This window comes from Thermobia domestica, chromosome 1, assembly GCF_964235325.1.
Source record: "Thermobia domestica chromosome 1, izTheDome1.hap1.1, whole genome shotgun sequence".
In the NCBI taxonomy this organism is placed as follows: Eukaryota; Metazoa; Arthropoda; class Insecta; order Zygentoma; family Lepismatidae; genus Thermobia; species Thermobia domestica.
In genome coordinates, this window is record NC_137454.1 from 230,033,213 (window position 1) to 230,284,107 (window position 250,895).

At 35.4% G+C, this 250,895-nt stretch overlaps 4 protein-coding genes and 1 pseudogene across 9 annotated transcripts; 2 read left to right on the forward strand and 3 right to left on the reverse strand.

Annotated features, from left to right (window-relative positions):
- Positions 1-99,294: 99,294 nt before the first annotated feature.
- LOC145694531 (HIG1 domain family member 1A, mitochondrial-like) lies at positions 99,295-119,018 on the reverse strand. 3 transcript variants are annotated; one of them, XM_081770856.1, is made up of 3 exons: positions 118,786-119,018; positions 110,942-111,065; positions 99,295-101,577 (listed from the first exon to the last, which is right to left on the reverse strand). In XM_081770856.1, the coding sequence occupies exons 2-3, from the start codon at positions 111,051-111,053 to the stop codon at positions 101,396-101,398; spliced, it is 294 nt and encodes a 97-aa protein (XP_081626982.1). In that variant the 5' UTR covers positions 111,054-111,065; positions 118,786-119,018; the 3' UTR covers positions 99,295-101,395. The 3 variants fall into 3 exon arrangements, with proteins under 3 accessions (XP_081626982.1, XP_081626991.1, XP_081626975.1); XM_081770865.1 differs by lacking the exon at positions 118,786-119,018 and adding an exon at positions 118,390-118,662; XM_081770849.1 differs by lacking the exon at positions 118,786-119,018 and adding an exon at positions 116,292-116,442.
- A 16,007-nt stretch (positions 119,019-135,025) lies between these two features.
- Positions 135,026-213,705, reverse strand: LOC145694550 (uncharacterized). 4 transcript variants are annotated; one of them, XM_081770893.1, is made up of 11 exons: positions 213,342-213,694; positions 204,186-204,320; positions 197,970-198,158; positions 194,758-194,920; positions 192,313-192,455; positions 182,312-182,410; positions 178,478-179,272; positions 159,152-159,266; positions 155,965-156,060; positions 151,303-151,411; positions 135,026-135,815 (listed from the first exon to the last, which is right to left on the reverse strand). In XM_081770893.1, the coding sequence occupies exons 2-11, from the start codon at positions 204,209-204,211 to the stop codon at positions 135,751-135,753; spliced, it is 1,800 nt and encodes a 599-aa protein (XP_081627019.1). In that variant the 5' UTR covers positions 204,212-204,320; positions 213,342-213,694; the 3' UTR covers positions 135,026-135,750. The 4 variants fall into 4 exon arrangements, with proteins under 4 accessions (XP_081627019.1, XP_081627027.1, XP_081627010.1 ...); XM_081770884.1 differs by lacking the exon at positions 135,026-135,815 and adding an exon at positions 146,896-147,080 and having other exon boundaries at positions 178,478-179,269; positions 213,342-213,705; XM_081770875.1 differs by lacking the exon at positions 135,026-135,815 and adding an exon at positions 146,896-147,080 and having other exon boundaries at positions 213,342-213,705.
- A 156-nt stretch (positions 213,706-213,861) lies between these two features.
- On the forward strand, positions 213,862-214,765 carry Alg14 (ALG14, UDP-N-acetylglucosaminyltransferase subunit). Its single transcript, XM_081770914.1, has one exon. The coding sequence runs from the start codon at positions 214,068-214,070 to the stop codon at positions 214,731-214,733; it is 666 nt and encodes a 221-aa protein (XP_081627040.1). The 5' UTR covers positions 213,862-214,067; the 3' UTR covers positions 214,734-214,765.
- Positions 214,766-217,395: 2,630 nt separating this feature from the next.
- Positions 217,396-217,944, forward strand: LOC145678949 (uncharacterized). The gene has a single exon (XM_081749558.1). The coding sequence runs from the start codon at positions 217,396-217,398 to the stop codon at positions 217,942-217,944; it is 549 nt and encodes a 182-aa protein (XP_081605684.1).
- A 23,504-nt stretch (positions 217,945-241,448) lies between these two features.
- Positions 241,449-243,423, reverse strand: LOC145694578 (b(0,+)-type amino acid transporter 1 pseudogene; annotated as a pseudogene).
- Between the last annotated feature and the right edge of the window lie 7,472 nt (positions 243,424-250,895).

Here is a 250,895-nt window from a genome sequence, read left to right on the forward strand (position 1 = left end):
GTACTTACGAGATCATGCTGTGAAGAATTTTACAATTTATATACGTAAACTGCAAAGACAAACCACTTTATTTTCCGAAACACGGGTGGTAGGTAACAAAGACAACAACATGTTGCAACAGATAGTTATCTGCGAGAAAACGGATCAACCTGTACACAGTAGAACGAGAGGGAGACAGAGAGCGACTATCAGCTGAGCGCGTCTCGCTGAGCCGTCACTTGACAGAAGCTTGCGCGAGAAACTGAATCCCAAAACTCAGTTCAAGAGCGCAGCGTCGCCCAAATGATCGCTTTTAACACTGACCCACTCCCATGTGCAGGTCTAGTTCTCTGTGCCCCTTTGTTTCGCTCGTTACCATCGTCTAACAAAAAAATTGCCTCCAGGGAAGAAAAGATAACGAACAATCCCTCTAAGGTGTGTGTATGTATGTGTCTTTTTGTTTCAAAGCGTATCTGGTATCTGCAGTCTACGAAGTCAAACTATTGCATTCGTATAATAGGATGTGAAAGGAACAGAAGTGGCATTTGTCTAAATAGTTAAAGTACAATTTCGGTATTCATCTACACTAGACCATTAAGGGAATAAATACTAAAATTTGCATAGTATTCTCGAGTACGCCATGTCTAGATAGATACTAATATTTATTCACTTCGAAATCATTTCAAATTTATGGGGGGACCATGTGGCTCATTGGTAGAGCATTTATCTCTTGAGCTTGGGGTTTCTGGTTCGATCTACGGCCAAGTAAATGTTTGGTGGACAACATCGTGTCCGTGGGTTTTCTCGGGGTACTCCCGTTTCCTCCCACATTTTCACTAAACCAATTCTTTCATCGTCATCATCATTCACTTGCTTTAATCATCATCTTCCTTAGCCTAACGGGCATAATCATAGAACGTTAAACTGAAAGATTTCATTTCATACTTACAACGATGAAAATGTTTACCAAGGATACGATACCTCAAATAGTAGATCTTTCACACTTGAATCGAACCCTGTATCACGTACACCAAAAGCACACATGCTAGCCAATAGACTAGTGGGGAGGGCCCGTTACTTCTTTTCGTTATTAATGCATGGAGATAACGATTTAATTCCACGAGATCAGATTCAGGGAATTTTAGTGGTAGAATGAGTTAGAAATGCGACAATTGATAAAATTACTTAAATAGAAATATAAAACGGAAGGTGAATAAGACATTCCATTAGTCAAAATTTGTAAAGATCACGTTTATTATATGTATGGTCTGAAGTTGCCCATTTTGTTGGGCAACTCCGCCGCAACAATTGCTTATTTGATGAGTGAGCATAGTTTAAATCAGTGTTCAGCTTATACAATACCCATCTTTATTATCGCCCCTTTCATATCGCTTTTCGCAAGTATACGTTATCCTGCTCTGCATCGCAGTACATACAGTATGTACTTATTGTGTGGATTGTATGGAACAGTTAAGTCCCATAGTCGGCAGAATTTTTCAAAAACCTCTCAATATTGTATCAGAGATCACAATTTAGTCTGAGAATTCTATTCATAATATCTTTCGAATAATATTGTTGTACGACATTGAAACTATGCTCCTTTTAAGTTCTCTCATGAGTATATTTTTTTCATCTGCACTTGCCTGCCATGCTTATAAGAGTAGAAAAAATTTGTATATGTAAAAAGTAATTGCTTACAATACATTTGTTCTAAATGTCAAATAAATCAAGTCTGATAGCAACGAAATTACGGCGGTTTTAATGATTATGGGATCAGCAAATTTTGATTTTTGTTTTCAATTTTTTCAAAGAAATTTGAATTTTGAAAAGCATCGCTTTATCATTATATAATATTTGATGTCTCGACTCTTAATATCTGATACGTTTCATTATGGTTTCATAGTTGTGTTGTTGAAATGAAACGCGTATAATAATAATAATAATAATAATAATAATAATAATAATAATAATAATAATAATAATAATAATAATAATAATAATAATAATAATAATAATGGGGACGAGATCTCAACCTTCGGATTATTTACTCCTTCAATTTTATTACCCAACAAATGTAACTAAGGTCATGAATACATAGTATGGCAATAAAGTTCCCAGATTGAATATTTGACAATTAGAGGAAGCTGACCATCACATGATTAACAACACTGTATGAGCACCATATCTGTAGAGTGACTAGAGCAACTTTGAACACGATTCATCCAGGAATCGATCAGTGGGGTTTAAGTGCTATACACTAAGCAGTAACTCAGTCGTGTTTTCAGCTTAGAGCAGAAAGCCCCAATTACGTTTCTTGTAGTAAAATTTAAAAATCAGCCACAGATCAGCTTACAACATGAAACATTATGTATAACAGTCACACTGGAGGCACAAACTATCCGTTCGCCAAACGAAATAATCGGTTAGGACTATCTAGGGAAGCGAGGATCAATCAAAGCTCGGATTCAGAAGTCAAGAGTCACGTATCTGTTGATTGACAGTTTTTATACCAAGAGTTCTGTTTACAAAGAATATGTTCCAGAAGACCAGACTATCAATGGCAACTTCTATTTATACATGTCACGAAGCGACTCTTCCAGCAAACGGCCCATGTCAGCTACAGTTAATAAGTTCTGGCTAACAATTGGAGTCTTCTCCATAACAATGATCCCTCAAAAACTGTAACATTGTTATATATGTTTTCACCAAACAACCACCCACTGCAATTGCTAGGTGTAGATCCAGTGGTTTACATACTGTTCCCGAATATGAAACTACATCCCAAGAGCAATATATTTGAGATCGTTAGGGCGTTCAGAAAAGCCATTACAAGGAAAGTGGAAGCACCAATGATTTCTCTAACAGCTTCAATTCACCGTACCAGTGAGTCAAGTTATGCTTCGAGATAGAAGTGACCACACAGAAAGTTGAATGGACATCACCTCCCTCTTTATTTTCCATTTTCTTAAATCAATCCGGAAACTTCACGTACTGTCACACTGTGTACATACCAGCAATTACACATATACTGTTGATTTCGAAAACATGCAGAAATAAATTTCTTTTGTTTTAAAAAATAATTTTGCATTGAAACTTAATTTTCAACCTACGAGGGTTACATTTTAAAAAAATCTCCGTTAAGCAACCAGAGGGGAATCCCACGAGATAATGAAATGAGGATAAAACAAAGCTGTTCATTGGACGGTCGTCCATCTCTCACACCGCTAGACAGACTCTGGCATTCAATGATTGTGGAGAAGCAAGTGTGAAATCATATCCAGTGTAATCTGAACGCCCGCCAAGCGTGAACTACGTAACGTAATTTGATTTTCCAAAGTGGTTGCCTCTCACGAATCATATAATACACGCATTTATCAAAATGATATACCGCTACAGATTTCTATCCTTGGCAACTCTCGTTAGATACGTCGATAAATTCTTCTTTAAACTCCCTGTAGCATCGTGCGCACAGACATAAAGTTCCCGTCTTAATATTTACTCATTCGGCGATATAATGAAAATCCTCTAGGGCCACTCAGGATTTGTTGAATTCGAAGTGAGAAAGACACGTCGGTTTGTCCATTAATACATACTATCAATTTCCTCTTGGATTCACGTCAGTCTTTTCCTTTCTATCTTCTACCTACATAGCAACGTGTGCCTCATTTAAAGTTTTTGCGATGGACCGCCGCTGGTAATTATACGAAACTATGATTATGTTTCATGTTATAGTACTGCCAACCGTTAAGTTTTCAACCTGAAAGTGCAAACTTACTAACGATTACCCAGTGTCGGATTTATTTTCCGGACTGAATGCAGTTTGTTCAATCTTCCTTTTTTTCCAAAAAAAAAAAAATAAGTGTATATAGATCTACTATTTTAACCTCTCTCTCTCTCTCTCTCTATATATATATATATATATATATATATATATATATATATATATATATATATATACAATCATTTGGTTAGTTGGTTAGTTAATTAAGTAGGTTTGGTAATTAAGTAGTTTTTTTTAAAAGTTATTACAGGGAAGTTTTGTTTCATACGTTTTTGAACAATGTTCAACAATTTGCAAGTCTTGGAAAGCACTGGTTCAGTGTTTTTCTTGTTGCATCTTGTTTATCGTTCTTCTCATTCACTACATATTCTCAAATATATTTATTGTAAAGTTCTACTTTGCTTGAAATCTGATATTAAAATTTTATGGTGTGACTAGCCTTCGGGGCGACCCAGCTCGCCGAGTTTTATTCATCTACGGCCTCGCAATAAGTTCTTTTGGTACTTTTTATACTTTTTGTTAAAACAATTTTTCATATCTTCTTTACAGTCAATAGTAACAAACCTCGAGATGTTTTAACCATACATCTGTTCATTGTAATACTGCGCCTATTTTCAAAGATACGAATGAAGAAATCGTATCGAAAAGTTGATCACAACAAGAGTTGTAGACATCCTCACGAGGATTAAGAAATCGTTATCATTTTCGCTCTAGCTTCAATGGTAACAAAGTTACGGATATTTTGTATTTTGAAACGTCCGTCATTTCGAATAAAGATGGCGTGTAGCTCCCAACAAATGAAACAAGGATTCTACCAAAGAAATGCACATGCTATGGTTCATCTTGGTATGGTTCGAAATTGCGAACTTTATCGTGTCAACAAGATTTGTTATACTCAGATAGGGCTACGGGATTATACTAATGTATGTATCCCGTAACTCACCTCTTATATACCAAAACCCTAACACTTCTGGTCTTTCCTGTTGGTTACAACGCATAACCCAAACCTTCACAAAGTTTCAAGATCGTGTGATTACTAGAAGTGTCTAAACATTTTGGGGTGTGGAAATAGTTTTATTTAAAATACAAGGGTTCAATTTTAAAATACCATATAACACCCAAAGAATATTTTTAACGATTTTCTTGTTTGTTCGTTTCAAAACTTACGCGTATATCCAAGTTTTTAGTTTCTATTATTATTAGAAGTATCTAAACATTTAAGACTAGCAGCGTTCACCCCGCTTCGCTGCGGTCACCCCGGAACGCAATAAACTTTGTTACTTAGATAATTTTTACTTTTTCGCTTTCAAGTGATATGATAAAAACCATAGAAGATTGCAGTAAATGTTAACATTATATCGCCTGTCATTTATGTTAACCCGCCCCGCTTCGCTGCGGTCACCCCGGAACGCAATAAACTTTGTTACTTAGATAATTTTTACTTTTTCGCTTTCAAGTGATATGATAAAAACCATAGTAGATTGCAGTAAATGTTAACATTATATCGCCTGTCATTTATGTTAACCCGCCGAGTGACACGGTCATGCGGGTTGCATATAAATACGTTTATTTTTACCTATGATGAACTAACAAAGGATTTGTACGTTATGGACACTTGAATGGTCAATTATCTCAAGACACTGGTAATTAAAAATTAAAGTGATATGATAAAAACCATCTAGGGTCCAAATCCTAATAACCCCCCAAAAATGAAAGAAATTGGTTCAGCCGTATTAGCGTGATGAGGGAACAAAGGATTTGTGCGTTCTCTTTTATATATAAGACTAGCATATATTACCCGCTTCGCTGGGTTGAAATGAAAATTTAAATGCACAACTCCATATCTCATGTGTTTAATACCCGTGAAATATGCTTGCAGTAAATGTTAACATTATATCGCCTGTCCTTTATGTTAACCCGCCGCGTGACACGGTCATGCGGGTTGCATATAAATACGTTTATTTTTACCTATGATGAACTAACAAAGGATTTGTACGTTATGGACACTTCAATGGTCAATTATCTCAAGACACTGGTAATTAAAAATTAAAGTGATATGATAAAAACCATCTAGGGTCCAAATCCTAATAACCCCCCAAAAATGAAAGAAATTGGTTCAGCCGTATTAGCGTGATGAGGGAACAAAGGATTTGTACGTTCTCTTTTATATATAAGATTTTAATTGAACAAAGGCCCAATTTAAATAATATGGAGAAATTTTTCTTCACCTCAAGAAATTAAAAATATTCACTTCAGGCAATTTTTCTGTAGCTTAGTCCCTAGAGACTATAAACATGCCACATTTTATCGTTATAGTCCTAACTGAAGTGTCCAATAATTAAAGGATGTAGAAGATGTCCTTTTAAATAACATTGGGAGTTCTCCGTAAAACTCCACTAAAGTTGGATTTTCTTTTAGTTTCGGTAACTACTTAAATAACGCTAACAAAAATGTTCAAGCAAACCAAATTTCAAGTTTACATTCCAATTCCAATTACATAAAACATGATATTTTATTTCTTAAAATGCCTGTTTAAATAACATAAAGAGTTTTTAATCCCTCCTTTATACCTCCTGAGAATGTAAAAATTACACTTTTGACAACTTTCCTGCTAATTCATCTCCTAAACCTATAAGCGTGATTTCCGGGATCAACAAGAAGTACCTGTGATTCCATGTCAGTGTGTCAGTCAGTCAGTTCATATAGCTTTATATTTTGTAGATGGTATCAAGTGAGAGAATGAGAGATAAGAGGTTCAGAAGTTGAAGAAGGCAGATGATATACTAAGACACCAAGATTTTTTTTTTTTTTTTTTTTTGCGAATTTAAAGTCGAATTGTTGTTTCAAACAGAATTTCAGGAATAGTTAGTAAAATTTCAAGAAGACTGAGATTTTTGTGTCAGTTCTTTAATGTTACATTTGTAACGGTATCAGAACCGTTACATGGTTTCTGGAGCACCCTTTGATATATTTCCCAGATTATGAAGTGATAACATGAACTTTCGAATACAAATACTATTCAGAAAAGAAATCATTAATTCATACATGAAATGTTCGTGATTTAGTTTTATAACTGTTACAAGGGTGTGCAGTACAATAAAAGCAGGTTAGACTGCCTGCAGTTACTTTCCTCCAGTTCCTCCATTTCACTTCGGTATCACATTTTGTTCTTAGAGGCAAAGAAGCATGTCACTCTAGTTTCCATATCCTGCTGGTTAGTGAAGTATTGTGATTTCCAGGAAACGCGGCATGGTCCGAAACAGGTAATAATACGAAACGATTAGATCAGCACTTAATAGCGGGTGTTGTATTAGTTCGATACCATCAAGTCTCTGAATTTTTTTTGTTGTATTTCTCGAGTCGAGTGTGCTTTTGTGTTGACCTATTGCAGCAGGACCCCTTTCGGTTAACCAATGCAAAATATGTTTGGAGTAGTGCAATATATATTGGCTCCAACTATTCGGAATTAAAGACTGCATTGGTGGCACAACCATTTGCAACAAACTCGAAGTAAATTACCCCCACGACATAGAGCATGACTTTACAGTCGAAACGGCCCTGTTTGACGACCGGCTTTGTTCGACCATTGTTCTTGCACATTCGGATTTTGGAATAACACTCACTCTTCGTCGTGTGTGAAAATCCATATCAGGGAATGCATATCACATGGATTTGCAGCAGTTGTCGGCACACATCCACTTTCCTCTAGACCTTTGCTGGGGTCAACTCCTGTGGCACAAGACGACAGGTTCTGATGGTTGTCCTGTGCAACATTATACGAGGGCTATCCAGAAAGTAGATTACGTTTTGGAATAAAAATCAACAAAGTATAGGAAACAAATTTTATTATATACAGATGAAAGCCACACACAAATACTACTTCTCGACATAGTCACCATTCAAATTAAGGCATTTATCGTAGCGATGTACGAGCTTGGAAATTCCTTCGTCGAAAAATTCGGCCGCCTGCGACTTCAACCACTTCGTTACCTCTTCTTGCAGCTGTTCGTCGTCATCAAAACGCTGCATAGCCAGCCACTTCTTCATTGCTGGGAATAGGTGGAAGTCGCTCGGTGCCAGGTCGGGACTGTACGGCGGATGAGGAAACAACTCCCACTGAAAAGATTCAAGAACTTCACGCGTGACATTTGCCGTGTGGGGCCGGGCGTTGTCGTGAATCAACAAGATCTTAGAGCTCAACATTCCTCTGCGCTTGTTTTGAATTGTTCTTCTGAGGTTTTGCAGAGTTTGGCAATACCTTTGAGCGTTTATTGTAGTGCCTCTTTCCAGGAAGTCCACCAAAATCACACCTTTTCTGTCCCAAAAAACAGTCGCCATCATCTTCCTTGCCGACATTGTTTGCATGCATTTCTTGGGTTTTTGGGGAGAACCTGTGTGCCCCCACTGCATTGATTGCAATTTCGTTTCACAGTTCACGTGTTTCACCCATGTTTCGTCACCAGTAACGATGCGATCGAGTAAAGAGTCACCATCCTTATTGTAGGCGTCCAAAAAGTGCAACGCTGCAGCCATTCGCTGATTTTTGTGGTCCTCTGTCAAGATTTTTGGAATCCATCTTGCACAAAACTTGTGGTAACCAAGCTTTTCGCTGATGATTTCGTGCAACAAACTTCGCGAAATTTGTGGAAAACTCAAAGAAAGTTCCGTTATTGTGAACTTTCGATTTTCACGGACTTTAACATCGACTTTTTCGACAAGTTCGGCAGTCACTTTGCTGGGTCTCCCACTTCGATCTTCGTCGTGAACATTGGTTCGGCCATTTTTAAATCTTATGACCCACTGTCGCACTCCACCTTCAGTGATAATGTTGTCCCCATACACTTCACACAGCTGCCGATAGATTTCTATCGGTTTACAGTTTTTTGCTGTCAGAAACCTTATTACTGCACGCACCTCGCAGCTCGCGGGATTTTCAATTAACGCAGACATTTCAAACCGTCACAGTATCTTAACGGAGCACAGCACGAACCTCTCACTAGCACGGCTAGATGCCGACTGAGCTGCGCAACGCTCTGACCCCAAGATGGCCGCGCTAGCCCCGCCCCTAGCGGACACAGACGAAAACGTAATCTACTTTCTGGATAGCCCTCGTAGTAGACTGGAAAATTCCCAGTTGGTTTAACAATCATCGTGTTCTGGTGGATGGATTTTCCTCAATGGCGTGTGGTATAACCTCAGAAACTTTTACTTGGGGTGATCAGGTTTTGGCTGACATTTTTACTACCTTTACGAAACTTCTGGAATGATCAAGATGCTGTGCTCCAGTTTGCTGCACCTTACCGTTTTACGTAAAAGATGCTTTTGGTTGCTGCCGTAGCAAAAATCCAGAGTATTAACTAATACAGTAATAGTTTATGTATCGTACTAAGTTGAGCACTCATCGACATTCCTACTAAACTCTGAAGGAGGTGTGGCCTCCGTGTTAAATAGTCCACTTCCCACACTATCTCTTGGGCCAGTTTGACTTTGTACTTAAAGTAGATCATGGCGTATACATGCACCAGCTATTTGAGTTGTAGTAATATTACAAAATTTATCACTTACGCTTATATTAGTATTATTGTTTTGCTATGATTTCCCATAATTTTCAAAATTGGGTTTATTTACTTTAAAATATTAGGTTAATATGCAGTGGAACCATTTTAATGTAGCCTATTTATGAAAACTTAATACAGTAAAAAATTACTTCATGGCGTGTGATTCTACCGCTACCCTCTAGCGGTGAAGTTCCGTGCGTGAATGGAATGCTTGGCCGACATAGTGCAAGAATAAATGTTTGAGAATACGTTCTCTTCCATCGGGTAAAAGAATGTTCTCTTCCAATGGATTGTCGAAGGAATCCTCACTTTTTAATATATTTTACGTGTACTGTACCTCGAATGTAATGTCTCCTAACCCGAGTGGGATGAATTCTGTAAAAATTAAAAATAATAAGAACTCTGAGTTTCTACTTTGAATGATGAACAGTGTGTTGAATGTGGCGTGTTTTAAACGGAAAGTTCCATCTTTAAGACTGTCTTTTGGTGCCTCTGTAATTTCGCTTTATTAAAGGAAATCTTATTGCCTTCTAATTTGGTTGCAAAATTACTCTTTGCTTTAGAAGAAGAGATTATTGCCAAAAATTGGAAATTGCCTGTTAAAATGTGGGCAAGATTAAGAATGAAATAAGAGAAAGGAATTTCCCCTTTGTCGTATTACTTTGCCCGAGAACAAGCGTTAAAAGTGGAATTCATTCTTATCTATTTTGAAGCTAATTCAGGTAACTTTCTTCGCTTCTTATGTTCTTCCTAAAACCGGAAGTTTTGCTGTGAAAAAGAACTGATTTGCTTGCCGAATTGGCCACACCTATTCACGTAAAACAATATGGGAATGCTATTTGTTGATATGTGTGTGGGGGGGGTGAAAGTTTAAATTGCGCAGAAGCAATTATTCTTCCCCTTTCTTATATATATATATATATATATATATATATATATATATATATATATATATATATATATATATATATATATATATATATATATATTTCTAAAAAGTAGACAAAAGTACTAAATAATTTAACTCGAATTACTATATGCAAGTAATGCATTTTAAGCAGCTAAAGAAAATGTCGCTAGCCTTATGCTTAATTAATTAAAGGGAGTCATTTGCAGTAATTGGTAATTATTTATTTAATTAATTGCATGGAATCTGTGTTGTCATAGAGATATTAAAATGGTAATAGCTTTATCAGTTAATGTGGCTAATTAGAGTAACTAGTTTTCTTCGTAGCTTAGCTAATTAAAGGAAATGGAGGGTTGTAAATCGTATACTTATTACGTTAAACACGTGAATTTCATCAGTTTATAAAAAACAACAGAAGAAATGAAAATGAAATGAAATCTTCAAGTTTTACGTCCTACTGTTATGCCGTTTAGACTAATTGAGACAGTGGTGGTGAGAAATGAATGGATAGAAGAAAGGGAGGTTAAACGGGAGAATCCGAGAAAACTCACGCACACGGTGTTTGTCCACCACAAAGTTCACTTGGCGCAGCTGGGAAAGAATCACGGATCCCATTCACCAGAGGTGAACGCTATACCACTAAGCCACCGCGGCCCCTAAAATACAACAAAAAATCAATATCAAGGTTATTAGGGAGGAGTTCATGCTGGAAGTTCAAAGTAAACATTGCCGAAAGCTAAAGTAGGAAAATTTAAATTGTATTTTACTCTTTATTTGTGTAGTAATTTCAGATAAAATTACGACAAACTAATACTAAAATTCGTTTTTAAAAAATTAACTTATAATTGACATAAACGGGAAGTACCAGTTGTGAACAAACTTTGGAACAAAGAGTTTGAATAATTGGGAGTGAATTCTATTCAGCCGAAACACACATACAAATTATCTTCACGTAGTTAGACCAGTCGTTACTACCTTCCCGAATTTCGACCCAGACTGGAATCCATAGAAGAAGGAATCTTATTTTAGTCTGACATCTCTTGTTTCATAAAGGTGAGTTGACTACAATAAAGTGTTGGTAGAATAGTACATTATAGAAGTAGTTACGCACATTACAGACTGTATTATTCTCTTTATCGTTAATTTATTTTGAATTAATAAAAATATGACTTAAAAGAATGATTGAAAGTGTGTTAGTGATCTATTAGAGTTCACTGATTATATGCTGGATTTTTTAATCAATTTTTATATCTACCTAAAAGTAATATTGACTGTATCTAGTGTTATTGTTTACCATTCTATATTATCAAATATAACCTCTTTTGAATTTAACTTAAATATTAATTTGCCTTTTTTCGTGTTACGAAACTCAATTATTTATTTTAATCTATATAATAAGAAAGGTGAATTGCTATTCATTGTTAAAGTCAAACTGCTATTAATTTAGCAGTTTTTGTTTCTCATACTAGAAAAGAATTTTCCAGAATAAGGAGAATAATTAAAATTAATTACTTTGACACGAGTAGGATAGAACCTGTCCGTGTCTCGTATGAGATAGGTATTTTTTTTTTTATTCATTTTCGCTTTGGAGTGTTTGAGGAAGAGAAGCAACTCACGTTGATGACTAGTTTCTTACTTGCACGTTTTGTTGGGATTCCGCTGTTCTCTGTTGCGAATTGAGTTGAGTTGATTTTGAGTTTAATGTTCCTTTCAGCAGCGAGGCTATATGAGACGAGATCTACTGATTAACGTGAAATGCAAACCACATAAGCTGCCGCCGGGTGTCGAACCTGGATCTTCCACGCCAAAGGTGTGCACGCTAACCGCGTAGCCACGAAGGAGCTCTCTGTCGCGAATTGTGTCGGTAATAATGATAGATATTTATTCTCGCATTATCTCTTCAAAAATTCACAGCGGTGCGAAGCAAGAGATTGCAAAGCAAACTGTGGGTGACAAACGACTCTAGTCTATATTTTTTAATATTAATTTATAATGTTTGAGCTATAACTTAAATTTGCTAATATAGAATTCTTACCATTTGGTCTGAGTTTATGCGGATAACTGTCATGGTTAGGAATTCCTCCGGATTTTGCCAAGCCAGATTTGGTTCAAATTATGTTTTCATAAGTAATAATCATTATTTGAAAGTCTTACTAGTAAGTACCCGTAGAACAAAACCAACGAACTATGTGGTATTATAAATGATGTTACCCGCCCAGGAACTTGAGATTTGTTAGAAGAAGGGTATAACTATCTCATCTACGTTGTGATTTTCTGTTGCAAGACGAATTATATTTTGTAACGCAGTAATAAGAAAATTTACAGAAACACCGGAATCAGTCAACAAGAAACTTAAGATAGCTTTAATAACAGAATGGTAGAAACCAATACGACATCAGATCCAATAACGAGTTTGGTGGTTATGGTATGGCATTTGGGACAGCAGTGAAATGTCAAAATGGAGCAGCTGGCACAACAGTCAGACACCAAACTGGAACAGTCAAACACCAAACTCGAACTGTCAATGGATCAAATGACACAACAGTCAAACGCCAAACTCGAACAGATGATACAACAGTTGAATACCAGATTTAAGCAAACAGATGCAAGAATAAATCAAATGCTCCACAATTTTGAAATTGTAAGAAACTCAATCAAAGTAGTAGAGACCCAATTAGTGATGACTCCAACCAAATTATGGAATTACTAGAGAAGTCCGAATACTTAAAGAGAAAGTCGCAACAGTTGATGGTAACCCTAATCTTGTGGTGAACGTAGGGGATGCTGATCCGAATAGAGCGGTATAAAAGGGCGCCGATTTCTCTGTAAATTTGGGGGGGTGCATTCAGATACAGAAGGCATATATGAGAATTTTAAGACAAATTGCTTCAAATTATGCCAAATATTGTATATTCATAAATAAAATGCGGGGGTCAACATGAGTTTTGGGGAGCCCAGGCCCCTCGGCCCTCCCAGGTCGGCGCCCTTGGCGGAATCCCGAATTTATGAAAAGCCCAGGAATCCACGAGATTACTGTCCTGAATTAGAAGCTATGGTTTCCATTTCCAAGAGTGAGGAAGAAGAAAAAAGACCACTGCAGGATATTAATGCTCACATGCAGCGGAATGTCCATACGCTGCATCCTTGTAAAATCTAGTAAATTAAGAAATTTTAAAACATTTTTGATTGTTAGAACATTTTAGAAATGTTAGAATATTAGCTAAATAAGATCTATGACTAAATTTAGTGGACGAGTGAACATTAAATCACATTCGAATTTTTCTAGGAGTTGATGCATTCCTAGAAAAATTCGAATGTGATTTAATATTATATACTATTCTTAAAACCCTACATGTTATACTACGTACCTCCTTGTCAGTATGGTATAAAGCCATTCGTAATAATTTATGAGGATATTCAGATCTTAAAACTGCCTTGATAGCAAATTTCGAGAATGACTTAGATGAGCTTACGAGAATTTCAGCTACATTAGTTCGGAAGCAATTTTTGCAATGATGACGTTCATCGCATAAGCCAAGAAAGAAGAAGAAAAAAGAAATGTAGCAGAAATATTTTGGTTAATAGTGATTTATCTGTTGTTCAGTCCCAATTTTTATGTTGATTGCTTTTATTTACTGGTCATTATGACAACGAATGTATATTGATTCTGATCACTATGAGAATGATAGTGTAACTAGTACTTGTGCATAAAAAGTACTGAAGATATAACGAATTGGATCAACGTAAGATAAAGCCGTGTGTAACTTAACTGCTCTATATATGCAGATTACTTATAGTGCATACTAAGGCACAAATATTAAGTGTGGGTTTATTTATGTTTAATAATGCGTAACTTCTAAGTATCCATAGCAACAGAACTAGAATAACGAACTGTGTGGTATTAGCATACGTCATATAGTGAATACCATTCAGTTCTAGACCCTGGTTGCTATCTTTTGAGTAGTACCAACTATTAATATCTAAATTGTATAATAACCTATTTGTAATAACACCATCAAGTAGGAAAAAGAAGAAATAAGATAAATGTAAGTTGCAATTATTGTAGATAACCATATCTATATTCATTTTTAGTTAAAGAGTTGCCAACTTAGTTATTTTATGCCTAAATCTATCCATTTTTCTCGTGGTATGTAGCCAGTATAAGTATAGTTTAGTTATTAGTTATAATTTTAAACCCACTCTATACTCGTAATTGTCAATTTCTAGCAATTCCTCCTTAACGGTAATTAAACATTTCTCAATGAAAACTTCTTGAGAAATGTGAAAAAATAAAGTGTGATTTTGTTCTGTTTGGAGTAACACTTACTTATATTCCTGCTCTACAACGTATATTTCTACTCCATAATGTACCGTACCTTATGTTGTGCCTTGGTGCATAATTCTCGCTTACGTAACACGCTGTAACGGCGACATTTCCGGTATTTCACTTTTCAATAGCTAATTATAATTTGGTTAGATCGCATATTAGTTTCGTTTTTTTTCTTTTTTTTTCTTTTAGTTTAACGGAGGGAAGAGTTCGAGGGATGGTTAGCATCCCTACACAATTATGCGAACAAAACGTTCTGTGAATACTTTACATGTGAATTAAGGGAAAACACGTTTCGTTTGTGAATGTCAGAAATCGCAGTATATTTCAGATATGTACTGTACAGTAAAATCCTTAGTTTCTATAGCGAAACAGAAAATATTTGTAGTAGTTGAGGTGACAACTTCTCGGAATTTCATAAGTTTAAACAGTGTTTTCATCTTTACCACAGAAGATACACTTAATTTCCTAACAGGGTCATTCCATATCAATTCAATACAGTGACTTAACCTCACCATCTCAGATTTTAATGAAATTTGGTACATAGATGCCCTCTAGATGGACTAAGAAAATTACCAAATTTTAACCTTATATATCAAACGATATTGAAGATAGGGTTATGCAAAGTTTAAAAACATTCCCAAAATAGCATGTTCAATCAATTTGAAATTGCAATTCATGGAATTAATTGAACTAGAGAGCTGGTTGAAATGTCATTTTACAGCATTTTTTTCATGCCATTCTCTGTCATATACAACATCACATAGGCTAATACACAATTTTTTTTTTCAAAATCAAAATCAAAATTTTACTTCAAAATTTTTTAAAAGTACACGTTTTAAAACTTCGAAATTAATTCCATGAATAGATAGTATTGTTTTAAAGCACCTAGAAAAATATGAATTTGGGATAATAATGGGTTATTAGTTTATAAAATCAAAATTAGCACTAGATTTTTCAAAAAATACTTTGTACGTAGGGTAATAACGCAAGAATGCTAAATTTTACACTTCTGTAAACATAAAAATGAACACTAACCTGAAGAAAGAGTATATATGAGTCCATAGTAAAACTTTTCAATAAGTAGTAGGATAATGCTTATCATTTGAAGTTTGAAAAACATCACATTTGTTCGGCATACATTACTTCACGGAGAACATGAATTTTTCCAGTAGGAGTTACAGGATTCACTTTTGTCTGAACGTCCACTACTACATCCATAAAACATCAGCATTTCTTAGATATGAGAATAATAGAGATGGTCCAGGTGAAAGAAGAAGTTACTGTTACTTCATCAAGTTCATTTTTCTGTACAACATACGCGAGCCACCAATTTCCTTCATAGACAGCAGTGACATAGGCAGATGTGTCCTCTAATTGAAGTTTATTTGAGGATTTTGGCACTTCCTTTTCCTAACCCTGCAACCCATCCGCAAATTTTAATACCATTTGCCCTGATAGTGAATTTGAAGCCCCCCCTGAAAAGCTGTGGATCTCCCGAAATAAATTCCTGCATATGTCCCTGATAACGAGCGCGCTAAAATGGCGTTTATACAAATAATGAATGGTGGAATTTTGAAATTAAAAATTTAGTATGATATATCATTCAAGAAAATTAAAAAGTCCAATTTATAAGCTCAGGTGTAATCGATAAAGTTTGTCTACTTTTTATTAATATATTTAAGCAAAGTTTAAAATATTGATAACTATGAAACAGACAAACAGACATTCAGGTAACAGATAGACAAGATAGATTTTTTTTAGCACGGGCGGCTTCAGTAATTTAATTTCGAGTAGGGGATTTTTTAAAATATAAATTTATAGGATGTTCCTTTGCAGTAAATACATATATTTATTATCTTTTAGACGTTTATATTTTTCAAAATTTTTGGATAGGCCCTAGCCTATCCGCTAAAGCTGCTTCAGTTCGTTTAGGTGCTTATGCTTAATCTCCTTATGTAACAGCGAGGTTATGAAGGATTGGACATATTACTCAAAGTGCCATCTGAATCACTACTCGGTTTCCAGCTGGGAGAAATTTTATCGATTCATCGGGACCCCTTAATTACAAGGCAAAAAATTAGATTCAACTGACACAGATGATTCGAGATATGTGAAAACGTCACTATGAAATTCACACGATTTGTGGCATTTTTGCCTTTTTTGTTTGCACTAATTTAAAAGAAAAAACATCTGGTTTAAACCAGCCAACCCTGTTGTTGTACCACGCTAGATGTATATATTTACAAACCACGTTTATTTACAGTAACATTTTTAATTGCGAGAACTTGTATGGCTTATTAATATTATTTTATTAACTTTTAGAAAACTAAAGTTCAAAGCATCAGCACTTTAACTTAGCTTTAAGTTAAAGCTTTTAGAGTATGAGCTAATAAGTATTACCAACAGATAACAACTTTTTATGATATGTTGTACACCCATTACTCTATTCTTCATATTTATTCCCAAAAGTAAAACAAAAAACATTGATCATTTGTATTTTTCAGCTAGGCACAGGGTATTAATGAAAACTCTAGTGTTAGTTTTGAATTTTTTAAACCACGAACCCATTATCATCCCAAATTCATATTTTGCCAGGTGCTTTACAACAATACTATCTATTCATGAAATTAATTTCAAGATTTTTAAATCTATACTTTTTGAAAAATTTTGAACTAAAATTTTGATATTGTATACCACATGAAAAATGCTGTAAAATGATACCTCAACCAGCTCTCTAGCTCAATTGAGAGAGCTACAATTCTAATATCAAAATTCATTAAACATGCTATTTTGGGGATTTTTTAAAAAAAAATTTACATAGCCCTATCTTCAATACCGGTTAATATAAAAAGTTGAAATTTGGTATTTTTCTTAGTCTATATGAATGGTAACCCTGTGCATAATTTCATGACGATCTGAGATGGTAAGATACATTTTGTTTTCAATTTGTGTTGATTTGACCTGAAACGGCTCAATGTACGAAATACACTTCTCCTGTACGACTGTGTGTATTTCAGTTATATTCCGTATTATCACAAGGTTAGGTAGGTTTGCTTTATATATTTATCATGCTCGTAGCTTCAAGAAATAGAAAAACTCAAGAGCAGTAAGTATTGAAAAGACGTAACATTAGTTTCATTATAAATATACAATGAACTTTGAGGTTCTGAGTTTTATGTCCTAATGCAACTTCTAGAAGAAAAGTCCTCAAAGGTGTGTCGGAACTCAAATGGATAACACATTGATTTATACGGTAGTTTCCACCTGCAAAGTACATTCAAAGAAAGTTCTTTTAATCGATCGAGAGGGGGAAAGTACAACTATCCAACAGGATCCAATGTCTTGCCTCTTGAATTATTCAAACCTTGTTACACACTCAAACATTATATGTATCACCTCCAGCCTAGCTGTTAAATATGCTCTCTTTTAGTCACGAATAACACTAGAACTTACGAGACATTTATACAACTATGAGTCATAAAATACATACTTCCTTTTATTATACGTGTAACGCGCATTTTCAAAATCAGCGTGAACAGTAGCGTCACGAAATAATGTATTAGTGATGCTTGCTGTGAATATTGTAGCAGATAGTGAAATTTCTTTTCTTCTTTTTCTTCTCTCTTGGAAAATTTCGTTGCCTTATCGTTCAATTCCAATCCCAACCAACAAAAGTAATTTTCCAAGAAAACACACTTTGTATCACGAAAATCAGTTACCCTGAAACATAATCTTGAGGTTGGGAATGAATTTCTCCCATTGGTATTGAGTAATTATAACATCAAAAGCAATGTACATAATTGGTAAGATTGGTAAAAAGTATACGTAATATATCATGAAACTTGAGGACACAGCCGCCCAGTGGTCTTGAAAACTAAAGTTTTGTTAGTCGTGAGTGGGAAAAAAAATCGCTAAATAAAATATGATAATTAGACCAAATATGAAATAAAATAAATGATTTTATGTACTTCTTGTTTTGTATGCACATTTGAGAATTAACTGATTCACATCAGACTTCCGAAGACAAACATCAAAGCAATCTAATGACCATGTTTGTAGCGACAACTCCCGTTTCACGACCCCGTTTCAGTTTTATTAGAAATAGGAAAAGAAAGAGTGAGAAAGAAGAGAAGAAGGTAGGAGAGAAGAAGGAGGAAAGGGAAGAAGGAAGAAGGGTAGAGGAAATTAAAGGAGAAGGGATTACTGGATGAATATGAGAATATGGTGAAGGAATTCGAATAGTTATTAAAAGGTAAATCATATCCAAATACTATTACTGGAGGATCAATTCTGAAGTGATCTGGAAGGGACACATGTTCCCTCATACGACCCTGACCTGGATCCAGTCAACTACGCAAATGGGAGTTGCCCCAACCCAGCCCGGGTGATGAGAAAGTTCAGCTTAATCGTTTGTCTGTTATTTTGGAATGTTGAGTAATCTGTATCCAGTATCTGAATTCCCAAAGTGAAGATCGAATCAGCCAGGAAAAAATAAAAGTAATGTATATATTCTTCACAAATAGAAATTTCGAGATTTCTGGAAAGATCGTCATTTATTCAGGCTCGTCCTTTGGGGGCGCGTTGGCTCAGTGGTAGAGCGTTCACCTTCAGTGCTTGGGGACCCTGGTACGATCCCAGCTCACGCCGTGTGGACTTTGTGGTGGACAAACACCGTGCTCGTGGCTTTCTCGGGGTTCTCCCGTTTCCTCTCACTTTCTTCATTCCACCATTTCATTCATTTCTCATAATCACCGTCTCCTTTAGCCTAACCGGCATAACCGTGGGACGTAAAACTCAAAGATTACATTTCATTTCATTTCAGACTCGTCCTGTTCTTTTGGCCCTTCTCCCAGAGGCGATTTAGAGTACTTAGGGTTAGTCACCTACCATGATTTCTATCCTGCACCAATACATATAATATGTTATCACACGTAAATTACAAACACTACCATAGTAAATAAATGTTAATGCTACAACTTAAAACTAAATTTGTCACTCAATCACACACACACACACACACAAACTGGACAGCATATTAGCATGGGTAAAGTAGTTCAATGGAAACCATCTAACTACAATTTAATGTACATTTATTACATCTATTGAAAAAAAATCGTTAAGAACATGCTATCAACATACATAGGAATGTATCAATTCATATATTAGGTCGAATAATAGCTTCGCAGTGATATATGCATATATGTACACATATACTTATTGACGAAAAGGGCAAAAAAATTATAGGGTACAGCGGGGTAATTTGAATAATTTCAGACATTTTCTCATATATCTCGGAAACTGTAATTAGTATTCAAATACAGGGTATCCGAGAAGTCCTTCCCTGATTACAGAAATTGATAACTCAGGCTAGAAATAAGATAGAAATATGAAACTGATGTTGAATTGTTTACAAACTATAAAAGTTTTTGTCTGTGTTAGGTTTATTCTGTTTTACCAAGTCTCAATTGTTTTTGTTTTAGGTTTGTAGTACGTAAGTAAAAAGCCCAAGAAGCCATGCAAACCAACCAGGAGAAGGCACAGTGTGTCCTGTGGTACCATTAGACACGATCACCAACCACGGTGCAGAGACAGTTCCAGACAACATTTGGGAGGACTCCACCTGATGTCAAGAGCATTAAAGCCTGGTATGAGAAGTTCAAGAACACAGGGTCGGTTGCTGACCTTCCGAGGTCTGGTCGACCAAGAACCTCAGCAGACACGGTGGAGGCTGTGCGGCAGTCTTTTCTGAGAAGTCCTAAGAAATCGGTGCGCAGGGCCTCACGTGAATTACAGATGCCAAAAAGCTCTATCCATGACATTTTACACAAACGTTTATTGTTTCGTGATTACAAAGTGCAACTCGTTCAGGCCTTGTTGCCCGACGACGGTACACGTCGATATGACTTTGCGGTCGAAATGCTATCACGCATTGAGGACGATAATGGTTATCTCAGACGAATTGCCTTTTCCGACGAAGCGACATTCTTTGTCAGTGGAGTAGCGAATCGCCATAATGTACGCATTTGGGGTTCAGAACCCCCCAGGGAGGTCAGGGAGTTCACCAGAGGCAGTCCAAAGGTGAATGTTTGGTGTGCGTTATTGCACGATCGAATTATCGGGCCATTCTTCTTCGCTGAGGATACCATCACATCTGCAGTGTACCTGGATATGTTGCAGCTGTATGCTGTTCCTCAGCTGCTTCAGTATCGCCCCGATGTCGTTTTTCAGCAAGACGGTGCACCACCTCATTGGGGTTTGGACGTCCGTGCCTATCTCGGTAGGACATTTCCTGGGCGATGGATTGGTAGTGATGTACCAACAGCTTGGCCTCCACGCTCTCCTGACATAACCCCATTAGACTTCTTTTTATGGAGTTATGTCAAGGATGAGGTCTACCGAACACGTGTACCAGATCTTGAAACCCTGCAGCAACGAATAACCACAGTCGTTGCATCGATCCCTCCAGCGATGTTGGCTAATGTGTGGATGGAAATTGAATATCGCCTAGATGTGCTACGTGCTACCAAGGGTGCTCATGTGGAAGTGTACTGATGTGACCAAAACTTTTATAGTTTGTAAACAATTCAACACCAGTTTCATATTTCTATCTCATTTCTAGCCTGAGTTATCAATTTCTGTAATCAAGGAAGGACTTCTCGGACACCCTGTATAAAATTGTGAACAAAAACATTGAACCTTACTATTACTTAACAATTTTTCTTAAGATAGTATCTGAGATACATTATTGTGAAATTTAGGTATTCAATTTCCCCGCCGAAATTTCGAAAAACGTAAATGTGAGGGGAAATTTGAATAACGAATGGGGTAATATGAATAACCAACAAAATAAACAAGTCTTATAGAAATAATGTATAAACTATTTAATAGTTAGATTGCAATTTCTACGGTAGTTGAAATATGCTAGTTTTGAATGAAAAGAAGTAGGCCTACATAAATTGGAAATATGCGTCACCTATAACTATCTTTTTGAATATAGGCCTACACTAAAAAAAATTATTCAGAACACTGTCTAAGGCAAAGAGCCATAATTGGTTAATTCATCTTCCATCGTTCGTATTTAACGACAACGACAACAGATAAACTGTTTTCGACCTTCTGCACCCACACAGACTTCGTAGAACTATGTCTTACAACGCTGGCAACGGATCCAGTCTCCCTTTCTAGCAGAACGTTCTGAATAGTAATTAAGAAGGCAAAAACAGAAATTCCTTGTTTGACTTTCATTGCCTGCAGCCATCTTTAGACTTAGGCCTACATTTCCGTCTCTGGAAAGGGTAGAGGATATCAGTTTCTTTCGAGCATTCATTTGTTTTTTTATTGGCAGGTTCTGCATTAGCACTTTTCTTTCTTGTAGTGTCTTTGGATTTTGTTGCACACGATGCTTGCGTCTTTCCTCGGAGGTGTTTTATTCTCATTGCCCGAATATTTTCAGAAGTTGAGTGGCATGATTTTCCTGCGACACGACGTCTCTTCTGCACACAAACGTTCTCTGGGCTGGGAAGCACTTGTTGTATGTGTTCATCTATAGGCTTCGTTGGGACAAAGTTTTGAGAGCCATGACCGGAAGAAGAAGGCGCGTTGTTAAGATCTTCTTCCCGAGAAGACTGCTCCTCAAAATGTATAATAAGGCCATACGTTTCCGAAGGGGCGAATCGAAATTCTTCAATAGCTTGTGGACTAAACGGGTAGATACCAGTACATGAAAACCCATTAACTGCCAGTCCAACAGAAACTGTCCACTTCTAAGCTTCAGTGAACAAAATGCAGAACTGAGATTTACTAATCACTGACCTCGGGTTTAAGTGAATCCAGATAGTTGCCTCTTGGTAGTAATTGGCTTTAAGGGCCTTAAAAACAGAGCGATCGAGTGGTTATAATACGTGTGTTGTGTGTGGAGGTAGGTAAAGCATTTCGATATCATGGCTTTGGTAGAACTCTAAGGACAAAAGTTATGAGTGAGATTTTGAGTTTTAAAGTCCGGATTTAGGCGTACTCCTTTGAATATTACTACAGGAGGTATAAAAGACCTTCTGGTATTGCAGCATGCTATCACCGTTACATTTTCCCCTCGCTCAACAGATGTTACACTTACCACCTCTTTTCTACCCTTTTCTGCAAAAATTTTAGGGGTCTGTTATTTAGAAAAAGATTTCTTTCGTCCATATTATAAATACGGTTACGATGGTTTATGGAGATCATACTCGTTCATTAATTTTCCCAGTAAGACAAAATAAGAATTCGCAGTTTCCTTGTTAACAATAGAAGCTTTCGCTTTTGACAAACAAATATAAAATAATAGGCCTATAGTTCTAATTTCACTCCTATTCAAATTGCCCCGTTTTGAATTATCCAAATTGCCCCGCAGTAGACGAATATTCCATTCAGAACGTGGTATGAAAACTGCTGATTAGTTGACGCCAGTGTACAGTATATCAATGTCCCACATGCTACTGATACGATTATAATCCAGAGTGGTTTCATTTTATCCAGTTAATAATAAGGAAAGCTTAAGAAAACAACGTTGAAAATTATAACGACCTAAAAAATACACACATTCGTACTTACCTTGCAGCAAACAAAAAATCGTATAAGCCTTCAGAACCGAAGGAATAGTTTTTATTTCTGCGAGCGACTTCTGCACACCACTACCTACAAATCCACCACAGGTTCACTAATATGGCTTGCCGCGTTTCCACTCCAGCTGGCAAAACGCTTAACATTATTCAAATTCCCCGCCTATTCGAATTACCCCGCTGTACCCTATATAAAATTGTCTAATATATGTATATAAGATATTTTCGCTTAAATTTGGAACATAAGATACAAATCATGAAATTTATTTATATTATACAATATCATGAATAAGCATAAAGAAGAGGACAAAGAAAAAACTTTAGATCTGGATTATAATGAGTCTTTTCTCATATGTGAAAATTTTAATAAAATTTACGAGTCCTATCTCGTAATTTGAGGTGAGCGTTAATATCACACAAACCATTAGGCACTCTTTATAGTGTCCATTTATTCCGCTTTATTTTATTTTCATAGTCATGAATGAGATTGCGTCACTAACTGTAATTGACACAAATTCCGTCTGTAGACGCACTTATGAATTATATGTTTTCTCACTTTCATACTTCAGAAACAAAGTTTTGTCTCCACTATAACGGAGAATATCTTTCTCCTTTGGTCATTCCAATTATTAATTAGTTCCTTGACCGGTTCTAAGTCATTCAGTTGTTAACTAAACACACACTTTAATAGTTTAATTATACCACATATAAATATATGAAAATTATTCGGGTCCAAAGAAACTTTTTGTTAGTATCAAGATCACGATTATCGGAGTAGAGAAGCATTCGTCAAATTTTAGGATCTGCATATGAAGGGAGGATTTGAGGTCCATTTTCACAAAAGGATTTTTAGGTTTATAACTGGAAAGGAGATTTGTTGATGAATTAGGGTTACGATTACGACCTGCCTTCGTTCTATATGACATGCAATTTAGATCATGTCAGAAGAAGTTAATAGTTACATATATTATTTCACAAATTTACAGAACATGTAGGAAAATTATCTACCATGCGGCGGTATTCTACAGTCTACATCTTACCCTCGTCGGATGTTTCGAACCATGGTAACCAATGATCATTCGGGGTAGGTACTAAGCTCTTTACACATATTTATGTACTCAACTCAATATTCTACATTTCGCTTTAATATCATATTTACGTTTCACATATATTCATATCTCAACATATACATATATTAAATAAATATTTACACTTTCAAATTAACGACCCCGACGAATAATTTTCTATTACGTCGCAACACTTTACAGAAAGAAAACTTCCGACATTTCATATATTCAACTAATTATCCGCGCGTAGCCATAAAATTCGTATTTTGATATATTTCATTTAAACAGTATACCTTTAATGTATGAGGCAGGCACATAAACCCAAAATATGCATACTTGTAAGCCCAAACTACATCGACAGTATTCACATATATGATATTCAATGGAAAGGAAAATAGAAATAATTGATACTCCAACAAATGACTCTAAACAAAATTGATAAAAGGAACGGAAGTAAAACGTATTAGTATGCTGAACCATTACTCGCTCCTGAAGAGGGTCAACATGTTATGAAAAACCAGTCCCTTGATATTCAATATCAACGAAAAACCTACACGAATCGTGTCTCGCGACGTCTCAATACATAAATCAGGTTCAAATGATATACTTTAAGTGTTCATTGTTTATAAAGTTCAAAACTTGGGGAGGGGAGGTTAAAATTTTTAAAAAATCTTGAAGAAGAGATTAGAGGAATAGATAATTAAGAGAGAGAAAAGTGGCGCCAAAGGGATAAGCTAGGACATTAAACCTACAAAGATAAATGGTCGAATTTCAACATACAATAATTCACAGCCAAATATACTTTTATATGCCGAAAATGGTTGGCTTACTAAAATGCGTAGCCTAAAATAAGTGTCCTCAAAGCAACAGTGAGTCCGTGCCCACAAGGGGATTTTCATAAAGACAAAAGCTTCAGGGAAATCCCCCTCCTCGCTGTATTCTGACTGAGGGCTTCGAGACTCCGGTATTACCGGAAGGATGGTGTGGTCTCTAATTTAGAATTTCTAAAATAAAAAAATATCCGATCCCTCAGAAACTGAGAAGTTTCGAGGAAAGTATGGAAAACTAGATTAAAATCAATAAAACAAGAAATCCTAACAGAGTCTTGCAAAATTTTAAAAAATTAAACAAAAATAGATTTTGTACTAGTAAATTGTTTGCCAAATCTCACTAGTAGCTAAAAGTTCGCAAGGTTGCCAGCCTTGAGGCGTCAAAAGATGTGAAAATTCGTGGACATTGGGGGTTTAGACGCACTGGCACGGTATCTCGAGATTCAACTGTAATAAGTATATCAGATTATTTAATCCAATGTACTCTGTCACCTCAACGAACAATAGTGAAATGGCGTTAGTCGGGTGACGTGAAAAAAGAAAAAAACTTTTTAGAGTCACAGAGTAATGTCGTTAATGCAAGCCAAACGCATATATTTCAAATTATATTGCTTTTGCAAACGGTTTTCTGATCCGCGATTGTTGAGAAAATATCTTGAATTGTTTGCTATATGACACTATCCACTCTGTCAGACTAGTTTCTCAATGAGTAGGTACTATTACCATTGAACGCCAAGCTACGAAGTGCTAATATAGTTCGTCAACTACACAAAACATACATCCTCATGCGAAGATCTAGTGTAGGGGTCAGTATTCGAAATATTCATTATTACACATAAACACTCAATACTTTAACTTGTAGCAAACAAATACACTAGGCACATATATTTAGAGGTGTTCTTTTATTTATTCACACTCATTTTAATATATATGTTCAAAGACTATTCAAAGAAACCATATCATATAATCACAACCGAAAGCCACTACAGAAATAATCGCGCACTGACCAGTACACAAGACATCACACGAACCCAGACCTCCTTACAACAAAAGACATACTATATTCCACTTCACAGCTCAAGAATTTTATATATTTGCAACAAAGAGCAATATTATCGATGATAATTTTATTTAAACATGTTTATATTCTGATAACAATAATGAGGTTTATTCTTGACAGCAACGAGTAGGAAAGAAATTGGTATTGTAATCTGTCAACGGAAAAATAGCATCATATAGACTAACGTCTGCTTAATAGTGAACGCATAGTTTATTTGTATTAATATTTCAACTACCGGGCTATGTAGAACATTGTGATTTTCAGAAACGTTCAATTATGAATCAATTTATCTAAATATCTATATATATAAGCCAGAACTAGTCTTTACTTGTAATTAATCACAAAAGAAAGGTTAATATCGTGTCGACTAAATCGTTAAGACTAGGAGAGAAAAAGAAAACTAACCGCGAAGGGTTCTTGATCTGACACGAGAGCGAGCTGGTAGCACGACAACAAGTTTTACACTACTAAATGCCCTTTGTACTGTATTATATGGAAAAGTAACTATGCACTGTATCTCACGAAATAAATGTACAAAATTTTCATGGATTCGAAGTACGGACCCATCGACTTATTTGTACCGTCCGAAAGAAAATGAACAATTACATTATAATACACTGTCCATAAATATGATACGTTTATACTAACACATGCATAATACACTAAATTCCATACCTACTCACTACATTCCACACAAACCAAAACAACAAACATTAGTACATGTTACTATACATTCTAATCAATACTACTACTCAACTCAATTATACATAAATTAAATTATATCCAGGTTTCACCATATTTATAATCTGCTCTGTAACGTACAGAAGGAAAAGGAAATTAAACAGAGCCCAGTGGCCCTTATACCAATTAACTCATGGTTCCTTACGTTATTGTCAGGGCGAGTGACATATTGAACTATTAACTGGAGAGGTCCCTTTCCCGAAGGGAAACGAACCCCTATGAATTTTTCTTCAACTCATTTTTTTTTTCTAGAAACCGCGATCAATTCAGGAGTAAATGAGAGTCACGGTGCTCACTTACACTGACATAATGAAAACTAACCTAACTAAGAGAAATACTACAAGTACCACCATGTTAATAATAACAATAACAATAAAAATATCACACTTACTACAAACAAAAGCTATATCCGGACAGGCCTATCGAACCCTAACATTAACAGAAAAATTTTGACGATAATGGGAGTAATCAAAAGAAAACATTAATCTTCAAACTCGTTCTGATAAATCACAAACTATGACGAATCCTGTCCATCCCTATTAGTGTTTACAAACATGGCGTCGCTCGAGTTGAAGTCCATATCTCACTGTTTGTTGACTATTTTTAAAAGAAATTTCAGCAAGTTAAGGCTCTCAAAATGCTTCCTCACTGTTTATTTTATAACTGAAACTACTTTTACCTTGATTCTGCAGCTACTTCCATCAAAAATCCAAATTTTCTAAGAGCCGAAATAAGCGTGATCTGACTGCAATCGGGTCCCAGGTCGATAGTGATTAGAATCGAGCCTTGATACTATAACGTCAAAAAATAGTTCAATCAGAACAAAGGGGTTTGGCGGTGGAAAGAATATAAAACGAATGGAAAATGGTAAAAACTGGATAGAACCGGATTTTGGAAGAGTATGGGTATCTCAAAGGGATGCAGGTGGTCTAAATTTTTCTGCCAAAAGTCAGATTGGTGGTTTATTCCAAGAATTTCTGCCCAATTACCGGTCTCTGTTTTTGTATAGCATTAGGACCGTAATTCCAATATTTGTCCATTTGAAATACCCATATACAAGATTTATAATGTACAAATAAAGATATTATTCCCCCAAAATATAAATCCTATTAAATTATTCAAAGCTTCCACATTAATTTTGAATTGAATAAGGAACGAATGAACGTATTACATGAACCGAAAATATATTTTGGAAAAATTATATGGTACAGTACTTTCAAAAAATATTGGAACCCTCCTAACAAAATTTCATTACACAGATTATAATGGTACATTACAGTCTGGTCTAGCGGTCTGAGGGGTTAGGAGAACGAATATGAGGCAAACCCTACTGAGGGTTCCAGTTACCATCGGTAGTAGCATGAGTATATTTTTAACTGTACCCGATGTTTCCGCACTCGTGTTTCTATCAAATCAGGTAGTCCAGAACAGTGCAGAATGTAGAATGCCTCTGGTGTGAGGAGTCTGGTTTAATCCTGGGTCATGTGATTTTGTTTGTGAACAACATCGTGTTCATAGACTTTCTCGGGTCCTTTGTTTCCTCCACATTCTTCTTCCACTATTTTTATAATCATTCCTTTCCGTTGACTATCCGTTTCCTTTAGACTAAATGGTGCAATCGTCGGGCGCTAAACTAAAAATTTCATTTCATTTCATTTATCACGAAAATTGTCTGATTTTTAGCAAAGTGTACATTTTTCCTATAACTACACCAACGGACAATAAACAATTTATCTTTCTTGTTCCTAATTTTTTCTTTCATTTTTTGGTACCGCGTCCATTCATTGGAAATCAGCAGTATATAAGTGTAAAATAGGTGGCAGCAAAGTACAGGAGGAGCAAACGATATACATGAAACGAAATCAATAGATTAACGTTAGATAGATATATCTTGTAGGCTAAAAATGTTGCTTCGTGATTACAAGTAACGATTCGTAAAATGGAAGTTTCAGAGAATAGAAGTGACTCAAGATATAGTTGACGCTAATGGATATCCAAGCGGTTGCCTTTGTACAGTGCGACCAAATGCTGGCTACCTTTCCCTGATGTCGCTAGTATCTTGTTTATACAGTAGCAGATGGTGATTTTACAGAGTTGTCCATGGCTTTAAAGCGTTAGAAAACTAAACGTGTTAGAAACAAAACTAATTTTGTTTTCCTTTCTGGTTCTTTAGGAAACAAAGGACATATCTGCGGTAGATAAGACATGAAACAGAGGTTAAAAGAAATGTTCAGGTGGTGAGGTCAATTGATGCACCTCGCAGATTTCGGTGAACTAGAAACCCCTGACAACTCTTGTCATGCTTTTCGTGGAAACATTCGAAATTCCAGTACGAGCAATCGTTTCGCACAATTGGCATACTAGTCATAGAGTGTGAAACTACACAGGTGATTAAACGGAACGGGTTGTGTGGTCTTAGTGAACTCTAAATATATATCTCATTATCATTAGTGTCCTTAATTGGTATCGAGTTGAGTTTTGTGTACTCGGTATGTTTACTTGGTAGAAGAAGCATTCTGGTAGCATTTAGCATTCTGGTTTCAAAATCGCTGAAATATTGGGTTCAAATCCTAGGATCGTCTACTTGTAGTAAGAACTATTGTTCTGCGAACCACGGATTATAAACGAATGTTACTGGTAAAGAAATTCAATTGTCCAATTGTCCATCAATTACCAGTCATCCGACTAAATTTATCATATTCCTTCTAAACACAGTATTAAATAATATTGCACATCATTATTAAATTAATAATGTACTGAATAATATTTCAAAATTGTCGTTAATTTCACACGACATTCCATCAAACAAAAATGCGTGGATGGTGTTTTTCTTGGGACGCAGATTACTGAAACATATTCTGTAGTTGGTAACCCTGCTAGCAAGGGATGTTTTGATGTTAGTTTCACTTGTGCCCACGACCCGCTCACCGCTCTGTTGACCAACACTCAAGCAAGACATCTTTCTATTGCAGTAATTCCCTTAACAAGCACTAAAGAGTATGTTTGTGGTGTTTGGTGACGTCTTGTCATCACTACTAAATTCTTTTGCAATATCCCTCTCAAGTGTGAATGGATCATGGGAAATGACAATGATATACCGTTTTCTTTGACGACGCCTAGGGATGATTTAGTCGTGGCGATTTTACGCGAAGGTACGGTGGTGTAAAAGTTATATTCCATAAAGTCCTCATTATAAAATAGAACTTAAATCCTTATTTGAATTCTAGTATTGATTGTCCTTTCTACTTTGGAGCCCTACAGTACATAATTTCAGAATCATCATCTTGAGGAATCTTTGCTTAATATGATTATCATGGCTATACGAGAAATCTATATATGGTGCTATAATCCAACCCTCTTAGTAAAACAGATCCGCCTAGAGTACAAAAGTTAATGATGTCTCGCCTCGAAAAGTACCACGAAAATGATTCGTCTTGAAAAGTGCAGGTCTATTTGTTTCTATTAGAAAAGCTCTGTCTTATCTCGTTAAAAATCGTAAAGATATTGTGATAGAGAGAGCCCTCCCCCCATGCGAAGTACCTTCCACAATTATGTGTAGGCTCTCTAATTACACAAGATCGAATTTCCAGCGCGGTTCTGAGCCAATGTAAATAGAACGTCTCATTCTTCATAACAGCAGTGTTGAATAAGGGTATAAAGCCAAGAATAATGTAAACATACATTAAGAAATACACATACATCCACTCTAAGGGCATAGTGAGATATACTTAAAAATTTACGTTGTAATAGGTTCCCATGTAACAAACAGACTACCGTACATAAACAATTAATAGCCTTGTTTCGGGCTCAATTCTAACTAAGTTTCTTATCTGCTCATATCTGTAGATCTCTAAGGTGAAATTTAATAAAAATGAAATTTCATAAACTTTTTTTGTAGTCTCGTAAGGAAAATTAGTCAATCACTTAAGCAACAAAACTGAGAAAATTAAAACATCTACAGATTCGTAGGCATCATTTCAGGCAACTTTGAACAGTTTTCATCTTGATAATGCGAGTCATCTTGATAATCAAGCCTACTATTAAACATCTGCAGTTATGCTCTAAAAAATAAATAAACTATTGTTGATATACTGAGTATGCAAACGCAATGACCTCCTGTAGCTTACCCGAATAAAAGTACAGAAGCTAACATGAATTTTGCATTATGTTCATCTCGTAAATATAACAGCAGTATCATTAGTTATGGAAAACACTCTCTCCTCTCTCCTCTCATCATTAATTATGGTAAATATAACAGCAGTATCATTAATTATGGAAAACGCTCATTCTCTTCTTTCTTGATTTGTGGATGCTCTTTACTTCCACAGTAGTCAGTTTTGGCTACTGCTCTCACGAATAAAAGAGATTTTTCAACACACTGAAATTAGACAAATGGAAAACTACAAGGGAACAACGGTTCCAACTAGGCAATATCTTTTAATTTAATGATCAAACTGTTTTCTATTTCAGTCATTTTATTTATAATGACGTATTCATCTGTTTTAAACACTGGGTTTCCGCGTGATTATGTATGATGTATGTTATAGGTGATAATCAAAATAATTGTGACAGCTGTAGTTTACAACACTAAAGATGTGTGAAGTGGTAACAGTGAAAATACTTATGAAACGCCTAGACATTTGCCAGTAGTGTGTAATGATACATCTAAACTATGTCAGGTTAAAGAAAACGGAAATGTATGTTGAAATGGGCAGACAGTATTGGTGCAAAATAGGAACCCTCTCTGAGTTTCAGAGCCCAATTTCACGTCTTCCTGTTTCGACGGATGCCTTAAGCTACGAAATTATCACATACCTAGGCAGTCAAATATGTAGAGCAAAAGACGAAACTCAGCAAACAAAACAACAAAGTTATTGGGCAATCATCTGTCTGCTCCGATATAATGTCAAAAATCTCACTCTCCCCTACTCAACTTCTTTATAATGAGGTTTCTATGACCTTGGGAGCGGTTACCTCAAAGAACCAGTTTGACACTAATCTGTCGCGAAAGAAAAGTGGAGAGGAAGATGCATTCAGTAGAGAAGGTGCTAACTAAAAGCAGACAATGCCAGTATCAATAGTTATCGTTTCTTAATCAACGCGTTTAAAAACAAAATACGTTATAAATTCCGTCAGTGTATTCTAGATAATCTAGATAGTCCTCCTTGCTTGAAAATCGAAAACACTAACCATTTAACTCTGTAGAAGTTTCTAACCAGTGGTGACTCGAGTGCGGTGTCAAATCAGTAAAAATATTGCTTTAGTAATAACTCATTGCTTTAGTAATAGTACAATGAACATATTAAATGACTAAAACCCAAGGAGAACGAAACTATATATTTTAATTTGTTTATTAATTCAAATGGTTTATATCAGACTAATGTAAAATACCCAACAAGAGTTACTAGTAAAAGTACAGCTTTACTTGACCATATAATTATTAACAAACTGGGACATGAGGTGCAAATTAACAATATAGCAATAAATCTTAACGATCATAATATAGATCATAATATTATAATATTCCAGGTTCAGCCTTTGGCGACTAAGCTAGAGGTTTAAAACAGATTGCGCTAAAATTGATTTTAAGATAGCAAATTATTATTTTTTAAGAAATGAATTAACTTTTCTTGGGAATAACATCGACGAATTCTATAATAATCAATTAATTTAATTTTCTATATAAAGGTTGGAATTTAAAAAGCTGCACAAATATAGTTAAAACTTGTAACTATTATAAACCTAGTAGGATGACTGAACATTTACTATCACTAATGCATAGAAGAGATAAATCTTTTGTTCTTACAATAAATAAATATATATATATATATATATATATATATATATATATATATATATATATATATATATATATATATAATTATGAATAATATAAATGACCCTCGAAAATTCTGGTTATTAGTTAATGAGATTTTAACAAATACAACCCAGTATAAAAATCAGTAGTTGCTAAATTACGTGTAGGTGAAATAGAAATAGTTGACCAAGACGTACACTCATGTCCAAAATGATAGTCGGATATCTATAACTGTCTTCTTGCAAGAATATAATTTGATAATGATTTTGCACGGTACTTTTAATACTGATACTATGTGTATAATTGAGAAATGTATATTTGTGGTAAAATTCATGGGAAAATAATTATAAATACGAAAACTAGAACGAGTAAAACAAAATGTTGCTAAATGGAGAATAAAGATTTATTTTCATTTCGATGTTCTTATTTATTGCTCTTTTAACATGAAATTTGCCACATACATGCTTTTGCCGATTGCACACATACTAACATTGTAAGAAATACCGGGCGAATTCGTTATCAAATTATATGAGTACAGCAACATATTTATAGACATGCGACAATAATTTTGGACATGAGTGTACCTAACGTACTTAATAAATATTTTACAAATGTAGGACTAGGCTTGGTATCTCAAATCTCTAAAGGACAAGGCCAAGAGTATGATCATGAAAGCAGAGTTAATTCGTTTTACTTCGAGCCTGTGACTGCTAATGAAGTTGGGATACGGACAAAATCTCGCGGCCGAAACATCGCCGCCCAAAATCTCGCCGGCCAAAACCTCGCGGGACAAAATCTCGCCGGGCCAAAACCTCGCGTGGCCAAAACCTCGCGGGACAAAATCTCGCCGGGCCAAAACCTCGCGTGGCCAAAACCTCGCCGCCCAAAACCTCGCGGGACAAAATCTCGCCGGGCCAAAACCTCGCCGCCCAAAATCTCGCCGGGCCAAAACCTCGCCACCCAAAACCTCGCGTGGCCAAAACCTCGCCGCGAATGAAACTTTTCTTTAAAATTTATCCAATGAGTTTCTTAATATGCAATTCCACATTACAAATAATAATAATAATAATAATAATAATAATAATAATAATAATAATAAGAAGAAGAAGAAGAAGAAGAAGAAGAAGAAGAAGAAGAAGATACAAAAAACATCGTGTGCATGGGCTTTCTCGGGTTATTCCCGTTTCCTCCCACTTTCTTTATTCGATCATTTCCTTCATCCTGGTCATCTATGTCTCCTTTAACCTACAGGACATAATCAAGGGACGTCGTAAAAACTCATATATTATTTCATACTTTCATAAATATTATTAGATTTTTGTTGAAATTTTAAGTTTTTGGATGCTCCAAAGTTCACGAAACTAACCCTGTTAGTTGTCATTGCTTTCCTTATGCAGACTTTCTTTCCCTATAACCAGTTTAAAAACATCCTGTCGCCCTATCTTCACATTGAAATCCTCTAATACAGAAATAGAATTTCCATATGGTATCGCGAGACTTGGTCAAATACCCGTGATACTTTTTCTGAAACAGCGTCTTTTATACCGTCATCCTTATCATCTGTTGGAACATTTACATTTTGGTCAGGCGAGATTTTGGGGATGGCGATATTTTGGGGGGCGAGGTTTTGGCAAGGCGAGGTTTTGGCCCGCGAGGTTTTGGCCAGGCGAGGTTTTGGCCCGCGAGGTTTTGGGCGGCGAGGTTTTGGCCAGGCGGGGTTTTGGCCCGGCGAGATTTTGGCTCGCGAGGTTTTGGGCGGCGAGGTTTTGGCCAGGCGAGGTTTCGGCCCGGCGAGATTTTGGGCCGCGAGGTTTTGGGAGGCGAGGTTTTGGCCACGCGAGGTTTTGGTCCGCGAGGTTGTCGCCGCGAGGTTCTGGCCGCGAGGTTTTGTACCCAAACCAATGAAGTTTTAACTGTTATTAACTCACTAAAGATGAAAAAGAATACGGTAAAAGATAATCTTACCAACGATTTTTTTAAAATGTAAAAGTTCATTAAAGTACTGTTAGCTGATTACATTAATCTTTCTTTTGAGTTTGGTTCATTTCAACATTGTGTAAAATAGCAAAAGTTGTGCCAGTTTTTAAAAGGGGTGCTAAATTACAACCAGATAACTACAGATCTATTTCCATTGTAAACTGTACGTCAAAAATAATAGAAAACTGTGTATACAATAAGGTAATTAGGTATCTGGAACCATTTAACTTCTTTTAGAAACACCCATATGGATTCAGGAAAAAATGCAGTGCATTAAATGCAACTGTTGATTTAGTGATTGAAGTAGAAGAGGCCTTAGACAACAGTAAACTAGCAGCGGGGTTACTTATAGATTTAAAAAGGCCTTTGATACAGTTGGTTATGAAATCTTGCTTACAAAATTGAAAAAAAAAAGAACGGAATAAGAGGAATGGTTTAAAAGTTACCTAAACAATAGAACCCAATATGTGCAGGTTAATGGTCAAAACAGAACTGCACTACCAGTTCTTCATGGTGTGCCACAAGGGTCAGTTTTAGGTCCATTGTTATTTTTTATTTATATAAATGACATAAAAGAGTTAAACCTCAAAGGTAAAGTTGTTTATTTGCAGATCACAAAACGATACTCTGTATATGTGCCTTATTTCCATTATTGATCGTTATTTTTTCTTTCTTTTATTTGTCAGTTTTTAGTGTATGACAAACATATATTGTCATGTTTTATTTTATTCAAATATGTACATAATGAATTGTAATGTACCTTAATGTGAGCATTAGCTCGTAGGGGCCAATAGAAAGTGAATAAATAAATAATTAAAAAATAAAAATACATACAAGGTGGCCCAAAAGTAGGTATACACCCCTGCATTGATCAAGTATAACATTTTAGCTTATAGATGTATTTGTTTCGGCTGTTCCGTGCTTAAGATATCAGTAAAAAGATTTTAAGAACAAATGATAAAGAAACTTATTCTACCTGATGGATAACAATAAAAAATGATGTGAAATACAGCGAGCTGATCAGTAACGGACTGTGTACCTACTTTTGGGCCACCCTGTACTTTTCTTGCTTCAAACTAACATAAGGAAATTTACCCAGTGTTCTAATTATTATATACAGGAATTAGTAGTACGTTAGTTAAGTTTCTTTCATTTAGTTTAAAGCAATAACATTATAAATTTTAAAGGTGTGACTTCCCTCAAGAGCAACCACTGTTCCTAGTAGTGATATTGGTCAAACATTGAATGAAAAAAACGTGCTTTCATCTCATTAGAAAAGACATGAAATTGAAATGAAATTCTTGAGTTTTACGCCCCACAGTTATGCCGGATAGGAGACGGTGGTAATAAGAAATGAATGAAATGGTGGAATGACGAAAGTGGGAGGAAACAGAAGGACTCCGAGAAAACCCCCACACACGGTGTTTATCCACCACAAAGTTCACTTGGCGCGAGCTGGGATAGAACCAGAGACCCCATGCACCAGAGATGAACTCACTAAAAAGGAAAAGGGTATTTCAATAAGACACAGTTTAAGTTAGCTAGACCACACTGCTACGGATCACATTAACCAAAATTTAAAATAGAACAATGAACGTCAAATAGCGCAAAAATATTTCAGTAGACTAGAGGCTGCGAAATATGTACTATTAATATTATTAAAAATTGATGTTTGTACTTCAGAAATACATGTATAACATGGGCAACTCATTGCCAACAATTGTCATGGATATAGTTCCACAAAGGTATTTTCATGCCTCAAAACAAACCAAAGGAATAAAAACTTAACGATGATTAGTAGCAGATGCACTCAAAATGTCCTCCATCCATAATATTCCTTAGCATGTCATAGAACAGCACTTGCAGTAAATAGAACTGCCCACATGTTAGCAAGAGTAGTAGCCAGGATATGTGCAATTTTCTGGATGAGTTATCTGTTCTCACTAGATGAACTCCGTAAAATTTTCATTAGAGAAATACAAATGGACCACTGATCCTGCTGTTCATAGATCCCGATCCATCCGGTCTTACCAAGCAGTCTCGCTTTCAAACCATAATGAGGCACCATCTTTCATGTTACAACTATATCACTTGTAGTGTAGTTACTTCCCAATTTGGGTCAAGTTTAGATTAGCATCACCAGTTCGAATTCTTACGCACATACTAACATTTAAAATAAATCTTACTTAAACACACATCTACAGTTGCTAATGCGCCTGCTCCCGCGTAGACTCCCAGCTTCTCTGCTCTAAATCAGAATAGATACAAAGCTGTTAATGGTGAAAACCTAGCACGGGTTGATCACTTTCTGAAGAAGCTTAATTGTAAACTGATACATCTTTACCAACTGGTGATGCTAATGTAAACTAATCCACTACTCCTTTGCCCCAATTTTACTAATCTAATAATTAACTTAGTATGAGTTCACTTGTGGCTATAGGTTTGCGTAAGCGCTTTTGGTATTGGAGACCTGGGTTCATTTCCCGGAGAAGTTTGCTGTAGGTCTGCGTTTCTAATGTCCTCGGTACTGAAAGGGACGCTAAACTCCAATACAACAACAACGAAAGTGCAACTACAAAATACTTCCCGGACGATAATGACTTTTTATAATCTGAGTAGTATATAGTATTACCAAAATTTGTCGAAGTTTACATATGTACACTCATCTCCAAAATGATTGTGGCATATCTATAACTATCTTCTTGTAAGAATATAATTTGATAATAATTTTGCAGGGTACATTTAATACCGATACTATATGTGTAATAGGGAAATGTGTATTTGTGGTAAATTTCACAGGAAAATAATTATAAATACGAAAATTAGAGTGAATAAAAGAAAATGTTGCTAAATGGACAAGCAAGTTTTATTTTCGTTTTATTGTTCTTATTTACTGCTCTTTTGACATGAAATTTTCCACATACATATCTCTACCGATTATACACATACTAACATTATAAGAAATACCGAGCGAATTCGTTATCGAAGAACATATTTATAGACATGCGACAATAATTTTGGACATGAGAGTACATCTGAAGATAATTTATCTACAATTTTTTTCATTCTTTGGATTCACGGACAACAAATCTCTTTATTGTGACTTTTTTTGCTTATGGCCGCTAGCAGCTACAGCTTAGAAGAAAATAATATCGTAAAGGGATTTTTACTATGCTCGTAAATCAACTTAAACCCATTTCACAATTGGGAAGCATTTCTTGTTATGTTGATCGTAGGCGGCACGTATCTAAGATAGGTCGGACACAGAACTAGAGGATAGTGATGTAGACTGGACATCACATTTGCTATAGCAGCGAAAACAGTGTAAAACAGCAAATTAAACCTATGCTTCTATAGTTAATTTCTCAAAAGTAATTTTGCAAAGTTTTATAAATTTCTCAGACCATGATGTCAGTTGTGATGAATAAAAACACTTTCAATAAGTAGAAAAAATCTCATATGTTTTAAAGATGATAGAATATGACATAGCTAGTATTAACTACAACGAAAACCTGTCTTACTAAATGTATTTATGATTTTAAAAATATAAAGAATTCCTGTGTTGTCAATGGGAGTATAACTGCTGTACTATGTGTTATCCATGAGAATTGGTTATCCATGTTCGTCATTCAATGAATTACGAACAATAACTGTCAGAGAAATTGCTCACAAGAGTCTTGTGTAATCGTAATCAATATTCAATCTCGTGGCTTGTAGACCTTCCTCAACGTATTTTTCTGTGTTATTCTTAGTAGCTCCCAGTGGTGTCTTGCAGGAGTCCATTATGTAAAACATGTTAGAGCACGTATTTCCGGATACAATGTAGTACTAGCTTTTAGTCATAAGTAATCAGCCGAATGATGGGTAATTCAACAAATAAACCCTTTAATATTTTAAAAGAAATATGAACGAAGATATAACGTGTGGTAATGAGTAGCTTGGAGGACAATCTGGAAAATTGTAATTTTGGAGAAAGACACAAAGTTGCAAATGGGTATAAAATACACAGGACGAATACGTTTGTTTGTTAACTGAAATTTAGAGTCCCTTTCCAGTAACGAGGCTATATGAGACGTGAATCTACATTTTAAGGAGGAAACCAAATCACCGTGATGCATTCTATGTTCCTCCACCTTGAATAGAACCTGGGACCCAGTGGAACAAATATACATACGGTAGCTACTCGTGCTAGATCAGAGGAGAGGGTAAAGAACGAATAAATTTTAAGTGAACTTAATATTATTAATTTTATTGAGTAATACATTTCTTACATAGACCGTCGTTTCTGAAGCGCATGAGCTGCCACAGGAAATCGATCCTGACTTTTCCGTTGCAAAGGTACCAGCAAATTTAGTGCAAGGATGAGAGCATGTTCCGATTTGTTGCTTCGGTTTATTTTAGTTTCACGTTTATTGCTCCATTTAAGGTATTACCACGAGCAAAAGTGCATTCATACTTCCAATTTTTTACATCCTGCAACGTTAGAGAACTAACAATGCAGTTAAGGTTGGTTGGTGGAGAAATAACTAAGGCGTTGTACAGTGCTCTAGTTTTTTCGAAAGATGACAGTATAGCAAATGTTAAAAACTTAGAAAAGTATCCAAGCCTCTGAGGCAGAAGACACTGTTTAGTATCCATAGAGTGATTGATACCATAAGAAAGTTACAAGAGATCTTTTTAACTTTAGGCATATCAAAGAAAAATCATTGCTGGCCAAACATTCATTTCGTTTCACAGGTTACATTATTTTGTAAAATCTCTGACGTTTTACATTATTCGTTTCAACGTTACCTTCACTATTGTTAGTTTTCAGTTTCAATATATTTATTGAAACTTTCTGAAAAAAAAGTATCATGTCGCGTGGGTAGATTTGACTCTCATCTTCTTTTGCAAGAAATTCTTTTATCCTCAAATCTATCATAGTTTTATTTATTTTAAAACATGTGAATTATTATTATGAGACATTTTCACATTAAAGCTAGCAAGAATATGATAATGCAATACAAAAAAAACCGAAGAACAATGTAAGAAAGTAAAACCAAGATGTGCAGTATGTGAAGTTTAATTTGTAAAAACTGTTGCATCAACAGAAAATATGTCACATGTTTAAAATATGACAAATAGTAAAAATGTATATCTTCAACATCCTTTGCTATACTTTAAGTAATCGAGAACTGTAATTTCGTAGGGAAAAATTAAAAAATGAAGTAAAACATAAACAACTATGAATATGGATGAATATTCCTGATAATATTACAAATAAGATCTATTTCTACTCTCTCTTTCGTTAATATCTATATAATTCTTACATCTCATCTCTAGATGGAGAGCTTTTAGTAAAGGGAATTTATTATTCACCTTTTAAGAACAAATCAAACTTAAAAGTATTATTTTGATGTAGAGTATATTCGAACTGAATACCTTACAATTACTGGACCAGCGCCTTATAACACCTCGACTATTCTTCCACAACTGTCGAAGTTTCCTAACTTGATAGTTATGTTCATGAAGTGAAGGCCGAAGAGAACAAGAACGAAAAAAGTTTGAATTAGGTAAAATAATAGAAATAAACACAGAAATTTTCAGCTTGCCGAAAGAAGGCTAAAGTAGCAAAGTCTCCGTTAGACAACCCTTTTGAAGAAATCTTGTAGAGCACTAATAACGAGTAAAACATACTTTGCTTTTTAACCTATTTTGGGATACTGGTTACCGAGAAAATTGCTAAAAACATTTTCACTAAATTACTTGGTTACTTTAGTCAAAAAGAATAAAACGTTCATTATTTTTTAAATGATCAGTTCAAATGTATTTTGTCATTCACGCAGTGAAATTAGCAAAATAAATTTTGTTACGTAGTATTCGGTTTCTAGGATAGCGTATACTTGGTGCCATGGCTGAGGAAAAGAATATGGGTGTAGTTACACGAGCAAGGATAATAAGTCTAAAACAAAGCGGTGAAACTGTATAAGAAATTTCAAGTGAGATGAGTGTCTCAAGACACACTGTGATGGATACGACGTTTTGAAGAGGGAAGAGACGAAAATTTAGTAACACTGAAAACTCAGAGACAAAGTCCAAAAATGTGAGTCTAAATCCACATTTCGCACAGATCTGTACAGAGGTAATTAAACTTTACCTCCGTTCTTCTATAGGAACTAGCTGCAAGAAGTATTTGTGTCGACGGTGGAGGAGCGTGGTGAGACACTGACTTTTCGTTAAAAAAATCTTATCTAGAAGTGTTCGAAACTCTTCGCGCAGATTTTTTTATTGTTTTAAACATGAAGGTATGATTAAATAATTAAAAGTGTAATATTTGTTACACATGTAAATTTTAAATTTAAAGCTTTGCTATTAAAATTGGTGCTTATTGCCTATAATGCATTTTCTTAACTTCTAGTTCCAAAACAAATACGCAGAAGACTTCTCGGATTAAAATCTCTATAATTAGTGACACTTAGATGGGTGTGAAAAATAATCTGAAATAAACGCAAATAAACATGTACTTAGAAATTTATACGCCAAACGAATTTTATATCTGATAAAATACATTTCTACGGCAATCAAATAATCATACAATAGTGACAAATTAAAAACAATTATACTTTAGCTGAAGTTCATTCACTGCAAGGAAGGTAACTTTATTTTCATTACCACCACGAATATAGATACCCATCTCTTACTGTAAAACGACAAGATGTGCTTCTACCCTTATGAATGATTTCCATATCCTTTTCGCTTTTACTAAATAATTGTCCGATATGACTTTCGGAAATATTTGGAAATTTGCTAATGAAAACGGGTACGAAATTTCAACAATTAAGAAACAATAGATCTGTTCTATGGCGTAACATTTGAATGAGAAGTTTGAGACAACCGTTAAGAATGTAAACTGATCATTCAACATTCAGTCAGTAATTATCAGCTGCTGTCTTTTCGAAAAGAACGGCTGCCAGAAAAAAGTATCCTAATTATTTTACGTTGAGATTTAACTTTCACTTACTCTTTCTTGGAGAGAGGTAATGAACATTGAAGAACTAAAGAAAATTAAATGAGGCATACATATTATTAAACAACTCTAGTAAGCAAACTTATAGAATCAAAATGTTACTTGTCTGGGAACAGGCAATGAAATTCACTTTTTCATAGGTTGTAAATATTGTATCATATACGAGCCAGGAAGTCCCGTTTTGAAGTTGCTGGTTATGAAATAGAGTAAGAACCAATAGGGAAAACACGCCCTACTCCGAACGTGTAATTTTGCTATTGTAAATTTGATTATCATTATTATTGAAATAAAAAAAATAATTATTTACTCAAACAGTTATCACGGCATATTTAATAAATATCAACTCTTGAAAAAAAGTGGCTATAAGAACGGCTCTATCCAGTGTTATAATATAATGAGAATTGGACCTTCATACTCACGTTACTGTACTTTCATAAATGTTTCACTACAATTACAATTATATACATTATAATAAGGTTTGAGATGTAGACATAAAGAAGAATTGGAAGATCAGCTGGAAAGAGAAACTAAGAAATAAAAAATCAAAGAGTGAATGGAGGAAGAAGAATGCTGAAGTCTATAGCAAAAAGGAAAATAAATTGTTTTGAATACTGTCTAATGATGAATTATCTTATAAGAGGTATTTAGAAGGATTAGTTTCTGGAAGAAGAAAGAGGAGGAGAAGAAGGTGTCAGCTTCCGGACGATAAAAAGTTCAAAATTTCTGATTCCTTAACAATGGAGGAAGATTGATTTTTCTGCACGGATCTTCCAAAGTGGCAGAACATTGATGATGATAGTAAGGTTATAGTCATGTTCATAATAAAATGCATAGGATTTTTGTCTTCATCACGATTCATAGTAACGCCCTTACCTTGGGTAAAATAATTAGGATTATTTACGCGTTATAGTAATATTTTAACAAAATATGCATACGAATATAGTAAAAAATGGTTCCTAGTTACGCATTTTGGTTTAACAGATATATGGAACATATTGTATATGACGAACGAAAATATATTACTATTTCTAGCAGGAGTAGTAGCAGTAGAAGAAGAAGTAGAAAGTTAGAAACAATTATCCAATTGCTAGGAAACATCAACTTTTGTTCTTAATGAGTCAAATTTTTTACCCATACTAGTGATATGCCTTATGCATTCACCAATTGTTAGCTAAGAAAGTTACGTTTCTAGACAGTTCGAATCAAAATTCATATGGTTTACGTCATTTTGTACACATATTAGTATTTCACCTGTGAATAAAGTCGTTTCAACTCAATCAAGTAAGACCGAGAGAAATTGAATATTTTTCACGTTATTTTATATCACAAGTATCAGTACAGCAAATGATAAAAAATTCCTAAATTACCTCAGCTGGAATCTAACCCAGGACTCCAACCTTATGAAACCGACACTCGAGTCACTACTCTAAGCCATCACTGATGAGTAAGAGAAAAAAGACTTGATTTGCAGTGTATTTAGCAAATTTCACACTTCTACGATTAAATGTTGTAATAATGACGAAACACTCTGATTTCAGTCACGATAAAAAAAATAGTAAAGCGTTATGTAAATACAGTAGTTCGGAGAATTCGATTTTAAATTGAAAAACAAAACGACATACAAACACGCAAGAACATGAAAAAGAAAATGGTCTTTAGAAGGATTCGATTTCTTAACAGACACTCCTCTTGACTGGAATCTGATATTTCAGACCACTGTTTCTTTTTTAAAAAATAGCTGATTTAGTGAACGGTCCTCATTAACTTAAGTTTACATTTTTTACTCGTTTTACTTAATTTTTCTCGTTCCACTTATTTTCACAGTTTTTTCTAGTAACTCTTTAAATAATAGGGACAAGAACAGAGAAATTAACGTACTTTCTTGCAATTGCCACAAATTCCTCAACTGCATTATCTATCATAAAAGAGAATGCATGATTTTGGCTGGATAGTATTTTTTCCCCTTACTATGAGAATGAACTCTGTATGCTTACCTTTCTAGCACCTCCCAATTTAATTAAAGGTTTTAAAGGTTTTTAAAAGCCCAATCCCTAACAAAATCGATAAATACATTATCTTTCTCTTTGCTGTTCACACAAGATACAATAGAAATATCACTAAACTTAAAGAGAAAATAAAACAACGTTCTTTCACATGTTGAAACTTACGACTATTAGCGACATGTGTACAGAGTACATATATTGTTCTTTCAATTTATTCTGTGGCTCATTGGATCCGTACAGAACTCCTAATCACACGACTGGGATTCAAATCTTCGTCACGCTTTGCTTTTGTTTTTTCATTGATAAGGTAGGATAAAAACAAAAAGTAAAATATGATTACAGTTTTAGGTGGAATTCTACATTCTGCTTTTCTTGTCAAGTAAACAGTATGAGGTAGGATTTTACAAATACACTTACCGTTATATTTTTTTAAAGAAAAAACTATGTAATGATTTTGAACTGGAAACTAAATTAAGTTCTCTTCAATTATAATCTATAAGTAGCTTTGATCAAAGAGATATCTTTCAGTTATTTTGTGTGTGATCAGCACATTGGGTCATCTTTATTTCTGAAACTAAATATAACTATCTTTTCTTTGGAAGTGAAATACTGATAGTAAGTTCTAAACAAAATACAAAAAAAGTTGAAAATGTCACTATGACGTTATATTTCGTTACATAAATAAATGGATAAAAGGAATACATTTATAGTTGGAAATCTCAAAGATAATGTGACAAACATTATGAACAGTTCTGTAATAAATTAAGCAATGGTTTATACTAAAATAAACTGCAATGTATTGGAAATTAGCAGGAATAATTGTCCTTATATGCTGAAACACAAGCTTCTTGAATAGATAGGGACACTGTACCTTGAAATATACATCTTGAATTCGATTCTTGTCAAAATTTGGAAGATGTTAAGAACTTTAAACCTACAGGAACTCAACACAAATTTGAAGTCTCATGCCTATAATATTGTTGTTATAAACTGATTAAACTAGCAATAAATCTAGGGAGTGACACCTGAACCAGTTTCTGTTTTTCAATTTGTTTATAAATAAATATAACTAATTAGGTTATTACTATACAGAATTTTAGGTCAGAAAATAAATTTTCCTTTGTATATATTTTAGGAAGAACAAGTAACGTCAACTTTTCTGTTAATAGTTGTCGTTGATTTGAATTTAGCGTCCCGTTCAGCAGCGAGGCTATATAAGACATGGACGTACAGCTTAACATGGGATCCGAACTACATGAACTCCCGCCGGGAACTGAAATCTTTTACTCGAAAAAAGTATCTGACCATAGTTCTTACCCGCTTGGGTTGTAACAAACCTTGTATTATACTTGATACTGGGAAGCAGTGATGAAACTGGTACCGAATTTCGTGGCCTGGAAGCAATCAGACCCGTGACCCGGTATGTTCCGGAACAGACCTGAAGACGATGAAACAGCATCATACACATTGATAATTTCTGATATTGTTAATGTACCCTAATCCTTCGTGTTGGTCTAATGGCTAGCGCGTACGCCTTTGGTGTATACTGCCGAATTCGATTTCTGTTAGGGGATCACGTATATGTACTTTAACTAGCATTTACTTTCATTAATCATCCGTTTTCTTTAGCTTAAAGGGCTTAATCGTGAGACATTAAACTAGTGTTTGATTATGTTCATTTCATTTTAACTCTAGCAAACACGATTCTGCCTTCTCTTTTATAATTGCCTTTATCTCTTGATGTGTGCGTTTGTGTGTATGTAAAAACATTGCACTGAAAGATAGTTACAATGTCTATAAGAGTATAAGCGCGTGAGAATTACAGAAAAGATAAGTCTTATAAGGGGTCGTCAAACTGTAATCAAGCGAGCATGTAAAACATGTGTAGAATAGAAGAAGTACCGCTGAACTCAAACAGTGTTTTGTTAACTCTCTTTGTATAGTGTGTGTGCAAAACCACTCCATTACATTTAATATAAGAAGAGGAATAAACGTACAATATGGTTATATTTGAAATAATGAAAACTTGGTAGATTAAGAAATGTTACACCAGGAATCAAACATGTGAGTATTCGAGCAAGATACTAGACATCATTAATCCTATAAAATGCTGTAGAGCTGACATTCCGGTCACTTATGTATCATCGGGCCTGTCCGAATAGCTAGATTTATTTGGGTTACCAGATCCATCCGAGTGCGACCGGAACTGAAAAGCAGTTCCCAGTTCGCGTGATAGTGGAGATAAATGTTATGGTCAATTTTATCCAAGTTGCAGTAGTAGCAAATAATTTACTAAGAAATAAGAATGTACGATATCGATAACAAAGAAAATGTTTGAAAGATGACCATTCTAAACATGCTATTGTGTATATTAAATTTAATTTTCTTTTCTATCAGAAGCACCTTTCAGGTGCTAATGGTAAATTATTACGTGAACAATTTTCAGTACTGAAAGAATATTTGGGAAAATATTCAACTAAGTCTGGGAACGTTGAGAAACAAGTATTAAACATTATTAAGATTATGCATGTAAAACGTCTGAGGTTTGTAAGGTATTGACAAAATAATGACTGGATAAGAAAGAAAGTCTCTTGAGAAATGAAACTGAACAATGTTTTTTTATTCAAGTTTAAATTCGTACTAGTGTGACATTTTATATTTAAAGTAAGATTAATTTTACAGACAAAATTTACAGCTTGTCGGTAGGTATGATGGAAAGTGGTGTTATGTATTCTCTATAACATTAAACATTACCAATGAATTACTTAAACGAATAAGAACACAGCATCAATATTATTAATCGGCTTCTGATGACCAAATATTTTCTTATATAATGTTTTACAGTCTAGAAAAATGTTATAAAAATTTATCAACCTAAAAGAACGAAGTGAAAAATTTATTTAAGGAAAGATTTAAGGGGAAAGAATTAGGGGAAAAGACATAACGAACTTTTCAGGAAACTGTTTCTAAATAATTTGCAGTGTCAAACGATAACTAAAAACAAGTAGCAGTTTCACGAATACATCACATGAAAGAATATATGGTTTCGTATATTCTAAATTATTATTCAAACCGTAAGTGTCAGTATATTTCTTCTGGTTTTATTAGAAAGATTGCATTGGAAATGGAATATATTCTTAGGACGCTTAATCAATTGTAGAAAACAGTTTCTCGCTATTTGGTGCTGTTTCCATACTATAACAGTTAGCGTTAAAACCTGACTCTTTATCATTTCTGCATCATGTAGAACAATATTGAAACCAGAAGTTGAAATAAACTTCAATCAGTTTCAGTTTTAGTAGAGACTTAAAAATTGACATGAAATGAATTCTCGATACGTTTGATCTATTGCAGGAAACAGCTTCTCTCTAATCATTACCATTTTCAATTCCGGATCACAGAATTCCGCTTCATGGTATTTATTGTGCAGTTGGTGATGTCAACCCAAACAGCTCATATACTTACTCATGCATTGCTCATAAATTAGCACAGAATTATTCAGAATTCGAGATATAATTGGGGGATGAAAACTGACAGTCACCTACGCAACTTAAACGAAGAGGGTTATGCATAAATGAAACTCAACACCTATAAAAATCATGGAATACAGACTAGAGTAAATAGAAGGTAAAAGGGAGAAAGTGAGAGGAAGTAAGTAGATTAAAGGACAGGTTAGTTCCTCGCCTTAATTATCCTCACTGTTTTTCAGCGGTCTTTGTCTCTCAAAATGATGATATTTCTAAATAATCAAACAGTCGTTCTGACGTCAAAGTTCCAAATTGAAGATGAATTTGACGATTGAATTTCACATCGCATCAAAACTGCAAAACTGCATCGTGCAACATATGAGACGTTGGTCGTTTAATGATCAACGCCTGACAGTGGCCCAATAATGACGATTTGATAGTGGCCTAGACATAATCTGATCGTCTACTTAAGCTTTCGCGTTAAACTTTCGAAGATAGGAGCTAGTCCTTGACCTGGAAGTAACCTCTTACTTCCAAGTGAATGAATATGGTGTTATACTTAGCCTTCGAATCACAACCATACTTCACGTATAATGGTCTCCTCGGTTGATTTTGTACTGCGAACATGATGACACGTGAGTTCGTTCCTCTTATGAAGACTTGTGCTCGGTGAAATCCATGTAAATCGGAAGGAATGTTATGTGTTGGAATGATGAATTCCTTACAGAGTAATGGAATGAGTTGAATGACTTACACAAATATTTATCTAGCTTAGTACAATATAAGTAAAGAGTAACTTGATTTAGTTAATTAAAATCAAGGCTTTTACAGTGATTTGAAATTAATAATATGTTAGGTAGCCAATCAATGATACAATCGCGTGAGCTGCACACTATTACAGTGTTTGTTCTATGGCGCTCAATGTTATAAACGGAAGTGGTTGATTTATGCCACTTCTGGTTTGAGTACAGGTTTAAGAGAGATAACGAGTTTTATTCTTAGAATGATAAATTGATTTAAAAAAGAACACTTGTAACTATCTGATTTTTTTGTTCTATTCAGATCAATATTAAAAACGGAAGTTTTAGCGAATTCAAATTACTTTCCATCTTACAATAGAGTTAAGGATGGAAACGTAATTTATTTCTGGAACCCTTAATCGACTGCCTAAATCCACATCTCTCTATCTATTATCCTTTTTGCTACGCAATGATCAATTGTAAAACCAGAAATTGTTAGTTGCTGCCACTTCGGTTTGAGCATGTGGTCCAAACTCCAACACCATTCCTAATGTCTGATCCTCTGTATTCTGACTAGTTGTAGAGCATCAGGATCTAGGACTCCATTTCGGTAAAGTGACCAAATTTGGTGGTGATTGATCTCGATCTCGAGATAGTCTCGAGATTGTCTCCCAGACGAATATGGTAAATATTACAAGGAGTTTGGGTAAACCAAATTTCTTAATCCTTACCCAGGCAATCGAAGCCTCTAAAGCCCAGTATCTTCATTTCTCACGAATTTCTCAATAACCTTACGTGTTTCGAATACATACAAGTCTGGATTCTTCTAATACTAATCAAAGGTAAAATTGTGAATATATTGAGTTTCTAAAAATAACGAATTTAAATACTTTATAACATAAGCAGGTAAGCGAGGCACCTAGATTACATATGGTGTAATGAAGTTCCTGAGAAATATGTATATGATCACATTATCACATAATTTTTATATTTAACACGCCAGAAATAAATGATCATATAAAAAGTCTTGGTGGTTTTTTGGCACATTTTTGAACAAAAAATTTCTTTATTGAAAATCAGTTTTAATCTACTACATATTGACCATTATTATCTATGACCTTTTGCCATTTTTGCTTCATAATTCCATTGATGTAGAACTTCTGTGGCTTATCGTCGAAAAACTTGACCAAGTGATTTTCAGCGGCGCTTTGGTTGGCCAATTTTCGCTGATGTTATTTTACATACAAGTAGAAAAATAGTTTTCTATGTAAATAGAAACTCAAGCTAACAACACATTTTCCGGCACTAGTTTTTACAATAGGGTTAATCCATGCAAAGTGATCGAGAAAAAGGAAAAATTGCCGCTCGATCATCTCCAAAAAATATATTTTTTTCATGAATGTTTATCTTATATGAAGGTACTTCAAAACCACAATTAATTATTTTTTTACAACATCCCATGGCGACGCAACGGCTGCCGCCATTTTGCTTTTTTTTCGATTTTAGGAGTTTACGTTGTTTTGAATATCTCAGCATGTATTTGTCCTACGAAATTGAAAATTCCTGGACGTATCCAACTCGTGCACAGCTAAAACTTTGATCTCTTAACATTTTTTCCTAAAACCACTTGAAGGGGGTGAAATCAGGGTCTGTAGCAATATTTTTGCACATTGAAGGCATGTTTGGGAAGAGGAAACAACTGACGTACAGGTCTAAATGTGTATGTGCATGTAGTCCGGGATCATAAGTTAATACACAAAAATTTACAGACCTGTAACTGCTCCCAAAGGGCTTTAAAAAATCGTAACGTTGGGGAATTGTGCCAAATTAGCATATTTCACTGTCCAATATCTCCAATGGGCCTGGATAAAAAAAAATCTGAAATCCTTTAGTATACCATAACACACAACAAAACGCGTTTTGTGTTTTTGAGCAGAAGAGGGTCAAAGTATTAAGTAATGACGTCATACTCTAGAAGCTGTTTTGTCCATAAAATCTTTTGTGGACATTGAAAACATGTTTCGGAAGAGGAAACAATGACGTAGAGGTCTGAATTTGTGTGTGCGTGTAGTCCGGGGTCATACGTTAATACCAAAAATTTACAGACCTGTAGCTGCTCCCAAAGGCCTGAAAAAAGTCGTAAAGTTGGGGAATTATGCCAATTTAGCAATATCTCCAATGAGACTGGATAAAAAATCTGAAATTTTGGGAATAGTTAGTCCTTTAGTATACCATAACACACAACAAAGTGCGTTGTGTGTGTTTGAGCAGAAGGGGGTCAAAGTATTATGTAATGACGTCATACTCTAGGAGGCAGTTTGTTCATAAAATCTACTGGAAATTTGTTGTCGGGAAGTAAAATAAAGTAGGATGAATGATTAGTCCAGTCAAGGCTCTCAAGCTCGTTTCTTTCCTATAGTTGTGACACTGTCTTATCACACCCACAGCAGGACTGGTGAAGAATGCCGCTATCAAGAGAAGGTGAAGAAAGACAAAAGGCACCCTTGACAAAATGTCCATATGTACTCCTTGCTCTTGCTTTATCAATGATAATCATGTTTATTCTTGTTTTAACTGTCAACTCATGCAGGAGACTGTTGTCCTTTCGTTTGATCTGCATTCTCAAGTCAATGAACATTTACTCGCTGTAAACACTGACTGTGGATGTAAACATCATTACTTAATACTTTGACCCCCTTCTGCTCAAAAACACGAACCACGCTTTGTTGTGTGTTATGGTATACTAAAGGACTAACTATTCCCAAAATTTAAGATTTTTTATCCAAGTGGAGATATTGGACAGTGAATTATGCTAAATTGGCATAATTCCCCAACTTTACGATTTTTTCAGGCCTTTGGGAGCAGCTACAGGTCTGTAAATTTTTGTGTATTATGTCCCCGGACTACAAGCACACACAAATTCAGACCTGTACGTCAGTTGTTTCCTCTTCCCAAACATGTTTTCCATGTCCAAAACTGTTGCTACTTTCGGCCCTGATTTTACCCCCTTCAAGTGGTTTTGGGGAAAAATGTTAAGAGACCAGAGTTTTAGCCCTGCACGAGTTGGAGACGTCCAGCAATTTTCAATTTGGTAGGACAAATGCATGCTGAGATATTCAAAACAACGTAAACGCCTAAAATCGAACAAACGCAAAATGACGTCAGCCCCTGTAACGCTATGGGATGTTGTAAAAATTAATTAATTGTGGTTTTGAAGTACCCTGATATAGGATAAACATTCATGGAAAAATTAGATTTTTTGGAGATGGTCGAGCGGCACACGCTTGATCACTTACAAGTAAATCTTACGTTTGGGTGAATCGAGTTGCTGACTGAGACACATATAAGAAAGTAGTACTAAATGTGGTCAGTATTTCAGTGAAGTTGTAAGTGCGAAGTTCCAGGAGTTTAGGAGATACAGCTACCAGAACATCACATGGAAGTACAGAATAGTCTTCATACAGTTGGAGGTAAAAGCTTTGTAAGACCTCTTGTAACGACAAAAGATGAATAACAAATATATGGGTACATATTAGGACTAGGGGTAAGTCATATAGTAAGGGTATACCTGACGGCGGCCATCTTGAAATCTGCCATTTTGAATTAAGGTTAAGTTTTTAAAATAGGAATAGGGTCATGCGATACATGATTTAAGGCGCAAATTTAATCAGAAGAACAATGGTGACGTTAATTTTGATTTACGCGCAATTGGTAAAAAGTTACAGGAAAATTAAATATTGTTGCAGCATATGTATTAGTCCTTTACCCCACCTTGCAAATTTTGTGTTAATGATAATAATTAAATAAAAAGCAGGTGGATAAATATTAGGTCTATGGTAAGAGTTGCCTTGATGGCGGCCATGTTCAAATCCGCCATTTTGAATCAGACAAAAGTTTTAAACAAAACGCATAACATTATCACCTTATTAATAGCAAATTTTACCATAAATCCAACGGTATAACCATTTTTGCTGGTAAAAAAATGTTCAATCCAGTAGACGTTAACTGGATTTTAGATTTGGGTATAATAGAGATACCACAAAATAAAGAAGAAAGAAAGAAGTAGTTCTTGTAAAGAAAATGTCAAAGTCATCTTTGGATAAGAAAGATTGTGCTGTTTGATAAAAAAATTTCTGGTCCTTTCAAAATTTTGAACTATGTAACACCAATACTGTCTGGGTTGAGTTAGTTAGTAATCCTGATGTAAAGTTAAAGCGGCATGTTCAATTTATAAAAAAGATACTTGCCTCCAAGAAATGTCAACAGTGTTATAAATATTAACAATAGTAGTGATAATTCAAATAATGACTAAACTATAGTAAAAAAAAACCTGTGTAGGTTAGTTCTGAAATAATGGAAATTGTGTGTATATATATATATATATATATATATATATATATATATATATATATATATATATATATATATATATATATATATATATATATATATATATATATATTGTGTGTATTCTATGTAATGTTGTTGTAAGAAATGTACTGTTGTGTATTTTTACAATTCTGCAGGTACAAAATTATGGAGGATACACTATGTTTGTGTATTCGTCGGAGCAATCTGATTATCTTGAATCTTCTGCAAGGTCGAGGAAAGGCAATTTTGTCAACACTAAGGCGAATTATGTTATCCACTCTTATTATCTTATTGGTGTTGGCAGTCATTCTGTTGTGGATAAGGAAAAATATCTCATCTTGTTGTGATCATCTACTTCTGGGACTTGAGATAGGACGTCCGGAATTTAGGAAACAGTAATATCTGGAAGTTTTTGGACTACTCTTGGTGAGTCGAACTATCCTTATTTCTGCATGCAGTGATTTGACTTCCTCAGTGAATTATTTTTGTCTTTTTTTCATTTCGTAAAACCATTGTTAAGAAGTAAAACTTCCCAGAGGGGAGGAATTTAATATGAAGCATAATGAAAAAAAAAAGTAATAAGAGATTGTGATTCCTATCAGAGATGGAAACATTGATGAACAATGCTGCTATAGTTTATAGTGCTGCCACCTACAAACTTACGTTTGAGAAATTGGCCTATCGAAATGTTTGGCATTGGAATTGTTTCGAAATTGTGTCGTGAAGATGAGAAGTTAAAAGAAGTGTATTAGTGGTTTGTATAAGGAACCGGGAGCATTGTGAGTGAGTGATTAATATTCACAAATTCTAAATTTAAAACCTTTTTTTATTTTTGGATAACATTGTTTTTTTTTTTTTTTTTTTTTTTTTTTTTTTTTCACCAACTTGGGAATGGCCCCGACTCCCGTTAGATTTAAAGTGAATGTAATTAGTAGTGTTAGATTTGGTAAAATATTTCGAACTAATTTTTTGAAACAAAACGTAACCTCTAAATTGAATCGAAATTATTGGAACTTTAATGAGTGTTATATCTCTGGTGTTTGTGCAGAGGGTGTTAAATCAAAAAATACACTTTTTGGGAAAATTGATTTGAAAGTTTAAAAAATCGTGCTAAATCGGGATGACGAGTAAACACTACTTTAATATAAGATTTATGAAGAGACATATGTGTACAAACAGTGTGTGTTATATCGCTAATGTCATGTAATACGTTTTATGCTTATAAAAGAACAAAAATGTACCATTTGAAAAATTCTTACTTATCCCGTTTTGCACTTTTGAAAATCAGACTTACCCATACACCATATTATACAGACACGCACTTTCTATCTGCCTTACACACATACATTTTTGTATCAAACTAAAAAAAAAAATTTGAAGTTACAGTTCTTCAGGCTCTGAAACCTTCCCCATTGTGTCCGGCAAGACATTACGTGCAGTTTTCGCTGTTGTCAGAGATTTGTAAAAATCGTGAAATACATTTGACACAAATGGCAGAAAGTCAAGATCTTTCTTCTTTTCGGTGGTTATGGGTACTGGCCCATCATATGTAAAAGTTGGAGTCAGAGTAGAGCTCCTTCCTCTTCTCCTGAAACTAACTTGCTTGAAGTCTTCCTCTTCATTTAAGCTAATTTTATAATACATTATTCCCAAATTCTTCTTTTCATAATGAAGCCACTTCATATCCCGCCACGTTATCTTGCAACCACTTTCATCAACTGTACGGAGTTTGAGGGGGCCCTTAAGAAGGGAAGAGAAGTTTAAAAATTCTTCGCGGGACATTTCTTTCAGAACAAACTGCTTACTCTTTCCAGCCTGTCTGATAAGTTGCGCCCAATCATGAGGGTGGTCAATACTACCGTTGAATTTCTTTTTTTTTCTTCTTCTTTTCTATTAAGCTGTGATCCATGTCGCACTCCATATGAGTATGTCCTGGTAGGAGAAACTTATGGTCGATAACTTCTAAATGGGGAGAATTTTGCAAAGCAGTCATGCACATTACTGCTACATGGCTGTTCCTGTTTTGTCCACTGCAAGTGTCGGAATACATTGTGACATGTCTGACATCCGGGTTCAAGCAGTGAAGAAGAAATTGGTACAAGCAGGAACCGACATCATTTGCCCCCCTACCAGCTAAACCTTCATGCCATATGAAACAGTAACCTTGGCCATCATCACAATCGTGCACTGTTAGGTTAAAAGTCCATAGTTGCTTCTTATAGAACGCTATTGAATTTGTAACCAAAGGTGTCGGTAGGCATTGCTGCATGTCAAAAGTTACGGTTTTCTTCCCTGGATCGTGTTTGGATAGTTCCTTGTCTCTAACTTTAGCCTGGTAGGCCAGCTCAGCTTGCCTATGATGTTCATTTAGTTGTGTTTTTGAATCTTCATCACCGGTTGCTTTTATCTGCAATGACAACCTGTCGCACAATTGACATGTATCCACATGTGGTTTCTTGATTTTTAAATTCATTTTGCGAAACTCTTTTTCATAAAGGGTCCGATTCACAGGAGATCCCTTGCAGGTTCTTTTGTACTCGTCATAAAGCTCCGAAATGGTGAGATATGATGGCAAGTGTCTTCTGTCCGAATCTTTCCGTGAGTAATGGCTCTCATATTTAGGAACAGCTTGTAGATGTTTTCGAACTTCCCCCACTTCCTCTTCAGATTTTGCATTAGCAGGCTTGTGGACACCCCTTGCATCCGGAGCAACTATGCCCGAAATACTGGATCGTTTCTTTTGAATTACGGTTTCAATAAACTTCTTTGTTTCGCCAAACATCTTCATAAAGCAGCCTTTACAAACCTCTTTTCTTTCTCCATTTACATCGACATGATATGAAACTGTAATTTGAGGGAAATGTTGCTTCTCCGCATCCAACTGTCTAATCTTATCTCCAATACCCATTAAACTAGCTAGATAAGCAACTCTTCTATTAAAATTTCCAATATTCCAGTAGTTTTCAAACAATACTTTGCAGAATTCAGGAGAACAAAAGGAACGACAGTTTTTTCTACAAACGCCCAATGGCTCATATTTTCGAGCTGCAATTAGCTTGCCTGTTGATGAAATGTATTCCTTCCCTGTGTTCCTACCAATTTTTCTCTCTTCCCGCAGTTTCCTGGTATCAGCTTTCATTCCTACTACTTTTCGCTTGCCTCTGGTCGCCCGTGATCTCCCAGATTTTTTTTTCTATTCCACCTTCACATCCACTTCCACTGCTCTGATTTGAAGTCGATGGGACTTGCGTATCTTAAGGATCTTTGTCGTTAGTTCCTTCACACATGATAACTTCCTTCATATGACCTGCATTTTCAGTTTCAGCTTGTATATCATCACATGGCCCTTTAAAGATCACTTGTTTCGAAAACTGCTTCCTTGTCTTCCGCAGTTTCTTCTCTCGTTTGGTTGTCGTCAGAGGAGTACACTCAACACAAGAATTGGACGCAGAACTGTTGGTACAATAATTTGGATCCTTCGTTGAATCATCCGAATCAAACACGGTCTTCCATTCCGCAGGCATTTCAGGATCATCACAGAGATCTGAAAAGAATGAATAGTAAATTTATTAATTTTAGCTAAGTTCGAATAGTAGAATGACTAGACAATATAATCTCAGGTTGAAAAATGTGCTGGGCCAGCAAAGTAGCAATCATTCATTTCAAGCAACTCTGTATGGATTCTGGAAATTGTGTCAAACACATAATTTGTCACTAGAAACTTCCTCGTGTAAAATTTCATGTTTGCCTGGATCTTATGCTGGACCAGCAACATATTCTGTTAAATGTGTGAAAACATACACACTGTTGGTGGATTCTTGTCGGCCCAGCAACATTTCTTAACCTGGTAGTTATAAATAGTATGCCGTAGACAAGAAGAATGAGAAACGATATGTCGACACCACATAATGGAAATAGTTGAGATGTAAAATCAGTTTCTACGCAGTAATCTTCATTTAATTAACTCAACCTTCCCTAAGTTAACCCTCTCCAACCTCTTGGTTTTCCATATAATTCCTTTTCGACAGTGTGCAGGATAAATGATTTCAATCATCAACTTAACCAACCTAACCTACTTTGATATTTTAGTTGTTGATTTGTTCGTTCTTCGACAATGTACGGGGGCAAATAATTGAATCAGCTAATCCTACTGACTTAATCAAATTTTGCCTAACTTAACCTAATCTTGGGTTTTCGATAATGTCCAAAAGGAAACCCTTTGCTTACTCCTTCTTACTTTAAATAATTTAATTTTGACTCTATAGATCTCTTTGTTGATTGATAAGTTTCACCTGTCGTCTTCCTTTTCCTTCTCTTGGCCATAAAACTATACCAGGTAAAACAATATTTTTCTGTTTTGTTTAGTACGATTTGAGATATGAAAACAGAATGGGCAACACTGATAAAAGCAAACACCGGTACCGATTTTTTTTTTTTAAAGAGATGTACAAAGGGACATTCTGAAAAGGAAAATATGAAATGAGTATTGGCGGTCAAAAATCACTTTTCTTGCCCTCGAGGGAAATCTTTATTTTCAAAATTTTGAAATCAAATAGTTCAATTGCATTGTATGACTCTTTAATCTTGCCTTTTTAATCTTTTGGACATTATCGAAGAACAAGGAGGTTGTCAACCAAGAGGTTAGATTAGGTTAAGTTAGGTAAGATTTGATTCAGTTAGTAGGATTAGCTGATTCAATTATCCTTCATATATCAAACGAGGCGTGAAAATGCTCTATTTGACTTACTCTCAGAATCACTAGCATTGATTCTTCAGAAGAAGGGAGTTACTTTTCACTACCATTGTACACTTTTATATAAAATATCGTGTGCCCATAAAGTTACCACTGAATACTTTCAGTGCACAACATAGGCTATAGTGGTGCAACATACTATCATCGTATGACATTCATTAACCTAATTTATATTCATAATTAAAAATTCTGTGTTACTATAATTATGCTATAAACATCAAATTTGTTTTTTACACTACATTTATTGCATACATCCATTATTCTTGGTTAATACAACAAGCTGGTGGCTTTATTGTTTATAAGCAAACGCATTGGCTTCGGTCACGACCAACTAATTTTAAAAATTCAACTAAAACGGAGAAAAATGTTAAAAATACTAAATATGATGCAAAAAGGGTAGGTCTGTGTACTTACCTCTATCGTCATTTTCATCTGAATCTTGTTGTTGATAAGCAGGTTGCTCTTGCATACGCACTAAGGCCAGTATTTTCCTTCCCCTGGAGTTTTCCATCAAATCGAGAGCGCAAATTACTCACGCCTAAGACTACGTGCTTTCAGTAGAAAACGCATTAGTGAACGAACGAACGAACGAAGATAGTCTGTTTATCCTCTCTGGGGTGAGAGGAATGGACTTCCAGCCAGAGGCTGCTTTGTCCAAGAGTTGAGTGTACATTTTTGTGATTTGTGCAGTGAGCTGAAACAGTTTCCCATGAAGAGTAGCAGGACTCGGAAAAGAAGAGAAAGATCTCATGCTTTGGAAGTGTCTTGCGTTTTAATGTTGTGTCTCTTTGTCATTTGTCTGCCGTGTCTGCCTTGGGAGGAGGATTGGAGGTAAGTTGAGTGTGTGAGTGTATAATTTTGAATTTAGTGTGTTTTTTTTCTTTTTATTTGCTGTTTTCTGTAGTTTTATTTTTTATTTATTTTTTTCTTTTTTTGTTCCAGTGGATTAGTTTAATCATTGGTGTGATTTGTTGTGTGTTTTTATTTTTGTCATTATTATTATTATTATTATTTTTTGTTGATTAATGTTCTTCGTTGTTTATGTATTCTTTTTTTATATATATATATATATATATATAGGACGTTTTGTGTGTGTGTGTGATTTCTTCTTTGTTTTAGGTATGTGTGTGATTTCTTCATTGTTTTAGTGTTCTTCATTGTTATTATGTTCTTCATTGTTATGATGTTCTTCTCTGTTAGTGTGTTAAGTGTTCTTTTGTGATTTTAAAGTTGTTTGTAAGGGGTTGGGTAAATGTTGCTGTTTGACTGGGGTTACATCTGCTTTGTTTTCTTGGTCTTCTTGGTTTAGTTAGCTTAGGTGTTTGCTAAGTTGTTAGAGTTCTTGTGTTCTATTGGTGTATTGCGTTCGTCTACTTGTTTAAAGTTATGAGAGGGATAGGATATGTTGGAGTGTAGTGTTGATTGGATCCTGGTGGTCTCTTCTGTCATGCATTGCTAGGTGTGTATGGTAAAATCTCTTGCTCTTGAGTAGTTGGCTATATCTGGAGTTCAGCTGTTCTATTACTTCGTTGATGGGGGTTGTGCTTGCAAGTTGGTAAAGTTCTTCTCTGGGGACATTGAAGGCCCTGTATGTTCTTCTGATCCAGTAGCGCTCTGCCCTTGCCAGGTCTTCTATGTTATTGTTGGAGAAAATTGGGTGTCCATATAGAAGGAGTGGCCTAATTGCTGTGAGGTAGAGGTATCTTCTGTTACGTTCGGCGAAGTGGGCGTTTCTGGTGAGGAGTAAGAGAGCTCCTGTGGCAGTAATTGCTTTTTTTCTTAGTTGCTTTATGTGAGAATGTAGTGACAGTTTGTTGTCGAGTGTGATGCCTAGATATTGGGCCGTAGGCTTTGGGTGGATGTATTGGTTGCCAATCTTTATTGTTTTCTGGAGGTCGCTGTATATGCCCCTGTGGTTTGTGGGTGGATAGAAGAGTAGAACTTGTGTTTTGTTCGGGTTCAGTTCTAATTTCCATTTTACGCACCACATTTTGAAATACGCGATTTGGGTCTGGATATTTTTGAGTATGTATGAAACCACACCCCGTGGTCCAGTAAGCGGTGTCATCAGCGAATAGCCCCAGTTTTGTCTCCAGATGGTTGTGGACAGGTGTGTCGTTGACATACATAATGTACAGGATTGGCGCAATTGTTGAGCCTTGTGGTACTCCTCTTTCTACGCTTATGTTGTCAGATAGTTGGCTATTGATTTTTATTTGGGTGGTTCGATGGAAGAGGAAGTTGTTTATCCATCGGATTATTGAAGTAGGAAGGTGTAGGTCAGCAAGTTTAGTTATCAGTCCTTCATGCCATACGGCGTCGAAGGCCCCTGTGAGATCTAAGAAAGCTGCACCTCCTCGCATTCTCTTGTTAAGGGCGATTTCTATACCATTGTAGATTCTGAGAACTTGGTCGATCGTTGAGTGTTGCGGGCGGAAACCCGCCTGGTTGGGGGTTAGCTGGTCGCTGGAGTCGAAGTATAGATGGAGTCTGTTGACCAGGATTTTTTCCATCCGTTTGGAGATGGTGGAGGTGAGCGAAATGGGTCTGTAGTTATTGGATTGATGTTTCGGTTTTCCTGGCTTTGGTATGATGATGGTCTCTGACTTTTTCCACGCCGAGGGGATGTATCCTGTTTTTAGACTTGCGGTGAAGAGAGAGGCCAGTTTGTTGTGTAGAATTATGGGGGCTTGTTTGAGATGTCTGTTGTGTATTTTATCTGGTCCTGGAGCCGTGTTCCTCTTTTTCTTAAGGGCGTTTCCAACTTCCTGTACAGTGACCTCGCTGAGAAGAATTGTTGTATCCCCGGGGTGATTGTCACCGAGATCCCTTTGAATGAGATTATTGAAGTGGTTTAAGGAGTGGCGTATCTGGGTCGCTCTCGTTTGAATTTCTTCTTGTTCGGTGCTGACAGGTGGACTATACTGAAATTTTTCTTTCATGATGTTGGAGAAGAAATTGAGTTTTTCTGTTGTGGTGAGGAGTTGATGTCCGTCTATAGTGTTGGCGATTTTTCCACATGGTCTCTTGTTAAATTTGTGTATTTCCTTCCAGAACAGGCGGGGATTTGTGTTTCTTGTTTCGTTTAGCCTGGTGCAGAGGGTGATGAAGTTTTCCTCGTTGTGATTGAGGATATCGTTTTTGATTTCCCTGTCCAGTTGGTTAATTTCTGTCTTAGTGTCTGGGTTTCTGTATTTGTAATATATTCTTCTCAGCCAGCGTTTATGTTCTATCTTCTCTATAATTTGCTGGGGGAGCCTCCTTTCGTAAGTGTTGATAGTTTTTGTGGGGATGTACTTCCTGTCTGCTTCTGTTAGAATCTCTGAGATTAGGTTGTTTGAGTTTTCAATGCTTTCTGGTGTGGTCTCGACGTTGATAGTGGTCGCTAGAGTTTCGATGTATTGTTTGTATTTGTCCCAGTCTGCATCTTGATAGCGTTTGATTGTTGTTAGGGTAGATGTTTCTGTTGTGATGGAGATTGGCAGCTGCATGTGGATTCCTAGATGATCGGATTGGAGGTCTGGTGTTGTTTCCGTTTCGAGGTTCATCCGTGCGAGGTTACCTTTGACCAGAAGTTTGTCCGGTTTTGTGTCTTGTTCGCCTTGGCGTTGGGCGATGCGGGTGGGACCATCCACTTTGATTTGTAGTAGCGAGCTATCAGGTACTCAAAGAGTCTGGTGCCATTTCTGTTGACAACAGGGTCTCCTAGAAGTTCGCTTTGGCAGTTTACATCCCCAGCGAAAAAAAGGTTTGGAAGGGTTTCGAGATACGTTAGGAGAGGGAAGGAGTTTTCTATGTGTTCATCGGGCGGGTTGTAGAAAGTAGCTATGGTGACTGATGGAGTTGTATTGATGTTTACTGTAATGGGGGTGGTCGTTGGGTTTTGTAAGTGTGGGGGAATGGGGAGGATGGAGTGAGGAATGATGTCTTTTATTAAGATAGCTGTTCCGCCTGCAGGAGTGGCTCTGTCATTTCTGATCGTAATGTATCCAGGGAAGTATATTTTTTGGTTTTTGGTCAGCTTTGTTTCGTTCAATATAATGATGTCTGTATTTCGTATTTTCATGTATTCTTGCAGTTCTACCTTCTTCTTCCTTAGACCCTGAATGTTTATAAACAGTACGCTTATGTAGCCTTGTTCTCTGATGTTGCGTTGTGTTGATCTATTTGTGTCTTGTGGTTGATTTTCTTTATCCATCATGGTTCACATTGTTTTTTTGTTCTGCCGTGTTGTGTCCGGTCAGTGGTGGAGAATGGTGCCATACAATGTCTTTGGCCAGTGGCTCTTTTTGCACTGTGATGTGTCCCTGATTGGAGCAGAGGATGTGAATTCGAGACTGAAAGATCGCTTCTGTCGCTTTATTGGTGGAACTAATGAGTTTGTGTTCCTCCTGTGGTTGACAGTTCAACTTGAAGAGTAGCGTGACCCATTTCATTATTTTTGTTGTGGTTTCTTCTAGTGCTTGTTTTATGACTGGTAGAAATGATGCTGATGTGTCTTTGTTAGTTTTGGTCTGCTCGACTGGGTTGCTTGCTGCTGTCGGGTTATCTTCTTTATTGTCGTTGGTGAAGGTGGGTGGTGCTGTTGGAGTGCTTTCTGATGTTATTATGATCTTACTCTGTTGTGCAGTAGAGCTTCTCCAAGGGCGCAACGGGCATGAGCTGGCTCCTGTTTTATGTGTGTCACAGTGAGTTTTCCCTTTGTTTGGGCAGGCATGTCCAGTGTTTCTATTGTTACCACAACTATAGCAGAGTTGCGTTGACTCACAGTTTTGCGTGGAATGTTCATATTTAAAGCATCTGGAGCAGGGAGTGGGGCGCCCGGGGTACTTTGATGCTTCAACTCGATGTTTTGTGAAACCAATTGTGATTCCGTAAGTGATGAGGGAGCTGATCTGTTCTGGGTTTGTGGAGAATATCCGTATGAGCGGCAGATCTCCTTTTTCATTTTTTAGTCTTGTAGCGTTGGTAAAATCTATGTTTTTTTCCTTTAGGTCTTGAATGATATCTTCCATTTTTTGTTTTGTGTTGACGTTTTTGACTATGCATGTGTAGGTTGGTTTGTAGTTCTGTCTGGGTCGCTGGGAGGTTTGCCTGTCTGAGCAGTTCCAGGTAGCTGTTCCTCCAAAGTCATATATTTTGAATTGTTTTCTGAAGGCGTCCTTATCTTCTTGGGTTCTGAATAGAAGGAGGCATCCCTGTATTTTCTTTTGGTTATAAATTACTGGCTTAACGTTAGGTAGTCTTGTTTTGATCATATTCGCTATTTTTATGTCTGTCAGGTCGCTTCTCATATTGCTAATAGTGATTGTTGGAGAGGGGCGCAATGTGGCCGCGGGTGCTCTGCCATTGGTCGAAGATCTTTGTGGCGGTGCGTTCCCATTGGTTGTGGTGATGGTTGAAGGCGTGCTCTCACTTGGCGGGTTGATGTCCAGAGGAGCGCTGTCATTGGACGCTGGTGGTTCCGATGATGTCTTCTCATTGGTCCGTGTGCTAGGTAATGGCGTGTTGTCATTGGCTGTGGGATTGGCCAATCCTGGGCTTTCCCCTGTGCTTGTGCAGCAGCTGCTTCTGCTTTCCGTGTCTGAGGATGTTTCGTGTTCAGAGAGGGTCTCGGGGTTTGGTATGGGGTTGGTATGGTTTTGAAAGTTTGGGTTTTTGATGGTTTCGGTTGTTTGTTGGTGGTCTTCCTCTTCTTCATCTGAATATGGTCTTCTGGTTTGATGGGTTTGTTTTCTGCTTCTCCTTTGGTGTTGTGTCGGGGTCGTATTGCGGGGTGTGTCCTGTATGGTAGCTTGATTGATGTTCGGTCCTTTTCAGGGCCATTCCAGTCTACTTCCTTTATGCTGACTTGTGGGGCGGTGGAGCTTCTTCCATCTTTCTTGGCCAAGTTTCTTCGCTGCTTGCTGGCACGGGTGCTCATCTGGGGGGACTCAGCTTCTCTCCCCTTTCCACTCTGTGTCGCCTTCTCCCAAAAGCTCTCTTGTTCCACGCGAGTTGAACAGGTTACCTGAGGCCATGCTGATATCGATGGTGGAGTGGGTGTTGTATGCTGTCGGGACTTCTCTGCTCTCATTTCTGCTTCCTTCCTATCTGATGGTAGGTTATGTGGGGACCTTGTTGGTGTCGCCGTGTTGTGTAGATTGTTGATTCGTGGTGCGAACATGTTTGCTGTGCTCATGTAATGTGTGTGGGTGTTTTGTGTTTTTAGGGGGGGTTGTGGGGTGAAGCCCCTTTTGGTGCGATGTGGTTATGTACTTGTATGTGGGTCAGCGGTTGGATAGTGTGGCGCTCCTTGGTATAGCACCGCAAGGTATCCGGAGGCCTATATGTTTGTTACTAAGGGGGGCCCTGAGCCAAGCCGCTGTTGCTGTCCCTCCTGTAACTCTGCTGCCTTAAAGTCGCCCCAGACTGTCGGACCAAGCCTGTACATACACCAGGATCAGTGCGAATCTTGATTCCTGGGAGGGTCGGGGCAACCAAAGTAAGCAGAAAGATACAGGTGGTTGTAACTCGTCTAACGTAAAGTCAATATTTGTCAAAGTGGCCCTTGAAAGAGCCGGTCTGATCACTATTAGGCGTATCACTCGTTATTCTTCTTTATTCACTAACACTTCGCGTTTTGAACTCTCGGCCCGATAGGATATTCCACTGTACTTTATTGGTAAAAATATTTAGCTCTTTATTGACAGTGGAATATGCTATTGCATATACACCAATTAGTGTATTTTTGTATCGCCGCGTAGGAAGAACCATATACGTGATGCGGTCGCTAAGGCAGTTCCTTTGCGCAAGACGAACGCATTAGTGAATACTCGTGCATTTGTAAACAGTTAAATCTAATCACAATTTACACAAACTTTAGTATAAATTTTATTCTATAATTTCATTCATTGGATACTATTCAAATGTAAGCAATATTCATTTTAAAGCTTTTAACTAATTAATTCTGAAGATCAGACTAGTGCTTCAGTTCCAAAAAAAAATAATTATGTAGACTGATCATAAGGTGTGATATAGGTAGTACCATCTGTTGGTCAGCAGCAGCGTCACTATTAAAAAGGCATAAGGTTTACGCTCGTGTGACTTACCCAATTCCGCACACAAGAACGGATTCTGCTTAGGGAAAGGAGGTTAAGTCAATTTACATGTGACTTAGCCCACTTTGCACACACACATTTGGGTCAAACTGTGAGGGTAAAGAGTGCTAAGTCAGTTCAAACTTGACTTACAACTCTTTGCACAACCGTATTCGAAATTTATTGAACTACTTCATAAAACACAAGTTACTAACTTCGGTACATATTCGAATTTGACTTATACACATGTGTAGAGAAAAAAAAATCTCTTTCCAGTGATAGTAAAAACTCAAAAATGGAATTTTGTGACTTAACACCCTCTGCACAAACACCCGAGATATAAAAGCTAAATTTCGCCTTCAGACATTAAACTGTGATTGCGGAGCAATTTCACAAAGCAGGGGCGGATCCAGTACCGACTTCTGGGGGGGGGGCGGTGGGTTGTTATAATGCTACTTTTAAGCGGTCCAAACTCTGGGATGGATTTATATATAAAATAAGAAAGTTTCCTCTTCTGGGAGGCGATCGCTCCCCTCCCCTGGATCCGCCCCTGTCACAAAGGAATCGGTTTGTTAGTTGTTATATTTATATATGTTGTCCGTTGAATTATTTGTCATAATAAATTATATATCTCAGTTGAAACTGATTCCTTCTAATTTAAAAACTATTTAATAACCCTTTCACCAAGTCTTGCTATCTGTAACCACTCGGAAATGCAGTGTACTTGTCGTTCCTTTGACATGATTGCTGCCGCACTTAGGCATAACGCTGATGCCTCGTGGCACTCCATAATGAAATGTATAAGGAGAGGCCGCGAAGCATGAAGGTAGTACTCAGTGGCAGATTTTAGCAATATACTGACTTCCCTGATTTAGTCCACAGCTCAAGGGGGACCGCCAGCTCCAGGCTACACACGTACTCCAACAAATTGTTTACTATTACGGCAATTTAAAAATTACATATTACAAATTATATAAAGTGCATCGTCCCCTTGTTCTGGCTTTAAAAAAAAATGGTCACATTCCCGCGACACGTGAAGTAAGATCTAGTGTCTGTCGCGTAGCGGATGTGTGTCTAATATCAGCGACGCGACGACACAGTCTGTCGCGCGTCTTCAATGCACGAAGTAGTCTTAGAGGGGCCGAAAAGTGCGATGTCGTGCAATGGTCATACTGGGTAACCATTACATCGAACATGATCAACGATAACGGGGTAGAAAATGTTAGCTAAACAACCTCTTCAATTTGTACCGATGAAGACAGATCAACTTCTGTATCTTCAATATATTTTATAGAACATAACCCACATAAAGACACTATTATGATATAGTCGAAAACTACAACTGTAAAACCCTATAGAAACATTTAAAAAAAAATGTTTCAAAAAGAGAAACGTCTTTAGGTTATGTATTGTAGCTTTTATAAAGTTACGCTTATCGATAACTATTACTTTGAGTTTGTTAAACGGTAATTCAACATCTGTCTGCAACAAAGGGCAGGCATAAAGCCAAACCATTGCATATTTATCCCTATTAATTCCACAGCATTAAGCAACAAGATCAATATGAACAAATGCAATAAACTGGACATGATGTTAATCTCAATTTCAAAGAAACTCCTCTCTTCCCAGAATGTTAAAGATCATACCGGTAATCACTATGAAAAGAGGAGAACTGAAAGTTGCTCTCAGATGAAAAGCAGATAAACAACACCTAAGGAATTTAATAAACGGAATTCCAATAGCTCCACAAATAAAATTAACGGGAACGACTTAAACAACGTATATCTCAAAGGAGGTTATTAAGTAAGGTTACTGACCGAAACTGGTGAACTACAAACATTCTGTATGCTTCAAAATTTTGTTAATAAAATGCTGAACAATCAGAACCTGTCCGGAATGTCCTGTCCCTTCCGGATATGAATAGCTCTGTGTTGAAATGCGAGATACAGAGCTTAACTTTCCTCATAGTTTTGATATTGAAGTTAGTCACATGACAATCGTATTCTATCAGATATCTATAATTCATTACCATTCTATCTGTTCATTTACAGTATTTTGACTGCTCATATTTTGTGTTTTAAGACTGGAACAAATTAATTATGTATAATCAGTGGCGTATTTATGATTTTGTTTCGGGGGGGGCTTTGTTAACTTTCGGGGGGGGGGGAAGCTTTGTCTGAAAATGTGCAAATTCTGCAGGATATTTCATATACTTTACTATAGTAAGTAAGATTTCAGGGGGGCCTTAAGAACGGAAGCCCTCCCCCTAAGCAATCACTGTGACTTGATAGCTGACTGAGTGCGAAACTGACGTTTGAAATTATGAGTCTTTATACAGTTAAATGAAAAGAGTAACTAGAAATGATTTATTATACATAAACTGTTGCAAATAAATGAAAATACAATATTGAATCTTCAGATAAACTAATAGTCTCCGACTATTTCATCGCCTCAATCATCAAGTTGTTGTGATCTGGCTGTATACAAACGATTATGTGCAATCACCCTAGTTAGTGACGGTTATAATAATTTAAATTCAAGAAATATGCGTGATTCAGAACCATGACAAACATTTAATCAAAGTAAGGTTACTGACCCAAACTGGTGAAAACAAACTGGTGGTAATTTTTAAAGTTTTTTTGGGAAAATTCACACACACACACAAATCATCGAATAGTAGAAGTTCTTTTTAGCGCGCTTCACTAACAATAATGATAATGTAATATGTAGTAACACAAAGTGTATACAACAGCAACAACAAAAGTGCTTCAATAATAATAATAATAATAATAATAATAATAATAATAATAATAATAATAATAATAATAATAATAATAATAATAATAATAATAATAATAGTATTCAAGGTGTAGTAAAATAAAATGTATAATACGACGACTGTTATGAAAAATGTTTAATACTAGAAAGATATTTTCAGTGTTATACACAGGGCGGTAGCCAGCACAAAAATGTAGGCGGAGGCCGGTAGAAGTTAGAGGGGCCGATCCAACCATATTATAGTTAATCACCATATTATAGTTCATTTGCAAGCCTACTGTGAAATTTTTAGAGGGCCAAGCAAAAATTATGGGGGGCCCGGGCCCGCCCCCTGGATACGGGCCTGGTTATACATCAGTCCAAATTGTGGGATTAGATGGATAATTTTAAGGATTCAACAAATGGTAATTTCGGATTCTATATTCCACAGTTTATTAAGATAACGGTTCGATTTCAAATTTCGATTCAAAACTCAAACAATCATTTGTTTCTTGTTTATTATTGATGGTTTCTAAAAAATGTTGTTTCGAAAATCAGAAAACCCAGTAAAACCTCAGCCACGATGGCTAGCCCGAAAAAGAACATTTTATAATTTTCCGACCAAGTGTCCCCATCGAGAATCGAACTTGGGAAAACGTTACTTTCGAAAACCGTAAAGAGATATTTAGAAAATTTAGTTAGGGTATGGCTAACTTCACACTGTTCCGTTCACTTTCAAATTCCGAAACTCAAGCCAATCGTCAGTTCATAATTGTTATTCATTGTTTTGAAGAAAAAATAGTTTGTTTGAGAAAATGTAAAGAAATATTTAGAAATTTAACTTGGGATATGCCACATTTCAATTGATACTTCTACTTTCAATCCAAAACTTAAGCCAATCGTTTTCTTCTGCTGTTGATTGTTTTGAAGAAAAAAATGTTCAGAAAACAAAGATATATTTACAAAATAAAGTTAATAGTCAAATTCACTCCGGCCTCCTCATTTTTAATTTTACGTTCAATTCAATAGGTCTTCTTTGTTTGTTATTGATTGTTGTCAAGAAAATAGCCTTTGTTTTGAAAAACATAAATGAATATTTAAAATTCTATGTTGAGATGTGGTCAATTTCACACTGGTCCCTTCACTTTCAAATTTCGATTCAAAACCCCAGTTAGTCATTACTCTTTCTTTTTTTTATTAAATGTTTTAAGGAAGAATTGTTTGACAAAGAAAGGAAAGATGTTTTCACAAAATAAAACTGGTGTTAAACTTCACTTTGCATCGCACTTTTAAATTTCAAATTCAAAACCTAAGCCAATAATTAGTTAGTTTTTAATTACTGTTTATTGCTTTCAAGAACAAATCATTTGTTTGAAAAAACATAGAGAAATATTTTAAAATTTAAGTTGGGATGTGGCCAACTTCATATTGGTCCCTCCATTTTAAAATTTCGATCCGAAAACCCAAAAATTGTTTGATTTTCTTCTTTATTGATTGTTTTGATAATATCGTTTGTTTAGAAAAACATAAGGAGATATTTAAAAAAAACTGAGGGAACCAACTTCTACATTACGATTGGAAACCCAAGCCAATCGTTTGTTGTTCGTTTGTTGTTGATAATTTTCAAGAGCATTTTATATTTATACAGTATATATTTTAAAAAGTTGGTGGCCAACTTCACGTTGCTCCCAGTTTTGTATTTCGATTCAAAATCTAGGCAAGCGTTTGTTTTTCGTTCGTTATTGGTTGATTTGAAGAAGAAAAAAAGACGTTTCGAAAAATATAAAGAGATATTTAGAAAATGAAATTGGTGTGTAGCAAACTAAATTGGTCTCTTCGCTTTCGCTCTAAATTATAAAACAAAATTTGAAGGTCTTCAGGACATTTCTTGTAATTATTTAAAAAAAAAAAAAAAAAACGAAAGAAGTTATTGTACGGAGAAATAAAAACGTATAACGTAAAATCTGCCAGAAAAAATGTATTACGAAGAACATAAGATCTCTTAAACCTAATGTGATGGCAGTCGTGTAAGAAAAATCCGTTATCCAGATAGCGGTATATTGAACAATTATACGGAATCCATATGTTTACTGCGAAAATCTATATGGAGCTTACGTTATCCATATACTACATACGCACCGCTTTTTCCTCCCTTAGATGTTACATCATGTCGCTGTAGGATGTCTTCCGTATATTACATTCGTCAGTTATATGTTATATACGTCCATCTGTATGTGAGATCCTTACCGTCTATATACAGTTCTTTCTTTCATACGGAAAGTACGCATAAATAAAACACATACGGAAAGCAGGCCTGTATCCACGGGGATCTAGGGGGCCGCCCCCACTAAATTTTTGCTGTCCCCCTCTAAAAAGTTCGCAGTAGGCTAGCAAATGAACTATAATATGGTGATGGACTATAATATGATTGGATCGGGCCCCCCTAACTTCTACCGCCACCCCCCCTAAATTTTGGGGCTGGCTACCGGCCTGACGAAAAGTATTATAAAACATACATTTTCAGTTAGGTATACGTTTGCTGCAGAACGTTACACACAGTGGTACGTTAAGTCCAAAAACTGCAGGATTTAAGCATGTAACCTACGTTTTTACGTACGCCACATACTTTTTTTCCTTGTGTTTGCGGGACCTAGTACCACGAAAACGAGTGTATGCAGCCAAACAACTCTATTTGGCGCGTTAAACTAACACTTCTAAATGTACGTAAATACATGCTGAAGTACGTGTTGCTTGACGTTCAAAAATCCGGCAACCTCCGAACTGTATATATTTAAGAGAAAATGACTACCTGTACAGTCTTACAGAGCAACAATTAAAATGATACAGTAGGAAAGAATGACTCTATGCAGGTGCAACCAAGACCCAACGACTGTTTCTGGACTACATAATCATCAAAGCAACATACAGCCTCTTTAGAAAATATTGGCGTGCGAAAGCGATAAATTTGGCAATGTGCACCGAAAGCCATGTCGGAAATCTGAAGGAATCGAATTATCGATAGCTGGATATTTTAATATCAACCTGTAAGGCATTTTTTTAATGTTTGTCTCAAAAGATATCTTATTTTCCACATAGCCCTATATTTTTATTGAAGAAAACTAACTTTACGGAAATATTTATTTCACAACATAACCTTTTTTGATGAATGCTCCAATTGTCCAGATTGTATCCAGAATTTATTATTCTGGATATAGGCAGTTTCACTGTAGTATACTATATTTTGTTGTAATGTTCCTAGGGATTTTCCAGGAGACATTTAAACCCAATAAATACATTTCAAGCTAAACAACCGGAAGCATGATGATTAAATTAACTTATTTTTATATCCACAGAATGGAAATGTTAATTTCTACTTCTACTGTTGAAACTATGCGAGTGCAAGTAAGAGCTTGTGTGTACTCTGTATATACTTTTTCAATGTTTTGTCAAACTCAATAAAACCAATTTGACAGGTAAAACTAATTTGACAGGTGTGATACATTCACCTGAATACGAGGAAATACTAATTTTCAACACAATTTAAATGAAATTTCTACTTTTGCATGCCACGTTTTTTATGCTTTTTAGGCTAAAGGAAACGGATAATTAATGAAAGTGAATGATTATGAAAGAATTGGTGGAATGAGAATGTGGAAGGAAGCGGGAGAACTTGGAGAAACCATATGATACGGATAGATGTCAACCTCAAACTCACTTCACCTGGGATCGAACAGGGACACCTAGCACATGAGGTTAGCTCTACTACTGAGTTATAATGCTCCCAATTTTAAAAATATTATTAATATTGATATTAATATTATTATTATTAATAATAATAATAATAATAATAATAATAATAATAATAATAATAATAATAATAATAATAATAATAATATCACAAACTAAATTCCAGGTGACACTTTGCTACGGTGCGTTCTATCTAGTAGACTGCGATCCACATCAATTTTCTGTGCACGAAAATGTATTTTCTAGCATTGACCTATCATCTACATAATTGGTATACCATATACGAACAACTAATTAGGAACGTTCTATTTCAGTTCTCTGCCGTTTTCATTTTTTCTAATTATGGGTTCAAAAGAGTAATTAAAAAGAGCCGGTAACGAATATAGGCTATTCTTCTATTGCAGTCACATCTGGTTCCAAAAGAGCCTCGTTTTTCCTATACGTATCTTAATTATGGTTTTACTTTATGAAAAGAAGTTGAACGTGCTACTCCCGTGCGAGTCGAAATCAAAAGGCTGCAAATTATTACTGATGAAAAATACAGTATGTTTCTGAAAATTGCTACACGAAGAAAGATGCATGTGAGTGGAATGAAATACCTAAGTATATTCCACAGATTCGTTTCATGACTATACAAAAATGATTAAAACTCTCAGAAATCGTACAACCTTCCAACTTGTGAGGTAAAGTCTCCACGTACTGGAATTGAAGCTTTTATAAGTCGTGACGTCGAAATAAACAGGCGTTGGAAGTGTTCTGTGGAATTGCCTGTCATGCTGTTCATATGACATTGACAATAGCTGCTCTACGACCATGACGAACAAAATGTCGATCATTCGTTAAGCGATCATGTAATCCAGGGAAGCAATGTGGCCGGTCATTATCCTTCTCAAATACAACTTGAAAGTTGTTTCAATCTCAAGAATATGTATGGTCAGGTATCTAGTACCAGCACTGATGAGGTAGCACTCAATACGTAGCAGCCGATATCGTGAGTTATATCCAATAGCACCTCGCATAACCCCACCTGATCTCATTCGGCCGCAATAACTCTCGACAATACGCATTGACAGATTGTTCTCACTACGATAGCGTTTAATGCATATGTGGCCGTCACTGTAGAACAAGCTATAGGGGAAAACACAATAATCTGCTAGTCAGAACGCCACCAATGGTAATCATGTATTTATTGTAGTTTGAGGCGTTTGTGGTTCTGCATCAACGGAAGCAAGTGCAAAGTATACGATCTGCGTGTAGCCGGTTCAGCGTTCACAAGGAGCTGTCGAAATATCGACGCAGATAAGTCCACATCCATTACACTGTTCCAGCTTCGAGTTGACTCTGTGCACGAAGCTGTATGTTTCGTCACGGTAATGTGAGCAAAATATCTCTGATCCCGTGGTATAATCAGAGTGCGCAGTCCATTGCCCGATCGTTGCTGCCTATGGTTCTCTTCTGTACATTATTTTTACACAATTGTCGTTGTTGGGATGGCGCTGTACGTTCACAATTTTTTTGTACTAAAAGTCGTCTTCTTGTATGCCGATCATTTAGACTCACTATAACGCAGTCAACTATTTACGCCATTCGACGTCGACAAGGCATAGTGACATTTACCTATGCTTTCTCTTCGCTTGTCTACGTTTGTACAGTTCTCGGCATAGAAATTGTTACACAAATTCTAAATCCAAATTAACAAACTCTTGTCCCGTTTTCTTATGCATCCAGAAATACATGTCTCAATCTATTAGTTGCTTCTAGTATTCAATCCAACTCCTCCCCTCCTCCACCTCTCCTTGTCTAAAGCAGTGTGTGTGACGTAGTACACTCTTTCCATTCAGATGAAAAAAACAGGAATCAAGCTTACAATGTTATAGCTCTAAAACAGTCTTTTCCATTCGTTTGTTCTGAAATATCTTTTAAGAGCCTACATTAAAAAAAAAAAGTTCTACAATGTTCCCATAGCTTCACAAATCCTTTAGTTTCATTCTTTCCCTCCTTTAAAGACTGCAAGCTAGTAAGATGCTCTCTAAGAAATCTATGGAAATTGCCAACAATGCCAGCAGGTTTTGTGCTTCCTAAAGTCTGTAATGCACGCACAGAGCTCGAGAATATATACTGACAGAAATGAGTATTATTCAATGATTAATTTAATTTCTTTTCAGTAATTGCAAGCAAATGTTCCAGAGGCGTCATTTGAGCAGGACAGGAGGGTGTAATTCCCCCCCTTGAGCTTCATAAATACATATCGCTTGATCAAATGTAGAGTAATACACTAATAAAAAAAGTGAAAATCTTATGTCGGAGGACAATCCCCTCCCCCGAATAAAATCTAAAATGAAACTGCTTTTAGCAAAAATCCTATAGAGTTAGCACATTGCTAGAGAGCTTACATTTGGTTTCAAGAGTCGAAGGTTTGATCTCATGCCATATGAGTTCCTGGGCGACATTGAGAGAGAGAGAGATTGAAATATGGAGACAGAGAGGAATGATTTATATACACAGATTTAGAACTGGGGAAAAAATTGTCGGACAGTACTCGTATTATGACGAAAATTGTGATTTTGTGAAACAGAAGAAGGGAAGGTTTCGAACTGCGAGGATCACATTAGGCAGTTGTCGAATTAAGGTGGAGAACTCTTTTAAGAGCATCAGATGATTACGAAGGGAGAGAAAGATCTTGAGAACTGAGGAATTAAGATTTTAAAAAATCTGCAGCTTCCGAGACGGGTTGCGAACCACAAACCTTGTAGTTATCGAACCATGACTATCCATTCTATTACGGAGAACTCTATGTACTCATTCACATAGGTTTCCTTTAGCTACGTTGAAAGCTAACTTAATGGGATATTGCAAAAGTTGACTCGGTGGATGCGCCGTTCAGATAGGACATAAACCTCTTGTAACTTAGTTACAATGTGCATAATAAACTTCCCCTTGTTCAGAACACTTTCTACGGCAGTAAAATTTGTTACTATTGTGTTAATTAAGTTACATTAGATAGAACCATCTGATAAAGTAGTGCCAAACCCTGTGCGTCATTGTCTGTTATGTGAATGGTTAATATAAGTTACTGCTACGTGGATGGCCCGAGCTTCGAATCAATACCATCCTTATTGATTATTTTCTTTGAGTTACGCTCATACTGTGCATTCCACAAGTTCAATTTTGAAGTAATGTAGTCACAGCTAGGTTAATTCGAAATTATTTTCAAATATGATATTTGTTATTACATGAGTTTCTTTAACTTGCGATGTTTCAAACTTGATATTAAATCTTACAACCTTAATGTAACTCATTTCCCTACGGAATATCATCATGAATATTTGCACAACGACGACAGTCAGACGTTAATACAAAATTCAGTTCTTACTGTAATGTATGTATATATATTTAGAAAGTTTGACTCAGAGAAAAAAAAGTACAGTGGACCGTACGATGCAACATTGACTCTTCGAGGAATTTCAAACAAATTTACTATACGTATAAATTAAATACTATCTCAACAATTTACTGTGTGTGGGGGGGTAAGACAATGACACCATTCCGGCGAGGGAAAGAGGTTACAAGTAAAAAAGTAATAGAATACGAAAAATACTGATGTCAAATTCATAGTTTTCTGGTTCGAAGAGATGAATAGTGGCTACCAAATGGCACTCCTCACTTGTTTGTAGCCTTGCATAAATGGAAAATTGTTTTAAAAGTATATTTTACTTTCAAGTGCGATTTAAAAAAAAAAAAAAAAACTTGTCCTTCAACTTTATTTTATAATTATTTTCTACTGTATTTATTATTTATAATAACGTATTTTCTATTTGTATTCTATGTTATACGTTTATTATATACATTTTATGTCTTACATTTGAAGAGGAGCTTATGACAATTCAGAACAGCAGGAACATACACAAGATGCAGGCCTTGGCAATCCAGAGATCCTGTCCCACGAAATCACTACTTTTCTGTAAATTATATCTAATTTTAGAGATGATGATAAACATTTTAGTAAAATATGCCCTCAAAAAGTCTCCGATCGCTGAAATAAATTCCTATCTGCGCCCCTGCAAAGCAGTGACGATTTTAGGGAGTGATCATTTAGTAATGCCTCACTGGAGCAACGACACTTTCCCAGAAGTCATATCTCTCATAATTCCGAATGTGATATCAGTATTTGTGCATTATCACTTTTCACTCGCAGCGTATTGAAACGCACCAAAAAGGAACTGTTCTGAAGTCTTTACTGGTTCCCCCTATGACCCCATGCCAATAGGGACATATCCGCATCTGAAATATCACCTTTTACGTCAGTGATCCCAAAAACTATCCATTCGACACAAATATAGGATATTTTTTATTCTTTTTCCCTGTCACCCTCCCATTATCAACTCCATGCCCAGCAAGGCTTAATTTGGACTTACGCAGCATCCACAGTGTCACTATTCATCTTTGCACATGAATTCGACACTAATATCGTTCATATTTGACTACTCTTACATGTCACCTTCACCTCTTGGTAGGGGTGGTTTCAGTGTCTCGCCCCCGCAACTATGGAGGAATTTCAACCAACGTAAGTATAATTATAAATTACCATTTGAAAAACAACTGTACGGGTGATCTTTTTCGGAGAGGAATTCGTTAACTACTTTTTCGATATCAATGTATTGCCTTTTTCTGCTTTCCATGCTGAAGATTGCCAAAGGGCTCAACTTCATCTGCACAATTGTGCTAAGAATATAGGTTTTAGTGGTTTAATTCACTGAGTGCTCGCTTAGATGTTGCTCTCGTCACAGGAAAAGCGAAATACAGTTATAAAAGAAAAATGAAATTAAATATTTAAGTTTTACGTCCCACGATTATGCCGATTACGCTAATGGAGACAGTGATGCTGAGAAATAAATAAAATCGTGGAATGAAGAAGTGGGAGGAAACGGGAGAAACCCGAGAAAACTCATGCATACTGTGTTTGTTCATAATAAAGTTCATTCGGCGCGAGCTGGGATTCAACCATGTACCACAGGTAAATTTATTAAAGATTAGGCGTCTAAACAAATACGAAACAGAGAGTTATATAAGATTAGATCTTTAGTTATTTCATTTTAAGTTAAAATTTCAATCAATCTTTTTCTTCATTACTGTTCGGAAAATTAAAGTTGTTGCTGCAAGGACGTGATAAATCATTTCAGTAGACTTCACAGTCTTTGTTTAAAAGATATTTTATATACGTTTTAAACATTTTGGGCCTTATGCAGAATCTTTTTGAAGTCTGATTAACGCCATACTACGAGGTTGACTAACGTATGGTTATAAAAATTGTATTCATAGTCTCTGATTAGACGTTGTATTTGACGAAGTTAATCATATGTGACTAATTAATCTAGAGCAAAGGCTAATCTAATCCTTTACCCACGGTTTAGCGTGAGACACAACATTTCGTATTTCATATTTTCATTTTTACAGACTACGCATGCGCTGATCTACTTTTCCGTAGTTGCCACATTTACTTTTCTTACCCGATGCATTAGGGTTATATAAGTTAATCATACCCAAATCATTATTTTAGTTATACTCACATTTGATTCTGAATACCAAAAACGTGCACCTTCATTAGTCAAGAGTTAGTATTCTTACTAACTAGACTGTGACTAACCTTCGATTAACGAATCCTCTCTGAATACCGCCCTTTGTTTTAAACATATGTTTATTTTTATTTTATTTTATTTTTGTAAACAAATCTGCCAGAGAAAGAAATTACCAAAAAGTGATCCTGTTCAGAAGGCTATTTTCTTCCTGTACAGTGTTGCCACACTTGGTACAATTATCAAATTCAGCCCTTTTTGTCATTCATCGATCCGTTGGTACCACAATGGCATTTTCAGCCCCTTTTGTGGAAAAAGTTGGTACAATTATATCCAATTCAGCACCATTTAACAATACTTGGCACATTTTCAAAAGTGTCAGTAAGACTTTTCCTACATCTCATGATTGATTGATTGATTTGTTCCTCGTTTTATATATTTTTTCATATATGACCATATTACCATTTTGGTCTATTGGTCACTTTGAAATAGAGGAGCGTTTGATTTCCTTACAATACATACCGTAGATGATAACTATTTTCCCTTTTAATTTGTGGCCTCTATTATACTTCCTACGTGCGAGAAAAGTTTCATCTACTTCCACAATTGTTCGGGGTCTTCCTATTTGGATGTTTTTAAAAATTAATTTTTGAAAAGAGCAATTTCTTTATTTGGACTCTTGGGAAAAGCTAGAACTGGAAAACTAGAAGCTTGGAGAGCTAGAACTGTGACAACACTGTTCCCGTGTGAATGTTTTGATTTCTCGTGGCTGCTGCAGTTCGATGTGGTGATCCGCAATTTATTTCGTCTTTTTTCCCTTGTTTGTCTTTATCGTCTATTGTATTGCTTAAATGCTTATCAGTTAACTTGCGAGAAAGTGTTGTAGACGAAGGTTGGACTACTTGTAGAAATGATATTAAACAACAAATTTTAAAAAAATATCATTGAAACAAGTATTTGTGTTGTATTCAGAAAACAACTGGCTCTTTACTAAATTTCGGTTCTGAAACTTAAATATCGCAGGCATTCGTTAATACATACAGTACATGTTGGTTCTCAGTCTTCGTACAACATGGAATCGTTTAACATGAGTTTTACGGGAAGAAAAAAGGACACCATTTCGAGTAAACCGAAGAAACTAATTTTATACGTTTCGAACAAACTTGAGTTCCAGGATATTTTTTTTTTAAATATTTTTAGATATGAGTCGTTCAGAGCACAAGGATCCAAGTCCATTTTCAAAACGGTTCATTTTTGCTCAACAAACGTAGTATATTCGTAACGAAAAGTCCGAAATAAATGAACCAAAAACCACGTGAAAAGGTGTAGTGTGGGCTAGAGTTTCATAGGACAACCGCTAGATAAGAGCGTTTCTATAGAGCGTCTCACTCTTAGATTGCAGTATAGAGTAAATGGAGCGCGCTGTTGCCACATTTCTTCCGCCGTGTGTTTTCTTCTGAAGAAAGAGCACGAAAGACAAAAAGAGTGATCGAGTCTGTAAATAAAGCTTTCCTTAAATTAATATATTTTGAACCCTTTTTTTCATTTCATTCAGTCAAATTCATTGGAACGGCTAATTGGAGGGTATGAAACAACAGTCTAATAATTGCGTGTTAGAAATATCTTTTTATGATGGTTTATGGATCGTTGCAATAAAATTTCGATAAGAGCAATATGAAATCGAAAGAACATATGAAACGAATAGAAAACATATGATTGAAATCAGGGGCGGATCCAGAGGGGCGATTGCCCCCACAAGAGGGAACTTTCTTATTTTATATATAAATAAAACCCATCCCAGAGTTTTGAGCTCTTAAAAGTAGCTCTAAGTAGCAGTATTACAACTTACCGACCCCCAGAAGTCCGTCCTGGATCCGCCCCTGATTGAAATAAATGACAGACTAAAGAGTTTCACACAGAAATTTCCTGTAACAATTGTGCGGCAAACTAAGAAATAGCAATGGGTAAAATACTGCTACTGAAGTTGGATAAGATTAAAAACTGCAGTAGTGTGATAGTGATACATGTCGAGAAAATATGACGTACGAAAATCCTCATTCATCTGTATTGCGAAAACGCAAAATATCCGCAAATCTACTACCGTTTGTCAAATAAAAGTTACATCGTTAAGTATACTGTGAAGACGACTCCTCCCCACTTCCGATGGTTTATATCCGACTTTATCCGCGGAACAACAGTATGATATTTAACAAATACCAGGAGGTCTAAATATACCAGGAGGTCGCACTATAGTAGGAAGAGATAAACTGATGAACTGGACAGGGACCTACCTATTAATGAGTTATGACAAAGAAGTTTGGATAGCGTAGACAAGAAGAAAATAAAAAAGGCCCTTATAAGAAACAAAAATGGCGGAACGTGATTGGTTGGAAAGTGAACACGAAGACAAGGGATTGGCTGAAGGTCTCAGCAAATAGAAATTAAACTTTTTCGTAACAATGACTATATTGTAATGATAATATAGTCATTGTTACGGAATGCACGTGATGTGGGGATCCTTGCAATATATATGTCTGTTAAAAGAACTTTAAAAGAAAATTGTTCATAATAATGACTATGTCCGTATTTTCATTTATGTTCTATAGTGTCTGAGGAAGGATATGTTAGATATCCGAAACCATTACATACTATAGTTTAGAATACAGTGGGTGTGAAACTTTGGTGAGTGTTTCTTTCGTTAAAATAAATTATAAACGCATTTGTGAATATTAACGAAAGATTTGTAAATATTAAATTAAAGGACAAAAGACATCCTAAATACCTTTTAATCACTTTCACTGCTTCCACTTAAACACTTTCGGCACTATTTGACCCTCTCTCCCATGCAGCCTACCAATTGAACGTCTTTTCCGCACATCACTCTCCATGACGAACAATACAGTAAATACAACATTGCACACGACACATCAAATATTTTAAATATTTCAACAATTTACAAATGTAATGTGGAATAGAAACTGAATCGCCCTGGTTTCTATACTCACTTCTGACACCTCAGACACACATTATCAAATTGGAAACAGAGGAAGAATGAAAAGATACCCTATTATATCTGTTCTAAACAAACGCACAAGTTGTGACTTTAAATCACGTTTAGTGACAGCCAACAAGGTACAGAAGAAACAAAAAACCACACAGAATAATCAAACCCTCCGAAAATATATTTTGTTTCTTTCATGCTTCCTAAAGAAACATAGGGAAAAAGCACAAAGAGCCTTTTCATTCTGGTTTGTGAGCCCATGAAGTTATTATGAATGCTTTTTTAAATTATTATTATTTTCATCTGCGTATCCACAGTAAATAAGAAAAATGGAATTACAAGCGAAACCAACTTTTACTGTCAAAATTTTCAGCATTCGATAGGACATTAGAGACCACGTGCGAACTGTAAACGAATCAATTACAAAAGCTAATAACTTTTCATCACCAATGAGTGAGGAATTTTATTATTAACAGATATTGGCCTGATTTTTCCTCTTCCATAGATCTTGATCTTCTGAAGAAACAGTTGGTTTTCTAGTGTGCCAACTACATTTTTGTGATTTATGTTATTGCTAACTGAATTACTATCCTGATTCGTGTTCGCTACTTACTATTCACCCGCGATTGAAATTTGTCTTTCTTGGAAGAAAGAAAATAAAAACTATACGTCTGAATGTTAGTCTTATATAATAGTAAGTGGAACGTAAGATTGAGTGGAGTTGACGCAATGTTTCTCGTAAGTGTGGTCCAGGATTCGATTTTGCGATCATGCTTCTGTTAAGCAGTAGATTCGTACTCACATAGCATTAACAGTGAATACTCATCGGTATAGCAAGAAACTCTATGTCAGTGACTTTAAAACAAACATTATAAGGAAAATAACGTTGGCAAGATTTGTCAATGCCTTTCTTCTGGTCAGATGCGCGCGCTTTGGAAAGTTAACTCTTAACACTAAGTCATAAAACCTAAATAAAGAAAGATATCGACCTGCAATTTTTTTTAAAAATAACTTCAATCATTTCTCAACATTTTTCTCGCTTTATACCCCCACATAACCTGAAAAATAAAAAAATTTCCCACTAGTCAACTTTTTACATATTGCATTGCAATAGTGTACGCACTTTCTCTTATATTTTATTTTTTATTTTAAAATTCGAAAAGTTTTTTTTTTTTTTTTTTTTTTGAATGCAAACTTTTCCAACATTGACACCAAATATGGTGTTAATACCTGTTTAAGTTTCAACTTTGTATCTCTTATAGTTCCGAACTTATGACGTGATATATTTAACGCGACGTTAGAATTTGCCATTAGTAAGATTTTACTGTTTCAATTTATTTCAATACTTGAAAATTCCTCTTGATATGGAGAAAACAGATTATTTTATAGAGAATATAATGTTCTACAATAATCTATCCATATCTAATAAAAAAAAACTATTTCTAAAATTCAGGCTAAGCTTGGCAACAATGAGCATAAGAAAAAGAATTACCATTTACTCCTGTACTGCAATCTACGGGTGAGACGCCCTATAGAACGGGGGAACAGGAGTGCTAATTTCCCATCCATGCTCATAAATTTAAGGTATTGTGTACGCTGCAACGTGAGAAAGATTAACAAGTAAAGCTCCAAATACCATTGTCAATTATGCATAATTACATTAAATAAATGCAGGGTGTGTCAAAAAGAATACACTGACGGAAAACGTCATATATTCGCAACCATGAATCCGAAAACAAAGAAAGAAACTACGTGATAAGTACTCCAGTCAACGTACGTAAAAAAGACACTTTACCTTGAATAAATTGGGTCAATCCACACAGAGAAATATCCGTACTCCGAACAGCGGTATATTGTACAAATATACGGTATCCTCTTGCTTACTATCGTGACGCTGAATCCAAAAATATGGTTACATTGCTCTTTATTGAAGGAATTGAAAAGATCATTTGGAATTAATATGCATTTTAAAAGACATTTTTCTTTTTTGACTTGCCACAAGCTAGTAACAGAGAAAGGAAATACGTAAAAATTTATGAAGGTGACTGATGTTGCTTTTGCTGCGCAATTTTGTAGGAAGTTTACTTTCGAAGATTACTCATAGTCATCATACAGGATATATAATCATGATTTTGACAACGTGACGCCGCATTAATGTGCGGAAATTGGTTAAATAGTTAGAAATCTATAGATAAGTCTAGAAATCATGCTATTGAATTCTTCCGGTTGTGACAGTAGCTACACGTGTGTACACGTGTGTCACGCCACGTATCATGGGTGCGGCAGTCTCTAAGAGCCAATCAGAATGCAAAAGAGCAATATGTTTCCATATTTGTGGAGATGATAAAACGAATGAACTGACTGATACGAGGCTTGGGTGTGTCCCTCGAAAATAATATAAAAGAACCTCAAGGTCTCAAACGGTTGTGCAGAAGTTCAGAAGTTCCGAGGTCCAGAGGTGCAGAGGTTCAAGAAATTCGAGACGTCGATTGTGAACAGATAGAATCATCGTCAAAGTTTCTAAGAGTTACAAGAATACTACCGTAAGGTATGTATAAGCCCTTGTTGCATCATAAAATTGAAGTTTAGAGATGAAATGAAATCTTTAAGTTTTACGTCCCACGGTTATGCCGGTTAGGCTAAAGGAGACGGTGATGATGAGAGATAAGTGAAATGGTGGAATGAAGAAAGTGGGAGGAAACGGGAGAACCCCGAGAAAACCCACGAGCACGGCGTTTGTCCACCACAGAGTCCACACGGCGCGAGCTGGGATCGAACCAGGGACCCCAAGCACCGGAGGTGAACGCTCTACCACTGAGCCACCGCGCCCCCCTGAAGTTTAGAGATGTCATGCAGTACTTCAAAATGATTTGTCTACCTACCGTAAAACTTTCAAGGTTAAGAACTGTTGTCGCATATTCGTATATCATCTTCCATCTCCAATAACTTAAATATTTGAGTAACTTGCCTGTTAATCGATCTATATTAAGATATATAACTATCAAATGAACTATCACATATCAAATAACTCTTGTGAATTACTCAATTAAATGTTGTTGTATATTACCATTTTAGTTATGTAATAAACTTACTTTTTATAAATAATGTCGTCATTCCTCTAGATTAAACAGCTTTTCCCATGAATATCATGGTGTAATTTAATTATAATACTTTTGTTACACCCGCTAAGTTATAGCGTGAGCAGTTCTCTAATGAATGTGGAATTTAACGAGCTAAGTAAACAGAAAGAGACCTGCACATCGTCACACTATAGAAATCAGTACTACTTGCTATAACTATATAATTTTTATCAACTTTGCGTTAGGAAATTCTGTTTATACTATGGTGTATCATATGTCTTTTAGTTGAATGGAAAATTACCTTATTATTTATTTATTATTTATTTAAATCTTTTAATTGAAAATGGTATATTATAAACTAATCGTGTTTTATTCTATTTTCATGGATCTAATTGACTTCTGAGTGCGAGATCTGTTCCTTGAAAATTGGAAGAATGCCTAAGAAAAGTAAAATTTGGAAACCCCTCCCCTCTTTGCATGGAAATCCTTACTGTACTTTGGACATCAGACTACAACTTCAGGAAGAAATTATCCTTAATTGTGTATAGTGGTGTATTTCAGTGGCGTATTTCATTCAAAACGTGGCATTACACTCCAGTGTTAGAGTATTATATTATGTGGTATTATACTATGTCAGAATATAGTTCCTAATTACCAGTTGACACTTTTCCCATGGTAATCCATAGGTAGGATGCTGAAGTAAATCACGCCGACGCGATTATAATACTTCCAAAAATATTTAAATCCTTAACTACCCGTAGTATTAAACACACTTTTATATTTTAGTAAGAATTGTTGCACTTGCATTTAATATGCATTTCTTACTTAAACAACACTCACACAAACACCTACATTACGATCACTTCGCGACTCTCAAGAATAAGAGTAATTACGATGTGCATGTCAATCCGCGAATTACCAACGTTTGACTACGTAGTCACAAACTTTGCATAATACAAAATATCCGGCATCCGCCCATCCGCTGTATTAAGAGAACAAAAGGAATTGAGACACCTATTACCTTCCTTATATGATGTATGGTGTCATCCTTAGAACATTAATTCGAATAAGGAGTATCCAACCCGACACTTTTATTTGTGAATTATGAAAACTCAATAACACTCACAATTGAGCCCCTGATTCTTGTGGGTTCCAACAGTAAAAACAAAAAGGAATATAGAATTACTTCTTATTCAGTTGGAAATTTTGTAAACGTTTTCCTAGCTGAATTGGCACACACTTCCTGTCTATGCAAATTATAGACAGTAAACAGCAAACAGGAAATGCCTGCGGTTTTAACTAAATCTAAGAGTGCGAATAATCGCCTGTGGCAATATACTTTAATGCCAGCGAGAAGTTAATAAAATGTGAACGATTAAAATTCTCTAATTGGCTAAATTAAGTATACCCGATAACTCGCCCATAACCTCTAGCAGAAGTAAGAACCACTAGGTGTGGAGGTTCCAAATCTAACTAAGTATTGGTTCGATTCTCCGAAATCCCCGACTAATAAACAACAAGGGATCCTTTTCTTCCTCGCTCCTTTTGAATACCTCTGTAAACTTTTAAAACGCATAAAAGAGGAGAAAGGAAAAAGAGGAAATCACCCCTTATTTTGGGTTCAAAATGAGAGCACTCATAACGAAACAGGATTCCAATATTATAGTTTCACCGACATGTAGACTCAAGGCGGTGGCAATGTTAAACTTCTATTCTTGTTGTTTTTGTCATGCCAGAGATAATATAACATAAAATGGAATAGTAAATTAAAATTTTAAATCGTAGTATTAAAAACCTGCAAAATTCCAGTGACAATAGTCACCTTGATTCTTCATGATCTTACATACTAGGATTTCGTTGTTTAAAACAAAACAAAAAAACTAATAAATCAATGGTAGTCAACAATAGTAAGACCTCTTAGATATCTCGAATCTGTATGTATTCAAATCTCTGCATTGCTATGTAACTACAGAAATTGATTCTAAACCCCATTAATTGTTGTTGTTACCAATTACTCACTTGGAGTGACTAATTTGTAAATATTCACTCATCCTTGTAAACAACGTAGCAAGGCTGATTCGCTACGTAATCTACCATAACCTATGTATTGGCGTCTCTTCTTTTCCATTCATGTTAAAATCTTGCTCTTCAAGTTGCTAATGTCATTCAATTAGATGCCACAAATGCATTAATCACTTAACCAATTGTTGATGTTTCATTCATTCAATCACTTCATAAGCACCATATTGATAATAAAATTTATGTAATGTAATGGAATAATGCAAACTATTTGTGCTCCGGAGTATACAACATTCGTTATTAATTATAGCAATACTAATTCTTACTTACTTGTGTATTGTACAATTCTAATGGGACCCTATTTCGTTGAGTATGAGATGGTACACATCTCACTAGATTGTAGTATTTAACATACATAACCGTATATCAATACTTACTTTTAATAAAGTTCAGAATTTGCCATTAGTGACTCTACTGTACTAAAGAAACTGAATTCGAATCTGAGATAGTTACAAAATTATCGTTCGAAGGATAAACAAAACTAAGTAGTCTACACCGTAATTCACTCTCCGTCATTATTTTTGCATATATTAGCCTACAATTCCAATAAAATGTGAATGCTTGTCGTTAAAATTGTTATGCCAAGTTCTTGAATCTTTAATAATGAATCTTTGGAGCTGGGGACTGTTAGTTGTTAATGAACATTATGTAGGTTGTTCTTCTGTTACGTTCTTGCAATCGCAGCATTTGTGAAAATAGAGAAAATTGACTTTTTATCTTTAGTGTAATATTTCATTCAAGTAACTTCTTGCAAATGTAGCATGTTCAATCTGTTATTGACTTCAATTTTGATGTAGTAATTCATTCACGTAACGTCTTGCAAATGTAGCATGTACAATATGTCATTGACTTTTCAACTTTAGTGTAGTATTTCGTTCGAGTGACTTCTTGCAATTGTAGCATATTAAAATGTTGTTAATCTTTAACTTTGATATAGTACATCAATAATGCTATGTCAGACTAACATATAATTGTTAACTTGAAGCTACTTATACTTGATCATTAGTATTTCCATTTAGCTGTGTTATGTAATGGAACAGAGACACCATCCTTGTTAGTTGTAAACGTTCTCTGTATTGTTGTTAAGAAAAGGTGAAATACGACTGTTGACAACAGGCTCATAATTATGTGCATGACCTATAATATTCTTCGCTTTGCAATTTTTTTTTTATTCGATATAATTTCTTCTACGAGGGCCACTCGGAAAGTAAGTTACCCATGTTCCGGTTCTAACGCTCGCTTCTTGGTAATTTTCGAGGTCGAAAATTATGAAGCAGTGGGAATGTGACGCTGAAGCGAAAAATATGGTTACATTGCTCTTTATTGAAGGAATTGAAAAGATCATTTGGAATTAATATGCATATTAAAAGACATTTTTCTTTTTTGACTTGCCACAAGCTAGTAACAGAGAAAGGAAATACGTAAAAATTTCTGAAGGTGACTGATGTTGCTTTTGCTGCGCAATTTTGTAGGAAGTTTACTTTCGAAGATTACTCATAGTCATCATACAGGATATATAATCATGATTTTGACAACGTGACGCCGCATTAATGTGCGGAAGTTGGTTAAATAGTTAGAAATCTATAGATAAGTCTAGAAATCATGCTATTGAATTCTTCCGGCTGTGACAGTACACGTGTGTACATGTGTGTCACGCCACGTATCATGGGTGCGGCAGTCTCTAAGAGCTAATCAGAATGCAAAAGAGCAATATGTTTCCATATTTGTGGAGATGATAAAACGGATGAACTGACTGATACGAGGCTTGGGTGTGTCTCTCGAAAATAATATAAAAGAACCTCAAGGTCTCAAACGGTTGTGCAGAAGTTCAGAAGTTCCGAGGTCCAGAGGTGCAGAGGTTCAAGAAATTCGAGACGTCGGTTGTGAGCAGACAGAATCATTGTCAAAGTTTCTAAGAGTTACAAGAATACCACCGTAAGGTATGTATAAGCCCTTGTTGCATCATAAAATTGAAGTTTAGAGATGTCATGCAGTACTTCAAAATGATTTGTCTACCTACCGTAAAACTTTCAAGGTTAAGAACTGTTGTCGCATATTCGTATATCATCTTCCATCTCCAATAACTTAAATATTTGAGTAACTTGCCTGTTAATCGATCTATATTAAGATATATAACTATCAAATGAACTATCACATATCAAATAACTCTTGTGAATTACTCAATTAAATGTTGTTGTATATTACCATTTTAGTTATGTAATAAACTTACTTTTTATAAATAATGTCGTCATTCCCCTAGATTAAACCATTTTTCCCATGAAAATCATGGTGTAATTTAATTATAATACTTTTGTGACACCCGCTAAGTTATAGCGTGAGCAGTTCTCTAATGAATGTGGAATTTAATGAGCTAAGTAAACAGAAAGAGACCTGCACATCGTCACACTATAGAAATCAGTACGGAGCATACGTTATCCGTATGCTTCATAGGCACTGCCCTTAGTAGTTACATTATGCCGTTGCAGAATGTCTGACATCTAACAGTTTTCCGTATATCACATGCATATACTTATGTAACATTCCTCAGCTATATGTTATATACGTCCATTTGTATGTAAGATCCTAACCGCCTATATAATTTCATACGGAATGTACGGAACTTATACGGAACACTTATACGGAAAGTATTATAAAACATGTGTTTTCAGTTATACGTCTGCTGTACGTTAAGTCCAAAAACCACAGGAATTACGCATGTAACCTATCTTTTTAAGTACGATCCTTTTTTTTTCTCAGTGCATGTGAAGTGCTCCAAAAATTGTGAAAATGGTTGCTCGACCATCTCCGAAAATTCTAAAAATTTGAGTGTGACGAACCATGTGCACGAGAAGGTCAATAACATCATTCACGTTGTCGTGTGTACGAGTGCTCCTGAATGGCGGCCAACTTTGCTGTCGATGGAATGCATATTTTTGTATTTGCAAGCGTTTACGAAAATTACAGTTGCTCAGGACGTACGTATCACACGAACACGAAACAAAAACGAATGTTTAAGGAGAGACTGAGGTACACGGAGAATATAAACTTTTGCGTCTAAATAAATATGCAGGGTTGCAAACCAAAACATGAAATCACCAGAAAAACTAGAGAAAATTACACTTTTAAACGGGCTGTATTTTGGAATGGCCTAAAGTGGGAGGTTCATAAGTTTTGTGCTGAATACTAATGCATGTAAAAATTGTGTAGAAACAGTGTGCGAATTAGATAATCTATATTGGGGGGGGATAAAATTAGGCCAAAGGACATAGTCTGAAGGTTCAAATTTCAAAATGAGACAATAAATGCCTTACCCCCATATATATATATATATATATATATATATATATATATATATATATATATATATATATATATATATATATATATATATATATATATATATATATATATATATATATATATATATATATATATATATATATATATATATATATATATATATGTGTGTGTGTGTGTGTGTGTGTGTGTGTGTGTGTGTGTGTGACATCTGTAATAAATAAGAGATTTATTAATTTAATAAATCTACCGACAATAGCTCTCTAAGGTTTATTTAGTTAATAATTCGGCTCGAGCGATAGCCATGATCACAAGCATATGTTAATTTTTCCACTCATATTGAAAGCCTCCACTTTGCATTAATACATACAGGTTGCGAAAAGAAACCTACTTCAGTCTTGTGAAAACCACTAAAATTATCAGTTAAACCGGAATTTATTTATTTATTTATTTTTTTTTTAAGAAAATCTAGATATTAGCCTATCAAATAAGAAATGGATTGTTGCTGGTCACGATTTCTCACATCAAGGTCAAATCGAAGGCCAAATATTTAAAATATCTCAATTCAAATTTCGAGCTTGTGCTTCTACTTCCCGCTAAAGCTGTGCTCATCACGACTTTTTTTCTCCAAATATCGATTCCGTGATGGGCACAGAAAGTAAACACTTTAAAATTACTTTACTGTTAGGTTGAAGATGAGTTGATTCACTATGGGCTACGTTATTCAAATAAAGTAAAACATTACACTGAAGTTTTTCAGACAACATTAATTGCGTGGACAGCAAACTGTACAGCGAAAAGATGGAAAAATGAAGGGTTAACTTAAAAAAAAAAAAAAAATCGCTCCAGTTGAAATGCTTATACAGACACGGACAATGACACGGAGAACCAGTCGTATTAACAAATGCTGAAACAAATCTTGAATTATTCGCTTATTCACCTAAAAATCACCTTCATTAACATGTCTGCTCACTAGGAGCGTATCCCCCAGCGTGTACGTTAACATATACTTACGAGAGAGTACCTATATCTCAGATTTTGAGTACAGTTTCAAAAGTTCATTTCCGTAAACTGTAAAAGCAGTGATTACTATGCTAATTATCACAAATTAAATGCAACTTTTGAGTCGCATACACACAACCTACTAGGGAATGAAGACCATGTGCTAACAAAGAGTACACTGGAAAATGAAATAACATGTTATAACAAAAATTAAAATAAGATGATAATCGATACAAATATAGAGGATGAATATGACATATCCGAACTTCGCCAAGTATGGCAGAAGAAGCTATTTGTTTACTTCTTCTTGGCCAACCGCTAAGAACATTTATAAATCTATATGTGGCTTTGTTATACGCAATTAGTACATTCAAATTCACAAACGATGACGAACTGAAGGGTACGAAGGTACAGTTGCAAGTAACAACCGTAGTTATAATAATATAGTTCTACTAAACAACGTTGAAAATAGTGGGTAATTAGGTGGTAAGTAGAAATGACCAAAACTGAACAGTTTACATCGATCATTTCGAAATACAGCTAGAAGATTAAATTTACAAGAAATAACAAAAATCAGTGAAATTTGGAGTTATACTAAGCATAGTTTGAGGGGGAAAGCGAGCATCCCCGGTGGGGATACTTCAGCTGACTTCTTTGGGGGGGAACAAAATGTGATTGAGGGGGAAATCCCCCTCATCCCCCCCGGTAATTCGCACCCTGTGTAGAAATATCCACAGCTATGATACTACTGGCACCGTAGATTTATGGGGGTCCGAAATTTGAAGTTTGTGATTTTGATGCCATGTTTGAGGCGTAATATATCAGGAGGACAAAGTGCTAAAAATTGCTGCTTATGCCACAAAGTAATTCTGTATGTAGATAAACTATTGCAAAAAAATTATGACTGATATTACATAGAGAAAAAAGTGAGGACATGGTAAAAAAGTGAAAAAGGTACCTGCGTGACGATGGTCTTATCCCGGAAAAATGTAAATGTTTGAATATGTTTCATGCTAAATCTCAAAAGCTACGCATGGTGCAGCAATTAAGCCCGCTTTTGTTTGTGTTCAGTTGTGCAAAAGCTTGCGAGTGGCGTTTGTTCCATGTTTCTAGCTCCGTGGTCATTGCCACGTCTATATGGTAAGGGGGTTAGCTCCCCCTTGCATCCACGACATCCATCGGCGAACTGGACCATGGTATTAAGGCACTTAATGCATCAGCAAAGTGATATTGAAATCCAATCCAAGTTACGGAAGTTAATATGTTCACAAAGTTGCGTTACATCTATCCTAACGAAATATAAAACTACATGAACTGACATAAAATAAAAGGGACTTCCGGTTAACGTCGAAAGACGAAATTTAGCATCCTTGTAGCTTTTGAGTACTAACTCACAGGAAAATAGTCAAAAGTTAATATTTGTAACTTTTAGGGGGTCTAAAGGGAGAATGAAGAAATTCTCCATGCCATTTAAATGGGCGCTTTTTTGGACTTATAATTTCATATTTTAGGCACTTGGAATTGGAATAAAAACTTTAAATTTGGTATGTTTCCGTTACCGTTACTTAAGTAAATAGCCAAAAATAAAGATTTTCGACCGTACAGAGGTTTAATGGGGAACTGAAAAGTCTTTCCAATGTTACTTATATGGGACGTCTTCTACACTCCAAAATGTTTAGGCACTTTCGGCAGGATTACAATGATGAACTTTGGCATGATTGTAGACTTCCGGAACTAACCCACAGGAAAATTGCCAAAAGTGAGTATTTTTAGTTTCTAAGATATCTATTGTGGGGATGAATTAATTCCCATGTTATTTAAATGGTTGTTTTCTTGTGATACAAAATCTTATCTCTTAGATAGTTGAAATACAAAAAGAAACTTGAAATTTGCTAGAATTGTAGGTTTTAGAGGTTCGAAGCCGTAGATTAGGCAAACACGGGGGTCTGGGGTAGAGTTCTCAGGTAGCCAAAGGCTAGTCTATACTATATAACACGCAACCATGTGAACATACTAACTTCCGTAAATTGCATTGGATTTCAATATTACTCTGCTGATATATTAAGTGCCTTAATACAGTGGTCCAGTTCGCCGATGGATGTCGTGGATGCAAGGGGGAGCTAACCCCCTTACCATATAGACGTGGCAATGACCACGGAGCTAGAAACATGGAACAAACGCCACTCGCAAGCTTTTGCACAACTGAACACAAACAAAAGCGGGCTTAATTGCTGCACCATGCGTAGCTTTTGAGATTTAGCATGAAACATATTCAAACATTTACATTTTTCCGGGATAAGACCATCGTCACGCAGGTGCTTTCTTCGCGTTTTTACCATGTCTTCACTTTTTTCTCCATGTGATATCAGTTATGATTTTTTTTTTCAATAGTTTATCTACATACCGAATTACTTTGTGGAATAAGCAGCAATTTTTAGCACTTTGTCCTCCTGATATATTACGCCTCAAACATGGCATCAAAATCACAAACTTCAAATTTCGGACCCCCATAAATCTACGGTGCCAGTAGTATCATAGCTGTGGATATTTCTACACAATCTTTACATGCATTAGTATTCAGCACAAAACTTATGAACCCCCCACTTTATGCCATTCCAAAATACAGCCCGTTTAAAAGTGTAATTTTCTCTAGCTTTTTTGGTGATTTCATGTATTGGTTTGCAACCCTGCATATTTATTTAGACGCAAAAGTTTATATTCTCCGTGTACCTCAGTCTCTCCTCTAAACATTCGTTTTTGTTTGGTGTTCGTCTGATTCTTATCTCCTGAGCAATTGTAATTTTTGTACTCTTGCAAATGCAAAAATTGGCACTCCGCCGACAACAAAGATGGCCGCCATTCAGGAACATTCGTATACGACAACGTGAATGATGTTATTGACCATATACACAAGGTTCATCACACTCAATTTTTTAGAATTTCCAGAGATGGTTGAGGAACCACATCTGGACCACTTCGTATGGATTGACCCAATTGCAATAGAAATGAAACATGTGCCAAAATGATGCTGAGCATATTCTAAGCAAACCTGAAAAAGTCCTCAAGAATATTCAGTCTAGAAGGTCGTTAAATGCAATATGGCCGCCGTTGGTGGTCATTTACGACAGACATAACAACAAACGGAATAATTATGTGACTTTGTAACAAAATTACAGACTCAACATCCCTGATAAAAGTTGTTCACCATTATGTGCCGTTTCGAATGAGGCATTGAACATATCTCTAATGTACAGAGTGTCTCAAAAGTCCCCTGATATAAGCTAACCCTGTTATTATCAGAGTTACAACAAAATGTAAGAGGGTAAACAGACTCCAAATATGATGTTTTTAATCTAAAGTGAAGGAATTTTAGAAAAAAGAATGAACTGAATAAAATTATTTTTTATTCAGTTCATTCTTTTTTTCATTTTGCTCTATTCATCTTAGGATCTTTTTTTACGTTACTTTTATATAGTGATATGTATTCCTGGTTTTAGTCCTTTTTTCTCCTTTCCGTATTAATCCTTTTTATCTTGCCACTGAGGAAGGAACCAGCTGAGAGTTCCGAAACGTCAAAACCTTTAAATTTTTCAAGGGAGGATTCATTGGTAAGTAGCCAATTTTTTGTTAATTTTCAATATCCCCCCATGCGCCCATGTAATTATAGCAGTAAAGGTAGTTTGAAATATTCGGTGACCTTTCTTTTTAAAAGTTAACCTTCTAATACAAACTTTCGCACATCCTCAATAATGCATTGTGCACCTCCTTTCTTCGTTAAGGATTATACTTGGGCAGGATGATACGTCATCACTGTATCGACTCACAAAGTCATTTCTCCCTTTCTAAGCCGAGTTTGTTCTCTCTTATAACACGTTCAAAATATGGGAGAGCCTAAGATCAAAGCCGGTATCCTGTGCATTGAAGGTGAACACATTAATCATTCTTTACAAGAGAATATCACATACGGTACCTACCATAACAATACCATACTAACAAACGAAACGTCTTAATCACTTTAGCGGACATACTGGTATTTGAAACTTAGCCAATACATTAATTTTTACACAGAAATTAATCACAATCACACATAAATGAATCACAATTATGAAAAATCGCCACCCACCTAATAATACGATACTATAAAGGAAACCAGAAAGTTATGTCGCTTTTTGTGGAGATGTGTGTTCCATTGGCCCTCACACCATGAGCTGAATGCAAATGGAGATAAGGTGAAGGTCAATTGTTGGTGTGGGTACATCCAAAATACTACCTGGTTAAGGCAGTTTAGTTATACCGTGAACTTGCCTATGAACAGAGTGGACATGGAATCTCCACAGCGCGTCATAAGGGCGTGTATGCTGTACGAGTTCAAACTGGGGTCAAACGCCGCTGCAGCGGAGCGGAAGATATGTCAGGCCTTTTGTGAGGGTGTCGTGACAATGCATCAATGTTAAACAAGTTTAAGGACGGTGACGAAATACTCGAAGACGCACCACGTGCCGGAAGAACAACACATGTACAAAATGAAGATCTGCAGGCAGCAATTGAGGCGAACAATGGCCAGATATGTAAGGAACTGGGACTACAATTCAGTGTGAGTGGAGAAACCATTCGGCAGCACCTCTATCAACTTGGAAAGCACTTAAAAGTTGGGTCGATGAATCCCACGTGATTTGACTCCGGGCCAAAAGGCAACGCGAGCAGACACCTGTATTTCTTTGCTGTCTCGTCTGAGGAAGGAGCAATTTCTGGACAGGGTGTTGACATGTGATGAGAAGTGGGTCCTGTACGAAGCTCCACGGCGCCGTCATCTTTGGTTAGCATACCATGAACCGGTTCCAAAACAGCCGAAACCAGCACTGCACCAGAAGAAGGTCTTCCTGTGTTTGGTGGACTGTTCACGGCATCGTGAACTGCTACCACTGGTCAGAGCATGAATGCAACTGTGTACTGTCAGCAGTTGAGCCGTGTTCAAGAAAAACTCAAAGACTCTAAAGCCAGCACTTCTGAATCGTAAAGGGGTCCACTCGTTACAGGACAACGCTAAACCCCACGTGAGTAGGATGACCCGGGATACCATTCTACGCCTTGGATGGGAAACTATTGCATCTGCCATACTCCCCGGACATTGCACCGTTCGATTATCACCTCTTCCATTCCTTGGACAATCACCTTAAAGGACGCCAGTTCAAATCCCTAGTAGAGGTGCAAAATGCACTTGATACCTTCTTCACTTCACAGTCCACCAATTTCTACCGCGATGAAATATATGGCCTTCCAGAACGTTGGCAGGTCATCGTCGATGCTAATGGAGACTATTTTTTGATTTTACGTACATCTTAGGTGACATCGATGTTCGAAGGTGGTGGGTGAAAAAGCGACAGAACTTTCTTGGTTACCTTTATACTTTAAGGACATCAGTTTTCGAAGTCAGAACGAATGAATGGTAAATTCAACCGTAGACCTATTTGTATCTGTTCTATTTCTTTGCTTATTCTCGATGCTTAATAGAACTGGAAATGTTCTATCACAAAATGTCAATCAATGTCGTATATCATTTCGAATTCATCATAGGTATTCTGCCATTGTGGGCAGGTCACTTGCCGCAACTGAGAAGCTTCCATGCTCCACAGTCTTCAGCTAACCTCTTCATCTTCACGTAGCGACTTTGATATTGTTCATTAATTGTAGTTTCCTTCGCCCCTCCCTTACTTTCCTGCCACTATACGTTCTGGCACTCTCATTATACAGTTCCTTCTTGGCCAATGTCCCAAACAGTTTCTCTCCCTCTCCCCCATATCTAAAATTGTTTTTCCCCCTACCATTTCTAACATCCTCTTAGTCGGTTCCTGCTTGATCCAGCTAATTCTCTCCTTCTCCACACACACAGATTTCGAACTCTGCAGTCGTTTTACATGGAACCATTCTGCAAGTTCATCACAAGTCAGACCACTGTCCTCCTCAATGGCTGCTTTGAGGGCCTCGTCATCCAACACATTTGATCATTACTGTTCATCCGAAAGGATCACATCTCTCGAACGGAAATTCTGGAACCAATGCCTGGTTGGTGGTGCATTCGTTCATGGCACACTCCCCAAAAGCCTGTCATATGCGACAGCTGACAGGCCCACTTTAAAGTCATATAACAAACACACGCGAACAAGCTGGTTTACTGAAGGAAGATGGTCAACCTAACTCCCGATTGCTTTGCAGGCATGTGTAATTTCGTTTCCTCTCCTGTGAGCGCGCAATTAATGAGGCGTCGAAAATGGCAGGCAATTTTTTGGTTACTTGTACTTATCTGTCCCGCAGCCATCTTGAGCCCCCCTTCCTTTTTATACTTCACATAGATAACTTAATTGAAAAATCCATGGCAATTAGTGACACTCATTTTACAGGTATTATTTGTTCCGATTATCGTGGGTTCGGTTATTGTGATATTTTTAATGGCAACAATAACGCAATAATCGAGGCATTCCTCTAGATAAATATTAGATATATGAAGCTTACTCTTCTACTGTATTTTTGTGTAATTATACCAGGGCTTATAGTGGTCTGGTCTCTTATAAATAGTTGAAAAGTGACCAAAAGCACATGAAAAAGTGACCAAAATCTCATCATGACCCTTTTTTTTCCTTTGTCAATTTCTCCATCACCTCTGTCTTTGTTTGTTGTTTTGTTTAATCTTTTCTTCTTTACTTCTTCTTTTTGAGCTTCCTCCTTTCTTAGGTTTTCTGTGTTGGCGCAGAATGCTGCGCATATCATGGACCGAAAGGAAAAGGAATGAAGACGTACTAAAGGAATTTAATGAAGGACGACAGATCATGAAGATAATAGGAAAAAGAAAAAACAGCATGCTGGGCCATCTTATTCGACATTCCGACTGGATCACTATGCTGATAGAGGAAAAGGCAAAAGGAAAACCAGGAAGAGGAAGACCAAGGATAGAATATCTAGATGCAGTTACGAAGAAGAGGCCTTATCAAAGTATAAAACAGCTCTCCCAAGCGAGAGAAAAGTTTTAAAATTTCCATGTTGTCCACCAACCTATGGTTGAGGTGAACAAGAAGTATGCTTTGTAGTTACGGTAAGCAGACTTAGCAGATGTAAGAAGCTTCTGAGTAAGTGAAACCAGTTCTGGCCTATTTCCGAATTTCTTCATCCCAAACATTGTATGTAACTTAGCATTGAGAGTTCTCAAAGCCGTGAAATATTCAAATTCATCACATACTCTTAAGAAGAACATACAAAAAGCGTAACACAAGACGAACATGATGAACTACACACACAACGTTGAGCGGAGAGAAAAATAAACGACTATTATGATAGAAGAAAGAATAGACACAGAAGGTTCTCATCAACCCCACCTTGAGAGCTTAAGCATCCACCAACCATCCACTGTGCTTTGGAAAGAATAAAGCTGAAGTGAGAAGCTGACTGTTTCACATGTGGCAGCAAGTATTGAAGCTTTCAGAAGAGTAATGAGAAACAAGTTTCTGCCTTTTTTCATTTATTTTTATATTTCTCTTAGAAAACTGCCAATGCAAAACAAAAATCACTCGAAAAAATCACTTTACCTCCCAAAGAAAGTAATTTTTAGTGACAAATTTGAAAAAAAAAGTAACTTTTAGTGACAAACTTAAAAAGAAGTAACTTGTAGTTAAAAAAAGTGACTCCCTATGAGCCCTGCCACACAATACATACTTCATTAACAGCTATACATTCAATTTCTCCTACCACAAACTACCACCTAATATGTGCATGGAACTAAAACATTCGGAGTCTGAGGCGTTCAATAAGTTCCAGGACTATTTCAAAATAATATATTTAACCATTCCATAAAAATTAATTACCCCGTTAGTTTTCTACACACATCTTTTCTATCACACATTCGCGGGACCGGTAGTACAGGTTCCGAAACGCCCTAGAAAAATCATCTACTGGAATTATGTTCAGCATCACCATCACATTCACTTGAATCGATGCAACATCCTGGAAATGTTTCTTGTTGAGAGCATATTTTGTCTAATATGCATTTTATTAGTAAGGTTGGTGTATGTTTGTACGGGGAGAAAAAGGATACGTTCCGTTTGCATTACATTCTGTACATTTTAGTGTTTCGTTGACTTTTCTGTCAAAATTACATGATAAAGTAGACTCTTGACTATCTGGCTTCCACACTTTAAAAAACAAACTAGAATTTTAACGCATTCACAATAACACGACTTTGTCAAAGAGAAGTAGAAGTGCATCAAGGACTTTTTCAAAATCTAAGTTTCGATTTTTTTTTTTTCTTTTCCAGACCAGGGTTTTCACATTTGTGTAATCATTTACCAGTAACCGACAGTTTTTTTCTTTTAAAAAAAAAAAAAAAAAAAAAAGAATTAGGCTTTACCTACCTTTAAGAATTAGGCGTTTTACTTTAATGTTTTGTTTATATTACAATTGTATGTGTGTACAGTGTACATCAATTTATCTTTCTGCAATTAAGTTAGACATTATAAATTTATTTTGAATATTTTTTTTTATAATAGTACAATACATAACAAACATTTTTAAAGTACAGACCTACAAGGCCCGTGACTTTAAATAACACTGAGTTTTGGAATAAATAGTGTTTTTAATTGTAAAGGTGGGGCAGGAAATGAGAGTTATAGAACTCCGGCATTTTTGTTATTCTGTCTACCCTTCCGCCACATTTGGCCAAATAGTCATGAGTCCACTGTGTAATAAAAGGGTATTTAGTCCTTAGCTTTTCTGTGAGAATACACTTTCCCTTAGCATTTTGAAGACAGGTTAAATAATAAAACTGTCGTTTCATACCAGATCAGTTTCATATGAACTTGTGGTTAGTTATTACCGCGTACGCTAGTGGCGCTGTTCTCGCAACATAATATTATTGTCAATTGCCATGGCATTTTTATGACGCTCATATCAATTTCTTGGCTGTTACATGTTTTAAATTTAAGAATAAAAATGTTAAACAGAAATCCAACAATTACGGACCAAGTCTGCATTCCGAAAGAATTTTAGCGAGGTGCCAGGACACAAATTCATAATCGGAACTATTTCGTATAACATGGGATATACCAGGTTATCATAAAGTATCACTGTTCAGAGAACTCTGGAGTCGTAACCACTTGACAGAATGCAAACAAACTTGATTTGAGTATATTTGGAAACATGCAGACGCGATTGGCGTAGAAAACAAAATTAGATCCAATTTTCGCTACCAGAGGTAAATGTGGCGCTGTACGGCGCCAAGTAAGTGCAGCGTGGAAGAAAAACGACACTAGTGATGCTAAATGATAAAAAAGGCTGTAATTATCTCTCCAGGTGCTTACTCACTCCTGCATGTGTTTCAGTGATACGAGTTGGGGCGCCACTATGTGCAAGAAGGGAATTGATGGTGATCCGATGATGTTTCCTTCTTTTTTTCTTCCCACATTCTTTGCCTTGTGATCAAGGGGGCCCGGGTTCGATTTCCGGTAGACACACACTTGAGTCGGATCCCATGTTAACCTGTAGGTCCCGTCCTTAGAACATCATTATCCCATTCTAGCATCATGGGTTTCCCTTGCCCAAGGATCTTCACCTGTCTTTGGGCAGAACCCCACTTCACCATCATCGCCTATAACACATCACTACCACTGGATTATCAATAGGAGTGCAAATCAATGCCACGCGTCGCAGGGGGCATAATTAGGCCTTTCTTTCATTGAATGTCAATAATGTCATTTGTCATCCATAACACACTTACTGTACTTAACACTGAACAGAAACACAATAGTTTCAGAGGCGATACTTGACACTAAACTTTTTCTGGAATTTTGGGGGGAGCTTGCAGTTTATGAATACAGGAAAGACTAACATTTAATTTCGTTTTTGTAAGATATCCAAGATTTTTAAAGGGACGCTTCAGCTCAAAAGCTCCCTCCCCCGTAAATCCGCCACTGACCACGGGGTATTAATAGCATTGGTAATCAATGCCACGAGATCTACAGGAGAGGTAATCACAGCTTTTTTTTTTTTTTTTTTATCATTTAGCATCAGTAGTTGTTTTTTCCTTCCACGCCACACTTACTTGGTGTTGTACAGCGCTAGAATTACCTCTGGTGGTGAAAATTGAAACTAATTTTATTTTCTACACCAGTCGCTTCTGCATGTTCCCGAATATATTCGTACCAAGTTTGGTTAAATTCTGTCGAGTGGTTAAGTCTCCAGAGTTCTCTGAACAGCGATACTTATTTTATGATAACCTGGTATATGAACCGTATTTATTAGTCATTCTGGAGACGTTTGCCACATGATCAAGTTTGATTTTCCAACAGCAGAGGAATACCAAAGCTTTTGTAACATGTTTGATCTCTCATGTCCAGACAAGAACTGGTAATGGACAATAGAGTTGCATCACCTTTCTCATGAATCTTAATGCCCCCTTCCGTTTCCTAGTTCAATCAATTAGTCAACCAGCTTCATCCATTATCTGCCTCCTATAATTTATAAGAAATGATGAATACAGATTTAATTAGTTAAATTGTCATTCCTGTCGTAAATGCCCAACATATAGTCGGATTCAGAATAAAAATTTGATTGCCAAACACAGCATTAACGGGAAAACGTACCATCTCTAACAATAAATTCTTTAAATAAGCAGGACTATGATCTTATGCAGACATGAAAAGAAACATAAAACATACAATGAATAAAAGAAATATTTCTTTTATTAATTCAACAGAATTCCATAATTAGATATTTAAAATAAATACAGAACTTTTGGCTCGTCCAACATTTATTCTCGATCATTCGTATCGATCAAACATTTGTTTTCGTTGAGTCCAGCTCCTATATAAAAGAAGGGATATTTCCCATTTCAGTATTTATAAATATATTTATGCGATTATGCAACATTACCTAAATGAACACAATTTTCATTTATACCATTCACACATGTACGTTCATGAAAACTGAAACAATAAAATTTGTTCATTATCAATTACGCGATCTCAGGAACAAAGAGAGTATTTCTCACAATTTCAATAACTTTTAAAGCAAAATATAGGTGATCAAATAATACAAAATGCATATATACATATTAACCCTGAATCAAGTAACCCTTGATGAGTTTCAATTTGGTCAAAAATGAATTTTCGGATATTATACCATAATTTATGAATTATTAGATAATTTGCTTTACTCATCGCTTAAGCACTAGCATGTAGTATGAAAGGATAGCACCTGTGTCTTTCACTTCCTTGCAATATTATTTATTGCTTGCCTTGCACTAATGATCTTTGGTATATTTTTGAACAATTACAGCACATGTAAGTAGATGAAGAAACAACTATTATTGTAAAACAAGCAGAGTTAAACCTATTGTGGGTAAGCGCATCAGTACACGGAGGAACTTCTCTTAAACATGAAACTATCAAAACAACATATTTCGTATTTGATTACTAAAATTTCTACCGAAAAGCCAACAACGTCTATCAATCCTGCTATACATAATAGTTATAAAGGAAGAAAACGTGTACTAATTCAGAGAGAGAAAACTTCCTAATGCGAAAGGAATTCAGAAGTATCTGCGTATAACGCTAGCCTAAAGTAAGTTTTTTTTTCTCTCTCTAAATCAACATATTATATTAATTTGAGAACAATATAACATTTGTCTCTAACCAATTCAGCGATACATAAATTTACATTAGTAATAAAGCTAAGGCTAAAGCTGTAAGTTTTCGTATTATACACGTCATGTCACTTTTATATTGAATTTACTGCCATTTTATCTCTAAATGAAACAAATAACACCAGTTAATACCTACTGTAACAAATTTTACAATAAAAATGATTCTATATGATTAATATCTTCATTCAGACCGTTTATAAAAGAAACTATAGATTTAGAATATTAAAGCACACACATGTACATACTACATTCATATTTCTCATACTACATTCATGTTTCTAAAGTTCACCACTTTTACATCAAATTTTCACTTAACACACATTTGTAGGTTGTTTTACCGGCTGAAGTATGTAGATTTGGATGACAGTCCACGGTAAGAATATTGTTCAAGATCAAGTGATGCGTAGAAAAGCTATCAATGATTCTTAAATTTCAACTCTATCGAATGATCTGTATAAAAAAAAAAAAAAATCCTAGAAATCCGTTCTTAAGATAGCTACATTACCCACAATTGAACACGACACATCTCCTTATTACGAATACACTTAAAACTCCTTTCAATGCGCTATTTTAATGGAAGATAATACAACACATCTTTAATAATAACGTTTAAATACTCTTAACACAAATATGTACAAGTATACAGCAAAATAACCTTGGAACAATTATTATTGCAAGAAAGCGAAAAAATTCTTACAGCTATACAAACCACGTGAGTCATTTATTCCTTTAATGTGTCCGAATATTTGAAAAAAATATATAATTATACGATACATTCGTACGAATAATATTTGCATTATTTCATAAATACAATCTGAGAAATTAATATGGTGTACTGCAATGTAAATTACATGAGAACATTTTATTCCTGTTAACATTTTTACTCCAGATTTGTGAGTATAAATATGAAAATATTTAGCCTCTAAAATACAATAAAATGGGGTATAGCACATATGTTGAATGGACCGCATTTACCGCATACACTATGTTATTCGAGTATTCTTCACCTAACATCGCAAAAACTAAGAAGGAACAAACGTAAAGCGCTTTTCGAACGATAAACAAAATCAATAAATAACATACTGCAATTACAATACTACGTGAAGTTATTTTCACTTTCTCCCTGCCACATAATCGGCAACCAGTTTATAACCAACTCCTAATGTAAGACACACAACTACTGCCGACTGGGCCATTACTCGCAATTGCATCAAATACACTGACGTGGACATTCCTCCTCGATATCTGTATTTATAGATACCCCAGCCAACAACTCCTATCAATCCTGCTATACCTGTAAGAAAGAACTAATAATAACCAAAGAATATCATCTTGTCATTCTACATTAAATCAACTACACTATAATACACTTCATTTCAACAGAATATGATGAAAGTTATAAGTATTTAGTTGTTCGAGTCAATATGTGTAAACATTTATTTCAATACAAAATAATCAGGAAATACCACAAAAATGAATATACGTAATGTACAGTCATATCCAAAATGACTGTCGCATATCTATAACTGTCTTGTTGGGGGAATATAATTCGATAATGAGTTGAGTTGATTTTGAGTTTAACGTCCCTTTTCAGCAGCGAGGCTATATGAGACGTGGACCTACTGATTAACGTGGAATCCGAACCACATGAGCAATTCGATAATGATTTTGCAGGGTACTTTTAATACTGTTACTATGTTATATAATCGGGAAATGTATATATGTGGTAAATTTCATAGGAAAAAAAATCATAAATACGAAAATTAGAATGAGTAAAACAAAATGTTGCTAAATGGACAAGAATTTTTTGTTATATTGTTCTTATTTACTGCTCATTTGACATGAAATTTACCACATACATGTCTTTGCCGATTATACACATACTAACATTATAAGAAATACTAAGCGAAATCGTTCTCAAATTATATTTCTGGAACAGCATATTTATAGACATGCGACAATCATTTTGGACATGATTGTACATAAGTATCAATGGCCCGCTGCCAGCGCTCCAGAAGCACGCTGACACCCTGAAAGAGACCACAGGCAACACTATCATCACTGCTGCTTTGAATAGCAGCTTTCAGTTCACTAAAATTGGCGTTGCGCGAGGCCTCTTTCAGAGTGTCATCGATAGTGATGGACTCTACTTATAAATATACTAACAATTCAGTTTCACAATCTTTTATTATATATTTTAATAAATGCTTAATGATTGTGACTCGGGCAACCTAATACATAAATAAGATTTTCTGATTGATACAGCGTATGAAATACATATTTCAAGGTAAAAATAGTACTGAACTACTTGTATTCCAAGAAGCTGACTGCAATATTTAGGATAATAGCCAGTATTCCGCTCCCAGGATCATGAAGGCTTAATACATGTTATGCAGTAAGTTCTTCACATGCTTACAACTTCAGTATTAGTGGGCATTTTAATTTCTATACAGAATCACGTATTTTTTAGTAGTAACGTATTAATAAAAACTCAACATTACGTGGGAGCTCAACAAAACTATTCCTTCTGCCTTGTTATGTGTACAATGCACTTACACGAACATTGCCTATTTCAAATTAAATATTTTTATTTCACAGATATGTGACAGTATTAATAACTCCTTGGTACTCCGACTCTTGATGTGATCTTTAACCGCCTCCTCACAACAACTATACAGCTCATTCGAAGTTCACATTATCAAATCAAATTTTCATACGTACGATTTTGTATATACACCGTAAATGAACAAAATTTGTATACGGAAATTTCGGAGTAATAATTAATATAAAATCTGTGATATAAATAGTTATTTCTGTGAACGTTTATGTATTTACTACAGTTTGTATTAACTAAAAAACTACGAGTAATAAAGGTACTTGTTACAAGAATAAACAGTTTAATTTTTGTTCATTCGTAATAATAATATTCCATTCCTTGTCCAAATTACCTTTTCTGATATTGACAGTTATAAGCATGTGAAGAACTTGTTGCATAAAATGTATTAAGCCCTCTCGGCACTCAAAAAATGGATATTTGCTTATGTATCCCAAAATATTATGAAGTATTTCATCTTCAAAGAATACAATTAGATAAGCATTTCTTCCCTGTTAGATAAACTAAGTCCTATTTTACAAGTCCTTAATTTTCAGTTCATGTTCCTTATATAGAGTGAAAAAAAAGCCCAAGTATCATTTTTTTTAGGTATGCTAGAGAGAGAGAGAGAGATGGTTCTTTTGAGATGCAGATCTAGTTTATATATACCAGATTTAAAAATGAACACTTCTTTGGCTTTTCTTCTCCTTTTTTCTTTTTCTTTCTTTCTTTTTTTAAAACAATTTTTATGATTCTAATTTAATTAACAAACTCTCTTTTCCTGCAATATACTCTACAACTGAAAGACTACAGAATACAGTACTTGCGGCTGCTAGGTTTGACCTAGGGTCGGGAACTTAATTGGTTTTCTTAGTGACATTTCTTGTTTTCCTGAAAATTTAAGTTAAGCAATCAATTAATCATTATCATTATTATTATTATTTGAATTTCGTAACTTCAGTTTTGCAACCAAGAAACCAAAATACGATTTTCAGTAACGGCCGAGACAGAAAAAGTTTATTCTTTTAGTATTAGAAGTACGCTTACAACACTTTACTCAGTTTCAGCACCATTTCAAGTACCATTTTCATCAACCGTTTTAAATATCTGTTTGAAGCGCTTTAAATAACTCTGTTTACAAAATCAAACAATCGGATTGTCTTGTTCGTGTCTTACTGTCATAAAATGAACCGTTAATATAAATGAAACGAAGGTTTCTCTTCGTGGTCAAGTTTCTAACGCGGCATTTAAGTGAGTATTAATGATAATAGCAGGAGTAATAGGGTCTATAGTACATAGCTTTCCTATGTTTACACACAGATTCTTTTCTAATACGAGGGTGGATCAATAAGTCTTCGGCCTGATGCCCTTAGAAATAAGATCCAGCCTCGGAAACTTAATATGTTGTGTTGTAGTCTTCAGTAGGCTTACACGTAAAATCTCAAGTATCTAACTCATTTTTTTTCTAATTACAGGTATGTGAATGAGGCGTTTTGTGCCATTTGCTGAAAACAGACCCTTCAGAGTACCGTGCAGTGATAAAATTCCTATTGAAAAAACAACTAAACACAAAGTAAATCCATGAAGAATTGGTGAATACGTTCCATGATTCTTCCCGATCATATTCAACTGTAAATAGATAGTCTCACAAATTCAAGCTTGGCGGAGAGTCATGTATGGACGCACCACGTGCCGGTCACCCATGCACAGTGACAAATGAAGAAATAGTAAACAAGATCCATATCTTTATGGCTGATCGAAGAGTGGCTATACGCAAAATCGTAGAGGAGACTAACGTATTATATCAACGTTTCCCAAACGGTGTGCCGCGGCACACTGGTGTGCCGCGAATGGGCCGCTGGTGTGCCGCGAGGAAATCGAAACAAAATTGTTAATTCTATTACAATCAAATTACAAGACATTGAGTCTCACATTATATTTATGAGGTAAAATGTATATCTGTGTTTCACATTACTATGAACTTATACTATGAATCTACAATTTTAAGTTTTATACTTTGTTAATATTCTGTACATTTTTAATGTTAGAAAAGTATTTGTTATCATTGTTATCACCATTATTGCTTCTTCATTGTTGCAGATTATTTCGTAACTTGAAATTTTAAAATATAATTCAATCCTTCCGACAAAGCAAACACGAATACAAATGATCTACATTTGTGTTTTAAAAGTACAAGAGATTTGTTTCTTTGTTCTTTAATCATCTTCCTTCTTAATCAAAGTTTGGATACAGTTTTCGAAAAAGAAAGAGTATTTTTAAAAACCTGAGTGCTATACTTCATTATAATTGTTTTCTATTTTTAAATTAGAATCAAAAATAAGCATAATGATTTACCACGGATGAAAACAAGTAATCGAGCTTTCTTCTCTGTGAAAAGGATATTAGTAATCACAGAAAAAAATTACCACGGTATTTTATATTTACAAATAATAATAATAATAATAATAATAATAACATCTATGAGTGTGCCGCGAGAATTCAAGTTACACCTGTAGTGTGCCGCACGTTGAAAAAGGTTGGGAAACGCTGTATTATATGATAAAGTGCATTCAATATTGGTCGATGTTTTACATATGAAAAAATTATTTTCTCGATGGGTGTCAAGAATGTTCTCCATAGATCAGAAGAGGCAGAGAAAGGTTTGTTCCCAAGAACTTTTGGCCAGGATAAAGCGTAATCCAGAAAAGTTTTACAAGCAATTTGTAACCATGGATGAGACTTGTGTACATCATTTTAATCTGGAGATGAAACGGCAATCTATGGAGTGGAAACACTATGGTTCCCCATGCACCCGTGAATTCCGCGTCGTACCCAGCGCCGGTAAGATAATGGCATCAGTCTTCTGGGATGCTAAAGGAATGTTATTCATTGACTATTTGCCACGAGACAGATAATCACGGGTGATTACTACGCTAACTTAATCTGAAGATTGCGCGAAACCATCAAGCAGAAACGAAGAGGAAAGTTGTCAGGCAAAGTGCTCCTCCACCAGGACAATGCTGCGGTCTACAAGTCAACAGTTACAATGGCAGCCATTCATGATGCTGGCTTCGAATTGATCGACTACTCACCCTATTCAGCAGACTTGGCCTCAAGTGATTTTTAACTATTTCCGAATTTGAAGCAGCAACTGCGGGGAGATTTGACAGTGATAACAATCTCATGTGTGCGGTAGAGGACTATTTTGACAGTCTCGACGAAAGTTTATTTTAGAAAGGTATGCAAATTTTGGAACACCGTTTGGCCAAGTGTATTGAGGTCCAGGGAGACAAAGTTGAGAAATTAATAAATAAATAAAAACACTGAAGATCTTATCTCTTTTCTTTCTACTCTAGGCCGAAAACATATTGATCCTCCCTAGTAAATGTGAGGTGGTTCCGTAATTCGCATAATGTTTATTTTCATATTTGCTCAGAGGTTATTTATCTTTCTAGAGGCACATAAGATATATATATATATATATATATATATATATATATATATATATATATATATACAGTGAAACCTCTCAATAACGGACACCAATGGGACATGAATTTTTGTCCGTTACTGAGAGGTGTCCGTTACAGAGAGGTTACAGTAATTTCTCGCAACGGTAATTGTATGGAGTAATATACAGTAGATATATTATGTATGAGCGTAAATACGTAAAATTCAATATGAAAATACTCTATTTAGTACGTATTTCAGTTACTGGAAGGGATGAAGGAGAAATTAATTTATGTTAAATAGTATTATTGCTGGGGGATGTGTTAATATATTCGTATATTGCAAAAGATAATGTATGTATGATCATTTTCTTCCTACATGGGAGGGGAAAGCGGGAGGGAAAGTGTTTTTTATTTATTTCAAATTTTCAGGACCTTCTCAAAAGATGCGTTAGGAACCAACTAACCGGTTAAACTCATTAGCTAGTGTCCTCTGAGAATCCTCAGTACGGTTGCGGAAAAAATATCTGTGTGTGTTTGTTTGTGCACTGGCGGAATGGATGAAAAGGCAAGTTATTGGGAGTGCCTATGTTTGTTGACTCAGCCCCAATCGCAAAGAATATCATCTTAGAGAAAGTTGCTTTACTAAGAATGTAAGAGTGGAAACATTGTTCGTTGAAAATGTTATTGTAAAACAAACAACGTTTGTTTTGTTATCTATGAAATTGTCGGAAAGATGCAAGGTCCAGAGGAAAGAGGACTAAATTTGTTAGGGAAGGGAAGATCTTTCGTATAGAATTCTTGGCCATACGACTGACCCTGCATGAGTGTTATAGCTTAGGTTTTCTAGAATTTCCCCCAGAAAGCAATTTATTGAGGGCAGAATAAAAGAATTTGAAGTTCAGCTTGAAGGTGTTCTGTTTGATGGTTCACCGGTCTAGACTCATGATAGATACACTTGTGGGGAAAATACTTTTGTCTCCTGTAATATATCGCAGAATCGAGAAAAATTCCTGTCCGTTATGAAGAGGTTATTGAAACGTTTGGGGGAAAAAAGGACTGTCCGCGTCCGTATCTGAGAGTGTCCGTAAAAAGGAGGGGTTTGTTCCATAAGAGAACATATACTTTTGCCGGGACAAAAAAATCTGTCCGTATTATAGAGGTGTCCGTTAAGGGAGGTTTCACTGTATATATATATATATATATATATATATATATATAAGGATTTGCTTACTTTGTATTATCTTTCACTTAACTCAATGAAGTAATGGTTCTAGAAGATAAATGTTCCACGTTAGTTTTCGTAACTTAAACTGTTTCTCAGAACAAGATGGGACAATGTAGTTTTGAAAAAATATGTACTATGGCCTTCTGATAAAGCCTTCTCATTCCATTCAAGAAAACAGGTTGTGTTTTAAGTTTCATTTCTTTTACTGTTTTTGATCTTACTTCCAATTTAGTATTACTAAACTTGTCATACGCAATTTTTTTTTTTCTGAACAGATTCTTAAACTGACTTGGAACTACAGAGACCGGTCAGTTTTCATCCGAACACCTCGCAGACGGCGACACCTGTCAAACCGGGCTTCACAAAGCGAAAAGAACTCAACACATGTGTATCAGTCTCTCACCTATTATGTAACAGAGTAAAGGTATTGTAGTGGGTTACATACCTCCGAAAAAAAATCGCTTTTGGAAAGGGTACGTCATGGCTTTTTCCCATGAAAATTTTAGCACTTCACGCATAGTATAAAAGCGTCAGTACAAGACTGTGTGGTAGGATGTTTGGATAGTATACACAGCAATCTCAACTACAATCTACATCAGCAAAGAAATCGCACCAAAGAGGGTGGCAGTGAAACTCACAAGACAAGATCTATGTTAAAAAAAAAAAAGCGAGACATGGCATCCAGTGAGAATCCATTACCACAGTATGTTATAGCCACATGTTTATGCATAGCCCTATCAACAGTAAATCGTGCAATCCACCATAAATTAAGGTTGCAAACTGTCTTCAAGGCCAGCATATCGCGGGGCAAAAGAGTAAGGACAGAAGGCTCCACGAGTGTACCAAGCAGATGACCACTGGAAATTTATTATGACAGTGGACGAAGCACCGATGAATTTTGTATGCCTTGCAAAATTAAGATTTTGATTTAGAAAGATTTTACGGTTATTACTGGGTTTGCTACATAAGGCAGTTTAAGATTCGTAACATCAAAAAAACGTCAAAATCATGCTGCTTATTACCACAAATATGCCCTATCCTCAGTTTACACAGATAAAAATACCAGCATTGGAGACACTATCGTGTTGAACTGTACCAGGACAAAGCTTCAAGTCACAAGGGCAAACACGTGACAGGCCTACCGATACATGGTAGCTGCAACTGGTATCTATGCTATTCTGCTAGAGGATATTCCTGTGAAGAGTCCAGATGTACTTCCATAAATTACTGTTTTTGAACTATACTAACTGCGTTTCTCGTAAGTCAGTACGCAGGGTAAATTACTTCTAGAAAGCTTACACGCAAGAGTGAAACCCGTATATCCCTGATACAGCTGCAACGAAGTATGCTGCAGTGGAGAGTGCAATTGTCTATATCAGTGGCAATCATAGTAAGCAAGATCGATGGTGTTGAAGTGCGATGTTTTAGGTAAGGAACAACTCAATCAATATGTTCAGACGGAAACGGATCAACCTCTGTAAGTTCAAAGATATTTACAAACTCTTAACAACGGTACAAACTTCTTTACGAAGTACATAAGATGGTGGTTCCTTTTTCTGAAACAGCTTTAAAACTTTCTCAAACAATAATGACGTACGTACCAGAAACTCCAACAGACTGACAGATTTCAAATTTGAATCTTTTACAGAGTGCAGTATCAACTTACACCAATTGTTTTCTCTCTCTCCCTCTCTAACTTTCCTAAATTGTTGACCATTGAGTTATAACCTTTTCACAGTTGAGATGAAGGTTAACCAGCAAATTTAATCAAAAACGCAGAGTAAACTCCATGAAAATACTACTTGTATGTTATTATTTCTGATGGAAAAGTAGGATTTACTTCTAAAAGTAGGAAATTCCCTACCTTTCTGCCTTTTAGTAACAAAAGCAGTGCAACTTTAACCTTTGATGTAAATATGCAAGTGCAACTTAAGAGAACTGTTACTGAAGAAGGCCCAAAGAACCGAAATTATATTAAAAATTATATTTTCTCGTTATAAGAGCACCTACTTTTTATTTATACACTATATATGTAAAAATGATCGAAAATGACCGATATTAGTGGGGGTCGCTGAGATGAACAATGACACTTCCGATGTCGTTTAAATCAAATTCAGCCCCGTAACTTGGAGGGGGAGATATATAAAAATGGTCGAAAATGACCGATATTAGTATCGGATCCATAATTTTCGGGGCCGCTGAGATGAACAGTGACACTTGCGACGACGTTTGAATCCAAATATGTAATTTTTACTGCCATTTTTACCTAACACATGGCATAAAGGAGTTTTACATTTAAAGTTTTTATTTCAACCCAGAGAAGCGGGCAATGAACGCTGGTACATATATAATAATTAGTTACTTCATTAACCTTTTACGTTATAGTCTATAACAGATGGAAACAGATTTAAAAAAATGGATATATTTTCTGTGCGTTGGCCACCTGCCTACCTTGATCACTTTTCAATGGAACCGACGGTAACCAACATAGACATATATCACTGTACTGTGAGTAATATAATTAGGACGCAGTACTTTTTCTCTACTCGTCTAAACAACCTTCAAACAGTGTTTAGGCTAAGCGTTAATCTTAAAGAATTCATGGAATTACTGTACTTAAGAAAAAATCTGAAGAAAAACATTAAAAAATGTAGTTTTTAATTTAAAAAAAAAACTTCACAGAAAAAAACAGTTCTTTTACAACACTATCTGGAAGTACTCCTGTTAGCCTGAAATTAGATAGAGTTCATATTATGAAACTCAGGCAAAAATCTCGAGTATCCTTCGTCGGGATGGTTCAAATCTTAAATCACGTTAAATTGATGATACATTAACATGTTCTAGAATACTTACTGAATGGTATTAACATGTGGTATTAAATTAATTATAAAAATGAACTTAATTATGATGCTATACAGAAAATTCTTAGAGAGATTTCTACCTGCTCTTGTGTTGAGCATCAAATTATTATATTAAAGAAAAAATATTGCAATATTTTAATCAATAATTAACTAATGTGCATATTCTATTTACAGAATTTAATAAGTCCAAATCTCTAGGGACAGTTTCTGAAAATCTTCCACAAAGACAATTTCAAGAACTGCAGGTCGCCTGAAGTCATTATTACCAAACCATTTTGTATCCAAATTATCTACCAAATTAGTACTATATCAGATCATGAGATTTACCATAATTTCAATTTCATGCCATAATTCAACATGTGACTGACAATAACTGATGTAATTTCAGTCCCATAGGAATACTTCCATGTTAATATTGACTTATACTACAAATGTACTCGTGTAATACCGCTTTATGTATGTTATGATTTGGCTATAATAAACATAAAAAGAGGAACCCAATAAATATAAATAACACAAATTATTACCTATAGGGAACAGAGGAGCTTCCTTTGATTTTCTTACTAATTTACTACTTTGTGTTTCTTCTGCTAAGAACGGCATACCCATGGATGTTTCCTTATCATCATTTCTAGCCATTTTTTCAGCTTCCTGCAAGCATACACATTATGGTAATAAGTCTAAAAACTTGTAACATAAAAACAATAGCTTAATTTATTTTACCAGGGCTACATATTGAAAAGACTAGCACATAAAAGAAATCAATATTACAGTAGAACAACGAATAGAAGAACAAGCTATTTTCAGTAAATTCACAATTATTTCTGATTTAACTGAATTTACAGGTAAAGGATATGAAGGTTTGAACATAATATCGCAAACTTTAAGGAAGGAAGAGGCGCAAACGCTCTTTTTAAACTCAAATCTACGGAATTTTACGAAATGAAAAAAAGAATATTAAATCCAACTAGAAATAATTTGTCAATAAAGAACAGTGAAACACAAAATCGTAAGCAATTTTATCTAAATAATCTAATATGTTAAGATATGTATTTCAACGCACTAATTTCTATAAAAGACAAAGGTTGTTCACCTGAATGATCACGAAGCACCACTCAAGGAAACACACTTTGACTTTAATATCTAACTTTATATAACCTTTCACTTTTCGTGCAAGCGGTCCCAAGTTCGATTCCCGCTGGGGATACTCGGTTGAAAAAGTAGACCTATCATCCTAAGAGAGGTTTCCTCACTCACACCGGGAAAATGCCGGGATCATACCTAACAATGATTGCAAGGCTACTTCCTTCCTTCCAAACTGCTTTCTTCGTCTTCAATTTCCCTGGTAGTCTAATCGCTGAAGGACGTCATCCCTCATATGTCACATAACCTGGCCATAAATGCCGAAGCTTATGTGCCCTTTTTATGCAAACCGCCTCAATTTTTATATGTACAGATATTCTTGAAAGCGTCTCCGTGCATTTAACATAACCCAGCATCTACCTTGAGATCTGGACATTCTGGACTCAATTTGCTTCCAGGAGACTGTCGTATACTTGAAGTTGTCCTACAACTGTTTTCTCCAGCATGTTCTCTACTCGGGAAGACTTATTTATGGAAAACCACCTCGGGCAGTTGCGTTGAAGATCAGAGATCTTTACAACATGCGACAACTGTTTGAAATCCTACTTGTCCCTGAGAAAGTTCCTGAAGGAAATACCCAGTCCTTCATCGCAAGACTGGAAGATTTCCTCAACCTTCTTCACTCCCAAATTACAGAATAAGGAGTACTTTTTCTTGGGATTTCCAGCTACTACAATCAGGGTGTCTACTCAAATTCCAAAATGAAATTTCGTGACCTTTTCATTACCAAACCATAAAATTTCGTTAACATTCTGAAGAGTGAGTTTGGGTGCGAATTAGGCCGAATTTTCGTGTATGTGATAGAAACGTGATTTGGTAGCATCTGAAGCCGACCCTAGAAATTTCTGGTGGCAAAATTTTTTTGTCTACTTATATTTGTACAGATTAAAAAAAAAATCGTGACCCAAAAGCTAAATTTCTTGACTTTCATGACCGCTTTCTGATTTCTAAACTTTCGTGACTGATAGACACCCTGACAATATTAAGGATGTTGACATTGTGCATCACTTGAAGGTGTAGGAAAATCTCTTCTGTTGAGTTACGAGTGATTTCTGGATAATGTTAGAACTAGAAGACGACAAGGCTCTTGTGACTTTGTGCCTTAGAGAACTTCTTTCTTGCAGTTTTCTTATCATTGAGAACAACCCACTACGACACTCCTGCAGAAATTAAAGTTTCTCCTTCTCTTTCAAGGCCTGCAAGAGACGATTTGTTGGTAATACAATAGAATGATGTGCCCTCAATTTTCATTACATCCGATTTCACACAGTGGCTCGTTAAATCTCTTCGAACCTGATGAATACCGTCAAGGTAAGCAGCCATTGGCTCTGGTGTTCGGAAAACAGCTTACACTTTACAAATGGATAATTAGTAGCCCTTCTACAACAGCAATCAATCAAAAAGTATTTTTCCATGTTTTCACCACTTTTTTCCTTTTTTCATCAGTTGCTGAATTTCCCTGACTTTTCCATGACCAAGGACTCATTTCCTTGATTCAAAAAAAGTTGTTTGGATAATGAATTGTTCGTTTTATATACACCCTGTTTCAAAAAGAATATACGTATTTGGAATGCATATATTTATTAAACTTTAAGACATACGAATATGAAATTTTACACACATATTTACAAACCTTTCAAGTTCAAATTACAGTTCAAAGTTCAAATTATAGATGTTCAATATGTCCTCCATACGAACAATATCACATCGATACTCAAATTCCTCCCATACTCGGGCAAGCATGTCCTGCGTCACTGATGTTATGGCAATACGGATCCGGTTCTTCAACTCTTCCAGGTTCCGTGGGAGTGGTGGTACATAGACGTTGTCTTTAACGAAACCCCACAGGAACAAATCACAGGGGTTCAAATCCGGTGACCGTGGAGGCCAGCTGAAACATGCTAAGTCACCAGCTCCTTGACGACCAATTCAACGGCTCGATAGAGTTTCATTCAGATATTCACGCACTTGGCGACACCAGTGAGGGGGTGCCCCGTCTTGTTGAAAAATGAAGTTGTCTTCGTGCAGAACCGAAAACAACCAATTTTGAAACATAGCGAGATACTGCTGACTGTTAACCGTGCTTCCATTAAAGAAGAATGGTCCGTAAACAGATGATCGGAATATCGCCCAAAACACATTGACTGAGCGAATCTCGTACATGTTCAATGACTGCATGTGGGTTCTGTAGGCCCCAAATTCGAACATTTTGTTTGTTTACCCGACCACTAACACGGAAAGTCGCCTCATCACTGAACACGATGCGTTGTGCAAAAATGTTATCATTGTCAATAGCATCTAGAATCTCGTTACAAAACGCCACACGTTTGTGTTTGTCATCAGGACGCAGAGCTTGTACGGCTTCATAACCAACCGACGTCTCAAAACACGCCAAACTGTTGTTATCGGCATTTGTAACTCCCGACTGGCACGACGAGTCGATTTTGAAGGACGTTGGAAAGCAGTGTGAATTCGTGCAAAATTTTCTTCAGGAACACGAGGGCGACCAGGACTCTTTCCTACACATCCTGTATCTACAAACTGTCGATACCATCTGCAAATGTTCCACCCATTCGGAAAATCAATTTGGTACCTCAACCTGAAACGTCTTTGCATTGTAATCACGGAATTGAAATTCGCAAACTCAAGAACACAAAATGATTTCTGCTACGGAGTAGCCATTTTACACATATGACGGTTACCAAGCAAAACCGAAGACAACTGACATCTAGCGGCTATTAATATAAACTACACTATGTATTCGTTTCTCCAACAGCCGAGCCGAGGCGCAGCGATCGATAGTTTGGACAAAATAATTCTTCGTAATACGTATATTCTTTCCAAAATAGGGTGTATTTTCATTGAATAATAAAAATAGCTTACTCTAACTCTGTGGCCTATAAACCCGAAGTTTCAGTGCCACGTTCACAAAAAGCTCTCCATTGACTTCTGTTCTTAGCGACCTGGATCAAGATTTTACTTTGTTTTCCTATTTCTACGAGATCATTCCTAATTCTGCAAATATAGTATTTCAATGAGCTTGTTTTCCTTTTCTTTTTTTTTCGATTGAGTTTTTAGATAAAATTTTATAATTGTCTCTTCATTGTTCCATTCTAGCTACATGACGTGCTCACTTGAGCCTCCTCAACATAATTACAATAACAATGTTAAATTACATAATTACAATAACAATGTTTTCTTCTGGCTTCATTGAGCTAATAGGATGAATATACATATGGGCAGATTCTCTATTTTATACCATCCTTGGTATGTACGTACAGTACTACCCTTCATTTTGTTGGAAGTATGTATTATCCGAGGTTCCTCAGGGACAAAATTTTACTTCGGTCATTTCATTCATTGAATCGTTCAACGAATCCGTTCATCGGGAACTGGCCTTCGGAACAGTTTGCGAAATATCACTAGGAACAAGGTCCTCACGAATCGAATCGGATAGAAATCAGGTCGTTAAGGCTGTAGTGTTTCTACAATTATTTAAAACATTACCATATTCAAATGCGGATGGATTTAGAAATACACCAACTTCCCATCGTAACACAGTTCTAAACTTATCAAAACTTGAAACATGCAAGATATAAAATAATAGGAGAAAAAAAAACTACACCACGAGCCACCATATTTCTCGTCTACTAAGTTATAAATGACACAACAGACAAAAAGAAACCCGAAAGCCAAAGTAGAAAAAACACAATAAAGAATGAATGAAAAATATGAACCTCATATTAGATTATATACATATCGATGGTTGAGCGCCAAAAAGGCGTAACTGCAATTTTATTAGTTTAGAGGCTTAAGTGATATGTGCCTCTCTGGCACAGAAGCAAATGCTAATAACTCAGTTATACCTTTATATCATTTTTGAATAACGTTTCAAGGATAGAGATTTTCATTAGGGCGTCTTGGCACAAGAAAATTCAATCCATTATACATGTCCTCATAGCATTACCTCCAAAATTTAAAATTCGACAGTTACGCCCTTTTGGCGCTCAACCATCGATATAGGCCTATGTGTATATTCGATTATATATATAACCCCCCTGAACAACAATTACAATTTTAAAAATACTAAAAGTAATGCGAACATCTCACAAAATTATATACTTGAAAGGGAACACGCATGCGAACCCCTCGACCAGAACCAAATATGTATCTTAAAATAATAAAAAATCAGAAATAAACACCTGAAATTTTTATGTGGTAAATATAGTTCGGAAGTCTGATACGTTAATAAATATTCCGGGTAAACTTTACAAGACAAGCTCCAGCTGCGCATCGATAAGTAGGGCCTTTTTAAAAAGTATAGTAGAGTACGGTAGGGTAGAGTAGAGTAGAGTAAGATATAAATAAGTAGGGTAGGGGTTAGGAACGGGTTAACTTAAGGTTAAGTAAGTTTTGATCCATTTTTATAAAATTATTGGTGTGTAATTTCTCGTTTCTGAGTGAGTATACCTGCTGGAGCGGGCGTTGTAAAGTTAACCTAATATTTCTTCCCAATATTATAAGAACGAGATTTCCTATTCCATACATAATAGCCGAACTACACCACTAATATCAATATTTTGTATGTATGACCCACTAACAGGATTGATGAAATTAGAGGAGTAATTCAGTTAAATTTCTTCACTGACCACTAAGTATGAATTACCACTGAAAAACAGCGTTACTTTCATTAACACATACTAATGTTGACAACAAATATAAAGGAATATCTACCACATTAGACATGAGTCGCCCGAAAAACAGTTTAACACACACAAGAAAGCATCACACCAACACGCGCGAAATGCATCTCCAACTAACTACGAAGCAAAACACATGGTAAAATCCTAAGCAAGACCACATGACGTCAAGTCATTTCCATACTATTGCGCACAGACAGAAAAGCAACAGTACGTCACCACGTGAATCGAGGCCAGTAAGGAACCTAGAAGAACAGATACGTTCTCAAAACAGGAACTAAAAGATTCAAATCACTGAATCGAAGTAAAGGAATGAAATAACGGGTAAATGCTGTATTGCCGGCCCAATTTTAGAAAATTTACCGGGTGAATTGGAAAATTTATTTTGGTTTGTGAGAAGGAGTGAGAGAAAGTCAGGTGAGGGGAATAGTTGAAGTGAAGAAAATGGCTGTTGTTGTAGGGTGTTTTTGATGTAAGCGGCACTGCATATGGAGCCGGAAGAGACTATTTGGCGGAGACGTACACTTGTTATGATTTTGTGGCGGGAAAGACAATGTGGAAATGACCCGTATATGCCAAGGTTAAGATATATCGAGTTTGAGTTTCATACAATTGTATCACAAAGAATCAAAAATAACGAGCATCAGCTGTTGAAATAGTGTGAGAGAGAAACGATCTACTGAACAGGGGAACAGGTGGTCGTAAGTGTGGAGAAACGGTAAGTGGCATTCAATGTACGTGGCAGTGCTGCTACGAAAGACACTTTTTTCTTCGAAATAAGTTGACCCTAAATAAAGTTTTACTGTTTGTTGTGTATTGGCGTTTATGATAAGTTCTACTGAAACCCATATTATTGCCAAAATCCACCTGTATTCACTACTCTCACTGACGCGCCTGCTCCCTTCGGGTACAATCCAGCGCTATCACAAGGGGTCACCAGCTTTGCCCTGTTCTTACTCGGTTAGATAGAATTCGTACTTTTTAGTGGCCACCTAGCACAGGTTGGTTTGTTTTATGAACTGTAGTTTTTATGCCATACATCTGGACGCGGTATTTATATGCAAATAGTAATTTTCTATTCTAAATTCTTAAAGTTTACACGTCTCTGGTTTGAAGTCAGCTAATCTATTGCAACGTAAGGTAACCTAATCTCACCAAGTGTGACTATATATAATACATTTTAGTACTTTTTTTTTCCTCGATTTTCGTGTATTCCGGCGATATGAACAAATGCTGAAATGACCAAGGTAAAAACTTCCCTTAGTCAAGTTTACATTAGGTCGGACAATCAGGACTCTAGTGTATTAGGATATTGTTTAGAATAGTGATGTAAAATAATTTATAATGTGCCACGTATTCTTAATTTACACGGAATCCAATGTGGACAGATTCAATGAAAGAGTTACATGTAATTATTGCCATTTATTCCTAAGATGGGTATCCGCCTAATTTTCACCAATCAAATTACGTTCAAGCATATGTAGTAGGTACAAGCAGATGAATCGCACAAATAGTAATGCAAAACTTCTAGTGAATAATATTTGTGATTAATGAAAATTCAAAAGCAATAAAACTGGTAATATTCCACTTTACACCTGTATACTTAGCTTCGACGATTAACATAAATGATATACAATATTAAGGACAATCAGATGTCAAACTACTGCTAAATGGTCGGCCTATGTTTAGCAGAAGGGGTCCAGCTCTTTTCTATAAAAAACGTTACAATTTTGGTAATTTCTCTTCACATTCGGTAAGTTTAGAGTAGGGTTGGTTAGTTTAAGTTAGGTTAGGCTAGTTTAAGTTACGTCAGGTTAGTTTAAGTTACGTTAGGTTAGTTTAGTTCATGTTATATTAGTGTAGGCGTCCCGCATAATTTCCTAAAAATGATAGAATTTCGCTTATTTCTACTAATATTACGTTAGTTTAGGTTAGTTCAGGTTAGCTTACGTTAGTTTATGTTATGTTAGGTTAGATTTGGTTGCGTTATGTTATGTCTAAGTACTTGCATCACTCATTTCTCCTGTAAATTTCGTGTTTTTTACGTGCTTCTGGACCCCTTGTACTAAACATACCCCTAATGGTCTAGTAACTAGGCCTACATTTATCTGTTAGAAGTAAAATTTTCTTACGTGCAGATATAGTATACGGATCCATACTGTGTGTAGTAGTAGGAACGGGTTAAAAGCCTCGCTAGGGTTTGTTAAATTGTTCTCGATATAAAATGGGCAATTTAAAGACTTCCCCGAATTTTTGCATACATTTTACAATCTATGGATTCGTATAGCAAAACTGCACCTTTACTTATGCTCAACATCGAACAAGGCTGTCGTACAAAGTGCAAAGTTATATAATTTTTTTCTTTAATAGGAGGAAGGCACCTTGAAAAGAAACCATTCGGTACCACTCATCTCATAGCAAGTATGTGAATATTGTAACGACAGTATAATCAATGGTACGCCTCATCTTTAATTTTTGGAATTTTGCACTGACCTACGCTACTTTGATTTTGATTTAAACCTACTTACCTACTTCCCGTACTTTAATAAATGGGTCAAGGTTACAGCAGACAAGATTTGGTAAATTAAAGAAACTAACTAAAACCACACATTTGTTGCAATTCCTTTCACAAGTTACACGTGCTGTAACTTCCTCTACTGCCAACTTCTAATAAAATCCTTATTCTTTTTTTTTTTTTTTTCTTTTAAATTGCAAAATACATTGATAATGTTACGTCAGTACGATTACGTCACTGAAAAGAAAGAAAATAATACTGGGTTATGTAGTCCAGCCAAGTACGCAGGGTAGGAAATTATTCACTCCAAAGACACGGAATGATAATTTGTCCCAAGTCCTATTTACTAAGATTTTATCACACTTGCGGCTCATTCATTCCAAACTATTTTACTGGCAACATATATTGGTTCATGTACCCAGGATTTCGTAAAGGGAGGGCGTGACATGAAATACTGTAGTTACACACCAGAGGCTCGATCAATCTAAACTATTTCATTGGCAACATATCCATATTGGTTTGTTAGGACAATCAAATAAGGCAGCGTTTCCCAACCGGTGTGCCGCGGCACAGTGGTGTGCCGCGAATGGGTCGCTGGTGTGCCGCGAGGAAATCGAAACAAAATTATTAATTCTATAGCAATCAAATTGCAAGACACAGAGAAAAAGATATATTTGTATTTCACATTACTAGGGCCTACTATGAATCTAAAATTTAAGGTTTCATATTGTGTTACTTTTCTGTAGAACATTTTTAATTTTCTGTAGAACATTTTTCTGTACATTTCTAATTTTGAAAAATAGTATTTGTTATCATTGTTATGACCATTATTGCTTCTTTATTGTTGCACACTATTTCGTAACTTGAAATTTTAAAACATTCAATCCTTCCGGCAAAGTAAACATGCATACGAATTACCTACATTTGTGTTTTAAAAGTAAAAGAGATTTGTTCGTTCGTTATTTAGAGATCCTCCTTCTTAATGAAAGGTTGGATACAATTTTCGAAAAAGGAAGTGTATTTTTAACAACTTGAGTCCTATATTTGATTGCAGTTGTTTTCTATTTTTAAATTAAAATGAAAAATAAGCATAATGATTTACCACGGGAAAAAACAGTGATCGAGCTTTCTTCTCTGTGAGAAGGATGTCAGTAATCAGAAAAATATATACTACACTATTTTATATTTTCAAATAATAATAATAATAATAATAATAATAATAATAATAATAATAATAATAATAATAATAATAATAATAATGTGTGCCGCGAGAATTCAAGTTACCCTGAAGTGTGCCGCAAGTTGAAAAAGGTTGGGAAACGCTGAAATAAGGATACGTTACTAAGTAGTTTAATAACAAATTATGAAGAAATCTCGAGTAAAAGATGCCGCGAAATTAAAAAACTTTAACAAGTGCAACTGGAATCTATGTTGCCAGGCCCATACTATTTGTGATTGTGGGCATTTCTACGTGAGAGTTTATCTTATTAAACCGGTTTATCGGTCGTCATTTGTAGTCCATAGGATTAGTATGGAGCTAGATGGAATTCAGAATGCTCCAATTATAATAATATCCATTTTCAACTTTACTCCCCACCTTTTCCTCCACCCAAAGCTCCTCATAGGAAAGAGTAACCAAACACTTTTCTATTTTTAACGCTGATTTTTCTTTTTCTCGTTTCTTCTTATTCCATCCTTCCTTAATCTTTTCATTTCTGATCTCCACCCTTTGGCTACGTGCCTGATATGTGGATCACAATGTGTAATGCATTTGCATACACATTAAGAGCAGTGGGGCTTCAAAATTGTGATATGACCAAAAAAATTTTCTGGATCCTCCTCTAATCAGAGTAATATTTAATGTTCAAATTCAAAATCTAGCTAAGCAAAACATTCAATTATCAAAAGTAACAAAACAATAACAGAAAATGTAGTAAAAATAGAGTAATACACAAAGTATGTACATACAACAAACTTACAAAAAGTAATACAAAAAGTAATTCAACTAAAAGTAATACAAAGTAATACAAAAAGTACGTACATAAAACATTGGTTACGTTTTAGTTGAAAAGGCGAGATGCATGTGCACATTCTTCGACATTTCTTGCTTTCCCGCTAGGATTGTCTGTAGCGCTGTGACGCTTCAATTTTATCCACATTGTTGCATATTTTTCGGCATTAAACAAACGCAAAGGTGGACCATTTATAGATACAAAAAGGAGCTTGCTAAGTGTTACAAGCTACATACGATTTCTCAGATCATTCCATGTTTGATTCATAGCACTAAGCCCACGTTCACATTCTGCAGTTGATATCGGTATTACTTCCACAGCTTTTTAAAGTTTCTGAAGAGCTGGAGGCATATAAGAAGGATTGTTCTTGTACAAACGAAATTCTTTCACTACGAAGGAAACACCATTCACTGACTGTTTCAACAATTGGGATAACCGAGTGATGGCATTGTCTCCGAAGAATAGTAGTTCATTTTGATCAACAGGCCAAGAAGTAGGGTTTAACACTGGAGCATCAACGAAACTATTTATTTGGAAAACGGGAGTGTATGTTGTCTAAAAGGGATTGAAGAAATCTCAATCGGAAAGTGTTAAATTTTGTTCTATCACTAGCAGTAGGCTTAGTGATGGACACTCCTTTGAATGTGTTTCTTTGCTATAATGCATTAAGAGCATTTCTTGATCTCGGGGGATCAACAGTTTTTAACGCGCAAATTGATTGATATACCAAATCGATTTCCCGTTTGGCTTCAACTGCAGATGCACTTCTGTTCTGCAAATAGAGCGAAAGACTCTTCAAAATTTCAAGAACATCACAGAGTAATATAAATTCCCTGATTAATAACCAAGAGCCTTATGCAGAGTCGTTTTGAAGTTTGATTAAAGCCATACTACGGATTTGACTAAAGTATGGTTATCAAAATTGTATTCGGAGTCTCTGATTAGGACGTAGTATTTGACGAAGTTAATCACATGTGATTAATTAATCTAAAGCAGAGGCTAATCTTATATCCACGTATTAGGCGTGCGACACAACATTTCGTATTTCATGTATTTTCATTTTTACAGACTACGCATGCGCTGACCTACTTTTCCGTAGTTGCCACATTTATTTTCCACCCGATGCATTGGGGTTATATAAGTTAGTCATACCCAAATCAACTTTTTAGTTGTATTCAAAGTAGACTCTGAATACCAAAAAGTGCACCTGCCTTAGTAAAGAGTTAGTATGCTAGTAACTAGACTGAGACTAACACTCGATTTACGAATTCTCTCTGAATACCGCCCCAACTGTTTTGCTAAACCCTCGAATTTCGATCTCTCACGTACCGGACGGGATGTATCTTTACTACATCTAGTCAAAAGACTACACAATCCAATGTAACTTTCCCTCAGTGACAGCACAGTTGAATGAATATGCAATCCAACGTACTCCGAACACACTATCTAATTTCAGAATATTTATTAATAGTTCGTCTGATAATTGTTTAAGTAGTTTCTGGTTTCTTGGGCTATGAGAAAACACTGAATATGAAACATCCATAAATGCTTGCATGTAATACACATCAGAGGCAAATTTAATCTCATCTTGAACTGTAAGCTCAAGTTTACGATTCATACAGTGAACCATAATTAAGTCGTTGTTCAAGAGTTTACGTAATCTTATTGTAACAACCATGCATCACTGCCGCGCCGTCTGTTGCCAAGCCAACAAGGTGATTCTTCAGAACGTTTTCCGTTATGCCATGGTTAGATAAAGTCTCTAACAAGCTTCCTAATATAGCTTATGCTGTAGTGTTGTCAAGTTCGACAATTTCAAAAAAAAAAAAATATTACACGCAACACCTTCAAAAACTACACGAAAATAAATTATCATATGAAATTTATTAGATGTTGACGTGCTCTCATCAATTAAAATACTAAAATTTTCTCCTGACTCCACAATAAACTTAGCAAGACTTTTTTTCATCTCCTCAGCAATAAACATTATCATGTTTTTGCACGCATGATCTCAATTCAACTAAAGAAGAATGTGTCAAGAAAGACAAATTTTCTTTAGCAATCATGTATGCAGTACACATGAGTGTTGCTGTTGTTCTAAATTTTTCCCTTCATTTTGGAGTTGCCATAGACTCGTGCTTTTTTGTGTGGATTCCTCAATGTTCTGTTTCTTCCGTTATCCATTATGTCCATGCACTTGAGGTGGGACTTACATCTTCCATGATCACCAATTTTGTCATTAAGTTTCTTGGGATTAGTTGCAGAAACACCGTCTATAAACGAATAGTCGATACGTACGCGTTCCATACTATCTACTTTAAGAGATCGAATTTCACTTCACACGGAACAAATAACTAATTTCATTTTGTTTATTGCCAACCACGGTCTGCTCTTCTTAGAGTTATTAAAACGAGATAATTCAACACAACCATCTACATTTGCACTACTCTCGTTTCCCGACTCTGTTAAAACGATACTATTAGCATCACATTTAGCACGTTTTTCTGCTGATGGGACTTTTATATCGGTATTCACTTCATCAAAAAGTTTTACCTTACCCGATAAACTACCTTCATTTGCTGTTGTATTTGACGGTCTCTGTTCCTGTTGTTTCGTACTGCTAGCATAAAATGACAATATAGTTCGTTGTTTCTCCATTATGACGGCTAAACGTAAATGGCACTACAGACACGCACACAAATGTTCTAAAATAATATATACGCATAGGTTTATGATTTAATTATATATATATATATATATATATATATATATATATATATATATATATATATATATATATGTGTGTGTGTGTGTGTGTGTGTGTGTGTGTTATGTAATCAAAAGTATCCGGACACCCCCCAAAACATACGTTTTTCATATTAGGTGCGTTGTGCTGCCACCTACTGCCAGGTACTCATTATCAGCGAATTCAGTCATTAGACATCGTGAGAAACCAGAATGGGGCGCTCCGCGGAACTTACGGACTTCGAATGTGTCAGGTGATTGGGTGTCATTTGTGTCAGAAGTCTGTAGGCCAGATTTCCACACTCCTAAACATTCCTAGGTCCACTGTGTCTGATGTGATAGTGAAGTGGAAACGTGAAGGGACACGTATAGCACAAAATCGTACAGGATTACCTCGTCTGTTGACTGACAGAGACCGCCGACAGTTGAAGAGGGTCGTAAAGTGTAATAGGCAGACATCTATCCAGACCATCACACAGGAATTCCAAACTGCGCCAGGATTCACTCCAAGTACTATGACAGTTAGGCATGAGGTGAGAAAACTTGGATTTCATGGTCGAACGGCTGCTCATAAGCCACACATCACGCAGGTAAATGCCAAACGACGCCTCGCTTGGTGTAAGGAGCGTAAAGATTGGACGATTGAACAGTGGGAAAACTCCTGGTATTCAATCCAATCTGCTCTCCTTCTTCTCACCTCTCCTTGTCTAAGGCTGTTGTTGGTGTAATATACTCTCTATTCAGACGAAAAAATAATAAACCATGTTTACAAGCTTTATAGCTTTAAAACTGTCTCTTTAATTCTTTTTTTCTGAAACGTGTTTTTAGAGCCTGAATTTAAAAAAAATGTCACAAAATGTTCCCATAACTTCATAAACGCCTTTATTTACCGGTATATTCTTTCCCTTCTTCAAAGATTGCACATCACATCAAGCTAGGAAGATGCTTCTTGTAAAATTTATGAAAATTGTCAATCATGGCAGGAGGTTTTGTGCTTTCCAAAGTCGTAATGCGGGCGCAAAGCTCTAAAAACTACTGACAGAAATGAGTGTTATTCAATGATTAATTTTTTCCCAGTGATTGCAAGCAAATGTTCCAGTGACATCATTTGGGATAGGACAAGAGGGTGTCATTTTCCCTCTCCCGTGAGTTTGATAAACACATATTGTTTGATGAAAAATACTTTAACCTTCCCAGTGGATTTGTACAGTATATTGTACATCGAACTTAGATATGCTTTAGGGACTTATTGATTTAGTTGAGATAAAATTATAATTATTGGTCAACAACATTTATTTTGGACCCTTAAGGCACTTTATAACGAAAAATTTAAAAATATATACATCTACACATATTTTTCAAAATGTACAGTACACTATAATGCACATTTTTCCTGTAGCATTTGTATATAGTACACATAAAATGATCAATTTCAGTACACTGTACTAAATTTTCGAGTATGAAAAAGTTTATTATAAAAGATCTCTTTTGTGGTTACGCAACATAAGAAATCACTTTTTGTGGAATTCATAGAAACAATTTCTTTTTTGGTTTAGACACAAATGTACTTGGTATTTTTGACAAAGAAAGTGAGACCTGAATTTTCCGTATGTCTGATATTTGCAACGGGTTGGTTGATCCCGACCACCATGAGTAGGAAGATAGTCTACTTTGTTCACTTTTACACTTCGTCAGTGAACTTTGTGGTGGACAAACACCGTGTGCCTGGATTTTCTCGCGGTTCACCCGTTTCCTCCCATTTACATTCGACCATTCCCTCCATTTCTCATCATCATCGTCTCCTTTAACCTAGCCGGCATAATTATGGGATGTAAAACTGAAAGATTTATTTTTTTAAATTTTTACCTACGTTGCAACCAGGGGCGGATCCAGGATCGACTTTTGGGGGGGGGGCGCTGGGTTGTTATACTGCTACTTTTAAAGGCTCCAAACTTTGGGATGGATTATATATATATATATATATATATATATATAATAAGAAATTTTCCTCTTCTGGGGGCGGGGGCGATCGCCCCTGGTTGCAACCAGAATCCACTGCACAGAATAGACTTTCTCCACGGGACTATGGTGAAATATTCAGTACGCTATACATGGCTTTCGTCAAATACGTTTTAACGCAAATAAAAATAATATGAGTATTATTTGGCACAGTGTTTCTTTCAGGAATAATGTTCCGGGGGCACACTTAGTATTCCGGGGGGCACTGCTGACAATATTCTATTTATTATTATATTATAAACTATTATTTTGGTCAGCTCCGGGAGGGGAGCACTCTCAGAGACCCGGGGCACAGTGCCCCCCCAAAAAAAACAGGTCTGGAAGAAACACTGATTTGGCATATAACATTAAAAATTAGTCTTCTGCAATACACAAACGAGCAATTATTTATGTTTATTATCCCTGTTTACTCAGTAGAAACAGTTTTAAAACACAAGGAAAGCAGTGCCACCTTAGTAGTTCAATGATTGACCAGCAAGCAGTATTGCCACACTTGGTACAATTGTACCAAATTCAGCCCTTTTTGTCATTAATCGGCCCGTTGGTACCACGCTGGCATTTTCAGCCCTTTTTGTGAAAAAGGTAGTACAATTCTACTCGATTCAGCACCATTTAACATATACTTGTCAACTTGTCACATTTTCAAAAGTGTCAGTAAAACTTTTCCTACATCTCACGTTACTCATACCATTGTGACTTAAAATTATTAATAATGTGTTGTGATGTCTTTCAGGGAAGGTTCTAGGACTTGGACCGGTTTTACATTTCTACAAATGTCAGTTTACTTACCTTATATTCTCCTTACAGTCTATTATCCTCCTTCGGTCTTCAAATAAGCGAGAATAAGATGGATAATTATACTTTATTATTTTATATTAACGTACTGTTTACACACGAACTCGGAGATGATTGATTTGTTCCTCGTTTTATATATATTCATATATTGCCAGAATGCCGTTTTGGTTTATTTCACTTTGAAATAAAGGCGCGTTTGATTTTCTTACAATACATACTGAAGATGATAACCGTTTTCCCAGTGGCGGATCTAGCCGGGGGCCTAGCCCCCTACTTTTTTAGGTGACAAAAATAATTTAAGCTATTACATATATTTATGAAAAATTATAGTAAGCTCATGATATAACTACTTATCATAGCCTGGGTTCTGCCTGGCCCCCGTTTTACCTTCTACCTACGTAGATCCGCCACTGCGTTTTCCCTTTTAATTTGTGGCCTCTTTTATATTTCCTACATGTAGAAAAGTTTCATTTACTTACATGGTTTTTCGAGGCCCTACTTTTTGGATGTGTTTGAAAAGTAATTTTTAAAAAGAGTAGTTTCTTGATTTGTACTCTTGGAAGAGGGGGGAAAAGTGTTCTAGAATTTCACCTCTTTTAGTTTCGTGTTATAGAGCCATGTATTACACTGGTATAAAATAATGAATTCAGCCCTTTTTGTTCCAATTTGGTACTATTTTTCAGCCCGCTCCATAGCTAAGACTGTGGCAACACTGCCAGCAAGTAGCAACACTGTCTGTGTACAATTTTCCAACACCAAACACTGCAATTCAATGACCACAAATGCATTTGAATGATGGATGGTTTTCATTGTTTAAAAAAAATAGTTGAAAACTATGTACAGTATACTATACATTTTCCTGCAATGAGATAAAAAGAAAACGTAAATTTGACACGGAGAAGGTTAAAACGCTCATATAAAAAGTAAATCTTATGTCGGCGGAGAATCCTCCCCCCTCCCGTATAAAATCCACAATGACGTTGCTTTTAACAACAAATCTATAGAGTTACGCCAGCATATTGCTCGAGACCCAAGGCATAGTGGATAACATTGAGGGAGAGAGAGAGAGAGATTCAAATATGGAGACAGAGATAGATGATTTACATGTGCAAGTTTGGAATTGGAGAAAAAATGATCGGAGAGCATCCATATTATGACGAAATTTGTGATTTTGTGAAACAGAAGAAGGAAAGTTTCCGAACTACCAGGATCGCATTAGGCAGTTGTCGAATTAAGGTAAAGAACTCTGTTTAGATCTTAAGATCTGATGGATTAATAATTTAAAAATCTTCAGCTTCCGGACCAGGAACCTCTTACCTATTGAACCATGACTTTATCCATTCAGAAACGAAGAACCAGGGTGCGAATTGGCGGGGGGGATGCCAGGGATTTCCCCCCCTGACAAAAATCTTTCCCACCCTGGAGAAGAAAAATTTTATCCCTGGCAGGGATAACTTTCCCCCCTCTGGAGTATTTTTAAATGGACATAAAGATAAGATAGAAAAAGGGAACAATTCTTACTTTGCGTAGCTAACCTAAATATTACTTGAGTGAAAATTTATGAAAGATCTCACATCTTAACTGTTTTGTACTTGTTAGTATATATATATATATATATATATATATATATATATATATATATATATATATATATATATATATATATATATGGGGGAGGACTGGGTGCGCATATGGGTGAAATTCATCCCCCCCTGGGAAAATTTTTCAATTCGCACACTGCGAAGAACTCTATGCAGTCATTCATATACTATTCAGTTATTCATATCTAGGTTCGAAGAGATTAATAGTGACACTAGAGATGAGTGCTCCTCGTTTTTTTTTTTTTCAGCCATGCATAAACGGAAAATGGTTTTAACACTACATTTTTCTTTTTAAGTATGATTTTTTAAGAAAATATCCTTCAATTTTATTTTTTAATTATTTTCTACTTCTCAGTTGTAATTACACATATTTTCTATTTATATTTTATTCTATGTTATACATTCATTATTTACATTTTATGTATTATACATTTGAAGAGCAGCTTATGACAATTCAGAGCAGAAGGAACATACACAGGATGTAGGCCTTAGCTCCACTCCCGAAATCACTACTTTTCAGTAAATTTTACCTAACTTTAGAGATGATATTAGACATTTAGTACAGTATGTCCTCATATTGAATTTGAAACCCTTTAAAAGCTTTCGATTCCTGAAATAAATTCTTGCCTACGCCCCTTGCAAAGCAGTGACGATTTTAAGGAGTGATCAGGCGGTAATGCCTCCCTGGAGCAACGACAGTTCCCCCAGAAGTCATATTTCTGATAATTCCCGATGTGATAGGGCCTACCAGTATTTGTGCATTACCACATTTCAGTCACTCCAAACGAATTGTTCTGAAACCTTCACTGCTTCTCCCCTCTGACCTCACATGGCAGTCGGGCCGACCTTTGACATATACCACATCTGGAATATTACCGCTTATGTCAGTGACCCCGAAAACTGCATTCGACACAAATATGGGATGTTTTCGATTCGTTTGTCTGTCACCTATCACTCTGATCTCCATGCCAACCAAGGTTTAACTTGGACTTAAGTAGCAACGGCAGTGTCGCTATTCATCTTTGCGATCCCGAAAACTATGAATTCCACACCAACATCTTTCGTATTCTATTACTTTACATGTCACATCTTCCCGTCTTCGGAATGTTTCAGTGTTTAACCTCCCCCCCCCCCAGTATATTTTTCAGATAGTAAGTTATACCTATACTAAATTCGTTTGAAATTTCTCCAAGAGACCATGTTGCATAATACAGTCCACTATACGTTTTTTCTGAGTTAAAAATTTCTAAAGGTACATAAATATATTACAGTCGCAATGGAATATTGTATTACCACCCGACTGTCGCCGTTGTGCAGAACTTTATCATGATATGACGTAGGAGAGTTAAATTAAGTTTTTAAGATTTAATAGCAAAATCAAAACATCTCAAGTTAAAGAAGAGCATATAATAACAAATCTCATATTTACAAATAATTTCGGCTTAAACTAACTGTGACTACATTTAATTCAAAATTGAGCTTCTGAAATGCATACTATGAGCGAAGCTAAAAGAAAAAAAATCAATAAGAACGGTCGGGATTCGAACCTAGGACCATCCACATAGGAGTCCCTTGCACTAACCATTCATCTAATACATAATGATTAAACGCGCTATTTTTAAGTTATAGGTTCGAATCCAAGTGACATACTCATGCTCATTTCCACGTTTTTTTTTTTTTTTTTGTGTGTGTGTGTGTGAACGACACTTTTCTTTTCGGAAGTCTAACATGTTTGCGACGATTTGTTTCATTTTCTACTAGAACTTCCTAAAAGGGGATTTATGTGAGTATTTGGCACTACTTTATCAGACGGTTCTATCAAATATAACTCAATTAACACAGTAGTAACAAATTTTTACTGCCTTAAGAAGTATTCCTGAACAAAGGGAAGTTCATTAAGTTCTCTGTAACTAAGCTACAAGAGGTCAACGGCGCACACACCGAGTCAACTTTTGGAATATTCCATACTATTATTTTCTCAATGTAGTTAAGAAAAAGTATATGAATGACTGTGTAGAGTTCTCCATGGCTGAATGAATAATATCATGGTTCGATAGCTAAGAGGTTCGTGGTTCGAAGCCCGTCTTGTGAGCTGAAGATTCTTTAAAGTTCTTAATTCCTCATATCTTAAGATCATTCTTTCCCTTCGCAATCATCTGATGCTCTAAACAGAGTTTACCTTAATTCCAAACCTACCTGATGTGATCCTCCCAGTTCGGAAACTTTCCTTCTTCTAAGAATTGAAGATTTCCTGGTGGCGAATATTATAAAGAAAGATATCAGAATGAATACGACCAATCAGCGTCAAGCTATAAACCGTCCAATCGGAGACACGGATTCTTAACCCCACCACTTACCTCTCCTATATATAATACACACGAACTGGTCTCAGTATAAGCGCCCTGAAGACGAGAACGATGTCAGTTTCTGAAACGTCGGCTCTATCGTCGGACTTCACCTGGCTGATATCCCAAGAACATCTCTATAATTTCCTTCTTGTTTCACAAAATCACATATTTCGTCATAATATGGGTGCTGTCAGACCATAGGCGGAGCTATGGGGAGCAGTGTTCCCAAACTTTTTGACAAAAAAATAAAATTGCCACCTATAAGAACCTTCAATTCTCATTTGTATTTACCATGCCCTCAGCAGACAAAAGGTCTGCCCCCAGGAGACAATTCCTAACTCCGCCCGTGTGTCAGATCATTTTTCTCCAATTCTAAACTTGCATATGTAATCATTCCTCTCTGTCTCCATATCTGAATCTCTCTCTCTCTCAATGTCGTCCATTATGAATGCACATGGTTTGGGTTCAAACATTCGACTCTTGAAACCAGATGTAAACACTATAGTAATATGCTATCATAACTCTGTAGGCTTGTTACTAAAAGCAGCGATTTGTAGATTTTTTTTTGGGGGGGGGGGGAGAGATTCTCCACTGACATAATAGTATAAATTTCTATATCAGTATTTTACTATACATTTGATCAAACAATGTGTTTATCACACTCAATGGAGGGGGAATTACACCCTCCTATCCTGTCTAAATTACGCCCCTGGAACATTTGCTTGCACTTACTGGGAAACAAAATGAAACTAATCCTTGAATAACACTCATTTCTGTCAGTAATTTTTACAGCTTTGCGCCCGCATTACACACTTTGGAAAGCACAAAACCTACTGACGTGATAAGACAGTTTCCATAAATTTCTCAAGGAGCAGCTTCCTAGCTTGATGTAATATATAGTCTTTGAAGAAGGGAAAGAACGCAAATCAAGGCGTTTATGAAGCTATGGAAACATTTTGTGACACTTTTTTTTTATTAAGGCTCGAAAAGGGCATTTGAGAAGAAACGAATAAGAGATGGCTTTAGAGCTACAAAGCTTGTAAACATGGTTCCTGTTTTTCCGTCTGAATGGAAAGAGTATATTATGCACACAGACTGCTTTAGACGAGAGAGGTAGTAGTAGGAGTTGGATTGAATACCAGAATTAGTTAGTCGCTCGAGAAGTGTGTTTCTGAATGCGTAAGCACAGAGCGCAAGAGTTTGTTAGTAATTTGGACTTAAACTTTTTGTAGCATTTTCTAAGCTGCGAACTGTACTGATATTATTAATAATCCACATTTAGGACGTCCACGAACGGCCGTTCCAGAGATGGTGGATTATATCCACGATTTGGTTTTGGAAGACCGCGGACTAACTGTGGTTGATTTAGGTGAGGCCAGAGGACTATCGATTGAATCAGTACATGAGATCGTAACTAATGAATCACATATGAACAAGTTACTGAGAAGATGGGTGCTACATGCGTTAAATTGGATCAAAAACTCATTCGAATGAAACTCTCCGAACATTTTAATCGTTTAAAATACTGGAAATGACTTTGTGCGTCATTTATAACTATGGATGAAACTTGTGTTTACCACTATGATCCTGAGTTCTCACAGTAGACGGTTGTTCAGCTCCAAAGCAGCCAAAGTAGTCAAAGGTTACTGCATCGATTTTTTGTAATACAAAAGACATTTTGTTAATTAATTATCTTCAAACCAGTAAAACAATAAGAGAAGAGTATTACGCAAACCTTTTGGAGCAATTAAATGCGAAACTTCTGCAGAAAAAATTTCGTTTATCGAAAAGAAAAATCATTTTTCATACACAATAAGCCAGTTCAAAAGTTATTCTCGTAATGGTCATCAAATTGAAGGAGTTACACTATGAGGAAGTATTCATTATATTTACAACATTTGTTTTCTTTGACTTTTATCTGCTAAAAATAAAAAGTCCTACGTCGTAGGTGTTTTGAAGAAAGTTATAGCACTGTAAGTAAGTTATTTACAGGTCTTATTTAAAATCACTAAAGACACAGGGTAAATGAATTGGAAAATCGATGAACAAAATGTATTAATTTTAAAGAAGAAAAATTTATTGTATCTCATTGATTCATGTTATTTCATTGTTAGGCTAAAGCTTCTAAATAACCTGGTATTACTGGAGCAAATTTGAGTGGGACTTACCTGTTCCATCGCAACATTCTGGAATTGATTATTAATTTGGACCGGTCTGATTCTCCTGGTAGTCATTGGGTCGCGATCTATATCGATGAAAATAAACATACCTACAATTCTTTGGCGTAATGTGTGCCAAAATTAATTAACTAGTTCTTACAATTGATTTTAAAGTATATTTTGTGAAAACTGTGCAAGTCGGAGATAACTATGTAACATGTGCATATTTTCTATTATTTATTTCTGTAGCACATCATATGTGGTTATTCATTTGAAAATTGTCTGGCATATATTGTATGAAATTAGTAGTCAGTGATAAGTTTGTCTGTAGTTTACTATCTTTCTTTTCTAACCATTTCATTGTTTTGTTGCTAACACTTTTTAATAAATATTCTTTATACGCCCAATGTACTTTGTTTCTTAAATGAAACCCATATCGAAAGAAGTTTATTACATTAAAAAAAACACCGAACTTGATGTCGTTAGTAAGGCCTGTGGATCTCTTATGTTTCTACCAATCAGTCAGTTGATGTGCATTTCGATATGCACACGTCGACTTTGTTTCTATATAATTATGAAATGAACAAGTTTCATTACAACCATTACTTTGTAATTCCGCTAATGATGGACATTTTGTTTTCAGATCCACATCATTTGCTAAAAATTTTCTTAATTCAAATTGATTTTTCGGAACCTTTAAATATAAACACCAGATGCACACAAATCATATACCATATTACGAATATGTGATTCGAAATTTTCAGTCTTAGTATTTCACGGTAAACGATGGAAATGTTTTGTAAGCAAATCAACTTGTTTATGACAAATTACTGGTAAATCGCTAAATTCACATGGTAAATTTTCTAAAACAATGCATATTTGATGTATCACTATATGCAGTAAGACAAAACTTACCATCACAAATTCTTTCGGGGTAATCTTAAACCCCTGAACATCTACAATATACATTCTATGGCAGACTGAAATTTCAAATGAACGTTCCATGGCAACTGTAACAAGCTGTTCAATAAATGAAGTACTTTTTTTTAACACATTCATCGCCACGTGTATCAGAAATGGACATGATGACATTGGACATGACTGCAATATTTTAATTATTAATATTAAAAATAATTTTTATGTTTGCTAGATAATAATGTGGTTACATTGAGTGGAAGTGTATTCACATCATATGCGTTTAAAAAAAAAAAAATGACAGTGAGTATTTGTGTGTTTCGATATTACGTGTGAACAATAGCTCTTCTCGCTGGTCTAGTGGCTAGTGCGGGTATTTGGTGTACAGGAGTTCCGAGTTCGGTTTCCGATGAGGAAACACAAAAATTTGAAAGCACTACAGTAATTCGAATTAGGCCCATGTCTCGAATAGCCTCAGTGCTGACAAGAGACACTAAATTTCAACAAACAACTAATGTGAGTATACAGGGTGATTTTTTAAAAACACAGATTTCATTTGGATCTAGAATTTGTAACTGTAGTCCGATTTTCATGCAGTTTGTGGTAAGTGATCAAGGAAGGATGGGAGATTTATGAGACTACGTTTACTTGTTTAAATTCATCCTGCGTAATATCAGCCACGCCTCAAGAAAAATAGCAAATATTCATCAGTGTACCTTAGAATTGAAATGAGGTTTTGAATTTTTGAAACGAACAGTGAGAATACAAATTAAATTTTCGTGGTAACACCCATAAATTACATGTTAAATAGCTATAGCTGGTTTCTTGCGATAAACAACGGAGAGATTCCTTGGGCGACGTAAGAAGTCAATAACTGACATCTTCCACAACACCTGCCTGGGTGTCCGATGCCTACCTGTCTCACTCAGAAGCGATCCTGTTTATTCCAATTTATTCACTAGCAACCATTATTATGATCCTGTCTGGGGCAAAGCGTGAAGCAAATTTGTTTCTAAAAGCCTTTTGCGTAACAACAACAGATTCCGTTCTCCAAAAGCTTATAAAAATAAACTCACGTTGCTTCAAAGAATGAGCTGCTATTTTCATGGTACCCTGATCATACTCACATAGTAGCACAGAACTGTACAGCACAATTCCCAATACAACGACCAAGTTTTCTGTTTCTTATTGACCTTGGCGAGGTTGCAATCTTACGAAGAAAACTCAATTCTCCATATCGCACCACACCTTATTTCCATTGTAAGATACACTGGCAAATATTTGCTGCTTCTCTTGAGAAGTGCCTGATATTACCCAGAATGAATTTAAACCAGTAAACATAGTTTCATAAATCTCCCATCCTTCCTTGATCATTTGATATAAACCGCATGAAAATTGGACTTGAGTTAGAAATTCTAGACCGAAATGAAATCCGTGAGTTTAAAAAAAAAATCACTCTGTATAAGCTCTTTAGTGAAAACTGGAAACATGTTATTTACGAAGTTTAATTAAATACTTCAAGCGTTACGTTACAATATGTTTTTACGATCAAAATGACCTGGTACATACGTACATGCTAAAGAGTAAATCGGCTACGAATTTAATAGGGATAAACAATAAGGAAGCAAGTGAAGCCAGTTTTATCATTAAAACACCTACTTTAATTTAAAAAATCAACATATTTATTTTTCCTGTCTCTGGACGGACATTTTACATTCGTGCATAATTTGAGTTTATTGCATATTTTATTAATTAAAAAAAAAAAAAAAAAATACTTGCACTGGCAGTATACTAATACATTGAATATATGTATATAAAAGTTCCTTTGAAATAAGGAGAAATGCACGATTACAATAAGATAACGCATTTGACTAGACGTCAAGCAAGTCATCATATATAAACAGGAATGGCTATCACAGAAATTCAATGACATGGACAAAAAATATGTATATATATATTTACAGGTAGTTTTCGTCTTTCAAACAGGAGTATCAAATGCAATACGTAAATATAATAATTATGGTAACAGTAATAATAATATTTTTCAGTATAACTTACTGAAAAAAAATGCAGGTAAGCAACCAATCTTTTTAACTCTTTGGTATGGACTCAATTACAAAAACAATGAAAAATCTGCCATTAGCAGCGTGATGGTTATCGTTTCGGGAACGTACATTGTCAAAATATTCCTCCTTTATATGTATGCAATATATTTATATATTTTTATTTCTTTTATTTATTCAAATCGTTTAAATTAAGGGAAGTTTCATATAATAAAATCGCAGTCATTTAATGTGCTGCTTCTAGTATTCACAACCATATAACAATATAATCCAACAGGCAACAATTCCATGCAGTAATTATTAACCATTTTTCCTTTCCAATCATTTATGCTGAGAGACACGTTTTATTTTTCTCTGTTTCGTTTCTTCCTTACCATTCGCTGATTCTGAAACGACAGAAACAAAAGATAAGATCTATATAACATTATTTCTGAACAACTAATTAAATTTTAGAATTTTCTGAAAATGTTGTGGTATCAAATTTTACCAAGAAGATACGGTTTGAGTGTGAGTGTATTATTACAATAAATTACTACAAGTTTGAAAACGCAATTTGAAAGATATTTAAAAAAAAATTAAAGTGTAAAAGTTAGGTTACTATGCCTCATTAATCATAGTGTATACTGTCATCTTGCTACTGTTATAAATACTTTATGGGTGTATTTTAGTATCAGTTTCACCCTAACAGGTGAGGTATTAGTGAGGCTATTTTCGTTAATTTTCTCAAGCACGCATGAAGATTGACCATTAAACAGGTAATTTTGCTCAGGTCAATGAGATCTATCATTTGGTACGTATATATATATATATATATATATATATATATATATATATATATATATATATATATATATATATATGTATATATAATCTTCGGACATTCTTTTTTTCTTCATATACCTATAGAATTTAACTATTGCTCATATTATACTATAGTTAGGGGCACGAGTTTTTCGCACTAAGAATTTGAAAATTTCCCCTTTCGTTTTTTTATATTTCGCGTTTTGTCGCATTATCCAAATGAAGTTTTGCATTTTGTATCTCTTGTGCAAAAGATGTCCCTGACGCTTTTACAATTGTTGCTTTTATTCATAGATCACTACAGAAATAAACCATTAATTACCTAAAAACAAAATACATAGAATATTTCACTTGACATTGTAAGTTTCACTTATAGAAAATTATATTTTTTTAATCAAGCTGAAGGGAAAGCAATAACTAAAGTTATTATGAATAGGAAAGTTTTGCTGTCTTCTGAAAACATATAGGCACAAGTTACATTTAAGCATTAAACATAAGCATGTTACATGTTTCCACATTTTCTTCCTTCATTGTTGTACGTTTGTCACTTATCACCAGTTCACGCCACTGGCTAGCTAATTGAAACGGCTTCTCCCCATCCAGCTGCGATTGTGATGGCTAAGGCGCAACATGTTCTCTGTAGCCGTGTCAGAATCACCTAAAATGCACCGTTTATGCCACGCACTACAGTTCCGTCAGCGGAAAACTGGCGTTTTTAAATTAATGAAAACGTATTTTTAAAATTTCGCGTTTTATCGCGTATCGGAAACCAAACAAAATACACACAGAATACCAAAAAACACCAAGAAACGGAAAATTACTTAATTCTGGCGCATTTTGTTTTATCGTGCATTGCGAAAAACTCGTGCCTTTCGCTTATGGGAATGCTTATAAATATATACAGAAAAATTATACATCTTTAAAAAAATATACATATCTTATATTAAAAATTCCCGACCAAATTAAACTGACATTATTTACGTGAGTTTTCCTTCTAATACAGTTATTGAAATTAATAGAAAAAAATAGAAAGAAATTATTTTATTCAGAATGTTTGCACTCAAATTCCGACAGGGGGTCATGGTGACTCAGTGGTAAAACAATCATCTTTAATATAATGACTCTGAAGTTTGATTCCAGATTGTTGAGTAATCGTCAGTTGTGAAATAATTTTAATTGTTACATTGTTATAATTTTATATTGAATCTATCTATCTATATAAATAAAAATGAAAGTGACTATACACGTGACTTAATAGCTCGCAAGCCATCCGACCGATCTCAATCAAATTTTCAACATAGATGAGGTTCGGGCCTGAGATAGTTATTATCACTTTACTTTGATGGTGCAACTTTGGGGGGAGGGAGGAGATGAAATATATAAAAATGATCGAAAATGACCGATATTAGTGTCGAATCCGTAGTTTTCGGGATCGCTGAAATCAACAGTGATACTTCCGCTGCCGTTTAAATCTGAATTCAGCCTTGCAACGTGAGGAGGGGGATATATAAAAATGATCGAAAATGTCCGATATAAGTGTCGAATCCATAGTTTTCGTGGTCGCTGAGACGAACAGTGACACTTCCAATGCCGTTTAAATCCAAATTCAGACTCCATTAGTATTCCTAAGGGGGAATGATGGCATGTAAAAATAATTGAAAATGACCGATATTAGTGTCGAATTCATAGTTTTCGGGGTCCGTAAGTTGATTGGTGATAGTTTTGATGCCCTTTATGTCCAAAATGAAATGTATTCTTCCCATACGAAGAACGAGCATTCCGCCAATATATGATAATCAAATATTATTTGTTGCACTTGAAGAAAACACGAAATTTTATTTGAAAATGTGTCAGTTATAACCAGACACATAAGGCAGAGAAAAAGTTTTATACGGTAATAGAAGCAACTGAAATAATATTCGGTGATAGCACCTTAAACGGAGAGGAAAATCTGAAATTACGTGAAGTTTGGAACACTATTACAATAGAAAATGTGAAGAAAAAGACAAAAAGCAAAATAATTTTAAAAATAACAATTAAGGAAATGGTTAATATTATAAATTTGAATTAAACTGAAAATGATAGTAACTTTTGCTGGTTATACATTGAAATATGAAATATAAACTTGATGAAAACCAATTCTGGTTTTCCAATTCTCAGCAGGAAGCGCAGCAGATCAAGTGCAGATATGAACTAGGAGAGGAAAGTACTAAGACTTTGGAGATCTGAAAGGCAGAGTTATCAACAGTGTAAATGTTTTTGAAAGCACTTTGATAATAGTATTGACATTGTTCTCTATAAGTTTTAACAATATTGAGTTTTCATTGTTATCAATTAATTTCCAACTGTTAGCTGAAAAATTGTATATATTTTTCTTTTCCTTTGTATGTATAATTTTAATTGATTCATTTTATAATTTTAAATATTTAAGATTTCACTGTTTCATAATTTTATTTACATATTCAATGGAATGCAACAAAAATACAACACTTAGTCAAATTCTACATTATTTTAACACTGTAATATAGTAAAAGAGATTCATCATTCTATGGTTCCCGATGTCTAATAGAATCAATTCTCCAACAGGATATAAGCTTGCACATGGATTCTGAAGTAAAAGATTGCTCTTCCACTTGGTCACTGCTAGTTGGATCTGAATTACCCGAATTTAGTACCAGAGCAAAGCAATCCACATGGGAAGAACCTATCTTTAAATCACACTTCTCCTTTTTGCTACGGTCTTCAGACAGCCTAGAAGACAAGGCTAGAATAATTGCTGCATCATCCATAGAAGAAGGAGCTTGGCTTAAAGCTTTACCTTCGTCCCCCCTAGGCCTTCATCTCAGTAATGAGAGTTTTCGAATAGCTGTTGCGTTACGGTTGAGAGCAAATATATGTGAACCTCATAAACAGGGCCCGGATCTTGTTGACAAGTCAACTTTCTTCTGTTCCGCATAGGAGAAGGCAAGTTCAAGTAAAAACGTTATCCATCAACTCTAGGTTCTAAGAATACAGTTTTTTAGGATCAACTTTTGTTCTCTTTTTGCTGTTTTTAAATTTCAGGTCATTTTTTAATATTTTAAGGTAACTTTTAGGTCACTTATGGTCTTTTTATTCTTTTTTCCTACATAAGCAAATCTTTAAATGAACACGGTTTACGGATGTGGAAAAGACGAACTTGAATAATCTCTTTTCTTACTTCCTGACTATTGGAGTGGAAAAACTGCATTCTTAACAAGCTAATGAAAACTAAACTGTAGCTGGTTAACGAAAGGCGGGGGTTGGTAGGTGGCCAAACAGATAGTTTTGGGTTATTGACCACAATGAATGTTATCACGTGAATAACTAAAAATGCATTAGAAGGCGTACAAGGGCTTTAAACGTGTTTTTATCTATTATTTTCCTGTAGTCTAAACTTGCTAAATTTTATTGTTTATGAGTGCTTCCTAGTTTCAACTCGGGAGTGTACTGACGGTTTCAATACTTACAATGCCGTACAATGGACTGATCAATGGACATAAGTGATAAATGGGCTGCAACTAACTGAAACAAAACTTTTTGAATATGAGTGAGAAATGTTAATTGAAAATCCAATGGATATTAAAAAATGTCAATGTTTAATGAAATAAAAGTTTGAGAAAGCGTAATTTTAAGGCCAATTTCTTGTGATTTTAGGGTCATTTTACAGGAATTTTAGTGTCATTTTATAGGTCACTTTTTAAAAATTTTTAGGTCAACAAGATCCGGGCCCTGCTCATAAATGTCAGTCATGTAAGAATCCAGTAGATAAAAAAGGACTGCATTGACTGTCTTGCATAAAAAGTACAGGTAGATATCCCCGACACTCGAATGTCAATGACATTATAATGAGAGCACTCATTTCAGCAGGTATACCGGCAATAAGGGAGCCAAATGGATGTAGTAGAACTGATGGTAAAAGACCAGATGGGATGACCTTAATACCTTGGAAGAGAGGCAAATCATTGATTTGGGATTTTACATGCACAGATACTTTCGCCCCTTCCAACCTTCCTTTCTCCTCATTCCAAGCGGGCAATGTAGCCAGTCGAAAGGAAACAGAAAAAAGAAGAAAATGCAGTAACCTAACAGAGAAGTACCAATCTGTGCCCATTGCTATTGAATCCAGTGGATCCTGGGGCAAAGAAGGCCTCAGCTTTATAAGGGAAGTAGGTAAACGCATCACTCAATTATCTGGTGATGATAAAGCAAGCACCTTTCTAATTCAGAGAATAAGTATGGCAGTGCAAAGAGGTAATGTCACCTCTATATTAGGAACCATATCGCCAGGTAAGGAGCTAGAGGAGATTTTTCTTCTTTAAAACACCTTTCTTTATGTTATCTGATTTTCTTATGTTTGAAGAAGAGGAAATTGATTTGTATATAAAGTTATCTATACTATGTGATTTGCTTTAGGATTGTTCTGTTTATGTACATGCTATTTATTCTTGTAATAGTTAAAATTTAATTTTTATCACTTGTTTGACCAGTAGTTGCAAGAAATAATCATATCATTATGTTATGATTTTTTCAGTAAGAGATTGTATTTTCGCAGGTTTAAAAAATTTTTTTTTTTACTTAGTTTTTAACAAACTCTTTTGGTTTTAATATTTATTTTACTACTGTATTATTAACCATCTCCTTTATTTAGGGTACCAAACAGTACCTTATACACTTTTTCAAAGTAAAAGAGATATATATTGATTAACTTCTTAACAGGTGAGACTGCCTTCTTTCGGTTTTGTTATTTATACACTTGAGTTTAAAGATCTGTTCAAAAGTTAAATTACACACAGTAGAACACTTTACACATTATCGACACCCTTTGAACTTTTCCAGATTACAGATATTCACCTCTTTTAGATGCTCTGTTGTGCAATATTTAAGATTGTATTGTACCTTCATAATTTCTGCATTGTTTTAGAACCAAACAATAGTGCATTTTAAAATAAAAAAAATGTAACAATTAAAATTATACAACAAGCAACGATTGCACAACAATTCCCAAAATCAGTGCAGTTCTGATGATAATGGCAGTTCGCTGCCTTAGAAACGTCAGTTAAAATAAGTAAATGGAACACTAAGAGTTTAATTTATCTAATTCTAGATATCTCCGCGAAAATCAGTGTAATTTAAATACCAGTCTGACATACGTGAAAATAGTTTATAGCACACGAAACAAAATAACAGATTGTTTTCTTTTCTTTTCTAAATAAAACTCATCGATTATGTGAGTCTGCTGGGCGTAACTGAAGTATAATTAACACATCACAAGATCTTGTAATGGATTCTCGGGACAACATATATTTTAATTTTCTTCTTAAAACTAATGGAACGAAAATTTCTAGTGGATCAAACTTTCCAAATGTACTCAAGTCGTGCAATGTTATCTTTATTATTATTTGTTCGATTATACTAACACAGAGACTGATTATACTAACACAAGACTACTTTCACATGGTATTCGTGTACTTTTTCTTTTAATTGTAGTTGAGTTAAATCTTCTTTTTCAGCTTCGAGCCTGAGCTCTGTAGTAGTTATATAGTTAGCGAATGTGCCTTCGGTTTGGGGAATGGGTTCATGTCAAGCGGTTTGGATTCCATGTCAAGCTGCAGGTCCACGACTCATATAGCCTCGGTGCTGAAAGGAACACCAACTAACCATAATAATTACTGATAGACGTTATAGTGTACACACTACAATAGAACCAAACAATCCAATCCTCTTAGAATTTTTTTATACCCAATATTTCGACCCGCACTGGAGCAAAACAATACCAAGCATTTTTGTAATTTGTCAGCCAACAAACAACACATCTCGTGTCCATGGCTTCAGAGCGGGAAGAAGTATTAAGTGCAATTAAATTTTAGAGCGGAATTGTGGTACAGGTATATTTTTAAAATTTTGATTCAACAAATCGGCTCCCATAACGCAAGATACATAAAACGTAAGATTCCAACTACAGTAGGACGTCGATAATTCGAACGTCAAAAATCCGAATGCGGTCCCTAGAAGCTTTTTTCATTTTGTCTTAATATAATGCTAGCGATATACAAACAATAGTGTGTCCGTCGACGTTGTGTGAAGTCAGTGTTTTTACAAAAGTTCATTCATACGTAATTATTTGTCATTCATATTTTTATTTTCCCTTAGGCCTATACAAGTTAAGTTTTAAGTGTGGGTTACTAGAACAGTGTAATTTAGTGTACGAGCAGGTTCTTTAGAAATAATAAAGGTAAGCAGCGTTACATACGGTATTGTAATTACTGCATGTACTGTAAATACCACTGTATCGATAAAAGAGGATACCGTACAGTATATTTAAGCCTAAATGGCATTTTCTTGGTCCTTTTCGAAAATCCGAACTACCTGTGGTCCCAATTAGTTCGGATTTTTGACTTTCTACTGTATATGTGTAGTGGCCCCGCGTAGTGTAGTCGCTAACGCCCTCGCCTTCGGTGCGAGCGGTCCCAGGTTCGATTCCCGGTGATGCACTCGGTCGAAAAAGTGTAAACGCTTTTTCAGGCCAGCCACCCTGAATGAGTTTTTCCTCATTCACACCAGGCAAATGCCGGGGTGGTACCTAACTTATAGGTCCCAGGGATGTCATCCCTCAAAACGTGACGGGTTAAATGGCCTTAGATGCCGAAAGCCCACAAATCTAAAATCCTAATCCTAATCCAACAATGTGTACTCCTACAGAGGATCAAATCGAGAGCCAATCACATATAAACCATACATCAGACACTGTACTCGGGAATACATTTACTATATCCAATAATACAAATATCGATAGTTCTATTTCAAATACCGCATTGTTAAAACTATGTTCTATATGACATTGATTGATAAAAAAACAGCTGCCAAGTATGAGAGCAAAAGCATCATTTCGATTGATTAACAACTTAACCGTTGTAAAATAGCCGAAGCAAATACAGTAGTAACTAGAAATATATATATATTAATTACCTATGATGTCATTTCCTTTAAGATGATACATAGATTTAAAGAATTACACCTTCTTTTATTCTCGGGATTTGAATGTAACCTTTTCGCATCGTACTACAGGGTGTCCAATGCAACCCGGAATTTGGGATAGTAGAACTTATGAACCTAAAGAGATACACAAATAATGGTTATATCAAAATGAAGCTTTGTTCATGTATATATTTTTAAACTAGAAAGCAACGATTGAAGTACACTAGAAACCACACAGTGTTGCCACATGTAACCGAAGGTGTAATTATTTTTTTATTTTTTTTGCAAAACATGTAAATTGACTCATAACTCATACGTATGGATGTTCTGTCGTTAATTTTCAGTTTTAGTTGGAGTAGCTTGGAAACTATGTAGCAGAAAAAAGAATTTTTCATTTCCACCGATTACTAATCGGATGAGGCCTCTGTAAGGGGGAACTAGGGAAATCGTAGTTTTCAGAAAGTAACACTCTGAATTGGCAACCCTGCTGATGTTTCAGTGCATCAAAAAGGATCTGTCTATAGTATGCAATTCCTGAAAACAATAAAAAAACAAACTTTGAAATTATCATACAATTTTTACTTACATGCACTCGGCAACACTGCTATTCATTTCTATGGGGCTATTTAAAGCAAGAGGTATACAAGAACAATTCTTGAACTACTCAAGACCTGCAAATGAACATTCGCAGTGCCATTGAGAACAGTTACAGGTCTAATCATCGTAAAGTTGCTGCAAACCTGATGAAACGTGTGAACCAGTGTTTGAATCAAAACGGGACACTTCCAGCATCCACTGTAGAGCTGGTAACTCATTTCTGATAGTAGCAGTGTTGCCGGGTGCATGTAAGTAAACGTTTTATCAGGATAATTTCAAAGTTTGTTTTTCATTGTTTTCAGGAATTGCATAATGTAGACAGATCCTTTTTGATGCACTGAAACATCAGCAGGGTTGCCAATTCAGAGTGTTAATTTATGAAAACTACGATTTCCCTAGTTCCCCCTTACAGAGGCCTCATCCGATTAGTTATCGGTGGAAATGAAAAATCCTTTTTTCTGCTCCGTAGTTTCCAAGCTACTCCAACTAAACAGACTGAAAATTAACGACAGAACATCCATACGTATGAGTTATGAGTCAATTTACATGTTTTGCAAAAAAATTGATTTATATCTTCGATTAGATCTGGCAACACTGTATGGTTCCTAGTGTACTTCAATCGTTGCTTCCTAGTTTAAAAATATATGCATGAACAAGGCTTCATTTTGATATAACCATTTTGATAATGATAAGGCTTCATTGAGTATCTCTTCAGGTTCAAAAGTTCTACTATCCCAAACTCCGGGTTGCGTTGTATATTGGACACCCTGTACTAGGAATGTATCTACGTACTCAATGTTTGAATAAAAGAAAACAAAAATATTCAGCTCTTGTGGTGACACTTTAAACAAAAGTATAGATAAAAAAACATTACAGTACATCCACCCAAACATCCATGCACATTGAGCAAACGGTAAAATTCAAAAGATATTCCGAACTAATACCTCTGGTAAAACAGAGAGAAAGAAAAAGAATCGTTACACCCTAATTTTCAGTGTTTATAAATTTATTAGTATTATTATTTTAAATATCCTAATTCACGCCGCTTTAGTTCAAAAACTACCTTCGTCAACACAATTGTAAAGCTTGAATAAAAACCTGAGTAGTGTAATAGTTTAGGCTCTGTTTGTAACACTGAGTAACATACTTCATAATATTCGTATGTATTGCGAAAAATTTAAGCAAAATCGTTGATTAAAGAGCGAGAGAAAAAGCCTTCTAATGCGTGTATGGAAATGGAGAAAATTAACCATATTTCACACTGAAATTCTGGTATTAATTGACCTGACGTTCACTGAAGTTCCATGTCTGAGTAGGCAGATTTCCTTGACCTGCAACACTATCATTGGGGGTAAGATAAAAATCAGTTTCTAATCACCTCAACCATCTCCTAGTCATGCAATGCCCTCCTTTTTACTTTTTAAATACAGTATACGTTTACTTTCTTATTTTTAATACTTATGAGTCAAGTACCTAGAATACAATAAAACATTAGTACCTAACAATAACTATACACTAACGATATCTTCAGACAGCTTAGCATTCTGAATACACTTATAAACATAAACAACATATATCTGTATCTGGCCTGTCTCCTTGTATATCTATAATCAAGGAACCTAACTTATTCTTTTCTTTCTTTCTCTGTAGCATTTAAATTTTTCATTTAATTTGTTAAACTTTTTACAAAACTTGAGGTTTTAACAATATTTTCGATGCCTTTCAGCTTTTTTATTTCTAAAGATAATTTTCTTTTTTTTCGATCTTTTTGTCTTCTTTTTGAATCTGTTTTGGTTCTTTGAGTTGTTCTTCACGTCTTCTGTGAAATGTAGCAATTTCCTTGACTTCCGGCATATTTTGGAACATTTCCCTAACTCACTTTAATTTCCCTGACTTTCAACGTCAGGGTGAACTTTATTAACTATGTGAAAAGGATAAGCAACGGAGAGTTTTGAACAAAAGTATGGAGAAAACAATACATCGAACCAAATTAAAAAGAGGAAAAGGAATTGAATGAGACAATGTTTCTGTAGATGGACTTAGACTGTTCTAAGAGATGTGATAAAAAGTAGAGCAGAAGGCAGAGAAATAAAGAAAAATATCGTAGTGGATGAACTACATTAATGAAAATTACATCAAAATGACGAGACTAGCAGACAACCGTTACGAAAGGAAATTTTTCAATTTATGGCCAATGAATTGCAAATAATAGCAGAATAGTTGTTATGATGATGATGATTCGTGTAAAGGTTTCACACAAAGAGTTTAAAAATTAAAAATTAAATTAACTGTGGAGAGAAATACTTCCCTGACTTCATCTTGAAATTAATTCTATCGTGTCAGAGCTTATTTCAAACTCTTTCTAACCCTTCTCAAAAGCTTAATATTCGACAATTTGCCCTCAAGTCTGATATACAAGGAGTGGAACAAACGTACGACCGGACTGGGAATCGAATCTGGGTCTCAGGCTTAATGTGCTTGTACGTTCATCTCTATGTTACCCTATCACCTCCCTGAATACCATATAACTAGAAAGCTGACTGCATAGCTTTCTGACTAACGCATTGGCATTTTAAGCTGGAGAACCGGATTAGATTCTCAATCTATTCGTACATATTTTTACTCTTATCACTGAACTCCCACCTATAATGCAATTTGTGCAATATAAAATCGGTTAGCTTCCGTATTTATCATATTACTTCCATTTATTATGCAATTACTTCGAAATTATATAGCTTATTCTCAAAATCATTAGGTGATTTTCCCATATGTTCTCCGAAAGTATCACCTCAATCTTTTCACAAAGTTCTCTTTCACGTGCACTATCAGAAACTAACATGATTTTTTTAAATTATTATTTTACGATTATCAACTGCTTGATTCTATCTCTTTATCACTGATTCTGCTCATCGCTATCAATCCCCTTGCCGCTACAGGAAGAAAAAAGGAGTATCTTAAACACAGTAACATTACAACATTTTTCTACATTGTACTACTTTGTGCAAACTCACACACCAAAAGTCACACCAAGATTTCAGACATGCAAAAAAGACTAATTTCTCAGTATAAAGGTGTATTTAAGTGATTTTAAACAAACAAATAAATGAAAAATGAGGCACTTCGGACACAAAAACACATGACACCTTTGTTAATGTCACCTTCATCAATGTTCTTCATATCTGGGAGTCTTTTGACAGGTCCAGGAATTTGGGTCAAGAGCCACGATAAGAATGGCTGAGGATTGAAACTTTGTAATCCTGAAAAAACAGTCGCATCAAAAAAGATATTTTATAATATCAAGCAGTATTAACAAAACTGCTAGTTCTGGGATCTTATCATACATGATGACAACTGCGAACCCAGATAAATGCACAAGATTTCCTGCCAGAATGCAATTACAACAATGTTAATAACGATTAAAAATATCTGCTCTCGTATACTTCCCATACATTTTCACCAAAAGCCTATAACCGACTCAGGTGAGAGTCGAAAAACGATTTATGAGTATTTTACTTCAAATCATAAGATTAATTAGCTCTACGCTTGAGCATAAAGTAGGTAATCATGTCCACCGATATCCGAGAACATTCTAAATGTGTTTTACATACAATTTTGAAAATGCCCTCACCTTGAAGTGAAACATTATGTATTTGTAGATTACTCACCTCTAAGGTCTCAACACATTTAAAGGAACGACATAATTGGGAAAGCACGCGTCTTAGACAAGGGATATAGAAACAGTCAGGGCATTAATTTAAGATACAATATTAACTAAAAAGAGTCTGGATGGTCCAGAACCTGGAAGTTATTTATCTTCCATTAGCGAACTTACAAGTAGTATGTAGTAGGCAAAGTTCATGGATCTGAGTATACACCAATAATTCTATTAGAAGCATATAACTCATGCTATTACGCATCTGTTGTAAACAGTATTTTACGAACCACCATAACACTGAAAGATGGGCGTTCCCAACAGTGTACTACATCATCGAAGAATTTATATAGTGAAAATATTTACTTAAATACGTATTTAACTAATCCTACATATTACTGAATCAAAATGTTCACTGTCGAAGAAACAAACTTAAATACGATGCCAACTCTGAATTTTTATTACCACCTCCCTTAGCTCCTGATTGAAGGGATCGCAGTAGTTTAGTGGTAGAGCAGTCACCTCTGATATCTGGTATTCTAGGTCCGATTCCATTTCGCGTTAAGTGGGCTTGTGATAGACAAACATCATGCCCATGGGTATCCTCGGGCTTCATCCTATTCCTCCAACTTTCTTCATCTCACCACTTTGATCATTATTATCACCAGTCTCCCTTAGCCTCGCAGCATAATCGAGGAATGTTAAACTTAATAAATAAATAAATAAAAACCCTGTTTGATATTATCTCTCATCTTGGTCTAACCAAAGTTTTCTTTCCCTACGCTTTCCGACTAGAACTCGTTACACTAGATGCTAATTTTTATGTGAGCGACATGTTTCATTGCCTTAAACGTCTTGACTTTATTTTACGTATGCTACTCGGTGATCTGCATCTATTGTTGAGTTCTTCATTGTGCAGCTTTCCAAATTTACCTGCTGGTTGGTTTCTTTTCACGGCAAATATATCTCTTGAAACTTCGTTTTCGAAACGTTCAATATGCCATTTTCAATGGATGACATTTCGTGCAACACTCCCTATATATTTTTATCATTATTCGCCTGTATTACTTTCGTTACTTTATTCTTATTTATTATTATTGTATCATAGTATTTTAATGCTCTGCTCTAATACTATTATTGATTACCATGTGTTTGTGAGTAGGGTCTCAGTTTGTCATCATGCACTTCGTATCAGCTGCATTGACTTTGGGACTAATTTACTTACACGAAGTCAGGAAAGACACTCACATGTATCAAATAGTCTACGAGAGACTTCCAAACTATAGTGATTCAATATTCACACCAGGATTATTATTTCCACTTTGAAAAGAAAGTTGAGATCAGAGACAGAAGTTTTTCTTGGGACGCTGAATCCATATGAAAAAGCCGTTGCTGGCTCCCTCAACACAGTTTCTGCTCCATGGGAATCAATATTAAAACCGAAAGGTATGGATTTCTACCACTTCCAGTTTCAACAGAAAGTTAAAGAGCTAAGATGAGTCTATTCTTAGGATCCTGAATCCATATCAGTAGGGGAACGTGTTTTTCGCACTAAGAATTTGAAAATTTCATGTTTCGTTTTTCGTTTGTCGCATTTTCCAAATAAAGTTTCGCATTTTGTACCTCTTGTGGATATTCCCTGACATTTTTAAAATTATTCCTTTTATTCATAAATCACTACAGAAATAAACAATTAATTATCTAAAAACAAAATACACTGAATATTTCACTTGACATTCTAAATTTCAATTATAGAACATTACATTTTTTTAAATCAAACTGAAGGAAAATCAGTAACTAGACTTACTCTTCTACGGTACGGATTTCTACAACTTCCAATTTTAACAGAAATTTAAAAGAGCTAAGAATGAGTCTATTCTTAGGATCCTGAGTCCATGTTAGAAGACCGTTTCTGTTACTGATAATCAATATTCAGTGTTCGAATTGAAGAAAAAAAAAAAAAAAAAAAAAACAACATAGGCGGTATGTTTTATTACGATTTTGACTCGACATACCGGCTACCTAAATGTTGAAATGCAGTAAGGATATGTTGCCTAAAAGATTGCATTTTATATTTACATAATGACTGAAAAACATTGAGAGCTTCTCTGTAGTAACGTGGGGAAGAGGAGCATGGAGAAACTTTGATCGCCTCCAACTTTTTGGGTAAAAAATCCCCTTATGTTGTATTATAGAGAATTATACACGAAAATGCTCAAAAACCGAATGACGATATTAATAATTTCCTGCGGGGAAACTCCCGGTCCCCCACTCGACTTTGGTGCATTTCAAACACACGGAAGGTCCGCTCCTACAGAAGACAACCCCTAAACCCGCCCATGCTCAAAACACGGTATTTATATGCATTAAAGCAAGAAGACATACACACATACACAACGAAGAAACAATTCAATATGGCACATCAAAATATAAACTAGGTTAACTTTTTTGCAAACATCTCATTTTAAAAACAAAAGGTGGGAAAAGGGTAAGAAAAATATCGGTGCTGTCAACTTAGAAATTATTTCTACATAAGAAATAAAACCTTTTACGTGCAAAGCTATTCGTTAATTACTGCGTATAAAAATGGATTTATTAAAGGTATTGAGCATCTACTTTCCAGTGACGGTATGTTTGAATCATTGAAAAACCAGAGACGGCATGCCTTCATCACTAAAAAACCGGAGGCGGTATGGCATACCACCGCATACCGTCTCACTTCGACCACTGCCGATATTCAAACCGAACGTAGTGGTAAATTTCTATTGCAGTAAAAAGATAAGGGCGGCGACAGAAGTTATTCTTCTAACGATGAATCCATATTTGCACTCTGGCGATCGCTGTTGAAACCGAAAATGGTAAATTTCGTATTTGAATAGAGGGATAACAATGGAAATGGAATATATTTTCAGGGTGTCGACTTTATATCAAAAACATTTCTCGTTCTCTCTATTACATGCTTGTTCTGGTATCTATCCCTGCCCTGTTGAGGTTTTGCAACAGTTTTACTAGCAAATCAATGTATATAAGCTTTGAAAGGATTCTACCCACGAGTCTTACTTCGCTAACAATAGATTCTCTCAAATTCCTACTTTATACCGTACTCTCAAGCAGGTTTAAAGCAAACACAGGATTTGAAATCTTAAGTAATACTCTGGAGATTAAAGATAATAATAATAAATAAATAAAAAAGTGAAAAAGAAAGAGAGAATCAGCATTCCAAAATATACTCATTTTCTTAATTTCCATCAAATACACTTCTCTTGATTTTCCTGAGTAAATCAATTCTAAACATAAAATTAATAATTTTGGAAGGCGAAAAGACAAGTTCAACGAAGGCATTGCGTTTGTAATTTCAAAATACTTAAAACCACTACAACTGTACAGTGATTACTGATAGTAAACTAAAATATATTTTCACTTCGGATGTGGCTAGTCTGGACCTTAAAAGGGCAAACTATCACAATAAAAATATCAGAACTTACATCGGCGCAGAAAACGTAGAGTTTAAGTATGTTGTTGTATGTTGTTTTCATAAGTATTGTAGGATTTGCTCTACGTGCTAGAAAACTAATTTTAACGCTAATAATAATATTTTTATAACCAAAATATGCAAATGAACGCATAGAACAACACGCTAATAATAGGTTATTCTACAAAAACTATGAAAAATGTTATAGAAGGCAGGTAAAAGCAAAGGTCTGTCACGATAGGATGGTTACAGTGGAGGGAAGGAAGGAAATATGTATTGTGTTCGTTGAGTTAGAATAATATGGGTGAGGTATGTCCACAATAGCTGAGAAGCCAACTCTTAGAAGAAAACCTACCCCACTGTTCATTTAGCAGGTAACTAGGTGATGTTCTCTCCTGTTCTAATGAATGTGAATACCCCGTTCCCTGAATACTGAACAAACTGGCAGAACCTGATGTAGATGGCTGAAAAAAAATGTGCATGCTTTTGAAATTATGACAATTATGATGATGAACAGCATATGCTTACGAGGGAAGAAGGCAGTTATGTTTGATATTTATTTTACTGGTGCCACTGGAAACAAGAAATAACTAAACAACTAAAATTGGGATTATTTCTAAATATGATACTAAAATGAAAATGAAATCACTAGAATGCATGTAATTATTAAAATTGTCCACATTTACACACAAACTAAAAAAATAAAATTAATTACTAGCACTACTATTAATAATACAACTAAATATGTTTATATTTCTACTCTCTTTTTGTGATAACAACAACACTATTGAAAATAAAGGACCAAGTACCTGGATGATACTCTTCAAACTGTCATGAATAAATTAATATTTACTTCGAATTTTTGTTCAAAAATTGCTTGGCGTATTAGGAAGAGAAGATATCAAGGAAAAATGACACAACAAGAGATGAAGGAAACAAAACGATACAAATATGATAGTTCTTACTCAGATAGATGACATACAAATCAATACTTCTCAACGAAGAACTCTGAAAACGTTAACTGCTATTCAGTCTTGTATGATGTAGTATTTTGCATCGTATGTTGTGAGTGCACTATCTTAATTATTTGCCTTATTCCTTTATTCCATTGATTAGGAATTTCATGTAACGTTTGTGACTCATATATATATATATATATATATATATATATATGCTGACAGTTGCAGGAAACTCGGTAGACTCGGTAGACACATAGACCTCCACAATTCAAGGTGTTGGAAAATAAACTTTTGTACTTGCAAGATTTCTCCTCCATATCGAAATTTGCGGAAGAACCATATTGTTTCTCTATATCGTACATATATATTTTTGCAAACCATGTATATTGGTGGAATTAAAGGTATTCGTACCAAAGTTTTGTTTCTTTTTAACCTTGTTTAGACTCTCACGAAAGAACAACTGTGATCACATTCTGTTTACAATTAAAAAATCGATGCGCTCTTTTTCTTTCTTTCATATGATCCACAAGCATCACATTAAATTCATGATAGGAAACTGAAAACTTAATAAACATAAGAAAGGACCACCGGCGGTATAGAGGACGCCTCTACACCATTTTGACTTCGGCATTTACTAATGGTGATAATGTACTTAGTATCATACTTCGGCCGCCTCTACCCTTAGGTACTCATTTTATATAAGCTGGGTGAATTCTTACGCCGCTTAGAAACGAGAGCAGAACGGGAAATACATTCCATCCAATGTAGAGTGCTTGGTGCGTGGAGCCCCTGATTCGAAACCCGGCCAAGTAAGTTTGTGGTGAACAACATCGTGTTCGTGAGTATTATTGGGGTACTCCCGTTTCATCCTACATTATCATTCCGCCAATTGTTCCATCATCATTCACTTGCCTTAATCATCGTCTCCCTTAGCCTAAAGCGCATAATCGTGAGACGTTAAACTGAAAGATTTCATTCCATTTTCATTTTTGGAGCCATTTGGTTGGTAGGCAAACGCCTTACCGACTAACTGTACCTCTAAAAATCATAGATTTATGCATTAAAAATTTAATAATGTATGTGTCTGTGGCCAGATTTTCGCGTAGTCACATAGACCTACCAAATTTTGAACACAGATAGCTCTTCACGAGATCTAATCGCTACGAAGCCGTTTTGTCAATTTTCTGCTCGAGGGGGAGGCTGTTATCGAAGCGTAATACAATATATCACTGGGCATGGTCTCTTCAAAACTACTTACAAGAAAACAGAACTGTTGCAGGATATTTGTCTGTGTGGAACGACGCAGAAAACTCCCATACATCTATTACTCAATTGTGACAGTATCTTATTAGATAACGAAACAGAAATCGATAAAGAAGACGTTATGGCACGGAAAGAGGAGGGATTAGAAAAAATAGATTAAAAAGTATTATCATGTTCATAAATATATCATTATTTAATGATGCTTGAAAAGGATACAAATGCTTGAACTTCTCCTATCATTTATTCTGAGAATAATTATGTTTGTTACAAATAATATTATTAGTTTAGCAAGTAAAGATGACTAATTTACATTTAATTTAGTAAGAATGTAATTGGAACTTAGTGGAATTCTTTTCCGCACAGCTATAATTTAAAGGGATTTAATCTGGCTACCCGCACCCATGGCGTAGCCTCCATTAAGCCATTAGAAAGTTCAATTCATGAATTAAATTTTGCAATATCTTGATCTTTCACTAATAATACAGTTTCGTGAATAGAAATCACAGGACTAATCCAGAAATTATTATTATTATTGCTACTTTGTCACATGGATGTGTGTTTTTGGGCATTTCTAACATCTTATCCCATTCCTTCTTCTTATTTACTTTGAGTGAACGAATGAGAATTTTATGTGATTAGCAGATATAACGCACCAGAATGAGTTTGTGTCTACCTATCTACCTATACATACTCTATGTGATCAAAAGTATCCGAACACCCCACAAAACATACGTTTTTCATATTAGGTGCATTGTGCTGCCACCTACTGCCAGGTACTCATTATCAGCGAATTCAGTAGGGAAAAAGCAGAATGGGGCGCTCCGCGGAAATCACGGACTTCGAACGTGGTCAGGTGATTGGGTGTCACTTGTGTCAGAAGTCTGCACGCGAGATTTCCACACTCCTAAACATCCCTAGGTCCACTGCGTCTGATGTGATAGTGAAGTGGAAACGTGAAGGGACACGTACAGCACAAAATCGTACATGATTACCTTGTCTGTTGACTGACAGAGACCGCCGACAGTTGAAGAGGGTCTTAAAGTGTAATAGGCAGACATCTATCCAGACTATCACACAGAAATTCCAAACTGCATCAGGATCCACTCCAAATACTATGACAGTTGGGCGTGCGGAGAGAAAACTTGGATTTCATGATGAGCGGCTGCTCATAAGCCACACATCACGCAGGTAAATGCCAAACGACGTCTCGCTTGGTGTAAGGAGCGTAAACATTGGACGATTGAACAGTGGAAAAACGTTGTGTGGAGTAACGAATCACGGTACACAATGTGGCGATCCGATGGCAGGGTGTGGGTATGGCGAATGCCCGGTGAACGTCATCTGTCAGCGTGTGTAGTGCCAACAGTAAAATTCGGAGGTGGTGGTGTTATGGTGTGGTCGTGTTTTTCTTGGAGGGGGCTTGCACCCCCTGTTTTGCGTGGCACTCTCACAGCGCACGCCTACATTGATGTTTTAGGCACCTTCTTGCTTCCCACTGTTGAAAAGCAATTCGGGGATGGCGATTGCATCTTTCAATACGATCGAGAACCTGTTCATACTGCACGGCCTGTGGCCGAGTGGTTACACGACCATAACATCCCTGTAATGGACTGGCCTGCACAGAGTCCTGACTTGAATCCTATAGAACATCTTTGGGATGTTTTGGAACGCCGACTTCGTGCCAGGCCTCATCGACCTACATCGATACCTCTCCTCAGTTCAGCACTCCGTGAAGAATGGGCTGCCATTCCCAAAGAAACCTTCCAGCACCTGATTGAAAGTATGCCTGCGAGAGTGGAAGCTGTCATCAAGGCTAAGGGTGGGCCAACACCATATTGAATTCCAGTAGTACCGACGGAGGACGCCACGTACTTGTAAGTCATTTTCAGCGAAGTGTCCGGATACTTTTGATCACATAGTGTATGTAAATAATTGATAGTACCATGTGAACTACTATTAAACTATCATATGACCATTCAATGTTGGATGGTTTCACCTTTCAGTAAACGAACCAAACTCAAGGAGAAAATATAACTGTTAAAGAGTAACCAGATGAGAACTACACCAAGTTTCTTTTGTAACAATTCTAAGCTTTCAAGACAAAATAAATATAAATTTATACTGTTAATTTCTATTTTATATTGACAAAGTACAAAATTGCAGCAAATACATGTGATGGAAATGTTAATTATTTCCGGCTAGTAATTATTTTTAAGCAACTGACTAGAAATTAAGCTTTGAGTTCCGTCTGATTATTATTAGTATTTCTAGTTTTACGTACCATGGTTACGACCCTTAGGCTAAAGGAGGCGGATGATGTGATGAAAATGAATGATTATGAAGTTGGTGGAATTAGAATGTGGGAGAAAACGGGACAACCCAGAGAAAGCACACAGACATGTCCACCATAAATTCACGTGGCCGGGGATAGAAATAAGGACAGAAGTGAACTATTATTATGACCATTACTACAAGAATATAGAGCAACGCATTGATTTCTTCAATACTTCTAAATGCTAACACAGTAAATGAAATACTACAAATTAGACATTCAGATTATAAATTCTAACGAACACACTTATCTATTCATGCATAAACATTTGCAAACGAAAACTAATTATTATAGTAAAGCAAGAACGGACAGGTATTTCACTATTTGGCACATTAATTCTGTATGGCTGATTTTACATTATTATACAACATACACGTATATAAGCAATAAACGAAATATAAACGTCAAAATGAGGAAATGAAACAAAAATATCGAGCATTTTACATATATAATGATTATTTACCTTATTTCTAAAACTTGTGTTCGGCCTAGAATCTGACGAAGTTTTCGTGGGTTTTGGCATAGCAGAAATCGATCGATACAATGGAGTTACTGACCTCTAAATAAAAGAGAAAATTATTAAGTATTAGTTTACAGAAATCTAAATTTGGTCATGGTCACACTTTATGTACCATTGTTATATTGATTGTTGCACAACTTAACAATATTAGAACGACGTACACTTCAACTTGGTGTAAGAACCAATATTATTTACAATATATTTCACAAAAGAATTTCTGTAATGAATCCAAATTTATAAAACTTGGTAAGAGATACTGAATATTAGAAAATCGTGAGTATTGCATATTTATACGAGGTCTGGAAAGAAAAGAAGTGGTAACATATACATCTTTCGTGAACCATTTACTGTAAAATCATGAGACTTCTACGCGTTTTCAACGTAATCCCCTGCAACATGTTGCACCCGTTGCCAGATGTGAGAAGATCCAAGGATACCAGCAGCGGTGCTCTCTTTGTTGATGTCTACAAGAGAGCGCCCTATAGCTCGATGTATGGCATCTCCCGTAAGGAAACGCATCCCTCGCAGTGGTTCTTTCATCTTAGAGAACAGATGAAAGTCGCATGGACTCGTGTACAATGAATATGGTCAGTGCTCTAGAAGTATCAGAATATCTCTCAACATTATTCTTCCCTTTGAGTGAATCACCAAAGTATTTTCCAATACTAATATTTGTTTTTGAGTGAGTATTTAGAAATTTCTGCTACCAGGGTATATTAATTCACTCATAACACAATTGGATGCGACATATTCTGAGGTATTAAAATCTCGTACATAATATGCTGGAAAGCTTATGGAAGCGAACAACAATAAGAAAAAATGAAGAATGAAATACATTAAACAAAGAGGATAAATGATGAAGCTGTTTGAAATTCAAAAAGTACCGTCTCACTTTGTAGTGGTAACTACGATTCTAATACCGTCTCACGTCAATGACGAAACGCGCAGCGTACTTAACGCTGAAGCGTTGACCTCAAACTAAATATATAAAAAACAAATATTTCTTCAGCGCAGAATGACCGGACAGTTTAACTGGTCGCCTGGTGGTACAGTTATTAATTTTACTGCCATGACTATTTGGAACTCCACATGCCCTTATCTTTTTTGTTTTGTATTTTGATTTTTTTTTTTTTTTTTTTTTTGAAAATAGATAATTTTTTACCTATTCTTGGTGAATTTAGTGTGATTTCATTTTACTGATCTCACACTGACTAATTATGATACTGGGTCGAAAACGACCCGCGGGCAAATACATAAGCTTTAGCAATAACAAAATACGTAAGTGGGTCGTTTTTGACCCGGGGGGCTTATATGGGTTAAATCTACTGTAATTTTACTACTGATTAACAGAGAATGATTCTTGGACTTCTTTCAATCTCCTTAATTAGAACCTTGAATATATAAAACTTATCAAAATAATGGAAACATCCGAAAATACAACTTACTTGCTTAATACGGCACGCGACCACCGTTAGATTACAGAACAGCTCTTATTTGTTGTCACGCTGAAATGTGTACGTCATGAATAGTTTCCAGAGGAATACTGAACTATTCCTCATGAAGTGCAGCACTCATTTCCGTAAATGAGGAAAAAGAAGGATATCTAATCCGGATTAGAAGCTCCAGAACTGATGACAAAATATTTCATAATGCTGAGATCTGGGGACTGAGTAAACGAGACGTGATGTGTCACCCCGATGTACATGCAACCAAATCTCAACAGCTCAAGCAGTGTGAATTGGCGTATCGTCACCTTGGAAAATTGCATCATCGACCGGAAATAACATCTAGGTCATAAGAAGAACGTGGTCATCTAAAAGATCTACGTAATTACGGACAGAAATGTGTCCTGTAAGTGTAACCACAAGACCCATGAAATACAGTAAACTGCGGTCCACAGCATTACAAAGCCGCCGTCATGTTTCTCGGTAGGAAAGAGCCAGTTCAGATAATACGCTTTTTTGGGCGCAGCCATATATAAATACAGTTTCTTGTTGAAAACAAGGTGGAAGAGGACTCATTAAACTTTGCATACTCTTCTTTCCGCTACAGCGTTGTCGGTGGTCAACAGTTAAAAATTGCAACCGGATTAACGATTCAGGTTACGCAACTAGCGTCGATCTACGATTGCCGCAATAGGATGTTTCAAATGCTAATTGAGTTCTGCAGTCTCTCTTTGATGCATTCGCTCTACGGTTGTTGGTAACAATCCGCTTCAATACTCAGGCTTCTTTTCCATTCAGTATTACTATTAACCGGTGTTATTTTGCCGTGAGCTCGTATGTTGTTATCACATTGAATACTGTTCCTCGCGACACACCTAACACACTGACCACTTTCAATATTTAATTTGGTTTGATATTCAGTTTAACGTCCCTTTCAGCAGCAAGGCTAAATGGAACATGGACCTACAGCTCAGGGTGGGATCCGAATCCACAAAAGCTTCCGTCGGGAATTCATACGCTACCCGCCAAAGGCGCGTACGCTACCCGCTCAGCCACGAGGAAGCTCCACTTTCGACACACTTATGCCAATTAACCGTGCGCTCACAAACAGACCTCTTTGAAACTCAGAGGTCCTACGATTTTGCATCATCGCCGGGTGCCCAGTTTAATACAAGCCTGCGTTCTATCCCCTCCCTGACGTATTACAAACGATCACTTAACACATAACTAACAATGGCCGGGGGTTGTACACGCATCCTCAGTGTTACCAGTGCAGCCTTAAGTGTTGCGAACTATAGATATTTTTCTTATTTTGATATATATATATATATATATATATATATATATATATATATATATATATATATATAATTTGAAGGAAGTTAACAGCACTAGCGGAGAGACCTATCACTTAGGAACAAATTTAATAATAATAATAATAATAATAATAATAATAATAATAATAATAATAATAATAATAATAATAATAGAAAAGATAGACAAAATGTATTTTATGTTTTGTTTTAACAAATATTTTTATTATTATATAGGAAGAATTTAAATTAAATATTATTTCTAAAACTTTCATATTTTGTACACATATGCGTTAAATTATACTATTGCATTAAGGGATTTACTTATGCTCTATTATTTGTGAACATAAAGAAGTTGCAAATTCAACTTACCTCTTGTCTACTACCCCAGTCCATGTCGATCGGTGGAAGGGCGACATGTCTAGACCAGTTTGGTGGTGAACTTGGAGCTGACTGATGGGTTGATTTCCCTGACCTTACTCCTAATCTAATGAGATCAAAACATGAAATTTACATTACATTTCAAATCTATATAAAAAAAACAATATCAAAATACAAACCACTACACAAGTATATATATATATATATATAACTTTAATTCAGCTGAAACATGAAACTGTCGGTGAAATCTTTCCCAATTATCCCCTGTTGTCTTAGGATAATGGATAATAACTCCATGTAAATGATGATAAGAGCTCTCTCCCGTAGGTGTAGTGTTAGTGCGAGTGCCTTTGGTGCACGGGGTCTTGGATTCGACCGGTGAGAGAGTACTGAAATTTGAACGCATTGCTGGTACTTTGGATTTCACCTTAAGCTACAGGTACACGTCTCCCATAGCTTCGGTGCTGGAAGGGCGCTAAATTTCAATTCAATTAACCAATCAAATGATGGCAGAGTAGTATAAGGATGAACAGAACAGAAGTAAAAAAGAGAACCCTGAAAAAAATCACGGGTACGGTACTTACTGTCTACCACAAACATGGCCTAGGATCGAACCTATGATCCTCAGCACCAGAAGTGAACGCTTTATCACTAAACCACTATATCCTTGCATGTTTGTGTGTAACATATTGAATATTCCTGATGATCAACTAGGCAAAACAAACTACTGGTGGAGTGCTCTTATTCTTTACAGATCAGATAGATTAGTGAATGTTGAAAAGAAGTGGCTGATTAAGTTAAGTTACAGCATCAACTTCAGAATAATTTATCATGAGTAAAAAGAAACGTTCAACTAAAATGAATTCTGCATCTTGAAGTTTCACGTTCCATGGTTGTACGTTTCGGCTATAGAAGACCGAATTATGAAATAATTGGTAGAATAATAATATGATAGGAAAGGGAGAACCACGAGAAAACTAACGGACACGATGCTGTCTAATATAAACTCGCGTGATCGGAGATTGAACCAGGAACACCCTGCACCAGAGGTGGGCGCTCTAGCCACTGTGACCCCTTTTAAAATAAATCAGTAATATAATATGGAAAATCCCATTTACATACAAATATATATACTTTTATATTTTGAACTTCCTTTTATATATATATATATATATATATATATATATATATACAGGGTGTCTCAAAAGTCCCTTACCACCCCTATTAAAATCCAAATGGATGTACTTTCAGCGAATTTGATGTGGTAGGTGAACTTGACGGTTAGGGGGACACTTTCTGGCGTAGGGTACGCGGACGGCCGCCATCTTGAATTTAACTTTTTTATAACAAACGCTACGTGGGTCATGTGATACATGACCATAGGCTAGAATTTTACCAGAAAACCGAATCTGAAGTCAAAATGCGTTTATCTTTATCTGGTAAACAGTTATCAACAATTGCAGGTGTGACTTTCGTATTACATAATGTGCTCAACATGTTGTACGTGCTGGGCAATGCACGTGTTCAGACGCTTCTCCCAATTGCTATGGACAAGTATTAAGGTTTCTGGAGATATTTGCTCACAGGCAGCTATGATACATTGTTCCAGATGGCAAACATCACGAATTTTCACAGCATACACCATAGCCTTCACATGTCCTCACAGGTAGAAATCAAGGGGGGTTAAGTCTGGTGATCGGGCAGGCCATTGCACTGGTCCACGTCGACCAATCCACGTCCCATGGAATTGTTCATCCAGGAGGAGACGCACCTGGATGCCATAATTTGGAGGTGCACCATCTTGTTGGAAGAACTTGGCGAAGGCACCATCCTCGGACATCAGAGCCGGCATTATGTTCTCCTGCAACAACGCGAGGTATCGGTCTGCATTTAACGTTCCTGGAATGAAAAACGGACTGACGATCTTTGTTCCCCATATGACTGCCCATATCATAGTTTTCCCTGCACCGCTCATTTTCGAGGGATCTGTCCAAGCGGGGTTGTCACGGGACCAATAGTGCATTGGGACGGGACTGCGTTTCTTTTGCCTATTGACCTCACCATTTACGTAGAAATGGGCTTCATCCGAAAAAAGTATCTGCATAGCGAACTGCGGATTTACCCTCAATTGCTCAATAGCCCACTCGCAAAACTGGACGGGACTATCGGGCTCGTCCTCCAACAAATGTTGCTGCAATTGCATCTTATATGGATGCCACTTATACCTTTGGAGCATCCTGTGCTCTGAACTGTAACTCACGGCACACTGCATTGCTAAATGACGTGTGCTTCGCTGCGGCGACTTCGAGAAGGAGGCCAGCACAGCAGTAACTGTTTCTTCGCCCGTGGCTATCCTTGGCCATCCACTACGGGGTCTATCCACAACTGTTCCCGTTTCCTCGAATTTGGTCAATAACCGTCTCACTGCAACATGCGATAAAGGTGCTCGTTGTGGATGACGCGCATTGAAATCGACAGCCACTGCGCGGGCACTCCTCCCGCCCCATATTTTGATGATCTGGATGCGTTCGTCCCTCGTTAACGGCATGATTTACAACCTGCAAGACAAAAGAAACGCAGTCAAATTCACAACTTCAATTGTGGATAACTGTTTACCACATAAAGATAAATGCATTTTGACTTCAGATTCGGTTTTCTGGTGAAATTCTAGCCTATGGTCATGTATCACATGACCCACGTAGCGTTTATAATAAAAAAGTTAAATTCAAGATGGCGGCCGTCTGCGTAACCTACTCCAGAAAGTGTCCCCCTAACCGTCAAGTTCACCTACCACATCAAATTCGCTGAAAGTACATCCATTTGGATTTTAATAGGGGTGGTAAGGGACTTTTGAGACACCCTATATATATATATATATATATATATATATATATATATTATGGAAAATGTACCGTGTTCGTACAATTCATATCCCATTATTTATGTAATTCTTCGGAGTACTGTCTGAAGAATGTTAAGATCCACAGAGAATTGAACTCTCGCATTGTTCTGGATAATTTCATATAAACGATTTTGTGTCCCTCTACTAGCAACTCAAAAAGAAACAAATAATCCTTAGGCAATATTAAAGTTGAAACCAGTGACTACCGCATAAATGTTGCAAAGGCACCTATGGGCAGCTGTTGTTTGTGAATTCCGTTAGTTTATAGTATTGTGTATGTCGTAAACTCAGTATGTCGATAGAATTATGCGGAATTCATAACTTTTTTTCTGAATTTATCTACTTTTTTCTTTATTTTTCGTTAACTTTAATGATAATTTGTGGTAAGTGTTGTTTGTAATTGTTTTCTCAGCTTAAATTATTTAAATGTCAATTCTACATACCTTTATCTATTTTATTCATTCTGAAATAAAAAAAATGAATATTAACAAAGCTATGATACCCTAAATCAAAGTGTTTTTACACATTCACTACATCCTAACCGGTCAAACGGCACTTTTCAAATGACTGCCTGCTCCGCAGGTGTAAAAAAGACACAGATGTTTTAACAAAATTTGATACATCAAACATTCTACTATACGACCCAAGACCTAAAAATTGGCACATCGAAACTTTGTTTTCTTGACTTTTGACCAGCATTTTGGGATTTCAGCCCACTGTGGACTATTGGAAAATTTACTAACTTCTTCAATTTGACGTGCGTTAATGAAAAACTTCAGCGGAAGTTCCTTCTTTTAAAGTTTAGACAAATCAGTATATTTTCAACAACTTCAGAAAAGCTGAACTTGCATCTAGTTGGTCTCAGTGTGGATTAATTTAAATCATTCTGATTTAAATCACTTGACTTTCTAAATAAAAATAGTTAATTTAAATCAAATTCCGAAATAAATTAATTTAAAGTGAAAAAGTAAAACCTCGTTTCTGTTTAGTTATATCGATTATGGAAGATAATAATCATAATACAATAAGACTCAAATACATGTACAGCACAGTATGAAAACGAGTGTTTCATGCAGTGGATGATTAGGGAAAATCCCGTTTTGAAAGGATAACGGGCGAATCTATCTTGCTTTCTTCTCTTCGTAACTTAGGGTTTTTAATCGTTAACTATTCCACTGGGGAAATCACCATGGACGTTTAAGACGAAAATTCTTTTGTTTGAGCACCTGTTGTTTGTTCCCAGATAATAGGAGCATATTTAGAGGCATCCGATCCCCTCTCCGAACTTATTATTTTTATATATATTTTATAGCTTTAGTAGAAATTTACATATTTTATATGTATTTCGTGCCGCAAGCTAGTTCCGATATTTTTTTTTCTTTTTTTTTTAAATATGCCCCTGCCAAATATCAGTAACTTTTGTGAAAAAAAATATGTTATAAATGTTGCTGTACTTTTTCATATGCTTATAAAACTTTTTTATTTTTTTAATTTTATTATTATTATTATTATTATTATTATTATTATTATTTTGCGATTGAAATAGATTAACCATTGGGGATTAATTCAAAATTCAATTCCAATACTTTCACTTAAATGGCACAATTAACATTTAATACTAATTCCTAATGTTTTTTTCTTCAGTTCGCGACTTAGTAGTAATCGCCCCACTTGAGGCAAATTTTCCGCCCCCTGGAGCGTGGCGCCCGCCGCCGCCGCCAAATTTTGCGCCCCGGGCGCCCGGCGCCCCATTATGGGGTTACGTGGCCCGGGGTCAATGACCTAGGAGCGCCCGCCGCCGCCAAATTTTGCGCCCCGGGCGCCCGGCGCCCATTTTTTGGGTTATGTGGCTCGGGGTCAATGACCTAGGGGTACCATGGCCCACCCCCTCTAAATTTTGGCAGGGGTACATAGGACCACCCCCCTTAAATTTTGGAAATTGACAAATCTAAAAATTTGGTATGGTAGCCTAGGACCACAGTATGTACCTCTATCCGTATTGGGTGTCTATGTCGTTCCCTTTCATGGGTAAAAAATTGCCAAAAATTCAAATTTCGGGGGTTTTTGACCTAATTTATCCTCTTTGATGAGGTGTTATTACCCTATATGGTTATATGGACGTATACAGGGGTCCATTCCCTTTCATAAGACATGGGTATATTAATACACCCCTTGAAAAATTTGGGAGGGGTACCTTGGCCCACCACTTAAATTTTGGAAATTGACCAACTTAAACATTGGGTATTATAGTACAGGATCCTAATATCTATTATGATAAATTTGGGTGGTCCACCTCATTTCCTTCTAGGGGTACAAAATTGCCAAAAATATAAACGTAAGCAATACGTTATACCACGTGTTTGGTTTTTGGCTCAATTTATCCCCTTTGATGAGGTGTTATTACCTTATATGGTTATATGGTCATGTATAGGGGTCCATTCCCTTTCATAAGACATAGGTACATTTGTGCACCCCTTGAAAAATTTGGGAGGGGTACCTTGGCCCACCCCTTAAATTTTGGAAATTGACCAATTTAAACATTGGTTATTATAGTACTGGACCCTAACATGTATTATGATAAATTTGGGTGGTCCACCTCGTTCCCTTTTAGGGGTACAAAATTGTCAAAATATAAACGTAAGCAATACGTTGTACCACGTGTTTGGTTTTTGGCCCAATTTATCCCCTTTGATGAGGTGTTATTACCTTATATGGTTATATGGTCATGTATAGGGGTCCATTCCCTTTCATAAGACATAGGTACATTTGTGCACCCCTTGAAAAATTTGGGAGGGGTACCTTGGCCCACCCCTTAAATTTTGGAAATTGATCATTTTATATATTTGGTATTATAGTACTGGACCCTAACATGTATTATGATAAATTTGGGTGGTCCACCTCGTTCCCTTTTAGGGGTACAAAATTGTCAAAATATAAACGTAAGCAATACGTTGTACCACGTGTTTGGTTTTTGGCCCAATTTATCCCCTTTGATGAGGTGTTATTACCTTATATGATTATATGGTCATGTATAGGGGTCCATTACCTTTCATAAGATATGGGTATATTTGTGCACTCCTTTAAAAATTTGGGAGGGGTACTTTGGCCCACCCCTTAAATTTTGGAAATTGCCCAATTTAAACATTTGGTATTATAGTACAAGACCCTAATATGTATTATGATAAATTTGGGTGGTCCACCTCGTTCCCTTTTAGGGGTACAAAATTGACAAAATATAAACGTAAGCATTACGTTGTACCACGTGTTTGGTTTTTGACCTAATTTATTCCTTTGGATGAGGTCCTATTACCTTATATGGTAATGTATAGGTGTTCATTCCCTATCATAAGACATAGGTACATTGATGCACCCCGGGAGGGGATTCGGTATCATAGTACATGACTCAACATGTATCATGATAAATTTGGGTGGTCCACATCGTTCTCTTTTAGGGGTACAAAATTCCTAAAATATAAACATAAGCAATATGTTGTACCATGTGTTTGGTTTTTGGCCCAATTTCTCCCCATTTGATGAGGTTTTATTACCTTATATGGTTATATGGTCATGTATATAGGTTCATTTCCTATCATAAGATATGGGTACATTGATGCATCCTTTAAAAATTTGGGAGGGGTATTTTGGCTCATCCACTCGGTTTTAGAAATTGTTCAATATAAGCATTTGGTATCATAGTACAGGTCTCCAATATGTACCACTATAAATTTGGATGGTCCACATCGTTCCCTTTTCATAGGTAAAGAACTACCAAAAATCAAATTTCGGAGGTTATTGACCCCTATTTAGCATGTTATATGGGTATGTACAGAGGTTTATTACCTTTATATGTTTATGTTCCCTTTTAAATTTGGGAATTATCAAATAACAAAATTCGGTAAACGTTTTCTAGGACCCATTGGTGTTCCTCTTATGGCCAAATATTCAAAATTTAAATGTTATTGACCGGCTTTATTATTGAATAAGTACAGGATTTATTACTTTTTTCATAAGACACAGGTGTATTTGTGTACCAATCTTAAATTTTGGAAGGGGTACATTTCTTATTGTCGTATCAATAATTGGTAATTGGATAGTATCTCATTCATTGGGTAAATCATTATGATCACGTGATCGGTTATTGACCTATGATGGGATTAGGAGTCCAGGACATTGGTACATTGAAACTTTGTAGGATAATTTGATAATGCGTCATTGGTTTTGATTATTCCCGCCAAATATAAACGTAAGCAAGACGTTGTACCACGTGATTGTCCTTGATGAGGTAGTGTACAGGGATTCATTTCCTTTGTTGTGGTACTTCTTAAGTTTGAGTACACACACACACTTCTAGAAAACAGTTGGTTCTACTCAGGTAAACAATTGACGGACATTATTGACCTTATTGAACATATAATGATATGATTAACTCTAAGACTTAGGTATATCAAGAGAAGTATTCTTTAAATTTGGGAATGGTGATAAACAGAATTTTAACATAAGGTGCGAAATTTGAAACAATACATTGAACTTTAGTCACAGCTCATAGTCTAAGATCATTGGTGGTGATTGATTTGAAATCTGATAGCTAATCTTATTGAATCTTATGACTCATAGACGAAAGGCAATACATGCTACAACAGTTTGAAATTTAATCATAAGGTGATGTAATCTGACACTAACAAAGTTATTGTTAATGCAATTTGATTGGATAATCACTATCTTTCCTGCAATCTGATTGGTTGATCACTATCTTTCGTGCAATCTGATTGGTTGATGATTTTCAAATCTTTGCTGTATTCAGTTTTAAGTTTTGTTTAACATTTAAAAATCTTGGTTTCGTTCAACATTTTGCACTCACTGATAAATATGATCAAAACCGTTTATTTGTTAATCGAATAGTTAAAAACCGGATAAAGTTTGACGGTTAACCGTGAAACGTAAAATTTTTTTAGTTTGAAATTTTTTTGTTTGAGACTTTTTGTTTGAAAATTCTTGCTTTCAAATTTTTGTTTGAATTTTTTGTTTCAAAATTTTGTTTGACATTTTTTTGACAACTTTTGTTTCAAAATTTTTTGTTTAAAAATTTTTCGTTTGAAATTTTTTAAAATTTTTTCGTTTCAAAATTTTGTTTAAAATTTTTGTTTGAAATTTTTCGTTTCCAAATTTTTTTGTTTGAAATTTTTTGTTTCAAAATTTTTTGAAATTTTTTTTCGCTTCAAAATTTTGTTTGAATTTTTTTCGTTTGAAATTGTTTGTTTGAATTTTTTTCGTTTCAAAATTTTGTTTCAAAGATTTTTTGTTCTAAATTTTTGTTTCAAAGTTTGGTTTGACATTTTTAAAAGTTTGTGCACCCATTAGTAAAGAACCTGAACTGTTTAGAGCAAAAACCTCTGGCAACATTGTGGTGCAATAGTACACGCCAGAACATGATAATGCAACGTCATCAGTTTTTCATCATATATAAGTATCGTTCGAGTTAGTATTCATGATAACATCATCATGGCTACTTGTCTGCAGTTTCTAAACACGCGTGATGTGATGAAATCATTTACCAAGATTACTGATTTACAACAGAATGTACCTTATAGAATCTTAGCTAGCCAAATGATCCCTACAAAGTTTGGATTAAGAATCGTAGTGAAGCTTGAAAATGATAAGAATATAATTTTACCAGCAAGATATTTACCCATGGAAGCATCAAAACAAGAAGAACTGCTACGTTTCTTAAATACTGGATCTGTATCTTTATGTTACAAAGGATTCTTGGGTCGAAGTCATCAACTTGAATTTAGTACACAGCCAGATTCGTCAGCAATTGTGATGAAATCATGAATTCAAACGTCAGCACATTTCTTTCCAATGACGTCAGCCGTAGTTGTATGAATTTGGTTGGTCAGCATGACGTCAGCAACTGTGATGAAACCATGAATTCAAACGTCAGCACATTCCTTTCCAATGACGTCAGCAATAACTATAAACCAGCAAATACAGTGTCATCCCACGAAATCATTTGAGCAAGTGCTTTTCAGGAGGAAAGATGTGTACTTCTAACGATAAAGAGTTCATCTTCGCAAGCTATTATCCAATAAATATATTTCAAACAAAACATGTGATGATTGGTATCAGTGCTAGAACATTTGAACCTGTGATTCGATTGGGCAAAGCAGAACAATTTGGTGTACAACTGACCTGTGAAGAATGGCAAATATTATGTTCACGAATCGACCAAATGAACGATTATTTTCATGATGAGCTAAATGTGACCATAGTCAAATCATTAGGCTCAAATCATGAAGTGGTGCTGCGTACAGTCCTCGAAGAGAAGATGGTGCTGTTACGTAAAAAGAGTACATTTCATGTCCCTCGCAACATGGTGTATCTAACACAAACGGAATGGAACAAATTCATCAGCGTATTTCAGTGTGTTAAACATGCAGTGGAAGTGTGCAACAAAACAAGTATATTCCTGAAAAAGTACTATTTTGAAAAATGTGTTATGCATATTGTACAACATGTATCTAGATATTGTGATGGTTGTCAACATCGTTCGTGGGTGCATACCTGCATTGATAAACAGTTTATTTGTGATCAAATGGACATTGAGTTTCCACCAATTGATATTGCATTAGACCTTAAAAGACTTCAACTGGAATTAAAATTATACGCTAAAGACAAACTAGTGCAAGAAGTTCAAAATACATTGTATCGACAATATCCAGAACCACTATCTGGTATGGATGTATGTGGAGTGTAATAAAATGATCCATTTCAATGAATTGTGTTTTTTTCATTTCAAGTACAACCCCATGTTCTGACGTGTACTATTGCACCACAATGTTGCCAGAGATTTTTGCTCTAAAGAGTTCAGGTTCTTTACTAATGGGTGCACAAACTTTTAAAAATGTCAAACCAAACTTTGAAACAAAAAATCTTTGAAACAAAATTTTGAAACGAAAAAAATTCAAACAAACAATTTCAAACGAAAAAAATTCAAACAAAATTTTGAAGCGAAAAAAAATTTCAAACAAAATTTTGAAACAAAAAATTTCAAACAAAAAAATTTGGAAACGAAAAATTTCAAACAAAAATTTTAAACAATTTTGAAACGAAAAAATTTTAAAAAATTTCAAACGAAAAATTTTTAAACAAAAAATTTTGAAACAAAAGTTGTCAAAAAAATGTCAAACAAAATTTTGAAACAAAAAATTCAAACAAAAATTTGAAAGCAAGAATTTTCAAACAAAAAGTTTCAAACAAAAAAATTTCAAACTAAAAAAATTTTACGTTTCACGGTTAACCGTCAAACTTTATCCGGTTTTTAACTATTCGATTAACAAATAAACGGTTTTGATCATATTTATCAGTGAATGCAAAATGTTGAACGAAACCAAGATTTTTAAATGTTAAACAAAACTTAAAACTGAATACAGCACAGATTTGAAAATCATCAACCAATCAGATTGCACGAAAGATAGTGATCAACCAATCAGATTGCAGGAAAGATAGTGATCATCCAATCAAATTGCATTAACAATAACTTTGTTAGTGTCAGATTACATCACCTTATGATTAAATTTCAAACTGTTGTAGCATGTATTGCCTTTCGTCTATGAGTCATAAGATTCAATAAGATTAGCTATCAGATTTCAAATCAATCACCACCAATGATCTTAGACTATGAGCTGTGACTAAAGTTCAATGTATTGTTTCAAATTTCGCACCTTATGTTAAAATTCTGTTTATCACCATTCCCAAATTTAAAGAATACTTCTCTTGATATACCTAAGTCTTAGAGTTAATCGTATCATTATATGTTCAATAAGGTCAATAATGTCCGTCAATTGTTTACCTGAGTAGAACCAACTGTTTTCTAGAAGTGTGTGTGTGTACTCAAACTTAAGAAGTACCACAACAAAGGAAATGAATCCCTGTACACTACCTCATCAAGGACAATCACGTGGTACAACGTCTTGCTTACGTTTATATTTGGCGGGAATAATCAAAACCAATGACGCATTATCAAATTATCCTACAAAGTTTCAATGTACCAATGTCCTGGACTCCTAATCCCATCATAGGTCAATAACCGATCACGTGATCATAATGATTTACCCAATGAATGAGATACTATCCAATTACCAATTATTGATACGACAATAAGAAATGTACCCCTTCCAAAATTTAAGATTGGTACACAAATACACCTGTGTCTTATGAAAAAAGTAATAAATCCTGTACTTATTCAATAATAAAGCCGGTCAATAACATTTAAATTTTGAATATTTGGCCATAAGAGGAACACCAATGGGTCCTAGAAAACGTTTACCGAATTTTGTTATTTGATAATTCCCAAATTTAAAAGGGAACATAAACATATAAAGGTAATAAACCTCTGTACATACCCATATAACATGCTAAATAGGGGTCAATAACCTCCGAAATTTGATTTTTGGTAGTTCTTTACCTATGAAAAGGGAACGATGTGGACCATCCAAATTTATAGTGGTACATATTGGAGACCTGTACTATGATACCAAATGCTTATATTGAACAATTTCTAAAACCGAGTGGATGAGCCAAAATACCCCTCCCAAATTTTTAAAGGATGCATCAATGTACCCATATATGATAGGAAATGAACCTATATACATGACCATATAACCATATAAGGTAATAAAACCTCATCAAATGGGGAGAAATTGGGCCAAAAACCAAACACATGGTACAACATATTGCTTATGTTTATATTTTAGCAATTTTGTACCCCTAAAAGAGAACGATGTGGACCACCCAAATTTATCATGATACATGTTGAGTCATGTACTATGATACCGAATCCCCTCCCGGGGTGCATCAATGTACCTATGTCTTATGATAGGGAATGAACACCTATACATTACCATATAAGGTAATAGGACCTCATCCAAAGGAATAAATTAGGTCAAAAACCAAACACGTGGTACAACGTAATGCTTACGTTTATATTTTGTCAATTTTGTACCCCTAAAAGGGAACGAGGTGGACCACCCAAATTTATCATAATACATATTAGGGTCTTGTACTATAATACCAAAAGTTTAAATTGGGCAATTTCCAAAATTTAAGGGGTGGGCCAAAGTACCCCTCCCAAATTTTTAAAGGAGTGCACAAATATACCCATATCTTATGAAAGGTAATGGACCCCTATACATGACCATATAATCATATAAGGTAATAACACCTCATCAAAGGGGATAAATTGGGCCAAAAACCAAACACGTGGTACAACGTATTGCTTACGTTTATATTTTGACAATTTTGTACCCCTAAAAGGGAACGAGGTGGACCACCCAAATTTATCATAATACATGTTAGGGTCCAGTACTATAATACCAAATATATAAAATGATCAATTTCCAAAATTTAAGGGGTGGGCCAAGGTACCCCTCCCAAATTTTTCAAGGGGTGCACAAATGTACCTATGTCTTATGAAAGGGAATGGACCCCTATACATGACCATATAACCATATAAGGTAATAACACCTCATCAAAGGGGATAAATTGAGCCAAAAACCAAACACGTGGTATAATGTATTGCTTACGTTTATATTTTTGGCAATTTTGTACCCCTAGAAGGAAATGAGGTGGACCACCCAAATTTATCATAATAGATATTAGGATCCTGTACTATAATACCCAATGTTTAAATTGGTCAATTTCCAAAATTTAAGTGGTGGGCCAAGGTACCCCTCCCAAATTTTTCAAGGGGTGCATTAATATACCCATGTCTTATGAAAGGGAATGGACCCCTGTATACGTCCATATAACCATATAGGGTAATAACACCTCATCAAAGAGGATAAATTAGGTCAAAAACCCCCGAAATTTGAATTTTTGGCAATTTTTTACCCATGAAAGGGAACGACATAGACACCCAATACGGATAGAGGTACATACTGTGGTCCTAGGCTACCATACCAAATTTTTAGATTTGTCAATTTCCAAAATTTAAGGGGAGGTGGTCCTATGTACCCCTGCCAAAATTTTGGGGGTGGGCCAAGGTACCCCTGCCAAAATTTAGAGGGGGTGGGCCATGGTACCCCTAGGTCATTGACCCCGAGCCACATAACCCAAAAAATGGGCGCCGGGCGCCCGGGGCGCAAAATTTGGCGGCGGCGGGCGCTCCTAGGTCATTGACCCCGGGCCGCGTAACCCCAAAATGGGGCGCCCGGGGCGGAAAATTTGGCGGCGGCGGCGGGCGCCACGCTCCAGGGGGCGGAAAAATTTGCCTCAAGTGGGGCGATTACTACTGACTTGTATTATACAAGGAGAAAGATTTAAAACAAAAAAATTAAATAATAAAATCAACAAAATGATTAAAAAAAATGATTTTTTCCCACCCTGGTTGGTCTGATATGAAACCTTTTTTAGTTTATTCAGGTTAGGAGCACAACTACAGGGTGCGGCACGTAAAACCGGCCCGTCGTAATATTCTGGTATATTGTGTTTTTGGCAACACTTAAATAATCTACCTTCCTACCAAGAGTTTTATACACACTTGACCGAAGAGGAGCGTCGGTTATGTTACTTTCAGCAGGACGGTGCAACATGCCACACATCAGCTGCATCATTGTCCCTTGTGCATGATATGTTCACACCAGAGAGGACAATCAGCAAAGGCTTGTGGCCTCCTCGGTCACCAGACTTGTCCACGTGTGACTTTTACTTATGGGGACTGTTAAAGGGAAGAGTATACGAAACAAATCCACACACAATTGAAGAACTCAAGACCAGGATCCAGGATGTCACCAATAGCATTACAACACAAGAACTGACAAGGGTATATATGAATCTCCTCAATCGTGCTCACATGTGTGTTGAAGTAAGCGGAGGACACTTTCAGCATCTGCTGTGAAGGCTGCTGTGAAGGTGAGTAGTCATATTCAATACATTACATTTCATTTATGTGTTGTAGTTAATCATATTCAATACATTACATTTCATTTTATGTGTTCACTTTACGGGCCGGTTTTACGTGCCGCACCCTGTATTTTAAATTAACAAGCACAACTACTTTATAAAATTAATATGTATATGGTTGTTTCTGTTGTTTACATACACAATATGAATATAACCGATTCATTATTTATTTATTCATCTTATTGTGCGTATTTTCCAGGGTGGATTAATTTAAATCAGTCTGGTTTAAATCACGATATAAATCAAGATTTAAATCACTCGATTTTCTAAATAAAAATCGTTGATTTAAATCGAATTCCGAAATAAATTAATTTAAAGTGAAAGTAAGTAAAATCCCATTCCTGTTCTGTTATTTCGATTATGGAAGTTAATAATCATAATACAATGAGACTCAAATGTACAGTATAAAGTGTGTCCCAGAAAAAAATGTAACAATTAAAACATATCATGAGTAGAAAAACAAAAAATTGTAATGATGTGAGAAGATGTTCTGTACATATGTTGGGGTGTGTATGTTCGTTTCTACCACCGAAGAACACTAATAAATACGTAAAAAAAAAAAAAAAAAAAAAAAAACGAATGAGTTTTGCTTTAATACCCGACATAAGGCGATTTACAAAGTTTTTGTCCAACTTATCACTAGCACATTTCCAATGCCGTTTGAATTCTTGCACGTTCTTCTCTACTACGTTGCTCTCCTTCAACTTTCTTTTCATTGCTGCCCAATATTTTTCAATGGGGCGAAGTTCAGGGCAGTTTGGTGGATTGGCAGCTTTCGGCACAACGTTCACATTATTGTGTTCATACCATATTAAAGCCCTGCAATTGTAATGAGGAGTAGCCAAATTGGGCCAGAAAATAGTATTAGCATTATGTTGCCTGATAAACGGCAAAAGCCGGTTTTCTGAACATTCTGATATGTAAATATCCTGATTAATTGTCCCTGAAGTGATGAACGCCTCACTTTTCTTTCCACAGGAGCAAATTGCTTGTCATATCAAGAACTTTAGTGGAAATTTTGCTGTGTGTCTGGTTCTTACGTCTGTAGAAACGTCCATTCGACTCTTTGCCACATAATATTTTGGTCCTGGCAGTTGTTGACTGTCGGCCAGAACATAAGTTTCGTCATCCATAATGAGACACCTCGAAAATTGGGAAGCATATTCGCATACAGTTTTCGTGTACGCATTTTTGCAATATTTTGTTGTTTCTCGCTTCTGTCCGGCACTTTAACAGCTCGAAACGACTTTAAATCTTGCTGTTTTTTAGTCCTCTGTACAATTGACTTTGTTGTATTATACCTTTCAGCCATTCTGCGTACAAACGTGCTGGATTTCTTCGATGTGCACTCACAATTTTTCGCACTAATGCACTGTCACTTACACCAGCTTTCCTTCCACACCCTTTCTTCCTGTCACACGTTAATGTATCCTTGAAACTGAGAATAATGTCCCTTACGGTTTTCCTATTCAATTTAAGTTCTTTTGCTATGCATGCATATGACCGTTCAGGATTTTCTTCATATTTGTAAATCACTTGTTTACGTGTCTGTAGTTGTTTTGATGCCATCTTGCACAACTGTTTGACAACGCCACACATCTACTAGCTACAGCACTACTCACAACTGCAAGCTTCAAGTACACAATGAAATGAGTCCTGTTCTACTTGTTATTTACGAGAACTTATTTTAACAAGTTGTTACATTTTTTTCTGGGACACACTTTAGTATGAAAACAAGTGTCATGCAGTAGGAAAAATCCCGTTTTGAACAGGTAACGGAGCAATCCTACTTTCTTCTTTTCGTAACATTGGGTTTGGGTTTTAAAATCGTTAACTATTCCAACGGGGAAATCACCATCGAGATTTAAGACGAAAATTCTTTTTTGTGCATGTCTGTTTGTTTGTTCCCAGATAATAGGGCGTATTTAGAGGGGTCCTATCCCCTCTCCATTTCTTTTTTAATTTTATAACTTTAGGCGAAATTTATGTATTTCATGCTGCAAGCTAGTTCTGAGTTTTTAAAAATAGGTCTCTACCAAATATCAGTAACTTTTGTGATAAAAAGTGTCATTTTGATAAACGTTGCTGTACTTTTTCCTTAATGCTTAACCTTTTAAATTATATCACCTATTTTTAGGTGATAGGGTAGTCTTCATTATTCGGTTAAAAAAGTACCAATAACGCTTTTTACTTCGTTTTCTTCAAGACTGCAGGCATTTTAGAACACGTTACATATGCTTTCACGCCTTTCTGCGTTGAGGCATAGTGTGTGATGACGTCATAAATTTAAAAAGATATTTTTTGTTATGCGTATTATTATTTTTTGGCGGTCTACATTTTGCATTCAGAAGACTGAAATTTTGTGCACTCGTTCAGTGCACTTCTTAATAATTTTCAGATGTTTTCAGATCTCTGCGTGGAAACAGCGGTGTCCTGAGGGGCAAAAATGTTTTAAAAAAAGGACATTTTTAACAAAAAAAAAAAGCTTTTTTTATGATTTTCCCATCTTAGATGGAGACATATGAATGGTACCATTTGAAAGGCTGTTCTGTTCTGAAGAAAATGATGTACGTACTATGCTCCTAGGATAAATAGGGATGTCTCAGGAAAATGTTACCTGAGATCCTGTTTTATACGGGAATCTGGGGTATTTGGGGAATATTATTTTTCGCGGGCTTACTTTTGCACCTACAAGATTGAAATTTTGCACATTTACTCAGTGCACCCCTCAGTATTTTTCAGATCTCTGCCTTAAAACAGGGGGATGGGTCCACAGAGGTAAAAATTATATATATATATATATATATATATATATATATAAACAGAAAATTCCTTTTTTTTCGTGATTTACCCGCCCCAGATACATGGAGACATTTGAAGGGTACTGTTTGAAAATTTGTTTTATTCTGAAGAGAATAATGTACAAATCATGATCCTAGGATAAATAGGGATGTCTGAAGAAATTTTTATATTACATCCGGGTCATTTGGGGCATTGTGGGGATGTTCTTAGCTCATTGTTAGTTTCCTCACCCTTACTACTCAAAATAGAAGCTTGAAATTTTGTACACACATTTAGTACACCCCTTAGTTTTTCCCAGTTGATTTTGAGATCTGTGTTAACACAGGGGAATCCAGAGGGAATCAAATTTTTTTTTACAAAAAAGTAAAGAAAGAAAAAAAAAGCCGATTACTCTCAAAATTTCCCGCTTCAGAAACATGATAAGGAATGTAAATGTTCCCGTTTCAAAAGCTGTTCTATTCTAAAGAGAGTGATGTATGTACCATGATCCTAGGATAAATAAGGATGATGCTGTAGCTGCTTGACTGAAAGTCTATAATTTACCTTTAAAAAGAGCCATAATTTAAAAGGGTTAAGAAACATTGTTTGGGATTGATATAGGTTAACTATTGGGGATAATTCACAATTCAACTCAATACTTTCACTTAAATGGCATAATTAGCATTTAATATTAATTCCTAATGCTTTTTCTTCAGTTCGCGACTTGTATTATACGAGGAGAAAGATTTGATTTAAATCAAAAAAATCGATTTAAATAAAAAAAATCATTTTTTCTACCCTGGTATTTTCGTTTAGATAACAGAGTAACAACCCATAAGAGGATTGTATACTTGTTTGTAAGCTTATATGATGTTTTTCTCCACGTATAAGTGTCATCTTTTTGAGTATGGAGAGATTCGGAAATATTTCCAATTCTGCACATTCCTTTCTTCGAAGCGCGCGTGCGCGCGAGAGACAAAAATCAAGAGTGCCCTGGGGCCTATTTCTCAAAACTGCTAGTATGCAATGCTAGTGTAAAACTTCTTAAAATAAAATATTTAACAGTTGTATATACTATAAAATCATGACAAATTAAGAGATATCTGCGTTAGTATTTAGCTACTATTCTACTATTTCTATTTCACGATATTTTTACGACTTGATGCTTACATATTACAAAGACTTGCAGCTTTGATAAACAGACTCCTGGCCTGTATTCTCATACGAGAGTTGCTAATTACGTTGCCTAAGAATGAACCTTACGCAGGAGTACGTTTAATTGATATGTAAGGTCGGTGCGATACATTTTTTGATGTGTCCAAAAAGTTATCTGCCTCTATAAAATGACCATATATAACAGATGACAAAGATTATTTTCCTTTTCTCCTGCCCTCATTTTCTTACGACACTCACTGTCAGCAGTGAAAGACAACAGAAGAAGAAAAATTTCATTATTATACACTCAAGATGAGATGTGGGTTCTTTAGCATTTTCTTCAATTCCAGGAGTCCTGTATAAGTAGCGATCAGTCTACTAATAAGTCTACCGATCTACTAATAGTATTAACAATAAAACGTGTGTTAGAGTTAATTTATTAGGGCAAGAATTGCATACTCCTGTTGCAAATTTGTTTTATACTATGTATCCTATGAATAAGAATTTGCGAAGTAAATCCAATATTCATGTGTAATTTCTGATTCTCAAGAAATCCGCGATCAATTTACTGTGCTGTTTGCGCCTCTGCAGTGTTGGATACAAAATACCACTCCTTAAGGGGGCAGACTACTAAATATTTTTGAAAAACTAATAATTTTTCTTTCGCCCGTTTCTCGTAAGTGGAAAGATGTAATAAAATGTAACTTACCACAATAATAGATAATGTTATTCTACACCTGAAAATACAAACCGGAAGAATTTTCAGTGTTGCCATCCATAGAAATAACAGTGTGACCAGAATTTGAATTACTCAAAAATCTAGGTAAAGGCAGCGACTAGAAAAATGAACTCAACGGTAATTGATGATTTATCATGTTGTCTATGTTCCTTGTTTACTACTTTTTAAATAATGTTTCTATTTATTTTGTAATGACTTATTTATTTTGTAAGAATTTATGTAAGGTTTATAAAATAAATAGAAATATTATTTAAAAAGTAGTAAACAAGAAAGATAGACAGCATGGTAAGTCATCAATTACCGTTGAGTTCATTTTTCTAATCGCTGCCTTTACCTAGATTTTTGAGTAATTCAAATTCTGGTCACACTGTTATTTCTATGGATGGCAACACTGAAAATTCTTTCGATCCGTATTTTCGGGTGTAGAATAGCATTATCTATTATTGTGGTAAGTTACATTTTATTACCTCTTTCCACTTACGAGAAACGGGCAAAATAAAAATTATTAGTTTTTCAAAAATATTTAGTAGTCTGCAGCCTTAACCGAACTTAATGAACAGCGAAGGAAAAAATGTCGCTGACTGAAAATCTACAACAAAGTCTAAGAGGTCACACTATTCTGATCCGTTTTTTCCATATAATTTAATTCCTATCTACGGTTTTTGAATATTAACAAAATACAGTCTATTAAAATAAGCTTTAACAAGCCTCTCGAAATTTACTTTATGAGATTTTCGTTTTCTTAATCTGGAACGAGAAAAATAGATAAACTGTTACCTACCTGTCTTCTTTCACTGCTCTTCTTCCTCCTTCAAGAGGCTGTAGCTGTCCTGATACTCTTCGTCTATCACCAGAACCTTTTTTCTGGGAGCTCTTTTGCTGGTTGGTTGGTTTTGGAGCCAAAAGATGATCCGCTACCTGAGAACTAAGTGGATGGGGTATTTTCATCGTTTGTTGGGAACTCAAACTAGACAACGAAGCTCCGGAATCAACACTGCCTCTCCGCTGCCTTAATCGAACATTCGTATCATCACGAGTGAAACTTTTTGTTCGGATTTGCAATGTCTTCGGTGTAACTTGGAGTAGTCCGTCTAAGTCAGTCATTGACGACGATATACTATGCCTCGTGCGAGTGCTCAGGCCACTTCCGCCCCGAGACAACGAATAATACTGCGACGTTTCTTGAATCACATGATCACTATATAAGTTCAACACAGGTTTTAGTTGTACTACTACTTCCGACCATACGTAACTCAACAACTGTTCCAGAACAGCACGCCTCACAAAGTCTTGAAACTCATTGCTCGATGCGCCCGATATTCTCCTAGCTACGCTAACATTTGCTGGCTGATTAAGCTGAGAGTCCCTGTTAATGCACGCATTTTCATCATAATGTCCGTGGCTAAGAATCGTTTCTTCTTTTATGTCCGAATCTTCATCATCACTACTCACACTGCTACTACTACTACTAGCACTAGAACCACAAACATCATCATCATCATCCTTTTGCAGTCGATCTTCATGTCTAGCCATGGATGGAGACTGGCCCCTACCAACGTATGGCATCTGACACCTGCTAGAAGAAAATTATTACACTTTCAACTCATAACAGCAAGTTGTATACACTTCTTCAATACACACAGCTTCCAGTTAAACAAGTTTTATACTTACATTTTGTGAAAAATCTCGTAACTGAATAGAGAGTTTCAATATAACTCATCTGACCTACCAAATTTTATACTAACATACGATCTCCATGATCATTATTGTTTAGAACGAAAGAATAGAGAATGATTTAACAGAACAGCCATCTGAATCCACACAGAATAAAGAACAATTAATACGAAATAAAAGCAAATCAACTATAAATATTTTACTCAAGACATTTAATGAAAGGTTTATCCTCATTATAAAAGCAAGCTGCCTTATCTCTCAGTCACATTCCTAATAGTTCATAGTCAGTTATCGCTTGCTGTGCTGCCTTCTACATGACGTCAAGAGATGTCGGTAGCGTGCAGATAATTTGCAGATGAACAGAAACCTTACAGAAACAACTAAGTTTACAAAATTCATCTTTTTAAAGAATTATTTTGTATGTACTTTTTATGTCGATTCTTTTTAAAGATCCACTGGTTTTAAATATATAACTGGTTTTAGACATATTCTGAGCCCCTGACATATTGCAACTTTCGAAATAATACGTATATGAAAACAGTACATTTTAGTGGATGTTAAGATTTGTGAAAATACCCAACAAACTGTAAAACGATGCACGCTTATTTGGAAGCACACCGTAGTTATTGTGCAATCTACCTGATTATTGTCAACTTGCATGTTCGATAATTTGTATTAAAAAAAAAAAAATCGTACATATGGTTCTTTGTTTACATATTTTTATTCATTCGAAAAGTTACCCAAATGACTTCAAATCAGGTCAGTGTTAGACTGTGAGTTAAATTTGAAATATTTGTAAATCAAATGGACAACGACAGCGTGGAGCAGATGAGAATAATAATATTTCCTACATGTTGTTATATTGTATTTTTATCTACACAAAATATTTTCTTTTCTTCATTTTTGTTTTTTAAAGTCTAACTTAAACCATCATTCACACCTGAATGGGTCCAGCCTCCTCGCTATTTTAGTGGTTAGCGTGCGTGCCTCTGTGCATAGGTCCCGGGTTCGATTCTCGGTGGGATGGCTTTGAAATTTGATTCAGTTTCCATCATAAACTGTAGATTCAAGTCTCATATAGCCTTAGTGCTGTAACAGATGCTCAACTCCAATCCATTTAACCAAACAGGTCCATTGTGGGTTCCTTTTTGAGTAAAGCACGTAATTTAGATGTGTTTGCGAAGGTAATATATTTCATAGATATTTGGAAATTAAAATGTAGTTTACTTACTCTTATGATATATACGAATTACTTACTTCTAAATTGAAACTTTGTTGCTCTCTTCACAGATACAGTTCGCCTGAAATTTCCTATCGAACACATCTGGGATATGATTTCTCGGCAATTGGTCCGACAGAGTCGTCAAGCAACTAGATAAGCAATACCCCAGGAACATATCCACAACCCATTTGGTTCGATGCCACGGTGAGGCGTACAGAAACTCTCATTGAAGTTAGTAGGGGCTTAAGCAAAATACTTATTGCATTTAATGGGATTGTATTGATCTGAAACTGCACCGTAATCATTCACTTGAATCACTATCAGTAATATGTAGAATAAATTTTGTTATATTCTCGATTTTCAGCAGACAAAATTCCTACAATTTGTAACCGAATTTCATGAATACCATCTGATTATAAATGAACTAGTAAAGTTAATGGTTGTTAATCTTAACAAAAGTTTGCTGAACTTTATCTTCGTTATATTATTTTAGATGACTGTTTTTAATGGAGATTGTACGTATATGCTTTTTTCCTCTTATACTTTGATTTGGCAGTTTAATGTTAGACCTAATAGATGATGCTAGTACCTCAACACTGACTTTGGAACAAATTATAATTTTCCTTGTCTCTCCACCTGACATTGATTTTGAATTCGAAAGTGAAAACACCATTCAACGTTATATTTTGCAGCCACCTTTCGATAATATTATTGAAACGCCTTGCGAAATATAACGCAAAATCCATGTAACACTAGCAACAGATTTTTCTTTAGTAAATAGGACTCAAGCAAACTAAGAAATACCAGGGCTCATAGTGGTCTGGTCTCTTGTAAACAGTTGAAAAGTGACCCAAAGCACACGAAAAGTGACCAAAAAGTTACCAAAATCTCATCATACCCCTTTTTTCCTTTGTCAATTTCTCCGTCACCTCTCTCTTTGTTTGTTGTTTTGTTTCATCTTTTCTTCTTTACTTCTTTTTGAGCTCCATCCTTCCTTAGGTTTTCTAAATATGCTTTGTAGTTACGGTAAGCAGACTTAGCAGATGTAAGAAGCTTCTGAATAAGTGGAACCAGTTCTGGCCTATTTCCGATTTTCTTCATCCCAGACGTTATATTTAACTTAGCATTGAGAGTTTTCAAAGCCATGAAATATTCAAATTCATCACCTATTCCTAAGAAGAACATACAAGAAGCGTAACACTAGACGAACACGATGAATCACACACACGCACACACAAAACGTTGAGAGGAGCGTTAACTATTACGAGAGAAAACTAAAAGACTATTATGATAGAAGAAAGAACAGACACAGAAGGATTCTCAACCCCACCTTGAGAGCTTAAGCATCCACCAACCATCCACTGTGCTTTAGAAAGAATAAAAGCTGAAGTGAGAATAAAGCTGAGTGTTTCAGATGTGGCAGCAAGTACTGAAGCTTTCAGAAGAGTAATGAGTAACAAGTTTCTGCCTTTTTCCATTTATTTTTATATTTTTCTTAGAAAACTGCCAATGCAAAACATAAATTACACGAAAAAGTCAGTTTACCTCCATAAAAAGTAACTTTTAGTACACAAATTTGAAAAAAAAAAAAATAACTTAGTGACCAACTTGAAACAAATGAACTTTTAGTTTAAAAAAAAAAAAGAAAGAAAAAAATTACTCGCTATGAGCCCTGAAATACTAGCGTGTTCATTGCATACTTTTAAACTAACATCTTACCGACGTTGCCTGACATCAATTTCGTCCTCTTCTTCATCAGAACTACTTAATGTAGGGGACTGAACTCTCCTTGGAGGTATCACACTACGCCCAACAATCCTATAATAGAGAAAATACTGCTTTTAAAACATAACTGTAAAATGCAGTTCACATTAGATAATCACTTGCATTTAATTAAGACATTTACTTCTAGGACTACTCTTCTACTTAAGTTAGGTGTTTCACACAAGTGATAAATAAAATTCGTACGAAAGCACTCTGCCAAGCAACGCATATAATACATAATAGCTACGTAAATGCACAAAGAGCATTTGGCTCGTGCGATAGAATATATACACAGACACCCCGAGCGTGATTCGAATCCAATTAAATTTCACACGGCTTTTTTTACAATTTTATAACCACTAAACTGAAAAAGGGGGAAAAGTTGGAAATAAACGGAAATATATCAGTGGGGAATTCTTTATGAAATTCTTTCAGATTTACTACGAGCATAATAAAAAGTCTAGTTTTGCCTAAGTACCGCTAGGCGGGGTCCATTACATGTATAAAGCAGGTATAGGATTGCGAGGCCTTTCTCCTATGGTTCTAAAATTGCAGAACTGAAGTAATGCATTGAAAATTACGATAATCGATACATATACAAAGACTTCATTACGTAATATTCACTTAAAAATATCAATTAATAGTCCTCCGATATAAGGCACTTCGAAACCACGTCCTTCAACAGAAGCCATAATGAACAAAATACGCCAGAAATGGATAAAGAATTTTATATAGTACCCAAAGAATATACGATTTATGAATCAAAATTCTTTACTTATTTATTCATCGATAGTGAACTGAAGTGATCATACATTTTTCCTTATTTTAAGTCATGTAATAGCACATGAGTATTTTTATATTGTTGTTTGTACCGTGAAAACGATTCCAAGTGCGCCAAATTGCGTCTGTAGATAATGAATTACAAACCAGTACAAAGATCAACATCTAATTGTTACCAGTTACTTCTATTATTAAGTCGAGCAAACACATTAATTTGAATTTAATATATTTTATACGGAGGAAAAAATGTATTAAATACACTATTTTTATTAAAACTGTTTTACAGTAGAAAGTTAAGAATTTATTTCTTAAAGGCCATCACTAAAATGATGCTCTTTTAAATAATAATAATAATAATAAAAAACTGATACTAAATAATTTCATAAAATGATTTCGTCATTCAATATAATGTGTGGTGTATCAACGTTGTCAATTTGGTGATTGTGGAACAAGATCTGATGACTTCATTGACTTAGAAAATTTAAAATGTAAAGGTTATCGAATAAGTCTAGGTCTCCAAAGGCACTTACTTATCTTGCCCTTCAGTTCTTGTTGCTCAGCACATCAGTTAGTATGGAAAAAGGGGTTTGGTGGGAAATAGGGTGGATGGAAATTAATTACAGAGGTAATAACTATGCTTTTCTAACACACCAATACTTGTAAATATAAACATTCTTATGACTTCAGTATAAAAATATTTTAAGTTACTGAGCTTCCTCTTTTGTAGAAGTTGTTAATGTTACAACTTCTGTAAAAAGTGACGATGTCGGAGTTTAATTGTGATTCCGTAATTCGAAAGAGAAAGGTGTTTGTATAAACGATTAAGACTTTTTTGTTTAAAACTTCCACTTTATCAATGTTGTTTGGTATCTTTTAGACGTTTTGAAGATCTGATGAAGTATCGTTATACTTAGCATCTGAAATATGTTCTTGCAGTCGGAACATATGCTGTGTGTTGTTTTTTTTTATCAGAGTTTTGTTACCAAAATACAAAATCCTCACAATTGAAGTCAAAAAAGTACTGAACTTCTTAGATTTCTATCTTTTAAAAAATTCATAATGAATATTTTATTAGTAGGAGTCATGAAACAATCCTGTAACATACGCATGTATTAATGTACATGTTACAAAATGCCTGTTATGCTCAATGTCTAATTATGATAAACCCTCAAAATAATCTCCCACATTGTCCATAGTCGATGTGGAAGACGTCGAATACCATCGGTAGCACAATCTTCTGCACCATGCTGAAGCATGATCTGTTGGCACACAGCATTTCAATGTCCAGGTAAGTCGCATATCATTTACCACGCAGTGATTTCTTCACCTTGGGGATGAGGTCAAAATCATAGGTTAACAAATCCGGTGAACGCGATGAGTGATCCAACTCTTTCCATCCCCATCGGCGCAGTAGGTTCCGTATACAAGCTGGCTTATGTGGCTTTGGATTATCGTGCAGTATGATTCTATTATGCAGTAGATCTGGACGCTTCTCACTAATGGCACCTCGTACATGTCACTGCAACAAGTCTTTGCAAAATACGCTGATGCGACTGTCGTACCATAAGGAACGAAGTAACAAACAAATGCATCCTTTGTCTCATATGCTATAATCACCATCAATCACATTTCCGATACTTCTGGCTACGTGATGATCTTGGATGTCTCCACTCTGAGGACTGCGATTTCAACTCAGGTTCATACGCCCTGGCCTAGAATGCTTCCATGGCGATGATCTTGGAAAGAAATTGTTTGCCTTCATGCTCATAGCGATGCAGGTGATCGGAATAAACTCCGTCACTTTTGAACTTCCGTGAGGGAATGTGGAACCCATTTTGATGGAACTTTACGTAGGTTCAGATCTTGCGTCAAAATTTTATTAATTGTGTGCTTCCCAATCCCAGTCTCCGTCTCTAATTCACACAGAGTCTATCGTTTCTTGTTCTGCAACAAAGGTTCCAACACGGAACGTGACACTTCGGTCCGCACACTGAGAGGTTGGCCTGACTGTTCAGTGTCGCTGGTTGCTTGGCTCGCTGTAAAGCTGCTGCCCATCTTGCGACATTTCGATATGGAAGATCATTATTCACTAACGCTTCTACCAAATCTAGGTCACGCTCACTCGCATTTCTCCACTTTTCAAAGTGGAGAACAGTCACTTTGATATACGATCGCTGTTCCACTCTGATTACTAGGGAACGAAACTTTGTGTGTTGAAAAACTCGGAAATATTTATTTATTAATATGCTATAAATTTTGAAAATAAGTGATAGAACCAGACAAATATGTGACAAAAAATTAAAAAAAAAAAATCGTAACAGAAACAAATATTATGTGCAGTGGCGTGCGGTGACTTTTCTCATAGGGGACTAGGTTCAAACAGAATGTGCGCTGTACAGTGTGACACCAAACACAATTTATATGTTTCTGTAAACGCTTCTTCTTGCAAACCTCTTTTTTTTTAAGAAATTGATAATTTCAGTCAGTTTTGTTTGAAAAATCTGAGTCTGTAAACTGACATTAATTCACTCCGCAAATTGTTAAAATTTAAAAACTCCCGTAAAAGGGTCAAAAACAAGCAATCTGGAAATCGAGATTTGAAGCACTGAAATTTCTTTGAATCTAACAGCTCAAGAAATTGCAACTCACTGAGATCCTGAAATCTCACCTCCATTTGTCCAATCACAGTATCAATAATATGGTAGAGACGTACATATTTAATTTTTAGATCTGTTGAGTCATCTACTTTACGTCTTTTATTAGAAGATTCCCGTTGTCATCTAATTCTACTTTTCTATAAGTTTCTTCAAAATCGTTTCTTGCACTCCTAAGATGACATACCGTTTCTTGTACTTTTTCGATGCAATATTTCACATCTAATGTTTTACTTTAAAGAATGTTAAATAGTATGTCTGTGCGCATAAAAATATGACTAAAAACTTTTAGTAGAAATGCAAAATCGAAATCCTTCAATGATAACACACTAACGACTAACGAAATCCTTTTGCAGTCATGAAAGCTTCGGTGTCACAATTATCTGAATCTTCTGCAATGTCCTGAGTCTTCTGAAATGTGCTTTTTGGGAAAAAAAATGTGATGATTTGCATCCGATTACCACAAAGGAAAGTGAAATGAAATTGATGTCCCCCCAGAATAAGCCTCAAATCTTCCCGTCTTCCAATGTAAGACAACTCTGCTCCCTGATCCTCCATAGGATTGTTTTTCAACTTCACAAATATTTTGAGCATCGCTTAACACACACATATACAAAAAAAAAAAAAAAAAAAAAAAAAAAAAAAAGTCTTCTTCCCGCCATGTTGAAAACAGATTTGCGCCGCTGGCTATATTTGATTTTCATTCACTGCATTCACAATTTTGGAATTGTAATTCCACCTTATATTGGCAACCGTTGGAAATCGCTTAGTTACTTCTGATTCAGCAAGCGCGTTACAGCATTTTGATGAATGTGAAAAGAAATTTGGAATGCCAATTATTGTTCTAAAAAGTATTTTACATTCCTTGATTTGATTAACAGACTGTGGAACAACGAGATTGAGTCTGTGAGAATAGCAGTGTATGGAGAGTGCACTGGGATACCTTTTCTCAAAAGATTGTAAACCGTTCAAATGTCCAGAAAACGTGACAGCTCCATTATAGCCTAGTGCTACAACCTTTTGCTTATAATTAAAGTGAGAGAGAATTTGGAAAACATGCTTACTTAGAGCAGTTATACATAGTGTAATCACTACTAATATCTGCAAAACAAATAAATCTTTTATGAATACTGCCGTCATTCACGTACCGAATATGACTGAAAGTTGAGAGAGCTATGCAATGCCCGTAGTTTTGTTCAACGTTATTGCTGTAAAAAGTATACTGTTTATTTCTGAGTTAATTTTATTCAGAATTACGACACCAATATATTTAATAATATAATTCTGAATCCTGTTTGATTTTCTTTAAACATTCCGGTGTTGTGAAGATGACAAGTCAATTTAGTGTCGTACTTAGAAAGTAACTGAATTACTTCAATATAGTTTCCCTAATTGACAGACCCTTTCTGTTCGTTATGTCCTCTAAATGATAGCTCTTCTTTAGCCATAAAACAAATCGTTTCATTAGTTCTCGGTTTGAATCAACTTCTGCATTATGCTTTAAAACATCTGACCTTCTTTGCTCACTCAATTGAAAATCAATTCTCGCTCTCCCGAAAGTTATCAATTTAGTTATTGTGGACACGTGTGAATAACACTTTTCGTGGCGCAACTTGGCTTTGTGAAAACTGTTCATGTCATAAAAACCATAATTATTCCGCACGTCCTTTTCTCTGTGGAACAGAATATAAGGCCAACAAACTGTTTGTTTCTTGACTCACATGCAATTAACTATTTTGAAGGAGCAAAATAATCCGTTTTGATATTATGTATATAATCTTTCATTTTTGTCTGAATGGAAATGCTTGGAGTTGGGTCTACCATTGGTTATTATTTGTTGCTTTTCTTGAAAACTAAGAAATCCAAATGATACCATGAATAATTGGTCCAGAATATAACACTGAAATGGCCGATCCCCATTTCTTGTACCAATTGAAGTAATACCACTGCTTGCGCCATCGCTTTGCTGCAAGGGACTCGATTTCTCAGAGGAGTCCCCTTCCATACTTTACTCTTCGAGCCACTTTGAAAATATATTGATAATCTAAAAAGTTCACAATTCATTAGATCTCTTATAGTGTCAAGATTAATACTATAAATTTAATTGAGTTAAAACTATTAACTATAAAAAGCAGACGAGCATTAAATTCGCTTACGACAGAACGCCCGAGCTTAGAGCCTAGACAACATGATATGCGGACTAGGTGGCTGGACCCTGTTCCTTACCTCGAGAAAACCCGATTAAAACCCGAGCGTTTCCGATCTCTATTTAGCTGTCGCACCCAGCACACGGACGCGGACTAAACTTGTGTGAGAAGAATTGAAACAGAGTTATTTTACGAAAATAGAGAAATATAAACAACGCTTTCGTTTTCTTTGATATATATTTGTCACAAAATACTTTATTTTACAATACCAGGGGACTAGCCTAGTCCCCTAGTTCCCTTGACGGCACGCCGCTGATTATGTATATTGTAAACCTCTTAAATTCAGTTTTAAAATGCAAACCTTCTAGAGAGCTATTCTTTGGTCGCGTTGCAGTGGACCACCACCATAGTTTTGTCCAAGTTCTTCACTGTAAATTTGTGACGATTATTTGAAAAACAACTTATATTGCGAGAAAGATCACTCCACGTCACAAGAAACAATTCTCGCATATCTGAAACACGAAATTTCACTAACACTGAAATTGGCCACATCTTCCTCCACTTCTCCTTCCAAAACACGTGCACCTTTATACAATGTTTGAAAACGTTGTTTTTTCATAAATGTCTGTAAATTTAGATGCTAGCACTTGTCAATTAGCTCCAGTAAGTTCTTTCAATTTCGTTTCTACTATGCGGATTTCGTCCACTGAAGGTGACAGTGTGTTCGATGACGATTGAACACACATGTCTTTTCTATACAACGAGAAAGAAAAGACAGGTTTGTTGAAATGAATGCTAACTCGAGTTTTACTGAGGGATCTTTTAACAGTTCTTCCAGAATTTATATAGACGATGCTTCGTCTTTGTTGAGATCATATACGACAGATATGAATTGTCCAAATTCTGGGCATAATACTCAATGGCATTCAACCAAGTGCCCCATCGTGTAACTACAGGAGCGTGTGGAAGAGGAATCCCAGGACATTTTTGATTAAAATGTCTATTCTTTTAGGTGACTTGATAAAAACTTCCTTTTCATTTGAAACTAGTTTATTGACCTTGGGATAAAGAACTCTTATCTTTTCACATATTCTATGCAACGCATGAGTCACACAGGTAACACGCACCATTTTGTGGTAGCTAACGGCAAGGCATACTGCAGCTTTTTTAATGTAAGCTGCTGCATCTGTAACAAGAAGAAGAACATTGTCAAATTGTATGTCTTCTGGCCACAATAATTGCATTACTTCGTTGAAAAGCCTTGCTATCGTTATATGTGTAGCAGCAGATAGCTCTTCACACACTAGTAAACAATTTTTTGTCAACACGGTTTCGTCGTCATTACTTAGCACTCATACAATCACATTTCCCACTTTTTTTTTTTTTTTCACTGCAGTCTGTAGTTTTGTCTATACATAACAAAATATTTTAATGCGCACATTCCGATCGAATATATTGTAAAGTTTGCTCGTAACACCTGTGCAGATAAGTTTTTCGCAATGTTGATTCATCAGGCGGTTCGAAGTTCATATATTTCACGAGAAACTTTCGTAATTCAGGATTCTTTAATTTGAACAATGGAATATCTGCAGATACAAAAGCTCTGCACAAGTCCATTGAAAAAGTGCACTGCAAATGAGATGAAACAATTGCCTTTATTTTAGGTATTTTACAGTAAGGAAAACACACACACACTGTGCTGAAGCACCCCTCAGAACACAAACGAAAAGACACGTAGTGGATTCAAAGTCCTGCAATGTCGTAACTGGTTTGTGGCTGGGTAGAATTTTCCACAATAGGACCTTACGTGTAGATTAAAGGTAAGGTGCCCGAAGTCTGCTAGTTAATGTGCTCAAAGACAAAACAAACTTGACACTCTCGATATGAAAGAGATGTGGGAAAATAACCATTTTTTTTTTATTTCGAAGATTTAGATGAAGCAGGCCTCAATGAGCTATTTTATGTTTTTAAAACGAAAATGCTTAAAATATGTATTTACATACAGAAAACTGGTAAATATGTGTTTTTATGTAAAATAAAATTTGTTGTGGTGACATAAAAGTATATGATCAACATTTCGGCAAAAGAAAGGGCCTCTATCTCACTGAAAATAAATAAATAAATAAATAGTTTCGTTCCCTGCTGATTACTTCCATTTTATACCAAGACTGACTCACAACTGTTTGTCCCGCGCCCAGTACTGATATCAGGCTTTCTTCCGCAGTCTGTATTTTCCATCCTCATTTGCATATCGTTAAAAAAATACTAGGTTGCCATGACGTATTTTGAGGGTTTATCATACAAGTTTATGTAACATGCGTAATTACATGTGCATGTCATAGGGTTGCTTAGGTTTTCTTCCATGATTTCTATCAATAAAATATCTATCACGGAATTTCTTTCAATTGCATATAACACATTTTTAATACATTCTTCGATGTCGAAACATTACTGGATTGCTATGACTCACTCCCCAACCGTCATATTTAGCATAGCTCACCTACAATTCGAAAGCATTTAATGTTTACTTTATTGCGTCAGGAACTATTTTTCAAATCATAATTTTGCAGAACAAATAACCTACACTTATATCGAACCTTCCGTTTAATAAACAGCTACACAACAGGTACTTATGTATTGCCATTACACGTTTTACTCAATTTGTATCTAACATTCACATATAATATACTGACGTTCTGTCAACATCCGGCCATAAACAAGTCACACGACGATGTGCTGTTTTCTAAGAACCGTTTATTTATTTCTAAGGAATTTAAATACGGAAACGAAAAATTAAAAGGTTCTAATGCTGTCTAATAAATTTTAACATTACTACCAAGGTTGAGTCATAAATCTTACAATATTCTGGTACACGATATGCCTATATTTATTACAGCATAAAGAAAGTGGATTAACATTCAAAGTAGCCTCTTGTGTTGGATTGTCTGCAGCTACCTTCCTGCCAGCTTCTCAATTCCACGTCGATTCTATGTCTCGTCTTTAGAGGCAGGGAAGTCAGTCACTGCTGTTTCGACCTCCTACAGGTTGGTGAAGCATCGAGATTTCAGCAAGTGCATAATGGACAAGAACAGGTAGTAACCCGAAGGGGCAAGGTTAGGACTGTATGTTGAGTGTGGCATTAGTTGGATGCCATCAAATTCTTGTAATTTTTGTTGCGTTTCTCCAGCAGAGTTTGGTTTCGCGTTATCCTATTTCAACAGAACGTTCATTCTTTTTACCATTACAGGATATTTTTGGCACAGTACAGCATACATCCGCTGTGAATAAAAGTCGTCATTGATGGTACGGCCGTTAGGAATGTATTCGAAGTGAATTACTCTCTCCTAGTTCCATCACACCATAGTATTACTTTATGCTCGAAATGGCCTTGTTTGACGACCATTTCTGGAAGATAACCATTACTCAACCACTGTTTTGGCACATTAGGGTTTCAGAAAAACACCCTATTCTCGTCGCATGTGAAAATCCGTTTCAGGAAGCACATATCACGTGGATTTTGTATCACGTGTCGACACACACCCACTCTCCTCTGAGCCTAAGCTGGAATTAACTCATGTGGCACAATGCGACAACTCTTGATGTTTTTTTTTTTTTTCGAGTTTGAGAAGTGACGCACTACAGTGGACTGGAACATGCCTAGTTCGTTCGACAATAGTGATGTACTGGTGGGTGGATTTTTTCAATAGCGTGTCGTACGAGCTCAGAATGTATTACCCTAGGGCGACCGCACCTTGGCTGATCTTCGACAGTTTTATAACCTGCACAAAATTTCTGGAACTAAGAGTTGTTGTGCTGTGGTTCACTGCAAATTCTTTCTCATGGCAATTATTTTCGGTTGTTGCAGCAGCGATATGCCCGAGTTCGAGCCCCTACAGTAACAGTTCACGTATCAGAGCATTGTTGAGAATTCATCGTCAATACCACTCAAAACTGACTGAATAATAAAGTACTGGCGCTTCCGTGTTGAACAGTCCGCTTCCCACATCACTTCTTGGGTTAGATTGATTTTGTACTTACGGTAGGTCCGGCGTATACACGCCCCTGCTGATTGGATTGTGGAATCATTGCAAAACTTATCACTTATCCGTGTAATAATACCTTAAACGTGCAATATAATTTCTAAATCAATTATTATTATTTTCCAAAAGGCTTATTTAATGTTCTCCAACAGCAGTATACTCCTTAACTCTAATTGATAGTTTTCGAATGGTAGTTCCAGATATTCTATGATTTGGCACGTTTCTTTGATAGAACTACAAACAACCTGATCTTTGGCTTACTAACCATTGCCATAGTCCCTAATAACCCTATCTCTTTCCTTTCTCAACAAAAAGAAGTGAAACATGTACAATACCTAAAATGAGGGAATCGGCTTTTCCACTGCTGACATTCCTCCGCCATTTGTTCAGGCACAGTATCAGAGTGATCTTCATATAATACATTTTCCATGTGATCCAATAATGTTTGTACTTTCTGGGTAGTTTCTAGTTCGAACTCCTAGAAAAAAATAAAATGTCATACAATGAATGATTAGACTCACAAATGTGCAAGCAACTGAGCCTACATAATAAATAAAGAAAATTAATTTTTAAAATTAGGTGGAGTAAGCAAATAAAAATTGGTTTGATCCAAGTGTAGGTTGTACCCCGTTTTTACTTGTCCATGCATATACGTGATCATAGCAAAACTTTAATACTCATATCTCTTTCAGAAGTTCTTACTAGCTATTGAAAATAATCGTATATTCCACATTTCATTGAATCTTTTTGTCAAAGCCTATTTATCACGAATGTAGACTACGGGTTAGTGTTCTTGCTTAGCTGCCCAGAGATCAGCTAGTTATTTCTAGGATTTTCCCTCGGTCCACCAGGTAAATGCTGGAATCGCACATTTAAAGTAGGTTATAGCCGATTTCTTTTCTCTGTGTTGCAATTCTTTGTTGATAAATTTTACAGTGAAAATTGGCCTTGAAGGTTGAATCTGGAAGTTTGTTAATAAAGAAGCACATACTACAGTATATATACATTAATTACTGGACAAGAGCACAATTTTGAGAGTTAATACGCGTGGTTCATTATGTTAAGAACCTTTACCACAATTTATACAGGAAAAACACTACTATATGCTAATATGTTTGCTCAATCTATTGCTTCCATCCTATGTATAAGTTCCAAGATTTACAATAAAAACATACTTCAACACAACCGCCTAACGAAGGCATTGCTGCGATAACGAGCTCTACATCATAAAATAATATGTGATTGCAGTAGACGCACCAGAACAGCTGTGGTATAGTACATGTGGTCTAAGAAGTTGAGCACCGATTTCAAGAGTATAGAATGTATGAGTGTTCACACAGCGGACTGGGTAGCGGAAGCGTAGTGATTAACACATTGATCCGGAAAGCCAAAGACCCGGAATCGAATCATGCATTTCTTCAATTTTATATGTAATCTCTATCAGTTCAGGTTTTCCGATTCAGTTCAAATTCGCTAACTAAATAATTAAGAATGTTAAAATACTAAACCGGTTCTACATATAATAATAATCCAACGTAAGTAGAACTGACTTTTGATACATCTTTACACTAAAACAAAACATTAACTTAAAGTAAACCACTGTTTGATCTTGTCAACGTTATATTAAACTGACAAAACTGTACACACACACTTAAAAACCAGTATACAGTTAATATTTCAATACTACTGCAGTATAATATGCCTAAAGATACTGCTGAAGTATCGAAACATCAATATAATATGTTCTGTTAATTGTGAGTACCGTGTTCACAACTGTATCAGATTAATTCACAACTTAATCACATGAAAGAGACAATTTAGCTATCTGATAGCACATTAATTTAAAAAGTTGTTCGATGAGAATCAGGCTCACAGGATCAAGCTTAACAATAATCACTCAAGTTAGTTTGGTTAAGTTTCAGTCTTTATAAGTTCACTAATTTTAGGTTTCCCTTTCTGTCTTTTATTAGCGACAATGCACCTCCATGCAATTTTGCCCTTTGCATTTTGAACTTTTTCATTTCATTTTGAGGATGGATATAGAAGTGTCCGAAATACAGTGACTGTTATTAAAATAAGCACTAACTTTCGGATCCTGTCACGTCGCCAAAAAATGGGATACAATCTAATTGCTTATGTAATGATCAATACATATCTCATAGAATCCATTAGCAGATACATTACTTATTTTTTTCTTTTTTGAAAAGTAGTTTAAAAGTTTGTATTATCCTGTTTTTATTTAAAACTGGTTTTATTGTGATTCACCCCTGTTATAAATTGCACGTTTTCATATTTTCTCCCAGTGAAAGTTACCTTTGTCTCATCTATTTAAGGAATTAAACATATTAACAGTGTATACATATGTATTTTCGTTGAATTACGATATCTTTCATATTTCCATGTACCTTTTTCCATACTTTATACAAGACAAGGTGATTTTCTTTGAAAAATCTTCTATGTAACAAAAATTCAACAAATACGTTTACGAATGATCAAGTATATACGGTAAGTGACAATGTATTAAATGCTCTTCACCGAGATAAAATTAAACATATATAAATTTATTTTAAAATTATAGCCTCTCTTTAAGGCTGCGAAATTTTCACACTTTCTATATCCAAATCATATTAAAGAATTTGGCATAACTGCACGTAGTTATAACAATATAAATGTACAAATACCCGCAAAATATAACTGTAATGAGCTTTTCAGTTCTCTTTATTACTTTTGAAATCACAAAAAAAATCATACACAACAAAATGAAATAATTCAATACTTACATCTGACCAGGATAATGAACTTGCAATGCTCCGACCCCACCCGGAAGAACCAGTATCATAGAGAGGTTTCCATGACAAATAATCCAATGGACCGCTTCCTCCCAACCTTCTCTCCAGGCTTCCTTCATTTCGAAGAATTTGTTTACCTAAAACTCCATCATATCTATAACAAAAAAAAAAACAAATAATGCATCTTAAATTATTTATTAAACGAAACTACAATTCTAAAGAAGTAAGACACTATTATTTTCTGGCTTAGGTCAAACTTTTCTCCTAAAATATTACTATACCTATTCTAACCTATAGAAAAAGAAAACCATAAAGGTAGACAAATAACAACTGTTTACGGGGATTTAAAATAACTAATGAGTAGAAGATGTTAAGTAGTTTTTAAAATTATTAAGTTAATGTTCTATTTGCTTCACTTCAAGTCTCCGAGAATTTGTCTATGTTCTGTTGTACTCGAGAAGTTTCACCGCGAACGTTCAAAATGCTAATTTGTATTTTAATTCTCTAAATCTCCCACAACCACTAATGAAGAGAAGCAATCCAGCATTGGCTCATAACTGGATTGGAACAATTACAGAATAATCTGTAACACTATATTCTGTGCAACACTACTGAAAATGAATAAAAACTTACAATTAAAATATCTAGAAGTATTAATAAACGCAAAAACAATGAATATTATGAAAATTACACCCATTACCGAAGTTGCGAAAGTCTCTCTTTTTTCGAGACTTTTAAAATTTACAAATGAAATGAAATTATTAAGTTTAACATCCTATGCTTATGTCCTGTAGGCTAAGATGGATGATTACGGCAAGTAGATAATAATGGAAGAATTGGTAGAATGAGAAAGTGGGAGGAAACGGGTACCCTAAGAAAGCCACGGACACGATGATGTCTACTACAAACTTCTTAGCCGGAGCAGGGACCCCACGCACCAGAGGTAAGTACTCTACCACTGAACCACCGTGTTTTGAAATTTAGAAAACTCTGTAATGGCAGTTGATATTGAAATTCAGTTTCCCCCTCACGAAAACGCTGGAGCACTGAAGCCATCATAGCTCAACAGCCCATAAAAACAACATCACGGTAATTACGGTTTCCTTGCACACACATTTTGGTCCCCACCATTATCACAATTTAGGAAAAAAAAGGCTAAATAAACAATGAATGAAATCAAGAAAGGATACTGTTTAATACAGACATTAATGACAAATATTCCGTTTGTGAAAATAATATAATAAATAAATCAGCACATTGTATTTTGAAGCGGTGTCACATTACAAGATCAATTTTCAAAGAACTAACGATCATGCCACTAGTAAAGTGATAAATAAATTGTGCCTGGATAAATTTCTAATTATGTTTTTTATACTAATTTGAGGGTGATGAATCCAATTGAACTATTTTTAAACAGCCGTTCGTGGGGTAACGAGAAAAATAACATCAAAGTTCGGGTCGTTGAAGTACCGAATACGGTATGCCATGGTAAAAGTGAACATGCTTCGTTACATTCCTAATTGTATTTTTCATACTAATTTGTGCTACGCCTTTACCTCTCTACTTTGGCCTAAAATCTGATCACCGAGAGGTAAACACACATGTAATAACGAAAGAAAAGATATATCTATAGGGTATCCCAATTGAATCTCCCTATTTTATTTCTGTATTTCTCCCACGATATTTGAGATATCCAAATGGACTAAAATACACTAAGAAGGTACACTCATTTAGTTTGTATACTAATATCAAGAAAGTCAGAACACTTCAACATGTGCCCTAGCAGTCACACGAAGGATATCCAGGCGATGGTCAAGTTCCAGCTATGTGTGTTGAAGCATTTCAGGAGTGACGGTCGCAACAGCGTCCTGAATGCGCGCACGAAGTTCGCGAATATTCGCTACTTTTGTCGCATACATCCTGTCCTTGACATACCCACAAGAAGAAGTCCGGAGGTGTCATGTCAGGCGACCACCATACTACCTGCGCTTTTTCTGCGTTGGTCGCCATTTCACTGTTCCTGCTGCCACCACCACATCTGGCGAAATTTTTGGAATCAACAAATTTCTAACAAAACTCTGGTGTTTCTTCTACTCTATTACATCTGGAGAACAAAGAAATACTCATACATTAATTTACCACCACGAAATGAAAATAGGACGATTCAATTGGGACTGCTTTTAAATTTATAGGTTGTGTAATATTAGAAGAACGAAGTAGTTGATTCATGTAAAAACGAAGAAAGTAAACCAAGAAAAGAAAAAATCCTTATGACAATAACCATACAGCTACTTATTGCAAGCTCTTACCTTGAGTACGGGCCACCTAACTCAGTCTGGTGCTGTGCTCACTTATTAACACATGTAACCAATTATCATTATAAAAGAAAGAAAAAAAAAACTCAAATGATGTTGATAAATATTAACGAAACAGGATATATATACATAGTGTTGTAAAAATGGCGCCCACGGACCACAGAGCACTACTCTACAGGTCAAAATAAAGCGAAAATGTTATATGGTGATATGTCATCCGCGGCCTCCTTCAGCCGCTATGAGGAATCAAAATTTCACAATATAGCAACGTCGCAGATTAACTTGGAGCCATTAGCATTACTGCACGAATACAAACACTTGAAAATCGATTCCTACACTAATAAGTGATTCTAGTGTCAATCCATACCGACTTCAGCTGCCATCTGGAAAAAAATGATATAACTATTTGACAGATTGGTAGATTTAATCTATAGTTCTTTATTTGCGACGTTGCCACATAATGCAATTTATGTCTCCAAAAGAAGACTCGAAAGTTGAATATATATATATATATCTTTATTTTGACTCTGTGGTCCGTGGGCGCCGAAACCTAAGCACAAAATAACTACAATATTTTTTTCACTCGACTTTCATCCGACATTTTTAAGTTATGACTTACTTGAAGTTCCGATTAATTGTCGGCGGGTAAAGCACTGAAATGACGCACTTGCGCACCTATGTTGGTCCATAATTGTTTCTGTGTGAGGGTTCATTTCTCAAAGTTTTTGATGTTGTTTCTTAACACCTTGTATACAATAATAGAACAGGTTAATGCACACAATGTGAAATTACTATCAAGTAGATAGAACTGCCTGTAAAGCAAATATTACGTATAAAAAGAAGTTCATTATTGAAATACAATTACTTTTATCTAACAGAAAAACTCACCTCGGAAAGGTATCAACATTTTCTGGCTTAGAAACTTGCTTAATGCTCTCTGTATCCAGTGAAAGGGTTGAAAGGTTATCTGTAACAGCAGAAGCTATATCCCTGTCCATGTAAACATAATCTCCAGATTCCATCATGTTGGGCATTTCTCGAAACGATCGATCATCCATCTTTGCCTGAGGAAGGTGACTGCAAAAATAAAAATTACGTCAGGCGTAATGAGAGAAGCACAAATTTACAATACGTACAGCCATGTAAAAATCCAATCACTTCTCCCTCAAAACCTTTTAATCTCAAATGTAGTCATAGTATTTTAATTAAGGCGTTTGAAATAAAAGTATGAGAAAGTGAAGAACAAAAAGAGATTTAGTATTAATTTAATAAAACTGACACTACTATGTCTATATAATTATCCGATATAATTTCAAGAACTCTAACATTTACTTCATCTATCACGATGTACGTTGAAAAAACTTACGCTAAGAACTCATATCTCATATAAGAGCTCAATATTAAATGCACAGAAACTGTGACACTTTTACAGGAAAACGAAGTATAACCAATATCTAGAAATAATTCGCGTAACTAATCTGTCCAAAACAAGAACACAAAAAATGTAAATTAAAAGACGATGAGCATTCGCTGTAAAATAGACACTTACAGTATGTTCGCTGTCCAGTTAACATTCCTACCAATGGATGAATTAACTAACTAACTAACTAACTCTATGGCCTATGGAACCCATAGGCCTATGGAGGTTCAATGCCGCGTTCCGCTGACTTCTATCCTTAGCTAACTGCATCAGGTTTCTACTTTGTATTCCAATCTCTGCGAGATCCATCTTAATATTGTCCTCCCATCTGCGCCTAGGTCTTCCTAATGGTCGTTTTCCGATTGGTCTTCCAGTCAAGACTTTGTAAGCGTTTCTATTTTCGTCCATTCTAGCTACATGACCCGCCCACCTAAGCCTCCTAGACTTGACGACCCTAACAATGTTGGGTAAACCATATAACTTATGTAGTTCCTCGTTATGAAGTTTCCGCCATTCCCCATTCCCGTTCCTCTTGGGTCCGAATATTCGTCTCAGGATCTTGTTCTCAAATACTTTCGGTCTATGTTCTTCCCTCAGAGTAAGTGACCATGTTTCGCAGCCATACAGAACAACAGGCATGATTATAGTTTTGTATATTTTAAGCTTCAAATTCCTCGACAGAATTCTCGACGACAAGAGATTTTGAACCGAATAGTAACACGAATATCAATGGATGAATAAACATGCATAAAAAAAGTATCAGTTTTATTGCTAAACATATTGATATTATTTCCCTTATGCATGAGAACATCAAGCATTTCAAAGTGAGTTAACTAAATACTTAGTTTATAAAAGGAGATTCCTTTATTTTACAAATCATAGGCGGCATTATGGATCAATTATTGTATAAGAATTCCAATTAGTGTTTCGTGTAAAACATTGGCTGCCAACCTGGTGGAGCAAGCTACTGACAGAAATAAACTCTGGAATTATGAATAAAGCACCGTTTATACTTTAGCTTAGCAAACTTCACATATGTTTAACATTCTGTCTTCGACATGGGAAGAAGCGGCGTGTAAAGTGTAGGGTTTACAAACGGGCGCCAGATAAGTAAGATTGGAAATCACTGGTGTAAAACAACTATTGAAAGTATGTTAAAAAGTTGTATCGTGAGGAAAATGAAAGCATGAAATATTAGCTTGTGGATATTTATAACAAGCCAATAAGTAGTAGAAAATCTATCGAATGCATCATGTTATTTACAAGAGGCAGTTTCGGCTATCAAGAAAAGTTTCATAATACTGGGTTTATACTGTTTTCTTTTTCAAAAAGAAAGTTAAAAAAATTAAAGAAAGCAGCTTTATTGATAATAATATCAAGTTATTTGTTCATATTTTTATTAGCAGAAGTAATATTTTTGCTTTGGTATTTCTGTACCTCAACGACGGATGTCACGTGATGTAATAAATTTTCTGTTGATGTTTCAAGAAAGAGTAGCTGAGGAAGATAGGAATTCCCATTGAAAATTTCCGTATGACCGACTTATATCAAGATTAGTCCAAGTGAATATTATTCAGTAGCTATTTAGAAGGAGGAAAGCAGTATTCTAGTACAAAGGCAAAAGAGTAAGAACATTCGTTTTGAAGATGCACGGCTGTTATAGCCGATCAGAAGGATAAGCACTAACAGAATGATACAGCATTTGGAGAATAGCTGTGAAGAATACGGAATGAAAATAGTTGCTAGAACGACGGACGTAACAGCGAAGGAAGGGAAATTGCGTGAAGCGTGAAAAAAGTAGAACAGGTGATTAGCCTGGGGTACCACTGTCACTAATGGTAAAAATATTAGCGGGAATCAAAAATCAGGAAAAGAATCGGGAAAGAAGCTTTTAGGGGTAAAGAAAATTATGTGCTGTGGGTCGCTACACAAGTTAAGAAAAACAGTTGTGTGACTTTGCGTCAAAAATTGTTTCTTAACTGCCTGTATTTCGAAATCTTGTGGATGCCATCGTCTGGTCATTTGAGGATACGAGCCCTACAGCTTAAATTCTTATTTACATTCTTGAAGAACAAATTAATGGATCACTATTAGGAAACTATTAGAAAACTAGTAAGTAGAAAAGAAGGAACGAAAAGAGTGCTCACCTCATGTGTAATTAACTTTTATTTACTAAATTTCTTCTGCCATACTATTTGATTCTGAGGTATTATTATATATTATAAATGTATTAATAAAGTCTGAGAAATGGGGTTCAGAATACATGTACAACCTCTTTATTTCACGTAATATGAACTTTTAATGAATTTCAATACCGAAACACAGCAGCGGTATATCACACATTTAATAAACAGTTAACCAAACCACACAGAATTATTTACAATAAATACTTCTCATCATCTTCTCTAACTACAATAAGCTTGAATTTACATATTATATAATTCATACATATTCTTGAACCATCTCTTATATCGGAAGTAATTATTTGTTTTTGCCTCCCGATATTTACTAATTAAGAGTCAAAAATATGTAATTCCATAGTAACTTGTAAAATCTGAAGACGACGACCCCATTTTCCAAGGTACTCGGTTTTATGATACTCATGACATGCATATGTATTCTACACTACAAGTTTGAAACCTTAAGGTATGATCTGGAGTTTACAATAGAATTAAACTTCACATCACATCACGGTTGGCTGGTTTAAACCAGCTTTTCTTTTTTTCAGAAAAACCAACTAGTAAAAAAGCGTATCGTATGAACTTTATGCTGAAGTTTCCACATATCAAACCATCTACATTAGTTTTATCTCCCTTTCACCTTTTAATCAATGCGTCCCATGTTCAATTCTCGGTCGAACTACAATTCTTCCTTCTTCAAGTGTAAATCAAGTAGCGATTCGGATGTCACTTTAAGCGAATGTCTTTTCCTTGATAACCTCAGTATTACATAAGGATGTGAAGCCTAAACATACGAAACGAAATCAAATTGTATATTTCTGCTTGCCTGCATGCCTGTTGTTTTATATATATATATATATATATATATATATATATATATATATATATATATATATATATATATATATATATATATATATATATATATATATATATATAAAGCCAAGGTTGCTTAAATATATTGGTAGAAATTGGCAAAATTTATCGACTGTCTACGTACTTTCCAACATTAGCTTGCACTGGACTTTGTTTTAATTTTATTGAATGATATCTACATACTAAATTTGTAATTTAATACCTCAGTTTTAGCGTACTGATTATTATATTTTGATCTTGTTTTACATATAAAGCAATAATAGGATTTTCCCGTTATTGCTTTGCATTTAAAGTAATAACAGGATTTTCCTGGTGGCTAAGGCGGAGTTTCCCGATTTAAAAAACTTATTGACCGGGCTTCTTTAAGCTTATGTGACCCCTTCCAGCATAAACCCGTTGTTGCCTAGTAACACCAAGGCAAAACCAACTTATTTCTGTCCATATGTAATATAAATATATAGAATAAATTATTTGAACCAGAAAAACTGGCTTTAAACAAAAACGGGTTTTTAGGTTTTTCAAAAACAACCATGTTTTTTTTTTTTTTCCAACCCTGCATCACATTATGTTTTAATTCTACAAATTAAGTGTACAACTACAGAAATGTACTTAAGTCCCTTCTGACCAAGTGGCTAACGCGCATGCATTCTGTGCACGTGGTTTTAGGTTCGATTCCAAGTGTAAATACTAAGGTTCGGATAAAAACTCAAATAGTAGTAGGGATCTTTATATAAGCAGTAGGGTTTGTATCACAGAACACCAATACTGAAAAATGTTAAGAAACTACAATAATAAACAATAAAATCTACCTCACTCAAAAAAAAAAAAAAATGTTATTTATGATAAATCTAAACGTTTATTTTATAATTATTATCATATTCTGTGTTCGTACGAATAGAATTCATTGCTGTATAATCCTCTTTCTTAAGGTACAACACAAATGAAAGATACAATGAAATATCATGAATTTATTTATTTATGAAGTTTAAAAGTCTCTCACATTTTCAGTACCTTATAACAGGGTTGGCTGATTTAAACCAGCTGGTTATATATATATATATATATTTATAAAGGTTTAAACCAAAAAACGAAACATGTTCGTAAAAATGTGTGTTCGTAAAATCTTGATGATCGCATTTATGGCCAATTGGTCCCTGTTTCGAGTTCAAATGGAGGACAATTTCTCTGGGATGTAAGTCGAGAAGCTGTTTGGATTCTGCTTTAAACTTATGTGACCCCTTTCTGCATAACCCGATTGTTGCATAATAACACCAAGGCGAAACAAACTTATTTCTGTCCATATGTGATACAAATATATAGAGCAAATTATTTAAACAAAACAAAAAAAAAAAAAAAAAAAAAAAAAAAAAAAACGTTTAAACCGAAAAAACATGGTTTAAACAAAAAAAACGGGTTTTTTGTTTTTTTTAAATAAAAACCATGGTTTTTGCCAACCCTGCCTTATACTCATATCATTCCGCAAATTTACGAATTTTTTGGTGCTTCAAAAAATCTTTATAATAAAATTTTCAACGAGCTATATTTTAATATAGGGGTTGTGTATTAAAAAGAGATGGAAGTTAAAACCAAACGAAGAAGTAAAACAGAAGGACCTCGTATGGTTCTGCAAGTTTAATTTTCTTGACTAAAATAATTACATTCATTTCACTACAATGCAAGATAGAAAGAACAAATGTGGCAGTTCGTTCGACCAGTAAATATATTTAAGTTGTTATTGTGCAGAAAATTATGGATAATGGCTGTTGGTAGGGTAGAAGGTAACTAGTCTTTAGAGACTGGAAGAACGCACAGAAACTGGTTATTCCGCTAGTAGATCAACCATCTAGTACAAAAAAGTTTGGGCCGTAAGTCACCGCCAATTCAGATTCTTCTATGTAATAACATCTTCGTATTCTACCTCCAAGTACTTAACACAACATCTGAAACAATACTAAACGTGTCTACCGTTTGTTCGGGGAGGGTTCCTCTGCTGAATTACGAGCGGCCTGTATGTTCTCCTTCACATATCATCATTCAAATGATCTGGATACTGAGGGAGGGAGGATTCAAGAGTCGAACCCTGTTTCACACCTTGACCACATAAATTAAAATGAATGTAACTGTGTTTTTCACATTTAACTCTTCTTAGGCCGCTGCCCCGATTTTGATGATTTTTGATAAACGAACAGCCTGACTTTTTTTTTCTCACTTTTCTGGTAAGAGGGGGGCATGTAAATATAACCGAAAACGAGCGATATTATTGTTCACTCCATAGTTTTCGGGGTCACTGAGATGAATACTGACAGTTCCGATGAGTCCAAATTTATCTCCAATGCTTATCCAAAGGGGAGGGGGGAAGTGGAGGGGTTCAAACATTTTCCACAAACTTATTCTCCCCGTACCAAGAACGGATATATCAGCTAGTATACAACTATACAAAGGAAAAAAATACCCCTTTGTGGTTAGATGGTTAGTTTTCTCGCCTATTGTGTGAAAGATCCTGGTTTCATCCCAGTTAGTGCATGTTTGAATTCCACATTAAATTGTATGTTTAGATTTAAATAACCTCGCTGGTGAAAAGACTTAAAAAGTACACAACCAAAAAAATAATACAAATTTTCTACTTACATGCGTTTTGTAGAATTTCCAGCCATTTTGTTTCCGTAAGTTCCCTCTTTTAAATGCTTCTATGCTTGATGGAAATCCATAATTATTTACAAAGAGAATGCAAATGCTAGATATTGCTGAATGGAAGGAATACACCTAAAAACAATACACACAAATATATATGGTACTAAATGACAATGACAAATTCATCAAGAAAATTAAGTGAAAAGAAAGAAGTTATTAAATTAAACTCAGGAATGGTTCTAAATATTTATTAATGTCGAAATTTTTAATGTGGACCCCACCTTCGTTAGCTTTTACATAAACATACACTGCTGTTTCAATCATCTCATCACTTTATAAAATAAAGAAAAAGAATTGCTTAACATTGGTATGGTTAAGTTTACCTGTTAACATTCTGAAAACAAAATACATACCATACCATATTCGTAATAAACCCATTTGAGATCGTTTCTGCTAAAACTACGAATGGATTCAAGTGGATATTGCATTAACCACAGTTTAAGGAATCTTCTGAGATCGAAAATTTTCAAGTTAGACTCATCAGTTATTACGAATTACAAATGGAAGTGACAAACCACTTGCAAATAAAATGAAATCTTTTATTAGGTATAGCCTGAATGAAAGATGACGCGCGAAAACAGATGAAGGGCAGGGGGTTACAGCTTTGAAAGGGACACTAAACTAAAATCAACTCAACTCAACTCTAAAAAGACAGATGAGGGCGTTATCCAAAGTTGCTCAGTAATATAATATTATCTTCAAATGATAAGAAACCCTCATTTTACCTCGAAACTTAAAAAGAGAAGTGACGAATTTTTTACATTTTATTTATAAATTTCCATTTTGTGATGAGGATATTCACAATTTGAGTTTCAAATGAGATACTGGGTTCTAAAAAAGTTACATGTCCATTCGAACAGCTTTTGAGAAGGAATAAAACAACTATACGGCTATGATAGGATTCCATGCAAACCAGGGTTGTGACAAACCCAGTTTTATTTAATTTCCAACTCTGTGGATTTTATTGAGTAAAACTGCGTTTTTTTAATTTGTACGTATATTTAAAGGCATATTCCTACTTAAAATACAATTTAAGTATCCATATTCCATTGCATACATGAAACCTATGAATTCCCTTTTTGCGGCGGATCATTTCTGGCACAGGTTCCTAGTTCGATCCCAGCTCCAGCCAAGTAGGTTTTGTGGTGGACAAACACCGTGTGCAAGGGTTTTCTCGGGGTTCTCCCATTCCTTTCCACTTTCGTCATTCCACCATTATAATCGATCTAATCATCACTGTTTTCCTTAGCTTCAGTGCAAAATCATGACACATTGAATTAATAATAATAATAATAATAATAATAATAATAATAATAATAATAATAATAATAATAATAATAATAATAATAATAATAATAAAGCAAATCTGTGAAGCCCCATCCGCGTTTCGTGGGACGCACTTTGTGCCATTGACACTCGCTCATATTTCGATTTCTAGAAAGAAGTATACAATTTTCTGGAGTAACAAAGAGGTGGGTAATTCTATATAATATAGAATAGAAAAAAAAATCCTATATTATGTAGAATAGGATCAAAATCTCCTTTTACACTCAGGATTTAAATCCCTGAGCTAGTCGTAGTCGTTCTGACTGCGCCAGGCAAATATTGGGTTATACTTCAAGTTCAGGAAAAAGTTACTTTATTAAATGGATTATTTGAAAATAAGTTCTTTTGGAAAAACTGAAATGTTGGAAATGGATTTTCTTTTTTTTTTTTTAAAAAAAAAAAATCATTTCCAGTTCCCAATCTCCTTTCTTACATTAATTTTCCGATTTATAGGATCAATGTAGCACATGACAATTGTACAATATGTCATATACTACATCAGATAAACAATAATAATTCCGGAGTTCCACGATCTGATCGCTATTAGTCAGGGTTTGAAAAAAACCCGGGTATTTTTTAAAACACCCAACCAACCTGGGCCCATGTGAATTTTTTCGGGTTTATTTTTTTTTCGAAATATTTCAATGTCTTTGAGGTAAAAATGTTACAATATGATTTACATTTCAAGATAGTCATTGTCACAACTTGCAACAAATTTCTATTCACTGCTGTTTTGAAAAAAATCTATTTTCATTTTGAAATTTTATATTGGATAGCTGAAACAATCTATCTACGAAATTTAGAATATATTGTGCTTCTACCCTCAAAATTTCAACTTAAGTCCGAAAATTGCTCCCTATAGCATGGATACCCGCTATTTTAAATAATGGCCGCCATTTTGAAATTTTATGCCGCCAAAATTTGTACAGCTAATTTAGTCTCTCTTGATTCTTCTTTGAAAATTTCAACTTGAAAGACCGAAAACTGCCCATTGTAGCGTCGATATCCGCTATTTTGAAAAAAAGAAAAAGGGCGCCATTTTGTAATTTACGTGGGTATGCCGCCAAAATCTATACAGAAAATTTAGAGTATCTCCAACTTGTATCCTGAAAATTTAAAAGACCGAAAGTTGAACACTGTGTGGTACAGGCAGACAAACGAGCAAATCGAATGTAGATCGAGTCATCCCAGGATCCTCAGTGACGTTCGCCAAATATGAATACCAAATACGTGGTAATATATTTAGTGCATGGCTCGTAGCTATATTAATTTAAAATAAAGACATAATCCATTAAAATGTCTAATATGAAATAAATATTTTTCAACGTAAAATAAATGGTTTTATTCTTTTATTGTTGAAGTTCACTTTCGATGCTTTGTGTGTTCAATTACGGGAATTTCCCAAGCACGTGTTGCAAGACGGTTCTTTTCTGAAAACTAATTTAAAATAATTAACAAAGATAGGCCTATAATTCATATTTTATAAAGTAAATGTTTCAAAATATCATAAATGAAATTAAATATCTTCCAGTGTAAAATAGTTTTATTGTTGAAGTATTCACTTCCGATGCTTTGTGCGTTCAATTGCGGGAATTTCCCGAACACTTGTTTCACGACGGGATTTTCCTGAAAATGTAGCTTGTTTTACTGTACATCGAAACTTCCATTAATACTGAAGTTTGAATTCAGCACTTAAAATAGTAAGCTTTATGTAGTCTTGGGAGCTCCGAGCATTAAGCTTCTAAATTTTGACAAGAATTTTTACGCTATTGCTGGTGTTGATTCTACAGAATGCTTATTTGAAGGGTAGCAACAAATGGCTGAACTAAACTGTTGTTGTTCGGAAACTAAAGTTTACTGAATACTTTTGTTACCATCAAAGGTAAGAAATAATACTAATAGTTTTACTAATGTATTTACATATCTATTATTAGATCTAGTACCGGCACCTATGACCTTAAACCCGTCAACGTATGTGAGATAACGTCCCTCGGCGGCGCCGAGTCAGGAAGCACACTATTAAGAAAGTATTTTCTAAAATATATTATTCTTTACTTCCAATAGACTATGAGCATAATCCACACATTAATTTGTTTTATAATTACCTCAAGCTAAGGTGAGTTTTTTTATTCATTCATTCAGTGTGAAAGCATATAATTCGCCCAAAGAAAGTTCAAAATCTGATAAAAATAACTTTCAATGTGATCACCTTAGTTGTACCAATAATATACCAACAAAAAGGTCAAAAACCCAGGAGGGTTTTTTTCAGGTGGGTCCAACCCGAAAATACCCGCTGGATTTTTTCGGGCTGGGCCACTTGGGCAAACCCTTCTATTAGTATTAAGATAAAGGTATAGCTATATTTAGTAACTGCCCTTTTTAAGTGAAGTGTTTTTGATGTGTAATTAACTGACACATTAAGAAAACAATGTCTTATTATTTGTTAGTACTAATACTGACTATGTACTACAGAAACAAATGGAATGTAGCTGCGCCGTAGACAATATCATTTTACACGGGATACCGTTATCATAACTCACTTATGTGCTTTCGATTTCGAGACATTTTGAAAATCGACATTTATTTTCGCGTTTCTAGACGGCTAAAAACGAAAAGCACTAGGTGGCTTGTGATAACGGTACCTCACGCAAAATAATATTGTCTAGGGCGCTCTTCTTCCACATTTCAATTATCTTTTATCTACTTGAAGATATTACATAATTACTGTAAAATTAGCGGTATTTAAATTTCGCCGGGATGAGGCCTCTTAACGCTATCACAAACAACACGCAACGTCGGTTTAAATATGAAGAAAGAAATTGTGGAAAATGCCCTCCTTTTCTCTTTAAACCGGGACTCGAAAACATTTGAGATACGGGTCCACTCATTTTTCATGAGTTTATATAGCAATTTTCATCTTTCCAATTTGACAGGAACGTGAGCCACTTAATTTTTCGCATATATTTTGACTCTCCGCACACCCTCTCAGAATATACGATTTTAATCAAAGTAACACAAAAGCCGATGTATGTGATAACTACATCCAAAAATTTGTTTCAAACCATTTACTAGTTTCCTGGTGATGCGATCACAAGTAAGATACTTTTTTTTAAATAATAGATTATTACAGTTGAAAACTGTTACAGCGAATTTGATCAAGCGCTAATGCATGAAACTCAAAGACTTTTTTAAAAATATATTCTGATCTGGTGACGATCTCTTGATTTTAAGCAATTCTGAAACTAGGCATGCACAGCGAAACACGACTGAAGAAAGTAATTATAATCACAGTAAAATTATTATTTCAATCCAAGTTTTGAAGTAATTTTTTTTTTTTGGGGGGGGGGGGAGTATTCTGGGTTTTACTGCTCCACACACAATAAATAAATAAAACAGTGGGGACTTCTGGGCAACGATAGAGATGCAAACGAAAAATAATATCTAACTGAACTCTCAATCTCAAATTTTTAGAGACATGTACTCTTTTGGTTGGCCCCTCCTCAACTGTATTGTGTTTTTCAGATGTAAAGCATCACGGGCAGTAGCCAATGCTGTGTGATATTCCGCGCGGTGTTGCCGGATTTCGGACTCCCCTTTCCCTTCTCGCTCTTCCTCTAGTTGAGATTATTACACATACATTGGCAACATTATTCACAATGTAAATATACTATTCCAGCAAGCTCAAAGATTTTGGCTGTGTATCCTAGAAGTATATATAGCAACTGAATAACCTACCTATTAACTTATTCCAGTGGAACTGCTAAACGTTCGTCTTCAACACTACTTTCACTATCGTCTATGTCAATTAATATTTCGCCATTGTCTGAATCTGACTCTTGTAAATTTTTTATTATGAGTTCCAAAAATTGTAAACACAAAAAATAATTCTTCGAGCTTCACTTCGTAGCACTTTTTTTTTTTTTTTTAAAAAAAAAAGAAAATTCCGCACTTGTACTCGGTTTCCTTAAAGACATTGTCAACTATAATCTTGGAGAACAAATGAACTACCACGAAAGAAAGCAACCTAGACACTGATGAATTCTGTTTATGCTAGAAGAAGAGAAGTTGCGTTCCTACACACACAATCAGCTCCAGTCTGTTCCTATAATAACATACTCTTATACTTGATGTAGGTCTCACAACAATCCATCTGATTCGTAAGCAACACGATATGGTCGAGTTTGTTTTGGGTTACAATAATTTATGACACCACTCAGACGCCTGGTGCTTTTGCATCCCTGCTAGAGGAGTAAAGAAGGAGTACGTAATTGGCCACACATACGTAAGGTATTAAAACGAAGAAAAAAAAATCATACTGCGTTTCTTCTGTCGAATAAGGAAGAATCTTGCATGAAGGCAATTTCAAGACAATATTACGAATGTCCCATACCTTCTGTTCTGTTCTTCCACATGAGCTCCCGCCGGGAATCGAATATATATATATATATATATATATATATATATATATATATATATATATATATATATATATATATGAATCAAATTGCAGAGGCTTGTTATTTAATTCGATCGCTTACTATTCTCAAGGGTGTAGAAACGGGGGAAAAGAGGGCCTTGACTTTCCAAACTATTTCCAGCCCCGAAATGAGGTTCATCTAGTATATGTTTAGTAAACTTATTTAATAGTTAATGGAAATTAGGAACGTTTATAACAAAATAAGATTTTTAAAAAAAGAAAAAAAGAAAACATCATCAATACAGTTTCTGTACCTAATTACAAGGACGCTGATTTCTCTGTAAATTGGGGGGGGGGGGGGGTGCATTCAGATGCAGAAAGCATATATGATGATTTTAAGACAAATTGCATTCAAATTATGCCTAATATTGCACATTTACAAATAAAATGAGGGGCCCTGGCTCCCTCAGTCCCCCCAGGATCTCTCACTACTATATTATTGCATAATAATATCTGAGTTGATATTTTTTCGAGATTTTTCCTTTTAGTATTTTAACCTACATAAACACAAAGTCGGATAAACAGACTGCTAGAAACAGAGTTTGTTTTCTTATGAATAGCTTATTGATTTATCTCTTACAATCCGCTTTTTAACTTCAGTACTGTCAAGATCCGTCTTTTGTTAAGGTAGCATCGAGAAAACATAATATGTGTATAGTATGCATGGTGAGTTAAAATGCTTTCATATTCTGAAAGAGAGGTCATTTGTTCTGTTTTTAATGTGTGAAAAGCTTTCCTTCCCCTGAAAGTAATGTTCCCCTAGAACAGCCTGTTGGTTACACCCCTGATTATCCTTTAATAAAAGTTGAGTTCCATTTCCAAATCGAAGAAAAATCCACTGGAAATTAGACGGGACTCAACGCTCGTTTTACTAATTGTTTCATATGGAAACCTTTCAAAGCGTGTATCATGACAACCAGTTGTCATAAAAAGATGTAGTTTTCACGTATGTGTTCGTAATTCTTTTCTCTACTTCGTAAAGTGAGCAGTTAATGTGCTAATACAATATTTCTAATAAGCGCCTCTGCTATTGTCAAGATTCGCAGTAGCGCGAGAAGTCAGCGTGCAGAACTGCTTGTCGCGAATTGTCAACACCGCTCAAAGCCAATTGGACGCCGCGTAAAGCCAACTCAAGGCCATGCCGCTTCTCATCTGAAATCTGCTGTAATTAACGATGCACGCTTAGAGAATCATTTAAAAAGCCACAAAAGTTAAACAAAAATATTTTTTTAATTTGAACACCTATTCTCATTCTGCATGTAATTAACATCCGGCGTTATTCCAAATTTATGGGTGGATAAATGTGTAAAATCTATGGAAGAAGTGTCATTTGATTTCACAATAAGATCACGTAAGTAATGAAAATAATCGGAATCTTAGTTCTCACATGTATAAATAAAAAATCAAGAGTATAGTCTTTACCACATCATACTCAAAAGGAATCGTGATGAAAAGGCGATGTACAAAGTGATCATGCAAGTGTCGCAGTGTTGTATGTTCTACACAAAGTGTTTTTCCAATGTTTATACTCACTGTCCCTGAGGCACTTGCTTGCTACGGACCAATAACGGAGCGGCTACCCACGCTGTGCTCCTTCTTTGACTCGGCTACATAAATAAATTCGTACTTGTTAATAGCTTCCCAGCATAGGCTGGTTCGTATTAACAGTTGCAGTTTACGTAGAAATAGATTTGTAAAATTTAGAAAAGTGTTAAATGCTATTTTCGAAGACCGATTTTTAAAAATGGAAGATGAAATAAAATATTTGAGTTTTACGTCCCATGATTACGCCGGCTAGGCTAAAGGAGACGGTCATGATGCGTAATAAGTGAAATGAAGAAAGTGGGAGAAAACGGAAAACCCCGAGGAAACCCACAGATACAATGTTTGTCCACCACAAAGTTCAGCTAGCGCGAGCTGGGATCTAACCAAGGACCCCATGCATCAGAGATGAACGCTCTACCACTGAGCCACCGCAGCTAATAACCAATTTATACGTACTCCAAATACATCGGAAGCTTACTCTTTACGACGACATACATAATTTATAAGGAACTTATGAACAAATAAAGTGCTGTGAAGTCAGTTAAGAAATGCTGCAAAACTGTGTCATACGCAAGGCATGTGCTTTATGCATATGAAGTGTTACCTCACAATCCTCGTTTATGAGTATACTCATCATCGCTGACGCGCCTGCTGCGTTCCTGCGCCCTGACTCGAAAATAGAATTCTTGTTTTTTAGTAGTCGGTTAGTGCTTTTTACATTAGTTTTATGGCATAAATCACCACGCTGTATTTACATCCGTAACTATTAAGCCCTCCTATAGTGAATCTGCACCCAGGAATCCAACTTCTCCCTTAAGAGACACTTTCTAACGTAGTAAGAGTTAATGTCCTGATGAAAGAATTGGATATGGTATGAATGTCATTGTGTTTACTTAAACTGGGACTGCATGGACGTTTTTGTTTTTCAAACACTGTATTTATATTTGGGTTAAGTACCGGAGAGTATGACCAGAAAAATGACATTTACAGAAAAGAAAGGGTGAATTTGATATTTTTCATGAAATTCAAGCTACCGATAATTAAACACCTTTAATGTGATATAGTGAAATATGAAAAGCTGTGTGTTGTAGGTACTACTTTGATTGGAGGCATGCTGACGTGAGACATTAGGGTGTAATGAAGAAATAAGTTCCCCGTATTTAAAGATGGCACAGGTTGATTTGTAGTTTCATAGTTTTTATGGTGTATTTCTGGACGCAGTATTTACACGCAAAACATTAAAGTCATCTTAAAGTGAATGTGCACAGAGAATTATTGAAAAACACTTTCTCAGGTGGTGACAGCGAATATCGTTATAAATTACACAATTTTAACGTTTTTAAGCTTAAAAATACTAGATCTACCAGTCAATTTGCACCATTAATGCCACTCCTCCCTTAAGAAACACATTCCAACGCAATAAGAGTGCATTTCCTGTTACAAGTTAGTAGCCCTATTTTATGAATATTTCTGCACCCATAAAATGGGATAGCACCTAACATCCTACTATTATTATGAAATGCTAAAAGTATACGTGATAATTTATCAAACTGAATAACCTTCGAACTTATTGCCAAATAGGAATGCCTACACATGGTTAATATTTATTATACCAATACTGAAGGCTGGCTTTCCAACACTTGACTATATTTGTTGACATAATATATTTTTCCGCAAATGCTACAGATTTGAGTTTGTGCTAAACTGGGTAATTATCTAATCATAAATACAAAAATCGAACTTACATTGTTTGGTGTTATGTAATCTTAAGTCCAACGACCTCATGCAATATTTTCACTGCAAAGATGCCTGAATCATATCACACATAATATTGCATAGTTTCTGTGTTTACTTTACCATTAATACGGCTTATAGGTGGTAATTTGTACATGTAAACTAAAATAGAACAAATTCTTCGACCTTCTTCAACCGGAAGTGAGCCTGGTCACACTGATTTCCTCTACAACCACAACACCGAATTATGTGCTTTTTACAATAAAATTTTCATGTGTTTTTTCTATTTGTGGTAGGTATTCAATTGCGCATGTTGATGTGTTGGTAAAAGTAGTCCTTTGCTGTAAATAAGGCATTTTAATAGGCTGGTAATAAGAATTTTAAAAAAAGAACAGAAATTCACACAAACATAAAATGGAATTCCTTTTTTTTTTTTCTCTCTCTAAGACACTCTAGGTTGTCATTAGGAGAATGTTTTCTAAAGGATTTGCATTCACTGCAAAGATTTTCTGGAAACAAATGAACGTTGAGAACCGCAATGAAATAGTGTAGTGATTGCTGTTGACACTGTATTATGCAATTTATTAACTGAGTGAATAATAATATTTTATTGAACTAATATGGAGTAGTGTTCGGTTCTACGTATTTCATTTTAACTTAATGACATAAATAATCCAAAAGAAAAAAATGTGAGACGATGTGTATAGTGAGTGTACATTAATAATTCAAGGGTCAGTATGAATGCCGTACACGTATTATATTTGCTCGTTTCTCTGGTACCAATAATTGTCATTAGAATTTTACATTTAATTTTCCGCAATAAGTTCGGGCATCAACGGACGTTTAGTGTAAAGACGCCACCTGTGAAATTAGCTGTGGTAATTGGATCGGGTGGTCATACGTCTGAAATTCTACGTTTGGTGGAAAAACTAGATTTTAAATTATATAGTCCACGACTATATTTAATGGCATCGACGGATAAATCTAGTGAGGTAAAGATACATGCTATAGAAGAAAAGGAAAAACAGGAAAAAGGACATGCAGAAAACTATTCTGTCATTAAAATACCGCGAAGTCGTCAAGTTCATCAGTCGTACGTGACATCAATATTTACAACCTTGTATTCAATTTTTTGGTGCATTCCGCTAATGCTGAAGCAAAGACCAGATATTGTTATTTGTAATGGACCAGGCACTTGTATTCCTATTTGTCTTATAGCATTTATATTGAAGGCTTTGTGGATTAAAAACTGTGTGATAGTGTTTGTTGAAAGTGTATGCAGAGTTAAAACTCTTTCACTGTCAGGAAAAATTTTGCTCTATTTTGCAGATGTGTTTTTTGTGCAGTGGGAAAGTCTTAAGAATATTTGCAGTAGAGCTATTTATATTGGCAGACTGGTTTAATGTTACGCAGATTAAAAGTGTCTATAATTTGATTTGACTTTATTTATTTGCGCTCATTTGACCATACAAAGTACACAAATGGTAATAGTATACATGAGAACCCCCTGATCTGGTTTTCTTCTGTGTTCTATTACCACTTCTACATGAAATACCATAAATTTTCTGCGTAGTGCAATAGTAAGAAGTATCCATGTGCACAAGACATGTGATATGCTTTAAATTCTCTCCCCCCCCCCCTCACACACACACACAGTCATAGATAAAGTACAAAGGCACTAACATGCAGATATAAAGTAAAGGTACGTTCTTTTTTACTTTCGTATCAGTCGATAAGTAAATAAAAGTCGCTTTCTTACCCACTTTGTAAGTTCGTACATACCCAATGAATAATCCCTAAAAGTATGAGCGTCCTGCTGCTTCGGGAACTGATGCTGCTTCATGTATACTATATCCCAAATATAAACAAAGTATAAGCATACGAATATAAAAACTAAAAATTTTACAGTACAAGAAGGGAAAAAGAAAGATTTATTATTTAATCTAATGGTTAAAATATATCTACATACCAAGTTTTATTGCCTTAAGAAATAATAAAGGATTATTCACCTATATACTCATCTACAGAATAATAAGATTTACAAATTAGCATATTTTTAACCTCTCTCAAAAACTTTATATCATCTTTTCTGTATTTCAATTTTCTTGGTACCGGTAATTTAAAATATAGCACCGCAACTCTATAAAATGTAGTTTTTTCAAACATATTTGTTCTGTGTGACGGTATTACAAATTTATCACAGTTTCTAGTTCTATATTCATGTACGTCGGCATGCGTTAAGTAGTTATCTATAAGGTAAGTACCCCAGTGTTCGACCATGCTCCAGTATTCGACATGCGGAAATTAAAACGCATAAAACAAGGTGTTGTGCAAGCTCAGCGGTTCGAGAATACGTTGTGCAACATTGTACACGTCCTGGCGTGGGATGCGTAAATAATACCTGGTTTCGTTAGTCCAGCGTCGTCGGTAATGAAGAGAACATCATTAAAGCGCAAGATTTGACTGTTTCTCTTTGTGTTCTTTAGTCAATTAGTTAGCGGTAAGCATGTAATAGTGACTTCTTTTTCTTTCTGTTAGTATAAGTGTGTGTCATCACTGTCAATAGAATTTTCTGCTATTTACGCATAGTTTAATGTTTTTCAGAGTTAAATACGAAACACAATGACAAACGATGTTATTCACCGTCTGTCGAATATTGGAACACTAATTTATAGCAGTGCTCTAAAGTTCGTCACCTATGTCGATTACTGGGGAAAACCAAATGAAACAAATGGCAAACACCAGTAATCAGGATATGCAGTGAAAATAAGTTCTGTCCAAATTTCAGCCTTCTACGAGACTCGGATCCAATGTTCGACCACCCGTGACGAACACTGGTGTTCTGACCTGTCGAAGACTAGTGATTGTGTTGACCCCTCACAATAATCCCTGATATCATCTGAAAACTATGTAGGTAACCGAAACAGGAACAGGAATTACTGTACAATATAAAAACAACTTTCAAAAATAAATAAATAAAACGCCAAAGGATTTTCCCGATACACGAACAGTGTCGAAATGGGCATATGCAGATCCAATTTGAAGGGTTTAATGCTACAGGGCATAGACTGGACGTCGTTCAGCATAATGCAATTTTAAGTCACAGCTTTTGTTTCCACAGAAAATGCAAATTCCTCCGTGAACACATACTCCTCCTCAATATAAAGGCTACTACTGTGTTCTCTGACATGGAAAACTGAACCTACATGAAATCTTCCTTTGTATATATATAAAAAGTTAAGACCTTTGATTTAGAGATACAGTACAATACTAGTACAACGAATTTTCCTTAAACTTTCGAATTTTTCATTTTAAAGCTTTCACAATAGTAAATTATTTTCCGGGATTGAAGATCTTTTCGCCAGTCCGAACGTTTCGTTAAATTGACGTTCGTCGTACTGATATTTTCTATATTTGGGCAATGTAAACTTAATGGGAGCTCAGCAACAGTTCGTGGCAACTACTAGCGCATTTTACGTAATCTCATTTCTTGCAGTTAATATGCATAACTAAATGTGATATTTCATTTCTGGGAATTTTTAAAATTTATTAGTGTGTTAGTAATTATTGCGTTGTCTTTCCTGAAATGTCGCGGAAGGACAAAATATATTACAGGTACGCCGAGGACAGCGTAGCAGCAGTCCTAAGTGACGTGGATAGAGGTTTGAGCTATAGGCAGGCGGCAATAAAGCACAATGTACCTCGTGTCATGCTCATGGATAAACATAAAGTTCGGACTCTTTACACAGGGATTGGACCAAGAGGCATCCTGTCACCTGAACAGGAGGAATTGCTGTGTACGTAGGCGAAGACAATGGCTAAAGCGGGATTTCCTGTTTCGAAAGAGAGGTTTCTTGCTATGTTCAAAAGCTTGCCAAAGAGCTAAACGTGGAGTTTTCTGGCAGAAGTCAACCAGGAAGAAAATGGTGTGAGCTGTTCCGTAAAAAACATCCAGAGATTACATTTACGATCAGCCAGAATTCGACTAGTCCTAGATCAGTAACTAGTCAGCAAATACAAAGCTGGTTTAACGAAGTGGAGAAATACTTAAAAGAACATCATCTAATGGAAGTTTTGGAAGAACCTAACCGCGTTTTTAATGCAGATGAAACTTCTTTTTTCCTGAACCCAAAACCAGGGAAGGTGCTTGCTCCAAGAGGAAGCAGGACGGTTTACACTGCAGCAGGGGCAGATGAAAAACTCAATCTAACTGTTCTCGTAACAGCCAATGCAGCAGGGGTTATAGCACCACCAATGATTGTTTACAGATATGCTCGTATTCCTCAGGTGATCGCAGAATCCGTTCCAGAAGGATGGGCTATTGGTAGAAGTCCGAACGGGTGGATGACTTGTGAACTCTTCTTCGAATATATTGCCAACATCTTTTTGCCATGGGCAAGTAGTGAGAATATCCAATTTCCCATAATCTTATTCATCGATGGCCACTCCTTTTACGTATCAATGCATCTGAGTCAGTTTTGCAAAGATAACGGTGTGGAATTAGTTGCCTTGTATCCAAATGCAACACCTTCTACAGCCAATGGATGTTGCAGTATTTCATGGACTAAAATAGGTCTGGCGACAAAAGGTAATAGACTGGCGAATGAAGAATGATGGTCGACAAGTTGAGCAAAACTTCGCTTCACTTCTTAAAGAAACACTCAGTTGTATCACTCCGACCACTGTGCAAAATGGATTCAGAAAATGTGGTTTGGTGCCATGCCTACTGTGAGTGAAGATGAAGACATTCCTGGTTATTCTTGAACAAAAAAAAAAAAAAAAAAGGCAAAGATAAATTAACCGTTCTCAAAGCAAATCAAGGAACCTGATCAGGAGCCGAAGACACCTCGTTATATAACTTATGGCGGGCATCGAACATCACAGCTGAAGAGGTAACTGAGACAGTGACCACAGCAGAAGACGGCACGAGCTCAAGTTTGTCTACTGAGCACCGTATCCAGGATATTCTGCAAAAGGTCAGGAGTCTACACCCATCGACAAGTCAAGGTGAAAGTTGTTCTGCAGATGCATCACCGACCACCGAAAATCAAGGCAAGGACGCAGATCCATCGACAGAACACGATGCATATCAAGGAACTCCTCAAAAAGTCAAGAATATTTAACCATCGACAATTCGAGGTGATGTCACTGAACCTTGTGGAAGTATGAAGGATGCAAGAAGTCAACAACTGTTTTCAAGTTTCTATGTGTTGTGCAGAACATGATGGATGATGGTATTATGGTTATGGGTCTGAAAAGTCACAACACATCAAAAACTGAGTTTATAGTGAATGAGAACGATGTGTCAATGGTAGACTTATAAGACATTTAGTGTATTGTGGAACTTAAAGAAATAATCAAACGAGGGGAGAGAATTATATACGTTTGAAAACCCTCTGCCGGTCAAAGAGTTTTAAGATATGACTTACGTTCTTACATTTATTTTTTAACTGTTTTCATGGAACATTAACTTCAGTATTAAAATACATCACTATCATTTCTGTTCATTGAAAACAATTTCTCTGAGGAGTTTTAATTAACTGGTTCATATGTTAAGCTAGCTTAAGTTAAAAATCAATTATAAAAATATCCATTCAGGTACAAATAAGCCTCAAATGCTCTAATACTAAAATGTTTCTTTCTGTTTTGGACAAGATTTTATGCCTGTTATATATATCCATGATTTGATTTTATTTCCTTAAGATTGATGTTCTTTTTTCATAAACTAGAACAGGGTGTCGATTACTGGTACTGGAACATGTCGAATACTGGTGTTGTCGACTTCTAGGGGTGTCGAATAATGGTGAATGTTCAACATGTAAAAAACAATATTTTTTGTTCATTAATTTTTATGAAACTAAATGTTTTTTATTTGAAAACTGTTCACAACATTGTGAACTCTATAACATTCTTTCTTTTGTTACTAATCTCTTTGTAATATCCTATATAAAAAATAAATACTGTCATTTTCATCACTAAGCGGTCGATTACTGGGGCATTTACCTTATTTTTTCTGACTAATTTTAATACCTCATATATATACAAACTCGACATCGTTAGCAATCTGAGTTCACGAAATTTACTTCTACAACTACCGTACTACGAAAATGGGAATGTGTAATGATACGAATTATTTTCTTTTGTAATCTAAATATTGTAAATAAATCATTAGTGTCACCCAGAAGTCAATACCGTACTGTACTCGGGAATAAAATGATGCATAATATAATGAAATTAAAGTGTCTAGGTTAAGAACAGAGGAAAGTGTATAAGCCACTTAAACAATAGAAGATAAATTTTGGCATAAATTGTTTATATGATATTTCCATTTAAGTTTGTCGTCTAGGTTTAATCCTAAGAATTTCGTATTTGAAACACATTATTATTATTAATTCTAAACGAAGGTTTAATTGATGATGAATTAGTTGGGGGGAAAATATAAACATTTGGTTTTTTCATTGTTAATAATTAAGTTACTGTGTTGTAACCAAGTTTCTAGCTCTCTTCCGGTTATATTTACATTATTTTGCAACTCAGTTAAATTACTTCCTTTTACAAGTAAATTTGTGACATCTGCATACAGAAATGACTTACCATGAGTGATATAAAGTAGTAGATCATTAACATATAAAAGAAATAATATTGGTCCTAAGACTGATCCTTGAGGAACTACTATGTTAACCATAGAAGGTGTTGATCTGTGAGTTTCGATATACAAGTTGTCTTCATTAATGAAATTTACCTCTACAAATTGTTGTCTGTTTGTAAGGTAAGTTTGAAACCATTGGTTAGCAACACCTCGTATTCCATATGCATTTAATTTACTTAAGAGTAACGAATGGTTGACACAGTCGAAAGCTATACTTAAGGCACAAAATATAGATATTGGGTATGATTTACTTTCTATTGAGTCTACTACCTCTTGGAAGAAATGAAGGGCAGCTGTTGATGTGGATCTATTTTTAAGAAAACCATCTTGCGAGTCAGATAAAACACTGTTACGTTCCAAATGCGTAATTAATCTGTTTTTCATTATGGATTCTATAATTTTCGAAAATTTAGAGGAGAGAGCTATTGGTCTGTAATTTTCGCATTTCCTTTTGTCACCCTTTTTGTTTAATGGTTTTATAAGGGCCCATTTCAGGCTGTCTGGGAATATACCTCGTAAGAATGAGTCATTAGTTATGTGAGACAGAGGCTATGCGATTGCGTGGATACATCTTTTGATTATAAATTCCGGAATGTCATCTGTTCCTCTTGATATTCCATATTTAAAATTCCTTACTAATATTATTTCAGAAGGATTTGTTAGAACTATAAATAGAGAACTACTTATTTGATTAATTTGATTAGGGTTATTCTAGAGATGCAAGGCCTCGGAAAAAAACGTTTTTTTTAAAAAAAATAACTTTTTTCTGCTTCGCTTTTTTGCTTGGGAAATTTTGGGCTTTTTTAAAAATTCTGCTTTAAATTGATAAAGCAGACTTTGTTTCGCTTCTCTATAACACAAAAAGTCATTTAATTAGTGGTTGATGCCGATAATAATATAAAAACTCGAAAATAAACAATGAATTTCGAAAAGATTTTCAAACAATTTTACTTCAACATATTTACATTATGAATTCCAAAGGATTAACCAATGTATATAATAAAAAACAATAACCTCCTATATACAAAAGCAAGCAGAGTTGGCAAGAACCAGGGTTGTTTCTGAAAATGCCAAAAACCCGTTTTTGGGGGGAGTTTAAACCAGGTTTTTTTGATTTAGATATTTTGCTTTATGTATTTATATTACATATTCACAGAAATAAGTTTGTTTCGCCTTGGTGCTATTATGCAACAACGGGGTTATGCTGGAAGAGGTCCCATAAGCTTAAAGAAGTCCTGTCAGTAAATTTCTTAAATTGAGAAACTCCGGCCTAGCCATCGGGAAAATTCCGTCATTATTTTAAATGTAAAACAATAACGGGAAAATCCTGTTATTGCTTTCCATGTAAAATTTAAAGGTCAACGTATCATAATCAGTACGCTAAAGCTGAGGTATTGAATTACGAATTTAGTATGTAGATATCATTGAAAGTCCAATCCAAGCTAATGTTGGAAGCTACGAAGGCAATCGATAAATTTTGCCAATTTCTATCAATATATTTAAGCAACCTTGGCTTCTTTATACAACAATAGGCATGTAGAAATATATAATTTGGTTTCCTTTCTTATGTTTGGGCTTAACATCCTTACGTAATACCGAGGTTATCAAGGAGAAGACTTTCGCTTAAAGTGACATCCGAACCGCTACTTGGTTTACACATGAAAGAAGGGTTGTGGTTCGACCGAGAATTGAACATGGGACACCTTGATTAAAAGGTGAAAAGGAAATAAGACTTATGCAGATGGTTTGACATGTGGAAACGTCACCATGAAGTTCACACGATTCGCATTTTTGTTCTTTTTATTTATTTATTTATTTATTTTTTTTTTTTTTTTTGGTTTAAACCATTTAAAAAAACAGCTGATGTAAACGAGCCAACCCTAAAAGTAAAAACTTCTTTTAAAAAAATATACAAATAACTAGCAAAATTTATGTAATATTTTTACTTCAAAATATTCCATACCCTCCTTTTGAAGCAAAATAAAATTAAAACATAAGAGAAATTCTTGGAGCTTTTGGTTCTGTGTATTCTTGAAATTCTACAGTTAAGTTTTATATAACCACCATCACGGTTTACCCAATCCTCAAGTTTTCTGAACTTTTAACAAGAGGGATTCAACATATCATCACGGAACTCCCCCCTCTACGAAAAAAAGGACTACGAAATATATTTAAACTAAATACAACTGCACAACAAACATGACTGAGTGGTTAGCTTTTGCGCTTCTATCGGGAAGTCCGGGATTCAACCCAGCATTCGACTATTCTGACAAAGCTTTTCTTCATTCCATCTGTGAATGTAGAAATAGTGCGTGTACTGGCCGACTAGGAGTGTAGGAGTTGGCCGATTTCCTTGCTTATTGTTTTTAAATCTTTATTATTACTAATTACCAACAGTGACGGTTTTGCGAAGGTTAGGGGATCGATTTTTCGGACTGAAGCCTGTTCCCCAAAGTTGTGGAACGTATAAAACGAATGAAACATCTATTAGTTATGCCTTTACTCATAAACTTTAAGCTCCCGTCAAATAAAAATTACGAATGTTTAGAAAAACTAAACATTAGTAAGAAAAGCCCCTCCCGAAATACTTTTCTAAATTCGCCACTGATTCTCAGTATAAAATGATCTTCGAGGTTGTATCCGGAAGATTATTGTTAAACATATAAACGAAAGGACTTTTTAGAAAACGAAACAATCAGAGAAACCCTTCCCAAAGTACTTTTCTAAATCCGCTACTGATTATTTGTATAAATTGGTATTCAAGGTTGTATCCGGAAAATTATTGCTAAATCATTGCACAACTACAGTATAACAGAGATGTGGAAGTACGGTTTGACGGACATATTGAAAAACGTATGCTTTGACGGATATATAGAAAAACGTAAGTTTAACTTTTGTGCTAGAAGATAGAGTACTAAGCTCTTAGAAATGAAACACGAATGACAAACTAAAATGATCTAGAGAAGAAAAAAAATGTCGATAACTCAAAAGTTAAAATAAAGTAAAATAGCCTGTAAAATTGCCCTCAAATACTACATTCTTCATGTTAGCTTTAATTCGTAAAACATGTGCTCCATCCATCTTGATGGTGAATTACAGAGCTAAATATGGTATTTAGGTCATGGAATTCTTATCTAACTATAGAATATACTATAAGAAAGCTATTTAGATAGAAAAATCATGAAAATGAAAAAAGCCAAAATTTCCAAAATTCTCGTTTTTTTTCCCTAAAAAGCCGGCTTTTTATGTGAAAAAAAACCATCGATTCAAAAAATCCGGCTTTTTTGCATCTCTAGGTTATTCTTAATATCATTCGATGGTGTTTGCGATTTTTAAGTAGGTTAGTAACTATATTGCTGAAGTAAGAGTTGAAAAGCTCAACAATAACATGAGGGTCTTTACAGTTTTTGCCGTTCGCGAGTTTTATTTCAGTATTTTGAACATGTTGTGGTTTTGGTTTGTTTCTTCTTTAGTTATTTTCGAGGACATTTTGGCTTGTTTTATTATCTTTTTATATATGTTTTTTATAATATTTACAGTATATCTTAATACTATTATCCTTAGTAGTTTTGCTAAGATGATTTAGTGACTTCATCTTTTTACTACACACTATTATACCTTGCGTCACCCATTTCTTTTGTCTATTTTTCATGATTGTAAACGTTGCGTATGGGAAACTCTGATCAAATATCAACTTAAATTTACTGAAAAATATACTAAACTTATCGTTCGCCGAATAAGATGATTTAGACATTACACTTGACCAGTCCTCGGATTCAAGACACTTATTAAATTGTAAAATATTGTCTTCACTGAAATTTCTTTTTTTCATTTTTATTATTTTTGAACAGCCAGTTTTTTTTTTTTTGTGTATATATATATATATATATATATATATATATATATATATATATATATATATATATATATATATATATATATATGTATTAACTAACACATTTGCATTGTAAGAGTTCACAGTGGCTATTTGTGTTCTATGAATAGAAAACCCGCTATTGAAAACATTAACGAAGCAATCTAATTTCATTTTGTTTATAATCATCTGATCGATGGCAGTTTGTGAATTTTCCGTTGTTCGCGTTGGTTCATTAACTATTGCTTCTGAATTATGGCTAAGTAGTAATATTTTCAATTGATCATCAATAGAACTATGGTCCAAATAATCAATATTTATCTCACCCACTACAACTACATCCTTCGTCTTTGTTTCATAATATGAAAGAATATTTTCTAAATTTCGGATAAAAATATTTACATCACTCTCAGGGGTTCTATATATACATATAACTACTACCTTATAAGATAATAATTCAAAAATGGATGTCTCAAAATGTTTATCTATGTTTAGTTTTTCAAACTTCGTTACCTTTTTAATTAATATATCTGATCATGAAAATATACAGGATCCTCCCTGTTTCATATTTGTTCTACAGTAACTTGCAGCAAGGTTATAATTAGTAATATTAATAATACCAAGTTAATTTTGTTTTCTCCAATGTTCTATTAAACAAATTAGACTAGGTTGCTGCATATTTTTAAATAAAATTTTCAGCATAATTTTCTTTGTTGAGCTAAGCCCTTGAACATTTTGATGAAAAATCTCTAGTTGACTATGTTGAGAACAGCTTAAGACACTATTGGACTTTTGTTTCGCCATAAAAGAATGATCGGGTCATTATAACGTGCTATGGAGGAAACATGAGTCTCATGTGAAGGAGTGACAGTATTTTTATTCTTTTGTTTAGTAGGAAATTGGAATTCAGGATTAACAACACGAATAATAGTTCTTGGATTTTTTGACCTTTCTTGAGTGCCGGTGAGGTTATTAATACTCTTGTCCACAATCATAGTATCATTTGTATTGGCCAATTTCGTATTGAAATAATGACTTAGCTATAGTAAAAATATTGCATTCCTGTACCTGAATTTCAGTTTCAATACCATTCAGTTTTTTTGAAGCCTCTTTGATTGTCCAGTATCTAGTATCATGCGACAAGTACATTTTTACCTGCGTTATTTAAATGTAATCCATGGTTTGTAAAATGATACCTTGGAAAACGACTGGTGTTTATAAATTTCACATTTTTGAAATTTTTACCTATACATTCAGCATTGTTATTGAATTGAAAAATTTGCCTATTCAAGGTTCCATTTGGACAATGTGGAAAATCGTATCTATAGGGAACGGTGACCACAACTGAGTTTATTTTTTTCTTATTCAGACATGCCAAAGTAGATTCGAGGGCACATAGTGTTTCTGTTTGTGGGGGATTGCGGAAAATTATTTGTATCAGCAAGGAGAACGACGAAATCATCATCGGTTAAATTTGCAGATAGTTTGTTTATATCTTCACACACTTGTTCAAGTTTGGCAGTTGGCTTTACAATGGAACTTTCCGATATATTGTTACTGAGGTTTTGGAGTGTAGATAGCAAAATTTTTTCCCTGACTGTCGCTTAGGATTAATATGGTCGGTTTTCTGTCAGCTGTTTTAGATCTATCATTGAATTTTAGAGGATGTGTACTAGGAATTAATAAATCAGCCCTTGTAGTCACCGGTACTTTATCCACTTTTGATGATTCACACATTTGTTTCGACATTGTTTTAGGCGTTTCTTCGTAACCATTCACTAAACATGCTTTAGACGCATAGGTGTTTGAAATGACACTGCAATTTTTGTGTGGATCATGTACAGGGGGACATATTTGTTCATTGTTTGTTTCGGTAAGTCTGCTTCTGTGGATGTGTGTGTTTGGTAACGTACAAGGATACATGAAGTCATTATTTACAGCAATATTAATTGTGATACCGTGTCTAGTATGGAGTTTCGATGCATCTTTGCCATTCACATTTGACCCTTGTACTGGAAAGGGAGTTTGACACTTTGTTGTCTCTTCCAGTCTGCTACTACTGTTGTTTGTATTCGGTGAAGTATAAGAATAAACTAATTCATCTAACACTGAAAAACCATTCGTTAGAACAATATCGGATTTGCTGGAAACAGTATTATGTGCTTGTGGCGATTTTTTAGATTTACCCCTCACTACACTTGACCACGAATTTTGACCTTGCACTGCATTCTCTTCTGTTTGTGAGTTGGTTTGAAATTGATTTAGTTGTTGTTTTAAAGATTCAATATCACTATTGAGTACCTTGATTACTTCTTGTAATGAAGACAGTTCTTCCTTTGTTGCTTGACAATTTGTACAAAGTATTAATTCATTGTCATTTTCAAGAGGAACGTTAGTAACTATGGCTTGCGTTTTGGATTTCGCTTGTGTTATAATTTCAGATGTATTTGTAATTTTAATTTGGCATGGTTTACACGCTGTACTAAAACACACCTTATTTCTTTTGTATTCTCTGCATAAAAACGAGGAAAACTGTACACTTGAGATTTCACTTAGACCACACGTTTTGATAATTTGTATGGCGAAAAAATCAACCAGCATTGGATTAAGTCGTAAGAAGTTTGCTCTGGCATCAGTTTTCGCACGTGCCATTATGTGTTGTCATAGAAATCAATTTTTGTCTGTTTCAATCTCTCAGAGTAGTAGAATCAGTGTAAGAAGTTTAGATGAAAAAAAAAAAAAAAAAAAAAACTACAGCATATGTTTGTTACTTATTTGTAGCAGTTAGAAACTTAAAAAATCACATGTAAGTAAAATTTTGGCTCACCACTAGAAATAATTGTTAAAAAATTATAATTCTTTCACTAATATCCTTCTTATGTTCTCCAAAAGATTTACACTGGTAGACATGACATTATCCCATTTGTCATAGCCTAAATAAAATTCAAGGGCCATCAGAAGCAATTGTTGAAAAATTACAATTCGTTTACGTATAAATACGGCGTCCAGATGTATTGCACAAACACAAAACAATCTGTTCTAGGTGGCCACTAAAAAGCCCGGATCAGAGCAGGACAAATCTGGTGGACTCGCGCGGGGGTGAGTTTGAAGGTGGCAGGTGCGTCAGCGAAAATGAGTATACGCGTAAGTGAGGGTAATGAAAAGAAGTTGGTTTTGACAACAATAAAGAGCTTCAATAACACTTGTCATGTTTTCACATTAATAACGCTCCACTTGTAAACATAAAATACAGCTTCTGTGCACTATGCAGAAATACACCGCCGGTGGAAATAGTTATAATACAGTATAATACAGTAATATAAGTAATCTTTTATATGCAATCACTTATTTTATCTCGTGAAGCACTTGAAATGTTTTTACACTTGTAAACCTAAAATACAGTTGTATTACTTTGTATTTAATTCTGTCACCTGTAGAAATTTGTTCTTTGTCTCAACACTCTGCATGTCTTTTCATGCAGAGTATTGAATTGTACCTGTAAATTTTCCTAAATATGGTGTGGCAGAACTTGACTAGACCTAAAAGCAACCATATATGTATTTTATTTAAATTTCTTAGAGTACTGTGCCTAGGTTTGACATTCATTTTTGTGCCTTTTTGCTTTCTTTTCTTTGTGTAAACTCCTTAATCACGTGCTATTCGACAGTTAGTGATTAATGAAAGTGAATGATCCTAAAAGAATTGGTGAAACGAGGATGTGGGAGTGAAGGTAGATTCTTTTAGGATCACTGTCGTCTACCACAAGCTTATATGATTTATGATATAACCAAGACACCTCGTACCAGAAAGGAGCATTCTATATTACAGAGTCACCGCGTTCTGTAATTTTTTTGAAAAAAATGAAATGAAATGAAATCTTTGAATTTTACGTACCACGGTTATGCCGGTTAGGTTAAGAAGACGGTGATGATGAATGAATTGGTGGAATGAAGAAAGTGGGAAGAAACGGGAGAGCTCCGAGGAAACCTACACATACAGTGTTTGTCCACCACAAAGTTCACTTGGCGGAGGATGGGATCGAACACGGGACCCCAAGCACCAGAGGTGAACACTCTACCACTGAGCCACCGTATTATTTATTTTATTTATTTATTTTTTTAAAATTTTATTTATTTATTCGTATTATTGACGAATATCTGTGAAGTATAATAATTGTATTTTCACAAACAAGCATCTAATCCAGGGACATAGGTAGAGGATGAGTCCTGGGGGCCCCCAGACATCCTTTGCTCACGAAATCCCGACTCTTCTGTAAATTTAGTCTAATATGTGATAATTTTATAAGTTTATATAATTTAACCCCATATTGAATTTGGACTCCCTCAAAAGCTTTGGACCTCTCCCGAAAACAAATTTCTGCGTATGCGCCTTATTTAAGCGCTACTTACGAATATGATTACTGCATATTAGAAATATATATTCTTTTAATAATCAAACTTCTTACACAAAACATGCGGTGAAACTTATTTTGGAACCATACTGCTCTCATCAGCATTGTGCCAACTGGTGTTTCGCTGTTAACCATGTGTCAGTAATTTAAATATTAGAACAATATGTGTTGATCCAGAAGAAGTCATAAATTTAAAAAAAAAAAAATCGTTTTTCGCCGATATTTAAGAATAGGATGTCCAGTGGAATTTCACAGAGAATTATTTCATGCATTTTTAAGGCTGCGTAAGTTTACAACCAATTCGAATAATTGCTTATGGATGCAAATTAGATATTGAATAAAATAAGTATTTGTTTTAAAAAACGCTTTCCGTTTTTTTAAAAAAAGTAAAATAAATCGTACTAAAAGTAAAAAAGAAAAAAATGAAATAAAATAAATCGTACTAAAACGTAAAAAGTAAAATAAATCTTACTGAAAAGTGAAAAATGTTTCTAAGATGATTACTTTTTTAAAAAATACATGAATGACTGAGTACAAAAGAAAGGCATGGGAAGCGCTCTCCAATACTTATCTTATAAATTGATTGTAGATGAGAACGCTCCCCGTGGTTTTCTTTTTATTCAGTCATTAATGTAATTTTTAAAAAAGTAATTTTCTTACAAACTTTTTTTAAAATACTTTTTACTACGATTTATTCCATTTTATAAAGGAAGTTTTCTTTTCAGGCATTTCGTGAAATCTATCGTGCTTTCAGAATCTGAAATGTAATTTACCAAGATCTCCTGCATGTTATACTGTACATGCGAACTCCAGAGAATTTTTGGTTGCATAATGGAATAGAATATACATACTGCAGCTACTAGAGAACAATATTAATTACTTAAGGAGCATTGTATTGACATTGGACTTACGTAGCTATGCAAAATCTCATCGTTCAATTACTTCGGGAAATGAGTTAAATTAAAGTTGCAAGATTTGAGGATGAATTTGAACCAGAATACGTATGCACTATTGTGAGTTAAAGAAAGCATGTAAAAAAGATAAGAAAAATTGAGAAGCTTTGTTACAAAATAGGCCTACTAAACATCCAATTCTTAAGGAAAAAACTAAAAACCTCATGACGTGTAAAATTCCTGTTAATATATTCTGGATCAAGATGTATTGTTCAACTATTTAAGTTATAACGCATGTTTAGCAGTGAGACTTCAGTTGCTGCGGTGGCTCAGTGGTGAAGCGTTCACATCTGATGCGTGGGATTCCTGGCTCGATCCCAGCTCGCGCCAATTGGGGTTTGTAGTGGACACACACCGTGTTCGTGGGTTTTCTCGGGGTTCTCCCGTTTCCTCCCACTTTCTTCATTTCACTCATTTCTCATTATCACCATCTCCTTTAGCCTAACCGGCATAACCGTAGAACGTTAAACTTAAAGATTTCATTTCATTTTCAATTGCTACAGTGATGAAGGGTGCCAGCTGGGCTGCAAACTGCTTTATGTGAATGGAAACTTTCACCAGATATGCAAGGTAAAAAGTTCGATCTTTTTGAATAACAATGAATGATTCAATAGATCACATGGTCTACACCAATAGATCAACTGTTCCCGTGCTTATTATTGTTTAATTCAGGCCTGTCCATGAATTGGCTCCCGGAGCCAAAGCGTGAGCGGGCACGAGCGAAGATAAGAACAGGTGAGCACAGGTGCTGCTAGCTTCGCTTCTTCCACTGCATCCGATAAGTGTTGCCAACCACACATGATGGCAAAAAACCTATGGCCAAGCCTGGCCAGAAATTCGCACGATGATAAGCATTGAGCAGACGCAAGCGTGAAATGTGCAGGTGTGCTCTCCCCCTCCCCATTTCGAAAGCAGTGACGCGAAAACACTGCAGGAAATAAAATTGGTACGTTTTTTGGTTGAGGAAGACGCATGATAGACGTTACAGTTAGCGTTGAAGTAACTAACAAATGAACAAGAAAGAAAGAAAGAAAGAAACTAATATTAAACATGTCATCTTACAGACATAAAAACGACTGCAAAAATCGGAAACGAATTGTTTCAGACCTTTTTAGCTTGCTTACACAATTCGTGACGTTGTATTACATTAGCACTCGGTCTGTAATTTGTCATTCGCTTCACGTTTGCTAAGTTGTAAACGCCTTTCGTTGCTAGATTGATAGGAGAACGACGGGAGGTTGAAAATAATAATAATAATAATAATAATAATAATAATAATAATAATAATAATAATAATAATAATAATAATAATAATAAATATAATAATAATAATAACAATACGCATTATTATTATTATATTATTATTATTATTATTATTATTATTATTCGGACCAAAGAGGGATGAAAATGGGGATTGGAGGAAATTCATAACTAGGAATTGCATAGTTTATACCGCTCACCTAACATTATTAGGGTTATTAAGTGTAGAAGGCTCAGGTGGGCAGGCCATGTAGCCAAAATGGAAGAAATTAGAAACGCTTTCATAATTTTAACTGAAAACCCAATTGGAAGAAGACCACTAGGAAGACCTAGGCGTAGATGGGAAGACAATATTAAGATGGATCTTGCAGAAATAAGAGTACAGAGTAGAAACTGGATCCAGTTGGCTAAGGACATAAGTTAGTGGAAATATTTTGTAAACGCGGCATTGAACCTTCGGGTTCCATAGACCATAGAGTTAGTTAGTTATTATTATCTAAAAGAAATGTTCAAATGTTGTTAAGAGACAATTACACAGAAGAACCGAGTTTCGACCAAACACTAATTTGCCGGAAGGAAATTCCAGTGCAGTCCAGCCTACTTTAAGCGTTATCCGTGCAACCCACGTTTCATGTTCAAGACATTGGGAATAATTGTTCGTATCATTCAGTTGGAACGTTTCCTTTCGAATTTACGCTATTACAGTAGACCTACGCTATTACAGTAGGCCTACGCTATTACAGTAGGCCTAGAACATTGTGACTTTCAAAATCAGTCAGTAACTATCGAAGAAAGACAAGCGTGTAGCTTCAGTCGTTGAAATGATTTAACATTCTTTTTCACTTTTAACAAGCCACCGGCAAGCAACCAGCCAGGGACAATACATTTTTCCTTATTAAAAAGACACTCCTTGTTAAACTAATTGCAGTCACTAACGGTCACACTTAAAAATGGAAAATCTCTTTGGCTCTCTTAATATTTTGTTTGATTCTTTGCGATCAAAGTAACTTTAAAAGTGGAGTAAGAGATACTATTCTTCCTATTGATAGTGTAATAGTGGCTTCTAATCTCCACAACCAACCCCTTGCTAAGCCTGTTCGTACACACATACATGCATAAGCTAATTTTCTGGAGATATACTTAGATAATTACAAACAAGTGCTACAGTTTTTTTTTCTTATCAACAGATTATCTCTTTTCCTAAAAAGCGAAACAACATAATATAACAAACCCACACTCGGATATAACAAACCCACATCCCTCTTTAACAAAAGGAAAGAAAAAAGAAGAAAAGGAACGTACATAGTTTATCATTTGATTGCTGTTACAAGTTTGTATTGTCTATAGTTAACGGATACCACATTGTAAAAAAAACACTTTACACTAAATGGCAATCAGTTACCATACATACTTTTTTTTTTTTTGGTAAGCTAGTGATTACCGCCAAGGTTGACAACACTTCCGCTCCTCTAAGGACAAAACCCGAAGATCCACGAAGCACGAACAATGGTATTTGCCCGTAGAATGCTCGTGAGCGTTCACGAGGAGAGTTTCCACTATCTGCTCGCCGTGGGCAGGGCTGGTTTAATTTCATTTTGCTGTATGTCTTTAACTTCGTGCTATAGATTTAGTGATTCTTATTATAACTTGGTGTTTTGTATCGCCAGTGCCGTATGTAGAATTTCGTCAAATGGGGAATTCAAGCACTCGGTCTCATTTTCTTAAAGGGCAAGTGTGATTTTTGCATGTATGTCTTAATATAGTAAATGTTTATTTTTCCATAATATTTTGCTTAACTGTGGGCTTAAACTTGGAAACCACTGTTTCGTACTTCAGTTTTGCGTGCGTCTGATGAAAGCTTTTTTTTTCTTTCTTGACTTTAATAAATATAATAAAAATTTACCCATTGACTCAGTCATTTCTTGAGGCAAATTTTCAAGGTATTGTTTTCTATACAACTATTGGTTTAAGTGTGTAGAATAAATAGCGCCTTATCTTTTGTATTGTGATTTATTATGCTGTGCACAAGAGCATAGTACACTACACGCAAAATTTCCAAATTAAAAACATTTTTAATGTGGACAGGTGTGTATTAATGATTTTATTAATATTTTAGTAATGTATTGAATGTGATAATTTTAGTTTAAATTTATATCAATAGTTACTCAAAAATTTTTTTTCATAAGTAAGAAAGTGTGGTTTGTTTGTTGTCATATTGAAGCGGGTGTTTATCAACATTGAACACTGACATGTTATTGAGCAATATCCGTTAATATCTTAAGCTTAATTCAGCTTTTAAGAATGTTTAATCTCTTGTGCCGCCAGTAACAGTGAGGGGATTATTATAATCGAAATATTGTGTATGACCATACAAAGGTAATTAGAAGAAAATGATCCTCTGTCAAAGGCTATACAAATTATAGAGAGTACTGTACTGTAAGGAGCCCTTTCCCAAATTATTTTATTTTCAAAATTCTTACAGTATATAGTTTTTAGATTCCATTTACTTACTATAAGTATTAATTTTAGTATTTCTTTATTTATTAGTAATATTTTTATAGTTTATACATCCACACTAATATTTAAAAGAAAAGTAAAATCTTTCCTCTCTGGTTATAAGTGAATGTATAGTTACAAAATTACGGAAAATCCTCAAACGTAGGAAGAGACGTCAAGCTTAGAATCTGTTGAACTCACTGTTATGTAGTGTTTAATACCACCAATAATGCATTGGGTCAAGAAATTCAAAGAATTCATCTCCTGTAATAAGGAAACAGAACACTTACCTGTTTAGCGAGGTGTCAAGTTTCTGTGTCCACTCTGTTGTTTCAACCCTATGTCCAAATGTGTATGAAAAAAAAGGAAAAAAAAAAAGAATGACGTTTGATCTGCCAAGTCAGCTAATCTTTTCAATTGACGCTTTCTAGCTTTGTGAAATATACAATAATGAAATATAAGCATAACAATTACTTTTGGAAGTATCGATAACTCTAGAAAATTTTAAATCACGTGAATCATTTTCCAAAACCTTCAAAATACATATAAATTATAAACCCTTGCCATAATTATCCTACGTCATCTTATAAAATATACCTATGTTGAATTTGGAGCAAGACAGTTTAACCATGAACAATCCTCTGACTCTGTTTATAGACGGTAATGTTTTATACCAGTTTGAATTGAAATGTTCGATGGATGTTATATTAAGATTTACCAGGTTTTATAGGTTCTCTATTTATAAAAATTAAACTCATCAGAACTCCTCTGAAAAATCGTTTTAATACGGCCATTATAAAATTAAAGTTACAGCATGAAAAGCAGAAAACTGCTGATATTTTTTAAATTTAAAAATATGCTAAAAAATTCCACACTAAAATTCATAGAAATTTATTGATATTATATATACATTTTCAATTACTACTACAATTACTACCCTTTAAACATGAAACCGAACACACACACACACACACAAATAAATAAATGAAAATAAAAAAATAAAGGAAGTGAAAAAGGAACTTTTTCATTGTTCACTGAAAAAGAAAGAAGATATCGTGACGAAAAATTGATTGTTTTGCCAAATTTTCAGTCTGTGGCAGTAAAACCAGATATCATGTATGAAAGTTACTTTGCGTACATTTTACAAACCAGTGGCCTTACCAAGTTTCATGCTTCTGAGGAAAAAACCTATACAGGGTCCATCAAAGGGAAAACATTCAGCCGGAATTAAAGATTATATAATGCATGTAAAGGCTTCTGGATTATGGCAGTATTTGAAATATATAATAACTTACATAGTTTTGACAAGACAAAGATTATTTAAATTTAGTAATACGGAGAGATTATTTACTTCTAGAGAGAAATTAACACAGGAGAAATAGACAAAAAAGAAAAAAATGGGAAAACTCTGAAAACATTCCGACTAAGATCGATTTTTGTGAAGACTTATTTTGGTATCTTCAGCATATCCTGAAAAGTGCCCTTAATTTGAATCGTGGGTATTTTTTTTTTTTTTTAAGGGAAATTTAGTTCTTTGAAACCATCTCAGAAATTATCAATTTTTCGAAGAAAATAGTTATGAGGAAAATTGTAGTTTATAAAATTCTATAGAAAGGAGATCCTTACACTTCTTTTTTCATTCACAGAACCAACTGTTTCAATCGACCAACTGAATCGTCTGAAGAGAAATAGGGTGACCTTCAGACTATAAAGTTTCTGGAAATAAATCATTGGATGGGAAAAAAATCGAAATAAGAAGCCAACATTTTGGAGGGGAAAATAAAAATTAGCTGTAATAAAAATTAGCTCGCTTCCTACTCCCCCCTCACCCCATGGGAGCGAGGGTGACTTTGAAAACTCAAATTGGGAGGCCTTTTTTTTTATTGCAGATTCGGATTCTACGAGGAAAAGTAAGTAAATTTGACAAAAGGAAAGATTCGTAATAGATGACATTGTAATCAGTGAAAACTAGTTTCACTAAGGTTTTGTTTAATTGGATGCCCTCACATTTCATTCCAGAATAAATCTACGATAAACAGTATCAATTTTTTATTACAATTTTTTCACGACTCGTGATAGATGGTGCTACATTCAGCAAGAAGTAGTCAATTTCATTCTTACCTATGTTGTATTTAATCATGCTTCACAATTGATCAAGAGTTCATATAACAAAACTTGTTTTCTGTATAGAAGTGCTTATTTTTGGTACATTCCCCCTTTTCCTCTCGTCTTTCAGTTAGAGCAGGAGCTTCCAATTTTCGTGCATTTGTTGATCTGCGCTTCGAATGATTGTAAACAACTTAAAAATGCGTATGCTGTAATCCGTTCCGTTATATTTTAAAGAGTTTTTGGCACTTCTCGATAAACATTTACGAAAATCTAAAATAAATCTGGCGGTGTAAACACCTGCCATATTATCCACAAAATCTGAATCATTTCGATTTTCTCTTTTGCAAATAGATAATCCATACTTATTGAATGACAGTAAAGAAAAAAAAAATACAATTGAGTGTAGTGTCGGAAGCACCCAAAATAACATACACTTCAAAATAACAGAAAGTAAACGAATCAAGGGACTGGTAAACCACCCTGAGTATCAAATAAAATATACCGAACAGACTCAAAGGTACCGTGAGTGTGGACCACGGAGAGATGCAGTCGATAAAATGCTTGGTAAGTAACTACGATTACAACCGCGGGCTGCACTTAATTGCACTCCCACAAACGACACATCTGAGTTATCTGAATTCACGTTGAATGCAGAGCCATCTTTCTACCACAAGTAGAAAAAGTGTTTAAGAGAAAAGAATAGCCCTGTTTATTGATTTATTCTAGATTCAACGAGGAAGATTCCAATTGAAGAAACTTCAATGAAACTAGTTTCCACTGATTACAGCGTCATCATCTATCACAAATCGAGAAGAATGTTTCGAATAAAATATACTTATTTCTTTGTAGAATCCAAATCTGCAATAGATAATGGGGGTCCCCCGTTTAAATTATTAAACCTACCCCACCCTTCTCCCAGAGGAAGGAAGACCGATATTTCAAACTTTTTTTTTCTCCGTCCGATGCTTATTTTTATAGATATTTTGACGTCTCAAATTTAAAACCTCACTTTTTGTTCATAATTCAGTCTATACCTTTGAAACGATACGAAAGAAAACTCAAGAGACTTTTTTTTTTTTTTTTTTGCGTAGAATATTATATACTGCAATTTCTCTCATAATTATTTTGTTCGAAAAAATTATAATTTTCGAGATAATAGCGATAAACTAGAATATCGTCCCAAAGAAACAAAAACTCGTGGCTCAAATTAAGGACCTTTTTCAGGATATGCTGAACACAACTAAGTAAAACTCTCCACAAAAATTGAGCTTGTCAGAATTTTTTTCGAAGTCTAATTTTACTGGGCTATTACTTAAACTAACATGAAAAAAATTATACGTGTATGGTTTCGACAGTCTTTGCTACTGTCAACTGGCTTGGTTGCTTACATCGACATCTAATCCCTGTGTGTAAACGAACTCCAGTTATTTTTTCTTCCTTTGACTTCTTCATAATTTCGTATTCTTTAAAATATGCATATCTATTTCTTACTATTAAATGTTTATTCACCTGTTTCTTTCTTTGAAGACTTGTCAAATATATTATCAGGATATTAAACCTCGTAATATTGAGTAAATTTTACAATAGGAAAAAAAACAACATATAAATGCAATAGTAGATAGATACCTTATGTAATATACTTTTTTCTCCCCTATAATGCCATATTCGAGCAGAACATAAATCACTGTAACTATGTTCTTATCTTGCTTGAGTAAAGTGACTAGTTCGAAATACCGAAGTTGAATTTTGTTTTATTAGCTGCACAAAGTTTCGGTAAATAATTCGTTTTCTTTGTATCAGTTCTTGTGTACTTCATTGAATTTTTGCCGTTGTTGACTTAAATGCTGTTTCAGTGTAGGCCTTCCATACAGAGTCAATAAAAAATAGTGAGGATGCTGTAAGTTATATCCAGCCAGCATGATTTTATAGAGATAATTATTTCAAGGTGATGATTGAATCACTTCCTCTTTTGGTCTCAGCGATTAAGTTTATGCAAAACTTTGACTGATATTCTTTGGATTAGAAACAAAAAAAGTATTTTAATAAAAATTTGCTTAGTAACGATTTTAATTATAGTGTATATATGTTACAATGCTGTAGAATCGGAAAACAGTTCTTTAAAAAAAATTCTGAAATTTACAAGGAATAGTGGGAAAATTGCAACTCGTTTTCGAGTTCTTCAAATGTTTGTTGTGTCTACAGCTAGGTTAATAAGATCATATGGTACCTTAGTAGTGATTCTATCCAATATTTTCTGTAAAACAATACATTAAGCAACAAATCATAATAATGCCTGTACCCAAGACTTCCAGAAGTGCTCTTTTTTTTTTTTTTTCACAGGAAGATATGTTATTACTGGAGAATATTTGAAATATGCACAAATTTGTGGTTACCTGACTTGTCGCAACTTCGAATTCATCAGTTTTTCTTAACAATCCTGAATATTGCCCCATATAACATTTTTGAAGAAATTCTGTCATTTTCCGTCCCCCTCCCCCCTCTCTCAAAATTATTCCATTTGACAGAAGTTACTAGGTTAAACTATTCGGGTCCCAGAGTTTTTTATTCGACTCTCATACAAGTTAACAAAGTCGAGATGTAATTAAATCGTTTTCTCGTACCTCAAAAAGACAGATTACTGATTCATTCAGAAGTTGATTTGGTCAGTGCCTCTAAATAATCTTTCTTTCTTTTAAATAAGCGTGATCCACAGTTGTGCCCTTCATGCTACAAGAGACGAGTGATTAATGAAAACAAACGATTGTGAAATCAAATCAAATTTTTGTGCTCTTCCACCGGAAGGTCGACCCCGGGACAATGTACGCCAAAGGCCATAAATGTTTCTAATATTGAGATCTACCTTAAATAGCTGTCTTGCACCCCGAAGGCGAAAGGCTGTTCCCATTTCGTAAATGTTAGGCAAGATATTTAGACTCTCTGTACTCCCTAAACGCAGTTTTTTCAAACGCGGCCATAAACGAGTCTTCTTTTCACAGTTTAGACCAGGGTCAGCTGCTTTCTTGTCCCCGAAAACGGAAGATTATTTCTGGTTAGTGAAATTGTCACTCAAAATTCTAAACCTCCGGCAATGAATTTTCTAGAACTTTTCCCTAAATTATTTTTCCTTTGCTTGAATCTTTGCCAAACTTCTTTGCACTTGAGAACAGTAGATTTCTCGCATTGCATTTGAAATAATTGAATTCGTGCATGTGAATTGAAGTATGCAATTTTACATTATATGAAAGAGAAAGACAAGCAACACAAAATTGCACCATTACATCCTGAGGTTCCAGAGTTTAAATTAGGGAACATTATGTCTTTTTTTTTTTTGTGCCAATCCTGTAAATATCACCTTTGGTATTTCACTTTTATATCAGTGTATCATATGGTACTCTATATTTTATGACCCCTATCTTACTTTACCCCTCCTTTTAATTGCTGATTTCACTAATATAGTTTCGCTCTATATACCATACTTGTTCGATCCCAGTTCGCGTGATGTGGACTTTGTGGTAGACAAACACCGTCCTCGTGGGTTTTCTCGGGGTTCTCCCGTTTCCTCCCACTTTCTCTATTCAACCATTTCATTCATTTCTCATAATCACCGTCTCCTTTAGCCTAACCGGCATAACCGTGGGACGTAAAACTGAAATAGGTCATTTCTATATACCAGGGGTGCCCACAAAGGGGGGCTATGACGCAAACTGCGTTATTGAAATATCATACATATTTATATTTATATTTATAAAAGTTATATTTGAAGGGGGTTAAAAATCTATATAAATATGTTTGATGAGGTGTAAAAATTAATCAAAAAGATTTTTTTTCATGGAAGAACACCTACGGATAGACAATTAATGGGGGTGCGTCATGGATATGAGGGGGTTTGGGAACCACTGTATATACAATACTATTCATAAAGAATAAACATGTCAGTATATCACTCTTATTCCTAGTAGTAAACAGTCACGCTAACAGTGTCACTAGCAGCGCTATCTGACGCAAATATATGTCGCTAGCATGCAGGCAATTTCCAGATTTAGAGCTATCCATCACGACTCTGGAACCCCTTACTACAAGAATACTAACACTTTTCTGACCAGAGTGTATACACTTGTTACAATTTCGATAACTTAACGTTATATTCATCAGACACTAACTGAAAGAAATATCTTCAGAACATTGTAATATATACTTAAAAGAGAAAGGCCTAACACTGTAGGAAGAGGAAAGAGATATCAAAGGAACAGCAGATAGTGTTTTTGAGAAAGTGCTTAGAAGTGAATACAACACCTAAAGGATTGATAGTGAACAAGAAGGGCGTGAATGTGAGACAGATATGAGAAGCTGATTAGAAAGTTAGAAAAAGAATTGGTGTGGGACGGGATAAGAAAAACGTACTAAGAAGATTAAAGTGATTGAGGAAGTAACAAAAAGAATGTCGTCCGAGATAGTGGGCAGAATGCCAGTGTTCGTAAGAGCGAGGTTAGTGAAGAAGTTAGAACAATGGGAAAATAGTTTTACGGAAAAGGAAAAGGTAAGGTTGAGGACGAAAGGAGAAAGATTAGCATGGAAGAAAGAGGATAAAGCAGGAGGTAGTAATAGGAAAAGTGGAGTTTACAGAGGAAGAAAGAAATTTCCTGAACTTGGTATATAAATTTAAAGGTGTAGTATATAAAGTGGAGTGTAAGGATTGTAATATAATATACATTGGGAAAATAGGGAAAAGACTTACGGAAAGAATGAAATAACACAGGGATGATGTTAGGCTCGAGAGAGAAAAAAATACTATATACAAACATGTTAAAGAAACCGGACATGGTAGAGATTGGGCAAATGTCCCAAGGACTAGAAAGGGAGAAAAGAGCAATAATAAGGAAATGAAGGAAGTACAAAGGATAAAGAAAGAAGGAAATGACAAATAATTGAACTGGACAAGTGGGCTCTTAATACATTAGCTATGGGATAAACTGGTGGAACAAATTGAACGAAAAGAGCGGGACTAGACTGATTTCCAGGTAATTTATTTCCATATATTTTATTTAATATTGTTATTCTTATAAATAGTTTTATTTATGTTACATTTAATATTATTTCTATATATTTTTATATTATTAGATTTATAATCAGTAGTATTTAGTGTAGTATTGTTACATTTAAGATTATATCTATTGTGGATCAAGGTTGGACAAAGGGAAAGTGTTTAGGATATAGTCACCTGCAGGTAGCATGGCTGCTCAAGGTCACAATGTGCGGCTGGCCGAGGTGAGCTTCCACATTATTCTGTTGCAGTGTTGGCATGGTAGTTAGCTAACTTGCACTGCAGAATGTACGTTGCAATGTCTCAAATTTGTGAGGTATGCATATGTGTATAAAACATAATAATATTCTGGTAAATACGCGAAAATATTGCCGTTCACATACTGGAATTATGCCCATGTTACACAGTATTGATTAATGTAAGGACGTTAAATTTTCGTTATTTTCTGCCCCAAAAAAAGATATTCGAAAATTGGTGCTATTGTTCGTGTTAAACTAAAGATATACAGTGTTATTTCAAATCATGTTATTTTTTCGGATAGTTGTAATAAAATTTAAATATATTACACATTTTCCCGGATTAAAATAAAAATGGGTAATAAAATATAAATGCACTTCGATCGATGTGATGCACTTCGATCTCAAAATAAATTTTAACAGAAAAACACACGCACACATATCATTATTAATATATTTTTTCTACTATAAGGATTCTTTTTATTTGTTATTAATCCCTCTGTGATTGACTGTACTTGTTGTTATTGGATGTTGGAATAATTGTGTAGGACTGGCAGCACTGCCGGTTATTAGAAAACTGATTGACAGTAAGATCGCTACTCGGAATTCGTCTGCTTTTGCAGTGACCTTCAGCTGCCATGCTACGTGCCGGTCACTATATTATCGAGGCAGATAAACAATTATAACCATCAGATGGATTGACAGATGCAAAAGATAAACACATGTAGAGGGTATTGAGTCCAGGCAGGTGGCCGATTGAACAGGTGTAGGTCAGAAAAAGAAAGACAGTTGGTTTCCCAAACAACCAATGAGTACTTTGGCCTTTCTCTTTTGAGTATATGGTTCAACGTTCTAAAGATATTTCTTTCAGTGAGTGTCTAATTAAAGTTGTCGAAACTGTGACACTGTGTTTTAGTTTTAGTAAAGGTGTCTCATACTCTGGTCCTCTGGTCAGAAAAGCGTTAGTATTCTTGCAGATTTAGAACTATTGTTATAATTAAGTTGTAACTTAAAAGCTGTATTCTTTCATTGGTTTAGATTTGAGCAAATATATAACAAGAAAACAAAAAAAATGTTCATGCCAATCCGGTCTTGTTAATAACTTAAATAGTGACTTATGATTATTCTTACTTTTAATATTAAGGTACAAATTACGTTCATTTTTTAATTAGTGTAAACAAACTTGTTTCTCTTGACTGTCAATCTGATGCATTGTCAGGTGGCACAACTTTCATTAACACTTGAAGATAAAAAGTAATTTTATCTATGATTCTCGGTCTTACTTTATAATATACAAAAGGAACGTAAATAATAGTTCCAACAGCAATTAAACCAACTGCAAACAAATACTCTATGGTAGGTTCAATAACGATTGGTACAGTTGCAAGAAATAATGCTACCAAAATTATGATGATTGGAACTAAAAAGGGAGCTTTGTACGGCCTTGGTGCATCTTTCTTTGTTTTTCGCATAATAAAAAGGGAGACCATTGCCATTCCGTAGAATATCCAGATAAGAAAGCTCGCGAAGTCTATTAGCAAGACGATGTTGCCACAGAATATGAGCATTAGTGACAGTAGCCCTTGAAGTACCATAGCAGGAGTTGGCGTAAGACGTTGAACATGCACATAAGAAAGAGCTTGCATCATATGCCCGTTCCTTGCTGCAACTAAACATATTCGTGCAACACTAAACTGAATACCTAAAGCACATCCAAATGTAGCAATAGCCACACCGAGAGGAATAAGAAAGCTCCATTGTCCGAATAATTTTTCCCCGAACAATACTGCAACAGCAGGTGCATGTATCATTTCTGAAGAAGTAAGGACGGTCATATAAGCCATGTTCATCATTACATATAAAAGACAAACCAGTGGTACTGCAATCATTATGCTTCGTAAAATATTTACTTCAGGTCTTTTTATCTCTTCAGTGACTGCATTAACTGTTGACCATCCATCGTAAGCCCAAAGCCCACTGTAAAATGCTAACGCTATATCCCGCACCTCAGTGTGAGTTCCTTGAAATCCAGTAGCAAGATTTTCGGTATGTCCTATTCCCAGTTCGTAAAGTCCGCCAAAGATAATAGTGAAACAAATCATAAGTTTGCTTACAGTGCAGATGTTTTGTATAAACACATAAAATTTTATACTCATTATATTTATATATGTTATCAAACCTAACGCCACAATTGCTATCATCTTTTTAACCATATTCTTTGTGTCAAGTGCTAGAAATTGTAAAGAAGATTCAAAAGGTTGACACACATACTCTGCAAAGGTTAGACAAATCAGAGCAACTTCCGTGGGTCGTAGAACTATAACGTAAATCCACGAACAAATAAAACTTGGAAGTGGACCCCAAAATCTATGCAAAGGACCAAATGATTCCTGAAAATATACATATTCTGCTCCAGATTTCGGTACCACAGTTCCCAGTTCTGCAAATGTTAATGCACCAAGAAGTGAAATACCTCCACAAATAATCCAAATAAGGAGGCACAATGCCACTGACCCTGTTCTTTCAAGTGCACTCGCTGCTGAAACGAATATTCCAGAGCCCACCATAACGCCAATGATTAGACTTACTGCACTAAATAAACCAATCCCCCTTTTCAATTCTACACCTTGTTTCTCCTTCGGAAGAACTGCAGCATTTTGTTCATTCTTTAAGCCCATTTTACCGGCTGTTAGAAATTTTCCAGGTTACTTGAAATTTTTATCAACATGGATATTTACTTTCACTCAGTAAGTACTCGCAATAGGCAAAATCTTCTTCAGTCTTAATTCAGGAATACATTGTGGGAGGATAAAGTCCATCATTTCACTCTTTCAACTAAGGAGAAATGATCAATTGCATGGTAATAACACGCGCTCAGTGGCACAGATCTTTTAGAGATCTCCACATTTAATACTTATAGTACAATAATAAGTTCATTTTTATATAATTTTTACACAATGTAGGCTTTAAAATGTCAGTTGTTTCATCATTTCAATAGTAAAAAACGAAAGTATCAAAATATGCTTGTCTAGAGGTTCTGTGTATCAAAGATTAGTAGCAAGGTTCGTATATACACTAGTAGCAAGGTTCGTATATCAAAGATTAGTAGTTGCAGACGATTACCTTTGTATTATTTAGCTTTATTAAATTAGCATTTCTCGCCCATCGCACGGGGAAATATAGCATTATGCTTTCCCTTGAGCTTTAGAAGCTATGGTTGTAGAATTAATTTTAGCGTTCTATCTCGTGACAATCATTTACAATTGTTAAAAGTAGAATTTTACATTTAGCCATTATCGCACAGGTTAAGTTCAGGTAATCTTTCGAAACAATTGTCGAAAAATCATAATTATTCTCATTGTCTTCAAGAGACTTGCACTGGATGGTATGACAATACCTCACTTCACATAGATAGAATTCAAGGGGGATACTAAAAGTAATTGTTGAAAATTGCAATTCGTCCACGATTTGCGTATGAGTACAGCGCACAGTGGGGCGAAAACGCAAAAACCTGGCCAAAAGTTAAAAAAAAAAAAAAAAAAAAAACGAAAGCTAATAATATAGGAATTTGTTTATGTAGTTGGCTAGATTGATGTTACAAGGGTCCAAATCCATAAATAGAATAGGGTTTTTACTTTATTCCGACTACCTGAGCCACTTTTAAGTAGACCCTTCAGCAGGTCAAATGCGTAGAGAACAATAGAAGAATTGTGACGCGTCCGTTGAAACGGTTGTAACTTTTGAACGCGTTCATAGTTTTTAAATCTGTAAAGTTTTCCTATATCGTACTGGTAAGTAGAATAAGTATATGAAGTGAAAAATTAATAATAATGATGTATAATTTGAATCGCAAGTCAGTCAAAATTTTCACATTGTTTATATATTTTATTAACTTAAAGCGTTGTGGTGGACAAACACCGTGCTCGTGGGTTTTCTCGGGGTTCTCCCGTTTCCTCCCACTTTCTTCATTCCACCATTTCACTCATCTCTCATAATCACCGTCTCCTTTAGCCTAACCGGCATAACCGTGGGACGTAAAACTTAAAGATTTCATTTCATTTTAACTTAAAGCGTTGAAAACATTATTCCACTTGACCCTCGTGCACCACGTACATATTTTGTAGAATGATAATCTGAATATTAATTAATGCTGTCGACAAAAACGTAGCTGCCAAAACGTGCCAATTACGAAGCGTGTTGATGTTAATTATTGTTCATTTAATGTTACAGTGACAAGCCGTTGCAGTTATCATAACCGAATCAAATACCAATAATTTGTGTCATTTAAGTAATAATACATTTCTAATAAATAAGAACGTAAGTAACAAGTAACTGTTCATCAAAATATGTGAAAAGAGTGAATGTTGTTAAAGATACATTGTGAAAATTACGAAGTATGTTGACATTCTTTTTATTCCGCCATTTTGGATCAGCCATTTTTTTTCAACTTTAGTTGCAGAATCGTAATCAGCAACCTCAACAACCCCTTTATCGCCACTTTTGAGAACATTTGTACGACTTTTTCGACTTTAGCAAATTTTATTCCGCCATTTTTTCAACTTTAGTTGCAGAATCGTAATCAGCAACCTCAATAACCCCTTAATACTAAATTTCATTCAATTTGAATATAGTTATATTTTGGCCAGCTTTTTGCGTTTTCGCCCCACTGTGCAGCGTCTGGACACATACCATAAAATATACAGTACAAAAATACAATCTAACGTTTCCTAGGTGGCCACTAAAAAGCACGAATGCTATCTAACCGAATCAGAGCAGGGCAAAACTGGTAGACTCACGCAGTATGGAGATGCGTCCGTAGGGAGAAGGTGTGTCAGGATTATGGGTATGCACACCAGTGAGGAAGTTGAGAACACGTAGATTTTCGCAGTGATATGACTTCCCATATTACTTGTAATAGGGGTGTTCCAAGAACCGGTTTCGGTTCGGTTTGTAGTCTAAACCGAATCAATCGGTTTGGACTTCAAACCGGTCCGGTTTGGTTTGGGAAAGGTTCGGTTCGGTTTTGAAACGGATCGGTTTGTAAAGTGTTCGGTTCGGTTTGTAGAATGGTTCGGTTCGGTTTAAGAACTGTTGGGCCTTTTTGAGGACTGTTTTGTTCGGTTTCTGTTCAATATTTGAAATCGACAGAAATGCAGTTTGCATTATTAGGAACCGTCCACCCAGACATTATAATAATGCTGAATGTTACGTTTTCGGTATAACTTGATTCAGATTAAAATTATTTCGATATTACTCAAACAATTGAGGGGTCGTACTTGTGTGGGTACTTTTACTGATGCTTTGGACTTTGGAATAAAACTCTTAATATCAGTTGGAAGACAACTTTACGGCATGGGCGTATTTAGGAGATACTGTGGTGGGGGAGGCAGTTACTTTGAAGGGTGGATGCTATTCCAGGAGAGGCTACGTTTAGAAGAAAACATTAAACTCGTCTTGAAATAACTAGGGGTGGGCATGATTTACACCCTGTATGTGGAATATATCGTGGTGTAATATTATCAGGTAACCAAGAAAATTTGTGCTGTTTTTGAGAACAGTTACTTTTGTCGCGTTAGTGTGATCAAATTGATTCTGATGAAGTTACACAGTATGGCGCTAAATTCGTTGTACAAAAACAGAGGGATGATTCCTGAGAGCAAAACAAACAAATAAACAAAAAAAAAGTTCCAGTACACACAGGACGAAAAGCGTGTTTACATGTTATGGGCTGCCGAAAGCGTGGGAAAACAAACTTTAAAGTTAAATATTGCACAAACTACTGATTGTAGACGTGATGCGGCATGATATCGACAAAGGATCCTAACCTGCTCTATCCAAATTTGCAGTTTTCAAATTTGTGCAATGGCGGCACAAGGAATTCCCTGATATTTTATGATGTAAATTGAGTGGACAACAATATGTAAAGGACATTTTACTGCCTAAAAACAATACTACGTGGCAGGTCAGTACTCATACACGAAGATAAAAGATGGTGGATGAAGTAAACATTACTGTGTGTGGTTGTATACCTTCTCAAAAAGTACTAGTAAAGTCGTTGTACAAGAACTCACTGAAAACTTTACGTTTCTAGAATGTAAAAATACGTACGGCACAAGCCGATAAGTAACAGAAAATAAAGAAATTCCGATTGCTGATCTGCTCATATTAATGATATCGCAACGCTTTTGAGAACGCATCTACCTTTACAACTACAGTAATTGAACAAGAACTACAGACAAATAAAGAACGCGTAATAATAATAATAATAATAATAATAATAATAATAATAATAATAATAATAATAATAATAATAATAATAATACACATAACTGTTTTAGCACATTCATTTCGATCAGTACATCACACAAATGCGACTACAGTGCGTTTTTTTTTCAATCAATGTTCTAAACTGACGGATGTGAAACAAAATATTCCTTCCATTCACGAAATTAGTACGTACTGTAACAGGGGCCGATATTTCTGGTTCCAAATCGTATAACAGGACTGCATACAGAGGTAGTTGTAGGGAGCAAGGTACAGAAGGGAGCCTTTGTTTACATGGAAAGAGGATGGTTGTCAGAACGGACACTGCAAAAAGTGTTCAAAGTTTCAACCCACCACTTCAATGCAAAGGTTACAGCGGCGTCGAAGGGAAAGACGCTGCGAATGCGTTGAAACACTCTGCCGTTTCCTGAATGCTCCACGCTGCAACAACAATTCGAGCAACCAAATCCTCCTCTGATTGCACAGGCGTCGCGCAGATAAGTTGTTTCATATGGCCCCAGAAAAAGAAATCTAAGTGGTTAAGGCCGGATGAACGAGATGGCCAAGATACCGGTCCTTCTCTGCCGTCCATTTGTTCGGAAAGGATGCGTTGCGACGATTTCGCACCTCCACAGCAAATGTGCTGGAGCACCGATGTGCATAAACCACATGTTTCGATGAACAACCAGTGGCATAGTCTCTAGTAGTTCAGGCAGAATCTCTTTCAAAAATATCCAATACTCCCACCCGGTTAGGCATTGTGGTAGTAGGTACGGTCTGATGAGAATTATCAACGATTCATGCCCACACATTCACACAACACCGTTCCTGATGGGCACGAGTTGACATTCCATATGGGTTTGCCTCAGACCACAAATGTTGAGTGTGAGTGTTCATCACTCCATCATGGGAAAACAGCTTTATCTTTGAAGAGAATACGAGACATGAAGCGGGATATATTAGCATGGTTCGCGTACCCACTGGACAAACTCCTGCCTAATGGCGTGTAATGCATGCACCCTTTGGACATGGAAAGAGTACATCTGATTTTCGTGAAGCATGTTCCAAACCTGCCGATGATGGGTGTTAATTTCAGCAGTTACTACCAGTGTGCTGGTGGACGGTTTTCTCTGATCTCAAGCAAGAATTTCCTCCTCAAAAGCCACAGTCCATACAGTTCTGTTTCATCCAGCATTGGGCCTGTGTGCTTCCAGCAATCCTGTTTCTAGTAATCTTCGATCTACACCGGAAAACGTTGCGGGTGTGGAATTCTAAGATTGGGAAACTGTTGTCTGTACAGCCGTTGTGCCACACGACCATTACCGCCCGCTTTCCCGTATGCCAGATCAATGTCTGCCAATTCCTCACGTGTGTACTCCTCCATTACCTCTGTAAGCACACTCGTTGGCCGTATGGGGGCCGCGGTGGCTCAGTGGTAGAGCGTTCACCTCTGGTGCTAGGGATCCCGGGTTCGATCCCAGCCCCCGCGAAGTGAACTTTGTGGTGGACAAACACCGTGTGCGTGGGTTTTCTCGGGGTTATCCCGTTTCCTCCCACTTTCTTCATTCCACCATTTCATTCATTACTCATCATCACCGTCTCCTTTAGCCTAACCGGCATAACCGTGGGACGTAAAACTCAAAGATTTCATTTAATTTCATTTCGTTGGCCGTATGGTGATGAAATAAAGCGAAATTAAAGTGGGAAATGGTAGATGTTTCCTCGCCATTGTGTTCACTGTCCAGAATCGAAGATAGCGAGATTGCAACTTAGTGCAACTCTTCTGTCAGAGAATGTTATTTATGCGTACGGTTAGCAATTGTACAAAACCTACATCATGACGGAGAAGATACCACACCCAGCTGCGGGGAAAGGGAGCTGGTAGCAAGAGGGCGCCGAACAAGCAATAAGAAAAAAGAAGTGTTGAAAATGAGTGAACGATGTGGTGCCCCGTAAAAATATTGGCGCCCTATTAAATCAATATTTTTGTCGGTTTGCAAAGAAATAGATTTGTTAAAAAATTTCTTGCTTGCTACGCTCGCAATCCAAACGTTTCAGTAAAACTCACAAGAAGTTTTTACTTATCATTTACAGAAAGTTATTATATAATAATTTGTTAACGATGTGATATACAAGGTGCCGAGTATTGACTTACATTGTACATAGGAGCGTTTTCAAAATCAGAAACGGTCAAAGTGTGAAATATGTGTTCGGCGTTTTGATGATGATGCGTCTGGTTAGTTAATCAGGCTTTTCTTATAATATTAATCACAACGGTGAGAATGAAGGTATGAGAAATGAGAGAAATGAAGACACACATGCAAGCTGCTATTTGAGCGGGAATATTAAAAGTGAAGGTAAACAAGGGGAATAATAACATTTTCGAATTTGAAGCAGTTGTAGAATGGAGGCTTAACAGGTCAGAACTTAACCCAACGAATTTCATCCTTTTCAAAGGCTGATCACTACCAGTGATTTTTTTTTTATTCCGTTGACATATGAAATGCTTCTAATTTGAAGGAATTTATTGGGATCATTTCTCCATCAAATACTTGTATTGCCAGGATTTTGTTTTGTGCATATGTGGCATCTAATTGTGTGATATTTTTATCTATCTACATACATACAAAAGATATACAAACATTATATATATTTCAGGCTCTTTGTTATTTTATTCTTTTATTATACACAAATCTGCCAACTGGTCGTATGTTACGAGTGAGTTCAAGATTAAATCCAGCTCCATGTGGACACAGCTAAATTTCCTTTGACGGAGTTCGCTTAAGTTTTGGTTAGGCAATAGTAAACGAAACCACGTTTCTAACCCTTTGGACAGTTTAGTTTGTCAAAGTTCTACGGACAGTTCTGAACGGTACAATTCGGTTCGGTTTGAGAACCGTTCGATTCGGTTTGGAAATGGTTCGGTTTCGGTTAACCGTTCCAAACCGTTTAAGTGGCAAACCGAAACCGCGGTTTACGTTTTCAGGAACCGTCCACCCCAACTTGTAATGGTTTGACACTAATAACATTCACATGTAAAATAAAAATTGCGCTTTTGTATACTGTGCAGAAGTACTACGCCGTCAGAAAATAATATTTAATACAGTCCTTTTTTCATATGCACTTACTTTAATCATCATATAGCACTCGTAATGATTTTATACTAGTAATTCTGCACTTGTAAATATAAAAATACAACTGCACACTTACTACTTAAATGAATCACTTACAGAAATTTGTTGCTTATATAATGTGTTAAATTTTACATGCAAATTTTACAAAATATGGTGATCTAAACTTAACCTGCATCGCCATTATTTTATAGTCTTTAATTTAAAACTTACCTGGACATATTTTATCTCGCGAATATTGAGTAAACGTATTAATTCTCTTCGGAGCATCGAAGTTGTTTAGTCACGCACAATGCATGAGTAAATTCTTGAGTCGCAACAGTATGAATGGAAATGAGGCTTGGAAAAAATATAAGATTTTATTCCTGTATCTTTATGTATCCTTTTAGTATGATTAAATTGTGGTATGTGGACCGCTGTCCTGGTATTAGCAAAATCGGTCTTCATCGGAGAATGTAACATTGTTAGGATTCTCAGACGTCACGTCAGACCCTCAAAACGTTCAGAACTCTAAATGTCCCGTTTTTTTCTCCAAAACTAGTTAATAGTCGAGTGATATTCAAAAACTATCGGTGTTATAGTTATCGATACTCGACTAATATGAATGAATTCTTAAGTTTGACCAAAGAGATTCAATCTTTAATAATCTCTTCAGTTGAAATTTTATTATGTTTATTACTAAATGGTGGTTCTTTTACTATTGACGTGAACACCTACGTAACCATAAGTAACTCGAGGCTGACCCGTCTTTCTCGTCAGCCTCAGAGTAACCGCACTTTACTCCTATAAGTTGTTTTAACATTCAGCAAAGTAGGCCTACCGGAATTTCTACGACTTGCTTTCAATATGTTACAATTTAAATGTAAGCTTGAGCTTTTTGCAAGAGCGTAGGTGGTCTAATATCGTTGCCTTTTTTCGTTTTCCCCAGTTGCACTCAATTCATACGCTGATTACTTACTACAATTACAAAAGTGAAGAAGAATTTTTCAACCCATTCCTTACATTTTAAGTTTTACTAGATACATTTTACCAATTTCTAAATTAATAATAATATTAAAAATAAAAATAATAAACTAACTTCTATCAAAACAAGGAAGTAGTAGAAGCAAGCTAACCCTCGCCTCTTGTCAGTGACCACCTG

Bases quoted from the DNA above. Each gene is read 5' to 3' on its own strand.
- LOC145694531 (XM_081770849.1), bottom strand. The intron at 101,578-110,941 runs GTAATAATTTGT...TCTTTCTTACAG, and splicing joins AGCTCCTCTGTTCCCTATAG to GTATAGCAGGATTGATAGGA.
- LOC145694550 (XM_081770875.1), bottom strand. From the start codon at position 204,211: ATGGCTGGAAATTCTACAAAACGCAT. The intron at 179,273-182,311 runs GTAAGATGTTAG...ATTTTCTTCTAG, and splicing joins ATTGATGTCAGGCAACGTCG to CAGGTGTCAGATGCCATACG. The intron at 147,081-151,302 runs GTAGGTTTTCTT...CTGTTTTTTCAG, and splicing joins CCTGCTAAATGAACAGTGGG to GATTACAAAGTTTCAATCCT.
- Alg14 (XM_081770914.1), top strand. From the start codon at position 214,068: ATGAATGCCGTACACGTATTATATTTGCTCGTTTCTCTGGTACCAATA.
- LOC145678949 (XM_081749558.1), top strand. From the start codon at position 217,396: ATGGAAGTTTTGGAAGAACCTAACCGCGTTTTTAATGCAGATGAAACT.